Source organism: Schistocerca piceifrons, chromosome 9 (assembly GCF_021461385.2).
Source record: "Schistocerca piceifrons isolate TAMUIC-IGC-003096 chromosome 9, iqSchPice1.1, whole genome shotgun sequence".
NCBI classification, from domain to species: domain Eukaryota; kingdom Metazoa; phylum Arthropoda; class Insecta; order Orthoptera; family Acrididae; genus Schistocerca; species Schistocerca piceifrons.
Genome location: NC_060146.1, coordinates 83,939,755 through 84,228,112, shown reverse-complemented (window position 1 = coordinate 84,228,112; position 288,358 = coordinate 83,939,755). Strand labels below are relative to the sequence as shown.

Genomic DNA, 288,358 nt, shown 5'->3' with positions numbered 1-288,358 from the left:
TGACCAGGGTCCCTGCTCGACGCTTGTCTACAATTACGCTGCTAACCTGGTGAGCGTATGTTGTGGCTATTTTGAATTAATCACTGCTCAATAGCCCAACACAGCTTGTCGGCCGTCAGAAGCTGTGTATTATTTAATCCTTTATTCTAGTCAATCTATAAGCATGCTATTCTTAATTTGTTACTCTTGGCAGCCATTAAGTTGCCATTTTTGGGGTGTTTAGATGCATTGCGGCTCCTTTGAGTACAGATTCGTCAATTTATTGTTTTTCTACCAGTTTTTAACTGTGCTTAAGCGCATATATATATATATATATATATATATATATATATATATATATATATATATATATATATATATGGGTGGAATATAAATTTTTTATTATTACTGAACTGTACTTAATGTCATATTGTAAAGAAAGGAACTTATTGGAGGTTAACTGATGCCCTAAGGTGTTGTGGACGGTACACTTTCCTGTTATTCATTTTAATGTTCTAGTCAATGTGTAAACTTGCTAATTATTTTCTCTTTACATGGACTGTACCTGCCTTTATGCTACAAGTGACCGCTTCATAAACATGTCTTTAACGCACCTATGCGCGTATTTATATTTATGGGAAAACATAAAGTATGTTCCCCTGTTGAACTTTAGTTAAAGTGCAGAAAACTGAATCAGGTGTTTATTGCTCTAGTGCTATTATCTGTCTAGTGTAACACGCGACATTTTCTTGGTCTGTTATCAAGTGTTACGATAAATGCAAATTGCAGTGAAGCGATGCGCTGTTTCAGTTGTTCCCGTGATTTCCTATCTCCGCATTGGCTAATCTAAACTCATAATATTTAATTGTTTAAATATTGGAGAGAGGTGAGTGTGTCCTAGGAAGAGTTTCCAGGACAACGGGGACGTGAAAAAGTTTGATGGAAATTGGTTCAAACATCAAGATAAAGAGTTCTTTGCAGCCGGAATAAAAAACCTCGTAGGCCGCTGGAACAAGTGCATAAATGTTAAAGGGGATTATGTTGAAAAGTAGAAAAAAAGTATAGTTTTGTAAAAATAAACGCCTTTTTTCTCCAGACAAATTTGTCTCTTTAATTATTGAATGACCCTCGATATTTCGTTAATAAGCGTATGTATGGTATTGAGCCACACGTTTATCTGAAGTCAAGAAGTACTGCACCTACCTGACTGCCTTCACCCATGGCTTTCAGGATGTCACGTACGAATTGCGTTTCGCATGATCGATATTTTCGGAAGCCGTGCTGTTTGGCCTTAGAAGAGGACATTCTGTTCGAGATAGACTTAGCTGACGGAAGTCATGGGACGCCTGCTAACATCGTCTCGGACCTCCATCTGCCCGGCGTACTGCAGCCTCTCGACGTAGCGTGGACTCAACAGCTTGTTGGAACTCCCCTGCAGAAATATTGAGCCATTCTGCCTCTACAACCGTCCATAATTGCGAAATTGTTGCCGGTACAGGACTTTTTGCACGAACTGACCCCTCGATTATGTCCCTCAAATGTTCGATGGAATAAATGTTGCGCGATCTGGGTGGCCAAATCATTCGCCTGAACTGTTCACCATGTTCTTCAAACCAATTGTAAACCAGTGTGGCCTGGTGACATCGTCTTTTGGCTACTTTTCTTTTCTTTTCTTTTTTTTTTTTTTTTCGTCATCAGTCTACTGACTGGTTTGATGCGGCCCGCCACGAATTCCTTTCCTGTGCTTGACGTATTCCAATCTCTGTCTTCTTCTGCAGTTTTTGCCCTCTACAGCTCCCTCTAGTACCATGGAAGACATTCCTTCATGTCTTAGCAGATGTCCTATCCTCCTGTCTCTTCTCCTTTTCAGTGTTTTCCACATATTCCTTTCCTCTCCGATTCTGCGTAGAACCTCCTCATTCCTTACCTTTGGGTACATAAAGTCCAGCCGGCCGGAGTGGCCGTGCGGTTCTAGGCGCTACAGTCTAGAACCGAGCGACCGCTTCGGTCGCAGGTTCGAATCCTGCCTCGAGCATGGGTGTGTGTGATGTCCTTAGGTTAGTTAGGTTTAATTAGTTCTAAGTTACAGGCGACTGATGACCCGAAAAGTTAAGTCGCATAGTGCTCAGAGCCATTTGAACCATAAAGTCCATAAATGGCGGAAAATGGTCTCTAGATAGCCGAACAAACCCATTTTCAGTCAATTATCGGTTCAGCTGGACCAAAGGATCCAGTCCATTGCACGTAAACACTGCACACACCATTATGGAGCTACCATCAGCTTGTACAGTGCCTCCATGGCAACTTGGGTCCCTCGCTTCGTGGGGTCTGCGCCACGTTCAGACCCTACCATCAGCTCTTACTAACTGAAATCGGCACTCATCTGACCAGGCCATGGCTTTCCAGTCGTCTAGGGTCCAACCGATATGGTCTCGAGCCCAGGAGAAGCGCTGCAGGTGATGTCTTGTTGTCAGCGAGGGCACTCGTGTCCGTCCTCTGCTACTCATAGCCCATTAACGTCAAATTTCGCTCACTGACCTAATGGATACGTTCATAGTTCGCCTTACACTGATTTCTGGTGTTACTTCACGCAGTGTTGCTTGTCTGTTAGTACTGACAACTCTACCCAAACGTCGTTGCTCTCGGTATTTTACTGAAGGCCATCGACCACTGAGTTGTCCGTGGTGAGAGGTAATGCCTAAAATTCCAAAATTGAATTTCCCATTCGCTTGGATCCAATTACCATTCTGCGTTCAAAGTCTGTTAATTCCAGTTCTGCAGCCACAATGACGTCGGAAACCTTTTCACATGAGTAACCTGAGTATAAATGACGGTTCCGCCAATGCACTGCCCTTTTATAAGTTGTGTTCGCGATACTTTCGCTATCTCTGTATGTCCATATCTCGTGACTTCTATCACCTCAGCATCCTTCAATACGTTTGTGTTCAGAAAATGTTCTAAAACTCTACAATAAATAGATATCAAGAATACTGGACAGTATTTCTGTGGATGACTTCTGCTACCCTTCTTGTAGAAAGGTGTCACCTGCGCTTTCTTCGAACTACCAAGAACCTAGCAATATCAGGCACGTGGTATGGTACAAAAATCTTAGCAGTCGTGTATTAGGCCGCGGAGAGAAGTAGTCCTGGAACTGCGAGGGAGAGAGAGAGAGAGAGAGAGAGAGAGAGAGAGAGAGAGAGAATGTGCACGAATCGCTGTCTGGGCGCGTAGCACACGAGGTCAGCAAGGTTTTTTTTATTGAGAACTTGAGAATGTGCACGAATCGCTGTCTGGGCGCGTAGTACACGAGGTCAGCAAGTTTTTTTTATTGAGAACTTGCTCAGAAACCGGGAGTTGCCTGGGGCAGAATAATATTACATGAGAGAAAGTAGTTTGGTCGCGGTGCGTGGTAGTGGGTGTGCGTGTGGTGGGCAAAAAATACTCTGAGGCACAGATAAATATTAAATGACTTACGAACCATACGGTATGTGTGGAAATATATTTATTGTTTCATTCACGATGCAATGTAATGGTGATAGAGTCGTCAACGTGTTCCCTCCACATAGTGGTGGGTGATTATACTCACGAAGAGTAATGCAAAAGAAGAATAAGCGAAGTGATTTACGAAAATGAGCTAAATTATGAAAAGGATTACACTTACGAAGAATAAGCGAAATGCTATCGGAAATCACTGTGGTGTACCGCTCGATTATTCATTTGTTAGTTGCGAGTTTGAGTCTATCTGGATTCTTTCTTTGTGTCTGTTCATCGTCGGGAAAGTCTGTGAGAGGTTAAAAACTGATCTGTTTGAAATCACACGTCGTTATTAAAGTCTGAATGAATACACTGGGCAAGCATCGTATTATGAAGAACGACTGAAACAACAACGCACTTTCACATGTAGGTAAATTCCGTAAGCCACAGAGCACATAGCTTTTCCTAAGATTTATCGCTCTGTATTTCATCTAGTTTTGCTCGCCACACTCACCCACTACCGCTTACCGAAACCAAACTCGCTTCACAACAATGGTTCAAATGGCTCTGAGCACTATGGGACATAACTTCTAAGGTTATCAGTCCACTAGAACTTAGAACTACTTAAACGTAACTAACCTAAGGACATCACACACATCCATGCCCGAGGCAGGATTCGAACCTGCGACCGTAGCGGTTGCGCAGATCCAGACTGTAGCACCTAGAACCGCTCGGCCACCCCGGCTGGCCATCAGTATGTACTCACAGACAAAACTTTTCTACAGGGTACTCTACAATTCATGGTACACACTTCTGGAGGTTGCAGAGGGAACTGAGTAGATCAAGTTTTACATCGGAACCGGTGTCCGGAAACGTCATCCAACGGCGCTACAGAGCTTTATTCAGCATGCAAACGTCGTTACAGAGATTCGGATCTAGTTTATGACATCTTCGATATGCTTGCCGTCATTGCCGATGATGTGGCGCGGACGAATAGCGAAATTCTGCAGGACCCCCTGGAAGTGTCGGAACATCGATGCTGTCGATGACCTCCTCAGAGGCTGTTTTCGGCTCAGAAGTGGTTTTGGAGTCATTGCTGTACACCCTGTCTTTAATATAGCCCCAGAAAAAGGGGTCGCATGTGTTCAGATCCGGAAAATATGTCGGCCAATCGAGGCACATGCCAGTGGCCTCTAGTTAGCCCAGAGCCAGAATGCAGTCCCCAAAGTGCTCCTCCAGGACATCAAAACCTCTCCGGCTTCGACAGGGTCGAGCTCCATCTCGCATGACCCACAAGTTGTCGAAATCAGGATCGCTTTGTATAATGGGGATGAATGATCTTCCAAGGTCTTCATGTACCGGTCAGTAGTCAACTTGCCATTGAGGAGTATCACACCGATTATTTCCTGACTGGACATTGCCCACCACACAATCACCCATTGAGGATGAAGGGACTTCTCGACAGCGAAATGCGGATTCTCAATGATGTGTTGGTAAATGTGCCAACACCTTGTAGATAGAGGCGGCCTAAATGCACGCTATCTAACGCAGACGGGCGTGAATTCTGGAACAGGATAAGTAGTGAATTGCTAATAAGAAAAGTATGCAGCTCCTCGAATACTTAACTTTATTCGATCCTTGTGGTACATCGCTCTTGATAATACAAATAAGACTATCTTCAGATACGGTTAATGGCACCTTGCTAGGTCGTAGCCATGGACTTAGCTGAAGGCTATTCTAACTGTCTCTCGGCAAATGAGAGAAAGGCTTCGTCAGTATAGTCGCTAGCAATGTCGTCGTACAACTGGGGCGAGTGCTATATCGTATCTCGAGACCTGCCTTGTGGTGGCGCTCGGTCTGCGATCACACAGTGGCGACACGTGGGTCCGACATGTACTAAATGGACCGCGGCCGATTTAAGCTATCACCTAGCAAGTGTGGTGTCTGGCGGTGACACCACACTCAACCCCCCCAAAAATGCGGCAGTTTTGCTTATTGACGAACCCATCCAAATGAAAGTGGGCTTCGCCGCTAAACCAAACCCATTGTGCCCGCGGACCAGCTTTGCAAAACGTTCAGGCGTTATGACGATTCTATTTAATGCAGGGTTGTTCCGTCAGGATGTTACAAGCTTTCTAAGATTATGGAGAAGGATAAATATATCAATTTGAGGTAAGGGTCCCTGCATTGGAAACGAACTAGTCGATAGTTGTAAGAGAAAACCGTTCTGATACCTCTGACAGTGGAATACATGAACTGGTACTGCTGTTCTGCTGTTGCTAAGAGGGTAGGCCACTTCAGTGTTGGTAGTATGGCCCAAAACAATAAAAAATGTCTAGTTAACGTGGACTGTACAATGCATACCCGACGAGCTGTGAGTGTGTTTCATAGTAGCGAAGGTTTGTTGCATCCTCTAGGTGTTCTGCCATAAAATGAAGTCTTTCAATCGCCCTTCCCACAACAGTTTCTCTATGATGGTTCCAGGTTACGTTCCCTTGGTGGAAGATATTAGGATGGAGACGCTGGCCGCAGTGCTGCCATCTGTGACGTGTTGTCAGCAGCTCACTTCTAGGAGCGGCAGGAATAGTGCAGTGCCCCGTCTCGGTAGGTAACAGGCCCACCAGAGACAACGCCAAACTCTCCATGTTGCTGAAGCAAAGTGAGCGAGCCAATGTGTTCACGCCCCATTCCAAACACATAACAGTTGCGCTCTCCTCGCCCACTTCCAGTTGTGTGTAGAAAAACACCAGAATTCTGTGTGGGCAGCTGTCACCACGTAGTCCACGAAAATCATCGGACTATTAATAATTATTTTGACAATGAACTGAATGTGTTAACTTTTCGAGAAAATGATTCCAAAATCTCTTGCTGTTTGGAACTTAAGATTGTTCCCAGCTAATGAAACTGATTAATCCAAATTTGAATAACAAGAAATGAAGAATTTTGTAATTAATATTTTCGAGAACTATTGAAAAAGCTTAATCTTTGAAATTTCAAACAAATATTTCTTTTTTATTTAACTATTGTTTGTGTTTTTGTGGTCCTCAGTCCAAAGACTGGTTTGGTCCAGCTCTGCTCGCTAATTTACTCTGTACGCAAAGCCAGGGTTAATTTAACCACTTTGTCATGCTCAAGCCTCGCTCTCCAAGAAACATTTTCTCTCTCCCCCCCCCCCGCACACTATCATCCACTAGCAGCTTTATGATTCCTAGACCACTCAGGATGTATCATTTCAATGAGTACATGCTTTCAGTCAAGTTGTGTCGTAACTAGAATAGCTATGGGCATCTTGACCCACTTCTTATTACAGAGTAAACATCAATAAGTGGAACCCTGAAGGATCACCCTACCTATCATAATCACCACTCGCCCCCTCACAACCCCCTCCCATCCGTTCTAATTCAAAGCCAATGAAAACCCTGTATTTTAGAGGGTGCTAAAATGAGGCAGCCAATCTCAAGGTGGTATTTTAGTGGGTATTAAAATGAGGCAGACAATCAGAAAAAAGCTGTGAAATTATGTAAGCTCCGTATGAACTGCGTAAAATCGATGCCAAGATCAAAGATATTTGCTTTTCAATTGCGTAAATTGGCACCATCACACACACACACACACACAATGTACAGATCGGCATTTCATGTATTCTGTGTTTTGGAATGTCAAATTCATTAATGTGTCTACATGTTAACTCGCTCTATCTTGCAAAGTAACCTAGTAAACGTGCAGGTCTTTACAGTAGCTTTATTGCACATATGCAGACACACACACACACACACACACACACACACACACACACACACACATACTCACAAATGTACACATCGATATTTCATGTCCCCTGTGTTTTGATATGTAAAATTCATTAGTGCTTCTACATGTTACCTCGCTCTATCTTACAAAGTAACCGTGCATGTTTATTCCATAGCGTTACCATAGCGAGTAGAAGAAAAAGTGTGCCGTCTCCGCTAGTTTACAGGTTCCGTCGCAAGATGTCAGTTGCTCCGCTTGTGACCCACGGAGATGCATGTTATTACGCCAAACGCTGCGCACGAACTTATTCATTCATAAAACTTTTCTAATCATATGAAAAGTACATGGATATAATTAACTTACCTCAGTAGACATCAGCTGTCAGCTAGTTTGGATAGTTTCCAGGCAGTCTTGGAAGTTTTGGAAGACTTCAACTCCTTCAGAATTTGTGTAATGCCAGTGAAAAACCGACATTTCATGTAATGGAGAATCAGCTTGGAAACGATGCCCATTACATGATCTTTGCAGCATCCAACGTTAGATATTTCAACACTTATGTGGTCCAAACTATTGAGGCAATCATAAAAAATTTCGCCCCATAAACTGTCCTCACAGAGTGTTACCGTGGCTGTATTTTCCAGCTGCATAAGAACAGTGAAGACGCCTTTCGATGGATATGTGAGCAACGTCTTTTCTGTGGTAGAGCCGTAATCTCTAAGAGATGTAAGTAAAGAGAATTGGATGTCAGACGAATTTCCACTTAGAAGGCACAAACACTTATGGTATTTTATGGCTTTTCTTGCTTGATGCATCACGTAACCTGCAAGATGATAAACTAAACATTCCTTTCCTGTGGTGCTTTCAAGACTCTCCGGAATATGTTGTGGATTGGGATGAGCCTCTGTGAAGTTATGTGGATGTGTCTTCCATTTCCAGAACTCTGTCCCTGTTCTTTTGCTGCAAATGTCTGGCTAACGTCCGCATTTGGCATACATATGTCGTCAATGAAAATTCATATTTATGTTCGCAGTTTACGTCGTAAGATAGGTCTAGTTTTAAGGGAATGTAAACGCACTGTAACAAGTGCAAGCTCGAGAAGTCTATTAGTGACGGGTGATCATTGCAACTCAGAGACCTTACGATACCATACGGCAAGAAAGGAAGAATCGATTGATTGTTAGTGTTAATAACGATCATCCTCCTTTACCTCCTCTGCACTACTGCAGATGACGTGTCACTGAGCACACTTGTTCTGTGCATGCTGACGCGCCTAGTTGTTTCCACTGCACCGTGTGGAATACGAAGGTTCTGTTATGGCTCTGAGCACTATGGGACTCAACTGCTGAGGTCATTAGTCCCCTAGAACTTAGAACTAGTTAAACCTAACTAACCTAAGGACATCACACAACACCCAGCCATCACGAGGCAGGATTCGAACCTGCGGCCGTAGCGGTCTTGCGGTTCCAGACTGCAGCGCCTTTAACCGCACGGCCACTTCGGCCGGCGAAGGTTCTGTTATAGTTCACTAACCTGCTATCTTCAAGTTGATGTCCCCAGCGCAGAAAACAGCACGCAGGTCGTAGGTTCTGTATCTTGAGGCTGAAACTGACTTTTAGCGAGGTTCTGTTCTGAAATAACGTAACACTTCTTTGGGTTGCCACTCGCGTATTTTAATATGGCCACACGACAAGACTACATGATCTTAACACAACACCTTCTGATACAGCAAAGTACATGATCAAACACAATGTACACTATTTGCGGCACGTGTCTGTGCCTCATGACTACCGGAGTGAATCATTTAATACTGAATACTGGCAAACACATCCTGCCACAGAAAACATGACTGTACATCTCGACTGACTAATCCAGAGTGACGAACAGTAACTTAAATAAAAATTGGAAACACATCCTACGACAGACAACATGTCTGTTCTTCTCATCTGCCTGATCCAGAGTGACGAACAAGAACTTAAATAAAAATTAGAAACACATCCTACAACAGATAACATGTGTGTTCTTCTCGACTGCCTAATCCAGAGTGACGAACAGCCCCAAACACTTCTCGTGCCATACCAGGAAAGGCGTGACCCGAACGCTTCCGAAGTGCTTCGTCTGCAATTTCGTCAGTCTTTTGTTTTTGATTTAAATTGTTTTTAATAATTCTAAAATGACTGATTGATAGTCCGCTTTTGAGAGATACTTATGTTAAAAAGTGAAATCATTCCAGTGAGTAGTTTATCTAATAATAATAACTATACTTTAACGTTTTGGCGCCCTTGCTCCGAACACAGCAGCCTCACAGAGCAGTAGCATTATACAGACGGTCTTTCTCACGGGAATGGTACCGAATCTAACATCTGTCACAGGTACCTCACACCACATTTCGTGATCTATATACTTCTTGCATCTCCACTGCTCTGGGAACAGCTTCTTGGAGCCCAATATGATGGCTGACTAAGCCAGAAATATTACAACCGAAATGACGTTCAAGTGGTCCTGATTAAATTTTGCAGTCAAGACATACCTGAAAACTTTTTCCCACAAATATTCAGATATCTCTAATGTACTTTCAATGGTTACTCTTACACTGGAGTGTTCTTTCGGAAGCAAAGCTGTTATTTTTATCAGCGAGAATGCTTTTCCATTTGATTAACGTTTTGTGAGGCTCTGAGTTTTTGTAAAATGCATCCTTAGGAGACGAAGAATTAAGTGCGTCCACTACGCTGTTCATACATCTGGTGAGTGATTCCATTGTTTCACGGCTTTCGAATCCTGTTGCTTTAATTTCGCTGAAGAACTTTGCGCCGTTGGCTACTGAGTTACTGAATAACTGCAGGGCTAATCTTACATTCATTCGTTGAAATGACGTCGGGCTCAAATGGGTGGAAGTTAACTTGTGGCAAACTTTTAATCTGGCAAATCCTGGGAAATTATCTTCTTGATAGACTCTGAGATAAAAGTTATAGTTGACGATCTCATCGTTAAAAAGTACTTCAGTTTTATCGCAGAAATTATTTCTTACACACTTCATTGAGTGAACAGCGACTGAAAATGGCCAAACTATTCTGGTTTCATCAGCAGGATTTGATATAGAGCAGGTTACTTTTTTTTTTTTGCCACTAATTCCAAGGCGTTGCCAGACATTTTTATTTGGTTGACTGCCATCACAAGTGAATGCAATAATTCTTGCTCCGGCTTGTTCCAGCTGGATAATCATTTGAATTAATATCTGCAAGACGACGTCGCCTGGAGTTGCATTGTAACTTGCATACACAACAACAGTTATGCAACAGAGGAGCAAACATGAACACGAGAGCATGATTGGCAAGTTTATTCTTATAGTCGTCCGGAGTATACTCTCCTAAATTGACGAAACCATCAACTTTCAGGAAATTGTTATTAAATTGTAGTTCTTCTTGGAGCTTAATTTCATAAAAATCAGCACACCTAAGCGTTTGTTTTCATGTTTCTCTTCCCGAAAATAAATGGCCTCCACAGCGTGTGTATTGATTCCATATGAACATATGAGGCCCTTTACTAAATTTCGAAGATGTTTCAGAAGGAAGTGGCAACAAACCACGCTTCAAGCAATGTCTGTATCCTTTGGGCGACTTAATTTTTAAGAGCACGCTGTCCAGAAGAAACTCGTCATCATACCGAATTCCCTTAGTGCTTTTTAACTGGCATTTCTTTATCATAGTGTCTACTATCATTTTCTGTTTCTTACTCAGTTCGGAATGATCTAGGACAGAGGGCCGGCAAGCGGGCCCGCGTTAGCTGGCCGGTCATCCCCGGTATCCGGCCCGCCAAATATTTGAGGTGGTACCTATACTGCCAACAACTGAGTTTCGAGGCCTATCGCGACCAATACACCGCGACATTGTCGGAGCTCTATCTTTACAAAGCGGAAGGTCATAGTGAAACTTGTAGCTATCTACAATAAACAGACAGACCATGCTCCGTGTGATAGTGGAAAAAAAAAAAAACGGTTAACAGACTAGCACAATAGCAATTTGTGTAATTTTGATCACAATAAGTATGGTATGCAGCCATATCAGACATATAGTTGCCCAAATCCTGCCCTTACTTACCTTCAACCTGCAGGTTTACATTACTCATGCCGGTAAAACTGAAGAAGTAACTTAACCATTGAGATCAACAATAAGCTGTGAAAAGAAACGGAAAAACCAAAGTGAGGTGAAAAAACTCATGTTCTGTATGTAGTTTAAAATAAAAATGAGAAGAAATTCACGTCAAAAGCTTATTAGAGCATTTTATTCTACTCACGAGTCTGGTGCAAGTCTTTCAAATGGACGCCACTTCGGCGACTAGCCTTAGTAATCAATCATTATGGAAGATGCTTCTTAAGCGAGGTCTCACTTTCTTTTGATTACGGCGTAAAATACATACAGAATGTGCAGTAACATACTTTTTTGTCGGTGAAATTCGCCAGAATAAAATACGCTAGAATATCGGTCAGGTACGTCCACCAATCAAAATTACGTAATTAAATAAAAATCGTAGTTCGTTTCAGTGCTAGCTATTCCCACAACCTTAGATTTATGCGATTTCATCTTTCCTTTAGCCTTACATTCCGATGATCATGGAGTGCTAGGGTGCTTTAATCCCACTAGGTAGATCTTGGCCCTTAGGACTTCGTGGAGGAGTGAATGTGGCCCGCGGACTGAAAAGTTTGGAGACCACATATCTAGGAGATTTGTTTGAGCTGCCTTACGCTTTTCGTCTGAGAGCTGCTTTCGCAATAGATGGATTTCCTCATTCGCTGTTCTTAGTTTATTACGTAACCGCACAACTGCCAGCTTCTTACAGTTTAATGTTCTCTTTAGTGAATTGAGCGCTGCACCCGGTACTTTCCGTACATTTTCCTCGACAGATGAAATACTGGGAAACATCGTAACTTCTTGTTGAACGTTTTCTTTACAGCAGCTACCCTTTTGTGAGTGTTTTACTGGCGGTGGTGTTCTTTTGTGTAATATTTTCGATAGATATTTTTGGGTACATTTTGAAATAAATGAGGAACTGCCCCTGATTTTTGAGGCCACCTTTGTCTTGGAATTTCAAGTTGTTTACCCTCAATGATAAACACATCAGCTTTTATAATAAGTTCCTCACAGAAATGTGAATCACACACGAAACAATTGTAAGTTAGAATTCTGTCTTTCCAAGGAATTGCTCTGACCCATATTGCAAATTCTACTTCGTCTTTTGGAGGCCCAAAAAAATGTTTACCTTTACTTTCTCGGTAGTCAGATCTGCACCCTGGAACGAAACAAGTCGGTATTTTTTATCCTTCTTCAAATACGAGTAACTATATCCATAAACACCACTTATTCACCACAGACTTCAATTCTTCAACGTTCACTCACAGCACTATAAATACACTCACAAAATAAGCACAGACAATAGCGAAACACACCTTCCGATAAAGCAAAACCTGAGTCTCAAGCGACAGTGCTGCTGGTAGTTGGCCGGAACGCCACCCGTCCTATGCTGCCCGTGTTAATGGCTGGGGAGCCAGCACACTTTCTCTTCTACTCGCTATGGCGTTACTGCACATATGCACACACACACACACACACACACACACACACACACACACACACACACACACACAGAGAGAGAGAGAGAGAGAGAGAGAGAGAGAGAGAGAGAGAGAGAGACACGCACACACACACACTCTTCTCTGTGAATGCTGTACTGCCTCATCATTAAATTTTATCTCATTTACGTACAAAAAATCAAAAAGTTATATACAATATTTTCACATTTCTCTGATTTATACACCACAGTAAATATATTCCATATATGTCTCTTTCTCTCTCTATCTCTCTGTAATGCTTGCTTTAGAGAGATGACAACATTGTATTATAGAGGGAATGAAAGTAAGCCCTGTTTTCGCGAATGGCTGACACTTGGAGCAGCTGACAACTCCTCTCTCCCAGTGTCCGACACCTCTGGTAGCTGACACCTCCACACATCCCTGTAGCCTACGCCTGCAGTAGTTAACACCTCCAACAGCTGGCACCCAGTGCAGTGTGGGAACAAGTTTGACTTGCTAAGTTTCAATATTTTTCCTCTTTTCAGAAAAGAATAAGTACATTAGCTTCATCAACAGTAAAACATACTCACACATCTGAGAAATATACTGTGTGTGTCAGTGCAGCTACTTGCCACAAAAAGAGAAACCTTGGCAGGACAGTGTGTGAAAGAGATGTAATTCTCGTATCTCAAGCGAGCCTGCTAAGAGAGGTGACAGAAGTCAGCTTTGCTAATGTTGTGTCACATTCCATCTACATCTACTGCATGAAGCGTGAGCAACATATTACATAGGGATTGAGAGAAAAGAACTCGAATAAAAAATTCTCCAGGTACACACTCTTGATTAGAAGAAACAGACCACCTTTAACGACTAGAGATAAGACACTCATATTCACAGCACATGTTCTGGAGAAATGATTACCATTTCAGTCACCTCAGTTCAGCATGTGCCCTACCACTTCGTAGGTACAGAGTCTGCCATGGGCGCTGATATCTTGTTCGGTGTGCGATGACATCAATGCGTATAAGGTGCAAATGGTTTCCTATGGTATAGCCACTCATGCTGCCTTCACTTGGCTCCATTTCTAGTGGTTGGCATTGGATCAGAGCACTGAACCAGTCGTTTCACCATACCCCATTCATTTTCGATAGGCGACAAGTCTGGTGATCTGGCGGGTCACACACTGTGACGCCTAGAAGGTACATGTTTGTGCAGCAACATGTAGCTTTGCACTATATTGCTGAAGCGTGGCGTCTGAGGTGATGAGCAGAGAGGGCAGGGCTACAGGTGGCAGGACGTCATTCACGTACGTCACACTGGTCACAACGCTCTGGACATGCACTACCTGTGATCTGTGGCTGTACCCAGTAACACCCTACACCCTAGGGCAGGCTGTTCCAACCGAGCTCCAGGGCTCCGGAGCGCTCACTGCGGCAGCTCGGAGCCCGCGTGGAGGGGGAAAGCGAACTCACTGCCCCCTGGCCGCATGCAGCCGTAATAATCCGTGCTCAATGACAGCTATGACTAGCCGCGGGAGCTCTGTACCTCTATTGGAGGATACCTTTCTATTCAATTAGAGGGATGGTCGACCGCAGTGTTTTGTATGTCATAAAGTATTTAATTCTGCGAAGAGGTACAATATACAGAATTAAATACAGTCAGGTAGAAGGCGTTGCACGCAGAGAACTGGTAGCCAGGCTTAGGAACGACATACCAGTAGACGTATGTTTAAAAACGGATTCGTAATACGGAGGGTATCAAAACATGCAACATAGTTCGTGTTCTGTAATGCACCAAGAGGCACTGTGTGCTGAAACAGTAGAGCTAGGTGGCGTAATGAAAGATGTCGTGAACTGTGTGAATTTTGTGCTTCGTCAAAGGATTCCTGAAAGATGTGGAAGCGGAGTATGGGGATATATCTTACCACAGTACAGTTCGTTGGCTGAGCCGGGGAAAAGTTCTTGATGTTTTCTTTGCCATTAGTGAGGAAATACCCATTTTCTCGAAATGAAAGGGGAAGAAATGCGTTGTCTGAAAGACATAAAATGGATATCAGACCTAACGTTCCTAGCTGACATAACTATGCCTCTGAATAATTTAAATCTGTCATTGCAGGGCAAAGGGCAGCTAATCGTTGACATGCACGACCAGATCAAAGTGTTCATGGAAAAGTTACGTTTATTTGAGAGACAGATGAGTAATGGACATCTAACGTTCTTCAATCATCTTGCTTCTTTAAAACTACCTGATGGTACTACTTTCGGCGATTACCAAGCAAAGTTAAAGCAGCTCATCACGTCGTTTGAAACACGATTCCGAGACCTCACTAGTTTGGAAATGGAACTTAAGGTATTCAGCACTCCTTTTTCAGTTTCCACCGATGACTTGTCATCGTCGCTTCAATTGGAGATTATTGATTTGCAAAATTCAACTTTGTTGAAAGAGAGGTACTACATTACGTTGTATTTGTCACGCTGGTAGTGTTCATTACAGAAAAAACATTTCCCAAACTTCACAAGAATGCCGCTCAGATCATTTGCATGTTTGGATTTACGTTTTGATGTGAGCAGCTTTTCTGAGCAATGAAAACAGTTATAAAGTAAGGAAGGATCGCTTCTTCAGGATGCAACAATGAAGGCCATCCTCCGCATTAACGCTGCGAACACTTTGACGCCTGATATTTCCGATCTTGCAATGAAAAGAAAATTTCAAGCTACAGAGGCCCAATAAATTTAGTAAGCAATTTCTTGTAAAACATTTGTTTTTTATTTATTTCCTGAAGATCGTATTTCCTGGTGTAGCACGTCACCACGTCTTAGCAGCTAAGAGTGTGAGGTTTTCGATCTTGTAAGACGCAGCTGGCACATCAAAACCCTTGCCTTGCCGCCTGCCTCAGCCAGCCGTGCCACGTGCCGGCGTGCCGGCCCACTTGACTGGTCACAGCGAGCGACGCGGCTCCCTGGAGCAGGGAGCGCTCCGCGGCTCACAGCGGAGCCCACGAGCTGGAACAGCCTGCCCTAGGGTCTTCAGCTGGCGCTGAATGTCTTGTGTGAATGCAGTGACTGTGACGACGCTCCTCCCGTCTATGGCGAACCATAATGCTGCCATCGTTTTCGAACAAATGGAACCTAGGTTCCTATTAAAACTCTGATGCCAATCCTGTCCTCACGTCGTTCCATACTCCATTGCCGTCTAGCACGTTTCTGCACATTCGTAAAAGGTAAGTGGCGAAATGGACGACGCCTACGTAAACCATGCCGTAATAAATGGCGACGGACTCTCAGCCCTGATAGTGTAAGAAGTGTTACAGTGTTCCACTGTTGTGCCAGAACCGAGAAGGACGCAGGTCTGTCCTGAAGTGACTGAGCCGCGCGTGGCTCGTGTTCCCGCCATCATCTATTTTACACCCTGTTTTTAACGTATTTCAATCTCACTTTTTGTTTGATCATCAGTCTACAGACTGGTTTGATGCGGCCCGCCACAAATTCCTTCCTGTGCTAACCTCTTCATCTCAGAGTAGCACTTGCAACCTACGTCCTCAATTATTTGCTTGACGTATTCCAATCTCTGTCTTCCTCTACAGTTCTTGCCCTCTACAGCTCCCTCTAGTACCATGGAAGTCATTCCCTCATGTCTTAGCAGATGTCCTATCATCCTGTCCTCCTTATCGGTGTTTTCCACATATTCCTTTCCTCTCCGATTCTGCGTAGAACCTCCTCATTCCTTACCTTATAAGTCCACCTAATTTTCAACATTCGTCTATAGCACCACATCTCAAATGCTTCGATTCTCTTCTGTTCCGGTTTTCCCACAGTCCATGTTTCACTACCATACGATGCTGTACTCCAGACGTACATCCTCGGAAATTTCTTCCTCAAATTAAGGCCGGTATTTGATATTAGTAGACTTCTCTTGGCCAGAAATGCCTTTTTTGCCATAGCGAGTCTGCTTTTGATGTCCTCCTTGCTCCGTCCGTCATTGGTTATTTTACTGCCTTAACTTCACTGACTTCGTGACCATCAATCCTGATGTTCAGTTTCTCGCTGTTCTCATTTCTACTCATTACCTTCGTCTTTCTCCGATTTACTCTCAAACCATACTGTGTACTCATTAGACTGTTCATTCCGTTCAGCAGATCATTTAATTCTTCTTCACTTTCACTCAGGATAGCAATGTCATCGGCGAATCGTATCATTGATATCCTTTCACCTTGTATTTTAATTCCACTCCTGAACCTTTCTTTTATTTCCATCATTGCTTCCTCGATGTACAGATTAAAGAGTAGGGGCGAAAGGCTACAGCCTTGTCTTACACCCTTCTTAATACGAGCACTTCGTTCTTGATCGTCCACTCTTATTATTCCCTCTTGGTTGTTGTACATATTGTATATGACCCGTCTCTCCCTATAGCTTACCCCTACTTTTTTCAGAATCTCGAACAGCTTGCACCATTTTATATTGTCGAACGCTTTTTCCAGGTCGACAAATCCTATGAAAGTGTCTTGATTTTTCTTTAGCCTTGCTTCCATTATTAGCCGTAACGTCAGAATTGCCTCTCTCGTCCCTTTAATTTTCCTAAAGCCAAACTGATCGTCACGTAGCGCATTCTCAATTTTCTTTTCCATTCTTCTGTGTATTGTTCTTGTAAGCAGCTTCGATGCATGAGCTGTTAAGCTGATTGTGCGATATGTTAATCTAAATTACTACTGTCACTGAGCTGCTGCTTTGCTTGACCGTGACCAGCGCTAGCAGCGCGTATCGATATATTCCCTCTCATAGTATCTTTGCACGACTGCTATTACTTCCCGGTCGTTGTCTGTCACAAGGGAGTTAGCATCTCGAGTTCGGGTCGCGAGGTCTTGCTGCCAGTCAGTTGGAACGCGTCTGGAGCGCAGTCCGCACCTGCCAGTCGGGGAGTTGCAATGCGGCACTAGTGCAGTCGAGTTGGAGCAGCAGTAAGATGTGCGTCGACATGAATCGCCCGACCATTACCGCCAAACATTACTTGAGCCGGGTCACGGTCTTGGTGGATCGTCGGTCGGTCGTCCTACCGGACGACACGTTTTGTCTCGCCGATCGTTCGTGAGTCGGCTGTGTGTGTGTGTGTGTGTGTGTGTGTGTGTGTGTGTGTATGTGTGTGTGTGCGTGTGCGCGCGCATCGACTCCCGATTTGTCTTCGTGTGTGCTTAGTTACTGTTGGGAATCGTTCAGGTCTTCGTGCAAGTGTTTATCAGGTTGTGTGTGTAGTTGGCTCTGAGCACTATGGGACTTAACATCTGAGGTCATCAGTCCCCTAGAACTTAGAACTACTTAAACCTAACTAACCTAAGGACATCACACACATCCATGCCCGAGGCAGGATTCGAACCTGCGACCGTAGCGGTCACGCGGTTCCAGACTGAAGCCACGCCGGCCGGCTCGCGTTATTTCCTTGACAAGTTATTTTAAATGTTGTCGGCGTACTGCGTCTGGGAGGTCGGTCGTCTCATCGGGCGACGTATAACTGGGTCACCGAGAGCTTCTGGCCCCCTCAGTTACCATCTTGTGGAACTTAGGTCGGTCCTTTCCTGGTGCAGATACGTCGTTTGGCCGTGGGCGTGTTTCCTCTGCATGGTTGGGCCCGATCTGCCCTCGTGTTCCTGGAAGTGAGTCGGGGACGCAGCAGCAGTCGCGGACAGAGCAGCAGGCAGTCGGTCGGTTGTTGCGGACGAGGGAAGTTATCTTCGCGCGGTGCAGTCGGCTGGGGCCACTGGCGACCCCTGCGCAGTGTCGGAGCGTGTCTGGAGCTGCCCAATTGCTACGACCTTCGTGGTTCACCGACTCAGGACGTGAAAGTTGAGTAGTGGTTTTAACTACCCAAGCCACGTCCATTCATGTTGTGGTGGTTCGTTTTGGTGGTTTGCTGTTGGGGTGGTTTCCCTGCGAGCAACACCGAGTGTTCTACTGCTGAAATTTAGCCGTCATGCAGTGCAATTATTTATTTTGGTCGACTACAATTTGAGTGCACCAGTGTAATTTTCTGTCACGTGGCCGTTAGTGTTCTGATTAGCTGCCCTGGGCACTGACATAAATTCGGGCAGTGTTCTTTTGAGTGAAGTTAATTATATTTCCGTGTTTCAAATTCAGGTGTACCGGCGGAACTATCCGCCTAGTGGCCGTTAGTGTTCCAGTTACCTGCCCTGGCCACTAACGTAATTTTAGGCAGCGTCCTTTCTTCACCCGTTGTCGCTGTCCAGCATGGTGTGTAATTCTGACAGCTAATACATACTCGATTGTGGATTATCATGTTTGTAACCTTTCTGGTTTGAGTTCTCATGTACTGATTGACAGGAAGCAAGTCGTCGTGTCGGTTGGTATGTGGCTGTACCCTGGTTGGGTTCCGACGGATCAAGTATAGTTTGACTCACCACCTGTCTCGTCTAAGTGAACGAGGACAGACCGACCTCCCTAGGGGCTACTGAGTGCCACCGGTGCTTAATTATCTGTTGTCAGCTACTTTAAATTCAAGGCTTATTGTTATTTTTTTATTTTCTTAAATTTTTGCAAAATTAGTTTTTAAATGTATCTTTCAAGCTTAAACATTGCGGCCTTTTGCTTTTAAAAGATTATGGTAATATATTTTAAGATTTTGAAACTTAATTGTGGCCTTCAGCCATTGGTATTGCACCTTGCATATGTACGATCTATCTGCGTAGCCTTAAGGCTTTCCACGTAACCGTGATACTTTTATTTAATTATTTGATTTGCCTCTTTAATTGCTTTTTAATCTTGTTGATTTTTGAGATTTCTAGTTGTTAAACATTCTGGCTTTCTGCCTTTAGAAATACATGGTAATAAATTCTAAAATTTTGAAATTTAATTGTGGCCCTCAGCCATTTGTATTGCACTTTGCATATGTCTGCTGTTTTTTTTAATTATTTGATTGCTATCTTAACTGGACTTTTATCTTGTTGATTTGTTAAGATTTCTTGTTTAGAGGCTTTCAGCCGTGAAAGAGTTGCATTCGGTAAGGGTCTGGCTATGTGCTGTTTTGGTTGTATAGGTTATTAAATTACAATAAATAACAATTAGAAGGAGAAACTGACCTCAACCTTTGGCCCTTTCCACAGTCCTATTACCTGTTCTTCCCAGCGGGTTTAGCAGGCCTATCAGTGCCATTCAGATGAGATGTCCATCTTCTCGGGGTGTGGTCTGGGTGGTGCAACTTGACCCATGTCTTCATGTTGTATGTCCTTCCGTGAACTATGCTGCACACACCTGTTGCACTGTCAAAACATTTCGTCCCACATGAACAGCAATTTCCCAGACGGATGCATCACATTCTCTCATGCCAATAATGCGTTGTTTTTCATAATTACTGACTTGACCGTATGGTTCGTGCATATGTCTGCAAGGAGTCCTATATGTCTGCTCAAGTCACACGGATCCATTATCTTATATATTTATAGTGACAAGAGCCGCACAATTTACCAGTAGATGGTGTTGGGCTGCGATATCGATGTTGACCCTCAACCTGCTGGCCAAAATGGTTCAAATGCTAATCATTTATGCAGAGTGTTCTAATGTACGTGCCCTATGGATATGATGATCCTGTCTCTATTAATTCGAGATGTTCAGTTTTTTCTGTAAAATTTAATACAATTTTTCATATATTTTCATACATTTTCATACAGTACCAGTATATCACAATAGGTGAAATTTTACAATGTTTCTAAATTTTCATATAATGTTTTTACATTCACTGTTTTTACATAACGTTTTAGTCTACTATGTACACTCTTACTATGGTAAGGTACATTCAGAGTTTAAATTGTGAAATGTTTTCACATTTTTCACATGTAAACTACCTGAGCAGTTATAATGCACGTTTTTTGATCGCAAACACATGTGAACAAGCAAAATTATATAAATTTTGTATTTATCATAAAGTATACATCATACTTGAACTCAGACAACCTCAAGATAATGTGAACTGTGGAGAATAATAACTGCTGCCAGACACAATAGAAGATGATTTCATTTAACATGTGACTGGTTTCATAAGCCTAATTCTCCTACATGATCTATTGTTAACTCAAGAAATAGTCCAGCGTATTTTATCAGCAGAAAGCTAAAAACCGTTCTTAGCAATTTTTTAATTATGAAAGGAATTTCTCAATTGAGAGTAACTGTTAGCTTATGCAAGATGTCAAATTTGCAAAATTGTCAGTGCATGGCAAATTTGCCTCAATGGACATAATAATTCCTTACACTGATGCAGCTAATAATGATGCAATCCAAATAATTACAAACAACCTACTGAAACAGATAAAGTTATCCAAGGCCCAGACATATGATGTCATTTAGTTACTAGAACTAGTTATGACAAACCATTATTTCACTTTTAACAACAAAATATACAAGCAAGAAGATGGTGTTGCAGCAGACAGTGACTTGACAGGAATCCTTGCAGACATTTACAGTAATCATATACAAAATTAATTCTTCAGTCATAAAGCTTATTTAAAGAAAAAAATAATTTATAACAAATGGTATGTTGATGATGTCATTATTTTGCACAGGGGTATAACCGAACAGATTTAAAAACTTGCAAATGCTCTCAGTAGCATGTACAACACCACTACTATCACTGTAGAACATCAAGTAGCTAAACGAATCAATTTTCTTGATCTTAAGACCTGAAATGTAAAAAACAAACAGGCTTTTCAAATTAAGGAAACCCACCAGCAGAGATGTTGCCACAAACAACTCTTCCTGCCACCCAATACAATACAGAAGGGCATTCTTCAGACCTATGCTTAATTTTGTAACAAAGTCCTGCTCAATGGAAGCAACAATAATTAACAAAGTGACTAATGTACAATTCATAAGTCAAAAACGAAAACTTTTTTGTAAAAGTGAATGTGGAAAATGATGGATATACAAGTTATGTGTAATTACTAGAATATTTTACAACACATGTCGCTTAGCCACATCCAAATGTTTCATTTTGTCTGTTTGGTCATCATCAAATATGATGGGTTTGTTTTTGATTTAAACAGTGATCTACAGCACTGAGTATGCAAACATGTACATGAATGTAAGTCGCCTGAAGATGCACACAAGCTGGAACCCGGTCATATGTAAAAAAAAAAAAAAAAAGAAAAGAAAGAAAGGAACACCATCTATTGTGACAGGCAGTCGTTATTATTGTACACCCTACAAAGGAACAGTCAAGGAGTTCAACTACATCCACTATGGATAAAATACATCATATTAAACTGGTATTAGCGAGTTTAATCTAGTCGATCACGTTAAGTAGGTGAATTCACATTAGTTAAAATTTACAACTGCAATCCTGAGTTTATATTTTCACACACACACACACACACACACACACACACACACACACATACACACAAGTTTTTCATGTCTTTCATTATTTACATTTTTAAACGTACTCTCCCATTTCTCATTTTCTACATTTTTCAGCTAGTAACATTATTCGCATTTTTTCAGGTATTTACACTAAAATCTGTCATCTTCATCACTATCATTTTCAAGTGGCACTGAACCCAAGCCAATGTACTCGCTTTAACCAGAAGTATAGCATTCAGTGTAGATAAACGTAGAAGCTATTTGGTGGTTTGATTGAATTACATACTGTGCAATTGTTTCAACTATATATGAAGGTAGTATCTGTTCTCGAAAGCACAAATACCACTGATGACCTTGCAGCTTTTCTAGAATGAAATGATAATTAAATCGACACCTTAGCTGCAAACAGGTGTTGGTATACGTCATTGGGACCACGTTGAAAATGTGTGCCCTGACCGGGACTCGAACCCGGCATCTCCTGCTTACATGGCAGATGCTTCTATCCATCTGAACCACGGAGGGCACAGAGGATAGTGCGCCTGGAATGACTTATCCCTTGCACACACCCCGTGAGACCCACATTTCCGACATGGCCACACCACGACATTCATTTAAAATGAAAAATGAAAAAAAGGAACATTATATAGAAAGTTACATGAAAATTTTAAATGTAAATCACTAATTCAAATTGTGAATGGCCGGGCTAGTGGCCCCGTGTTCTTCTTCCCATCGGCAGATGGCAGTACTTTTGCCACTCTGGTTTACTAGTTTGCTTCCTCCTTCACGTAGGCTACTCCATGCTCTGCGCTCGCTGGTAGCACACCGCGTCTTGTGCTCGTCCACTGAGACGCTCGGAGTCACAGCAAGAGGTGTAAGACTTGTCCTGGTATTCTTGGCATACTTCTTTACCCAGGCAGTCGTCTGTAGTACTGTCTGGTGTCACATCGGCATTGACTTAGGTTTTACAGCACCTAGCCCGACTGGTGGTTTTAAAAAAAATTCTTATGGAATTTTTTTTTCATGTATATTGCTGCGCATAAGAAGTATCTCCCGTCTCTTGCTATTTTCAGTACGACACCTGAAGATGAGCATGTAAGAGCCCAAAACCCGTGGTGTCTTAAGTAAACGAACTTACAACCGTAGCGGTATTTTCTGCCTATGGTATAAGCCTCAGTTGTGGATGTTCCTCCGACAGGATTGATTATATTAGATTCTTCTAATACCTTTATACCGTTTCCCTTGCACATTATACGTCCATACTGTCTCAAGTGCGTATATTTTAGGTCACAGACCAACAAATTTTACAACAGGTACACCATTCATTTTGTCTTTGATTAATCCAACCCCTTCTTATTCGCCAGAGGGATACCATATCTGATACTTGAAGTATCACACCTTGCATGGACACTATTCCTAACATCCTCATAACTATTTGGAGTTGAAATGTGATAGATTAAGTTATCAGTGTCTATGTATCACAGTATTAGATGCTTTACTGGAAACGTGTTTAATGTATATCCATAATGACAGTCGATAAGAATGGTGTTCAAAATATCCAACATTGATAATGGGTGTATCAGAGACTTTATAAATCTGATCAATTCAGTTTTGACAAAATTTTCGTTAAAAATAACAATTCTCTGAAAATGTCGTTTGGCAGTTAATGCACCTGCTTCATATCTGCCTACTGGATATCACTAGTCTTAAGTCACGCATGTTTCACATAATTTGCGTCGTTTTTCCAAACACACTATTGCTTTAACTCAATCGTGTTTGTGCATTGATCTCAGAATATGACTTCACCCAGCGGGCTTACCTAAATGATAAAATTCTATGAATTTGTCATTGTCGCAGAATCTGTCTATGAATCTGACATTGTCTCAGAGCTCTATAATGAATAACATAAAGATCGAAAAAAATTTCTTAGCTTTGTTACCGTCGAGTGTTCGTGACATTTTTGCTGGATGTAAGGGCAAATTTGACGAAAAACGTGAATACTGTCAAGGTATTCGAATTCACTTCTAAAACGTGCCCTATTTTGGAATAGTCTGGTACGTTTTCGACACTGTCTGGAAAAAGCTATACAATATTTGGCTCGTGATGACTGGGTGTTGTGTGATGTCCTTAGGTCAGTTAGGTTTAAGTAGTTCTAAGTTCTAGGAGACTGATGACCATAGATGTTAAGTCCCATAGTGCTCAGAGCCACCACCACCACCACCACCACCACAATATTTGGCATTAGAAGCTGTAATGGCTATTCACATCAGAACTTGTTATGTAAGATTCGTCAGTTTTAGCGTCTTAAATGGCCATTAATCCGTTGTTGACAACGACATGTCTGTAAGAACAATGGACAGTACCACCTGTAACTCCAACTATCCAGTTCTTCAGTACTGGTAGTAAACTGAAATTGCTTAAGTAATTTCCAGTGGAGAATTCATACGAAATCAGTTGAAGTAATATAATGCGCAGGATTCAGTTCATAAGGCATAGACCGAAAAAGTTTACAACCACATCAGCGAGTTCAGCAGTTTTCCTTCTTTAGGGGCAGCAGCATAATACATCAGATAATGACATGATCATTAGGAAGATGCACAAGAATAGCTGTTTATAATATCTAATCTTCATTTACAACATACCGTTTCGACATTTTTTTTCAAATACCTACGAATAAAATTTTGTCGGAACCGTATATAAATGTGATTATCATTTATATTAAAGTGACTGTACTGTACTAACGTTTAGAATAATGTGATGTCCATATTACGTCGTTAGTGAACTGTCTTATACTATCACTGTTTTGGTAAGATAGTAAATGACGTAATTATATTGAAATAATACCTCGATTACAGTTTGACAGTAGTACACTGTTTAAAACAGTTAACAGTGTCATGACAAGTTTAAAAACAAACTGTAGCTACCGTTTGTAATTTGTGGTAGAATCAGTTGCAGTCGTAGTTGTGACTCTGGTTCATATTCCGATCAAGTACACTTGCATACTGCAGCTAGTCTACTAACTACACTGCAGCTATGACGTTGGCCAAACAGGAAGCAGTTTTAAAGTCAGATATAAGGAACACATTGTAAACAGCGAGAATAATCAATCGAGCTTCTCTCCACATTTGAAAAATCAAAACCGCACTGCTGATTCCATGGAAATTACACTCCAAAGTCTGCACAGAATACTAAAACAATTTGCAATGATCATTCTTGAAGAAATGGAAATCTATATACAGGCGATAAAATACAGACATCAAATATTAAACGAGCCTACAGAATTTGTTGAGCTCCTAGAATAGGAAAATGGATAAATCAAAAATAACAAGCGCAATAATCATAGAGTAGAAATATCTCAAGAGTGAGTATTCGGCTACGCAGAACAGGTTTTGTGTAGTCAGCCGGTTCACGTGACCTCGGGATGCTGTAGATTTGTCCTTGAAGGACCCTGTACAATTACGAGAAGGCCGGCCGGAGTGGCCGAGCGCTTCTAGGAGCTTCAGTCTGGAACCGCGCGACCGCTACGGTCGTAGGTTTGAATCCTGCCTCGGTCATGGATGCGTGTGATATCCTTAGGTTAGTTAGATTTAAGTAGTTCTTAGTTATAGGGGACTGATGACCTCAGATGTTAAGTCCCATAGTGCTCAGAGCCATTTGAACCATTTGATTACGAGAATATCATACATCACTAGTACAGACACTTTATCTTCGTAGGTGCCGTGGATTTGGCTTAGATGTTTCGTGAAGATGATAACAATTTGTGTTTTATACCTGGAATAAACTGGTTTGAAGAGAAACAAAGGAATCCAAGGAGCTGAAGAGCTTCTTTGCGACAAATCTCACAGTTCGGATGCAATCATTGTTTTTATCCGGGTCAGCCTCGTAATTTTTCGGAATTATAAGGCACTAAATCGTATTATCGAGTCTGATGTAGTATATTTTTAGTGTGATAGTATTGCAAAACGACTTGATAGCATAGCAGTGCCTTTGAAAGGGTCAGAAAACCACGTAATTTTCCACGTATTAGCGATTATACCATCTGCTTCATAGATTCTTTCCAGCTTCAGTAGATTTAGTTTCCTCTTTCTTGTGTGCTAGCCTACAGTTCTGTTTACTGGTAACAATTTGGCGTATATATTTCGCGCATTTGCTTCCCACTGCATTACAGGCTAAGTAATAAGTGAATAAAAATACGATTGCTGGTTAAATGCACTACAAAGTCAGATGTTTGCCACATATTACAAATATACTCGTATATGACAAGTTGCCCTCTGCTTTCGCCGCTACCCCGTCATTCCCCTTGAATCACAGTGTACTGCTTGAACTTATTACACCGTTGCTCCTGTAACATTTATTTTACCTCTTCAGTGTCGGACCATACAACAGCATCAAGGGAAGTGGGCGATACACATGGGTGGAATCTTATGCAACAATATTTTGTGCTCGTTAATCAGATGGTTAAGGCAATAAACCGAAAGTAAAGTTCAACAAAGCATCTGGATTTGTACTTTCGTTACATTGTGAGTGTGTGTGTGTGTGTGTGTGTGTGTGTGTGTGTGTGTCTTTGTCAGATTTTTGTTCCCCATTATTGCGATTCACATTCAGTCTGTTGATTTCTTATTGACTTATTTCCAGAGTAGAATGTGCAGTTTACGCTTGAGTATTCCAGTGTTGTGAAAACAAACAGAGCAGTTGCTGTGTACAGCCTGCGCAGGATGCAGTGGCCGATGCGCAGAGACCAGTTTTCGTCCAAAGGGCTGGGCGCGTTTATTATTTTGTGCGGAAGTTAAGGTCGACAGTGTCTGAAATCTTTCGGCTGGTCAATGACAGAATCGAGGCGCATGCCCTGCAATTCTTTTCGTATAGCTTTGTATTTCAGGTTCATTATGGCGAGCCCATCATTAATGGTCATGTGGTATATACGTGGAAGTAATATACTGCGCGAAATTCGTAAAAGTGGGAAATGGAAAGTAGAGGTCGCTATGATTTTGCGTTTGGTGCTTATTATCTAACATGTTGTTGCATACGAAGTTCAGCTAAAATACGAGGGTAGTCTGAAAAGTTCTCGGAACGGAATAGAAAGAAAGTACTTACATCCCTGATCTTTTTTATTTTTCAATGTAGTTTCCTTGTAGATTAATGTACTTGGCCCAACGATGTTCCAGTGCCTTGAGCTCATCTCGAGAATGAGTTTCTTCCAGGCCTGCAAAATCGTTGTCAAATCCGGCTATCGGTTTTTCGTTTGATGTGAACCTTCGTCCACCAAGAAAAATTTTCAGTTTTGGGAAGAAAAGGAAGTCTGACGGAGCCATATCAGGTGAATAAGGGGGGGGGGGGGGTGGCAAAAATTCACACCTAGTGTAACACTTACCATGGTAAGTTGACGGGCTTCACCTTATAAGAAAGGATTTTGGTATATATGTTGACCACGTGTACCTGAATGGAGGCAAAATCAGACTTACACCCACTCAGTAACAACAATGATACGTCAAGCAAGTCTGAAGTGCAACTACACGTTAGAACGGACAAGAAACAAAACAGCAGATGCTATCAAATTGTTAATAATACAGTCGCCAGCCTAATTAGGCATTAACTGAGTTTCTTCCCTGTACAAGTTGATGTACGTTCAAGCATAACAACACGTAGTAACACTGCATTATATGGTAAATTTTGGAACCGGAAAATCTACTGAACTGGTAATTTCACTTTCTGTATCAATATGGATAAACCATAAATACATAACATTACACTATAATGTTTACTACAAACTTCGTACTGTCTATTGATATGATTAAAATCGGGCATAGGTTACCCTAGAAATAGCTCTTTCGAAACACACATACAATGTCAATTTTGAAAAGGGTAAAACACTGATAAATTTAGGTTTTATATTGACTTTAACTTTGCTGGTCAAATCAGTTCAGTACACTTCAGAATTCAAATGTATAGAAAAGAAAAAAGGGGGGGGGGACCCTGAAACTGTTATGACCACTGTATTGAAAGTTTTGGTTATTTAAATCATTAAGCACTCAAGATTTCCAATATATGAGTTACTACTCTTTTTGTCTTATTTCCTGCTCATTTTACTACCATTAATTTTGTCTCAAATTAATTAAACTTCATTACTAAACCAATTTCAACATTATCTTCCAACTTTGTCAGACCTTTGTTATTTACCGATATATTCATTAACAACAAAGTTCTTTAAACATCATTCTAACATAGATATGTCTGCAGGTAATTATTATCAACATAAACTTTAAATCTCCATTTCGGGACACTCGGATTGCACAACAGGTGGAAAGGACCATGTCTAGGTTAGTTGTGAGGATAATTAACTGATAGGACAGTTCTGGTAAAATTTAAGTTGTTATTGAACAGTATGGAACAAAAGTAACACTGGTCCACACGAATACAGTACTAAAAGTTTCAACCTGTTTGTATCGATGTGGCGGTTGGCGGGCGGCGAGATGGCGAGGCGCAGGGCACACATACAATCACAACAATGGCTCTTGATGTATCGGCACTTTACTTCTTCATAGCGTCGCCATACTTTTCCATTTAGTGCCTATGGAATATTGCTATGCTATATAAGCGTCGGAAACGGCACATCCGAGGCTCAACGAAATCACGTTTTCCAGGAGAGCCTCCTCGATCCAGAACGTGTTTCTCAGATCAATGCGCCCGCATCTCCTGGTCGTGCGGTAGCGTTCTCGCTTCCCACGCCCGGGTTCCCGGGTTCGATTCCCGGCGGGGTCAGGGATTTTCTCTGCCTCGTGATGGCTGGGTGTTGTGTGATGTCCTTAGGTTAGTTAGGTTTAAGTAGTTCTAAGTTCTAGGGGACTGATGACCATAGTGCTCAGAGCCATTTGAACCATTCAGATCAATGCCCAACTACTACTACTACTGCTGAGCCCGTTATGCCGTGCCGCGCCCGTGTGCATTTTCCCCCGTCTGCCATCCACCTTTTACCGCTCCCCTATAGACAGGGTATTCACCCGAGGTTTTGCATTCTACATATCCTAATACATTGCCTACGTATGGACCAGACGCACAATTACAACTTCGACATCTTACAATAGTTTCAATGTTTCTTACATTTCAATTTTGTTATAATATTGCTTGCAATTTGGCATAAACATTAATATTCACATCGAAAGTTGTTTACAGCTCCTTTGACATAATGGCATGAAACAAAAAAAAAGAAATTAAATCAGAATATCGATTACACTAATTTATCGAAAATCAGAAGAAAAAATTATTATATGTACAATAGTACAGCGTTGTTGTTGTTACACTAGTTCTGAAACGTCCCCTTTGAACAATTTATACAAGACTGTGCTTATACTGACACACAATGTTTTTAGCGCAACGCAATCTGACTTTCAAGAATCCCTACAAAAGAATGGCCCTGACTAACATTAAACTATACCTTTCACAAATCACTTACCTCACAAAAATCTTCGCTGCTCAAGCTACTGCAATACAGCGAGTGCCACTACTGCCAGCTAAATAAAAGATTCAAACTACGGAAGGCACTAACTACTGATAGGGATAGTTAGCAAATGAAAGATATTAATAGAGAACAAACAATGTATTTACCTTGATATCATCCTATATAAATATAGCAGTTCATGACAAATTACAAATCTCCGCCATCTCTCTCCCCACATCCACCACTGCTGGCGGCTCACCTCCAACTGCGCAACGCTACGCGCTGTTCACAGCCAGCTGCCTCTGCCCAACACTACAATGGCGAGTATTACAACAATGCAAAGCAGACACAGACTGCCCACAGCACAGCCAGTGATTTTCATACTGAGCGCTACGTAACGTTGCCAATAAGAAAACATAAACAGCCTACTTACATAGAGAAAACATAAACAGCCTACTTACATAGAGAAAACATAAACAGCCTACTTACAGTTCGTGTGATTTTGCTATGGCGACGGCACATGTTTTTGATCCAGCGTTAGGAGTCGCGGCACCTATAATTTTTCCATTTCTAATTCTTCAGTTAAAATGTGATATACCCTTTCAGATGACACCCGGCAAGCGTTAGCAATTTCACGTGCTTTCAATCGGCGATCGTCCATGACCATTTTGTGCACTTTTTCAACGGTTTCTGGAGTAGTGACACATTTTGACCGACCACTGCGCGGATCATCATCTAAGCTCTCCCGACCAAATTTAAATTCATTTGTCCACTTGGTAACAGTTGAATGTGAAGCAGGAGAGTCCCCCAGTGTATTCTGGAAATCAGCTTGACTGCCCTCTGCTTTCAGAGCTTTCTTTTCGGAGTACTTAATCACTGTTCGAATCTCGATTTGTCCCATCCTCGCAAATCACTACCCGGCAACGCGAGAGCAATGTCGCCGCCAGAGCTGTCTGCCAAGAGCTCTGACGTGGCACGTGTTTACAGGCAACAGTCCAACGAATATTACGTGAACAACTCGTGGCCCTAGCGCTGACCTCTCGTGGTGATTCCGAGAACTTTTCAAACCACCCTTGTGTTGAATGTTTCTTTAGACCTGGTTTAGGGTCTTTATCTGTCAACAATTTCGAGAAAACTGATCTGATATAGCACACACGTTTTGCGATCGCGTTGCGCCACTGATAAAGCCAGAGTGAATTACCTACAATTCCTCAGCTTTCATAAACGGTTTCAGATACCGGAATGAGAATTTGGTAAATAGTAGCATGCAAAGAGGAGATTGTTTTGCGACATAGTTATTTTGAAAAACTTGATTGCCTACTTTGTTATTCCACTAGCTACAAACTATTTCGATGAAAAAAATTTAATTTTTAAGGCCCATCGATAATTGGTGAAACGAGAAATGCTTTGGGGTTTGCAACAACATAACTGAAGACATTACATATTTCTTTTGTACCGAAAACGTGCTTTTTCATTAGTTACTGATCTTACTTTTCCTCAGTTCCTCACTTAATAAACTTAATAAACCTGTTTGTCTGACTTCTTTTGCAACTACATAATATGTTAGTAAGGTGAGACGGTGTTAATTCCGCTATGTTTTGGCAAAAGAAGCAAATTTTAACATGGCAGCTAGAAAAAAATGTGTAGGTTTTACTCACAAGGGAACCTCCCCATCGCACCCCCCTCACATTTAGTTATAAGTTGGCACAGTGGATAGGCCTTGAAAAACTGAACACAGATCAATCAAGAAAACACGAAGAAGTTGTGCGGAACTATGAAAAAATAAGCAAAATGTACAGACTGAGTAGTCCATGTGCAAGATAAGCAACATCATGGCTAGCGTGAAGACAGGAGCGCCGTGGTCCCGTGGTTAGCGTGAGCAGCTGCGGAACGAAAGATCGTTGGTTCAAGTCTTCCCTCGAGTGAAAAGTTTAATTTTTTTTTCAGGCAATTATCACAGTTCAGGCACTCACACATAATCAAATTCGCTCTCCAGTATTCCAGGACATGTTCAGATTTTCTTGGACATATGCAGGATTTGATGGTCTATGTGGAGTCAGCGCCAGACAACACACTTGCTAGGTGGTAGCCTTTAAATCGGCCGCGGTCCGTTAGTATTCGTCGGACCCGCGTGTCCCCACTATCAGTGATTGCAGACCGAGCGCCGCCACAGAGCAGGTCTAGAGAGACTTCCTAGCAGTCGCCCCAGTTGTACAACCGACTTTTCTAGCGATGGGTCACTGACAAAATACGCTCTCATTTGCCGAGACGATAGTTAGCATAGCCTTCAGCTACTTCATTTGCTACGACCTAGCATGGCGCCATTATCAGTTGCTATTGATATTGTAAAGAATGTACAGACAAGAGCTACGTTCAATATTAATGGATTAAAGTTAGGTATTCCACCAGTTACATCCTTTGTTTCTAGTCTAACTACCTTGTCCTGTTCCAGACCTCACGCCAGCCTGCGTGAGCTTAAACGCGTGCCTTTCGGCTTCCTCCAAACCCCGTGGGTTGGCTCCTGCGAATCCACAACAGTCTACACACGGAAAAATTTGAAAACGTTAAAAACATATGTTCTGACAGAGCACAGGGAAAACTGTGCGACTGTGAAACTGTTGCATTCATTTGTTGCAGTTTATGTGACAAACTCTTATATTTTCATCACTTTTTTGGGAGTGATTATCACATCCACAAGAAAACCTAAATCGGGCAAGGTAGAAGAATCTTTTTACCCATTCGCCAAGTGTACAAGTTAGGTGGGTCGACAACATACTGCTGTCATGTGACGCACATGCCGTCACCATTGTCGTATAGAATGTATCAGACGTGTTTTCCTGTGGAGGAATCGGTTGACCTATGACCTTGCGATGAAATGTTTTCTGTTCCCATTTGGGAGGCACGTCCATTCGTCTACTAATCGCACGGTTTTGTGGTGCGGTCGCAAAACACAGACGCTAAACATATTACAGTGAACAGAGACGTCAATGAACGAACGGTCAGATCATAGCTTAAAAAAAAAGTAAACTTTTCACTCGAAGGAAGACTTGAACCAAGGACCCCTCGTTCCGCAGTTGTTCACGCTGACCACGGGACCACGGCGTTCCTATTTTCACATTAGCCATGATGTTCCTTATCTTCGCATGGACTACTCAGTTTGTATATTTTGCTTATTTTTTCATAGTTCCACACAACTTCTTCCAGTTTTCTCGATTGATCTGTGTTCAATTTTTCAAGGCCAACTTACAACTAAATGTGAGGGGGGTGCGATGGGGAGGTTCCCTTGTCAGAATGAGCCATTCGTGATGCTTCTCCGGAAGTTACAAATGGTTAACAAGCCAGGCGAAAATAATCGCTGCATTTTCTACGAAATTCTTCTTAGATACTAACCAAAGCAGATGTGGCAGTAGATATTGTTGAACGGCCACAATCCAAGTGTTGGCGTGGAGGGCTCCCACTTAATATTTACAGAAAATGTGAGTTTAGGCTTGAAGTTAGAACGGTTCATCCCCTCCAGCGCTCAGAATTTCCGCTACAGCGGCTGCTTGTGACCGATACCACTGCCCACCGCTGCTCTCCACGCGTGTGCCCTGCCACTGCGCGTCTAGGCGGCCGTGCTGTGCGGACTTGCGGAGCGGCTGTTGCGGTGTTTACATCGTCGCTGCGAGCGGCCGGCGCTGTGTGGTGAGTGCGCGCTTTCTGCGTTAGTCGCAGTCCACGATCACATTTCTAGAATGACATACTGGAACAGACAACGCGACGCGATACTTGGAAGTTGATTTTCGATCCGAACTATGCCCGACCGAAATCTTACGAAGTTGAGACATTTGTCGAAGAAACTTTTCAGATCAAAGTGGATGAATTGATTGGAATTCACCTGTCGATTGTCAGTTCGACTGTGTTCCTTATCCAGTTCTGACAAGTGCGACCAAATTGTAGAAACATGTGGTGGGGTGACAAGATTCAAACATTCAGACGGACACATAGCGCAGGTCACGGTTTCGCGTGCCGGAATGGGAATAAGAACGATTCGAATCTTTGAGCTCCCCTTTGAAATAACGCCCGAGGAGATTAACAACAAACTGAGAGACTACGGCACCATTATCAGCAATGTCGCCGAAAAATGGTCAAGCTTGCACAAGTATCCATTATTAAATGGAGTCCGGTAAGTTAAGATTGACATGCTGAAACATGTAAGCGTAGGCTTCCGCGGCCGTTATCTTCTTCAATAAAATTCTTCAGGGTATCAGACCGCATCGTCATGATTTAAAATGCGCCAACGTTTCGGCCAGCGTTGCAGCTAGCCTTCAGCAGGGCCTTACGTTAACTGCTAAATGAACACACTTGATTCCTTAAATAGCTGCACGAGAAAACCGTGTCGTTACTTGATTGGCTGTAATAGGAGTAGGAGGAGGGGTGAAAGGAATGCTTTATTGGTGTTTCCTTTATTATCTGTTGTGGTGTCACCGCCAGACACCACACTTGCTAGGTGGTAGTTTAAATCGGCCGCGGTCCATTTAGTACATGTCGGACCCGCGTGTCGCCACTGTGTGATCGCAGACCTAGCGCCACCACAAGGCAGGTCTCGTGATACGATATTGCACTCGCCCCAGTTGTACGGACGACCTAGCTAGCGACTAGATGTACGAAGCCTTTCTCTCTGATTAGCCGAGAGACAGAATAGCCTTCAGCTAAGTTAATGGCTACGAACTAGCAAGGCGCCATTAGCCTTACAGTGATTGTAATTAAAGTCTCCTGTGTATAGTCAAGAGCGATGTACCACAATGATTGATTAAAGATAAGTATTAATCCAGCTACGTACTTTTCTTCATAGCATTAATTACGTAGCCTGTTCCAGTACTTCACGCCCGTCTGCGTTAGTCTAGCGTGCATTTTCAGCCATCTCGAACTACAAGGTGTTGGCCCAGCTGCCGACACATCATCTGTCATTGGCTGAAATAGCTGTTTTTTATTGGTCTTTATATTAATCCACCCCATTGGAGGAGACGGACGAATAGCGAACAGGTGATGGCTGTGACGTCACACTGTTTCCATGCTGTCCAGAAGCCGGCTGCGGCGTGCCATTGCTTTGAGTGCTCGCGACCACTACTGCGGCTCTCCGCGTGTCTGCATGGGCCGCCACGGCTCTGCCGCCGCTCCGTAGCCCTGCTATTGCAGGCAGCCAAGACCTCGGAAGCTTGTACCCGTCCTCTCTATTCATGCTGGCGGGTCTTTTGGCTATTTCTATCGCCTCTCTAATCTTTCTTTTGAAAGTGAGAGGCTGTTTCGCCAGGACGCGGGCTTCTTGAAAAAAATATTGGTTTCCCGCACTCGTGTCGGTGTTCCGCCACTGCTGACTTAGTGTGTTGTTTCAGGCGGATATATCTTTCATGTTCCGAGAGCCTTGTGCTAATCGGACGTCCGGTCTCACCTATGTAGACTAATCCGCACGCACAACCAATTTCATACACGCCAGCTGTGTGTAGTTTGTCAACTGCATCCTTGGTAGAACCGAGCATGTCTGATATTTTGTTTCTGCTTCGGAAAATTGGTTTGATGTCGGCTTTTCGTAGAATTTTGCCAATACGTTCGGTGACCCCTTGTACATATGGTAACACAGCAATGCTCTGTGCCTCCTTCTCCTCTTCCCTATTAGTCTTCTCCCTTGTCGATATGGTGCTGTCTATCATCTGCTTCCCATAGCCATTAGTTCCGAAGATGGACCTGAGGCGTTCAAGTTCTGTCTTCAGATGTTCTTCGTCGCTTATCCTGTACGCTCTCTTCGTTAGCGTGTGCAGGGCGGACTTCTTCTGCGTGGGGTGATGGTGGGAGGAGGCGTGAAGGTACCTGTCCGTATTGGTTGGTTTCCTGTACACTTTGTGGCCAAGTTTACCATCAGGTTTTCGATAAACTTTCACGTCGAGAAAAGGCAGCACCCCATTCTTCTCTGTTGCCATTGTAAACTGAATTTTCCTATGCTGTTGGTTAAGGTGCTTGTGGAAGTTCTGTAACTCCTCTTCTCCGTGGGGCCAGATGACGAAAGTATCATCGACATAGCGGAGCCAACAATTTGGGCGTAATGGTGCGGACTGGAGGGCTGTTTCCTCAAATGCCTCCATGAAAATTTCTGCTGCGATAGGCGATAGGGGTGAGCCCATAGCTACACCGTCAGTTTGTTCATAAAATTGACCTCTCCACTTGAAATAGGTGGTCGTCAGACAGTGGCGCACAAGCTCACATATATCAGGTGCCACGCGTTCTTCTAGGATGCTCACAGTATCTGACACTGGGACATTCGTGAATAGGGATTTGACGTCGAAACTAACCATCAGATCTTGGTCCGTAACACGCATTTCCTTTAGGAGAGACACGAAGTGAGTGGAATCCTTAACGTAGGACTCGGTTTGATGCACTAGGTGTCGGAGTCTAGGTGCCAGTTCTTTCGCTAGGTAGTAGGTCGGCGAATTTATACTGTTTACTATGGGCCTTAAGGGGAAGTCGGTTTTGTGTACCTTCGGTACACGATATATCCTTGGTGCCTGTGTCACTTGCGTCATCTGCCACAGGCCGAGGCGGAGAAGATCCGGCAGGAAACGGTCAGAGTTCTGAATAAAGCAAAGCCACCGAAGCAAAACATCAACGCTGAGGAATACCATGCCGTCAAGGAACTCAGGGACAACCCCCACTTAGTAGTGGTACAGGCAGATAAGGGCAACGCCACTGTAGTCTTGGACACAACTGATTACAACAAACGAATGGAAGATATTCTCGCGGAACCTATCTACAAGAAACTTCAGGGAGATCCGACGGACAAGGTAATCAAAACGACGCAGGCACTGCTCAAGCACTCTAGAATCAACTTCGACAAGGCCAGAAGATTCATCCCGCAAGTATTGGCAAAATTCTACGAAAAGCCGACATCAAACCAATTTTCCGAAGCAGAAACAAAATATCAGACATGCTCGGTTCTACCAAGGATGCAGTTGACAAACTACAGACAGCTGGCGTGTATGAAATTGGTTGTGCGTGCGGATTAGTCTACATAGGTGAGACGGGACGTCCGATTAGCACAAGGCTCTCGGAACATGAAAGATATATCCGCCTGAAACAACACACTAAGTCAGCAGTGGCGGAACACCGAGACGGGTGCGGGAAACCAATATTTTTTCAAGAAGCCCGCGTCCTGGCGAAACAGCCTCTCACTTTCAAAAGAAAGATTAGAGAGGCGATAGAAATAGCCAAAAGACCCGCCAACATGAATAGAGAGGACGGGTACAAGCTTCCGAGGTCTTGGCTGCCTGCAATAGCAGGGCTACGGAGCGGCGGCAGAGCCGTGGCGGCCCATGCAGACACGCGGAGAGCCGCAGTAGTGGTCGCGAGCACTCAAAGCAATGGCACGCCGCAGCCGGCTTCTGGACAGCATGGAAACAGTGTGACGTCACAGCCATCACCTGTTCGCTATTCGTCCGTCTCCTCCAATGGGGTGGATTAATATAAAGACCAATAGAAAACAGCTATTTCAGCCAATGACAGATAATAAAGGAAACACCAATAAAGCATTCCTTTCACCCCTCCTCCTACTCCTATTACAGCCAATCAAGCAATCAAGTAACGACACGGTTTTCTCGTGCAGCTATTTAAGGAATCAAGTGTGTTCATTTAGCAGTTAACGTAAGGCCCTGATGAAGGCTAGCTGCAACGCTGGCCGAAACGTTGGCGCATTTTAAGTCATGACGATGCGGTCTGATACCCTGAAGAATTTTATTGAAGATGCTGAAACATATCCCATCGTATCTCTGGATTGGTGGATATCGACCGACCATCATTTACGATGGCCAGCCGAGAACCTGCTCGGGTTGTGGTTCGACCCAACACGTCCGCGCGCAGTGTGCTCAACGGCGTGTGACGCAACTGCCGACTGGGGAGCGAGACCCGCCTAGTCAGATGGCCACGCTACCCGTGACGTACGCCGCCGCAATTCGAAGTGATGTCGCCCCAGACATGTGTTTCGACAGGGCGGTAGTTGCTTATGCCGACTTATGCTTATGCTAGAGACTTGCGGTACACGGCTGTTAGAAGGGGGGCAAGTTCTTTCGCGTACTCTGTGTAGAATCGAATTGGTATCCCGTCAGGTCCAGTGGACTTTCCTCTGTTGAGTGATTCCAGTTGCTTTTCTATTCCTTGGACACTTATTTCGATGTCAGCCATTTTTTAGTTTGTGCGAGGATTTAGAGAAGGAACTGCAGTGCGGTCTTCCTCTGTGAAACAGCTTTGGAAAAAGGTGTTTAGTATTTCAGCTTTACGCGTGTCACCCTCTGTTTCAATGCCATCATCATCCCGGAGTGTCTGGATATGTTGTTTCGAGCCACTTACTGATTTAACGTAAGACCAGAACTTCCTAGGATTTTCTGTCAAGTCGGTACATCGAATTTTACTTTCGAATTCACTGAACGCTTCACGCATAGCCCTCCTTACGCTAACTTTGATATCGTTTAGGTTCTGTTTGTCTGAGAGGTTTTCGCTGCATTTAAACTTGGAGTGAAGCTCTCTTTGCTTTCGCAATAGCTTCCTAACTGTTGTTGAACCATGGTGGGTTTTTCCCGTCCCTCACAGTTTTACTCGATACGTACCTGTCTAAAACGCATTTTACAATTGCCTTAAACTTTTTCCATAAACACTCAACATTGTCAGTGTCGGAACAGAAATTTTCGTTTTCATCTGTTAGGTAGTCTGAAATCTGCCTTCTATTACTCTTGCTAAACAGATAAACCTTCCTCCCTTCTTTTATATTCCTATTAACTTCCATATTCAGGGATGCTGCAACGGCCTTACGATCACTGGTTCCCTGTTCTGCACTTACAGAGTCGAAAAGTTCGGTTCTGTTTGTTATCAGTAGGTCCAAGATGATATCTCCACGAGTCGATTCTCTGTTTAATTGCTCGAGGTAATTTTCCGATAGTGCACTCAGTATAATGTCACTCAATGCTCTGTCCCTACCACCCGTCTTAAACATCTGAGTGTCCCAGTCTATATCTGGTAAATTGAAATCTCCACCTAAGACTATAATATGCTGAGAAAGTTTTTTTGTGCAATGTGTTCCAAATTTTCTCTCAGTTGTTCTGCAACTAATGCTGCTGAGTCGGGAGGTCGGTAAAAGGAGCCAATTATTAACCTAGCTCGGTTGTTGAGTGTAACCTCCACCCATAATATTTCACAGGAACTATCCACTTCTACTTCACTACAGGATAAACTACTACTAACAGCGACAAACACGCCACCACCGGTTGCATGCAGTCTATCCTTTCTAAACACCGTCTGTGCCTTTGTAAAAATTTCGGCTGGATTTATCTCTGGCTTGAGCCAGCTTTCTGTACCTATAACGATTTCAGCTTAGCTGCTTTCTATCAGCGCTTGAAGTTCCGGTACTTTACCAATGCAGCTTTGACAGTTTACAATTACAATACCGATTGCTGCTTGGTCCCCGCATGTCCTGACCTTGCCCCGCACCCTTTGAGGCTGTTGCCCTTTCTGTACTTGCCCGAGGTCATCTAACCTAAAAAACCGCCCAGTCCACGCCACACAACCCCTGCTACCCGTGTAGCCGCTTGCTGCGTGTAGTGGACTCCTGACCTATCCAGCGGAACCCGAAACCCGACCACCCTATGGCGTAAGTCGAGGAATTTGCAGCCCACACGGTCGCAGAACCGTCTCAGCCTCTGATTCAGACCCTCCACTCGGCTCTGTACCAAAGGTCCGCAGTCAGTCCTGTCGACGATGCTGCAGATGGTGAGCTCTGCTTTCATCCCGCTAGCGAGACTGGCAGTCTTCACCAAATCAGATAGCCGCCGGAAGCCAGAGAGGATTTCCTCCGATCCATAGCGACACACATCATTGGTGCCGAAATGAGCGACCACCTGCAGATGGGTGCACCCTGTACCCTTCATGGCATCCGGAAGGACCCTTTCCACATCTGGAATGACTTCCCCCGGTATGCACACGGAGTGCACGTTGTTTTTCTTCCCCTCTCTTGCTGCCATATCCCTAAGGGGCCCCACTACGCGCCTGACGTTGGAGCTCCCAACTACCAGTAAGCCCACCCTCTGCGACTGCCCGGATCTTGCAGACTGAGGGGCAACCTCTGGAACAGGACAAGCAGCCATGTCAGGCCGTAGATCAGTATCAGCCGGAGACAGAGCCTGAAACTGGTTCGACAGAAAAACTGGAGAGGCTTCCGTTCAGCCCTCCGGAATGTCTTTCGCCCCCTGCCACACCTCGAGATGACCTCCCACTCTACCACGGGTGAGGGATCAGCCTCAATGTGGGCAGTATCACGGGCAGCCACAGCCGTAGTCCGATCGGGGGATGCGTGGGACGAGCTTGCCGTCCCCGACAAACCCCCATCCGGACCCCCACAGTGATGCCCATTGGCAACAGCCTCAAGCTGTGTGACCGAAGCCAACACTGCCTGAAGCTGGGAGCGAAGGGATGCCAACTAAGCCTGCATCCGAACACAGCACTTGCAGTCCCTATCCATGCTAAAAATTGTTGTGCAAAGAACGTCTGAACTAATCTACAGAGAGCACAAACAAATCGACACAAAATTTAAATGGTTATTAAAATACAAGATTGCCTAGTAAATGCAGTAATGCTGCTACTTGCGCACTGCTGACACACTGCTTGGCGGCGGAAGGAGACTACGCGATTTTACACTATACAGGTACTAAAACGCTGTGCTACAACTCTCAACTATTATAATACGCCCGAAATTTATGAATTTAAACAATGCAAGTACCAAAAACACGCAAAGAAATTAAGAATTAAACTATGTAACAAATGAGTGAGCTAGGAGTATACGACTTTCTGCTGGCAACTGCTTATCCAACGGCGGCAGGGAGCACACCCAGAGTCTACTCTGTAGGAATCAACATGGATTCCGGAAACAGCGATCGTGTGAGACCCAACTCGCTTTATTTGTTCATGAGACCCAGAAAATATTAGATACAGGCTCCCAGGTAGATGCTATTTTCCTTGACTTCTGGAAGGCGTTCGATACAGTTCCGCCGGCCCCGGTGGTCTAGCGGTTCTAGGCGCTCAGTCCGGAACCGCGGGACTGCTACGGTCGCAGGTTCGAATCCTGCCTCGGGCATGGATGTGTGTGATGTCCTTAGGTTAGTTAGGTTTAAGTAATTCTAAGTTCTAGGGGACTGATGACCACAGATGTTAAGTCCCATAGTGCTCAGAGCCATTTGAACCATTTGATACAGTTCTGAACTGTCGCCTGATAAACGAAGTAAGAGCCTACGGAATATCAGACCAGCTGTGTGGCTGGATTGAAGAGTTTTTAGCAAACAGAACACAGCATGTTGTTATCAATGGAGAGACGTCTACAGACGTTAAAGTAACCTCTGGCGTGCCACAGGGGAGTGTTATGGGACCTTTGCTATTCACAATATATATAAATGACCTAGTAGATAGTGTCGGAAGTTCCATGCGGCTTTTCGCGGATGATGCTGTAGTACACAGAGAAGTTGCAACATTAGAAAATTGTAGCGAAATGCAGGAAGATCTGCAGCGGATAGGCACTTGGTGCAGGGAGTGGCAACTGACCCCTAACATAGACAAATGTAATGTATTGCGAATACATAGAAAGAAGGATCCTTTATTGTATGATTATGTGACAGCGGAACAAACACTGATAGGAGTCACTTCTGTAAAATATCTGGGAGTATACGTGCGGAACGATTTGAAGTGGAATGATCATATAAAGTTAATTGTTGGTAAGGCGGGTGCCAGGTTGAGATTCATTGGGAGAGTCCTTAGAAAATGTAGTCCATCAACAAAGGACGTGGCTTACAAAACACTCGTTCGACCTTTACTTCAGTATTGCTCAACAGTGTGGGATCCGTACCAAATCGGGTTGACGGAGGAGATAGAGAAGATCCAAAGAAGAGCGGCGCGTTTCGTCACAGGGTTATTTGGTAAGCGTGATGGCGTTACGGAGATGTTTAGCAAACTCAAGTGGCAGACTCTGCAAGAGAGGCGCTCTGCATCGCGGTGTAGCTTGCTCGCCAGGTTTCGAGAGGGTGCGTTTCTGGATGAGGTATCGAATATATTGATTCCCCCTACTTATACCTCCCGAGGAGATCACGAATGTAAAATTAGAGAGATTCGAGCGCGCAAGGAGGCTTTCAGACGTCGTTCTTCCCGCGAACCATACGCGACTGGAACAGAAAAGGGAGGTAATGACAGTGGCACGTAAAGTGCCCTCCGCCACACACCGTTGGTTGGCTTGCGGAGTATAAACGTAAATGTAAATGTAATGACGAGGAAACTGACAGGCGTGCAGAACAAGACCAGGCTAAGATGGCAGAAGAAGGCATGTGCAAACGACTCGAAGAAGTCGGGCAACACAAAGAGGACACGGTTGCCATGTCGGAGGATAATGACCAGCAGCCTACAATTGTTTCACCAAAGAAACGGAAGAAACGTCGAATAGCCCGTCAGGGAGCAGCAGAAATCGCGCCAATCCTGCGTGAAAAGGCGAAACAGATAGGCCAAGAACTGGCGGAGACGACACAGGCAACTCCTCTGGAATATCGAACAACAGAAAAGAAGACCCGAAATGAGGACACTGAACCCGACCGTGGAATCCACATTCCAGACGGTACAGCTAGTCCGAAGGACCCTCCACCTGTACCAAACACGGTCACTCGCGAAGTTACGTGCACGCGAGACTGGGCGGATGACATGGAGGAGCAAAGCCATGATGCAGAGATGGCTGACATACCACAACATTCAGGACGGACGGCACCCGACCGTCGACAAGATGTGTCCACCCGGCAACAAACCACCACCAAAGACGCTCGTGCAGCAGATGATGATGCCGACTTCTTCCAAGTGGAGCAAACATCCACTTCACCTGGCAAACAGTATCCCACCTGACACGGTATAGTCGACATGACGTCCTTGCAGGCGTACAGAATTGCGACCTTGAATATAAATAAAATTAGCAGCACCATCAATCTGAGAAATCTCCAAGATTTTCTGTACGCCGCGGATATTGACATCTTAATGCTGCAAGAAGTAACGGCTATCCGTTTGGACGACATCACTGGCTACAACGCCGTCATCAATCCTGTCAATGACAACAGCCTCGGCACAGTGATTATGACTAAAGAGGGGATCCTACTTACAGACGTGGCTAAACTGCCGAACAGCAGAGGTCTCGCTATCACGATAAACAACACCAGGTTTATCAAGATATATGCCCCGTTAGGAACCGGAAACAAGCGCCGCAAGGCCGAAATTTTCAAGGAGGACATCGCCCCCCTTTTCGCGGTGCGATTTGAACAAATAATATTTGCGGGTGACTTTAATTGCGTGCTGAGTCCCAAAGATCAGACGCCAAATTTTAATAAATCTCGGGAGCTGGAGAACATCGTCAGAGACTTCCATCTGTTTGATACTTGGGAACTAAAACACGGTGATAGACTAGGTTTCACCTAAATCACCAGCCATTCTGCCAGTCGTATCGACAGGATTTACGCAACATCCAATTTAAGGAGACACGTTTTACAATCCGAGCTATGGCCCACTATTTTCTCTGATCATATCGCGTACATATGTACGGTAAATTTAGAGAAACAAGGAACTTACAGGGCGAGAGGTCAGTGGAAGCTCAACGTTGCTCATCTTTCGGATCCTGGATGTCACGCCGCCTTCCACACCACTTGGGCAGAATGTGAAAGGAAGTTCCACTTGTACGGTACGGCGCTGAATTGGTGGCTAAACTGCGCGAAGCCCGCAATAATAAAGACAATCAAAACTTAGTCCCGTGAAAAAGTCGCCTGGCGGAGGCGGACATTGGACTTCTACTTCAGCCGTCTGAGAGACTTGTGCGTTTGGGATGCTACAGTCATAACAGATTATAGGCAAATCAACAGAATAAAAGCAAAATTACTCACCCTGCAGAGACACCATCTCGAAGGCTGTAAAAGACGAACGCGTTTGCAAAACGGTACACGAGAAGAAACAACATAGATGTACAACCTCCTCCAAGAGAACAAAAGACAAAACGGAAAATTCTGACGGAACTCACAACTTCAGACGGGAGACTCTTGACAGATCAAGCTGCAATACGACACTTTAGTGAATTGCTGGCCAATACACACACAGATGAAACAGCGCAGTAAGCTCTCACTGCTAGGGCGACAGAGCGACTCGCTCCAGAAGAAGCTGATGTCCTCGCAGCAAGAATAACGGACGAAGACGTCGAAGATGTCATCTCGAGGAGTCCAAAGAATAAATCACCTGGACCAGATGGGCTACCCGCCGAATTTTATCAAACTTTTCGCGAACAGATAATTGCTAAATTGACACTCGTCTGCAATGACATACTAAATGCCGACACTGACCTTCCGAAGGAATTCTGCGAAGGTACAGTGGTCTTAGTCCCCAAAACACCAGGAGGCAAAACCGTGGAGAATCTTCGACCCATAACACTTCTCAATACTGATTATAAAATCTTCGCCCGTATCATGATGCAAAGGTTCAATTCAGTTATTCGTACAGTGACAGGAGCTTACCAGACAAGTGTGGGAAAGGATAGAACGATATTTCAGACGTTATGCGACTATAGAGACATTATAGCGATATCGGAAGCCTGCAACATTCGCTGTGCTCTGATGTCGCTTGACTTTGAAAAAGCTTTTGATCAACTTAATCATTCGTACCCGTTCCGGTGTATGACATCCATGGACTTCCCCCAGAAAATTGTAGCCTCCGTGAAGAACATACTGACTAATAGCACGTCAAGAATCAGTGTCAACGGACAACTCAGTCACCCGATCAATATTCAGAGTCCGGTAAGAGAAGGTTGCCCCATGTCCATGACGCTTTTCGCGATTGCGCTTGAACCTCTCTTAGTATCCCTGACTCGGCAACTCCGTGGACTGCATATACACGGACAGAAGACCATATGTCAAGCCTACGCGGACGATGTAGGGGTACTTGTGACCGACGAAAGCGAGGTGGAAACAGTACTTGAAGTTGTGGCGACCTACGAACTGGCGTCAGGAGCTAAACTCAACCGCAATAAATCTGGTATTATGAATCTTGGTCGGGGTATAGAGATCAGAGCCGCTGGACGTATCAACACTGTGGAAAAAATAAAATGCCTTGGAATAGAATATACTAGTAATATCCGCCGCACGGCCGCTCTCAATTATAGAAAATTACTTGCCACATTATGGGCAAGCACAAAACGACACAGCTTGCGTAATTTAAACGTAGTACAAAAAGTGCAACTGGCCAATACATATATCACTTCCAAAATCAACTATGTTGCTCAAGTGCTGCCTCTGCCACGAACCATAGCACACCAAATGCAAGCAGTGCTTGGTTATTTTGTCAGCAGAGGTCAGATATTTAAGGTTTCATATGATACCTTGACGCTACCGACACGCAATGGAGGGCTACGTCTGACAGACATCTACCTTAAAGCGCAAGCGCTATACGTTAGCAAAACTTATAAACAGTGGCAACGATCACCGCGGACCTTAGTGGCTCATCTCTTACGTGAAATCACCCCAGTCAGCAGATATCCACCAATCGATGTGCATCACATCTCCCACGAGCTGTACCACTATAAACATTTTCTTGTGAAATACAGCTATGTACGCCATAGAATACCAGAGAAGGACATATATCGGGTTAAGGAGGTTTACAACACCTTACTGGAAGGAAAATTGCGCAATCGAATAGAAAACAAGTTTCGACATTGTTGTTGTTGTGGTCTTCAGTCCTGAGACTGGTTTGATGCAGCTCTCCATGCTACTCTATCCTGTGCAAGCTTTTTCATCTCCCAGTACCTACTGCAACCTACATCCTTCTGAATCTGCTTAGTGTATTCATCTCTTGGTCTCCCCCTACGATTTTTACCCTCCACGCTGCCCTCCAATACTAAACTGGTGATCCCTTGATGCCTCAGAACATGTCCTACCAACCGATCCCTTCTTCTGCTCAAGTTGTGCCACAAACTTCTCTTCTCCCCAATCCTATTCAATACTTCCTCATTAGTTATGTGATCTACCCATCTAATCTTCAGCATTCTTCTGTAGCACCACATTTCGAAAGCTTCTATTCTCTTCTTGTCCAAACTATTTATCGTCCATGTTTCACTTCCATACATGGCTACACTCCATACGAATACTTTCAGAAATGACTTCCTGACACTTAAATCAATACTGGATGTTAACAAATTTCTCTTCTTCAGAAACGCTTTCCTTGCCATTGCCAGTCTACATTTTATATCCTCTCTACTTCGACCATCATCAGTTATTTTGCTCCCCAAATAGCAAAACTCCTTTACTACTTTAAGTGCCTCATTTCCTAATCTAATTCTTTCAGCATCACCCGACTTAATTAGACTACATTCCATTATCCTTGTTTTGCTTTTGTTGATGTTCATCTTATATCCTCCTTTCAAGACACTGTCCATTCCATTCAACTGCTCTTCCAAGTCCTTTGCTGTCTCTGACAGAATTACAATGTCATCGGCGAACCTCAAAGTTTTTATTTCTTCTCCTTGAATTTTAATACGTACTCCGAATTTTTCTTTTGTTTCCTTTATTGCTTGCTCAATATACAGATTGAACAACATCGGGGACAGGCTACAACCCTGTCTTACTCCCTTCCCAACCACTGCTTCCCTTTCATGTCCCTCGACTCTTATAACTGCCATCTGGTTTCTGTACAAATTGTAAATAGCCTTTCGCTCCCTGTATTTTACCCCTGCCACCTTTAGAATTTGAAAGAGAGTATTCCAGTCAACATTGTTAAAAGCTTTCTCTAAGTCTACAAATGCTAGAAACGTAGGTTTGCCTTTCCTTAATCTTTCTTCTAAGATAAGTCGTAAGGTCAGTATTGCCTCAGGTGTTCCAGTGTTCCTACGGAATCCAAACTGATCTTCCCCGAGGTTGGCTTCTACTAGTTTTTCCATTCGTCTGTAAAGAATTCGTGTTAGTATTTTGCAGCTGTGACTTATTAAGCTGATAGTTCGGTAATTCTCACATCTGTCAACACCTGCTTTCTTTGGGATTGGAATTATTATATTCTTCTTGAAGTCTGAGGGTACTTCGCCTGTTTCATACATCTTGCTCACCAGATGGTAGAGTTTTGTCAGGACTGGCTCTCCCACGGCCGTCAGTAGTTCCAATGGAATATTGTCTACTCCGGGGGCCTTGTTTCGACTCAGGTCTTCCAGTGCTCTGTTAGACTCTTCACGCAGTATCGTATCTCCCATTTCATCTTCATCTACATCCTCTTCCATTTCCATAATATTGTCCTCAAGTACATCGCCCTTGTATAGACCCTCTATATACTCCTTCCACCTTTCTGCTTTCCCTTCTTTGCTTAGAACTGGGTTTCCATCTGAGATCTTGATATTCATACAAGTCGTTCTCTTATCTCCAAAGGTCTCTTTAATTTTCCTGTAGGCGGTATCTATCTTACCCCTAGTGAGATAGGCCTCTACATCCTTACATTTGTCCTCTAGCCATCCCTGCTTAGCTATTTTGCACTTCCTGTCGATCTCATTTTTGAGACGTTTGTATTCCTTTTTGCCTGTTTCACTTACTGCATTTTTATTTTTTCTCCTTTCATCAATCAAATTCAATATTTCTTCTGTTACCCAAGGATTTCTACTAGCCCTCGTCTTTTTACCTACTTGATCCTCTGCTGCCTTCACTACTTCATCCCTCAAAGCTACCCATTCTTCTTCTACTGTATTTATTTCCCCCATTCCTGTCAATTGCTCCCTTATGCTCTCCCTGAATCTCTGTACAACCTCTGGTTCTTTTAGTTTATCCAGGTCCCATCTCCTTAAATTCTCACCTTTTTGCAGTTTCTTCAGTTTTAATCTACAGGTCATAACCAATAGATTGTGGTCAGAGTCCACATCTGCCCCTGGAAATGCCTTACAATTTAAAACCTGGTTCCTAATCTCTGTCTTACCATTATATAATCTATCTGATACCTTTTAGTATCTCCAGGGTTCTTCCATGTATACAACCTTCTTTCATGATTCTTAAATCAAGTGTTAGTTATGATTATGTTGTGCTCTGTGCAAAATTCTACCAGGCGGCTTCCTCTTTCATTTCTGTCCCCCAATCCATATTCACCTACTATGTTTCCTTCTCTCCCTTTTCCTACACTCGAATTCCAGTCACCCATGACTATTAAATTTTCGTCTCCCTTCACTACCTGAATAATTTCTTTTATTTCATCATACATTTCTTCAATTTCTTCGTCATCTGCAGAGCTAGTTGGCATATAAACTTGTACTACTGTGGTAGGTGTGGGCTTCGTATCTATCTTGGCCACAATAATGCGTTCACTAAGCTGTTTGTAGTAGCTTACCCGCATTCCTATTTTCCTATTCATTATTAAACCTACTCCTGCATTACCCCTATTTGATTTTGTGTTTATAACCCTGTAGTCACCTGAGCAGAAGTCTTGTTCCTTCTGCCACCGAACTTCACTAATTCCCACTATATCTAACTTCAACCTATCCATTTCCCTTTTTAAATTTTCTAACCTACCTGCCTGATTAAGGGATCTGACATTCCACGCTCCGATCCGTAGAACGCCAGTTTTATTTCTCCTGATAACGACATCCTCTTGAGTGGTCCCCGCCCGGAGATCCGAATGGGGGACTATTTTACCTCCGGAATATTTTACCCAAGAGGACGCCATCATCATGTAATCATACAGTAAAGCTGCATGCCCTCGGGAAAAATTACGGCTGTAGTTTCCCCTTGCTTTCAGCCGTTCGCAGTACCAGCACAGCAAGGCCGTTTTGGTTATTGTTACAAGGCCAGATCAGTCAATCATCCAGACTGTTGCCCTTGCAACTACTGAAAAGGCTGCTGCCCCTCTTCAGGAACCACACGTTTGTCTGGCCTCTCAACAGATACCCCTCCGTTGTGGTTGCACCTACGGTACGGCTATCTGTATCGCTGAAGCACGCAAGCCTCCCCACCAACGGCAAGGTCCATGGTTCATGGGGGGGGGGGGGGGGTTTCGACATTATAACTGGAAAAACGTATGGGACAACATATCTGACCCCCATCTACCATCCAATGTGCGATCGACGTGGTACCTCGCAGTCAATAGAAAAATCCCCACCAACTCCAAATTGCACGTGATTCGTCTGGCACACACACCAAACTGTTCTAGCTGCAATGTCGTCGACACTGAAGAACATCGCTTCGTCTGTGACGATGTGAAAGACGTGTGGAATCTCTTCAGGCAAAAACTAGCACATGAGATCCGCACGTCACCTAACACGATTACACCGACACACGTCCTTCTGCCTGATGACGTGCCATATCCTAATACTAAAAGAAGGTCAGCCAACTGGCTCAAAGGACTGACACTCCATTACATCTCAACGGCTATGACGAAGAGTGAAGCCGATTATTGGATGTACCTGATGACAGAACATCAAAAGCTCGAACGACAAAAGAAATACAAAGAAAAATACGCAAATTTCTTGAACCGAACATTGTCTTACCGACAAAGCTGAAGAACGATCGAACGATATTTTGTTCAATCTCAGGATTCCTTTTTTTTTCTTTATGAAATTATCTATTAAGTTTCTCATTCATTTTACGCCAACAAGGTGGCTATTTCGTTTACCCTTTGCCCTCGTGTAGCAGCACTAATAGGTTGCTGACGCAAACCTGAGACGCCAGCAGACTTAAGTACGCCTGGCTCTCCTATAAAAATCGCTCCCGCACAATGATGGAAGAATGTAGCGGACCTATTTTCTTTCCACAGTCCGCCCCCGGTAGCTGAGTGGTCAGCGCAACGGACTGTCAATCCAAAGGGCCCGGGTTCGATTTCCTGCTGGGTCGGAGATTTTCTCCGCTCAGGGACTGGGTGTTGTGTTGTCCTAATCATCATCATTTCATCCCCATCAACGCGCAAGTCGCCGAAGTGGCGTCAAATCGAAAGACTTGCACCAGGCGAACGGTCTACCCGACGGGAGGCCCTAGTCACACGACATTTCATTTCATATTTTTCTTTCCACAACCCTAAAAGAAGGGATTTTGTTTACTTGTATACATTTACTTCGTCGGTCAACTATCACGTATGGACCAAACAGAAAAAAAAAGTGGCTGCGGCGTTCTGGGCACGCACAATGCTAGACTTTTGAAGGAAATGTACTTTAAATAAATGCTGAAATTTTACTCAATGCAACGTACCACATTTTCCACCTTGTCTGTTCTTACCATATTTTCATTTCACAAGCCTATTAGCCTATATTTAAGTTCCTGTTACTTACAACTTTCTATCCTCTAAAAAGTCTTTGCTCGCTCTCGCTGTCTCTCTCTCTCTCTCTCTCTCTCTCTCTCTCTCTCTCTCTCTCTCCCCCCCCCCCCCCTGTCCCGCTCCCTCCCTCCCACCCCCCTTTATCACTCTCACTCTCCCACTCCTCCTCTCTGTCACACACACACACACACACACACACACACACACAAACACATACACACACACGGACACGCACTCTCTGTCTCTCTCTCTCTCAATCTTGAAGAAAATAAAATAGTAGACACACGCACACGCTCTCTCTCTCTCTCTCTATCTATCTTGAAGAAAATACTAGCTAAGCAAGAGCGGAATATTTCGTGAACATTTTGCTTTTGAATAAAACACTGGTTCTTCATGTACCACATGTTAAGTATATTTCAGTTTATGAAACTTCCTGGCATATTAAAGCTGTGTGCCCGACCGAGACTCGAACTCGTGACCTTTGCCTTTCTACCATCAGAGCTACCGAAGCACGACTAACGCCCGGTCCTCACAGCTTTACTTCTTCCAGTGTTTCGTCTCCTACCTTCCAAACTTTACAGAAGCTCTCCTGCGAACCTTGCAGAACTAGCACTCCTGAAAGAAACGATACTGCGGAGACATGGCTTAGCGGAGGTGCACTTGCCCCCGAAAGGCAAAGGTCCCGAGTTCGAGTCTCGGTCGGGCACACAGTTTTAATCTGCCAGGAAGTTTCATATCAGCGCACACTCCGCTGCAGAGTGAAAATCTCATTCTGGATTTCAGTTTATAGTTAAAATGGCTCTGAGTACTATGAGACTTTACTTCTGAGGTCATCAGTCCCCTACAGCTTAGAACTACTTAAACCTAACTAACTTAAGGACGTCACACACATCCATACCCGAGGCAGGATCCGAACCTGCGACCGTACCGGTCGTGCGGTTCCAGACTGTAGCGCCTAGAACCGCTCGGCCACACCGGCTGGCTATTTCAGTTTAAAACAAACAAATGACCACGCATTACGCTGAGTTATCAGAAATGTATAATGAGGGACAGTTTAAAACACAACAAGCGGCCACAAATTACGCAGGAGTGGGACGTCGGAAATGTACAATGAGGGAAGAAAGCCTAACTTCTATGTCATTTCTGAGGTTCACACTGTCAAAAGAAATGGCTGTTTTTCGAGCTTTAAATAATCTTTTACGTGTATCACTGATAAGAAATGAAACACATTTTGCACAGACAATAACAGATTTAAAACATTTATTCAAAATGCAACTTGAAGAGCACGATTCATCAAAGTATTCATATAAGGTAAACTTCTTCCCCTTCCACGGATTTCTCTTTGCACCTGTAGCAACAACAGTAATTCACACTGATCTTCTGAATAGACATGTGGCGAAAACGCAATAACTACGTGTAACACCACAAGTTAAGAAATCTGCAGACAGCACAAACAAACGGCGGTATCCTTAGTGAATGTTGACAACATGTTTCTACTCTATGGCAATAACCGAAGATAATCGTGACAAAATTTATTTAATAAAATAATATCCTTGGTCATCTGTTTAATCTTTGTATACATTATACGTCGTAAGAGTGAACTATCAAACTACTGTAAAACCATAATTAACGTATTATTTCAATATATTCACGTTACTTACTGTCTTATCAAAATAGTGACGATCTAACATGGACATCACACGTACGTAACACATTTATACACGGACTTGCTAAAATTGTATTCTCAGGTATTTGACAAAGGCGACAAATGCTGAGAACAATATGTCGTGAGTAAAAGTTAATTATTATAAACAGTCGTGGGAATCTCCAGAAGAACATCTGTGAATGCACAGTGAAGCCTAGCATTTATTCTGTGGCCACAAGCGTACGGACAATCTTCTTTAGTCTTTGATTTTTAATACTATTCTTTGTATTGACAAAGATTTTTCAGTTCGTGATGTGTGAGCTTAAAATTAAAAGTTATTGCCTGACTGCTTCGTTGGATCTCTTTAGCAGACAGAGATATATTTTAGTCGGGTAAAGTGGAAACCCCGTATATTGAATTACGTTGTGGACGAACAAACGCAGAGACGGCGAGACGCTTTGTTGAAGCACATCGAAGATTAGCGACGCGACATTGAAAACCAGAAAAACTCTGCGTTAAACTTTTCTAACGCATTCAAGTAACGGCCGTTCGGCGGACGACAGTAACAAGATGAAGATACGCCCACCGCAGTTCATTCCTGATAAACCAGAATTACGGCTTGCAATGCTCGATTTGACCTTCCAGCACCACAGCATTGCAAAGGAAGATACGAAATTTACGATCACCGCTAATACGCTCGACAACAAAACAGCAACGATCAGCGCAAATACACACGCATCTACTGTGCGTGAATTCCTGAGACTGCTGAGGACATCGGTCCATAGACTTACACACTAATTAACCTAATTGGAACTAACTTACGTACAACACACACAACCATGCCCGAGGGAGGGCTCGAACCTCCGGCGGGAGGGACCACGCAGTACGTGACGTGACGCCTCAAACCGCGCGGCCACTCCGCGAGGCTATACACACATCAAAAATACTTTTGCATTACTTCGGTTCCGAGAGTTCCGGAACATACACAGAAAATTGGAATAGAGATTAACATAAAAATCTTTTTCACCCTTTTTATTGCTCATGAAAACCACACATTGCATCCTGTACCACCATACAGCGAGACCTTCAGAGGTGGTGGTTAAGACTGCTGTACACACCAGTACCTCTAATACCTAGTAACAAGTCCTCTTGCATTGATGCATGTCTGTATTCAAAAATGGCTCTGAGCACTATGGGACTTAACATCTATAGTCATCAGTCCCCTAGAACTTAGAACTACTTAAACCCAACTAACCTAAGGACATCACACAACACCCAGTCATCACGAGGCAGAGAAAATCCCTGACCCCCGCCGGGAATCGAACCCGGGAACCCGGGCGCGGGAAGCGAGAACGCTACCGCACGACCACGAGCTGCGGACTGTCTGTATTCATCGTGGCACACTATCCACAAGTGCATCAAGGCCCTGTTGGTCCAGATTGTCACACGCCTCAACGGCGATTCGGCGTGGATTCCTCAGAGTGGTTGGTGGGTCACGTCGTCCATAAACAGCTCTATTCAGTCTATCCCAGGCATGTTCGATAGGGTTTATGTCTGGAGAACAAAAAATGGCTCTGAGCACTATGGGACCTAACTACTGTGGTCATCAGTCCCCTAGAACTTAGAAACCTAACTAACCTAAGGACATCACACACATCCATGCCCGAGGCAGGATTCGAACCTGCGACCGTAGCAGTCGCGCGGTTCCGGACTGCGCGCCTAGAACCGCTAGACCACCGCGGCCGGCTCTGGAGAATATGCTGGCCACTCTGGTTGAGCGGTGTCGTTATCCTGAAGGAAGTCATTCACAAGATGTGCACATGGGGGCGCGAATTGTCGTCCATGAAAAGGAATGCCTCGCCAATATGCTGCCGATGTGGTTGCGCTATCGTATCGTATTGCCGTCATGGCGCCTTTCGTGACCGCCAGCGGCGTACATTGGCCCCACATGAAGCAATCCCAAAACAGCAGGGAACCGCCACCTTGCACTCACTGGACAGTGTGTCTAAGGCGTTCAGCCTGACCGGCTTGCCTCCAAACGCGTCTCCGACGATTGTCTGGTTGAATGCATATCCGACACTCATTGATGAAGAGAACGTGATGCCAATCCTGAGGAGTCCATTCGGTATGTTGTTGGGTGCATCTGTACCGCGCTGAATGGTGTCGTGGTTGCCAAGATGGACCTCTCGATGGACGTCGGGAGTGAAGTTGCGCATCATGCAGCCTATTTCACACAGTTTGAGTCGTAACACGAGGTCCTGTGGCTGCACGAAAAGCATTATTCAACATGGTGGCGTTGCTGTCAGGGTTCCTCCGAGCCATAATCCATAGGTGGCGGTCGTCCACAGCAGTAGCAGCCCTTAGGCGGCCTGAGCGAGGCATGTAATCGACAGTTCCTGTCCGCCTGTATCTCCTCCATGTCCGAACAACACCTCTTTGGTTTACTCCGAGACGCCTGGACACTTATTGAGAGCTCTTCCTGGGACAGAGTAACAATGCAGACGCGATCGAACCCCGGTATTGACCGTCTAGGCATGCCTGAACTACAGACAACACGAGCCGTGTACCTCCTTCCTGGTGGGATGACTGGAACTGATCGGTTGTCGGACTCCCTCCATCTAATACATCTACATCTACATTGATACTCCGCAAGCCACCCAACGGTGTGTGGCGGAGGGCACTTTACGTGCCACTGTCATTACCTCCCTTTCCTGTTCCAGTCGCGTATGGTTCGCGGGAAGAACGACTGTCTGAAAGCCTCCGTGCGCGCTCTAATCTCTCTAATTTTACATTCGTGATCTCCTCGGGAAGTATAAGTAGGGGGAAGCAATATATTCGATACCTCATCCAGAAACGCACCCTCTCGAAACCTGGCGAGCAAGCTACACCGCGGTGTTCATGCATAGTTGTTTACATATTTGGACGGATTTAGTGACATTTCCGAACAGTCAAAGGGGATGTGTGTGTCATACAATATTCACAGTTAACGTCTATCTTCAGGAGTTCTGGGAACCGGGGTGATGCAAAACTATTTTGATGTGTGTGCAATACTCCATCCGTTCACCACGCAGAAGCAGACGCATTTTAAACAGTTACTCCTCAAACAGCTACGTCGACTGGTAGAACAACGTCTTCAACAAGCACTACGTGGTGAAAAGACACGAGATAGAGGTCGCCTTCGGAATTTTGGCGGCACCTGCGAAACTTAGTCGACGACGTCGCAGATACGAAACTGCATGCAACATTACGGTGGGTACAGTTGCCAGAGGCGGTTAGAACGGCTGTACCGGTTTCCGACGCAAGCGGCATTCACCGCCAAGGTCTCACTAACCGACAAGGTGAGATGCAGGGCATACGTCGTGTGTGACTTTCGAATGCAGCTGTACTGACCTTGCAGTGATACAACGACGCCACCAGATGAACGGTACTTGACGAGTTACGAAATCACATATGCGGTTTGCGACGACAGATATCGACGTTGCTCGGAGGCAGGGTAGCCACGTGCAGTAAGAGTGAGGAAGATGGCGACTTGTCTGGGGAGTGTAGCTGCTGGTACCGCCGTAGCTTCAGAAACGAGGTGACGCAATGCACATCACCATGCGCTCATCCAAATGGCATCAGCGGTCGGCGACAGGCGCCTCCGGTCTCTAGTTCGAGCGCCGGCGCCTACCACTGCGAGTTGAGAGCGTCGACAGGAGTGACCTTTCTCCTTTACCCTCGCCGTCCCACCGACTTTTTGTCACAGAAGTTAAATATGGCCACGCTTGCCTGCTAGAAGTTGGGATGGGAAGCTTCCTACATCTCAATCGAAGCTCACAGCAGCAAACCGGACTTCAGTAATGACTTAAGGAAAATGCCAGACAGACGTAGACCTCGGTTTCCAAGAACGTTTGCCGTGGACTGTCGTGAGCCGTGGCACCATATTTTACTTCCCTTGGGTCTCGCCTGGCGCCACTGGCTCATGTTTGCTATCGATTTGCTGTTTGTTCAGTAAGCATCTTTGGCCGAAGTCAAACAAGGAGTAAGTCCTGTCTGTGTGGTATGTCTCTGGGGAGGAAGACGGTTGGTCTAAGGCAGCGGTGATGGACAGTTAGAGCTGAGTTGTTTGGGGCACGGGGTTCCTCTGTGAGTGCTAAGCTGGGCTGTTTTGAGTCAGGTTGGTCACGAAAGCCGCCTCCACCCCACACAGGTAATTGGCTCTTGTACGAGTGGTGTGTGGGGCGTACCGGTCGGTTGATGGGGGCCTGCCTTCGTCGCGTGCGCCTGCTAGTGCGGGTCCCCGGCTGTGGAATGGGGCAAATTTGTGGCAGTCCGATCGTTGGTTAGTGACACCGTAATTCACACTGCCGCTTCACGTTGCTCGTAGCCTGCTTCGTCGATCTGCCGGATACGCCATCCGACTGTTTGTTCAAAAATTACCATCTCACCTCTTGCATCCATTCAGCGCCGACAACTTACACAAGACGAGTATTAAGTGTGGCTTCGTTTGACTACAGTGGTCCGTAAAGAGTAACCTTGTAGTCGTATTTCTCCAAATAGTTGCCTTAAGATTTAAATTGCAAATTTCTATTGAACTGTTACGTAGCTGGCCCTTATCTTCTTCTTCTTTTTATTATTAAAAGCATAATGATTGAAGCAGAAGAAATGGATTAAAATTTGTGCTCCGACCGGGACTCGTAGTTTGTAGTTCGTGTAGCAGTGTCTACCACACTGCTGTGGTGGTGTAATGGTTAGCATTTCTGCCTATCGAGTAATAGCCGGCACGGTAGCTCAGCGTGTTCGGTCAGAGGGTTAACTGCCTTCTGTAATAAAACAACTGAGTTAATCGATCAACAACGAACTTAAACGGATGTCACGTCCGCCCCGAGAAGATGCAGCGAACAAAATCGAACAACATGAGTAAAAAAAAAAAAAAAAAAAAAAAAAAAAAAAAAAAAAACGTAAGAAAACCCGGGTACTGTTCCCGGCCGCAACACAAATTTTAATCAATTTCTTCTGCTTCATTTGTTGTCGCAATAAAGAAGGGACTTTAATATCTCAGGGAAAATATATAATTATTAAAAGCATGTTACATTCCTCCAAACTGTGGCCTTAATACTTAAATTACAAATTTCAGTCCTGCAGAAAAAGTGAACAAAAACTTTTTGTGGGAAAATTCTTGTACCTAAATTTTATACTGCATTACGTTTTTGCTAAAGGCCGCAGTTTTCGAATTATCCAAGAAAAACACACAGAAGAGGTCTTCAAACGTGTTTTGAACAGTGGCCTTCCACGAAAATGTATCCCTCTACAAAATTTAACTACAACAAGTTTCATAGATTGCACGTACAAAACAGAGACCGTGAAAGCCGTTCATGTGATATTTGAAGGTACTGTGGGATGCGTAAAGCCATATGTAGAGGCGGCTGAATCAGGCCATATAGCAAGTGGATTTGTACTGACTATGAAGTGAGTACTTATTTGCAGTTGTTAAGCAAGGAACTGTGTAAAGAGACTCAACGGCTGGATCAGTCAGCTGCCTACCACACAGCAGAGCCTGTGTTCGTAAATGTCGTAAATGTCAATTTCATTGTCTACAATAATTTACACTTCATGAGGGGTATTAAATTCGTCACCTCAGCTCTCCCAACATCTGAAGAGATCCGGAGGCTTAAATTGCATCCCTCTCCAACACAAGTAGGTCGCCGGCCGGTGTGGCTGTGCGGTTCTAGGCGCTTCAGTCTGGAACCGCGTGACCGCTACGGTCGCAGGTTCGAATCCTGCCTCGGGCATGGATGTGTGTGATGTCCTTAGGTTAGTTAGGTTTAAGTGGTTCTAAGTTCTAGGGGACTGATGACCACATAGTGCTCAGAGCGATTTGAACCATTTTTTGATCAAGTAGGTCACCTGCATGTTATGTAATTTTAGGTACTTGAACACAAGTTAGGCTATGAATTATAGCAGGTTACTGTTCTAAACTTGGTCATGATCAGTCCCATTCCATCACACATATTCACACACATCTTGAAAAATATACCGTGAATGTGTGGTAAGTGGCTCCACTCACTGCAGCCCTCTCTTCAAGTGTCAGCAATTCCTGATTGGAAAAGATTTGTGCCGCCTACCAGTAACACAATTATGTTGATAGAAGTGTAGTAACTTTCTGGTCATTCGTCAATTCATCGACAAGAGACTACAAGGCAGTTACACAGGTCTAAAACAGCCGTTAACGATAAAAAGCAGCGAGGTGCCACATTTACCAATCCCATCCATTTCCCAACAGCGCTACAAGGTCACTGACAACATAACACTTACAAATCAAACACTTCTCAGCCACCGGCAGGAGTGGCCGAGCGGTTCTAGGTGCTGCAGTCTGGGACCGCGCGACCGCTATGGTCGCAGGTTCGAATCTTGCCTCGGGCATGGATGTGTGTGCTGTCCTTAGGTTAGTTAGGTTTAAGTAGTTCGAAGTTCTAGGGGACTGATGACCTCAGATGTTAAGTACCATAGTGCTCCCATGGCACTACTCTTGTAAATTGTTAAACAATTAATCTGATTGGATAGTGCAAACGGACTACTTGCAGCCATTTTAGATGTTGAAATTGCTGCGGTCTCGCAGACGGGTTCTTGTGTAATCACGTATTGCGCATTTATAAAGGATTTCGTTTAGCTCTCTCTGTGTACAATCAGCGACAGGTTAGTTCACACACGAAAAACTGGTTTCTCTAGATAGTGGAGGGCAGTAGGAGGGAGGTATAGTGGGAGGCAAGAGTGAGTTAGTCAGTAGCGGCACATCGAGCTGAAGGCATCACCAGCTACCGCCAATTTCCCCTGGTGATATCTTTTGGGACCAGTTTTTAGGTACTTGTGTTATTACAATGATTTTTCTGTTCCCAGCGCATGTGTAGCATTATGACCTGCTGTTTACAACTATGTTTTCTTTTTATTTTTCATGACAATTTTTATGTGGAGTTTTCTGCCCTACCCCTTCTGACCACGTATCCTCAGTAGCTATACACTTGTAGGTCGGTAGGAGGCAATTCTTCCGGCAGCAGCTACCCTTAAGCGATCTATTTGACTCTTGTAAATTGTTAAACAATTAAGGGTAGCTGTAGGGTAGTTTTGATTAGTACTGTGGCCAGGAGCACACAGCAAGGTGAACATATACACACGCGTGATCGGAAAGGGGAGCAAAACCCAGTTGAGCCCTATACACCAAGCCGAGCAGCTCTGGTTCATTCTGTCTGGGGTTGCGAAATCGGAAGAAGCTCTATACTGCACTGTGGGTTGATCGGCCGTTCCATACAGGCAAGAAACGAAGTTTACTATGCTTTCAACTACTTTTAAAGGTCAGCCTGACCCTATACTGCCTTTCCCTCCGCATGAAAATGCACATACACAAATCACTGTAAATAAAACACTGTCTTAGGACTGAGTAGAGAATACGAAAGCAAATATTCTTGTACAAAAACTTTTATTAATTTTTGCATGTACATTCACACAGAAATAACTATTTCTTATATTTGTTTGTTGTAGTTTTAATAACATCCCACATAAATTTTAAGTTATTATTTATGTCTACATGCGAATCATATGTTTCACTCTCCAGTCAGTAATTTGACGAGTACAAAGAAGGTATGTTCTTGGTTTATAATAGATGCCTAGATTTTTTCCTCTAAACTATCTCCTTTATTGCTTCTTGCAGTTCTTATAGCTGAGAGCATTCGGGAATTTTAATTTTCCCTCTCATTTCCAGCATAACACAGTTATTTAAACACTCCTTAGTATCCTGGGTATATGTTGTCAGATCATCAGCTCCACATTCTTTCGGAATTTCCGTACTGAACTTCAACTTTACAATTTTTACAAGTTAATTCCTCTTGAATGATGTTACTCCATCGGTTTGAACCTTTGATAACGGTTGTTTTGTTACTAAGTGCACGAAACTGAGTCCGCAAGATTAAGAAACAATGTAACCATCCTTTTTATTCAGATCCAGATGAGAATGGGGCTTTATAAACAGATTTTTCGTCTGTCCTTTAATGTAGAAATGTTCTCGGTGCCGGTATTTTCGGCCAGTTCTCCAACATACGGCCTCTTACCGCAGCTATTTACAGAAAATTCTAACAGCTGATATTCTCCACTTGCACCCTGGTTTTCCTGTACTCTGTGTGTAAAGTAAATTATTAGTCTTGCCTGTCCATCCCAGTGGCTTCTTCTTTTTTCTAGGAACAGTTTATACTCCTCCTTTGTGACAATTCTTTTCGCCATGTACTCCAGTTTTCGTTTTTTCGCTTCGACCTCTTGTATTTCCAGTTTTCTTTTTCGTGCACTTAAGACATTAACATAACAGAAAGGAGTAATTTCTTTAATGATGAATGATTTAAGCCCGTTTGATAGATTGCTTATTTTTCGTAAGACTTGTGGTATAATACTATTTGTAGGAACAAATCTCAATTCGGCGATCTCTGTATCCGACAACCAGCAGAACGTTGATAAACACCACACAGCAACTGTCCTGTAAGTTAGCAGTTAGCTGACACCACATGAGTGTTTATTACAATGATTTTTCTGTTCCCAGAGCATGTGTAGCATTATGATCTGCTGTTTACAACTATGTTTTCTTTTTATTTTTCGTGACAATTTTGGTGTGCAGTTTTCTGCCCTACTCCTTCTTACCACGTAAGACTTTCTTAGTCTTGGCACAGAGTAGTTTAAAAGACTTCAACAGTTTTACATAGGGTCAGACACACAATCCATTCTGTAGTTGTAGCCTCGAGTCTGGTAATACCGTGTTGTTTAGCCAAGAGGGATGTAAAAGTTTCTCGTGGTCGCATGTGTGGACACTTTATAAAATTTATAACGTAGTTACCGATACCTTCATTCACACCTGGGCTTGAGATTCGACATATAAATTTGCGATAAATCTTTACACTCCAGCTGGTCATATACGTCGAACAGTCTATTCCAACTATCTTATCGTTGTTCACAATCACACTGCTGCTTCGCTGGACGTCTCCTTCCATGCAGAAGTCGTTGTTTGATATTACGTAGTCCGGAGAAACCTCGCGTTATGATTTTTTTATCTTTTCTGTTTCATTGTTTCATTTTATTTGTGACCTTTAGAAACGATCCATTCTTCCAGTCTCCGATATACGATGTGCTAAAATTTAAAAGACATATTCGATCACACAAACATGGAACGACTAATCACACAGAATAATTACATTCGTTCGAACCCTATAAATTAGATCGTGATGTGCTCTCATCACTGCACGAGACTCACTCCATACGCCACTTGACGTATGGAACTTTCCTAGCGTGCATTGCGTAAAACGTTTCAGTTATACGAAAGCGTTTATATTCTCTTTCCTAGCATTGTTCTCTGAATTTATACACAACCCCACACAGCGGTCCGTAAACAGATTTACTGCCACGACAGACAACTCTTCCGATCGCAGATACTTACCATTAGCGCAGCCCGTGCGATGACTAATGGGTTGTTAGTTTTTAATATTTTGGAAGACGAATGGCGTCTCCTAAGCAGCCATATAAGATTATAGTTCTGCCTCGGTTAAAAACTTTGTCCCGTTACAAAAATACTGGGCCACGGTAGCCACACTCTATAAAAAATAATAAGTTATTTTAACTATATCATTGAAACCAGGGAAAATTTAGCAACAGAAATCGAGGAGAAAGGCCGTCGTACTTTATACAGCAAACAAACTAAAAATGCAAACTTCTTTAGATCTTACACGAGTATAGATCAAAAAGCATTGGTTACTTTATGGATTTGACACTAATATTTATCTGCGGAGGAAAACTGCAAACTTCTCTTCTATTGGCCGAACAAGTCAATCACGTTGTCTTCAGAATCAGTATTTTTCGCTCATTTGCTGTGGACACTAAGAAGAGTGTGACAGACGGTCCGCGACAGTTGCACTTCCGATCCACGTCTTCACTCTACGCAGTGCATTGAAGGACCGCTCTACGTGTTGGCTGTGGGGGGTATAGTTTTGCAGAATATATGCAGTCTTCTAACTGCTGAGTAAAAGCCAGTTTCTGCAAGTATATCACGGAGCTTTGCTTTTTCGTTTCAAACACTCTTTATTGGTCCAGGCTTCGTACCATAATCTGGCTCCTGCTTCGACGTTATTGATTTGATAAAACTATTGCAAACTTTTTAGTCTCTCATTAAATCTTCTTTCTTCTACATTTTCATTAAACATGGGGGCAAAATTCCACCCTAGAAAGGTACGTCTTTACCTTTTTCACATCTTGTGTTAAGTGACGTGATTTTAGATTCGATGTACTGATTGTAAATTGTCGCTTTGAAGTAGTCGTTGGGCGTTGAGAACTTGACATTCAAATTGCATCGCTGGGGCTGCCTGCCAGGCAATCTTGGGATTTTTATATCTGTGTCTAAATGCTTACAGTTTTTTTTCCACTGGCTCGAAAATGTTTCTTAATTCGTCATTGCTTTCCCTCTGCTTTTGAAACTGGCTGGCGTCTCAGTGTTGTATCTGCAGCCAGAGCGGTGATCAATGTCAGTATATTCGACCTTGTTCACTATTGGCCCTAGATACGAGGTCTACCTTGAGGTAATGTGTAGGCAAACAATAAAAAGCAGCTGACGATGTTGCGCTATTTAGTCGCCTAGCACGTGGTCTGCTTCTCTTCACTGTCGTTTCCAAGGTGACTGAGGCTACCCTTTACTGGCAAGAAGTTTTCTCTGAATACCTTTATTGATCTATAGTTGTGTGACCACCTAGTTTCACAGAACAGTGTGCCAGCCGAAATGGCCGTGCGGTTAAAGGCGCTGCAGTCTGGAACCGCAAGACCGCTACGGTCGCAGGTTCGAATCCTGCCTCGGGCATGGATGTTTGTGATGTCCTTAGGTTAGTTACGTTTAACTAGTTCTAAGTTCTAGGGGACTAATGACCTCAGATGTTGAGTCCCATAGTGCTCAGAGCCATTTGAACCATTTAAACGACAGAACAGTGTAATGGTTTTCGTACGCAATGCCCTTTCTCTAAAGAAACAAGTAACTACATTTATTGTTCCGACAGTGTACAAATATCCTGGAACCTGTTAACGTCATCAGCACTAAGTTAAGTGTTGTGGATTGGCAAGACAGCCAACCAACTATGAGAGGAAGCCGAAAGGCCCGCGTTTTAGCTCACGCAGGCTGGCGTGAGGTCTGGAACAGGTCAAGGAAATGAGACTAACAAGAAAAGGAAGTAGCTGCTGGAATACTTAACTTTAATCCATAATTGGTGAACATCGCTCTTGACGGTACACGTTTTACAGCGTCAATGGTAACTGTTAATGGCGCCTTGCTAGGTCGTAGCAAATGACATAGCTGAAGGCTATGCTAACTATCGTCTCGTCAAATGAGAGCGTAATTTGTCAGTGAACCATCGCCAGCAAAGTCGGCTGTACAACTGGGGCGAGTGCTAACAAGTCTCTCTAGACCTGCCGTGTGACGGCGCTCGGTCTGCAATCACTGATAGTGTCGACACACGGGTCCGACGTATACTAACAGACCGCGGCCGATTTAAAGGCTACCGCCTAGCAAGTGTGGTGTCTGGCGGTGACACCACATTAAGTATGTACAATGCACATTAGAAATAGTTTCTCAAAGATACTTTTATCTAATCCTAGCTTGGACTCCAGTTTGATGGCCTGCGACTGTCGAACAGCCGTCAAAACGTAAGCGAAGTAACTTAATCATATCATTGTAACATAGATGAGGAAATTCTCTCAACGTCCAATGCAGTTAGCTTTGCAAAAGCTAAAAACACTTCCTTTACTGTAACGTTCAATTTCTTGTCTAAAAATCGAACTCTCGGCGACAGTTGTCCTTTTCCGCTAATATCAGCCGTACATCTTCCAGTAATGAAACCGCTGCTGATCTGTTTACCTTTACAACTATCTCGTGTTGTAACATAGAAGCAAATATGCTTATTAAATTGTTTTGAACTCTATGCAACATATATTTTGCTTTTGCACTGTGGTTTTGTAATTGGCCCTCCAATACTTTGTTGCCCGCACTAACTCTAAACAAAAGTAAATCTTGAAAATTTCCTTCACTCCAATACTTTCCTGTAATGCATATTTCATGTACCACAAAATATTAAAGTAGCAAGAGTTGATTTTAGTTTGTTCTATTGACATTTATAAGAGGACTGATTGTTCGATCACGTTTCTCTCTCTCATTTCTATGGATTCGCAAAGACGTATGGCCTTATGTAGTCTCGAGGCGCCCACTGCTCTTTTCATGGCGTCGATCATCATCATGAAAATGTCTATAATGTTGATGAGCCTTAAAAAAACACAAAAGCACCGGATATTTCTCTCTTTAAAACTGATTTGGAAAGAGTAAAAAAGTTACATAGCGCTCTCTTCAACTTTGGTGAGTATATTAGCCATGAATACTTTTCTAGTAAAGTTTTCTAAAAAGAGCCCTTTTATATATTTTTTGTTGTCAACATCCTTTTTGACATTAAGAGACAAATTTAGAGCACATGGGCGTGTTAGCAACAAATATTTGACATCGCCTGTCACTGAATTGTGTACGCATTCGCCTGAACCAAAGCTGTGGTTGATTGCTAATGAATGAGGCTTCCCTGGCTTGTTGACAGTAGACACTGAAGTTGATGGGGTGACGTCATCTAACGCTGTCGCTTCGAGAGTAGTGATATCAGGAGACTGAAAGCCAATGGTGGGTGAACACTGCGGCAATGATACTTCGGTGACCGGTAGCGGTGAAGATTCTTCTAGACAAATAATGTGAAGTTAGAAGTGTTGGCAATAAGCTAGTTGTGAGACCGTAACTTTTTCCAGCGAATTGAATGTTCAAATAACTTACGGGTTTGCTGCCGGGTGACGTCGTCCACAACCGCCGATATTTCGACAGTAGCACACCCTGCCATTCTCAAGGCATAAATGCAAGGAGGAAGCAATGTGCAAGGGAATTTAATACCTCGGTTAACAGAGGAGAAACAAGGAAGATACCACACAGAACAAGTAACCGTAGAGTCAACACACAACCAAATATAACCAACATCAGAAATATCGATGGTGACCATTAATCGACAGGTGAGGAAGCAGTAATTCTGTCCCTCTGTTTTTTAATGAGAAACAGAGCCTGATTCCAAGCAGCATTTAAAACAAATCCAGCATCTCTGTTTATAAGGTTGCTTTATAGTTTGATTTCAACGGCTTCCTTAATAACACTATCCCAATAGCTGGACGTGCAAGCCAGAATCTCCGTGTTGTTGTATTCCATAGGATGACCGGTGTCAAGGCAATGTTCTGCAATAGCGGATTTGCTCGGCTGTTGTAAGCGTGTGGGACGCTTATGTTCAATACATCGGTCTTCCACAGTCCTGATTGTCTGACCAATATATGACATGCCACAACTTTAAGGAATACGATAGACACCAGTCTTATGCAAATCAAGATCATCTTTTACGGACGCCAACAGGGCCGTAATCTTAGAAGGTGGTCGAAAAACACATTTCATGTCACATTTCCGCACAACACGGCCAATCCTGTTGGAAATGCTTCCTGCGTAAGGCAAAAAGGCCGTAAACTTAGGTGCCACTTCGTTGCTGTCGTCACTCACCCGTTGCACAGCAGGCTGATAGCGCAACGCACGTTTCATCTGCCTCTCACTATAACCATTCTGACGAAAGGTGACTTCGAGATGTGATAGCTCAGCTGCCAAACTTTCAGGGTCTGAGATAACGTGGGCCCTGTGAACCAAGGTACGAAGTACTCCATCATGCTTAGCTGGATGGTGACAACTATCAGCTCGCGGATACAAGTCAGTATGAGTAGGCTTCCTATAAACAGAATGTACCAACGTACCATCAGTCTTCCTTCTGACCAACACATCAAGGAAGGGAAGGCATCCATTCTTTTCCACCTCCATAGTGAACTGAATATTCGGGTGGATTGAATTCAGGTGTTCCAAAAACCGGTTTAAATTCTCACTACCGTGAGGCCAAACAACTAAAGTATCGTCTACATATCTGAAAAAACACGCAGATTTCAAGGTCGCTGACTCCAAAGCACGTTCCTCAAAGTCTTCCATAAACAAATTAGCCACAATAGGTGACAACAGGCTTCCTGTTGCAACTCCATCAGTCTGTTAGTAGTACTGACCATTGAATAAAAAATAAGTGGAAGTCAGCACATGTCGAAACAAATTTGTTAAATCTACACCAAACTTAACCTCAATTAGCTGCAACGAATCAGAGAGAGAGTAATGTGAGTGAAAAGAGAAACCACATCAAAAGTGACTAAAATATCAGAGTCATTCACACGCAATCCCTACAACCTACGTAAGAAATCTGCAGGGTTCTTAATGTGGTGTTCACACCTACCTACTATAGTGCGCATCATTTACGACGGCGGCCGAGTTTAGCTTCGTTCTACGCATCTGACGTCACAAAACACAGTCAGCCAATGAACAGAGAACGACGTTGCCAGAGCTCGACTTTGGCGCAGAGCACGGACGAGTGTCTTCAGTTTTAAAAACGTTCAGTCATAAATAAAGTAATTGAACAATAGCAATGTCTTCATAGCAGACTTTCTTTTATAGAAAGTTTGGAAAAATCATTCTTTATATGTTACTTCATATTGTACTAATTAATTAAACCAAACAAGCAATAAGCATTCTAATTCAGGCAATAGCAAGGAAACACCTGTTTGTATCATTCTCACGAACCGCTTTTTAGCAAAAAAGAACAGCGGTAATTGTTTATTTCTTATTGTACTTCGACGAAACGTGAGTAATTCGTAGTCATAACAACAGTTGGTTCAAATGGCTCTGAGCACTATGGGACTCAACTTCTGAGGTCATTAGTCCCCTAGAACTTAGAACTAGTTAAACCTAACTAACCTAAGGACATCACAAACATCCATGCCCGAGGCAGGATTCGAACCTGCGACCGTAGCGGTCTTGCGGTTCCAGACTGCAGCGCCTTTAACCGCACGGGCACTTCGGCCGGCCATAGCAACAGTGTTTGTCGGTATTTTGTGTAATGTTTTAGAGTCCTCCACGATTTCTGTTACAATACGAGCTGCGTCAGCCTAATGGTGCCGGCACGGTAACTCAGCGTCTTCGGTCAGAGGGTTAGCTGCCCACTGTAATAAAAAAAATCTGAATTAATGGGTTAACGACGAACTGAAACGGGTATCTTGCGACGTCCGCCCCGAGCAAATACAACGAGCGAAAACGAACAAAATGAGATTTAAAAAGAAAAAAATAGTTAAGGTGTACGGCTACCGCGCGGGAGGTTCTGAGTTAAAATCTTCTTTGGTACTTAATATTTTCTTTATTTAAAAACAATGTCGAAGTGTCTTACTTCATGAATTTTATTCGTTTGAATGTATTTTTTTGAAATATCTATTGCTTTGTCTCTTCATTATAGTCATAAAAAGTTTTCGGTTTTTCTAATTTTGTCCTCCAATATTTCTTTTCACAGCAATTAAAAACAATGAAAAGGCACACATACAATATTCATGTTATCTGTTTTGTTTGCATATCGTCTCTTCCGCAGTCGCTGTTTTACTATTCATATTGAGATATATTCTTTGGCGACATTATTAAAAGTATTATTTAGAGCAGAATTTCGGTTCGTACGTTGCCGAGCTACTTGATTGTCTGACGTAATTCTTTGCTTCGCTGCTTTGGTAACATCATCATATTGAATGTTTGCTGTCCATTCTGACAAACACAAATTGTTTGCACACTGCGCCTCACTGACAATATATTTTAGTTTCTCTGTTTTATTATGTCCACAGTTCAGTTTTGTGTACTTCGCCAACTTAGTTTTAATGAGAACTTTTTAGAAAAAAGCGAAATGACTCTGGTATAAATAAAACTTTTATTATAGTCGCGAAATACGGAATATTTCTCAATATTACATACGACACCTATCTGGTACTTGAATTAAATGAGATATTGTTATACAGTAAATTTTATATGAAATTTATGTATCTTGTCCACATTTCATTCTCAACATTGTGGCAACTAAAATCGACCATACGGAAAGTATACGCTATGGACTTTAACCTCTGTTAAGTCTTCAAAATTTCGTGCAATGGTTTACTACATTTAATGCTGCACAATAACTGCGTTGAACATCAAAACAAAATTAAGTCATTTATTGGGGGAAGGTATCAGTCAAGAAGATGTGTAAGAACCTAATTTTTGGGCCAAATAGTTTTTGGGAAATCGAATGATAAGTGTGTCAAAGCAGTGGGAACACCATGTGTCAGCACAGGCGAGCAGTGCTGTGCTGTGATGACAAAGTCTTGCACAGCGCGGAATGCGGGGAGACCGTCTCTGTAGCAGCGAAAGGGTTAATGCAGCTGTGGTGGCTTTACTTCATGAACTGCGCGCTCACCCCTAAACGTAAGTTTGCGAACTATACTATACTATGGCGCTGCTTTTCTTGGCGCGTGCGTCGTTTGCAACTCACAACGCTGCAATCTCCCGCGTCTGGGCGGGCATGCGCGAGCCTCCAAGATAAAAGAATTGAACTATAGTGGGCTCAACAAACTAGCAAGATATTTAGCTACACGATATGTCGGAGCACCAATATTAGAAACAATAGGCCTCAGAGGGACAGCCTGTTTATGGACCTCAGGGAGGCCATATAATCTAGGAGGTACAGCACAGTAAGAGTTAAGACTGCCGGCCGCAGTGGCCGTGCGGTTCTAGGCACTACAGTCTGGAGCCGGGCGACCGCTACGGTCGCAGGTTCGAATCCTGCCTCAGGCATGGATATTTGTGATGTCCTTAGGTTAGTTAGGTTTAATTAGTTCTAAGTTCTAGGCGACTGATGACCTCAGAAGTTAAGTCGCATAGTGCTCAGAGCCATGTGAACCAGGTTAAGACTCTTGATAGTCTCCTGTGACAAAGAACTTTTCTTCAGGAGGTTATTAGTCTTCCGCTCAACCCTCCTAGTAGGGTCAGTAACGATTTTGCGTTACGCTGAATCAGAAAGCAGACACTGCGTCTTTTGAATGTAATCGTGCTTGTTCAACAAAACCGTTGCATTTCCCTTGTCCACAGGTAAAATTAAAATATCAGGATACATTCTAAGTGAACGTAAAGCAGCCACCTCAGCTGCTGTAATGTTACGGGCCCCAGTCAACACACGACAAGCTTCCCTCCTAACCTCTTCCGCAGCCTGTTCAATAGAACTAATAAAATCAACGACTGGCAAACTCTGAGGCGTCGGTGCGAAATTCAAACCTTTCCCCAGCACAGACAATGCTGCGTCGTCAAACGTTTTCTCTGTGAGACTGACCACAGAACGCTGAGAATTAAAATTAGAATTAGTCACTGAGCCAAGTAAACGTTCAAACTTCGCCGAATAACGAGCAGTTACGGACTGAAATTCCCAGTCAGACTGCGACCAAGAGGCACCGTCCACCCAATCCCAAGAAAATTCAGAAACATTAGACGCCATCATTAAATGAAGCTGAAATAATTCCCTTGCACACTGCTTCCTCCTTGTATTTGTGCCTTGAGAATGGCAGGGTGTGCTCCTGTCGAAATATCGGCGGCGGTCGACGTCGTTACCCGGCGGCAAACCCGTAAGTTATTTCAACATAAACTAGTTATATGAAGACAATAACTATTCTCGAAAGAAAAGAATACTGTTGATGACCGTGCAGCTTTTCCCTGGAATAAATGATGACCTCAGCTTCAGTTAATCATCATTTATTCCAGGGAAAAGTTGCACGGTCATCAACAGTATTCTGTTCTTTCGAGAACAGTTATTATCTTCATATACATAGTTAAAGGCTACCCGGCCATTGACCTTCGTCTGTGCGAATGCGCACAGGTTGCCCAAACTCTTACGGGAATCGCCAAAGCGTGGGCGAGTAATGAGTGGGTGGGCAAATGTCCATAAGGTACAATACATATGTAGAATTGTGGACGGCTGGGAATGTCAGTCTCACGGGAAGCGTGCAAGGTGTAAGTCCCTCCAGTCGCGCTATTCATCTGTGTCCTCGGTCGCTCAGATGGATAGACCGTCTGCCATGTAAGCAGGAGATCCCGGGCTCGAGTCCCGGTCGGGGCACACATTTTCAGCTGTCCACATCGAGGTATATCAACAACACCTGTCGGCAGCTGAGGGTTTCAGTTAGTCATCATTTAATAATCTTGTTGTTGTGCGACGCACTTCCGAAGGTACTGCAGATGCAACTTCTAATGAGTCATGCATGTTCGTTTTCTGTGTAGCAGAACACCTTTCTGTTGAAACAAATTCATGATATCCATCTCTGAAATGAATAAAATGAAACTTAACTTCAGAATAAGTACACAGTAATCCCCTTCACCCTACCATAGCAAACCGACTCATGTGTGTTTTTTATTAGAAATGCTGTATACTCACCTGCAAAATTTTACATATTTTGAACCGATCCGACGAAATAGGAAAACTGAAGAACATTATACAATAACCTTAGCGTTTTCATATTTACGCTTTTCAGCGATTTATTTACTCTAAAAGTTCTTTGCACCGACTTAAGGCGCTGGGAACTACAGCCCTATGATGAAAAAACTCACTATTGAGAAGTTAACAATAAACGTACGCACTATTGTGCTGTGTTCTGCGAAGGCTTGGATAGGACAGGGGAGAGGGGATGATAAGTCTAGAGCGTTACACTTGCACAAACTTCCTCGCTCTGTGTTTCGCCTTAGGAATGCTTCAACTCGTATAATGAAACTGAGTATACAAGTAAAAAAATGGTACAAAGAAATATTTTCGTGCTGAAACACTTGTTATCGTTCGTTGTTGCAATTTCATCCCTCACACCCCATGTGGGTGGAGGGTAGGCTGTCAGTGGCACAACACTCCGCTCTTCAGTCAAGAGCATTCATAAAGAGATAAGAAAGGTAATAGTAAAATGAAAATATGAAGACTTATCACATTTTAAATTTAAAAAATTGAGGATGGACAGCTAAAAGGACGGAAAACATATACACTTTAAAAACACATTTGTCGTGATGTGATATTTTTCTATGAAATAAAGCATTGGGGGATTGCAATTTGGCGTATATGTGAAATACTTGAACTGGTTGGGAAGTATTCTGGGATGAGACAATATGTTGGAGGGTGTGGGTAAAGAGATGATGGTTTTGGTTCAAATGGTTCAAATGGCTCTGAGCACTATGGGACTTAACATCTGTGGTCATTAGTCCCCTAGAACTTAGAGCTACTTAAACCTAACTAACCTAAGGACATCACACACATCCATGCCCGAGGCAGGATTAGAACCTGCGACCGTAGTGGTCAAGCGGTTCCAGACTGAAGCGCCTAGAACCGCACGGCCATACCGGCAGGCGATGATGGTCTATTGGGTGGAGAAACTATGGAGATGACAGGTAGGAGGTGAAGTACGTAGTGGGAATAAAAACTTTGGTGAGGATAGAGTGTGAGGAGGACTAATGATGGTGGAAAGGGTAGTGGTACAAGAAGAAAGGGACAGGGGTGGACAGAAAGGGGAAAGCAGAGAGGAGCCCTGATGTAGAAGAAGACAGGCGGGGAAGGGATAAGGCTGGTAGGTGGGATAAATATCAGAGCAGATTTCATTGCCAGCGGGAGGGAGTTGATTGACGTTGCAGTGAGATAGGATACTGTGTGTGTGTCGTTGCAACAGGATATCAGGGTTGGTGATCAGAGACAAGACATTGAAGTTACCGGAATCTAATTTACGGATAGTACTGGAGATGTGGAGGTGTTCAATTCGTGTGAGGATGGATGGTTATTAGATAAGATGGTCGGAGATCCATGTGGGGGAAGGAAAACGGATGTAGAAAGCGAGACGGAGTACAGAGTGTACGTATGTGTGGTGATTCCCCATCTTAAATTGTTTGCTCACTTCACGTGCTCACAGATAACGAGATGCTGGCTGACGCTCCGTTATAAATCTTTTGGATGTGCAGGCTCCCACAAAGTGTTAGGGCGGTTCTGTCGCCCAGCAAACTCGCACACTGTTAGGATCACCACTTTAGACTGACTACGTAATACCAACGAATAAACACTATTAAATATACTGAACTTACTTCGATTTATTACATACTTTCTTCAGAGTACAAGCAATAAGAATACATCACAAAAATGTATCGGATGAGAATGGGAGGGGGAGGGGAGAGAGAGACGGAGAGAAAGAGTACGCCCACAGTCCCATTTTCATAACTTGATCCAATTTGATTCCGCCACATTAATATTATTAGTATATATCTACATTCCATACAGTGTTGAGCCACTTTGTGGGAAATAAATAAGTTAAGCCAGTTGAGAAGGAAAAACAAACCCATGGTGTCCGACTACTGCATTCGTAATGTGCTGCTTGACACGGTCACGTCCATTTGATATCTAGGCGTAACGTTGCAGAAGTATATTAAGTGGAATGAGTATCTAAGGGTCGTAATAGGGAAGGCGAATGACCGATTTCGGTTTATTGGGAGAATTTTAGGAAAGTGTGATTCCTCTGTAAAGGAGACCGCATATAGGACTCTGGTACGATACATTCTTGACTTCTGCTAAATTATTTGAGATCAGTACGAGGTCGGATTACAGGAAGACATCGAAGCAATTCAAAGGCAGGCTGCTAGATTTGTTACCGGTAGGTTCGAACCGCACGAAGGAATTGCGGAGAACTTCGAGAACTCAAACGGGAATAGCTGGAGGAAAGAATTTTTTTTCCAAGGAGCCCTGTTGAGAAAATTTAGAGAACAGGCATTTGAGGCTGACTGCTGAATGTTTCTACGGTGGCAACGTACATTTTGCGCAATTACCATTAAGATAAGATTCGTATAAATTACGGCTCATACGGAGGTCTAGCTCTGTTTGCGAGTGGAACAGGAAAAAAAAAGACCAGTAGTGGTACAGGGTAGCCTCCTCCATATAGTGGCTTGCGGAGTGTGTATGCAGATGTTGATGTGTCGGCAGCTGGGCCAACACCCTGTAGATCGAGATGGCTGAAAATGCACGCTAGACTAACGCAGACGGGCGTGAAGTACTGGAACAGGCTACGTAATTAATGCTATGAAGAAAAGTACGTAGCTGGATTAATACTTATCTTTAATCAATCATTGTGGTACATCGCTCTTGACTATACACAGGAGACTTTAATTACAATCACTGTAAGGCTAATGGCGTCTTGCTAGTTCGTAGCCATTAACTTAGCTGAAGGCTATTCTGTCTCTCGGCTAATCAGAGAGAAAGGCTTCGTACATCTAGTCGCTAGCTAGGTCGTCCGTACAACTAGGGCGAGTGCTCTCTCGTATATCGAGACCTGCCTTGTGGTGGCGCTAGGTCTGCGATCACACAGTGGCGACACGCGGGTCCGACATGTACTAAATTGACCGCGGCCGATTTAAGTTACCACCTAGCAAGTGTGATGTCTGGCGGTGACACCACATTCCTCCCCCGCAGATCGGCGAACGGTCGTGAGATAAGGCTTCCGCCCGCCGTGGGGAGGACCCCATGTTGACGTATGCGATGAGGTGGGGAGCCTAACAACAGGCGAGGCTGTGCCACCCGCACCCGGCCATTCGGTCCGAGGGGAGCTAGGAAACGCCTGAAAACCTAGTCCAGGGTGCACGTCAACATGCGGTGTATGCGCCCGTAAAGAAACAGGAGGGGCCGAAGGGTCGACCTCCATTGCGTCGGGGTAGCCGACGCGCGATGACGTCATGTGGTCCGGAGCGGGCGGGAGTTCGATGGCGGAGGACAGCTGGTCACGGGAAGCGATCGGCGGCGCGTGACCCTGGGAGGCGCTTGGCGGCTGCAGCGAAGCGTCGAATGCGGGCGGCGCCGGCGGGAGAACAGGCGACGGCGGCTGCGGCGGCGGCGCGTCGCCATGGGGCAAAATGGAAGGCATCGTCGGTAACACCTGGGGATGAGGCGAGCCAGTAGATGGGTCCCTAGGGCGCTGACCGGACGGCACCGTCGCTGAAAGCAGACGGGGAGCGGCAGAACCCATGCGACTACAGAGGCGCAGCTGATTGAGATGCCGACGCACCTCACCAGAGGCCCCCAAAACCAAATACATCGCGCGGCCGAGGCAGCGAAGAATGCGCCCTGCTAGCCAACGCCGTGAACCTCGATAGTTGCGATAAAATACAACGTCGCCTGGAGCAAAAGCAGGAGTCTGCCGCTGCACAGGAACCTGATGCGGCGGATGCAGCAAAGACATCAAGGTGCGATGCGGACGATCATGGAGCAATTCAGCCGGCGAGCGACCATCTCGGGGCTGAGAGCGATACGAAGACAAGAAGAGCAACAATGCGTCCTCCCGAGAATGCGACTCTTTCAATTTCAGCATCTGTGACTTGAAAGTCCGGACCAATCGTTCAGCGGCACCGTTTGACTGAGGCGAAAACGGCGCGGATGTCAGGTGTTGAATACCATTGGCCTGGCAGAATGACTGAAATTCTGCGGACATGAATTGTGGGCCATTGTCGGAAACAATAGTCTGCGGAAGACCTTCAATGCAAAAGATAGCAGACAACGCTTGGATGGTGGCGGAGGACGTCGTGGAAGACATCCGGACAACAAAAGGAAAATTACTGAAGGCGTCGACCAGAACCAACCATCGAGCATTCCAGAATGGACCAGCAAAATCAATGTGCAAGCGTTGCCAAGGGGAAGTGGCTTTTGGCCATGCAAAGACTTTCCGCGGCGGTGCGGATTGTTGTTCGGCACACGCCATGCAAGAAGAACACATATTCGTAATCGCAGCATCGATTCCGAACCAAGTACAGTGCTGACGAGCAAGTTGTTTCGTTCGCACTATACCCCAATGTCCTTGGTGAAGAAGCCGTAAAACAGAGGACTGCAACGAACGTGGGACCACGACTCTGGACTGATCATTATCAGAACGCAACAACAAAACACCACGTCGAACAAAAAGTCTCTCCTTGTGAGCAAAAAATCGGCGAACCAACGGATCCGCAATCCGAGACTTCGACAAAGGCCATTGCGTAGCAACAAAACGTAAAACAGTAGCAAGGACAGGGTCAGCAGCTGTGGCTGTAGCTACACGACAAAAATCAATGGGAAACGATTCGACCACTTCATCGGTTTCCGAATCAATGAACATGCAAGCAAGTTCGGAAGAATCGAATGCTGTATCCTCAGCAACAGGCAAACGGGACAACGCATCGGCGTTTCCGTGCTTAGCAGTGGACCGATACAAGATATCGTAGCGGTACTGCGAGAGGAAAATAGACCAGCGAATGAATTTCTGCGCTGTACGTGGAGGTACAGGCTTGTTCGGATGAAAAAGCGATGTCAAAGGTTTGTGGTCTGTGATGATGGTGAAGTGACGACCATACAAGAAATCATGGAACTTAGTAACACCAAACACGAGAGCCAAAGCTTCTTTCTCTATCTGCGAGTAATTTCTTTGCGCAGACGAGAGCAATTTGGACGCAAAGGCAATAGGGCGATCATGCGAGCCAACTTTGTGCGCAAGGACAGCACCGATCCCGAAATCCGATGCATCTACCATCAACAAAAGGGGTTTCTGGGGATCGAAAGGCGTGAGGCAAGTATTTGAAAGCAACGCCGATTTCAACTGGCGAAAGGCGCGTTCGCATTCCGTCGTCCAGACGAATGGAACACCTTTACGGCGTAAGCGATGAAGCGGAGCTGAAATGGAAGAGGCATTGCGCATATATTTGTGATAATAGTTAATTTTACCCAACACACTCTGTAGCTGTTTCACATTGCGAGGGGAAGGTAAATCTTGTATGGCACGGAGGTGCTCTGGACTCGGATGTATGCCTTGGGCATTGATGACATGGCCCAGGTATGGTAAGTCACGAGCAAAAAACACACATTTGTCCTTCCTCAAGCGAAGACCATTTTGTCGCAAGACCTGAAATAACGTTCGTAGGTTCGCAAGATGATCTTCTTCTGTCTGTCCGGAGATCACTATATCGTCCAGATAGTTTGCTGCAGTAGGGACCGACGCACAAATAGTTTGTAAATATTGCTGAAACAAAGCAGGGGCGGATGCACACCCGAACGGCAGTCTTTTGAACCAGTACAATCCAAGATGCGTGTTAACCACCAATACGCGCTGGGATTCGTCGTCCACAGGTATTTACAAGTACGCATCGGCTAGATCCAACTTCGAAAAATATTTTCCCGGGCACAGTTCAGCAAAAAGATCTTCCGGGCGGGGCAAAGGAAAAGCAGCAGTCACTAGTTGTGGATTCACTGTGGCCTTGAAGTCCACGCAAAGTCTCAATTTTCCGGAAGGTTTTGGCAAAATTACTAAGGGTGAGGCCCAGAGAGAAGCTTGCACACGTTCAATTACACCCTGTGATTCTAGATCGTTTAATGTTCTTGCGACCTCATCACGCAATGCGTGGGGAACATTGCGCGCTCTGAAAAATTTCGGTTGCGCGTTGACCTTCAGTTCCAAATGTGCTTCATAGTTTTTAGCGCAACCTAAGCCTGGTGCAAAAATGTCTGCAAATTCGTCACATAAGCGAGAAACACTGTCTGAAGGCACAGTTTGATTCACTGATAGGACCTGATTTACAATAGACATGTTAAACAACTGAAATAAATCTAAGCCAAACAAGTTCACTGCAGAAGAAGAACGAAGAACGTAAAATGACACAAGTTTTGTTTGTCCCTTATATGTTGCAAGAAGAGTGCACTGTCCTAACACAGGAATTGTCTGTCCGGAATAACTTTTTAACTGAACATTTGCGGCACACAACGGAGGTGCGCCCAGTTGTTTGTACGTGTCGTGATTGAGCAATGAAACTGCAGCTCCGGTATCGAGCTGGAATGGTATCACTTTGCCTTTAAAGTCTAAGTCCACAAAAAGTTTATTGTCCTGCTGACGACAAGAGCGACTGTTTTGTGCAATTTGAATAGACACTGGTACAGAATCACTTGCTAATGGACGTGATTTCCGGCGACGTCGACGCACAGTTTTTGTGGGACGAACACAGTCACTGTTAGAGAAAGTGTCACTGGACGAAGTGGAATTAACTGCATGAATGTCCATGGGCGAATGTCCACGAGCCTGAGTGTCCTTGGTTCGATTCTGGCGCGAAGCAAAGGGCCTGGAATGATTGTGATTGTCTGATCGGAGCTTTTTCTGGCAAACACTTTGAACATGTCCTTTCCTATTACAGAAAAAGCAAATAGCTTGGCGTGACGGGCAATGTTCACACGAATGCCTAGTAGCACACCGCGGGCATGATTTCACTTCAGTTGTGGGCTGGCGCGGCACACGTGGCTTAGAGCGCGGCGGCAGCTGCGTTTGTTTGTACGATGGCAGTTGACCGGGCCGCGCAGCTCGCCCGGCGGGCCGGATAATGTTACACACTGCTGGCGAAGTTTCAAAAGATTCCTGAGCACAGTCAAGTGTGTCTTGTCTATCCAATATGTCTATCACTTGTTGAAGGGAGGGATTAACTAGTTTCAATATGTGCTCCTGTATGCGAACATCAGAAACGTTCTGTGCAATTGCATCACGTACCATTGTATCTGATTAAGAAAGGCCACAGTCACAGTCAAAGGCACAGTCCCTAGTAAGTCCTTGCAATGTTGCTACCCACTCCCTATTAGTTTGACCGGCCGTACGTTTTGTACGAAAAAAACGTATACCGTTTTGCAACCACATTAACTGTTTCTTTGAAATAGGCATCTAAAGCAGACAAAATTTCCTCGTAGGACAGAGTTGCTACGTCGCGTCGTGGAAACAATTTCACTATCACACGGTAGGTGGACACACCGACACAAGAAAGCAAAAACGGCTGCCACTCATTACCTTGAATTCTGTAGGCGGCGAGATGGAATGCAAACTGGCGGGACCATTCCCGCCAAGTCTCGTGGGTTTCATCAAAACTTCGAAATGGTGGTGCAACGGCAGGTTGTGGCTGCGGTACCGGTGAAGCAGCGGCAGCCGCATCGGTTTGAATGGCACGTTGACCCTGGACGAGCTGTCCAAGGGCATCCAATAACGCCTGCGTCTGCTGATTCTGCAAGCGATAAAATTCGGACAGTACATCTGGAGAATGTGGCGAAGCCATGACACAAGTAAATCAGAGCAAAGTAAAACACAAGATCCTTTGTAGACTCGTCGCCATGTGATGTGTCGGCAGCTGGGCCAACACCTTGTAGATCGAGATGGCTGAAAATGCACGCTAGACTAACGCAGACGGGCGTGAAGTACTGGAACAGGCTACGTAATTAATGCTATGAAGAAAAGTACGTAGCTGGATTAATACTTATCTTTAATCAATCATTGTGGTACATCGCTCTTGACTATACACAGGAGACTTTAATTACAATCACTGTAAGGCTAATGGCGCCTTGCTAGTTCGTAGCCATTAACTTAGCTGAAGGCTATTCTGTCTCTCGGCTAATCAGAGAGAAAGGCTTCGTATATCTAGTCGCTAGCTAGGTCGTCCGTACAACTGGGGCGAGTGCTCTCTCGTATATCGAGACCTGCCTTGTGGTGGCGCTAGGTCTGCGATCACACAGTGGCGACACGCGGGTCCGACATGTACTAAATGGACTGCGGCCGATTTAAGTTACCACCTAGCAAGTGTTGTGTCTGGCGGTGACACCACAGATGTAGATGTAAATTCTTCATGAAGTGCGATGTGGATGGTCGGCATAGCTTCGTGAGACATCCTGTCTTTATTTCTGTAGCAGTGTAACTTATGGATGGTCCGGAGCTGGCGCTCTGAATGTCGCCACGACTATAGTTCAATTCCTTTATCATGGCGCCTCGCGCCCAGACGCGGGAGATTGCTGCGTTGCCAGTTGCTCACGACGCATGCGCCAATAGAAGCAGCGCCATAGTATAGCATAGTTCGCAAGCTTACGTGTAGGGGGGAGCGCGCAGTTCATGAAGTGAAGCCACCACGGCCGCATTAACCCTTTCGCTGCTACTAAGAAGTGCTCCCCGCATTCCGCGCTGTGCGCGATTTTGTCATCACAGCACAGCACTGCTCGCCTGTGCTGACACATGGTGTTCCGACTGCTTTGACACACTTATCATTCGATTCCACAAAAACTATTAGGCCCAAAAATTAGATTCTTACACATCTTCTTGACTGATACCTTCCCCCCATAAATGACTTAATTTTGTTTCGATTTCATCGCAGTTATTATGCAGCATTAAATATAGTAAACCATTGCACGAAATTTTTAAGAGTTTGCAGAGGTAAAAGTCCATAGAGTATACTCTCCGTATGGACGATTTTAGCTGCGACAACGTTTAGAATGAAATGTGGACAAGATACCTAAATTTCATATAAATTTACTGTATAACAATATCTCATTTAGTTTAAGTACCACATATGTGTCGTATGTAATATTGAGAAATATTCCGTTTTTCGCGACTGTAACAAAAGTTTTATTTACACCGGGCACGTTTGGCTTTAGTTTAAAGCACTTCAATCAATCAAAAGGAATTAGACAAAATACATTAAACGAAACTGTGGACTTACAAAAACATTAGGACTTGAGTATACCGTCTATCAGTTAAGTGCTCTGAGCTATGTCAAATATAATTTTTGTGTGTGGCACACACAAACAGCACTTATTTGCTAAAACACTGATCAGCCGACACAAGCATTGAAAATTGTGTTACCGCACCACAGCACAAAACTACGAAAGGTGACTTGGCAATGGAGGAGACAAAATACTGTCCACTGAAGATGCTTCTAAAATGCGTCTGGTCTAAATAAGTCACTTATTCCAGTTGCACAAGAGGAATATATTTCAATACCATTGGTAAAACTCCGACTGTGGAACAAAAACAAAAAAGAGAACATGAGTACCATTGTGTATGTGCCATACCTTTCATTAATTGAAGTGCTTTAAAATAAAGCCAAATGCGCCCGGTGTAAATAAAACTTTTATTACAGTCGCGAAAGACGGAATATTTCTCAATATTACATACGACACCTATGTCGTACTTAAATTAAATAAGATATTGTTATACAGTAAATGTTATATGAAATTTAGGTATCTTGTCCACATTTCATTCTCAACATTGTGGCAACTAATATCGACCATACGGGAAGTGTACAGTATGGACTTTTACCTCTGCAAACTCTTCAAAATTTCGTGCAGTGGTTTACTACATTTAATGCTGCACAATAACTGGGTTGAACATCGAAAAAAAAATTAAGTCATTTATTGGGGGAAGGTATCAGTCAAGAAGATGTGTAAGAATCTAATTTTTGGGCCAAATAGTTTTTGTGAAATCGAATGATAAGTGTGACAAAGCAGTGGGAACACCATGTGTCTGCACAGGCGAGCAGTGCAGTGATGACAAAATCGCGCACAGCGCGGAATGCGGGGAGCACGTGTCTGCAGCAGCGAATGGGTTAATGAAGAGACAAAGCACTAGAAACTTCAAAAAATTGCATTCAAACGAATAAAATTCGTGAGGTAAGACACTTCGATATTGTTTTTAAATAAAGAAAATGTTAAGCGCCGCACAAGGTTTGAACTCCTCATCTTTCGCTTACTATCCCAACACCTAAACAGTTACGCTAACGCAGCTCATCCTACACTGTTACCCTATGAGAAATCTAACAGCTCACGCAAAATATTGACACACACTGTTGATATGACTACGAATTACGCACACTTCGTCGAAGTACAATAGGAAATAAACAATTACCGCTGTTCTTTATTGCGAAAACGAGGTTCGTGAGAGTGATACAAACACCTTTCCTTGCTATCACCTGAATTAGGAGTCTTATTGCTTGTTTGGTTTAATTAATTAATAGAATATGAACCCATTGGTATAAAGAATGCTTTTTCCAAACTTTCTATAAAAGAAAGTCTGCTATCAAGCATTGCTTTTGTTCTATTACTTTATGGCTGAACGTTTCTAAAACTGAAGACACTCGTCCCTGCTCTGCTCTGCAGTCGAGATCTGGCAACGTCGTTCTCTGTTCATTGGCTGACTGTGTTTTGTGACGTCAGATGCGCAGAACGAACCTAAACGCGGCCGCCAACATAAATGACGCGCACTTTAGGATGACCCGACCAATGAAGAGCCTCCAGGCCGCCAAGACGGTGTTAAAGGTGATGGCCACCTTGGCAACTTCTTGTGCCTCCAGATAAGTTTCGTGTTGCTAGACGGCGCCAAACGTTACGCCGAACTGTTGACAGCTAGCTCTCCTGGCAAACGTTCGTTGTACTTAGACACACGTCCATATCAGGCTTCTGCTTATAGCTAGCCACAGCCGCCACAAGTTGTTAACAGTGTAGCAGTTCTTCAGCAACAGGTCGAGTAAAGTACAGGGTGAGTCAAAAATGGCTTTACAGCTTTGGAATGATATAGACATTTATTGAGATAACTTACGGAATCAGTAGATGTGTCATTTCTTAACAAACATGCTCAACTTCCAGAAAAACTGATGTCAATTGTCAATTGGTTCGGTGTGAGTACCATTTTTGATGTGGCAAACGTTCCACTTTTCCCACACTCGTTGCAGAAAATCGATACGTAAGTTTCAAGTGAGCTGTAGGTCTGTTCAGAGGTTCTTTAGTGTATTTGATGCGATATTTACGTCGAAGAGTTGTTGCAGAGTTCGTTTCATGAAACAAAAACAGCCACCGAGCACGCTCTGCACCTATGAAAGTAGACAGTTTATTTGTGCACTATACTGGCGCTCATGGTGGCGGAATGGGGTACTGATGCACTACGTGTATCAAACTTGGGATTCCTTACTACAAAATGGTTCCTCTACCGTTGCTGCAAGTTTTGTCTGTGGTGTCACCGCCAGACACCACACTTGCTAGGTGGTAGCCTTTAAATCGGCCGCGGTCCATTAGTATACGCCGGACCCGCGTGACGCCACTGTCAGTGATAGCAGACCGAGCGCCACCACACGGCAGGTCTAGAGAGACGTACTAGCACTCGCCCCAGTTGTACAGTCGACGTAGCTAGCTACAGTTCACTGACCAATACGCTCTCATTTGCCGAGACGATAGTTAGCATAGCCCTCAGCTTTATTTGCTACGACCTAGCAAGGCGCCGTATTCAATTGATATTGAGATTCTATTAATGTATCATCAAGAGCGATGCTCTACAAATGTGGATTAAAGTTAACTATTCCAGAAGCTACGTACTTTTCTTTATAGCATTCATTACGTATCCTGTTTCAGACATCACGCCAGCCTGCGTGAGCTTAAGCGCGTGCCTTTCAGCTTCCTCCCATTGTGTCTAAGCTGTCTTGTCTAGAGACAACATTCTCAGTACACTTCTGTATCATTTCAAAGTTGTATAGTCGTTTGTGACTCACCATGTGTATTTATTGATAGTGTTCTCATATCACCTAATCTTTTTCTTGTCTGCCCAGATTTCTATGGCGACAGATCTCTTCCACCTATTTATCATTAACAAGTATGTTTGGCTCCTCGGAAGATAACAGTTGCCGACTCCTACCATAACAATTTCTTGTGACTTAGTGCGGTTAGCAGAACGGGGAATCACGTGCTTTATTTTCAGTTTGCTTTTGTAGGAGGGAGTGTATAAACACAGTGTGGTGACCTACCATACCTCGCGCCTCTACCCCACACATGCCGCTCTTTACCTGATGGCACCTCTGGAACACAATTTATCTCTTAATATGGTTATACTGCACCTAAATGTTGTACATACATTTGATATTTGTTCTTAACCCACTTTGTTTAAAGACACACGCGAATCCTACAATGTTTACACTAATATGCAATTTTTCCATCCCCTGCAACGCAGAAGCTATTAGCCACAGATAAAAAATGAATAGGACATTTTTTGTAGGAAATGTAATGCAGAGTAATTTCGTACTGGGAAACATTTTCTCTAGGAGCCGCAGTTTTCGGGTTCTTCGAGAAAAACACAACAATGTGACCTTAAAAGCCTACACGCCTATCCCCCATCCGCTCGTAAACCCCACTCAGCACCGGTCACGTTTTTTGGTATGTTGTTCACGACACTCCCTCTTATCACTGTGCAAAACTTAGAGCCAGCACTATTTGTTGGCCAAATTTCCTTCGTTGACTGCACTATTACGGCTAATACAGGCTTAAGTCAGTGTTGGCGACAACTTCGAGGCTTCAAGCTGATACTAAATATGTTTCGAGAGCGTACTTTATTTAGGATTCGTTCATGAACAGGTGTTAGGGCTTACGAAGTGAGGTTTTACGTCATGATAACACGTGTTCTTGCAGTAAGGCAAAATAGTGATACTCTTACAGATTTTCCCAGGAAATCAGACGTGACTATCATGTTGCACGCATTTAAAATGCGTCTGGCCCTACATCGATTCTTCGTCGCGCTATGAAAGCGCTTTCTGATTCTGAATATCAGATCGAAGCCACATCACGTTAATATTAATCCTCGGATAAAAGTTTTCCATAAAAATTGGTGTATTTTGAGGACGTTTTCACTGAAGTCAGTTTAGTTCAAAAGAAAGTTGGCCAGATGCGTGTAGGACTCAGCCTTGAGAGCGCTGCACACACTTACTTATGTATCCAGACAGTCCATCCATTCCAGGAGTCGAGGAACTCTACCAGTTTTGCCTGTTTTCAACACATATACTGGCACGATATCGGTCACAGGCATTCCAAGATTTCCAAGAATGTTTTAATTTCAAAAGTATGAATATGGCATAATGTCATGCAGGAGGCAGTCAACCATTATTATAATAATCAGTAGTTCTCCATTCAGGCTAAATGGGTGGCAATGGTAAAAGCCAGAAGTCAGTCATGAAATTACTTCATTGCTCATGCGACGCGTTTCGGAATTTATCTATCATCAGATATCCAGGAGCGAGTACTGCGCATAGATAAGGCATTTTAAGTTGTATATGACACATTTGCAGAGAGTCTTGAAACGCCATATTTATGTGTAGTAATCGCTCCTTGATCTCTGACAATGGATAAATTCCGAAACGCGCCTTATGAGCAATGAAGTCATACCTTGTCTGACGCCGGCCGCGGTGGCCGAGCGGTTCTAGGCGCTACAGTCTGGAACCGCGCACCGCTACGGTCACATGTTCGAATCCTGCATCGGGCATGGATGTGAGTGATGTCCTTAGGTTAGTTAGGTTTAAATAGTTCTACGTTCTAGGGGACTGATGACCTCAGAAGTTAAGTCCCATAGTGCTCAGAGCCATTTGAACTTTGTCTGCCGTTTGACTTTTAGCACTGCCACCCAGTCAGGATGAATACAGAAGTATTGATCCTTTTAATTTCAAGATTTTCGGCGGGATAACAAATAACGGCTGAAAGCAAGGGGAAACTACAGCCATTACTTTTCTCAAGGGCATGCAGCTTTACTGTATGGTCAAATGACGATGGCGTCCTCTTGGGTAAAATATTCCGGAGGTAAAATAGTCCCCCATTCGGATCTCCGGGAGGGGACTACTCAAGAGAATGTCGTTATCAGGAGAAAGGAAACTGGCATTCTACGGATCGGAGCGTGGAATGTCAGATCCCTTAATCGGGCAGCTAGGTTAGAAGATTTAAAAAGGGAAATGGATAGGTTAAAGTTAGATATAGTGGGAATTAATGAAGTTCGGTGGCAGGAGGAACAAGACTTCTGGTCAGGTGAATACAGTGTTATAAATACAAAATCAAATAGGGGTAATGCAGGTTTAATAATGCACGAAAAAATAGGAGTGCGAGTAAGCTACTACAAACAGCATAGTGAACGTATTATAGTGGCCAAGATAGACACGAAGCCCATGCCTACTACAGTAGTACAAGTTTATATACTAACTAGCTCTGTAGATGACGAAGAAATTGAAAAAATGTATGATGAGACAAAAGAAATTATTCAGGTAGTGAAGGGAGACGAAAATTTAATAGTCATGGGTGACTAGAATTGGACTGTAGGAAAAGGGAGAGAAGGAAACATAGTAGGTGAATATGGATTGGGGCTAAGAAATGAAAGACGAAGCCGCCTGGTAGAATTTTGCACAGAGCATAACTTAATCATAGCTAACACTTGGTTCAAGAATCATAAAAGAAGGTTGTATACATGGAAGAATCCTGGAGATACTAAAAGGTATCAGATAGATTATATAATGCTAAGACAGAGATTTAGGAACCAGGTTTTAAATTGTAGGACATTTCCGGGGGCAGATGTGGACTCTGACCACAATCTATTGGTTATGAACTGTAGATTAAAACTGAAGAAACTGCAAAAAGGTGGGAATTTAAGGAGATGGGACCTGGATAAACTGAAAGAACCAAAGGCTGTACAGAGTTTCAAGGAGAGCGTAAGGGAACAATTGACAGGAATGGAGGAAAGAAATACAGTAGAAGACGAATGGGTAGCTCTGAGGGATGAAGTAGTGAAGGCAGCAGAGGATCAAGTAGGTAAAAAGACGAGGGCTGGTAGAAATCCTTGGGTAACAGAAGAAATATTGAATTTAATTGATTAAAGGAGAAAATATAAAAATGCAGTGAATGAAGCAGGCAAAAAGGAATACAAACGTCTCAAAAATAAGATCGACAGGAAGTGCAAAATTGCTAAGCAGGGATGGCTAGAGGACAAATGTAGGGATGTAGCGGCTTATCTCACTAGGGGTAAGATAGATACAGCCTACAGGAAAATTAAAGAGATCTTTGCAGAAAAGAGAGCCACTTGTATGAATATCAAAGCTCAGATGGAAACCCAGTTCTAAGCAAAGAGGGGAAAGCAGAAAGGTGGAAGGAGTATATAGAGGGTCTATACGAGGGCGATGTACTTGAGGACAATATTATGGAAATGGAAGTGGATGTAGATGAAGATTAAATGGGAGATACGATACTGCGTGAAGAGTTTGACAGAGCACTGAAAGACCTGAGTCGAAAAAAGGCCCCGGAAGTAGACAATATTCCATTAAACTACTGACGGCCTTGGTGGAGCCAGTCCTGACGAAACTCTATACCATCTGGTGAGCAAGATGTACGAGCCAGGCGAAATATCCTCAGACTTCAAGAAGAATATAATAATTCCAATCCCAAAGAAAGCAGGTGTTGACTGCTGTGAAAATTACCGAACTATCAGTTTAGTAAGTCACAGCGAGCGAAAGACTATTTACAATTTGTACGGAAACCAGATGGCTGTTATAAGAGTCGATGGGCATGAAAGGGTAGCAGTGGTTGGGAAGGGAGTGAGACAGGGTTGTAGCCTGTCCCCGATGTTATTCAATCTGTATATTGAGCAAGCAGTAAAGGAAACAAAAGAAAAATTTGGAGTAGGTATTAAAATCCAGGGAGAAGAAATAAAAAATTTGAGGTTCGCCGATGACATTGTAATTCTGTCAAAGACAGCAAAGGACTTGGAAGAGCAGTTGAAGGGAATGGACAGTGTCTTGAAAGGAGGATATAAGATGAACATCAACAAAAGCGAAACGAGGCTAATGGAATGTAGCCGAATTAAGTCAGGTGATGCTGAGGGAATTAGATTAGGAAATGAGACACTTAAAGTAGTAAAGGAGTTTTGCTATTTGGGGAGCAAAATAACTCATGATGGTCGAAGTAGAGAGGATATAAAATGTAGACTGGCAATGGCAAGGAAAGCGTTTCTGAAGAAGAGAAATTTGTTAACATCGAGTATAGATTTAAGTGTCAGGAAGTCGTTTCTGAAAGTATTTGTATGGAGTGTAGCCATGTATGGAAGTGAAACATGGAGGATAAATAGTTTGGACAAGTAGAGAACAGAAGCTTTTGAAATGGGGTGCTACAGAAGAATGCTGAAGATTAGATGGGTAGATCACGTAACTAATGAGGAGGTATTGAATAGAATTGGGGAGAAGAGAAGTTTGTGGCACAACTTGACTAGAAGAAGGGATCGGTTGGTAGGACATGTCCTGAGGTATCAAGGGATCACAAATTTAGCATTGGAGGGCAGTGTGGAGGGTAAAAATCGTAGAGGGAGTCTAAGAGATGAATACACTAAGCAGATTCAGAAGGATGTAAGTTGCAGTAGGTACTGGGAGATGAAGGAGCTTGCACAGGATAGATTAGCATGGAGAGCTGCATCAAACCAGTCTCAGGACTGAAGACCACAACAACAAGAACAACAACAAATAACAAAAGAATATTTTTCATGTGATTTAATTACAAAACAATAATTTTCGGTTTTTTTTCTGTACTTGTACTGCGAATACTGACATCTTACCAACTTTCGACATTGTAGATCAGCAGGATATGTTTTCATGAGTGAGTTTCCAACTATCAAAATGTGCGACATTAACGGCCGTTCCATTTGACTGAACTGACTTAGGAACTTCAGCTTTTTTACACTGGAGCTATTGACTATTGACCGCAATTTGTAACATGAATCTGAATTTGACACACCTATCCGTTCCCGAGAAACCGGGTTTTCAAGAGAGACCTAGAAAGGCAGATACACAGACAGACAGACGAACACCAAAGAGATCCTATGAGGATTCTTTTTGTACCATTTGAGGCACGAAACCCTAAAGATGAAAAAAAAAAAAGACAAGGGGAAAGCCTTAAAATTGTCCCTGTCACAAAGCCAGAATGTCGTTGCACTGGTTCGAGGAGCATGATAGTGAACTCACTTTGGTGTCTTTGCTTCGAGATTCGTCAGATCCCATCCGCATGGAACCCTTTTGCAGCCCCCCCAAAAGTCGTCAGGCATAATTTACGGGGCACTGCTTGACATGTTGGTAGGCGTGTCTGGCGCCGCAGACATCTAGAAACCTACCGGGGACTTGGCAGTCACGGCCATGCCACGCGAGTTCGCCGCTGCACTGCTTTCCGAAAATGGACCTGTACGCTACGGAGCGTGTGGCCACAGCGTTTTGGCTCCTCATTGTTAGACAGCACGCCTCATTTCAGCAACCATATATGTAGACGCTTTGAAAGAGCGGTAGTCACTGTAGAAAGTTTACCTAGATGGCTCGAGAATCGGAGTGCAGTAGTTTTGCACTGAATTTATGGCACAGGTTGATATTTCATGCATTGTTGGTGTCGTTCGTGGTAATGTAGCGCATTTCTCTCTGTAGTTCTTCTATATACCGCTATTTCGGGATTAAATGTCTATGTACATGCTGACCTTCCATAAGTCTCCATTAATATTACTTTTTATTCAAAGAGAATTTTCTTTACTTCAAAGGCGGATTTCTGTGTGGTTAGTGGCGCTAACCATCCCAGTTCTTCTCCATCTGTTATGTTTCGCCAAAAATGAATAATGGAGCATAAAGGTTATCGAATATCAATTGATGAAAGTCCTTCTAGCGACACCGGTATTGACAATGATAAAAATCATTACAGTTATTCGAAATTCACTTTCATCGAGAGATGTAAAAAAGCCTGTTAGCTCCAAAACTAGTTTTAGTGGCTGTGACGTCATCCTCTGTATATAAAAATGAGTTATCGTCTCAGTACGTTCCGACTTGACAGAAAATCCTAGGAACGTCTGGTCTTATGTAAGCATATCCAGACACTCTGGGATGATAATGCCATTGAAACAGAGGATGACACGCGTAAAGCTGAAATACTAAACACCTTTTTACAAAGCTGTTTCACAGAGGAAGACCGCAATGCAGTTCCTTCTCTAAATCCTCGCGCGAACGAAAAATTGGCTGACATCGAAATAAGTGTCCAAAGAATATAAAAGCAACTGAAATAATTCAACAGAGGAAAGTCCACTGGACCAATTCGATTCTACACAGAGTACGCAAAAGAACTTGCCCCCCCTTCTAACAGCCGTGTACCGCAAGTCTCTAGAGAAACGGAAGGTTCCAAATGATTGGGAAAGAGCACGGGTAGTTCTAGTTTTCAAGAAGGGTCATCGAGCAGATGCGCAAAACTGTAGGCCTATATCTCTGACATCGATTTGTTGTAGAATTTGAGAACATATTTTTTGCTCGTGTATCATGTCATTTCTGGAAACCTAGAATCTACTCTGTAGAAATCAACATGGATTCCGGAAACAGCAATCATGTGAGACCCAACTCGCTTTTTTTGTTCATGAGACTCCGAAAATATTAGATACAGGCTCCCAGGTAGATGCGATTTTCCTTCCAGAAGGCGTTCGATACAGTTCCGCACTGTTGCCTGATAAACAAAGTAAGAGCCTACGGAATATCAGACTAGCTGTGTGGCTGGATTGAAGAGTTTTTAGCAAACAGAACACAGAATTTTGTTCTCAATGGAGAGACGTCTACAGACATTAAAGTAACCTCTGGCGTGCCACAGGGGTGTGTTATGGGGCCATTGCTTTTCACAATATATATAAATGACCAAGTAGATAGTGTTGGAAGTTCCATGCGGCTTTTCGCGGATGATGCTGTAGTATACAGAGATGATTTAAAATATGTAAATCATTATTCATGCCCTCCTATAATAAAATATTATGTGTACCTCCCCTCGAGACTTAAGTGACTTTTTATTTGCAAAAATATTTTTCATTCCATGCACTATTTATAAGGTGAAATTAAAATGATTCCGTTTGGTTGAATTAAAATGATTCCGTTTGGTTGCGTTTTTGCAGCACATATGCGACGTAGCGCGATGTCCATGAGGGTATATAAGCACCGATACTTAGGCAAGAGATTAGCACAGTATTCACGTCTTTTTCAGGTGAATTTGCAGTAAATGCAGAAACGAGAGCTATGGTGACGTTACCAGGAGCATCCAAACAGGGCCAGAGTGCTGTTATTCTTTTCTTGGTTGCCAAAGGCAAACAGTGGTAGACGTCCATTAGAGGATGAAGAATGTGTATGGGACAGCATATCTGTCAGAAACCACCGCTGTGGAATGGTGTGACACCTGCTGCGCTGATCACTGTTCGACAGTCGGCCTGGGACGCCAGCCCCATCCAGTCAACTCAAGGGCGAGGCAGACGAGCACCCGCCCTGCAGTCCTGAACTCACACAGTGTGACTGCCACGCCTTTGGTCGTTTAGTAAAGGCCTTAAAGGTTCGCCGATTGTTTTCGAGAGAGGCTGTACACTTGGCAGTTACCGACTTATTCACACAGCAGGACACGATGTTTTACCAAATGGATATTCTCAACCTGGTGCAAAGGCTGGATGATTGCCTGAATGACCATGGCACTTTTGCCTGACTGCCAGACTGATTATGGACTGTTTCCCTTCTAATGGAAACTTTTTGATTGCCCCTTACATGAACACAGTACTTTTAAAATGCCAGTATTGTTGACAAATTATCTGGTGCTGACCATTATTTCTCAACTTCTCTGTGTACAATACCTAGAAACATGAGAATATGTGACCAGCTGTGCTTCTTACTGCAGGTCGGTTATTGGGAGCCCTCATCACCTGTTGACTAATGGCGTGGTGGCCGTGGCTGTTGGTGCAGTTGGTGGTGTGGTGCTGCGCTGGCTTGGTGGCTGTGCTGTGGTGGAAGTGGGCCACCAGGCCCCAGATCGACGCTCCCGGGCCACCCACACTGCCCATCATTGGGAACATTCTGAACTTCCTTGAAATGCCGGTGACCCTCCATAAGATGTTCGACCTGCATCACCAGTATGGGAACTTGGTGAGGTAAGCTTATGGCATCTGGTGGGAAAATGATCAGCCACAACAAAACATATGGACTGAAATGTTATATCTAATCTCTGGAAATCAGTAGTATAATTTTGGATGATGTGATACTTTTGCATAACTTGAGGCATTACGATATTAATGAAGTGAATAATGATTCTTTTGAAACCTATAAACTAAAACTGAAGGTGAATGATACTGAAGCGGTGCAAAGTGGAATAGCTTTCAAGGTTCTGTTCTGATACATCTCTTTTATTAACAACCCTAACATGTAGTCCTAAAGATTAGATGATCTTCAAAAAGACAGGCATTTTATGGTGACTGCCCACCTGAGTGGATTTGTATTGGGGACACAGGCGCAGTTTTACAAATAGGGGCATTTTATTTACAAATAACAGTAAAAAATCAATTGTCCCATTTCTTACACAAAATAGAAGGTAATTATACGCATCTAAAACGACATTTTTATATATAAATAACCACAAAAACTCGATTTCCACACTCATCCTACCTATGAGCGCAAACTGACAAGTAGATGAAATTGTTCTTTCACTTACTTTCCATGTAAAGCCATATTAAGGGTAAAAATTCCAGTTTATGATACTCATTACCACTATATTTAAGCTTCTTCATTTCTTTGTGTCTCAAGTTAATAGTTCCATGTTCAAGAAACTGAAAATCACAACCAGTAATTTATTTAATTGTCAGTTTGTTAAATTTCTCTTAAATTATTTATGAAGTTCAATACAAATATTTTTCCCATACATACTTTTTAAATATTCACAACTCATAACGTAATAGAATTTATTACTTCTAGCTGACTAATGTTCTTAAACAAATTACAGTTGCTTGCATTATTTACCTTCTTCAGTAGGGTATCCGTTTATTTATATTAAAATTTAATATGTTTATCAATTTTTAACTTATAAATATGACTAATGTGTGGACCCATTTAAATTTGACATTTTTGTTGAGAGAAATAATAAATCAAGAGAGAGACAAGTTGAATGTAATATTTGCATAGACTATTTTAGACCATATTTAATTATAGAACGTTTGAGAACGACCATTCTGACACTAATGATGTATTCAAGCAAATTTATAGAGAAGAACAATACAAAAAGACTTGATAGTTACGAGGAAAGTGATACAGAAATATGGCAAGAAAGAGGAAACTGAGATTTTCTCTTTTTTATGACTGTCAAAGAAATAGCGAAGTGTAATTTGCCATATGGTATGTATTTATTTTATTGTTCAATACATATCTTTTATCAACATGAGGACTGTACACTTTCTTGTTTACCCTAAATGTGTAGAGTTCATGTTTTTAACTTCAAATCATTTTCATCGTTCTGTATTGTTCTACTCTGTTAAATAAACAATCAATACACTCTTCTAAACTTATTCTGTTTTTAATAACATATTTCTTAACACCTATAGATTTATTCTCTCTTTTACAACCAACTTTATACGCATTTGTTTATGGTCTCAGACCACACAATCCTTCCATTATTTTTCCACTACATTTATCTGTCACTTTTCCTAAAGCTTCTTGCCATACGGGGTAGCTGTGCAGAATAGGGCGTCTTGCCACAGTTTACGTGGATCCTTCTGTCAGAGGTTTGAATCGTCCATCAGGCATGGGTGCGTTTGTTGTCCTTACCGAAAGTTAGTTTAAGTTACATTAAATAGTGTGTAAGCTTAGGGACTGATGACCTCAGCAGTTTGGTCCCATAAGATCTTACCACAAATTTCCAAATTTACGATTTTCCTAAAACTTTTTTGTTTACTTGTAGAATACCATAAATATTTTCTATTGGGTAATACTTGCATCAAAGTAATTAATCATCGACTTAATATTTTCATATAAAGGATTAGTCTGTGTATAGCAACTGTAACTGGCTATATCTTGGTAAAACAATTGAATACTTTAAATACAACAATTTTATTTAGGTTTTACTGTGACTGTTATTGACATTAAATGAAACAACAAGTTTACTGTTATCAATCACTGTTTATTTATCTCCAGAAAGCACTTTCAAGGTTTAAACGTGCATCATCAGGTACATTTACATCTGTTAATATGACGTGTGTGTGTTGTGTTACGAATTTTTGGAGTAACTTGTGGCATTGTGCAGCGAGAGAAACAAAACAATATTTCAGACCATGTTTTTTGGTTTCTTTTGACAAGAAACTAAATGTGATATCTAATGGTGAAAATAAAATGTGTGAAATAGAGGTCCTCCAGTGGTCACAGGTTCCTTTCACTGCCATAACGTATCACATGTATACTATCATATTTTTAAACAAATATGGCATCAGGAAAATATTAGTTGCAAGGATCATATTGCACAAGAGAAACATTATCACAGAGTACAGAGAATAATCATTGTAACATCATTATTACAGAATATATTTTAAAGGATTTGGGAGATGTTTGTTTTGAGGTGTTGAATATATACATTGGAATAAATATTTCAGGTTGTATATAAATCTGATTTTGTCAAGTTAATGTAGCTTTAACTTCATACTCGTTTATGTAATAATGTGATATGTTGCAATCTTTTGGTACAGTAAGTATGTTGACTACAGTGGTAAAACTATATACAAATAACAATTCTGTTTGAGATTCACAGACAGATATAAAAGGCTGGGTGCAGAGCGAGAGGAAGTGAAAGAGAAAGTGAGAGAGAAAAGGTGGAAGGAGTGATCGGATGAGAGAAAACTTTCCAAAGCTGGGGTTCTTTGGATTATATCTGTTTTATGTAGTAATTGTCTAAAGGTTGTGGTAATAGATTAGTTATTGCTTTAAAATATGCAGATGGATGTACAGTTTCTGCCATTAGATGATGTACTTATAATTTCCAGCTGACAGGGGTACAAGCTGTTGGTGCAATGATGTATTAGTAAATAAGTTTAACCCCTTGTACATTTCAGGGATATCATGGTAACATAACTATTTATTGATAATATGAATGTGTCTGTGTGCTTGTGTGTGCATGTGTATTTGTATGTGTGTGTGTGTATCTGTGTGAATAGCAAATTTAACAACATAGGCAGTTGCTAAAGCAGGGAGTGTACTATAGTAAATATTGTCATTTTTGCTATTTAAGGCGGGTTCATATGACAATATAACTCTTTTACATCTTGCCATTAGAATAAAGAATACCAGACAACAGTTTGAAATTTGTCAGAAGCCTACCACAATACATACAATCCTCTTTCTAGATAACATTGCATATTAGACACCCAGTGCCTACGAACAAAAAGGCATAAACATATTTTTACCACAGAAAACAAGACTGCACAGAAGTTATCCCACAACATCAGCACATGAAACCCAATTCACTGCACAGGTGTGTACAAAATAGAATACTTAGACTGTAACTGCTTCTTCATGAGCCAAACTGGCAGATCACTTGAGATTAGATTCAAAGAACAAATAGCAGCACTAAAAAAACTAAAAAATAACACACATCAGCAGTAGCCAGCCACATGCTTGAAACAAAACACCATGTTAACAACTCAAGTATGAGCATCCTACACATACAACCTAAAGGAAAAAAAGTAGACGTCCTCAAAACACACCAAATATGCAAACGCAAAACAAAAAACCTGAATCCATCTTAAATGACAAAAATGACAACATTTACAACAGTATCATATCTATTTTCAGCAACTGTCTATGTTATTGAATATGCGATGCAGACACATACCCACACCCACACCCACACCCACCCACACACACACACACACACACACACACACACACACACCCACACACCCACCCGCCCGCCCCCAGCCCCCCCCCCCCACACACACATGTTAATATTTACCATAAATATTTAGTTATGTTACCATGAGGTCTCCACAATGTACAAGGGATTGACCTAATTTACTAATAAATCATCATATCAACAGCTTCTACTCCCTGACAGCTTGAAACAAAATGTTCATTAACTAGTGGCAAAAATTGTACACCCATCTGCGTATTTTAAAGCATAACCAATGTATTACTCCAAGTTTAGGCAGTTATTACATGGAGCAGATATAATCCTAAAAACCCTGCTTTGGAAAGTTTGCTCTCATCCAATCACTCCATCCACCCCCTGTCTCTCTCCAACTTTTTCTTTCTCTTCCCCTTGCTCTGCATGTAGCCTTTTATTTCTGTCTATGAATCGCAAACAAAATTGTTATTTGTGTATAATTTTACGAATGTAGACAATATAACTATTATATCTAAAGGTTGTAGCACGTCACCTTATTGTATAAACGAGTATGAAGTTTCAGCCCTATTACCTTGACAAAATCGGATTTACACCCAACCTGAAATATGTATTCTAAACCATGTATTAAACATCTCAAAATAAACACCTCTAAAATCCTTTAAAATTTATCTCTAATAATGGTGTTATGATGCATGTATTTTGTGATAATGTTTTTCTTCTGTTATATTATGCTTCTTCTGTTATAATATGCTTCTGCCTATTAATTTCCCGACGCCATATTTATTTACAAAATATGACAGTATATATGTGGTGTGTTATGACAGTGAAAGGAACCTGTGATCACTGGAGGTACTCTATTTTAATTATTTTAATTTTACTGATAGATATATGTTTAGTTGTTCCATTAAGTTTCGGGTGTGCAGCCGCAAGAAATCTCCTTCTTCTTCTAATATTTCGGCTGTATAACGTTCAGCCATCTTCAGAGTGAGCCACAAGACTGCCGCTCCAGTGCTCGCTTCGTCACTTTATACTGTTGTACCGCGCGACTGCGCATGCAGCCACAGATGCAAATGCACCAGACACGTTGGTCGGCGGCAGAGACATGCATAGTGGGCGAGTTGTATCTATGACTCCGCAGTTGGTGTTTGTTGGCATATCGATATATCATTGTGAGCTGCACTGTGACGACGTCTTTGCGAGTTTATTACAGCAAGTGCCGGATTCAAGGATTTATCAAGATTGAAACCACTGTCTCTATTAATTAAGTTCGTCGTCAGGCGAATTTCAATTGCCACCTTTACTATCGAGTCCCAAAAGGACGATGTAGTTGCCAAAATTTCGACGTTGTCATACAACATACTGTGACCATTATCAATACAGTGCTCTGACACTGCCGACTTGTTAGGTTGTAAAAGTCGTGTGTACCTCTGGTGTTCTGTACATCTTTCTTGGACAATACGAGTTGTTTGTCCTATGTAAGAAAGGCTACATTCACATGGAATTTTGTAATTGTGCATTATTACAGGCTTTATGTCCCACTATTTCAGTATACTGTAAAATTCTTCTTTTGGTGGAAGAAGCTCTTCTGCAACTTTTTTCCAAGAATCCATTTAATCACATGAGTACACAGCTTTTCTGATCACTATATTGAATAAAACTTGGTGAAAAATTATCTAATGTTTTTCATTTTATCTCTCTTCAAAGGTTTCTTAAGTGAAGAAGCAATGAACCTAAATACGTCAATAAATCTGATCTTAAAATTTCTTTCTTCTTCTAAAACTATTGTGTCTATCTTCATTGTTTGGTATTTAATCTTTGTCTTTATCATCATAACCAAGTTCTTTCACAAACGAACAAGAATCATATCCTGATAAATTATATACACAAATTGGTAGAAAACTCATTTGTTCTAACTTTAAATTACAATTATTACATAATGGACTTTTGTATTTTCCAGATAAGTGATGATGGTGACATATTTTCTTTATTATATCTTGTATAATGATATCTACAAAATCTACAAGTTTTCGATCTTTCACATGTTGATTATTCCTCAGGAGTTAGCAGTCGCATTTCTTCAATTTCAAAATAATCTTCCAATTTCATCAACCTCTTTTTTAAACATTCAGTAACTTTTTCACACAGTTTAATCATGAGTATACAATGGGATCCTTATGATGTCCATTAATGTATTTGATATAATAACAAAATCCTCTTTGTTCATATTTTTGATATTTCATTGTACATGAATTTTCTGTATTTGGTTGACAATCTTTTAACATACTCTCAAAATCTGTACAAATAACAAATGGGACTTTCTGTGTACTTCCATAACTTTCAAAACTCACATATGACAATTTCTGTGGAAATTCCACTTTTAATGGTTTGTTAAATAAGTAATTTGGTGTGTGACTATCTAATATTTCCTTACTGTTAAAGTGGAGTATACACATATCACAAATATATTTTGATTCTCTATGTTTCGACATTTGAGCTGAAAAGAGTCGAGAAAAAAGTTTCATTTCAACAATGATGTGAGTTTCCATTGTTTTTAAAAGTAATAAATTTACATGTTTTTCTTTCTTACTTTTCGTCTTTTTAATGGATACATTTGATATTTGTCATCAAATAAATAAACATTAATACATACATTAACATGTTATCAACCAGCACAGGAAAGTCAAAATTTTCTAGTTTCTGATCAAGACCATGACCAACATTTTATATTTTGTAACCCTTTGTGGTTCTTTATCGACACGATATAATGCAGATTTTATAAACAACAAAAACTTTTTCACAATCATGTTTTACACTAACCCAAACTTATTTTTCATTTACTTTTTCTTGTGATTTGATGCAAGATGATCCTGTCAGTAGAATACATCTGTTGAATGCTAACTGAAGGCCAATAGCTCTATTTAATGTCCATCCTGATCCTCGTCATTGAAAATTAGTATATTTTGTTAAAATAACTTGGTTTTCAGGCTCAAAGTTTTCAATCAAATCCTTCTCTGTAATAGTAGGATAAGTCTGTGTTTGTTGTCCTTATTTCTGAACTTTTTCATTTGTCTGCAATCCATACTCACAAAAGAAATAAAAATTTATTTTCGAAACACTAAATAGTTTTAAATTTTCCTTAACTATTTTCATATTTTTGTGGTTTGACCACATTAAACAAATGATCAGGCTCAATTGAAATTATATTATTTTCACAAATCATAGTTTACAATAGCACAATATGTTTTTAAATTCTCTATCAGCTAGGTAATCTCTAATTGCTTTTCTGTCTCTTTCCTCTCAAAGATGGAATTATGAAACTGAAATATTCATTTCAGCAGTTTATGTTCTTTATTTAAAAAAATTAGATCATCATTTCCTGTTTTATAAAATGGAAATTGCGTCCAAGGGCCTTTTGAATATGTGAATGTCTATTAATAATATAATAAAATCAGCTTTTCTAAATTTATGATATCCCCAGGAATTATTCCTTCAACAATAGTCATGGAGCTGAGCAACTGCGAATTGCTCTACTTATTAGAGATTAAAAAACATTAGAGTTTGGAAAATGGCTTCCGTTTTCATTTAATTTTTACATTTATTCACCCATAAATGTTCTTTTAGATCACTTGTAATTGTTTCTTTTTCATATTTACGTACCGTTTTTCTGCTCAGCATGTCTTCTAGTTGTCAAATCTTGCATTTACTTGAGAGCTTGTCCTAGGATGTGGGAGTTAAGTGAAAACAATTAACCTCTTTAAATTCTTGATAACTGAAACATTTTTGGTTGTATTATGATAATCATAAATTTTCAGGAATAACAGTATTTTAGAATGCTTCTCATATGGAATTTGATTTAAGTGTTTGCTATAAAATTCAGATGTAATATTTTTCCCATACACAAAAAAAAGCTTAAACACATTTATTTCTTTGATGGTTACTAATACATTTTCTTCACTTACGTGAATATTTATTCTTTGTACATTAATGTGAGTGAATGTTATTAATTGACTTTTCCCTTTCACAAATATTACACTTCTTGGATATAAATGCTTCCATGTACTGAGATAATGTTTATTAGTTTAGTTAAAATTATAATTTAATAAATACAATGGAAATGCATAAGTTATTACAATTGGTAAAGAAAAATGCAGAAAGATATAAAGTAAAAAATCATCATGAATATATAACAATTACTCATTAAGATATTATGTTCTTATATGAGAAACACATTGAATATTGGGTAAGGAAACCGCAAAATTATTATTACCATAGCTAAACTTTTTATGATTTGGCATGCTCTTCTACAGCGATTTTTATACAAAAGATAGTAGACGATTTAGAAACAGGACTTAATTTTCATGCCCAACCAATTAGTACTTGAAGGAGTAACTTTATTTAACAATATAAAGAAAAGTTCATTTTAATAAATGAGTCATCCTTCATGTTGCTGTGGACTAGATCACTGTATAGATAAAATATTTACAATCGTAATTTTATTTCTATCACTAATCTTTCCTATCTTATTTAGAAACGTTTGGCACAATCAGCATTTAGATAGTGTCATAAGTTCCATGCGGCTTTTTGCAGATGATGCTGTAGTATACAGAGAAGCTGCAGCATTAGAAAATTCCAGCGAAATGCAGGAAGATCTACAGCGGATAGGCACTTGATGCAGGGAGTGGCAACTGATGTATTGCGAATACATAGAAAGAAGGACCCTTTCTTCAATGATTATATGATAGTGGAACACTGGTAGCAGTTACTTCTGTAAAATATCTGGGAATATGCATACAGAAAGATTTGAAGTGGAATGATCATATAAAATCAATTGTTGGTAAGGTTTGTGCCAGGTTGCAATTCATTGGGAGAGTCCTTAGAAAATGTAGCCCATCGACAAAGCAGGTGGCTTACAGAACACTCGTTTGACCTATACTTGAGTATTGCTTATCAGTGTGGGATCTGTACCAGGTTGGGTTGACAGAGGAGATAGAGAGGGTCCAAAGAGGAGCGGCGCGTTTCATCACAGCGTTGTATGGTAAGCATGATAGCATTATGGATATGTTCAGCAAACTCAAGTTGCAGACTCTGCAGGAGAGTTGCTCTGCATCACGGTGTAGCTTGCAGTCCAGGTTCCAACAGGGTGTGTTTATGGACGAGGTATTGAATATATTGTTTCCCCCTGCTTATTCCTCCCGAAGAGATCACAAATGTAAAATTAGAGATTCGAGCGCGCAAGGAGGCTTTCTGGTAGTCGTTCATTCCATGAACCATATGCGAGTGGAACAGGAAAGGGAGGTAATGACAGTGGCACATAAAGTGCGCTCCTCCACACACTGTTGGGTGGCTTGCTGAGTATAAACATTGATGTAGATGTAGATGTAATGAAAAAGAAATTATGTTATATAATGACAAATTCGTAAGGAAATTACTGAAATCTAGCTACACATTTTTATCTCATATTTTTTTATTCTATGTAAATGGAGTCAGCGATAGTTGAAGCAGCCTCAGGGTCATGTCCAGTTCCAAACACTTCAACAACCACAACATCTATGATGAATATGTTTTAATTTATTAATAGTAACAATTATCAGCTGAATTTAGGAAATAAGTTTAAAGACATTTGGCTTCCATTGTTTGAAAAGAAACATGTACTAATAAATGAAAAGCAGCAGTTTGCTTTTCATTTATTATTATAATGTTGTTCTACCAAGAACCGATGGACGGTTCTGTTAATATGAAAACATGTACCAATTATGAAAGAAATTTTATTATTTTTACATGGAATTCCCGAAGGATTCATTTATCTTCATGGAAGTTTTTAAAAAAATTATAAAGGTTTATATTAATTTTTTGAAGACAACAAAATATCATACACAGAATTAAAATATGACGATCCTTCGGCTCTAGAGGATGAATTTGTTCAAAATTGAAATTAAAACATTAAGAGCTAATAATCTTGTTCAAAAAAATTTCTTTTTTTAAATGTTGAAAATTTTATAAGTTCAGTAATTACATTAATGCAAAAGAATATAAACAAGTAAAATGTATTACATTACATCAGAAGACATTTTACTCAATTATCTGAAGTATATGACAATTGTAGAAGAAATAAATCTCAAAAAATTACTGATAACAATTGATAAACATACAAGCAAAAGTTTACAAGTAAGAAGCATACATTCTGAAATAGTAGAGATAAAGAAAGAGCAGATTGTTTACATTGCCACATCTAAGCAGTATCCCAAGAACAATTACTTTAAATTGCTGTTGTATTGTCTGCAAATCGTCTTTTAGGAAGGTTGTCTAGTTATAACAGTGGAAGACATAAACAAGATATAATACATTGTGTTTGAATGTATGAATGTACCGCTTATAAGTTAGTGAAATATATGTTTAATATTTAGATAGATAAAAAGTAAAGAAATGTGCAATATTCGCTTTAATAGTGTATCTTGTATCGCTAAGAAATAATGTAACCAATCCAATGATATTGTTGATGAACGAAATCATATGAGAAAATATATTTATGATGAAGTTTTGAATGTGCCCATTATACAATTTGAATTTATGGAATATATTTTAATTTTTATAAATGTAAACGATCACACACAAGGTCGTCAAGAAACATGCATATAACAGGAAGCAAATCTGTGTGATAACTGATGATCAGAATAATCCATGGTTTCAAGGAACAGATCTAGCTAAAATTTTAGAATATAAAACACTGAGAGATACTATTTTTGATAATATGGATTAATCTGACACACAAATATAAGGCTAATTATGTGACAGTCAGTCACTAACATCTTTTAATATACAACTTAACAGAGTTTTTATCAAAGAATCAGTTCTCTAAAAAGTTATATTCAAACAAAACACATGTGCATCTGAAAAATTTACAGATTGTGTAACTAAAGAATTTTCGCTATCAATTAGAGAAAATGGTGGATATATGATTAGAACAGAAATAGTAGACACCCACAGATGTCAAATCACATATTTATGAGAAAAAACTAAACTGGATGAAAAACAAAAATTTGGAGGGAAAAGAGAATACAGTTTTAGATGTATAAAACAGAAGAAACTAGTATTTTAAAATTATTCCATGATGACAGTGATTATACTTACTGTGTCATTAGAATACAAAGGCAAAATTAACAAAACAGTAGCACATTATTCAAAATAGACATCCAAATTGTGATGAAATGTTAAGACCAATTTATGATCCTAATTCAGTAATATTGTACCAAAGAATGAAAGAAATCTTATTCATAGTTTGCTATCATAATTATTTTCGTATTTTGAATGATTACATACAAGAAGAATTGGTGAATGACATTATAAATATTCACTGAATCGAGTTGTAGTTTTAGACCTGTGTACTTGGCTCCCTTACAAAAATTCTACTTTATAAGAAAAATAGGGTAGCTATTCAGTCCCTCCACAACAATTCAAAATCAGTGTATTAAATATTTTTATATATACAGAAGAGGGTAGTTATTCATTACAGTTGCAAAAAATCAACTTTTTTCTTGGATATAATTGAGGAAAGTCAGCAATCAGGAAAATTGACCACTGAATTTTAAAATTTTTAAGTATTGATAAACTGATTTTTGAAATATTCATGTGCAATGCAAATTTCTTCACCTTCCAGGTAAAAATAATTTAGATTTTTATCATTTAATTGATTTATGGATATAGATATATTTTTCATTAGGATAACATAAGGATAGAAAGAATGAAATTAGTTTTTTCTCTCTGAGTCTAGCCATTTATATGTAGCTATTTGTTTAAGATAATTTTTTCTTTATCTTTCTATTACATGAATTACCAAATAATAACTATTTACATATAATTTATGTCCTTTCATTTTCAATACTTTTTGAACAAGATATACATCAGGATATTTTGTTTTCTGCAGTTCACATTCGTAAAAATTTCCATCAGTATCTTTCAGTTTATATGTGATTGGACTGGAATGAATAATAGATTCAGTTTTCAATTAGCTGTGTATCCTTTCTCAAAAAGTCCTTCAAGTTTACTTTTTCTAACTTTATCTACTTTTTTAAATTTCGGATTATCATTAGTCACAACAGTAGTAGGTTTATAATTCTTGTCACTGACTTCTATTGGTTTTATTTTAATAGTTAAATCTTTTGTATTCTTGTACTCATCAACAAATTTTGTAAATGTCAGAACCCATTTATTATTTTCTTTGATTAGCAAATTGTTTTCCAAATCTTTTAAGTGTTCTATTAAAACCTTCAGCCAGAGGTGCTTTTTATTCAAGTTGAATAATGGTTAATATTATTTTTTTACATAAATTTTTCAGAAACCGATTATTTTGAACAGTTTTAAGTCAGCTGAACCTGGGTTTGAAGGAGAACCAATAGGACAAGAAACCGGTTGTTTCAGGGAAAATCACCACCCCTATGCTGTTGCCGCCTAGGTAGATGGCAGTGTCTTGAGCATACTCAACATGATGATATACACTGAGATGCCAAAAGTCTCAGGTGCCTCTTCATATCATGTAGTCTCCTTTTACTTAGCGTAGTGCTGCTGCTTGACATAGTATTGACTCAAGAAATCGTTGGAAGTTTCCAGTAGAAATATTGAGCCATGCTACCACTGCCTGTAGAGCGATCAATAATTGCAAGAGTTTTGCCGATGCAGAATTTTGTGTATGAACTGACCTCTCGATTATGTCCCATGCTTGATCCATGGGATTAATGTCACTTGTTGGAATTGTCCAGAACGTTCTTCAAACCAATCACGAACAATTGTGGTCCAGTGGCATGATTTACTATATCCATAAGAGTTTCATCATTGTTTTGGAACATGAATTCCATGAATGGCTGCAAAATGTCTCCAAGTAGCAGATTTACTCCATGTAGCCGAACGCGACGATTTCCAGTCAATAATCGGTTCAGTTGGTTCAGAGGATCCAGTCCATTCCATGTAAACACAGCTAATGTCATTGAGAGCTTGCAGAGTGCTTTGTTGGCAACCTGGGTTCATGGCGTCGAGGGGTCTGCGCTGCACTCGAACTGTACCATCGACTCTTACAAAGTGAAATCGAAACTCATCTACCGAAATAACGGTTTCTCAGTCGTCTAGAGCCCAAACAATATGGTGACGATCCAGGAGAGGCTGTGCAGGCGATGATGTACTATTAGAACAGGAATTCGTGCAGGTTGTCTCCTATCATAGCCCATCAACAGCAAATTTCGCTGCATTATCTTAACTGATACGTTAGCCTTAGGTCCCATATTGTTTTCTGCAGTTTTATCTTGGACCCCTCGCCAAAGCCCAGTGAAGATAACAGGGCTCGCCATTCAGTAATTTCGGCACACAACGAAAGATATTTCACAGATAGATCGGTTCACTGCGTATTTTGTAGTCTTATACTAATCCCAGTTGCAAATGGATTGTAGACCAGTGTAATCTTTCTGCGTGACACTCATTCTGAAAAAAAAAAATCTACGAAGTTTTGCCTTCGCCAGCTTAGAAGGACCAATATCATTATATTGTTTCAGAAACTATTTTACTGTTACTGAAACGAATTTAGTTTATAACATTAAAATTGCAGCGTTCTACTTGGAATCAAGATGAGTTGAAGCTGTGATATTTAGCATGTAGCTCAATGGCTACCATCATTAAGTTTTGCAGGTACGAATTACTGAAAATTAAATTACAAGGTTAGTAAATTTTAAGTTAGCGTGCGATTACTAAATTTCACATAAATATGCATAGATCTGAAGATGACTTTTCGAGCTTCACTAAAGGGCCACTCACACGTTCAATATTAATAGTATTGTCAAATCAAACTATTAATATATTGGTCGTCCGAAAGTTCCTGCTGACGTACTGTCAGTACCAAAAATATTGAGGAGCAGTACTGATGGCCCTCAAAATATTCTGAATAATGTCTACACATACTGAATTTCAGAGCTTCATGAGCCAGCCTAAAATTTTTATTGGAAGGAAGTGTCATTGGAGGAGCAATAACGAAGTTTGATGTAAAAAAGCATTTACTGCATGCATGGGACAACAGTCTTGTAGTAGGCCGATAAATTTGTGTTACTCGACTTCAGCACGAATATTGGTTGTACCTATGCTTACTTTCGTGTAATGCAGTGATGGGTGCAGTGATGAAGGGTCAGTAGGAGCTGCAAATAAAAGATTTTCGAGAGGCGGGGAATGTTCTCGGTCTTATTCAGGCGAGCCGTCGGAACTGAACTCCTGGCGCCAGAAAATGCGTTCATATCTGACATGATACAATAATGAAGTCTCAGATGTTATCAAAATTAATTCCATGGTGTCTTAACAATTTTCTCCCTGGAGTTTGCTACAAGGCTTAAGAGATCGCAGATTCATAAGCGACGAGATTTTTCGTTACAGAAGCGGAACGGTTTCACACCTTTATGGTATTTAGTATTTATTTCGGAATACTGTTGTGTTTTCACGACAAAAATATGTGTTGCATGCATCTATCAGATGTGAGAATGTTCATATATTATATTCAGTCCAAATATGTCAGTGGTTCTGTGTTACACATAGCTTGAAATAATACACACATATGTACAGGGTGATTTTTTCACAGTGTACAAAGTCAAGTGATTGTGCAGTGAGAGGATATGGATCAGGAAAGATCTAATGAACTTATGTCCAGAAACACATGGTTTCCATGCTAGACACCACTCATTCAATTATATTTTGTTACAGACTGCGGTCTAATACCCGCTGCGCCATGCAACCACAGTTACAATATGCATGGGTTACTCCTAGTGTTCCTCATACGTCATGCCCCAGTGGCCTCTGCTGCCATAGTAATTGGTAATGTTCTGTCTGATTCACTTCTCTTACTGAGTCACCTTGTAGTGGATGTGATACAGCAGTGCACACAATGGTTCCATGCTGGAATCGAGAGCTTGCTGGCATGGTGTTCACTTACATAAAGGCAAATGGCAATAGGCGGCCAGCATCAGAAAGTCTATCCCCACCGACAACAACCACAGCATTCAATGTTTGCAACAGTGTTCCGCCATTTGTCTGATAGAGGGTCGTTTCAGAAATCTGGAAATAATGAAGGACGTACCAGAAGTGCTTGGACATCGAACTTGGAGGAAATGTGATAAACACTGTGGAAAGCGACTGCCATGTCTGTACCAGGCAGTCGGTCCCCCAGTACAGGATACGCCAGACGGCTGTGTGGAACGTTCTCCATACAATTGCTCCTACCTTCGTCACTTAAAGCGTGTGCAACGCTTACTAGCGACAGACTTTCAACATGGGGAGCAGTTTTGTCACTGGCAACCACGATTCCAGGATTTGGGTCATCCATCCTATTCACAGATGAGGCCACCTTTACGCAGAGTGATATCTTCGACTTTCATAATAGCCATCTGTGGGATAGTATGCAGAACCCCCATGGTATGGTGACAACGAATCATTAGCATAGGTGTAGCTGGAATGTGTGGGCTGGGATAATTGGCGACCATAGTTTGGGACCAGTCTTCCTACCACGTCGCCTAACAGCCCAGAACTATTGGCGTTTCTCTCAGGTGACTTTGCCTCCCTGCTTGAAGTAATGTCACTGATGAGTCAAACAGTTATGTGGCTGCTACATGATGGTGCTCCAGCGCACTTTCCCACTAACGTTTGAATGCATCTCACTCGTGTGTTCCGTGGTCGATGGATCACACGAGGTTGTCCAGTCACATGGCCTGATCGTTCACTGGATATCAATTCATGCGATTTCTGGTTAAGATTCCATCTCAAAAGTATCCTCTATTGCAGAGCTCAATCCAGATGTGGAGACACTGGAATGGGGTATTCATGCTGTCTTTGACAGTATTCGGATGCAGCTTGGCTGATGTGATTGCATGAGACAGTCCATGCTACAGTGCATGCACACATGTGTTGAGGCACATGTAAACCATATTTTCAATGCATACTGTAACTGTGGCTGCATCATACTGTTCATATGAGACTGCTGTCTCTGTAACAGTGTATGATTGAATAAATGGTCTCTAGCATGGATGGAAACCATGCATTTCTGGACATAAGTTCATTAGAATTGTTTTGTTCTGTATCGTCTGATCAATCAATCTGTGTAGAGGTTGTGAACAGTGGAAAAATTCACCCTATATCATCCAACTAATATAAATCTTAATCATACAGGCAGAACGATTGCAAATGATAAGGCTAAAGGGCTTGTTCTAGTAAAAATATAAGGGAATATATATATATATATATATATATATATATATATATATATATATATATATTTTCTGGCCTTGTTTAGTGTAGCTGTTATGCTGCTGTGGCTGCAGACTGCAAAACGATAATTTCCGTGACTATTCACGAATCCTATGAGACGGAATTAATTTACTACTAAGTTCGCCGCAAATTCCATCATAGACTAATGTTGGGTAACCTTGCGTTCCAAACCTTACTATATCCAGAGACATTTTTGTGACACATATGACGCCGCCACCCCAGTTTTCACTCGAATATAAACAGTTTTAGTACTAAAAAAATATTAACATCGCCAGACATGACGCAGCTAGATCCACACACTAGGCTAACTGCTTGGGGCTGTCACCTTTTGGTTTTTTCAGCCCCAAGGTCATCCACACAACTGAGCAATATTCAAATTCCACAGTTGATCCCTGCCTGTCTTATTAGCTTTCTGAAAATTATAATACATTTCCCAAGAACCACTGAACATTATACGTATTATATCCATTCCTGACGTTTGAATTGTGCTATTGTAGAGTTGGTTAATACAAAATGTTGCATAAAATATACTCTCTTTCTCATAAACGTTACAGGGCAGATTTTTTAAAAATACAGAGTTGCACTTACCAAGTAGTGATTGTAGGTGCTATCAAAATAGTGCCCTTGGTGATCTATACACAGTTTCCAACTTTTTATGGAGGTCTTGAAAACAAGCAGGGAAGTAATGAACTGCGATGCGTGTAAGCTCATTTGTCACAGCCCATTGGATGTCTGCGATATCTTGATGAAACGTTCCTTTTAGTCGCCTTTTCACTCGTGACAACAAGAAAAATCTCAAGGCGAGGGGTCTGGCGAATATGGCAGATTTGGGATACCAATTACAGAATGTCTAGCCAGATACACGGCAACAGACATAACAGTGTAGGGTCTTGTTATGCAATAGAAATCGGTCCTGAGAACGCCACAAATTAGGGCGGTAACGTCGAACTGCTTATCGCAAACGTTTCAAGACTTCGATGTAAAGAGTTTGGTTCACTAATTGATCAAGATCGCTTTTCTTCTCGAAGGTTGTCGTTTGACTTTTTTCGAGGGTGGTGATCCACGACTCAAACGTTCTGCTATTTGACGCTCCATGTGAGGGTCTTAATGGTAGCACCACCTTTCACCCCACCAATAATATTTGACATAAACGTGGCTGCGTCCAGCAGTTCAACAAGAATTCTTCATCTTTCGTCTTTCAATTTGTCTGTTACTGTGTAAGGGACGAGTTTTGTTTCCGTTTGCCTGAATATTCACGTAAAATCTTGTGACACAGACATCACGATTCAAATTAAGTTCTTCTGAAATCGTACGTACAGTTACTTTACAGTCTTCTTGCAAGAACTGCCTTACACGCGCCACGTTTTCATTGGTATGTGTTGCAGACGGGCGACCAGCCCCGGGATCGTCTAGCACTGAACCTCTGCCTTCAAGAAACCTTTTGTGCCACTGGTAACCACGACTTCTTGAAAGTGTCTCGCATGCATATGCCTGCGTAACCACTGTTCACGCTTCATATGGGGTTTTCTCGAGCTTAACGCGGAACTTAATGTTCACTCTTTCCCCACAATCAGCATCCGCTGTGTCACCGTAACTAATGCGCCAGTAGCCCAAACAGTGTGCTGCTAATCACAGACCCGCCACCTAGTGAGTTTGTGCAGAAAGGTGGCCAATGTCATCTCAAGGACGCACACATACCAGGAAACATAAAAACAGCATTTGTTCCTCTTTAGTACTCCAAACTCAGAAATAAAAATGAATCGCTCCAGAAAATTTTCTGACGATGGAGCATGTTGCGTTATGTATCCATGTGGATTATTTTGACAATGATGCAAGGTATTGCCAATTGTTATTTGTCGAATAAGATTTTTTACGCGCTGTATGGAGATAGATTGGGATAGTTCTGATTTGAGGTGCCCTGCACCGATAGCTGTAGGTGCGTGCATGGACGCCAAATGAGACAGAGTGATATCAACTATTCTCTTGTGGGATTGTCTTCAGCACTAGGCTTTAGCCTATTTCTGCTGCACTTTGTGAACACGTCCACAATGACAAAAAGTTCTGATACTCAAAGTGATTACGTATTATGTGTATAGTGCCTACTGTGTGTGTAAAGTGGCTGTCGGTTAAGCAAGCACTATTAGTGCAGATATTTTATAATTTAACGAACAACTGACGAAATCTTGTGACGTATATTTTAAGTGTTCTGATTTTTTTAGTTTCTTATAAGGTTTTATATTTTATATTTAATAGGCCTGGATAGAAAATTAACTTGGTAGTTTGAAACTAGTTGTGAGCGTAATTCAATCCATTTGAGACGCAATTATGTTATCCAAGTTTCCAGCTCTATCTTGACTTTATGTTGTAAATACATCGTTTGTTTTTCTCACATAAATCTCGATCTGTTTAACGTGTCACATGATTATCTTTTAATCTGAAAATTACAAGGTGCATCCAAGACAACATCTTCAAAAACTGCCACGATTGTTGGTAACGTAATTTTACTAGATATCCTCATTTAACATCTCACATTATGTGATGTTAAATGTCTATTTATCCACCTGTTTGTTTTTCAGTGGAGTGAGTACCCTACCCTCTACTTTGGAAATCTTTTTTTTTTTTATTCCCAAGTGTCTTCATCGCATTGGATGAAGGTACAACATTTCTCTAGTTTCGAATCTTATGAGCTAATATCTTCTTATGAAAGTAGTACAATGGACAGTCAGCTAACACTCATCTTGGTGTCTTGACACCTTGATTCAATAGCAGCATTCATGTTACTTGTACTGTGACGATAGGAAGGGCATCCGGCCAACCTCAGACACTAATATCGCCAAACCCATGGTAACAAGGCCGACCCCGTGTTGAAGCGGGACGAAGGCCAACGAAAATGATGATGATGTTACTCGTACTCAATCATCTTTCCCTTAGGCATCTTGTTTGAAGATGTTACCATGGTGATGGCAGTTCTAGCATGATATGTTATTCAGTGGCTTAGCGGACGGACTCCTAAAGGAACTGGATTGGGGTAAAATACAATCTCAGCTCCTACAGGGAGGAATTGCAACTTGATGTACTGTTCCTTCTTGAGGTAACACCCCATGGCATACAATAAACTCACAAGTGTTCTCGTATGGAACATCGAAGGCTTGAAGAACGCCCTGCCTCTCTTCCCAATAGAAACGCTAAGAAGCTATGACGTCATCACACAGACCAGCAAGGGTGGGGGGGGCTCAATTTTTCTGAAAAAGCATACGAGCCATAAAACAAATAATAAAAGAAGAAAACAAAATCATCGTAAAGACTAACCAATTTTCAATCATCGACATGTACGCACAACCACACATTTCAACAGAAGACCCAAATGAAAGAATTACAGAAGCGCTATCACAAACGGAAACAGATGACATTGCTCCGAATGGAACCAGCACCATAGACCTAGTCTTCTACAGACGGACAGACATCAAGTCACTCAACAAAAACCAGTACGGAACTCGGCCATGGCTCCGATTACAAAGCATCTACCAATCTCAACAACATTTAGCTCGCCGAGAACGACCGCCCATACCACCGAAGAAGAAAATATCCAGCAAATTAGATACAGAGAAACTTGGATACAACACTGAAGAAATAGGCAAAGCAAGACCGTCATTATATCAACACGATTTAACTAAAGCAGTAGAAATATGCACGAGAAGTCTACAAGTCCGCCCAACTCAAAATAAGTGAAGAAACTCCAACTATGGTTTAATAAGGACTGCTATAATGAACAGGAAAAACCCTGCTAGCACTACATCAAGCGAAGGATACAAATCACTCAAATGACCTATTGCAATATGCTGAGCAGAGAAGGAAATATAAGACACTAATCTACATCTACATCTACATCTACATCTACATCCATACTCCGCAAGCCACCTGACGGTGTGTGGCGGAGGGTACCCTGAGTACCTCTATCGGTTCTCCCTTCTATTCCAGTCTCGTAGTGTTCTAGGAAAGAAGGATTGTCGGTATGCTTCTGCTTGGGCTCTAATCTCTCTGATTTTATCCTCATGGTCTCTTCGCGAGATATACGTAGGAGGGAGCAAGATACTGCTTGACTCCTCAGTGAAGGTATGTTCTCGAAACTTTAACAAAAGCCCGTACCGAGCTACTGAGCGTCTCTCCTGCAGAGTCTTCCACTGGAGTTTATCTATCATCTCCGTAACGCTTTCGCGATTACTAAATGGTCCTGTAACGAAGCGCGCTGCTCTCCGTTGGATCGTCTCTATCTCTTCTATGAACCCTATCTGGTACGGATCCCACACTGCTCAGCAGTATTCAAGCAGTGGGCGAATAAGCCTACTGTAACCTACTTTTTTCGGATTGCATTTCCTTAGGATTCTTCCAATGAATCTCAGTCTGGCATCTGCTTTACCAACGATCAACTTTATATGATCATTCCATTTTAAATCACTTCTAATGCGTACTCCCAGATAATTTATGGAATTAACTGCTTCCAGTTGCTGACCTGCTATTTCGTAGCTAAATGATAAGGGAGCTATCTTTCTGTGTATTCGCAGCACATTACACTTGTCTACATTGAGATTCAATTGCCATTCCCTGCACCATGGATCAATTCGCTGCAGATCCTCCTGCATTTCAGTGCAATTTTCCATTGTTACAACCTCTCGATACACCACAGCATCATCTGCAAAAAGCCTCATTGAACTTCCGATGTCATCCACAAGGTCATTTATGTATATTGTGAATAGCAACAGTCCTACGACACTCCCCTGCGGCACACCTGAAATCACTCTTACTTCGGAAGACTTATCTCCATTGAGAATGACATGCTGCGTTCTGTTATCTGGGAACTCTTCAATCCAATCACACAATTGGTCTGACAGTCCATATGCTCTTACTTTGTTCATTAAACGACTGTGGGGAACTGTATCGAACGCCTTGCGGAAGTCAAGAAACACAGCACCTACCTGCGAACCCGTGTCTGTGGCCCTCTGAGTCTCGTGGACGAATAGCGCGAGCTGGGTTTCACACGACCGTCTTTTTCGAAACCCATGCTGATTCCTACAGAGTAGATTTCTAGTCTCCAGAAAAGTCATTATACTCGAACATAATACGTGTTCCAAAACTCTACAACTGACCGACGCTAGAGATATAGGTCTATAGTTCTGCACATCTGTTCGACCTCCCTTCTTGAAAACGGGGATGACCTGTGCCCTTTTCCAATCCTTTGGAACGCTACGCTCTTCTACAGACCTACGGTACACCACTGTAAGAAGGGGGAAAAGTTCCTTCGCATACTCTGTGTAAAATCGAACTGGTATCCCATCAGGTCCAGCGGCCTTTCCTCTTTTGAGCGATTTTAACTGTTTCTCTATCCCTCTGTCGTCTATTTCGATATCTACGAATGAAGAAGACGAGGGCAGAATATATTGAAGAAGACGCCAGGAGGCGCGTAACAAGCGCCCAAACAGACCCATTCATAGCGCTCAAGAAACCCAAAATCCCAGCAACAAATATTATCTTAAGGGAATCGTAGGAAAGCCACTTCAAAAACATCCTCAACCATCAAAGCCGGCCAACAGCTTTTGAACTAACTACAGATACAACAACGGCAAATCGCACCCCCATAACGAAACAGGAAATACTTAGACAATAAGAACAGCACAAAACGGAAAGGCCCCAGTACCAGACAGCATCTATATCGAACACCTAAAGGAATCACTTCATTTCATGCGAGACTATTCACCGAATACATCCACTCTGGGAAAATACCAGAGCAATGGGGGTCACCATTAACGAAGCTGATGTTCAAAGAGAAAGGAGACCCCTGAGATCCCGACTCATACCGAGGTATAGCACTCGAAAGTACATCCTTCAAGATATTCGTGATAATCTTAACAAACAGACCCACAAAAATGATGGACTCACAAATACCAGAGAATCAGTTCGGTTTCCGAAAAGGAATAAGCCCCCTACACGTCGTAAGCTACCTAATGGAGCAAACACAAATATACTCAGACATCCAAGAAAGAAATACTTTATGGTCTTCATGGACTACCCCAAAGCCTTTAACGTCATAGACAGAGCGACACTAGTCCAGTAACTCAATCATTTGATAGAAGCCACACACACGTTGGCAATCACAATCTCAGTCTTCAGATACAACAATCTAGGCAAACGAAGCGCTACAAGGAGATCCAATTAGCCCAATGTTATTCAACATCATGACCGCAGACATCACAGACATAATCAGCTTAGCATCACTTATTCTCTATGCGGATGACATGGCAATTGGCTCAGAAAATGCACGAGAACTTCAAGGGGTTCATAACAGGCTCACATCGAGGGCGGAAAGAAATGGATTGCAAATAAACCACAGCAAAACCAAACAAATGACTTTTAGGAAAGGAAGGAAACACGCTCCCAGAAAGTACAATGACCCTGCACAACAAATCTTTAGAGGTAGTGCCAAAATTCAACTACCTTGGAGTCACCCTGCGAACCAGCATGTCATCCTTCAGTAATCATGTCAAAGAAACAGCTGCCACTACCACATCCAACAGCCACCAAAAAATATCACTGGATACAGCAGTGTTACTCTTCAAGTTTCCCCAATAGCTACCTATGGGATCAGCATTATACGCGAAAAACTCACCCTAAGCGACCTGATAACAAGAGAAAAGTCAAAGCTGGCTACATGAAAAGGATTTTAGGCATAGGAAAGTCGGCACCCTCAAGGCTAACATATGTATTAACCAAGGGAAACTATCTCAGTACTGGCTGCCAAGTACCAAGCCCTACGAGAAGCACGTCAAACCTTAAAGAGAAGTGCAGAGCCATCTGGCCTGACCTCTACTCCACAGACGTCATAATGACGGACAAATGGAAACAAGCAAACTACTAGCTACGACACGTAGTTACGCGTTACGCCAGGCATGGATTTCACCATGGACTCTAGCAAAGAAAGAGATTTCACTAGCCGAAAGAAGACTGTGTTTATGATTTGTTTAATAAGCATTGTGAGAGATACTACGCTCGAAACTACAAAATCAGGAAAACCCCAATTATAAAACTGGCTCTGGAATAGTTATTACTTTGTAATTTCTCTTTGGACATTGTGCGCTTTTCAAAATGGTTCAAATGGCTCTGAGCACTATGGGACTCATCATCTGAGGTCATCAGTCCCCTAACCTAAAGACGTCACACACATCCATGCCCGAGGCAGGATCCGAACCTGCGACCGTAGCGCTGTTCGAAAGTGGAATATTAGTGAGTTATTTTGAAGGTGGTTTGATGAACACTCTGCTAGGCACTTTAGTGTCTATTGCGGAATATCCATGCAGATGTAGAAGTAGTGCTACTAATGAATATTTGTGGCCATTTATGTATGAATTATTGAGAGTGATCTCCAGGAACAGATATATTCCGTCTTTGACATGTTGTCAACATGTTTAGAGAGTTTTGTTAGAGAATTTGAGGAAATTACGTCATAATGAACTCGTCGTGTATATTGTCGTGTTCCCCAACTGTTGTGTCACACTTCTTACAGTTGTTCTATATGTACAGCTGTTTTGTCTGAACAAGGGGGTACACTTGTTATCCTGTGGCAGGCTGTATGTCGGCCCAATGCTGCTGGTGATGGTTGCGCACCCAGACGATGTGCAGCACATCCTGCTGACATCAAAGCTGGTAGACCGTGGCGCCATCGTCACCAACCTCTTGCGGCCCTTCGCTGGCGTTGGGTTAATCAACATTGATGCTAGCCGGTGGAAGCTGCACCGCAAACTTATCAACCCCACGTTCCACTCCCAGGTGAGTTAATCAGCATAGGTAAGGTGCATCCGTTATCAGCAGCCGCTGGAAGACCTACAGTCTATTCAGCAACCCTGCAGTCAGCTCTGAGGTGAACTAGTTGTTCGAGCTAGGCAGCTTTCGTTGTTTGGAAGGACTTGCGGGAATGGGCAAAATACGCAAGCAGGAAATGAAAAAGGGACCTCTTGTGACAATGGGTGCACGTGAAGTAACTTTTATTCACAACCTACAGACATTGTAGATTGTTTAAGATCAAAATCTTAAGATCATACTTTAGAGGACTGATACTCTTCGACTGTTGTTGTTGTTGTTGTCCTCAGTCCTGAGACTGGTTTGATGCAGCTCTCCATGCTACTCTACCTGTGCAACCTTCTTCATCTCCCAGTACTTACTGCAACCTACATCCTTCTGAATCTGCTTAGTGTATTCATCTCTTGGCCTCCCTCTACGATTTTTAGCCTCCATGCTGCCCTCCAATGCTAAATATGTGATCCCTTGATGCCTCAGAACATGTCCTACGAACCGATCCCTTCTTCTTTTCAAGTTGTGCCACAAACTCCTCTCCAGTTCTATTCAATACCTCCTCATTAGTTACGTGATCTACCAATCTAATCTTCAGCATTCTTCTGTAGCACCACATTTAAAAAGCTTCTATTCTCTTCTTGTCCAAACTATTTATCGTCCACTTTTCACTTCCATACAAATACTTTCAGAAACGACTTCCTGATACTTAAATCTATACTCGATGTTAACAAATTTCTCTTCTTCAGAAACGCTTTCCTTGCCATTGCCAGTCTACATTTTATATCCTCTTTACTTCGACCATCATGAGCTATTTTGCTCCCCAAATAGCAAAACTCCTTTACTACTTTAAGTGTCTCATTTCCTAATCTAATTCCCTCAGCATCACCCAATTAATTCAACTACATTCAATTATCCTCGTTTTGCTTCTGTTGATGTTCATCTTATATCCTCCTTTCAAGACACTATCCATTCCGTTCAACTGCTCTTCCAAGTCCTTTGCTGTCTCAGATAGAATTACAATGTCAGCGGCGAACCTCAACATTTTTATTTCTTCTCCATGGATTTTAATACCTACTCCGAATTTTTCTTTTGTTTCCTTTACTGCTTGCTCAATATACAGATTGAATAACATCGGGGACAGGCTGCAACCCTGTCTCACTCCCTTCCCAACCGCTGCTTCCCTTTCATGCCCCTTGACTCTTATAACTGCCATCTGGTTTCTGTACAAATTGTAAATAATCTTTCGCTCCCTGTATTTTACCCGTGGTCTAGGGGTAGCGTCTTTGATTCATGATTAAAACGTCTTCGGTCCCGGGTTCGATCCCCGCCACTGCCTAAATTTTGATAAATAATCAGCATTGGCCGTCGAAGACTTCCGGCATAAGAAGTCACCCTCATTCTGCCAACGGCCTTCTCAAAGAGGGCAGAGGAGCGGATAGAGGTTCAGGGCACTCTCTTGTCCTAGGGTTGGGAAATTGCCCCTAAAGGCGGAAGAATCAGCAATGATCAACGACATGAGCATGCAGAAGGCAATGGAAACCACTGCATTAAAGACACGTAACGTGTATCCACAGGACATGTGGCCTCTATTTGAAAAAGTGTCGTGTTGATCTCTTCATTGGCAAAAGATTCCGGAATAGTCCCCCATTCGGATCTCCGGGAGGGGACTGCCAAGGGGGAGATTACCATGAGAAAAAGATTGAATAATCAACGAAAGGATAACGTTCTACGAGTCGGGGCGTGGAATGTCAGTAGCTTGAACGCGGTAGGGAAACTAGGAAACTAGAAAATCTGAAAAGGGAAATGCAAAGGCTCAATCTAGATATAGTAGGGGTCAGTGAAGTGAAGTGGAAGGAAAACAAGGGTTTTTGGTCAGATGAGTATCGGGTAATATCAACAGCAGCAGAAAATAGTATAACAGGTGTAGGATTCGTTATGAACAGGAAGGTAGAGCAGAGGGTGTGTTACTGTGAACAGTTCAGTGACCGGGTTGTTCTAATCAGAATCGGCAGCAGACCAACCCCGACAACGATAGTTCAGGTATACATGCCGACGTCGCAAGCTGAAGATGAACAGATAGAGAAAGTGTATGAGGATATTGAACGGGTAATGCAGTATGTAAAGGGGGACGAAAATCTAATAGTCATGGGTGGCTGGAATACAGTTGTAGGGGAAGGAGTAGAAGAAAAGTTTACAGGAGAATATGGGCTTGGGACGAGGAATGAAAGAGGAGAAAGACTAACTGAGTTCTGTAACAAGTTTCAGCTAGTAACAGCGAATACCCAGTTCAAGAATCACAAGAGGAGGAGGTATACTTGGTAAAGGCCGGGAGATACGGGAAGATTTCAATTAGATTACACAATGGTCAGACAGAGATTCCGAAATCAGATACTGGATTGTAAGGCGTACCCAGGAGCAGATATAGACTCCGATCACAATATAGTAGTGATGAAGAATAGGCTGAAGTTCAAGACATTAGTGAGGAAGAATCAATACGCAAAGAAGTGGGATACGGAAGTACTAAGGAATGACGAGATACGTTTGAAGTTCTCTAAGGCTATAGATACAGCAATAAGGAATAGCGAAGTAGGCAGTACAGTTGAAGAGGAATGGACATCTCTAAAACGGGCCATCACAGAAGCTGGGTGGGAAAACATATGTACAAAGAAGGTAGCTGCGAAGAAACCATGGGTAACAGAAGAAATACTTCAGTTGATTGATGAAAGGAGGAAGTACAAACATGTTCCGGGAAAATCAGGAATACAGAAATACAAGTCGCTGAGGAATGAAATAAATAGGAAGTGCAGGGAAGCTAAGACGAAATGGCTGCAGGAAAAATGTGATGACATGGAAAAAGATATAATTGTCGGAAGGACAGACTCAGCATACAGGAAAGTCAAAACAACCTTTGGTGACATTAAAAGCAACGGTGGTAACTTTAAGAGTGCAACGGGAATTCCGAATTCCACTGTTAAATGCAGAGGAGAGAGCAGATAGGTGGAAAGAATACATTGAAAGCCTCTATGAAGGTGACTATTTGTCTGATGTGATAGAAGAAGAAACAGGAGTCGATTTAGAAGAGATAGGGGATCCAGTATTAGAATCGGAATTTAAAAGAGCTTTGGAGGACTTACGGTCAAATAAGGCAGAAGGGATAGATAACATTCCCTCAATGATTTTAGAAGAAATTCCTAAAATCATTGAGGGAAGTGGCAACAAAACGACTATTCACCTTGGTGTGTAGAATACATCAGTCTGACGAAATACCATCTGACTTTCGGAAAAGCATAATCCACACAATTCCGAAGACGGCAAGAGCTGACAAGTGCGAGAATTATCGTACAATCAGCTTAACAGCTCATGCATCGAAACTGCTTACAAGAATAATATACAGAAGAATGGAAAAGAAAATTGAGAATGCGCTAGGTGACGATCAGTTTGGCTCTAGGAAAAGTAAAGGGACGAGAGAGGCAATTCTGACGTTACGACTAATAATGGAAGCAAGGCTAAAGAAAAATCAAGACACTTTCATAGCATTTGTCGACCTGGAAAAAGCGTTCGACAATATAAAATGGTGCAAGCTATTCGAGATTCTGAAAAAAGTAGGAGTAAGCTATAGGGAGAGACGGATCATATACAATATGTACAACAACCAAGAGGGAATAATAAGAGTGGACGATCAAGAACGAAGTGCTCGTATTAAGAAGGGTGTAAGAAAAGGCTTTAGCCGTTCGCCCCTACTCTTCAATCTGTACATCGAGGAAGCAATGATGGAAATAAAAGAAAGGTTCAGGAGTGGAATTAAAATACAAGGTGAAAGGATATCAATGATACGATTCGCTGATGACATTGTTATCCTGAGTGAAAGTGAAGAAAAATTAAATGATCTGCTGAACGGAATGAACAGTCTAATGAGTACACAGTATGGTTTGAGAGTAAATCGGAGAAAGACGAAGAAAATGAGAAGTAGTAGAAATGAGAACAGCGGGAAACTTAACATTAGGATTGATGGTCATGAAGTCAATGAAGTTATGGAATTCTGCTAGCTAGGCAGTAAAATAACCAATGACGGACGGAGCAAGGAGGACATCAAAAGCAGACTCGCTATGGCAAAAAAGGCATTTCTGGCCAAGAGAAGTCTACTAATATCAAATACCGGCCTTAATTTGAGGAAGAAATTTCTGAGGATGTACGTCTGGAGTACAGCATTGTATGAGAGTGAAACATGGTCTGTGGGAAAACCGGAACAGAAGAGAATCGAAGCATTTGAGATGTGGTGCTATAGACGAATGTTGAAAATTACGTGGACTGATAAGGTAAGGAATGAGGAGGTTCTACGCAGAATCGAGGAGGAAACGAATATGTGGAAAACACTGATAAGGAGAAGGGACAGGATGATAGGACATCTGCTAAAACATGAGGGAATGACTTCCATGGTACTAGAGGGAGCTGTAGAGGGCAAAAACTGTAGAGGAAGACAGAGATTGGAATACGTCAAGCAAATAATTGAGGACGTAGGTTGCAAGTGCTACTCTGAGATGAAGAGGTTAGCACAGGAAAGAAATTCGTGGCGGGCCGCATCAAACCAGTCAATAGACTGATGACCAAAAAAAAAAATTTACTCCTGCCACCTGAATTTGAAAGAGTATTTCAGTCAACATTGTCGAAGGCTTTAAGTCCAGAAATGCTAGAAACGTAGGTTTGCCTTTCCTTAATCTTTCTTCTAAGATAAGTCGTAGGGTCAGTATTGCCTCACATGTTCCAACATTTCTGCGGAATCCAAACTGATCTTCCCCGAGGTCGGCTTCTACCAGTTTTTCCATTCGTCTGCAAAGAATTCGCTTTAGTATTTTGCAGCTGTGGCTTATTAAACTGATAGTTCGGTAATTTTCACATATGTCTACACCTGCTTTCTTTGGGATTGGAATTATTATATTCTTCTGGAAGTCTGTGTGTATTTCTCCGGTCTCATACATCTTGCTCACCAGATGGTAGAGGTTTGTCAGGACTGGCTCTCCCAAGGCCGTCAGTAGTTCCAATGGAATGTTGTCTACTCCCAGGGCCTTGTTTCGACTCAGGCCTTTCAGTGCTCTGTCAAACTCTTCACGCAGTATTGTGTCTCCCATTTCATCTTCATCTACATCCTCTTCCATTTCCATAATATTGTCCTCAAGTACATCACCCTTGTATAGACCCTCTATATACTCCTTCCACCTTTCAGCTTTCCCTTCTTTGCTTAGAACTGGGTTTCCATCTGAGCTGTTGATATTCATACAAGTGGCTCTCTTTTCTCCAAAGGTCTCTTAAATTTTCCTGTAGGCAGTATCTATCTTACCCCTAGTGAGATAAGCCTCTACATCCTTACATTTGTCCTCTAGTCTTATCTTGTATACCACATCATATACAGAATATGTAAGCTTGAAATCCCAAATAAAAAAGTTAAATTTTTTCTCCAAAAACATGGTCATTCTGGTCAAGATGAAAAATATTACATTTGGGGCATAAGTTTGTAACGCTTTTGTTTTCCATTTTGGTGTTCCAATTTCTATGGGCTTACTTATCGATTGTCATTTTTTATTTGTAGTTCTGCGTTACTATTTGAGTTTACGAGTTAATATTTTGTCGTGTGTGGACGCTTTGAAATGGGGTGCTGAGTAGAGAAGTAGGAATATTTTCGACAAATTTTTTTTGTATGATTTCAGTAGATGGGTGACAGTTGGGGAGGCAACCAGAAACATTTTCTGGGTTTATGGGGAAAATGCCATTGAACAGAGCATGACAAAATAATGGTTTTTTCGTTTTTAAGAAGGATCGTTTTGATGTTAGTGACTCTCAACATTTAGAAAGATCTTCGGGTTTTGATGAAGATCGTTTAAACCCATTAATCCACAATGATCCATGTCAGTGTACTGCAGAGCTTGCAAAAGTCATGAACTTTGCTCATTCCATCATCGGGCGATATTTGCATGCAATGGCGAAGATTCAAAAACTGGGTGTATGATTACTGCGTGCTCTTAGACTGATGTAACGGTAATGGTTTCAACGTCGTCCGCCAACAGATAGTGTAGTGGCGCAGCTGCCAGAGTGCTATCCGCGTCTACCCTTTAGTATGGAATGCTCACAGCGGGAACGCTCAGTGTGTTGCACTGAGACGCGCTCGTGCTTCCACAGCCAACTACGCGAGCTTGAAAGGGGTCAAATTGTGGTCTTCCGAGTGGCGGGATGCTCAGATTGTGCAGCGATTTTGGTATCAGTGGTTACGTGAAAATACTCATACTACATACGATGTTCTAGACGTCCACGCAGCACAGAAATCCGCCAGGACCACAGTATTGTAAGAGCCGAAGTAACATATCGTAAAGCAATCACAGTACAGGTAAGAGGGTTTGGGAGCCCAGACATCTCAACATAAACCACTGAAAATTGGTTATTAGCAGTGAGACTGCAGGCACGCTCACCTCTAGCCTGTCTTTGTCTCACGCCACAGAACGGAAGTGCACGGCTCGACTCGTGGATTCAGAGAATCATATTCGAGATGGAATGACTCGCCGTCGTCTTCAGCGATGAAAACAGATTCTGTCTGCGTGCAATGTACACCCGGTGAGCGCTGTCTCGTGGAATGCATACGTCCAATACACAGTGGTTCCGCTGCAGCCCTTAAGATCTGGGGCGTGATAAGCCACAACTCTCGTTCACCTTTGATGTTTCTGGATAGGACGCTAACCAATGGTCGGTATGTGCAGAATGTTGTGAACCTGTTCTTTTGCTGTTTTTGCAACACGAAGGTGATGTATTGTTCCAACAGGATAATGTGCCCCCACATACTGCCCATGAACCTGTATTTGCTCTGTAAGATGTGCAGAAACTTCACTGGAGAGCAATATCCTCCAATGAAGCGTGGGTGGGATATGAGGGGACGGGAAGTGACTTGTGTGACTAGTCGAGTAACAACTGATAAAGAGCTATGTGAGCTGGTCAAGCAGGCGTGAAGTAACGTATCCTAGCATAGTAATAGCCATCAGCACTGTCGACTGGATGCCAGAGTCAGTGGGTGCACTGGGGCCTGTGGCTGCTACATTACACACTAATATCACGTTTCAGCAAGCTCAATACATGGCACCTCAGAACTGCCTATGCTATTTATCTGTAATTGTAATCATTTCATATACTCTACATGCAACGTTGTAACAATAAATCGTGGGTGAATTGGAAACCTCTAAAATCTGTGCTAATTAATTTTTTGTGGAAGTGTATATTAGAAACTACAAAGGACCCAAGATAGAACCCTGTGGTACACAATTTCTAATTCCTTGCCGTTCAGAGTGGGTGCTACGGCATAGAAAAACCAGCGAGAGACTGATTTCTAGCATGCAAATGGGATAAATTCAAAGTCGTGGCAGCTATAATTAAAAATTAAGCATGTTGAAAATGTGCTGCTGGGTTACAGCTTCTGGAGGGATTCCTGGAGGCTTTCCACGATGGTGGTCTCTTCGTGAGCGAGCGGCTCGCTAGGACCAGAGGCGCAGCTACCGATGTTCATCCTCCAGTGTTCTTGGCAGCCATCCACAACTTCTGCAGCACCATCATGGGCATGAACCATGACCTCATACCAGACGCCACGAGAGCGGAGGAGTTGTCTGCCGCAGTGAGCGATGGCTTGATCACTGTACAGGTAAGATCGAATAAAGCAGTGAGTTTACCGACGCACATTCCAAGAACGGCATTGTCTGCTGTCGCAGCTATTTATGTATCCCTTGAACCACCTTACGATTTGTATCGTAGGAAACAAAGTCCATTGGCCCACACGGCGAGTGTCGTCCGACACATAGATATCTTCACGAGTCCCTAGCGAAGGATTTTTTTTCCCTTTACAAAGCGGAATTTTATGCACTCGCAATATAGGGCGATTTCTTCCACAGTGGACAAATTCAAGAGACTGATAGATAAAAGAACACGGAACAAAAAAGGTCTGATGAACGTATATCCAGAAATGCATGATTTCCATGCTAGAGATAATTTATTCAGTCATAAATTGTTCCAGACACTGTGATCTACTTCGCGCTGGACCATCCAGATACAGTTACAGTATGAACAGTTGCCTGCGACAGAGTGGAACGGTTAATAATACGTCATGCCATAGCGCCCTCTCCTTCCATAGTCATTGCTAATGTTGTGTCCGGTTCACTTGTCGTGCTGACTAATCTCGCAGCGGATGTGATGAAGCGTTGTACATAATGGTTCCGATTCGAATCGAGAGATAGCTGGCATGGTGTGTACTTACATAAAGGCAAATGACAATGGGCGGCCAGCAGCAAGGTTGCATTAGAAAATCTATCCCCACCGACAACAACCACAGCATTTGTCTGAGACAGGGTCGTTTCAGGAAGCAGGAAATCATGAAGGACGTACCCGAAATGTTCGGACATCGGACTTGCAGAAAAATGTGATTAACACTGTGGAAGGCGACTGCCGTGTCAGTACCAGGCAGTTGGCTCGCCAGTGCAGGGTAAGCCAGACGACAGTGTGGAACATTCTCCATGACAATTGTTACTACCGTTGTCACTTACATCGTGTGCAGGACTTACTAGCGACGGACTTTCCACATTGGGAGCAGTTTAGTCGCTGGATTCCGCGATTTGTGACATCCTTCCCATTCACAGATGAGGCGACCTTTACACGGAGTTGTATCTTCAACTTTCATTATAGTCATCTGTGGGATAGTATGCAGAACCCCCGTGGTAGGGTGACAGCGAACCATCAGCATGGGTGCAACCGGAATGTGTGGGCCTAACTGGGAATAGCTGGCGACCATGTTTTGGGACCAGCCTTACTTCCAGGTCACCTAACAGGTTGGAACTATCGGCGTTTCTTGCGGGTGACTTTGTCTCCCCTGCTGAAAGAAGTGCCATTCGTGGTTCGCAGTGTTGTGTGGGACTCCAGCCCGCTTCTCTGTTGTGCAAGGGGAACGGGTATTCATCGATTTCGCAGCGCTTAGAATAAAAACCTCCATAGCGTGCATTGCCATTACTTAGGGTACCGAGTTAAGTGATGTGGGCGAGACACCGCAGTCTGCTACAAATGCACCAATCCGGGACATTCAAACCCATTATAGTGATGAGGCAGTTGGTTGCTACCATGAATGTACAGAAACGGTACTGATATCCTTTGCTATACACTCAGGACAAGGCAAATAGTTTAATATGTGGAAAGGGGCCAAAATGAGTGGCTGTCAATTGAACTCGAACATACTACTTCATTCATTTGGCAAACATTACAAGAGTAAAGAAAACATTAAAAACAGAGCAAGAAAAACATTAATTTTAGAACTTAATGCCCGGCTAAATGCGCCATTCCATCTCACGCCTCAAGGGCAAAACAACTTTAATTTGAAACCGGCTGAAGGCCAATCACTTAAGACTCAAAAACAACAATTTCAATTTTAAAAGGTAGGAGGCCCCATTTTAAAACATTTATCGACTTTAATTTAAAGTCGGCTAGAAGCCATACATAAACAAACAATAAGGACAAGTACCCCCCCATGAACCATGGACCTTGCCGTTGGTGGGGAGGCTTGCGTGCCTCAGCGATACAGATAGCCGTACCGTAGGTGCAACCACAACGGAGGGGTATCTGTTGAGAGGCCAGACAAACGTGTGGTTCCTGAAGAGGGGCAGCAGCCTTTTCAGTAGTTGCAAGGGCAACAGTCTGGATGATTGACTGATCTGGCCTTGTAACAATAACCAAAACGGCCTTGCTGTGCTGGTACTGCGAACGGCTGAAAGCAAGGGGAAACTACAGCTGTAATTTTTCCCGAGGGCATGCAGCTTTACTGTATGATTACATGATGATGGCGTCCTCTTGGGTAAAATATTCCGGGTGCTACAGAAGAATGCTGAAGATTAGATGGGTAGATCACATAACTAATGAGGAAGTATTGAATAGGATTGGGGAGAAGAGAAGTTTGTGGCACAACTTGACCAGAAGAAGGGATCGGTTGGTAGGACATGTTCTGAGGCATCAAGGGATCACCAATTTAGTATTGGAGGGCAGCGTGGAGGGTAAAAATCGTAGAGGGAGACCAAGAGATGAATACACTAAGCAGATTCAGAAGGATGTAGGTTGCAGTAGGTACTGGGAGATGAAAAAGCTTGCACAGGATAGAGTAGCATGGAGAGCTGCATCAAACCAGTCTCAGGACTGAAGACCACAACAACAACAACAACAAGGACAAGTAAGAAAAGGCAGCACATCAAACTGCGAACACAAGTTCCCGAGGATCGGCCTAGAATTCAAACACTAACGCTTGCTTAGGTGAGACAGGCAGTCGGCCAAATAATTGTTAATCCGACGGCAACCCAACTGACAGTCAACGGACCAAGCAACAGGATAACTTCCAGTCCATCTGACCAGCACACAACAGGGAGTTCAGTGGAACAACGTAGAAGGTATCGGCGCCCACAACGAGTTAAACATTCAGCTGTCACACTAGACGCCGTGCTGGACAGCCACAACACGATGAGGAATATACATTGCCCGAATTTACGTCAACGCCCAGAGCGGGTAACCGGAACGTTAACGGCAACAAGGCAGAAGATTCCGCTGGTGCACTTCAATTCAAAAGTAATCAAGTTAAGTTGATCTCCACAGGAGGGCAGCTAGAATTTCGCCAACTTGAAAACACACGTTGTTGCTCGCGGGAATGTCCCAAAAGCCCACAGCGAAATTCAAACGACACAATGTGAACAGTTGGGGCTGGCTGGTAGATTAAATAAAGACTCAACTCTCGTGTCCGGGACTGGTGAGCCACGGACCTCGTAGCAATAGGGACAGCCCCACACACTACGACCGAGCGTGGACGCCGAAAGCGGCCCCGGCCAGACACGCGCCACGAAGACTTCCTCGCTGCTCCACGTCAACCGACCAACTGCCCGCACACGGCACAGCCGGAAAATATGAGCCGAGGCCAACGATAGTACAAGGGTGCGAATATCGATACACGCTGCTGCTGCCACTTTCGGAGAGAGAGTATAACAGCATAATCGCGATAACCGTGGGAGACTAATAACAGAATAGCAACCAAGGTTTAATGCAAGCTGAGCTACGTGAACTTGGCTAAGGTAAACCCGATACAACCTACCCGAACAGTGATCCTTGACCAACAGATTTACCAGGCCTAAAATACGCACGATCGTGCAAGGCCCCAGAAAATGACGAGTAAATTTACTAAGATTCCTGCCACGCACCTGCCTCGCCGGGAAATTGTGGACATAGACTTGATCCCCTGACCTCCCCTTAAAGGCTTATCGATTACGGTTATAACGTTCAGCTCGTTTATTATGGGCTCTGAGTATATTACGTCTGGCCCGGTTCAAGTTTTCGTTGATAACTTGAGGACTAATATCCGCTGGAATAAGAGCTTGAATTTCCCGCAAGTCCGAAAAAGAGGAATTAAAAGGGTAGGAAAGGATCAAGGAGTCGGGCGTAGCTCGCTGGCTGTATTAAAGTCAAAACTAAACCAAGGAAGACTGGAGTGGCGTTTACTAGGCCTTTCCTGATGATAAATAATCACCGTGGACTTAGGATTTCGGTTAACTCTCTCCGCAAAGAACCCCTGAGGACAATACAGGGTGGTCCTGATCTGCTTGGCACTGTTCTGAAAACAGATGGTGGTGGTTGTTGGGATGTTTAAGGGGGACTAAACAGCTAAGGTCATCAGTCCCCCATTCCAAAAACAAGCGAGACAGACACAGAGCAGATAAAACCCCAAGGGGAAGGAGACTGCCCCCCCCCAGGTGCTAAAGAACACAAATTAGGCAACGAACACTGCAGAAAAGAAGAGTACAGACGAACACCAGACAGAAAGAAATATAAGAAAAGAAGATGGCCGGAGAATGGTTGACTGACCACGACAACAAAAAAGGGAAAGAGTCAACCATCCGATGAGACACCAAAACAGCAACAAATATGGAGAGACGCGAGGACAAAAGACACAGAAACGGAAAAGTGCAGGACCCCCCCTAAATGGATCCATAAAAAGGACTAGCACGGATAAAATGTAAAACATTGTCAGCCATGGAGGCATCGTCACATAAAATCAAAGGCAAGGTGCCCGGGAAATTAAAAGACTGCCGAAGGGTGCGCAGTCGGGGACACTCCAATAAAATGTGGGCGACCGTCAGCCGGGACCCACACCAACACAGGGGGGGATCCTCCTGACAAACAGAAGGCCTTGGAAAGAACCGAAAGAAAAGCAGGAGCATTATCGCTAACAAGCTGCTTAGGTGGGCCAGAAACACTGAAGACATTAGTTAAAGGAGACATAGTGCTAGCTGCGGTAACGTTACGGCTCTGGAGGAGCCAAGTAAATCTGGAGAACGCATCGATAATAAATAATACATATCTATGACCCTTCTCAGTACGAGGGAAAGCTCCTAAATAATCAATGTAGAGCTTGTGCATAGGCCAGAACTCTCGTTCAGAACTCAACAAACCCTGCTGAAGAGCTTTCTTGGACTTGGCAACATTACACAAGCGACATTGGGATATCGTCTCTTTCACATCCTGGTCCATGGAAGGGCAAGTTAAATGCTCCTTGATTTATTGGAGAGTCTTATAAGAACCTGAGTGACCGCCCACCAACGAATCATGAAAATAACGAAAAACCGGGCGCACCGAAGCTACAGGCAAACATATCTTGCACTGCTTAGCATCCCCCACCCTCTTACAGACAATACCACTCTTAACAACATACTCATCGGACAGCTCTCCTGCCAACACACGTTGCTTAAGGGGGACCCAAACAGGGTCCTGATCCTGATGCTGAGCAACATCCTCAAACAAGAGGGGAATTTCACCCAACACCATACAATTAAGACTGTCTCACTCTACCTGCTGGTTGCCCTTACTAGGTGTAGTTTCGGCGAATATACGGCTGAGAAGATCGGCAAGGACATTTTCAGAGTCTCTCACATGTTTAACTTCAAACTGAAATGCCGAAATGCGTACCGCCCACCTGGCAATATGGCCAGTTTTACGTGGCCTAGCCAACACCCAGCTCAAAGCCCGATTGTTGAGCTGGAAAACCCGATGTTCAAGGTAGAAGCGGTACTTCGTTAATGTAAATAAAACGGCCAAAGCCTCGCACTCGTAGAGAGAGTACTTAAGTTCGACATCAGTTAACCAACGAGACGCGTAGGCTACTGGCTGTCTCTGCCCCTCAAACTCTTGGAGGAGAACAGCTAAAATACCAGCCTTAGAAGCGTCAGTTTGAACAATAAACCTTTTATTAAAATCGGGTACTCCAGGAACCGGAGGACTGGCTATTGCTGCCTTAATGTGCTCAAAGGCAGCCTCTTGGGTGGGCCCCATTCAAAAAGCGCGCTCTTCCGGCGTAACTGATTTACGGGTGCGACCAAATGAGCAAAATTGGGAACGAAACGCCTAAAGTAGTTCGCCATGCCTATGAATTTAGCAATTCCCCGCTTATTAGTAGGCGGAGGCAAAGCCCGCAAGGCTTTAGTTCGCTCTTGGTCAATGCAGATACTCTGACCCGACACTATATGACCTAATACCTGCTGCTTGGCTAGCGTCATCTTACTAGGCTTAACGGTCAGCCCGGCTCCCTGTAATCTTAAAAGAACTTCCTGGATATTCTCCAAATGGTCCTGAAACGAACGGCTATAGATAACTAGGTCATCCAAATACCTATACACACAGACTAACTTCAAGTCGCCAAGGATATTATCCAGCAAACGAGTAAGCACAGCCGCACCAGTCGCTAGCCCAAAAGGAACTCTAAACTCAAACAAGTTCCAATCAGTACATGTTTACATTCTTCAGCAGAATGAATCCGATAATAGGCCTGATTCAAATAAAGGACTGTAAACCAATTAGCGCCAGCAAACCAAGTAAGAGAATTATTCAGATCACGTAGGGGTACCGATTCAAAGACAACCTTAGCGTTTAAACGGCGGTAGTCAACCACAGGTCTGAAATCGCGCCCTTGATCATTAGGTACAGGAAATATTGGGGAAGCATAAGCAGATGTAGAAGGCCTAATCACTCCTTGTTGGAGCATCTGAGATATTTTAGCCTTGAGTATCTTCACCTTAGGGGGGGTGAGAGGTTGAGAGGCGCCCACATGCCTTGCTCATACTGTGGCATCAAGCAGTCAGGCCTGCAAGATGAGTGGTTTGCCAAGCGAGTGGATTCTTCCTTAATTTATCGAGCAACATGAATTCTCGTATTTTACTATTAAGTTACAAATTATCCTCCTGTATGAATAATACGCAACGGAAACACGCATCTGACTATCAGTGATTTATAGAACTCTGACTGTACACTACGCACTGGCAATACCACATTTACCTTTTGTCTTTGATTTAACGGCTTTTATATAAATTCGGGACATTACGATAACATACAATTTAATGAAAAAGGCCACCAATCTCTTTCTTTTCACTATTTGATTTATTCCTAAACACACAAATTCTACAACCTACAACAAAGTCACATGAGAAATTCCGCCCAGTGGGCATGGCTTTACGTTAGTGAATCTCTATACTATGGTCTCGTAATCTATTTACCGCAACAACGCACTTCCTGGATCGGATGGTCGATCTTTTATTATACCTCACACTTCGCCTCTCACAATAATCCTCACGAAACTTTCCTCCAGGTCGAGCGATACAGAAGGAACAGGCATACCCACAAATCTTTCGAAACTACCTTGCTACTCCCATGCAAAACACACATACCAAAATTACAAGACATACACAACACAACAATATGAAATATTACACAAAGAACGGTTACAACTTCATCACTTTCCGCTTTCCCACTTCAATCAATATTTATCCCAGTTTCACACGACACTGCCCCACTTTGTAATTCTACTTTCCTACTGTGAACTCTGGAGATAAACGCACGTCTTCCTGTGCAATGCAAGCCAAGTGGCGTTGCTGGAAAAACGGCCGACTCACCTTGATTCTCTCTCAGAGTTTAAATTTAGCGTCACACGGAATGATATTTCTTAAATACTTCAACTTATGATACACACACTATTTCTTAAATATTTCAGCTTATTGTACACACGCTATTAATTCTTAAATATTTCAGCTTAAGCTCACGGAAGTATCTCAACTTATAACTACACGTGGGCTCATTGTGACCGTTGGTTTACTACAATCCCCTTAAAATTACCTGCCTCACTTTGTAATTTTCCCCACAAAAGGTCCTGTGAAAGAGAAATTATTAATTGTAACTACTCTTAAATATTCCACATCCATACCATGCCTCCACTCTTTCATTACGGAGCACAACAAAAGAACAGGTCTTTACAGCAGAAGGTTCAGCGGCAGAGTAGCTGAAACATGGCCGTATTCCGATTCTCTCGCACCTCTCTCGAAGTGGGAGAAGCACCTTGCTACCTTATTGGTCAGCCACATTTCAGACGCTCAAAGCTCTGGTAACTTCCATCTCTTTGGTCTCACCAAAGGTAGCCAAAGGATCGACTCAAAGATGATCATATATTCCGATTCACTATCTGTGGTTAGCAGACGACCATACATTCATTCCTTTCACAGATCTCACCAAACTGGATGTAGGGATTTATTTTGAGGGAGTGCACATGTGATCAATTAAATAAATAAATTGTCATTCTTTCCCACACTGGTATCCGGCTTCGCTGTATTAGTTGAAATTGAGTTACTTTTACACAAAAAATGTGTTGTTCTGACAAGAATTTCGTACCTATTTTCAATGTTGGGCGGTACTGTACCCTTTCACCACCGGCTACCCATGCAGAAAAAAATGGCACGGTACTATCCTTGCAATGCGAGGGTAGTTCCGAACATTTTTTTTTTAAGAAAATTGTATTAAAACAAACGTAGCAATTCATCAAAATAACCAGGAGGAGACCTTAGCCCCTGGTGACCTCAAATTGACGACCAAATGTTGTTACTTTACCAAATTGGCAGTTGTTGCATTATTGTACTCTCCACAATCCGGAGTAACGTACACATACAAATTTACAACAATCTACATGACAAATAAAACATCACATCATAGAAATGAAAAAATAGCCTTCGTTACACTTTAATGTGAAATGTCACCACTGTGATAATAAAAATAAGTGGCTTCAGTCAAAACACCAACAAGATTATTACTATGGACGACATCAAAATACATCAGTTAATTCCGATATTTGTTGTGCAATGCAAACTCTTGTCCCCTGTGACAATCTTACTGATCAATGCTACATGAACCGCTACGTTAGTATTACGCCACTGTCTTATAATTAGAGCATCATTGTACCAAATATTCTAATAAACATGCTACGTGAACTTGATAACCCAGAACAGACAAAAAACAAACACTAACTATTCTAAACACAAATGTTGATGAAATACAATTACACTTGCTGTCCCTTCAGGAATGAAACACATAAAAAAAACATTTACACAATTACAAATACATTATTCCCTATCTTGCGAGTCACACGGAAACCTTTCATTCTGTGATTTTCTTGGGGTCAAAAAGTTGCTGATAGTTTTCCTAGAACCACTGTCTCGGTGTCAAAGCTCTCCCATGGTTACCCGGACGAAAGTCTTTGAGTCACTCAAATCGGCATTTTGAACACGCACTGAACAGTAAACTGTATCTCACATTAAACACAAATGTCATAGTCACTGTCAGAGTACCATCCACACGAATCTGTTCGTCCAAAAAAATGCCCCTACAACTACTATTACCCACGGTTCTGTCCTTTCAGTTCATGGTGTAATTAAAAGTCGTAAGTTTCGACAAACAGCACTTATTCCCACACCAGTTCAAGAAATGTCTCCTACTACAGACGCAAATGTCAATGTCCCACTCTAGTTTCTTGCCTTCATACAATAATTGTTCACCAAACGACAACTGTCCTCTAAGTATACCAAGTGTCCCACATGCAATTCACAAAGCACACTTAACAAGTCACTGCCAAAAGTTTATGGATCCCACCATTCAGTGGTCAAGACAAAACAAAACGATCGTCCTGTCTGCTAAAGACAAAATCTTTTCCACCACTCACAACGTGGAAACACCAGTCTTTCACTTTCCACATTATGGAAAGTCGCAGTCATCTTGTTTCACGGCTCCACAATCCAGTACTAGTTATTAGCTGCTGGTAAAAAAAAAAAATGCTCGCCGGGCTCTGCCGCGCCTCGTCCATTCTGCAGTAGCGCCGCTGCGCGCGCCGTTGAGCAGAAGAAACCACCCGCTGTTGCCTCCGCGGGATACCTTCCCCAGTCGTAAGGGTGGCGGAAATCATGAATGGCCAGTGGTACGTGCGTGTCGCCCCAGGCCGTTGACCTGCTGTAGCGGGTGCGTGGAGTGTACCCCGTCCGACAGTGGAGTGGGGAGTGCCGCGGCTCTGTCGCCTGTCGCCATGGCATCGTCAGCTCGGCCCGCTAGCGGTATGGGCGTTACGACACCCAATCAGTTAGCCTTCCGTGCATCTCGCAACATTACAGACAAAAGGAAATTCTTACATTAAAATTATACACCCTACTTTTCTACACATACAACATCAACATTTATCTCTTTTCTATAGACAGCCCATACTCGTGCTATTCATTGTACCTGTCGTCCCTCATACAAAACATGAAAGTGTAAAAAAAAAGAAAACAAAAGGAATAATAAACAATCTATACAGCTCATAATTACAATATCAAATAGTAGGCTACTCTAACATCCTATCACAGTGAAAGTATTAGAAACTTTATCCTAAAACTACAATATACAATGAACTTTTGTGCTTGTGACACACTGAAATTAATACCCCTTGAAAGCGTTCTAACAAAAAATAAGAATAATCTACATAGCTGACAATTACCTACCACATGTTATTAAATAGTAAACTACTTTAACATCCTAACACAACAAACATTTTAGAAACTGATGACTCTAAATCTACAACATACAATGCACCTTTGTGCTTGTGACAGACTGAAATTAGTATCTTTCTATATATTTTACCTTTTTATTATATATAACAACATTTCTAGGACATGTATGAACCATCCACATGATGCCAGATCCTGACCTGCCATCGAGGTTCATCCAAATCAAACAATAAAGCACAATAATGTTTTAGTTACAGATCGGTAGCATCCCCTTTACAGGAGTGTGCGCATTGATCACACTACTCTACGACTCACACTCACCAGATATCACATTTTCCTTCTCATTCAATCCATTAATACACTAACAGAATAGGTCTAGAAGTCAGCTAACCTTAACACCACCACACTCACGACAACATACCATACCTTAGCTCCCTTATACTCAACCACATAACACATGAAGCTGTTTCAGAGATAGCATTCCAGTCTCCAAATTCGTCCTTTCACTCTGGCACCTCTCTCCATCGGCTTACCTCCGCATTCGCTTTACCCATTAATCATTCTGCTAAACACCAACTTAGAATTGCGACATTTCATCTAAGAACAAAAAATACACAAATTAATCAACCTGCAAAATAACTGTACACATTCTTGGTACCGTTTCGATTGGTTATACTGGTACCAGGCTTCAACAACAACAAAAAATATTATTTTTGCCCAATCGCAAATTTTATGCTAAGAATTAGATCTACACTTATATCACATCTTACGTCAGTATTCCACAACGTTCACCATCTGGGTCTCATACTCCCTTTACGTCCTTTCACATTGTGCAGTTGTCCTCAGCTCTTCATTCGTATTTCGGCTCTCCGTCCGTCCATTACTCCATCATTTCCTGGTCTTCCTTCATCATTGGCATCAATCTCTATTGCAGCATACACAGGCCTCTCTGTAACATACATCTAAGACATCTCCACATTATTAATTCTACTCACCTTTATTTACCACTGTTTCATCACGTCGAATCTTTCTTTATTAATCACACTGCTTCACGTCGCTTCTCTCCTTAAATATCACCTTTATCTACTACTATTTATCACGTCGCTTCTCTATCTACCATCTTTATCCACTCATTAATCATCACGTCGTTTCTGCTTGATCCTTATTCATATGACAAAAAATACGTTCATACACCACCCTATCGACTCCTGTTCATGACTCATTCGACCAGTCTATTCCGTCATACTTCCTGACATCCCGCCTGAAAATTCTTATGTTCGATTTTGACCCTGCACAACGTTACACACCACAAATAAATACACTGACTATCTACCATAAATTGCCTACTTTAGATCTATCCTTAACTTTTCCATAATTTTATGTTAGAAATGTGATGAAGCCCACGAGACTGTTTTCCCTTGATCGTCTCAATCAGTACAGCATTTTCATGGACAATCCGCCTCACTCTGAATGGTCCACTATACACAGTAAAAAATTTGCTAGTTAGGAATCTGTGCTTCTTCGATAATCGATGAGTTTTTATTAGAACCTTGTCTCCTACTGCCAATTCGATCTTACGGATCTTTCCTTTCTGCTTCTCCTGCCTATCCTTAGCTGCTTTCCTAATACGCTCTATCGCAACCTTGACAATTTCTGTGTGCCTCTGCTTTCCTGATGTCGGAAAATCTACCAGCTCCCTGACTCGGTCTGGTGGTGGTTCATTCTTTAGTACCGTAATTGGTGATAAACCAGTTGCTCCATGTGGTAGCTCATTGAGGATGTCCTGAAAATCTTTGAGAAAAATACTCCAACTTCTGTGTTGCCTATGGCAATAGATCTTACACAATTTTCCCAGTTCTTTTACCACTCTTTCACTGGGGTTACTTGCAGCATGGTATCGGGATATGAACACCGGTTTTATCCTTCTTCTCTTCAGTGTGGTTAGCCATTGTCTGGATCTATATTGCGGTCCATTGTCAGCTATGAACTTTTCTACAGTTCCTACTTCTCGCAAAAAGTTTTTAACGATTGCTGCTGCTACTGTCCTTCCCGTCGCACGTTTCAATGCGGTAAAAGTCACATACTTTGACACCAATTCCACTGCTACTAAAACATATCTATATCCCTGCACGGACTTAGGTAGCGGGCCAAACAAATCTGTTGCTCCGAATTCCCTCAATCTACCTGGCACTATCGGAAAAAGCGGTGCTTTGCATGAGATAGTTAACGATTTTGCCTTCTGGCACAATTTGCAACTACCAAGCACGTTCTTGATCCTCCTCTCCATACTAATGAAATAAACTGATTCCCTTAACTTCTTACAGCATTTCCTTGCCCCGTAATGCCCGTAACTTAGGTGAGTGTACCAGATCAGCTTGTTGACTATTTCATTTGGTATACACAACACCCAGTCCTGTGTGTTCGGATTTCTGCGGTAGAAAAGGACCCCGTTCTGAATTGTATAAAAACGTGCTATATTGGCATCTAAGTTCGCTCTAACTCTGTCCTTCACCATTCTCCATGACGCGTCTTTATCCTCCTCTTTCGCGATATTTGTGAGTACCGTCCCTATGTATTACTCGAACGGCACGCCCTGCATATACAATATATCATATCTGTTCTCGTTTACCTCCTCATCAAAGCATTGACCGTGACCTACTGGATTCCTTGACAACGCATCTGCCACTATATTCTGTGGCCCAGGAATATACATGACCGAAAACTGAAACTCCTGTAAATAGAGTGCCCACCTAGCGAGTCGTCTATGGTTAAGTTTGGCCGACATCAGAAACTGTAGTGACTTGTGGTCAGTATAGATTTTAGTATGCCTTCCATACAAATAGTATCTAAACTTACTAAATCCCCATACTATTGCCAAAGCTTCAAGCTCAGTTACCGTGTAATTTCTCTCAGCTTTGCTAAGCACTCGGCTCGCAAATGCAATAGGTTGTTGTATTACTTCTCCTCCTTGCTCTTGCTCTTGGAACAATGTTACCCCAAGTCCACTACGGGAACTGTCCGTGGCCATACAAAACTCTTTCCCTAGGTCTGGATGCCCGAGAAGAGGTGCCGATAGCAGTGCCTTCTTTAACGCCTCATACTCTTCCTGCGCAACAGGGTCCCAATTCCATACCGTTTTCTTTCCAGTCAGCTGACATAGTCTGGGTGTCGCTGCACCCCCAATCTTAATGAACCTCCTGTAAAAATTGATTAATCCTAAATAACCCCGTAGCTGACGTTTTGTTCTTGGCACCGGAAAATCTCTGATTGCTTCGAGTTTGTCTGGATTTGGTCTTATTCCCTCTGGTGTCACAATGTGACCTAGAAACTCGATTTCTTTTCGTCCAAATTCTGACTTTCCCAAATTCACGGTCACCCCATGTCTCTCCAGTGCACCGAGCAATATGCCTAACGTTCTATTGTGGTCTTCCCAGTTTCTTTCGGCTATCAGGACATCATCCACGTACTGTGTTACCTTATCTTTTGTTTTATTAGGAATGACAGTATTTAGCGCTCTGATAAATGCCGCGGATGATACATTTAACCCAAATGGTAGTTTGCGGAACTGATACGATTTCCGGTAGCACAAGAAAGCAGTGTATTTTCTACACCCCCTGTCTAACTCCACCTGCCAGAAACTCATTCTCAAATCAACTGAGCTGAGAACTCTGATCCCGTGGAACTTCTGTAGCAATTCGTCAAGTGTCAGCGGCCGATCTGTCTCTGGCTCTATTATCTTATTAATCCTTCTTGCGTCCAAAACTAATCTAATTGACCCATCCTTTTTTTCAACACAAACTAAAGATCTGTTGTACGGACTGGATGCTGGTTCGATAATCCCTTGTTGTAGCATGCTTTCGATCTCAGCTTCCACTCTTTCTTTGTACACAACAGGTATCGGGTACACTTGGGCCCTAAACTGTTTATGTGGCTTGACCTTGAATCTATACACAAAATTTCTTATTGTACCCGCAGCATGTTTAAATACCTTTCTATTCTCGTATAAAATTTTCTGCAATTCCCCGTAGACCGTGGTCCCTCGTAAATGCCAGATTTTCTCCCTGATCTCCTCCTCCAAACATTTATGAATTTCCTTCTTCTCTTGTTCGAACCCCGTATTCTGTGCCTGTTTACCGGACTTTACCGCCAGACATAATGCTAAGTGTGCGTTATCTTTACCATGTAAGCAATCGTCGAATCTTAATGTAATTTCCTCCGAATTTCGTTTCAACTCCATCGAACCATTTCTCATGTTAACGACTGCTTTATATTGGTTCAAAAAATTAACCCCTAATATCCCTTCAACAGTTAGAGATGACACAATCATGAACACTGTACTAAACCTCTTCGCCTGGCACACGAAGTCTACCTGCGCTTGTAACTTCACCTCAATTCCCTTTCCTGTAATTGCCCCTCTCACTGTTGCCCTTTGCAGTGGCAACGTTGGCCATGGTTTTGTAAGACTACAACACTTGAACACATCTTCCCTCAAAACACTCATTACACTGCCTGTGTCGATGACACAAGGTACGATTATATTATTTATTTCTACGCTAATTATTGGGTGGACTTCACTCTCCACATCTCCTACCTCCTCTAACAGATTCTCCCTTAGTTTTCCGTAATCGATATACCTAATATTTACATCATTAATAGTCCTGGTTTGTACCCGTCTATCAAGTAGTCACCTTCTTGTCCCTCCGTCATTGTGACAATGATTGTCCTGTCGTGAACCCAATAATTGCCTATCCTCTCTTCGCCCATCATTTTCATTTTCCCTTCTTCTTCCATCTCTGTCCCATCTTCTATCTTCCCGGTTTGCTGGTCGATATCCCCATGAATTCTGCCCCCTATTTCCTCGCCATCTTCCATTTCCGTCATTCCTCTGATTCCATGCTCTCCTGTCATTCTGATAGTTTCTACCGTTCCTATCCTCAACTCTGTCTGACCTAAGAGTCATGTCGCCGTTCACAATGTTGCTCTCGTTACCCAGTTCCTGTAAGAAGTGCTGAAATGACGCAGAATCGTTCAAGCCTCTGCCTGCTATCACTATATCTCTGCGCAATCTCACTGGCAACTGCGTTATACAGATCCTAATGAGCTCCCCAGTTTCGTATGGCACATCCAAATACCTGTTTCGTCTCAGCATTTCCTGATAACACGACACTGGATCTCTTATACCACCTTCGTTACAATTTGGCATCATCAATATGCTTTGCTTAACCTGGTCCTGCTTACTTTTCGACCAGAAGTCGTTTAAAAATTTGTCACAAAACATCTTGTAGCTACTACAGTCTTTAATAACTTCCTGCATTTTCGCTCTAGCCTCGTCCCTCAAATGGTTACACACAAACTTCATTTTTAGGAGCGGTCCCCACGATGAAGGTAATGAATCTTGAAATTGAGACAGCCACAGGCATGGATGTTGGTAATTATCAGGATCCGGAAAACAAGTGTACGTTTGTACCGACACGAAGTGTCTCCTACATTCTTCTTCCGCATTTATGTTTTCCGACCTTGGGCTATACCCAGTTGGGTTTGCCACCTGTTTTATCCGACACAACCGTTCTTCTAACTCTCTGAGTTCGTCATCCTCTTTCTGCCTATTTTCGATTTTTGAATTTATCTCACTCTCCCTCCGTAGTCTACCTGGTGGTGTTTCACCTTCGCTTCTGCACGCTAATTGCAACTGTGCTAGTTCTTCCCTATGTTTCCTATTTGTTTCTAATTGTGCCTCTTTAAACTGTAATAGTGATTGTATCTCCTCCTGGTCGGCATAAACCTCTCACTGCGTACTGTCAGAGCCTGCTTCGCCTCCTATACTGATCTTTTCTACATCTGCGCTAATCGTATTCATTCTGACCTCTACCTCCGCAACTTCATCCCTGTGTTTATTTAGCACCATTTCCTGCCGTGTGACTTGAGCTTCCACGCTGTCTAATGCCCCTTGTTTATCTGCAAGTAAGTCCTCCACTATCTCTTTGATTCGCTCATCTGGCCACACGCCCCTATGTCCTGTAATATCGCTTTCTATTGCACTTATTCGTACCTCCAAATTATTGGCTTTTTCTTTCACAGCATCACATTCTTGCTGCACCGCATCCAGATTCTTCTCCCCCTCATCTAACCGATTATTAACTGCGGACAGATGCTCATCGATAACTGTGTGTAGCTTCCTCATTGCCTCTTTATTTCCCTTATCAATTGCCTCCAATCTTTCCTTATTTGCTTCCAATCTCTCCTTAGTCTCCCTATCTCTCTCCTTAGCCTCCCTATCTCTCTCCTTATTCTCCCTATCTCTCTCCTTATTATCTCTATTGATTGCTTCTAATCTTTCGTTAGTTGCTTCAAATCTTTCCTTAGTCTCCCTATTCATCGCTTTATTATCTCTACTCATCGCTTCTAATCTTTCGTTAGTCTCCCTACTCATCGCTTGTAAAAACTGCAGTATCACATCGTTATTTCCTACTTTCGACGCGCTCACCTTGTTCGCCTGAGAAACCGTAGCTTCGCTAAGGGTAGCTGCACTTTCACCGCACACCTGGCCTAGTCTCGGCTCGCCCGCGTCGTCGGGAAAAGCCCGCGTTTGTGAACAAAGCCCGCCGCATAAAGGATCCCCTTGCAGCGGTCCACTGGACAATACAGCCTCTTCGGAGTGTCTGCCGTCCACGCTCATTAACCCATGGTCAACAGCTACTTCCTGCTGCACTGCTACATTCACGCAAGAATCGCTATTCTCCATTGTGGCTACGTTTTTCGACTGCGACCTAGTTACTACGGACATTACGCAAAAAGAATTATACAACGATCTTCCAGCCTTGGACGATATAGCAATTAATTTCATAAAAAAATAAAAGATCCTCACCAATCCAGAAAGAAATTGCAAGCAAAACAAAAAGATTTTACTTCTTAGTGCTATCAAAATACATTCCATAAAAAAAATCTTAACAGCAAACCCTAACAGCAAAATATCCTGGCAAAATATCCTGGAAAAAAAATATCCTGGCAAAATATATCCTGGCCAAATCATCCTGGCAACAAAATATCCTGGCAAAATTTATCCTGGCAGGGTCGAAATTATGAGAGGCACCCACTTGCTTTTCTCATACTGTGGCATCAAGCAGTCAGGCCTGCAAGATGAGTGGTTTGCCAAGCGAGTGGATTCTTCCTTAATTTATCGAGCAACATGAATTCTCGTATCTTACTATTTAGTTACAAATTATCCTCCTGTATGAATAATACGCAACGGAAACACGCATCTGACTATCAGTGATTTATAGAACTCTGACTGTACACTACGCACTGGCAATACCACATTTACCTTTTGTCTTTGATTTAACGGCTTTTATATAAATTCGGGACATTACGATAACATACAATTTAATGAAAAAGGCCACCAATCTCTTTCTTTTCACTATTTGATTTATTCCTAAACACACAAATTCTACAACCTACAACAAAGTCACATGAGAAATTCCGCCCAGTGGGCATGGCTTTACGTTAGTGAATCTCTATACTATGGTCTCGTAATCTATTTACCGCAACAACGCACTTCCTGGATCGGATGGTCGATCTTTTATTATACCTCACACTTCGCCTCTCACAATAATCCTCACGAAACTTTCCTCCAGGTCGAGCGATACAGAAGGAACAGGCATACCCACAAATCTTTCGAAACTACCTTGCTACTCCCATGCAAAACACACATACCAAAATTACAAGACATACACAACACAACAATATGAAATATTACACAAAGAACGGTTACAACTTCATCACTTTCCGCTTTCCCACTTCAATCAATATTTATCCCAGTTTCACACGACACTGCCCCACTTTGTAATTCTACTTTCCTACTGTGAACTCTGGAGATAAACGCACGTCTTCCTGTGCAATGCAAGCCAAGTGGCGTTGCTGGAAAAACGGCCGACTCACCTTGATTCTCTCTCAGAGTTTAAATTTAGCGTCACACGGAATGATATTTCTTAAATACTTCAACTTATGATACACACACTATTTCTTAAATATTTCAGCTTATTGTACACACGCTATTAATTCTTAAATATTTCAGCTTAAGCTCACGGAAGTATCTCAACTTATAACTACACGTGGGCTCATTGTGACCGTTGGTTTACTACAATCCCCTTAAAATTACCTGCCTCACTTTGTAATTTTCCCCACAAAAGGTCCTGTGAAAGAGAAATTATTAATTGTAACTACTCTTAAATATTCCACATCCATACCATGCCTCCACTCTTTCATTACGGAGCACAACAAAAGAACAGGTCTTTACAGCAGAAGGTTCAGCGGCAGAGTAGCTGAAACATGGCCGTATTCCGATTCTCTCGCACCTCTCTCGAAGTGGGAGAAGCACCTTGCTACCTTATTGGTCAGCCACATTTCAGACGCTCAAAGCTCTGGTAACTTCCATCTCTTTGGTCTCACCAAAGGTAGCCAAAGGATCGACTCAAAGATGATCATATATTCCGATTCACTATCTGTGGTTAGCAGACGACCATACATTCATTCCTTTCACAGATCTCACCAAACTGGATGTAGGGATTTATTTTGAGGGAGTGCACATGTGATCAATTAAATAAATAAATTGTCATTCTTTCCCACACTGGTATCCGGCTTCGCTGTATTAGTTGAAATTGAGTTACTTTTACACAAAAAATGTGTTGTTCTGACAAGAATTTCGTACCTATTTTCAATGTTGGGCGGTACTGTACCCTTTCACCACCGGCTACACATGCAGAAAAAAATGGCATGGTACTATCCTTGCAATGCGAGGGTAGTTCCGAACATTTTTTTTTTTAAGAAAATTGTATTAAAACAAACGTAGCAATTCATCAAAATAACCAGGAGGAGACCTTAGCCCCTGGTGAACTCAAATTGACGACCAAATGTTGTTACTTTACCAAATTGGCAGTTGTTGCATTATTGTACTCTCCACAATCCGGAGTAACGTACACATACAAATTTACAACAATCTACATGACAAATAAAACATCACATCATAGAAATGAAAAAATAGCCTTCGTTACACTTTAATGTGAAATGTCACCACTGTGATAATAAAAATAAGTGGCTTCAGTCAAAACACCAACAAGATTATTACTATGGACGACATCAAAATACATCAGTTAATTCCGATATTTGTTGTGCAATGCAAACTCTTGTCCCCTGTGACAATCTTACTGATCAATGCTACATGAACCGCTACGTTAGTATTACGCCACTGTCTTATAATTAGAGCATCATTGTACCAAATATTCTAATAAACATGCTACGTGAACTTGATAACCCAGAACAGACAAAAAACAAACACTAACTATTCTAAACACAAATGTTGGTGAAATACAATTACACTTGCTGTCCCTTCAGGAATGAAACACATAAAAAAAACATTTACACAATTACAAATACATTATTCCCTATCTTGCGAGTCACACGGAAACCTTTCATTCTGTGATTTTCTTGGGGTCAAAAAGTTGCTGATAGTTTTCCTAGAACCACTGTCTCGGTGTCAAAGCTCTCCCATGGTTACCCGGACGAAAGTCTTTGAGTCACTCAAATCGGCATTTTGAACACGCACTGAACAGTAAACTGTATCTCACATTAAACACAAATGTCATAGTCACTGTCAGAGTACCATCCACACGAATCTGTTCGTCCAAAAAAATGCCCCTACAACTACTATTACCCACGGTTCTGTCCTTTCAGTTCATGGTGTAATTAAAAGTCGTAAGTTTCGACAAACAGCACTTATTCCCACACCAATTCAAGAAATGTCTCCTACTACAGACGCAAATGTCAATGTCCCACTCTAGTTTCTTGCCTTCATACAATAATTGTTCACCAAACGACAACTGTCCTCTAAGTATACCAAGTGTCCCACATGCAATTCACAAAGCACACTTAACAAGTCACTGCCAAAAGTTTATGGATCCCACCATTCAGTGGTCAAGACAAAACAAAACGATCGTCCTGTCTGCTAAAGACAAAATCTTTTCCACCACTCACAACGTGGAAACACCAGTCTTTCACTTTCCACATTATGGAAAGTCGCAGTCATCTTGTTTCACGGCTCCACATCCCAGTACTAGTTATTAGCTGCTGGTAAAAAAAAAAATGCTCGCCGGGCTCTGCCGCGCCTCGTCCATTCTGCAGTAGCGCCGCTGCGCGCGCCGTTGAGCAGAAGAAACCACCCGCTGTTGCCTCCGCGGGATACCTTCCCCAGTCGTAAGGGTGGCGGAACTCATGAATGGCCAGTGGTACGTGCGTGTCGCCCCAGGCCGTTGACCTGCTGTATCGGGCGCGTGGAGTGTACCCCGTCCGACAGTGGAGTGGGGAGTGCCGCGGCTCTGTCGCCTGTCGCCATGGCATCGTCAGCTCGGCCCGCTAGCGGTATGGGCGTTACGACACCCAATCAGTTAGCCTTCCGTGCATCTCGCAACATTACAGACAAAAGGAAATTCTTACATTAAAATTATACACCCTAGTTTTCTACACATACAACATCAACATTTATCTCTTTTCTATAGACAGCCCATACTCGTGCTATTCATTGTACCTGTCGTCCCTCATACAAAACATGAAAGTGTAAAAAAAAAGAAAACAAAAGGAATAATAAACAATCTATACAGCTCATAATTACAATATCAAATAGTAGGCTACTCTAACATCCTATCACAGTGAAAGTATTAGAAACTTTATCCTAAAACTACAATATACAATGAACTTTTGTGCTTGTGACACACTGAAATTAATACCCCTTGAAAGCGTTCTAACAAAAAATAAGAATAATCTACATAGCTGACAATTACCTACCACATGTTATTAAATAGTAAACTACTTTAACATCCTAACACAACAAACATTTTAGAAACTGATGACTCTAAATCTACAACATACAATGCACCTTTGTGCTTGTGACAGACTGAAATTAGTATCTTTCTATATATTTTACCTTTTTATTATATATAACAACATTTCTAGGACATGTATGAACCATCCACATGATGCCAGATCCTGACCTGCCATCGAGGTTCATCCAAATCAAACAATAAAGCACAATAATGTTTTAGTTACAGATCGGTAGCATCCCCTTTACAGGAGTGTGCGCATTGATCACACTACTCTACGACTCACACTCACCAGATATCACATTTTCCTTCTCATTCAATCCATTAATACACTAACAGAATAGGTCTAGAAGTCAGCTAACCTTAACACCACCACACTCACGACAACATACCATACCTTAGCTCCCTTATACTCAACCACATAACACATGAAGCTGTTTCAGAGATAGCATTCCAGTCTCCGAATTCGTCCTTTCACTCTGGCACCTCTCTCCATCGGCTTACCTCCGCATTCGCTTTACCCATTAATCATTCTGCTAAACACCAACTTAGAATTGCGACATTTCATCTAAGAACAAAAAATACACAAATTAATCAACCTGCAAAATAACTGTACACATTCTTGGTACCGTTTCGATTGGTTATACTGGTACCAGGCTTCAACAACAACAAAAAATATTATTTTTGCCCAATCGCAAATTTTATGCTAAGAATTAGATCTACACTTATATCACATCTTACGTCAGTATTCCACAACGTTCACCATCTGGGTCTCATACTCCCTTTACGTCCTTTCACATTGTGCAGTTGTCCTCAGCTCTTCATTCGTATTTCGGCTCTCCGTCCGTCCATTACTCCATCATTTCCTGGTCTTCCTTCATCATTGGCATCAATCTCTATTGCAGCATACACAGGCCTCTCTGTAACATACATCTAAGACATCTCCACATTATTAATTCTACTCACCTTTATTTACCACTGTTTCATCACGTCGAATCTTTCTTTATTAATCACACTGCTTCACGTCGCTTCTCTCCTTAAATATCACCTTTATCTACTACTATTTATCACGTCGCTTCTCTATCTACCATCTTTATCCACTCATTAATCATCACGTCGTTTCTGCTTGATCCTTATTCATATGACAAAAAATACGTTCATACACCACCCTATCGACTCCTGTTCATGACTCATTCGACCAGTCTATTCCGTCATACTTCCTGACATCCCGCCTGAAAATTCTTATGTTCGATTTTGACCCTGCACAACGTTACACACCACAAATAAATACACTGACTATCTACCATAAATTGCCTACTTTAGATCTATCCTTAACTTTTCCATAATTTTATGTTAGAAATGTGATGAAGCCCACGAGACTGTTTTCCCTTGATCGTCTCAATCAGTACAGCATTTTCATGGACAATCCGCCTCACTCTGAATGGTCCACTATACACAGTAAAAAATTTGCTAGTTAGGAATCTGTGCTTCTTCGATAATCGATGAGTTTTTATTAGAACCTTGTCTCCTACTGCCAATTCGATCTTACGGATCTTTCCTTTCTGCTTCTCCTGCCTATCCTTAGCTGCTTTCCTAATACGCTCTATCGCAACCTTGACAATTTCTGTGTGCCTCTGCTTTCCTGATTTCGGAAAATCTACCAGCTCCCTGACTCGGTCTGGTGGTGGTTCATTCTTTAGTACCGTAATTGGTGATAAACCAGTTGCTCCATGTGGTAGCTCATTGAGGATGTCCTGAAAATCTTTGAGAAAAATACTCCAACTTCTGTGTTGCCTATGGCAATAGATCTTACACAATTTTCCCAGTTCTTTTACCACTCTTTCACTGGGGTTACTTGCAGCATGGTATCGGGATATGAACACCGGTTTTATCCTTCTTCTCTTCAGTGTGGTTAGCCATTGTCTGGATCTATATTGCGGTCCATTGTCAGCTATGAACTTTTCTACAGTTCCTACTTCTCGCAAAAAGTTTTTAACGATTGCTGCTGCTACTGTCCTTCCCGTCGCACGTTTCAATGCGGTAAAAGTCACATACTTTGACACCAATTCCACTGCTACTAAAACATATCTATATCCCTGCACGGACTTAGGTAGTGGGCCAAACAAATCTGTTGCTCCGAATTCCCTCAATCTACCTGGCACTATCGGAAAAAGCGGTGCTTTGCATGAGATAGTTAACGATTTTGCCTTCTGGCACAATTTGCAACTACCAAGCACGTTCTTGATCCTCCTCTCCATACTAATGAAATAAACTGATTCCCTTAACTTCTTACAGCATTTCCTTGCCCCGTAATGCCCGTAACTTAGGTGAGTGTACCAGATCAGCTTGTTGACTATTTCATTTGGTATACACAACACCCAGTCCTGTGTGTTCGGATTTCTGCGGTAGAAAAGGACCCCGTTCTGAATTGTATAAAAACGTGCTATATTGGCATCTAAGTTCGCTCTAACTCTGTCCTTCACCATTCTCCATGACGCGTCTTTATCCTGCTCTTTCGCGATATTTGTGAGTACCGTCCCTATGTATTTCTCGAACGGCACGCCCTGCATATACAATATATCATATCTGTTCTCGTTTACCTCCTCATCAAAGCATTGACCGTGACCTACTGGATTCCTTGACAACGCATCTGCCACTATATTCTGTGGCCCAGGAATATACATGACCGAAAACTGAAACTCCTGTAAATAGAGTGCCCACCTAGCGAGTCGTCTATGGTTAAGTTTGGCCGACATCAGAAACTGTAGTGACTTGTGGTCAGTATAGATTTTAGTATGCCTTCCATACAAATGGTATCTAAACTTACTAAATCCCCATACTATTGCCAAAGCTTCAAGCTCAGTTACCGTGTAATTTCTCTCAGCTTTGCTAAGCACTCGGCTCGCAAATGCAATAGGTTGTTGTATTACTTCTCCTCCTTGCTCTTGCTCTTGGAACAATGTTACCCCAAGTCCACTACGGGAACTGTCCGTGGCCATACAAAACTCTTTCCCTAGGTCTGGATGCCCGAGAAGAGGTGCCGATAGCAGTGCCTTCTTTAACGCCTCATACTCTTCCTGCGCAACAGGGTCCCAATTCCATACCGTTTTCTTTCCAGTCAGCTGACATAGTCTGGGTGTCGCTGCACCCCCAATCTTAATGAACCTCCTGTAAAAATTGATTAATCCTAAATAACCCCGTAGCTGACGTTTTGTTCTTGGCACCGGAAAATCTCTGATTGCTTCGAGTTTGTCTGGATTTGGTCTTATTCCCTCTGGTGTCACAATGTGACCTAGAAACTCGATTTCTTTTCGTCCAAATTCTGACTTTCCCAAATTCACGGTCACCCCATGTCTCTCCAGTGCACCGAGCAATATGCCTAACGTTCTATTGTGGTCTTCCCAGTTTCTTTCGGCTATCAGGACATCATCCACGTACTGTGTTACCTTATCTTTTGTTTTATTAGGAATGACAGTATTTAGCGCTCTGATAAATGCCGCGGATGATACATTTAACCCAAATGGTAGTTTGCGGAACTGATACGATTTCCGGTAGCACAAGAAAGCAGTGTATTTTCTACACCCCCTGTCTAACTCCACCTGCCAGAAACTCATTCTCAAATCAACTGAGCTGAGAACTCTGATCCCGTGGAACTTCTGTAGCAATTCGTCAAGTGTCAGCGGCCGATCTGTCTCTGGCTCTATTATCTTATTAATCCTTCTTGCGTCCAAAACTAATCTAATTGACCCATCCTTTTTTTCAACACAAACTAAAGGTCTGTTGTACGGACTGGATGCTGGTTCGATAATCCCTTGTTGTAGCATGCTTTCGATCTCAGCTTCCACTCTTTCTTTGTACACAACAGGTATCGGGTACACTTGGGCCCTAAACTGTTTATGTGGCTTGACCTTGAATCTATACACAAAATTTCTTATTGTACCCGCAGCATGTTTAAATACCTTTCTATTCTCGTATAAAATTTTCTGCAATTCCCCGTAGACCGTGGTCCCTCGTAAATGCCAGATTTTCTCCCTGATCTCCTCCTCCAAACATTTATGAATTTCCTTCTTCTCTTGTTCGAACCCCGTATTCTGTGCCTGTTTACCGGACTTTACCGCCAGACATAATGCTAAGTGCGTTATCTTTACCATGTAAGCAATCGTCGAATCTTAATGTAATTTCCTCCGAATTTCGTTTCAACTCCATCGAACCATTTCTCATGTTAACGACTGCTTTATATTGGTTCAAAAAATTAACCCCTAATATCCCTTCAACAGTTAGAGATGACACAATCATGAACACTGTACTAAACCTCTTCGCCTGGCACACGAAGTCTACCTGCGCTTGTAACTTCACCTCAATTCCCTTTCCTGTAATTGCCCCTCTCACTGTTGCCCTTTGCAGTGGCAACGTTGGCCATGGTTTTGTAAGACTACAACACTTGAACACATCTTCCCTCAAAACACTCATTACACTGCCTGTGTCGATGACACAAGGTACGATTATATTATTTATTTCTACGCTAATTATTGGGTGGACTTCACTCCCCACATCTCCTACCTCCTCTAACAGGTTCTCCCTTAGTTTTCCGTAATCGATATACCTAATATTTACATCATTAATAGTCCTGGTTTGTACCCGTCTATCAAGTAGTCACCTTCTTGTCCCTCCGTCATTGTGACAATGATTGTCCTGTTGTGAACCCAATAATTGCCTATCCTCTCTTCGCCCATCATTTTCATTTTCCCTTCTTCTTCCATCTCTGTCCCATCTTCTATCTTCCCGGTTTGCTGGTCGATATCCCCATGAATTCTGCCCCCTATTTCCTCGCCATCTTCCATTTCCGTCATTCCTCTGATTCCATGCTCTCCTGTCATTCTGATAGTTTCTACCGTTCCTATCCTCAACTCTGTCTGACCTAAGAGTCATGTCGCCGTTCACAATGTTGCTCTCGTTACCCAGTTCCTGTAAGAAGTGCTGAAATGACGCAGAATCGTTCAAGCCTCTGCCTGCTATCACTATATCTCTGCGCAATCTCACTGGCAACTTCGTTATACAGATCCTAATGAGCTCCCCAGTTTCGTATGGCACATCCAAATACCTGTTTCGTCTCAGCATTTCCTGATAACACGACACTGGATCTCTTATACCACCTTCGTTACAATTTGGCATCATCAATATGCTTTGCTTAACCTGGTCCTGCTTACTTTTCGACCAGAAGTCGTTTAAAAATTTGTCACAAAACATCTTGTAGCTACTACAGTCTTTAATAACTTCCTGCATTTTCGCTCTAGCCTCGTCCCTCAAATGGTTACACACAAACTTCATTTTTAGGAGCGGTCCCCACGATGAAGGTAATGAATCTTGAAATTGAGACAGCCACAGGCATGGATGTTGGTAATTATCAGGATCCGGAAAACAAGTGTACGTTTGTACCGACACGAAGTGTCTCCTACATTCTTCTTCCGCATTTATGTTTTCCGACCTTGGGCTATACCCAGTTGGGTTTGCCACCTGTTTTATCCGACACAACCGTTCTTCTAACTCTCTGAGTTCGTCATCCTCTTTCTGCCTATTTTCGATTTTTGAATTTATCTCACTCTCCCTCCGTAGTCTACCTGGTGGTGTTTCACCTTCGCTTCTGCACGCTAATTGCAACTGTGCTAGTTCTTCCCTATGTTTCCTATTTGTTTCTAATTGTGCCTCTTTAAACTGTAATAGTGATTGTATCTCCTCCTGGTCGGCATAAACCTCTCGCTGCGTACTGTCAGAGCCTGCTTCGCCTCTTATACTGATCTTTTCTACATCTGCGCTAATCGTATTCATTCTGACCTCTACCTCCGCAACTTCATCCCTGTGTTTATTTAGCGCCATTTCCTGCCGTGTGACTTGAGCTTCCACGCTGTCTAATGCCCCTTGTTTATCTGCAAGTAAGTCCTCCACTATCTCTTTGATTCGCTCATCTGGCCACACGCCCCTATGTCCTGTAATATCGCTTTCTATTGCACTTATTCGTACCTCCAAATTATTGGCTTTTTCTTTCACAGCATCACATTCTTGCTGCACCGCATCCAGATTCTTCTCCCCCTCATCTAACCGATTATTAACTGCGGACAGACGCTCATCGATAACTGTGTGTAGCTTCCTCATTGCCTCTTTATTTCCCTTATCAATTGCCTCCAATCTTTCCTTATTTGCTTCCAATCTCTCCTTAGTCTCCCTATCTCTCTCCTTAGCCTCCCTATCTCTCTCCTTATTCTCCCTATCTCTCTCCTTATTATCTCTATTGATTGCTTCTAATCTTTCGTTAGTTGCTTCAAATCTTTCCTTAGTCTCCCTATTCATCACTTTATTATCTCTACTCATCGCTTCTAATCTTTCGTTAGTCTCCCTACTCATCGCTTGTAAAAACTGCAGTATCACATCGTTATTTCCTACTTTCGACGCGCTCACCTTGTTCGCCTGAGAAACCGTAGCTTCGCTAAGGGTAGCTGCACTTTCACCGCACACCTGGCCTAGTCTCGGCTCGCCCGCGTCGTCGGGAAAAGCCCGCGTATGTGAACAAAGCCCGCCGCATAAAGGATCCCCTTGCAGCGGTCCACTGGACAATACAGCCTCTTCGGAGTGTCTGCCGTCCACGCTCATTAACCCATGGTCAACAGCTACTTCCTGCTGCACTGCTACGTTCACGCCAGAATCGCTATTCTCCATTGTGGCTACGTTTTTCGACTGCGACCTAGTTACTACGGACATTACGCAAAAAGAATTATACAACAATCTTCCAGCCTTGGACGATATAGCAATTAATTTCATAAAAAAATAAAAGATCCTCACCAATCCAGAAAGAAATTGCGAACAAAACAAAAAAATTTTACTTCTTAGTGCTATCAAAATACATTCCATAAAAAAAATCTTAACAGCAAACCCTAACAGCAAAATATCCTGGCAAAATATCCTGGAAAAAAAATATCCTGGCAAAATATATCCTGGCCAAATCATCCTGACAACAAAATATCCTGGCAAAATTTATCCTGGCAGGGTCGAAATTATGAGAGGCACCCACTTGCCTTTCTCATACTGTGGCATCAAGCAGTCAGGCCTGCAAGATGAGTGGTTTGCCAAGCGAGTGGATTCTTCCTTAATTTATCGAGCAACATGAATTCTCGTATCTTACTATTTAGTTACAAATTATCCTCCTGTATGAATAATACGCAACGGAAACACGCATCTGACTATCAGTGATTTATAGAACTCTGACTGTACACTACGCACTGGCAGTACCACATTTACCTTTTGTCTTTGATTTAACGGCTTTTATATAAATTCGGGACATTACGATAACATACAATTTAATGAAAAAGGCCACCAATCTCTTTCTTTTCACTATTTGATTTATTCCTAAACACACAAATTCTACAACCTACAACAAAATCACATGAGAAATTCCGCCCAGTGGGCATGGCTTTACGTTAGTGAATCTCTGTACTATGGTCTCGTAATCTATTTACCACAACAGCGCACTTCCTGGATCGGATGGTCGATCTTTTATTATACCTCACACTTCGCCTCTCACAATAATCCTCACGAAACTTTCCTCCAGGTCGAGCGATACAGAAGGAACAGGCATACCCACAAATCTTTCGAAACTACCTTGCTACTCCCATGCAAAACACACATACCAAAATTACAAGACATACACAACACAACAATATGAAATATTACACAAAGAACGGTTACAACTTCATCACTTTCCGCTTTCCCACTTCAATCAATATTTATCCCAGTTTCACACGACACTGCCCCATTTTGTAATTCTACTTTCCTACTGTGAACTCTGGAGATAAACGCACGTCTTCCTGTACAATGCAAGCCAAGTGGCGTTGCTGGAAAAACGGCCGACTCACCTTGATTCTCTCTCAGAGTTTAAATTTAACGTCACACGGAATGATATTTCTTAAATACTTCAACTTATGATACACACGCTATTTCTTAAATATTTCAGCTTATTGTACACACGCTATTAATTCTTAAATATTTCAGCTTAAGCTCACGGAAGTATCTCAACTTATAACTACACGTGGGCTCATTGTGACCGTTGGTTTACTACAATCCCCTTAAAATTACCTGCCTCACTTTGTAATTTTCCCCACAAAAGGTCCTGTGAAAGAGAAATTATTAATTGTAACTACTCTTAAATATTCCACATCCATACCATGCCTCCACTCTTTCATTACGGAGCACAACAAAAGAACAGGTCTTTACAGCAGAAGGTTCAGCGGCAGAGTAGCTGAAACATGGCCGTATTCCGATTCTCTCGCACCTCTCTCGAAGTGGGAGAAGCACCTTGCTACCTTATTGGTCAGCCACATTTCAGACGCTCAAAGCTCTGGTAACTTCCATCTCTTTGGTCTCACCAAAGGTAGCCAAAGGATCGACTCAAAGATGATCATATATTCCGATTCACTATCTGTGGTTAGCAGACGACCATACATTCATTCCTTTCACAGATCTCACCAAACTGGATGTAGGGATTTATTTTGAGGGAGTGCACATGTGATCAATTAAATAAATAAATTGTCATTCTTTCCCACACTGGTATCCGGCTTCGCTGTATTAGTTGAAATTGAGTTACTTTTACACAAAAAATGTGTTGTTCTGACAAGAATTTCGTACCTATTTTCAATGTTGGGCGGTACTGTACCCTTTCAAGGTGATGTGGGGACTGCCTAACCGGGTTATTGTCGGACAGACGGATGTGATAATCAAGAACGTTAGTAGCACCCGAGTTATCACTGAGGAGCTGGCGAAAACTGTGCAACAAACCGCGTAACTGAGAAGCCGGACGGGCAATAGATGGGCCAGATCAAACTTGTTAGCTTCGGCCTCAACGGCCAACGAGCCGACAGTTCGATGCACAATAGGTTTAGCGCATCCACAAAGGCCAAACTTCTCTTCAGGAGTGAACATAAAGGAAAAGGTGTGCCCGGAATAATCCAACACCAACCCGGTTTTATTAATGAAATAACACCCCAAAATTAGATCAACCGGTGTAACGTCTCCTTTGAACAATTATACAAGACTGTGCTTAAACTGACACACAATATTTTGTTAGCGCAACGCAATCTGACTTTCAAAATTCCCTACAAAAGAATGGCCCTGACTAACATTAAACTATACCTTTCACAAATCACTTACCTCACAAAAATCTTCGCTGCTCAAGCTACTGCAATACAGCGAGCGCCACTACTGCCAGCTAAATAAAAGATTCAAACTATGGAAGGCACTAACTACTGATAGGGATAGTTAGCAAATGAAAAATATTAATAGAGAACAAACAATGTATTTACCTTGATATCATCATATATAAATATAGCAGTTCATGACAAATTTCAAAACTCCGCCATCTCTCTCTCCACATCCACCACTGCTGGCGGCTCACCTCCAACTGCGCAACGCTACGCGCTGTTCACAGCCAGCTGCCTAACACTACAATGGCGAGTATTACAACAATGCAAAGCAGCCACAGACTGCACACAGCACAGCCAGTGATTTTCATACAGAGGTGGCGTTACCAATAAGAAAACATAAACAGCCTACTTACATAGAGAAAACATAAACAGCCTACTTACATAGCCCCCATGCTCCCCACAAAAAATTTTACAAATTGGTTTGGGCAGTGCCCAATACAGATTTGAAAAAATTTTTCATAATTACAATAACAAAGATATCAAATGCACACACTTATTGATACAACGTTGGTCAAAAGCTAAAATTTTGTCACAGTCCATAAAGACAGTCCTGATCATTCATTACGGTAAAATATAGTGTTTTTCTCAAAGTCTGAGCAGTAGAAGAAAATACACACGGAAGTAGTGGATTTCCATGCAGTCTTGAAGAAGTAGTGTTGTCCTTCCAACGGAAAGACAGTGCTGACTCTCGACATGCAGACAAGTATTGGGTCACAACAGAGCAAACCCACTGCAGAGTCAGTCGAAGTTTTGATGAATATTGGTAGGTCATCACAGAGCAGACCCACTGTAGTCCTGGTAGAGATTACGATATTGGTGGGCCACCAGAGGCGCAGACCCACTGCAGTCCTTGTAGAAATAATGGTACTGGTGAGTCAGCAAAGGTGTAGACCCACTGTAGTCCTTGTATAAATGGCCAGCAGCCATCTGTTGCGACTGTGCAGGTGCACAATCACCATCGAAGAGTCTTGCAGAGAATATAGCAAGTCCATAAACCACCACTTGTGCACTCACAAAGTGTTTGGAATTGTCCTTAGAACCAGCAATGCTGTTATCCAGTCCCTTGCTGAATTATTAACACACGTGCAAACACTATCAGCCCCTACTTCTCACATATTGTCCATGTACTATGACCAACAGAAACGTGTGCAGTGAAATGTTACTTAATTTGAAGAACTGGTAACAATTACAATTTGGTAACATAAAAATACAATAACAAAGGTACAAAATACATCATTAAAGAACATAACAATACAGATAACATTTGTAGTAAAACAGGCGTTACAAAAGAATCGAAATAACATATACGTCAGTGTTCCAGGAATTATGACATGAGTACATACATAAAAGATCAGAATAACTTTCGAAACATCAACTTCACACAAGAGCATTAAACAGAACAGAATTAATAATATCTAACATCTTTACAAAGTAAATAACATATTATTAATGCCAATTATATTTGAGGATAACAGTATTCCTCATCATAGTGAATGTAGCTTAATATTAAAAGAAGAAAAAATTCTATGAAACTACACAGAGACAGGAAGAAAACAACTACACAAGGGTACACAAACATATAGTGGGATAATACAAAAGGAAAGGACAGGGTTTGTTGTACTGCAGTATTTTGCAAACAAAACTTTCTTTACTTCTTGGAGATCTCCCTTCATTCAACATTATTCCCAAAAAGTCCTATCTATACCTGCTTTCTGTATTCTATTCATATTTTTTTTTCAATATAATTATTTCTCAGTTTACAATACTCATTTTGGCCCAAGTCTGTTTCATATAACTTCGCAACGCATTCTTTACCTACTCTCCATAGTCAGTTTCTTATATAGTCTACCCCCTCTTAAGTTAACTTAAATCTACTGAGCTCAGATGCTAAACTAAGGGACGAGGCAATGCAGCATCACATAACAAATCAACACAAACAGCAACTCAAAAAATGCAAATTGGCAAAGCTAGCAGCATAAATTAGCAAAAGTCAAATTCAATAACACTATGCCTGGCAAACAGCAGCAACTTATACCTAAACATGACATAGTGCAAGCAGAAAAAATATTACACTAAAGATAACAATGCAGATAAGGGAAATGTATAATCACATCTTAATGTCTAAGTAATTAAAGTGGTGCACCACAAGAAGTTATTCTACCAAAAAGTTACCAATTACTTGAAAAGAAAATTATGAATGCAGTTCCTGTGAAGGTAAATGTCATTTTGTGATCCCTCATTTTTTTAAAAAAATTATTATTTACTCGATCTGTAGACAGAAAATATTTATATTAGTACATCTATAAAATTTTATTTTAACCAATGCTGCAGTGCAGCTAGAAACTAGATATTAAACAAAATGTGTAAATAAATACATAAAGCAAGCCATATGGCATTTTTCTTAACTAGCAAGGCAATAGCTGTGAAATGTTTCTTATCGTTTCATTAGGCATTTCAGTAAATATCATAAATTATGAGCTCCACAGTATGCTTTCAACAAGGAGATGTCAGTAGCCCGGACAATGGCCTTCCCTTTCTTTTTTTTTCTACCTGTGCCGCTGAAAAGGGCTCGCAATAATGGCTTTTCCTCCAGGCAACTGGCACACCTGGCCGCTCGCAACGCATTACGTCACGGTCACTTACGTTTCTTACCGACATATTTACGACAGCAGTTTCCGCTACAGTGACAGTCTCATATAAACATTTCACAGGTCGAAAATTTGCGTAACAAATGTGTAGAAACAAAATCTTGTAAATATAACAGCGTCCAAAAAAAATATTCGTCAGCATTGTGATACAGTCACACATTTACACACATTTCATTACTCTTAAAGTACGATTCTTGGTTTCCAACATACTTCTTATTCCTCATATATGGTAGCATCATCTTATTGATCATAAACATATCTCAACAGCATAGTAACATCGTCATCGTAATAATAACATCATAACACCTCAGTCAAATCTCAAAAACGTCGTAGCTTTCTTCAATAATTAAAAAAATTCTCTGCTCATGTCAAAAGTGTCTTCTGCCTCAAACGTACTTTAAAAATCATGAATCCATACCAAATACATCATTCAAAGCTCTCATAGTATCACAATGGTTCCGAAAATATATGAACAGTTTACAAAGTACAGACAAAATACAATTTCTTAAGTGTGAAGTTACCCAACTGTGTAATTGCGTAAACATCTGTCACTGACGTAGTAAAAAGGTTTGTCTCTCTCAGTTAAATGATCAGATAGCTGTGTAATTTATGTGTTAGAGAAATATGGTACCGATGTGTAAGGTTGTATAAGCAAATACCATATTAGCTAGGGCTCCTTGTGCTTGCCAAACACATGGTACACAAAGTAGGCATGTACCCCCCTGAGGATTAATGTAATTATACCCTCAGGTGTTACAGATTACAGCAATGAAATGAAATGTATCACTGAAAACCTTTGTATCATTGTACTTCAAATATCTTTAAAAAATAAATGTTTTAAGTACAAAATTAATCACTCAAATACGTGTACTGTAGCGCTAAATGTGCGTCTTGTTGCAACATAATCTGTGTGGAAGTGTCGTAGTTATCGTCCTCCGAAAGCTAAGTTATGCAGAAGTCAATGTACTTACCTCATAATACACAAAAGTGAAATGCTTTGCGTATAAATGTCTTAGTTATTACGCTTATTGCCGTGATGAGGGAAGTACTGTGCTATAACGTATTGTTGTGCTACGGAAAAGGCAGTCTCATTGTAGCTATACCACAAAAGTTACTACTAAAACCTGTTTTACTTTCCAGAATACAACAGAAAACTGTGCAGATGTAAAACAGAAACACCGCAAAAGCAACATTGTAAATTGTCACTCATTAGTAGCGTCGTGATAAAACCGTGTAGTTGTCACATAAACTAACCACTGTGTCATCTGGTATCTCACTGAAAGTACATTAAATACAGAATGTATTTTCAGGTAACCAAAATGTTGCATTAAAATCTCATTAGCAGTACTGGTAAATGTTCTAAGTATGTAAGCCTGATAGTCGTTACGTAATCGTGCAACTAACAAGCAAGAATGTACACACACAATAACACTGTGACGTCTGTTCACTATAACAATGCATTTGTCATTTCTGTTTCAATAAGTTCTCTTGGTTCTTGACTGGATATTTAACTTCAAACATTGTTGCATGTTAACAGATTCTAAGTCTGACAAAGCATACTAGCAATGTAAAGTGAAAAGTTATATGGCAAAGACAAAGTTAAAAAGCAGATTATCTCTCAGTAAGCGGTTGTACATGTGAAGTGTGGTGCAATCCTGTACTCTTCCTAGTACGCAGACTTTCAACTTCAAAGCAATTATCATGTTGTTTACATCGGTAAAGAATGCTAAATCTTTTCTCAAGGCTAGCGTCTTTGTTATTTTTCCCTGAGCCAGCGGGCGCACGCGGCTGCCTGCTGTGCGAGTCATTGTCTGTCTCTTTGTTGGCGCGCGTCGTTATTGGGAGTAGGAGACCTAACTTCTACAAATTCGCCTTGCCGAGAGGGCCCAGCCGTGTTAGAATCCCGCCAGTTCTGATGAAATTGACGTCTGTCGTTATGGTCATATCGTCTGTCGTCATGTCGGTAGATTCCGTAGTTTCTTCCTTGTCGGTCACGTGGTGGAGAATTTCTCCCTGAATCGTAACTCCGCACTGAACTGTTGCGTCTGAAGTTATTCTGTCTCCCCTGGTAATAATTGTTTTGGTTCCCATATTGTCTGTTTCTGTGGTTATCTCTGTCATATTCATTACTACGGAAATGCGATCTTTCTCTGTAACAATTATTACTCTGCCAGTGGTTGTCATATGGGTGGTGTCTGTTTTGGTCACGATTTGCGTTGTAAGAATAGCCTTGTCGTGTCCAGTTATTATCGAGGAATTGTGACGAATGTGACCTGTAATTGTTGTGTTCCTGTTTCCGCATTCCGCGATTGTCAGTGTCAATTTCTAATTCTTGTAAGAGTCCCTGAAATGCTTCAATGTCGTCTTTGCAACGTCCTGCCAAAATAATATGTCGCAAATGTTCAGGCAGTTTGATTAAGCAAATGCGGATGAGTTCTGAGGGGCTGTATGGGTTTGAAAGATACTGATTCTTATGCAACATGTCTTCAAAATATTTCATAAGACTGGAAAATTCAGATTGTTCGAAACGTTTCATCATTATGATGCTATATTTTACCTGGTCTTGTGTGGCTTGAGACCAATATGCTGAGAGGAAGGCATGGTAAAAATCTCCTTCACTGTGGCAATCGTGAATTACCGATCGCATTCTTACAGCTGGTTCATTCTCCAAGTAGCCACACATAAATTCTAATCTGTGTTCTAACGACCAGTTGGGAGGAAAACAATGCGAGAATTGATGAAGCCATGCTTGTGGATGAATGTCGTTGCCAGAATTCTTAAATGTTTTGAATTTACGTGTAGTAATGAATAGCTTATAGTCAAAATCATCATGTCGGCGAGTCGCATATCGGTCATTGTTAGGTCGTGTCGGCCGTTCCATCTCAAAATTCGGTGCACATTGCCAATTTCTTTCATAACTTCCGAAATGCCCTGTGTTATTATATTGTGGCTGTTCCGTATTTCTGTGTCCCTCTTCCCGTATTGGGGCGCGAGTATCCTCTGAAATACGTAATTCTTGTATTACCTGTGTCAGCTGATCTTGTACTTCCCGGATTTCTCTTTTGTACTGTGTATTGATTTGATTTTGATTCTGTTTGAATTTTCTAATTTGTTCATACTCTTCTGTGTCAGTGAAGGCTACAGGTCTTGTGTCATTCAGATCATCATCTACCTTTGTAGATAAGTTAGTGACCTGATCCGAAAGTTCGGCTACTTTCTCCGATAGTGAACACATTTCCTCAGTGTGTTTTTCTGAACCAAGTTTCAGAGTGTCCATTTGTGTTGAAATCGAATCTACTGTGTCCTTTAAGTTTTCCTGAGTTTTTGCAAGTTGCGTAACCGAATCGGTAGATGCAACTGAGTCAATTTTAGCCCACAAGGTCTCATGATTTTCATGAACAGTGGTTTGCAGTTCTTTTATGGCTGCTTCGTGATTCTGTAATGCATTTTCATGCCGCGAAAAAATAGGTTGAAAATGCTCACAAATTTGTGTTTTTACGTCATTACAGACTTTTTGACATTTCGATTCAATGTTATGTAACTCAGTAGTTAAGTCTTTACGTGTTTGTTCAAGAGTTTGTTCCAATGAGTCTAACTTTTTAAGATTTTGTTTCACTGTGTCTAACTTTTTGAGATTTTGTTCCACTGTGTCTAACTGTTGCTGTGTTTGTCTCTGGTGTTGTTCCATTGTGTCTAACTTTTCAAGCTTTTGTCCTATTTGTTGCATTAATTGTAATAACAATGCACTGGTGTCTGAAACATGTTCCTCAGTGCTTTTCGGCAGTGAATTTGCACCGGCAACATTCACATTTTGACAAGCGGAAAATGTGTCTTGACTCATTTGAAAAAACGGTGAGGACGCAAACCCTGAATGCACAGTATTTGCAAAATTGAGTCCTGTCATTTCGGATTCCTGAGGCGAGCTGTTGCCGAGCGATCGATCGATAATGCTTCCCTGTTCACTACCTGTTTCACTGTCTATACCATTATTTGACGCCCGCTCCATTTCCCTATGCACAGTTACCAAATTACTACTTTGAACGTCTGTTAATTCATTACACAGTGGTGCTGGCAAGCTACGCTCGTCGTCACTATTATTTCTCATTTTACTTTGGAGCCTAGTGTTACGTTTTTCACACGCCATTATTGTCACAATATTTCACGCGATAACACAGAAAAACACAATTTGAAGATCAAAAATAAGAGAACACATTAACATAGCACTGAAAATAATATCTAGTTAATTGCAGCTGCGAAATACTTGGTGCAAATCTACATGCATGCCACAACTGTTTTACTGTACAACAATGAAAGACTGCAACTACAAAGGAGATTTTCTCTACAATTACGCGCTAGCAATAAGCAATAGCTACACTAATTACACAAACTACAAGAAAAAAAAATCAGAAGATTCCAGTGAGGTATCCTAGGCTAAGGGTCGACATATGTAACGTCCCCTTTGAACAATTATACAAGACTGTGCTTAAACTGACACACAATATTTTGTTAGCGCAACGCAATCTGACTTTCAAAATTCCCTACAAAAGAATGGCCCTGACTAACATTAAACTATACCTTTCACAAATCACTTACCTCACAAAAATCTTCGCTGCTCAAGCTACTGCAATACAGCGAGCGACACTACTGCCAGCTAAATAAAAGATTCAAACTATGGAAGGCACTAACTACTGATAGGGATAGTTAGCAAATGAAAGATATTAATAGAGAACAAACAATGTATTTACCTTGATATCATCATATATAAATATAGCAGTTCATGACAAATTTCAAAACTCCGCTATCTCTCTCTCCACATCCACCACTGCTGGCGGCTCACCTCCAACTGCGCAACGCTACGCGCTGTTCACAGCCAGCTGCCTAACACTACAATGGCGAGTATTACAACAATGCAAAGCAGCCACAGACTGCACACAGCACAGCCAGTGATTTTCATACAGAGGTGGCGTTACCAATAAGAAAACATAAACAGCCTACTTACATAGAGAAAACATAAACAGCCTACTTACACCGGCAGTTACTTAACCAAGGCTAAATACATAGACCAGGAAAAATCGCCAATCGGTATACTCCCCGGGACCCACCCATGCAGAGACAACACTTGGCCATTGGCCACCCGGCATCTCTGCACCGCCGAAGGGACAGACTGAAGTTTCATAAGATACCCAAATTCCAAAAACCACTCGAAGCAAAATAATTGAAAAGAACTACCAGAATCCAAAAGAGCACAGATCGGCTCCCCACCTACCCGAGAACAACCGTAGGGCAAGAGCAGTGATGAGGGAGCGACCACACGAGTACGCCAAGGTCTGAATGCTCGATCCCGAGCTCGCAGCCCAACCCGGCGTCATCTATTGGCTCTGAGTGCACGAGGCTGAATACAAGAGCGCACCAAATGAGCCGTACTGCCACACCTGAAAAAACAGCGGGGTTCCCTTCTGATAGCTTCAGCGGATCTCGATACTCCGGAATCAGCGCCGACGACCTACGTTAACCTCGTGACGTACATTTTTCTCAAGTGTTAATGCGGATGCTGATACGACCACGTCACGGAGCTCTTCCCAGGTTGAAGGCTGCTTCCGGTAGACAAAATGTGACTTATCTGCAGCGCGCATTCCCCTACGAACGACAGAGACCAACTCTTGTTCAGGTAAATCAATTAACAAGGCCAAAGAGGCTGTCTGAACTCTATCGACGTACTGATACAACTGCTCCTCACTCCGCTGTATTTCCCAAACGTAACGACACTCAAGCTGTTTACGAACTCAGGTGGTCAACCTTTGCCTAATTACGGGCTCCCTTAATGTTTGCAAGGAAAACCCTTCCGCCATGGCTCGCGAGAGGAGGATCGGCAATTCACCTCTAACTAACAGGTGCAACAACGACTAAATTACATGGTGTGGATGGAAAAGGCAGCCGCATGTTGTAAGCGAACCAATAACCATAATAATTTTTCCACCTGATCAAGTCGCTCCACAACCAATACAGTAATATCTCGGTAGAAATAGTCCAGAGGATTAGGCAAATTGGCAAATACGGCATCTAACTTGACAGAGGATGTAACAGTACCACCCCGAGGTTGGCCCTCACCCTCTCTCTGACATCGCGAGTCGCGATCTTCAATCCTCCTCCCATCACAATCCGAACACGTAAACTTAAACTGTAATGCGCTCACCAAAGTTCCCAACTCACCGGTTAATTTTCTGTGATGATCTTCCAAAGCTAACGTGCCTAAATCCGCTATCTGATTAGTTAAATGCGTTAACTGTGCCCGCACCCTATCCAGCTGACTGTCACTAGGTTGAGTTCCCTCCAAAACACAAACAGTGTGCGCAAGGCCCCTAACAGCCTCAAACAAAAGTTCAATTTCCGCTCCTGTCTCACCCACCACCGCCGACGTGACGTCAACCGGATGAAGAACGGCAGTGCACAAATGGGCTACTAATTCCCTCAATCGGCTGGCGCGTTATTGCCAACTCATAAACGAGGTAGTCCTTTCTTAGCAGGCCAATCCCCAGACATCAAACTGCCATTGCAATAAGCACCTGAAACAACTAAGAGCCTGTGGTGTGCGTGCTGTAAGACCATCGGTACACACACCATCAAATTATTTGACTTGTCGCTCTAACGAAGCAGGCGAGTGTCAGCAATATGTTTCGTGGCCTTATCGTGGCGTGTTTATCTTCTGCCGTTAGGTCAGACGATAGAAATGCCACTTGTTGCACGCTTAGAGTAGCAGATTGTTTAAACAGAACTTGATTAATTTTCACACACATTTATTAAAATAATAAAAAGCACAGACATTACGTAACTCGATTCTGGATGGTGTTTACAACTGACAATCTGAAGTTCCTTTGGTCTTGGTACGTTAATCTTATTCTCACATATTTCTGATACTTGACAAAGTGTCTATACATTACTCTTCATGGCTATGTACAGCAAGATGATAATCTTATAAGGCGCAGACTGAAACTTGACTATAGACTGGTACAGACTAATGCAGACTGATACAGACTGGTGCAGACAAATGCAAACTGACTAATCGGAGGTCTGTACACTCGTTATAATACCTCGCACATTCAGGTACCACTGCGCGAGTGTGATCCGCGAGGAGAAAAGGTTCTACGTTAGTAGCAATCTCATCGGCTGCGTTACATATTAATACGCGGATCGGTGGAAGCAGAATTTGGTCCGTCTCTAAGGCAGCGCCATCTCGTAGTGTGGAGACAGACAAGTGCTGCGCCTGCGCTGTTGTGCTTAGTGGGGCGCGCTCTAGTGGGAAAGTTGTGTATGCGCTGACTACACGGAACTATGTACACAACACAGCCAAAGCAGTATGGTGCCACAGAACACAAAAACAGAACAAGAGTGAAACTGACTGCACTGGAACGGCAAGCATAAGTGAAACCATGCTCTACTACCAGTGATATCCCCTGCTATCCCTGTGGGACATGGCAGATAGTTTAATTTGGGGAAAGGGGCCAAAATGAGTGGCTGTCAGTTGCACTCGAACATACTACTTTATTTATTTGACATACATTACGACAGGAAAGAAAACATTAAAAACAGAAAATGCCAAAACATTAATTTTATAACTTATTTCCCGGCTAAATGAGCTGTTCAATCTCATGCCTAAAGGGCAAAACAACTTTAATTTAAAATCGGCTGAAGGACAATCACTTAAGACTCGAAAACAGGAATTAGAATTTAAAAGGCAGAAGGCCTTATTTTAAAACACATCTCTAAATTAGGCTAAAGGCCCAAACAATCTCACGCCTTAAGAGCAAAACAACTTTAATTTAAAGTCGCCTAGAAGCCATACATAAACAAACAACAGGGACAAATAAGAAACGGCAGCACATCAAACGGCGCTCAGAAGTTTCCGAGGGTCGGCCAGGAATTCAAACACTAACGCTTGCTTAGGTGAAACGGGCAGTCGGCCAAATAATTCTTAATCTGACGGCAACCCAACTGACAGTCAACGGACCAAGCGACAGGATAACTTACGATCCACCTGACCAGCACACAACAGGAGGTATCGGTACCCACAACGAATTACGCATTCAGCTGTGAAACTAGACGCCGTGCTGGACAGCCACGACACGATGAGGAAAATACACTACCTGAATTTACGTCAACAGCCAGGGCAGGTAACCGTAACGTTAAGGGCTACAAGGTATAAGATTCCGGTGGTGCACTTGAATTGAGAAACAATCAAGTAAACTTATACTCCACAGGAGGGCAGCTAGAATTTCGTTATCTTCGAAACACACATTGTTGCTCGCGGGAATGTCCCAGCAGCCCACAACGAAATTCAAACAACACAATGTGAACACTTGGGGCTGGCTGGTAATTTAAATAAAGACTCAACATTCAAGTCCGGGTTCGGTGAGCCACGGACCTCATAGCAATGGGTACAGGCCCTCACACCGACCGAGCGTGGACGCCGAAAGCGGCCTCTGTTCAAATGGTTCAAATGAGTACTGTGGGACTTAACTTCTAAGCTCATCAGTCAAAAAATGGGTCAAATGGCTCTGAGGACTATGGGACTGAACTGCTGAGGTCATAAGTCCCCTAGAACTTAGAACTACTAAAACCTAACTAACCTAAGGACATCACACACATCCATGACCGGGGTAGGATTCGAACCTGCGACTGCAGCAGCAGCGCGGTTCCGGACTGAAGCGCCTAGAACCGCTCGGCCACAACGGCCGGCGCTGCCCCCTGCCAGACACGCGCCACTGAGACTTTCTTTGCTGGTCTACGCCAACCAACTAACTGCCCGGACACCGCACAGCCTCCAGCCGTTGTGGCCGTGCGGCTCTAGGCGCTTCAGTCCGGTATCGCGCTGCTGCTACGGTCGCAGGTTCAAATCCTGCCTCGGACATGGATGTGTGTGCTGTCCTTAGGTTAGTTAGGTTTAAGTAGTTCTAAGTCTAGGGGACTTATGACCTCAGATGTTAAGTCCCATAGTGCTCAGAGCCATTTGAACCATTTGAGCGGCACGGAGAGAGAGGATAACAGCATAATCTCGATATTTGTGGGAGACTAATCACAGAATAGCAACCAAGGTTTAATGGCATGCATAACACGAGTCAGCCACGGCTCACGTACTTGCAACAAATCAGGCAATCCGGAAAGCCCCACGTACAAGCAGTTACTTGAAAAACTGATAGCTAACACTGACTTCCATTATCAAAATTGCTTACTAAGATCAGGACGTGGCAAGAGTATCTTCATACCACATATCTTGGCTACGCACACGAAGATATTCACTGCCGGAAAGACAAGTCTCCAACTACATAGGCGAGCTGATGGTGCCGCGCAATGAGAGGACGGCAGCAAAAGAGCTTCCTCCAGGAGACGTTCTGTGATACTGAACACTGGTTGCCAGCAACGCGATTCAGCGACATAACAGACAACGGAACACATCGACCTGCTGTGCATGCAAGGTGTCACGGACTGTGAGGTAGCAAGGCACCTAGAACGTAAATAAACCAATGCGCTACCAAGCATGTATATTTATTGTTAAGAATAGAGAAATAGGAAATAGAATTAGTCAGTGATGATTGTGGAAAGCGTAGCCATCACAACCAAGAACAACACGAAATTAATGACGACATGTGCACCAACAACTACACAGCTCACGATACTTGTACAGACACCCAAGGATACACGCAGAACACAGACATAGGAGAACGCACCGTGACAGACCACAAACATGACGCAGTGAAACACAACAGGGAACGCAACACCAAAAAGTGCTAAACCACACAAACCAGTGACGTTCATTTCAGGGTGGTTCACAAACACAAGTAACACAGCACACGATATCGAAACGCGTCATGGTAAACAGCATGGAAGGGAATAAAAGTGAAAACTTGAAGATTCCAAAAGAACACAGATATACAGACAACCCAATATAACGTCAGCCAGAAAGCTCGAACGTAGACAAGAGAGTGCGACACAAAACACGACTCGAGACTAGAAAACAGAGACACCTTCCAAACGGCATTCGGACTTGTGACTAGAATTGGCAACTCAAATGGTGCCTCATTCTGCTATTCGATGACAGAGCAGATGAAAAAGCTTTTCCTGAAATCAGCCAATATACGAACTGCCATTAAAGGACTGCACTACTTTACGAAACCTGCTCTAGAAGGTGCGACAATCTCATTTTAGAAAATGTATACAAAGACATTGCGAGGGCCCACGGACGACTATACTTCGAGGGATCTAAATGTCTTGTATATATCCGACATCCATGAAAGTCTTAAAACCGAATGCAAACAGTCAGACACTAGTTAGTATGGAGCTACTTAAACTAATGGATGAAGTGCAATCGGACGTAGTCAGCTTCTAGGAACGCTGCCCCAGGAACGGCAAACTAGTAGATTTTGATCACAAAGAAATCATCGTAACAGGTACATCCAATGCGAAGGCTGCGATCGTTGTCACAAATCGAAACTTCACAGTTACACAGACAGCTCCTCCACGTACCGAACACCTCGCAACAGGGGAAATAGTACAAGAAGGCAAGAAGCGGATTATTTGTCGTTATACGCCCAGTTCTCGCACAACATTGTACCATATCTCAGTTACATCAAAGACGGTGTCGAATATGCCAATAACGGAAACTTGTTAATAGCTGCTGACATAAATGTCGACTTTATGGCACTCTGACACAACAGACGACCGGAGGTGCTAAATGAACACAACCTATACATCATCATGAAGATAGACTTACAGATACACACACCTACACAGCGTTTGATATTTCATAAAGCGGGATGGGAAAAACTAATGCAGATGACTGATGGCTTCCCCCTACATGCAGTTGAGGGGTCAGTGCATTATAAAGCACATATTTCGACTAACTTACAACAAAAAGCATAAATAGCTGCAATTCCGATCTCTGACAGGACGTAAGTTAAACATACCATGAAGACTAACAAGGTTGCGTAAAGAAGCACGAAACATACGGAAATAGTACGAAAGAGCAACAACGGCAAGGGACGGAGATGTCAGACTGACACAGGTCAGGGAAGCAAAACAAAGCTACAAAAAAGGGTTACAAAAAGCACGAGAAGAGCACTGGAACGTTCACGTGCAGAACGTTTGGAGGAACCCTTCAAAATACAGAGTGAACGTCTGAAGACGCCACTAGTCTTAGCAAAGCTGAGAGGATTTGACGGCACCATAACATAGGGGTGATGAAGTTCAGCGGAATTTCTGCTAAACAAACTCCTCCCCGGTGACTAGCTACAGTCGGAAGAAAAGATTCATACTTGACAGCGAACCTTATTGAACTCTTGCTATGAAAGTGGTACCGTCATTATTTCCCTTACATGTGAAGAGGTCGCGATTGCGATTGCCAAACTAAAGAACAAAATAGCCCTAGAGCCAGATGGTATCCATTGCGAGAAAATGAAAATGGTCGTTCCATAGACTGTTCCATACCTGACGGATCTGCTCAACGAAGAGCTACGGCTGGGACAGGAACCTGCGATCTGGAAAACAACAAGTTCTGTCATAATTAAAAAATCACAGGATAAGGATCCGTTACATCCAAAAAACTTATATGCTTAGTCAATATCTTGGCCAAGGTCTAGGAAAGACTTCTGTGCGATCGCAATCGCACCTCCTTGGCCTTAGTCCGCACCAACTCGATTCCAGGGTAGGAAAATCTATAGGTGACGCACTAAATGCGATACTAACTGCTGTTCATAACATAGAAAACATATGCGCAGAAGTCAGAGAGTTATTAAAAGAGTCACCAAAGATCACTCGCACGTATCAATCTGTGGCCCCGTCTTTTGGGATATCGCCTTTGAACCCCTCCTACATCAACTGGATGGGGATAGACGTGGGAACTGGGTGACAGCATACGCAGCTGAACTCCTGGCGGCGGTATCCGAGGACTCAAGAGGGTAACTCGAACACTGGTCAACACAACAACGCACAAGCATCAGCCAGTGATGCAAACGTAATGAACTTTAGACAGCTTTACACTAAACAGTTCATCACAAAGGAACACTAAAAAGTAATTCAACCATAAAACTACACCGCATTAGCATACGCCGACAACGGATAACACGATACCTTGGTGTGCAACTCGACGAACAACTGTCCTTTGACGAACACATCAAAACAACGACTGTAGAGCTGCCAAGATCACGCACAAACGGGCCAGGCTCAACATAACACATTTCAGGTACCATTACACACACTGAGACCAATGTGAGCTCTTTGAGCCTGTGGTCTGTTTTGCAGCCAGTGTGTGGGCTCACCGAGTACGTCTGGTGACGGATAGGAACATGGTGCGGCGAGGGCAGAGAAGAGCCCGGGCAAGGCTGTCAGGAGCTGTCAACACCACATCAGCGGAATCACTCTGCGTGGTGGCTGGAACCTTCCCTATCGACATAACCATTAGGTTTCGGGTTACAATGTACTGGCCAAGGAGTGGGGGGGGGGGGGGGGCAGCATACAGCATAGGGTAATCAATATTCATCGCCGAGACGCGCCAGCTCGTTAAAAGTCAGGTGCATACCTAGCAATGGGATGGGAGGTAACCGATAAGGGTCGTAGGGTATATCATTTCTTCCCAGATCAGGGAACGTCTGAGACAACCATATCAATCTCAGCCAGGGAATGGTTCACATTCTGCACGGCCCTTACCCTGTGCACTTACAATGCGTAGGTCGCAGCCATCGTACTACTTGTACATGTGGGGAACACGGATTCCCAGAGCAGCCCATCAGATACCAACGCAGTACGAGAATAACATGATACCGGCAACAAGAGACAAAGACGAGTGGGAGATAATAAATAGAATCACTGATGATGTCTCAAGGACATTACATGACGAATACAAACAGATACGTTCTGCAACACACAGGAAGCACGTAAGACAGGAAATCCAATTCGTACACCAACACACACAGCGGTACCAAAACACACTCACTCAAAGAGCAAACACTTTCAACAACGCGCGCTAGAATAATTAAAACTACACTCCTGGAAATGGAAAAAAGAACACATTGACACCAGTGTGTCAGACCCACCATACTTGCTCCGGACACTACGAGAGGGCTGTACAAGCAATGATCACACGCACGGCACAGCGGACACACCAGGAACCGCGGTGTTGGCCGTCGAATGGCGCTAGCTGCGCAGCATTTGTGCACCGCCGCCGTCAGTGTCAGCCAGTTTGCCGTGGCATACGGAGCTCCATCGCAGTCTTTAACACTGGTAGCATGCCGCGACAGCGTGGACGTGAACCGTATGTGCAGTTGACAGACTTTGAGCGAGGGCGTATAGTGGGCATGCGGGAGGCCGGGTGGACGTACCGCCGAATTGCTCAACACGTGGGGCGTGAGGTCTCCACAGTACATCGATGTTGTCGCCAGTGGTCGGCGGAAGGTGCACGTGCCCGTCGACCTGGGACCGCACCGCAGCGACGCACGGATGCACGCCAAGACCGTAGGATCCTACGCAGTGCCGTAGGGGACCGCACCGCCACTTCCCAGCAAATTAGGGACACTGTTGCTCCTGGGGTATCGGCGAGGACCATTCGCAACCGTCTCCATGAAGCTGGGCTACGGTCCCGCACACCGTTAGGCCGTCTTCCGCTCACGCCCCAACATCGTGCAGCCCGCCTCCAGTGGTGTCGCGACAGGCGTGAATGGAGGGACGAATGGAGACGTGTCGTCTTCAGCGATGAGAGTCGCTTCTGCCTTGGTGCCAATGATGGTCGTATGCGTGTTTGGCGCCGTGCAGGTGAGCGCCACAATCAGGACTGCATACGTCCGAGGCACACAGGGCCAACACCCGGCATCATGGTGTGGGGAGCGATCTCCTACACTGGCCGTACACCACTGGTGATCGTCGAGGGGACACTGAATAGTGCATGGTACATCCAAACCGTCATCGAACCCATCGTTCTACCATTCCTAGACCGGCAAGGGAACTTGCTGTTCCAATAGGACAATGCACGTCCGCATGTATCCCGTGCCACCCAACGTGCTCTAGAAGGTGTAAGTCAACTACCCTGGCCAGCAAGATCTCCGGATCTGTCCCCCATTGAGCATGTTCGGGACTGGATGAAGCGTCGTCTCACGCGGTCTGCACGTCCAGCACGAACGCTGGTCCAACTGAGGCGCCAGATGGAAATGGCATGGCAAGCCGTTCCACAGGACTACATCCAGCATCTCTACGATCGTCTCCTTGGGAGAATAGCAGCCTGCATTGCTGCGAAAGGTGGATATACACTGTACTAGTGCCGACATTGTGCATGCTCTGTTGCCTGTGTCTATGTGCCTGTGGTTCTGTCAGTGTGATCATGTGATGTATCTGACCCCAGGAATGTGTCAATAAAGTTTCCCCTTCCTGGGACAATGAATTCACGGTGTTCTTATTTCAATTTCCAGGAGTGTATATTAGAATAAACAGTGTAATGGAATCAATCCTACAAACGTGTTCTAGCTCAAGTGTAAACATCAGACACATCCATCCCTTGGTCATTATACCGCTGTTGGGATGTAACACATGTAACTGAACACTTACTATACAAGCAACACAATAGGTAAAATTCAAGACACATAATATAGGAACTGAAAGTTAATTAACAGGAAATAACATACTTTACACTCACAGGCCACTGCGCTTGCCACAATATACATAGTAGTTATTGTTTTTGTATATAGTGTTTAGAAATATTAATCCGTAAATTAAACTGTGGCGAACCGTGACTGCAAGGATCGAAGTAGTTCTGAGGCTTTCACACCAGGCTGGCTCAGATAGGGTAACGTCTCTCTCTCTCTCTCTCTCTCTCTCTCTGTCTCTCTCCGTTTTTCTATCCAAGTCTTTGCTATCGTCTATCATCATATTTTCTTAAAATATGAATATTTTTGTGTTCTGTTCAATTTCTAATGTATTTTTAATTTGTTGTTACTTCCATTGTAATTGTCGAAAACAATAATTGCTGTTTGTAATGGGGAATATGTTTTCTAACCTACACGAACAGCTTAAAATGAACGACCTGGTATAAAATGTAAGGCAACAGGTCTCTAACGACCGTTAACGTCCAGACGCATTGTTGCGTGTTCCCTGGTCGATGGGAGAACGACGGTTCAATCCCGTCTCCGGCCATCCTCATTTAGGTTTTCCGTGATTTCCCTAAATCGTTTCAGGCAAATGCCGGGATTGTTCCTTTGAAAGGGCACGGCCGATTTCCTTCCCAATCCTTCCCTCACCCGAGCTTGCGCTCCGTCTCTAATGACGGGACGTTAAACACTAACCACCACCACCACCTGGTCGATGGGTCGAACGAGGGAGCCAAGTTGCATAGCCTATTCGTTCACTGGATCTCAAACTGTGCGATTTCTGGTTGTGCGTCCATCTCAAAAGTATCCTGTATGCAGAGCCCATTCAAGGTGTGAAGACACTGTAGCAGCGTATTCATGATGCCGTTGACACTGTGTGGATGCAGCCTAGATGATGTGAACGTGTGAGAACATGCTACAGCAAGTACATGTGTGCATTGAGGCATATGGACACCATTTTCAACAAATACTGTAACTGAGGCTGCATGGACTTCAGTCGCTGTAACAATGTGTGATTGAATAAATAGTGTCTAGCATGGAAACCATGCATTTCCAGACATAAGCTCATGAGACCTTTTTTGTTCTGTATCCTCTCATCGATTAATCCATAGAGTTTGTACATGGTGGAATAAATCACCCAATATAGAGCGGTCCCAAATTGGTCATGTTTTTTCGTATTATCGATATGTGTTGTCAGAGACGGAAAAACACGAAGAACAAACCAGTACTCCAGTGGCGACTGAGCAGCGCTGTATGGCGTTAGCAGCCAGCGTGGGCTAAAGTGGTGCTGTCACTGTGGGAATACGGCTGCTTCAAATGGCTGTGAACACTATGGGACTTAACATCTGAGAACATCAGTCAAAAAAGGGTTCAAATGGCTCTGAGCACTATGGGACTTAACTTCTGAGATCATCAGCCAAAAAATGGTTCAAATGGCTCTGAGCACTACGGGACGTAACTTCTGAGATCATCAGTAAAAAAATGGCTCAAATGGCTCTGAGCACTATGGGACTTAACTTCTGAGGACATCAGTCCCCTAGAACTTAGAACTACTTAAACCTGACTAACCTAAGGACATAACACAACACCCAGTCATCACGAGGCAGAGAAAATCCCTGACCCCGCCGGGAATCGAACCCGGGAAGCTGCCTCTTTGATGGTACTTACGTAACACACACTAAAGAACAACACAAGTGCATACATTAGTTACATGGATTCTGAACAGTAATGGGACAATTGTCCATCTGAGTTTGTGGTCAAAGTGACCACTGGCAGAAGCAATACACACTTACAGTATGGGATGACTGGTGTGCATGTGCCAGCATTGCAGCAGAGATGTCTGAGAAGACTGCAATAATATGATGTTCTTGTAACAGCGTCTTTAAACTTTTAGCACAGAAAATGTCTATGGGCGTCAAATTCAGGGAATGGGCTGGCCAAGGTACAGGTCAGCGATGTCCAGTCAACGATTTGGAAACAGTTCATGAGGACATGCTGTAGTGCTTCGTTCACCATGGGGTGGACAGCCATCATATTGTTACCACAGGTTCTTCGAAACCTGCAGAGAAACGTCTTCTGGCATTCGTGGAAGACGGTGTGTTAGGAGGCAGCGATGCTTGTGCACGTTCGGTGTTCTGTCTATGAAATAGCGGCTACGAGTCGATGATTCACTATCCCACACCACACGTTTACACTCCATGGACACTGATGTTCCACTTGGTGAAGCCAATGGAAATTGTCAATAGACCAATTGTTCATGCTTCGGCGGTTTACCTGGCCCTGTTTGGTAAATGTGGCTTCATCACCAAATAAGATACACCTGTACTACCCTGTTTTAATGCCCATGCCCATGTACTGAAGTTAATACGATTCTCACAATCGCCTCCATGCAGCTCCTGATGGAAATTGATGTGGTAGAGATGGGACCTACGTAGAGTGTGCAGGACACTTGCTTGACACTAATGTGCAGACTAACTGCGACAGCAGCATGAACATTAATTTCCCCCTCTTCTGTCGTTACTGGTTTCCTCCTGTTACTTTGTCTAGGTGTTATACTACTTCCTCCATGTAACTGGTTTAAGAGGTTGATAAGTAACTGCCGAGATGGTTGACGTCTATTGGGATACCTTGCCACAAACACCGTACAACAACAAACTGCGTTCTTTCTACACTCTCCATAGATGATGAACACGTCGGTTTTTTCTGCATTGGTAGATCCCAGCGTCCACTCACGACCTACTGCCTGTACTGTCATACACTAACTGACAAGCGGGTAACAGTGTACTCAAAGAACACACAAGCACAATGTAAGCAAACATGACATCGTACCTAGCAACTACGCAGATTGAATGGCGCAAACAGGTGAAAACTCCTCAGAATACAGTACGCGCAGAGATGATAAATGTGATGGGATAGTGATATATCCAACATACCAATGACGGTAGTGTCGTGTACTCAAGGTATATTGGCTGAGATGTCATTTGTACTCTGGTGATTTATGTGAAAAGGTCTCCGACGTGATTACGGCCGCAAGATGGGAACTAAGAGACTTTGAACGTGGAATGTTAGTTGGAGCTAGGTGCATGGAACATTCCATTTCGGAAATCGTTAGCGAATTCAATAGTCCGAGATCAGCAGTATTAAGAGTGTAATGAGATTGCCGGATTTCAGTAATTACCTCTCGCCCTAGACAACGCAGTGCCCGATCAGCGGCGTTTGCGTAAAGTTGTCAGTGCTAATAGACACGCAAGACTGCGTGGAATAACCGCAGGAATGAATGTTAAACGTACGACGAACGGAACGTTAGGACAGTGCGGCGAAATTTTACGTTAAGCTCCTCTCCCAGTCTCGTGAGCATATTGGTTGATCCTGGACGACTGGAAAAGCGTGACCTAGTCAGATGAGTCCCGATTTCAGTTAGCAACAGCTGATGGTAGGGTACGAGAGTGGCCGAGACCCCACCAACCATGGGCCCAAATTGTCAACAAGGCACTGTGCAAGCTGATGAAGGTTCCATTGTAGTGTGAGCTATGTTTACATGAAATCGACTGAGTTCTCTTGTCTAACTAAAGCGATTACTGACTAGAAATATCTATGTTCTGCTACTTGGAGACCATTTGCAGCCATTCGTGAACGTCACGTTCCCAAACAGCGGTGGAATTTGTATGGACGAGAATGCGCCATACCACTGGGGCACAATAGTTCGAGATTGGCCTGAAGACCATTATGGACCGTTGAACTGAATGGTTTAACAACCCGCACCACCCAGCATGAACCCCATTGATCATTTATGGGACGCAATCGAGAGGTCAATTCGTTCATGAAATCCTACACTGGTAACTCTTGCGCGATTATGGACAGCTACAGTGTTTTATAAGCTGTCTCCTTTAGAGATGAACCACATCTTCCCAAAATTCTACCAATGAACCGAAGAAAACTATCCGCCTTCCCCAAAACTGCCATTACATGCTTGTCCCACTTCATGTCGCTCTGCAATGTTGCGCCCAAATGTTTAATCGACGTGACTGTGTCAAACGCTAAACTACTAACGAAGTAATCAAACACTACGGGATTCTTTTCCCTATTCATCTGCATTAATTTACATTTATCTATATTTAAAGCTAGCTGCCATTCTTTACACCAATCACAAATCCTGAAGAAGTCATCTTGTATCCTCCTACAGTCACTCAACGACGACACCTTCCCGTACACCACAGCATAATCAGCTAACAGCTGCAAAACTGCAAACAGGTTCGACTTCAAAAATAGATTAAAAATAATAGGATTTGGCAAATGGAACTTTTTTCACCCTGGCCAATATCTACATGATGGGAACTATAAAATGCATGCAACGAAACGCACTTCTAGGAACACACGAGTTCCCCCTATGACGAATTTCAAAATTTTGAAATTTTTTTTTCCCGAAAACCCAACTTCCTGTACATCAAACGAAGCGGCGTTTCATCCTCTGTCGATTCTTGCAAACCGCAGCTCTCTGCGACAGTTTGGACTCTTTCTATGCCCGTGTGAAGACGCAAAAGTGCATAAATAGCTTCTACCTCAAAAATAGATTGAAAAAAGTAGGATTTGGCAAACGGACCTTTTTTCGCCCTGGCCAATATCTACATGATGGGAACTATAAAATGCATGCAACGAAACGTACTTCTAGGAACACCCGAGTTTCGATAAAATTTAAATTTCAAAATTTTGAAAAAATGATTTATTTCCGAAAACTAAACTTCCTATACATCAAACGAATAATCTGCAAAGAATATTTCTGCAAAGAACTTCTAACGATTCTTTGAGTCACTGCCACGTCGAGTTGCTGCACTACGTTGCTAGCCAGATAGAATACTAAGAGGATCCCAACGCCTTTTGTCACCTCATTATGTAATCTCACGGGACAAAACGTTTGTTACTGCTAGAGATATCAGTACAGCCATAATTTAATTCCATTTAATCGCGCATCTTAACTTGATGACCGCCTGGATTCGGTTAGGAGGAGACTGCACAAGTTGGTGCAGGCACGTCACATCCAGGTCAAGCCACCCGATGACGATTTCATCGCCTAATTCCTCCAAATTGCGGAGATGCTGATGTCGGCGTTTCAGCCGCTGTTCTAGCATCAGCAACAGGTTCTCTATGGATTTCTTCTTTGTCGATTTTGCGGACTACTTGAGATGTAGTAGGGTTGGGGAGTGACCAGGAAACGAGCCGCATGTTCTTGCAACCCAGTGGACTTTGCTGTAGTCGTTTTAATGTGCCTGTGTGAGCAATGGACTCTTGCAAGGCGACCGACTCCAAATGTTCGTTGCATGCGCTTCCAGTCCCAATGTTCTCTCACCAGTAGGTTGGGATGAAACCTGATTCACTGCCGGCAGCAATACCTGTCTGGTCTGGAAGACCTTTTGATTCACAAGCCGCGAAACGCATCTCCGACACACTCCGCCTTTGTGTTTCGTGGCCACGTGTGTTACTCCACTGTTTGCAAACACGTTCAACAGTCCGCCGCGAAATACCAACAAATCCAGAAACTTCACAGGCCGTACGGCAGTGGGACCGTCAAACACGACTGCCCCTTTACTCCACTGTGCCACACCTTTACATTCACCCATGTTTACGTACGATATCCGATTGATACATAAATGTCTTGCTTACCACTGCTTCCTTGTGGCCACACAGAAGCAGTATGCTCGCGGTTGACAGCTGCACCATATGTAAAGGATCGGCTATTCATCTGTGCGTCCTGACTGGGCTGAATATACAGGTTGGTCCATTGATAGTGACCGGGCCAAATATCTCACGAAATAAGCGCCAAACGAAAAAACTACAAAGAACGAAACTTGTCTAGCTTGAAGGGGGAAACCAGATGACGCTACGGTTGGCCCGCTAGATGGTGCTGCCATAGGTCAAACGGATATCAACTGCGTTTTTAAAAATAGGAACCCCCATTATTATTACATATTCGTGTAGTACGTAAAGAAACATGAATCTTTTAGTTGGACCAGTTTTTTCGCTTTGTGATAGATGGCGCTGTAATAGTCACAAACATATGGCTCACAATTTTAGACGAACAGTTGGTAACAGGTATGTTTTTTAAATTAAATTACAGAACGTAGGTGCGTTTGAACATTTTATTTCGGTTGTTCCAATGTGATACATGTATCTTTGTGAACTTATCATTTCTGAGAACGCATGCTGTTACAGCGTGATTATCTGTAATACCACATAAAAGCAATAAATGACAAAATGATGTTCGTGAACCTCAATGCATTTGGCGATACGTGTAACGATATTCCTCTCAACAGCGAGAAGTTCGCCTTCCGTAATGTTCGCACATGCATAGACATGCGCTGACGCATGATGTCAGACGTTGTCGGTGGATCACGATGGAAAGTATCCTTCGACTTTCCGCACAGACAGAAATCCGGGGACGTCAGATCTGGTGAACGTGCGGGCCATGGTGCTTCGACGACCAATCTAAGTGTCATGAAATATGCTATTCAATACCGCTTCTACCGCACGCGAGCTATGTGCCGGACATCCATCATGTAGGATGTACATCGCTATTCTGTCATGCACTGAAACATCTTGTAGTAACATCGGTAGAACATTACGTAGGAAATCAGCATACATTGCACTATTTAGATTGCCATCGATAAAATGGGGGCCAATTATCCTTCCTCCCATAATGCCGCACCATACATTAACCCGCCAAGGTCGTGATGTTCCACTTGTCGCAGCCATCGTGGATTTTCCGTTCCTCAATAGTGCATATTATGCCAGTTTACGTTATCGCTGTTGCCGAATGACGCTTCGTCGCTAAATAGAACGCGTGCAAAAAATCTGTCATCGTCCCAAAATTTCTCTTGTGCCCAGTGGCAGGACTGTACACGACGTTCGAAGTCGTCGCCACGGAATTCCTGGTGCATAGAAATACGGTACAGGTGCACTCGATGTTGATGTAGCATTCTCAACACCGACGTTTTTGAGATTCCCGATTCTCGCGCAATTTGTCTGCTACTGATGTGCGGATTAGCCGCGACAGCAGCCAAAACACCTACTTGGGCATCATCATTTGTTGCAGGTCGCATTTGACGTTTCAGATGTGGCTGAACACTTCATGTTTCCTTAAATAACGTAACTATCTGGCGAATGGTCCGGACACTTGGATGATATCGTCCACGATCTATGACAAAGCGAAAAAAGTGGTCCAACTAAAACATTCATATTTCTTTAAGTACTACACGAGTATGTAATAAAAAATGGTGGGTCCTATTTTAAAAAACGCAGCTGATATCCGTTTGACCTACGGCAGTGCCATCTAGCGGGCCAACCATAGCGCCATTTGGTTTCCCCCTTCAAGCTAGACGAGTTCCGTTCTTTGTAGTTTTTTCGTTTGATGCTTATTTCGTGAGATATTTGACCCGGTCACTATCTATGGACCACCCTGTATACATATATATTTATATGGCAGTAGGAGGATGAGTTGGTATGATTGATGGCACCTTGCTCCAAATGTAGATAAATCTTAGTTAATGCACACGAATAGGAAAAACAATCCGGTAATGAACAATGTGCACTGCTTGACATGGTCATGCCTACTAAATATCGAGTTGCAAGTGTGCCAAGCAACATGAAGTGCATTGGTTTAGTACGGTCGGTTGTAGGGAGGGCGAACCCGTTGCTTCAGTTTGATGGAAGGATTCTTGGAAAATGTAGCTGGTCCAATAAAAATACCGTAAAGCGAATACTGGGGCGACCCACTCTTGAGAACTGCTGGAGCATTTGAGATCCCCGCCATGTCGGAAAGAAGGAGCTCACTGAAACCTTCAAAAAAAAAAAAAAAAAGGAAAGTTGAAATGGCTCTGAGCACTATGAGACTTAACATCTATGGTCATCAGTCCCCTAAAACTTAGAACTACTTAAACCTAACTAACCTAAGGACATCACACAACACCCAGTCATCACGAGGCAGAGAAAATCACTGACCCCGCCGGGAATCTAACCCGGGAACCCGGGCGCTGGAAGCGAGAACGCTACCGCACGACCACGAGCTGCGGACTGACACCTTTTAGGGGTGTGCTGTTCAATGTGTCACCGGTATTGCGGAATTGTTCAACGAACTCAAACGGGGATCCCTGTAGAGAGTAAGATGTTCTCTTAACGAAAGGCTACTGAGAACTTAAGAGAAGCAGCATTTTCAACACACTGCAGAACGAGCCTATTGCCACCAAACTACACTACTGGCCATTAAAATTGCTACACCAAGAAGATGACGTGCTACAGATTCGAAATTTAACAGACAGGAAGAAGGTGCTGTGATATGCAAATTATTAGCTTTTCAGAGCATTCACACAAGGTTGGCGCCGGTGGCGACACCTACAACGTGCTGACATGAGGAAAGTTTCCAGCCGATTTCTCATACACAAACAGCAGTTGACCGGCGTTGCCTGGTGAAACGTTGTTGTGATGCCTCATGTAAGGAGGAGAAATGCGTACCGTCACGTTTCCGACTTTGATAAAGGTCGGATTGTAGCCTATTGCGATTGCGGTTTATCGTATCGCGACATTGCTGCTCGCGTTGGTCGAGATCCAATGACTATTAGCAGAATATGGAATCGGTGGGTTCAGGAAGGTAATACGGAACGCTGTGCTGGATCCCAACGGCCTCGTATCACTAGCAGTCGAGATGACAGGCATCTTATCCGCATGGCTGTAACGGATCGTGCAGCCACATATCGATCCCTGAGTCAACAGATGGGGATGTTTTCAAGACAACAACCATCTGCACGAACAATTCGACGACGTTTGCAGCAGCATGGAGTGTCAGCTCGTAGACCATGGCTGCGGTTACCCTTGACGCTGCATCACAGACAGGAGCGCCTACGATGGTGTTCTCAACGACGAACCTGGGTGCACGAATGGCAAAACGCCATTTTTTCGATGAATCCAATTTCTGTTTACAGCATCATAATGGTCGCATCCGTGTTTGGCAACATCGCGGTGAACGCACATTGCAAGCGTGTATTCGTCATCGCCATACTGCCGTATCACGCGGCTTGATGTATGGGGTGCCATTGGTTACACGTCTCGGTCACCTCTTGTTCACCTTGACGGCACTTTGAACAGTGGACGTTACATTTGAGATGTGTTACGACCCGTGGCTCTACCCATCATTCGATCCCTGCGTAACCCTACATTTCAGCAGGATAATGCACGACCGCATGTTGCAGGTCGTGTACGGGTCTTTCTGGATACAAAAAATGTTCGACTGCTGCCATGGCCAGCACATTCTCCAGAACTCTCACCAATTGTAAACGTCTCGTCAATGGTGGCCGAGCAACCGGCTCGTCACAATACGCCAGTCACTACTCTTGATGAATTGTGGTATCGTGTTGAAGCTGCATGGGCACCTGTACCTGTACATGCCATCCAAGCTCCGTTTAACTCAATGCCCAGGCGTATCAAGGCCGTTATTACGGCCAGAGGTGGTTGTTCTGGGTACTGATTTCTCAGGATCTATGCACACAAATTGCGTGAAAATGTAATCGTATGTCAGTTCTAGTATAATATATTTGTCCAATGATTACCCGTTTATCATCTACATGTCTTCTTGGTGTAGCAATTTTAGTGGCCAGTAGTGTGCAACCATGAAGATAATGGCTCAAACAGAGGCATATAAATAAATCAGCTTTTTCCTCGCTCAGTTTGCGAGTAGACCAGGAAAGGGAATTACTAGCAGTGGACAAAGTAACCTGCACCGTACTCTGTTTGGTGGTCTGCAGAGTATAGAGTGCTGATGTAGCTTTTAGACGTACCAAAATAACTTTCCACCCATTTCCATTCAGTCGATGGTGTTTCTCAGTATGTAGATGGATCAATCCAAACATATCCAGTATGCAGTCATGTTAGGGGAGGTAATATAAAGCGTAAAAAAATGCCATACTCAGCATCGACATCCGATTCCCCTTCCCATTTCAAGAAAAAAGTGTGACAAGCAAAGCCTAGTTCCGGCAATAAGTTTAATAGAAATGCGATTCAAAAACGATTCTCTTGCAAAGTTTTACTGCGTGCAGCGTGGCCAAGCGGCGCTACAGTGTGAACCCTGCAGTGTGCAAGAGTTGCCCCACTAGCTCAGTAAGACGAAGCAACGCCGACGAGAACATATATGCAGACTCGCATATGTCCGAGACGCGTTTGCGCCAAAGTCCTTTTTTAAGTTAAAGAATCAAATTGTATCCGATTGTGTGTATTTCTTTCTGTTACTGTTGTCTTTATTTAAATATTATTATGTAACATAAAGTTCTTACAGACTTTAACGACCACTTCCCTTCGTCTTTGCACACATAAGGTTCACAGAAAATAGTTGTGAACACATTAATATCGTCTGTATGCAATGACGCACAAAAAAATGCAATAGGCAGGATATATGATATTCCACAACATTGTCGCAAAGAAATGCCGAGTAACACCGTGGTGTAGTGGGTATGATACTAAACTGTTGTATGACGGGTTGTGAGTTCAAAACCCACTTGGACTGTACAATTTGAAATTCTATATTCTGTTGGAGTACATTTTAGAAGTATCCACAAATGGAAAGAATAATTGTACTGGAATGTTCTGTAGCTGTATATATTTTGTATGTTTTCTGGCCGGAGGGAGTTCGCTCCGCGCTCTTGTATGTGCAAGTTCTGAATAGACCTTCGTTAAGTGGAGTTAGTATTCGTCATTCATCTAATTACACCATCTTCTACGTGACAATATGATACGCACAATAATTCCATTCTGTACATTTGATGTCCAAGTACCTTCACAGAGATGATACGTACTCGTACAAGCAATTTTCACTTCAGAGAAGATGTTCAAAGCAACCACTTCGTCACTCTCTGGATCATACTTTCCTGGAACCTTAGCAACACAACTGAATCCACCATTGCCAAAGCGTCATACATGCTGCACGTGAAGTACTGTAAGCTTGTGACTTTCTGTCTCCACAAATAGAAATCTAGTGCATTAAGGTTTGGAGGACGTGGAAGCCAGAACATTGGAACTCCACGACCAGCCATCCCTGGAGACGCTTCATTTAAATGACGCACATTCGTTCCAAACCGTAGCAGTGCACCATCGTGATGAAACCATAGCTGTCGCCGAACGCCAAGCGGTACTTTTTCTACTGCATCAAGCAAAATATTGCAAGGAAATGTATGACATAGTGGTGCATTCAACTTGTCCAGCAATAGGTAAGGCCCCAGAAACACTCCTGTCACGATTCGAGCCCACACCTTTACCCCTTAACGAAAAGCCATGTTCACGGGCGACGTGGGTTGTGTTCTGACAAATAATGGCTGTTGTGGATGTTGAAAATACCTTGACGAGTGTAGCTTGATTCGTCAGTCCTAAGTTATTTATAAAATGTTCATTATCTTCCACTTGGTGCAAAAACCATTACAAAACTGTACTCGTCGAATTTGGTCTTCTACCTGCTGGTGTTAAGTTAACGTGTAACGTGTAATGATATGTATACAGTTCCGCATCGTGCTACAACCAGTCTTTGAGATATGTGGAACTGCCCTGCAATATCACAAGCAACTCGAATGCTGGAACGCTTTCACCATCCGCCGAGAAGCATCTGTGACACGTTTGCGCAGGACTGCAGCGGTGGAGCACATAAGGCGGTGCTTGATACCTTGCTAGCAGTCTTTCGTCTCACTCTGATGAGGGCCGGACGATACTCGGCCGCAATAGTAGTTGAAGAAGAAGTATTTCCACATATGCATGCCAGAAATTTTGTGAAAATTTCTTTTGTGTTTTTGTCAATGTGTTCAGAGGATCAATTGTGCTGTGTCGCAAGATACGGTGTATGAAGTAAGTCATAGTTAAGCTAATGAACAACTAAATGTGTTGGTCCATTTCCTGACGTCCTAACCGAAAAATTATGGTCACGAATAAGATTAACAACAAAATTTGGATGACGACTGCAGAACCGGCAGCCAACCCCCAAGATGAAAGCCTTGTTCTAACTCGTGGATAACATTATAAAACTGACCACCTCCCAATACAGTTCACCACTGTTTTAGTCCCAGAAGGCAGGGGGCAGGTTATTGTCTGGTACTGAACTACAGAGTACACAATGATAAGGCAATTTTAGAGTCACTGGCGCTACCAGACCTACACAACTCTTTCGCTTGACTTGTTGGGGCACACTAGTTTGGATACAAACCAGGCGTATCGTCAAGTCTTCCTCACCAAAGACTGTAGACCATGTAAGTGCATTTTACGCCAATTGGAATCTCTACGGATTTATTAGAGCTCCTTGCGCGCTTTCCACAGGGGCAACCATGTTGTCGCGACTTTCAGACATGGTACTGTTGTGTACAAAGTTACGTGTAGTCAGCACGTACAAAACTTTCCCACTAGAGCGCGCCCCGCTAGGCACAACAGTGTAGGCGCAGCGCTCGTCCGTCTCCGCACTACGAGATGGCGCTGCCATAGAGATGGACCAAATTGTGCTTCAGCCAATGAGATTGCTGCTAACGTAGAACTTTTTCTCCTCGTGGATCACACTCGCGCAGTGATACATGAATGCGCGAGGTATTATAATGAGTGTACAGACCTCCCATTAGTCAGTCTGCAGTTGTCTGCACCAGTCTGTACCAGTCTGCCTTAGTATACCAGTCTGCATGAGTTCTACATTTGTCTGTACCAGTCTATAGTCAACTTTCAGTCTGCGCCTAATAAGATTACCATATTCCTGTACATAGCCATGAAGAGAAATGTATAGACACTTTGTCAAGTATCAGAGATGTGTGAGAATAAGATTAACGTACCAAGACCAAAGGAACTTCAGATTATCAATTGTAACTAGCATCCACACTCAAGGTACTTAAGGTTTATGCTTTTTACTATTTTAATAAATGTGTGTGAAAATTAATCAAGTTCTGTTTAAAGTTGGTCACTGTCAATATGCTACTCTAAGTGTGCAAGTGGCATTCCTATTATCTGACTTAACGGCAGAAGATAAACATGCCACGATAAGACCACAAGACATATTGCTGACACTCGCCTACTTCGTTAGAGCGACAAGTCAAATAATCTGATAGTGTGTGTTCTGAAGGTCTTACAGTACGCTCACCACAGGTACTTTGTGAAGTAAAGTTCAAAAGCACATACCACAAATTGGACGATATACTTGTGTACAGATCGATGTTTCAGGAGAACAAAAAAAATTGTTCAAATGGCTCTGAGCACTATGAGACTTAACATCTGAGGTCATCAGTCCCCCAGAACTTAGAACTACTTAAACCTAACTAACCTAAGGACATCACACACATCCATGCCCGGAGCAGGATTCGAACCTGCGACTGTAGCAGTCACGTGGTTCCGGACTGAAGCGCCTAGAACCGCTCGGCCACATTGGTCGGCTCAGGAGAACATCTCATATCTGAAACAGGCTCTGATCCACCACCAGGAGGCCGATTTGACTGCTAAGCCATCCGAGATCAGCCTTGCCAGCAAGCAGATTTCCTTTTTGTGGCATTTAATGTTGTCACCTTATGGCATTAGTTCTAAAAAAAGCAAGTTTTATAAATTTCCCTCTTCAAGGAATAAAAAAGGAGTCATCCGTTTCGTCGACACGGCAAAATTCTTTAGGAAATTTGTATCTAATTTTGTCCAATGGAACACCCCTTTGAATAATTCACGCAAGGAGTGAGAAATTTTCCAATGGGGAGAGAGTCGGCAGTCCAGTTCGCCTCTGACGTCCTCAGTAGTCCACCAGCCTTTGACATTCGGAATTTCGAGTGCTCCTTGATGCAAACTGAGGCTTCGAATTGTGGAGTTCATGCTTTTCTTTTGCAATAACAAACTGGGAATTGCCGGCTGTGGCTTACGCCTCGAATGCCCTTTTCTCAGCTGAGCTGACGTAGTCTACAAACGGGAGGCCCCGACGATGACGGTCGCCCTTGAAATTTTCAAGTTCTATTTAGAACACCGCCAACTTAACCTTGAGACCGACAATCAGACCTTAAGTTCGGTTCTCACCCGTCACAGAAAAATGGGGACTGTTGCGCACTGGTGTGAACGCATTTATGCATTTCGTTTCTCTGTGGAGCACATTAAGTGTTCAGACAAACAGATAGCTGATGCATTTATTTGCATGTTTGAAGCGGGCGATAAGGAATTCCTAGGACATTGTGGGATTGAAGATACTGAGATGTTGCGGTGTTCCGCCTGCACGTCTGCCAACCATCTGCCACAACAACGTCGCGGGTTGCCTATATGCAACGCAACCGCTCAGCACCAGAAAACAGTTTCGCAGCAGTTCCACTAGGTGGCCCTAGCAGCGTCACAAGAAGTCGCTGACTGCGTAAGTAGGAACCTGTTTGGGTCAGCTACCCACGTGACCTAAAATGTCCTGCCGCGAGACATACCGCTCGCTGTACAGCGTCAGTTCGACCCAGAGGTACCACAGACATCCACTCCACTGCGACGCTGCTGGCCTCTGCCCACCAGCTGCCTCTTGCACAGACACCACCTGGCCTTTGTAGTTTCACCGACGGTGCAGTCTCTGTGCTTGGATGTTATAACGTAGTTCACGAACTTAAGTAGAACACAGAATGTATTCTGTGTTCCCGATGATCCGTATCACCGTGCACGGCCACAAAGTAAACTCTTGTTGAACTTGATTTTCAAGTGCAGAAGTAGAACTTTCTAAATATTAATTTGTGGAAAACTCGACCAAGTTCGAGACTTTGAGTTATTGAAAAAGCCTTCAGCCTGTCAGTAATTTCTGAGTGTTAATTGTGTTTTGTTCATCAGAGCAGACGAGAACACTATTTTTTTCCAATAAACTACACTCATGTTCAAAAAGAAGAGAACACCTTGAAAGACTAGAGACACGACGATCATATTTACGGGACATGTACATTAGTATGTTCTGCACAAATGACTAGGATTTGAACCACGTCGACGTAAGGGTTCAGGGCCAACACCAGTAACGTGGTGCAACGCCACCTACCCGGAAAATATGCCTGAGGCTCTTGTCGTCGCTATAAACCGGAGGTAATGAATCAATGTGGCTTGAGCAGACGTTCAGGAGGCCTCGCAGATGTATGCGCGAACCGTACCGTCAAATCAGTGAGTTTGAAAGACGCATTATTGGCTTGAGAGGATGCGCTCCATCCATCCGGGAAACTGCTGCTTGTGTGTGATTAAGTGTTCTGGCAGTGCAACGGGTGTGTGCAGAAGGGTTCACGTAAGGCCGTATTACACGACGAGATGTGTCAGGTCACACAACCCGTGGTATGTGCTGAAGCATTTCACGACGATACCATACTACCCCCAGTCCTCATTTGCTGAGAGGGCCAATCGTAACCTCAAACGTGCGTTGAAAATATTCCATGCCCACACTCAGAACAAATGGGATACATCCATACCCTGGTTGAACCTAGCATTTAACTCTGCTATCATGAATCCATCAGGGCAACGCCCCCATCTTTGAGTTTTAGGACACAGAATCCTCCCTTCACCAGTTGTTGTCCGTTAATTAGCTTCTTCCCGACGTAATTATCCCTGAAATTACCCAACAAACCGGTGAGGAGCTTGGAGTAATACTGATCTAAACGCACCAGAGACAGGCGTAGCGTCATAATATGTGTCAGTGGGCATTTAAGTTAAATGTCGGTGATCAAGTCTTCATTCATAACCTCAGCGTAAGAGGGCAGAGTGATGTTGCCAATTCGCGCAAGATTTCGCTTCATGTTATGGGACCTAATGAGGTTATTAAGTTACTGGGTCCAGTCAGCCTGTTGGTCAGAAATCTCATTACAGGCAAGACATCGAGGGTGCATATCATCCAGGTGAAAGGCAACGCTTAGCCATACTTGTTTCCAGGTCGAAAGGAGCAACGGAGATTTACTAGCTGTATGTGGGGGAAGATGAGCAGTGCAGCCTCCTGTCGATCTCGTTTTTAGGCACGTGGCATGCGCGAAGAAACTGGGATGAGTGGAGGTCCGAAGTGCCGGTGGGCTGTAGTAGCACTACAGTCAGCTGCTGTGACGTAGCTGCCTGGCGACATGACTGTCTGACGAGTGTTACACGCGTACCAACTGTATCCATACCATTCACAGCGAGTGCAGGCATTATCAAGAGATGATTTTCCTTCGTGGGTGCTCTTATGAGAATGGTTTATTCAACAAAGCATCAACCCTAATTTTAGGCAGTGATCTTGTTCGCAGATGCATCGTTTCAACGCGATAAGATTGAAAATTTTCACAATCGGCATGCATGGTCAGACGTCAATCTTCATGCAACTGTTTAAGCAGCTCATCAACAAAGATTTTCTATAGTTTCCAGAATGAGATTTTTACTTTGCAGCGGAGTGTGCTCTGATATGAAACTTCCTGGCAGATTAAAACTGCGTGCACCGACCGTGACTCGAACTCGGGACCTTTGCCCTTCGCGGGCAAGTGCTCTACCATCTGAGCTACCGAAGCACGACTCACGCCCGGTCCTCACAGCTTTACTTCTGGCAGTATCTCGTCTCCTACCTTCCAAACTTTACAGAAGCTCTCCTGCGAACCTTGTAGAACTAGCACTCCTGAAAGAAAGGATGCTGTGGAGATATGACTTAGTCACAGCACTTGCCCGCGAAAGGCAAAGGTCCCGAGTTCTAGTCTCGGTCGGTGCACGCAGTTTTAATCTGCCAGGAAGTTTCATTTTCTATAGTTTTGAGCCGGCATAGTTAGTGACGTTTTGGTACAGCCTCGCTTTCTTTCACTGAGGCTCAACGACAGTGTTGTAGAGAATGTTCTACGAGCCTTCAACTGTGCGAGAAAACATGTACTTCATGCACGATGGAGCACCTCCACATTTTAGTGTTTGTGTCCGCCGGCTTCTAAATAACAGATTCAGTGACAGGTTGATAGCTAGAGACGCACCAGTTGCTGGGCCTCCACGTTCTCCGGACCTAAACCCACTGGACTTTTATTTATGGGGGCACTGGAAGTCTCTTGACTATGGAACCCCTTCACAAGATGTTAACTGTCCGAGTCTGTATTATGGAAGGCCGCAAAAACCATGCGGAATACTGTAGGGCTACATCAGAGCATCGGACATTCACCACGACGGCAGTATGATGCATATATCAGTGCCCACAGAGGTTATGTTGAACATCTCTTGTGTGTGTGCTATAGTGGTCGGTTCGAGTATGTTTTCCATGATTAATGAGTAGGAGAAAATGAGTTGTAACATAAAACAAAGCCCATGTTCATGTAACATGATTTCTTAGTTTTCGTATGAGGAATGTGTCCTGTGATTTGTGCAGTACATTTTTTTACACACTTTATATAAAAGCATCTGACAGATACAATCTGTTGGATACAGACTGCTTTCCGATGCCGTTGTACTGTACAGGAAAGCATCGTCCTTTATGGAACTGTAGGAGGATAAACCTTAGTTAGTGCAGACGAATAGATAAAAAAATCCAGTAATATTCTAATACAGTGTTATTGTGCTTTGATTGAAAGGGTGACGTTTACTACATATCTAGCCGTACCTTTGCAAAGCGATATGTTGTGCAACAGTCTCGTAAGATCGGTTGTAGGGAAGGTGAATGCTAGGCTTCGATTTGTTGGGATAATTCTGAGGAAATATATTTCATACTTTAAAGAGACAGTGTACGGAATACTTGCGCGACCCATTCTCGACAACTGATCCAGTGTTTGAGATACGCACGACGTCGGGCTGAAGGAACACATTGAAACAACTCAGAGCTGTGCTCTTGTACTGGTCCGTGACTGGCAGTGCCCAAGATCGATTGACAATGATAAGGGATTGTACTGTACCAACGTCTCTATGCCGTTACTGCAGAGTATCCTGTTGCGCAAAGTACTTAGGCCACCGGTTGACCACCACACCTTTAATTAGGTACAGTTTCTTATTTTTAACTAGAGGTTAAGACGGCAGAAGGCTATCTAGTTGCAGAAGATTCCAGTTGGAGAGGAGCCTCTGATGACGACAAGAATCTAGCCCGCGCCGCAATCACACTGGCAATGAACTAATCGGACACGAAACCAGCCTTAGTACAATTAATATTGCAGCCATCTCAACCGCTGACCATGCAAACAGCCTGTCTGCCAAATAATAGGAACAACACCCTGCCTAGACACGACGCCGAAATCGTACCAAGCCACGACAGAACTGCGAATAATCACTTAACAATATTCACACGCCAGTGATTATTGAAGTTAATCTGTAGTGAATAAATGGGCCTATTTAATGAACCACTCTCGTTGTCTACGATACTGATCTCGTCAGAGCAACAAATTACTTTAATTTCAGTACCTGATTATCTTGTGTGATGATAAGTGCGACATCCAACTAGTAATTGTTATCTTTCGCAACGAGCTTTTCACAACGCAGTACGTAATCTCTGACATAAACTCGGAACTATTTCAGTACTTGTACTAAAATACCAATCTGTCTACCGTCTTGAAATGATTATTCTGTTTATGGACACTTCCATCTCTACTGTTAGGAATTAAAACATTTCTAATTCTCCCTTAAATATTTTCCCAACTCGACGCAGCGATAATATATAAGTGATGAGACTTCGCATGCGTCACAGAATAACGAATCTTTGTTGGTAGCAAAATCTTTGGCCTTCCCGTAAATAATTCAGTTGCTTCAGTTAAACTTATTCATCATTTATAAAACTTTTTCCCTTAATTGAAATCTTTTCTTTAATATTGAGAAGATCTACTTTCAGTAGCTTATTTATAATTTCATTCGTTCAAGAACGTTTTACCAAACACATTTAAAAACGCCACATTATACGTGATATCGACTCCACTGTATCAATATCTCTAAATTACACTCTTTTATACTTCCGAAAATGATATAGATATATTCACACTAGATACCAATTGAATAGACTGGGAAGTTTCTTTTAACCCCAATAAAATTGGATTTATTTTCCTTCTAGGTATCTCAATACACGTTGGTTATCACCAGTGAACGAGTGCCAGCAAATATATTATCAGTCCCCACAATACGAAAACAAGTAATAAAAAAAAATCAAACAAAAATCCTAAATGTCACCGCCAATTTTCAACTAACCTTAAGTTACAATTTAAAAGCAAACCTTGACCTCTTCAGGCGTTGACCACACGCGACCCGCTAAGTTCCCTAACATTTAAATCGGCCACTCGTCACCTTGATGAATCAAGTTTTGGTTTAGCTACGTGTAGCTCGTTGAATGGTTCCTTCAATTTACTATCGCTTGTCTGCTCAGTGATACGTGCATACCATCACCGTATAGTGAAACAGTTCGTTGTTCTATGAGCCAATTCGCTGTCTGTTGCAAGCTAGTGGTCTTGAAAATACAACTACCAACACGTGTTCGAGGCTTTCTCTTCTCAATACACACGCGCACAATACCCAAACCATCTCAATAGAAACGACAAGCAACCCAATTACCTCTGGGCGCGTCGCGACCGCTCAACACACAATGCAGACGGTATATCGGTCACACCGATTCCACAAAACTCAGCACCTAACAAAGTAATCTCTCAATTAAATCAGGCTCACGCGGGACTCACCCCAGCAAATGTTACGAACGAAACTGTTCCCACAACTATAACCGACAAAATTCCGCGCACTCTCCCGAGACTTGGGTGTCAACTGAGTAGCCCCACTAGACCACGCAGTGAAACGCTGTAAGATCAGACCTGATACACACCACTACCGCCACTTGGTCGGTGAGAGGTCTATCCGGGAACTAACCAACCCTTTTCGTTGTACAACAGGAACCATTTAAAACGAACAAACACGCAACGCCACGCCAACTTTTAACAATTAATGCAATAATCATCGATGCTGTCGATTCTTTGCAATAGCGGCCGGATGCTGCGCGTCGCTCAGGCGGCATTTCTGGATGCAGCGAGGGCGATATGGTATATTGCTGCAGTCGGGCATGCTCGCATGTGATAGACGCTCTCATATCATGTAGAACACAATTTGATTTTGGTTTTACCACATCATACACGTATATTATGGTGACCACTGGGTGTTGTCATTGATTTATAACGCAGGACGCTCAGCACCAGTAAGGGCGAACGTACCCCGTGCGTTTTGACACAGCACACTGTTGCATTTGTCACCAGTACGTTGGCCCAAAATACTACTATTACAGCATTGCTCAACGAACTCAGATGGGAAATCGCGGAGGCAAGAAGACGTTCTTTTAACGAAAGATTATTGAAAACGTTTAGAGAAGCAGCATTTGCAACAGACTGCAGAACGAGCCTACTGACACCGAAATACATCTCGCTCAAGGACCGTAAAGAGAAGATGATGTCTCATACAGAGGCATATAAGTAAATCCCCTTTTTCCTCACTCTGTTTGGGAGTGGGCCAGGAGAGGGAAGTGCTATCACTAGTATCTTCTGCCACTGCCTGCTTGTTGGCTTGTAGAATATAGAGATGAAGGCGTAGTTTGTAGGTGTGCCAAAATAACTTTACATCCGAACCAGGTTGATCGATGGTGACTGTCAGTGCTCATATGGACCAACCCAAATAACTGTAGAGTTTCGGATTGGAGTTTGTTAACAATATTCTGGAACTAAAGATTTGTTGGAGTCCTCTTCCGTGGTTGATCTCCACTTCTTGCGTTCATGGTGATGAAACGGAGTATCTCAGTATAGCAGCAGCTTCCTCTATTGTATATTTAATTAGTCGTTCATTCAAAATCACTCCAGACAGATACGCCTAATTAGGTAACGGTTGTGACTCATACCAGAGGATGAATAACAATGGTGTGCTTAGACGATACGGGATCTCTTCGACTACACATTGCTTTTTGATTAGTGGGAGTTGACTTCCGCAACGCGTTCGATACAGTTCCCCACAGTCGTTTAACAAAGTAAGATCATATGGACTATCAGACCAATTGTGTGATTGGATTGAAGAGTTCCTAGATAACAGCACGCAGCATGTCATTCTCAATGGAGAGAAGTCTTCCGAAGTAAGAGTGATTTCAGGTGTGCCGCAGGGGGGTGTCGTAGGACCGTTGCTATTCAAAATATACATAAATGACCTTGTGGATGACATCGGAAGTTCACTGAGGCTTTTTGAGGATGATGCTGTGGTATATCGAGAGGTTTTAACAATGGAAAATTGTACTGAAATGCAGGAGAATCTGCAGCGAATTGACGCATGGTGCAGGGAATGGCAATCGAATCTCAATGTAGACAAGTGTAATGTGCTGCGAATACATAGGAAGAAAGATCCCTTATCAATTAACTACAATATAGAAGGTCAGCAACTGGAAGCAGCTAATTCCATAAATTATCTGGGAGTACGCATTAGGAGTGATTTAAAATGGAATGATCATATAAAGTTGATCGTCGGTAAAGCAGATGCCAGACTGAGATTCATTGGAAGAATCCTAAGGAAATGGAATCCGAAAACAAAGGAAGTAGGTTACAGTAGGCTTGTTCGCCCACTGCTTGAATACTGCTGAGCAGTGTGGAATCAGTACCAGATAGGGTTGATAGAAGAGATAGAGAAGACCCAACGGAGAGCAGCGCCCTTCGTTACAGGATCATTTAGTAATCGAGAAAGCGTTACGGAGATGATAGATAAAAGCTCAGTAGCTTGGTACGGGCTTTTGTTGAAGTTTCGAGAACATACCTTGACCGAGGAGTCAAACAGTATATTGCTCCCTCCTACGTATATCTCGCGGAGAGACCATAAAGGATAAAATCAAAGAGACTAGAGCCCACACAGAGGCATACCGACAATCCTTCTTTCCACGAACAGTACGAGACTGGAATAGAAGGGAGAACCGATAGATGTACACAAGGTACCCTCCGCCACACACCGTCAGGTAGCTTGCAGAGTATGGATGTAGATGTAGATGTAGTTGGCTGGTTTCGCACCAATTGCCAACATTCTTCGTTGTACACTGCTGTGCAGAACACAAGTGTAATTGCCCAGTAACATAGATCGATGATCTTGGTATGTACATAGAGCGAAGGGCAGTGTTATTCGAAGCCAACAATTACACTGAAGTTCCCTGTACTAAAAAGAGTGGGCCACGGCCCATAACAGTGTGCTTGATCGGTAGAAAGAGGTGCTCTCATGCTGGCCTAGAGACTGGGGATTTAATACACGGGAAAGAGCACGCCATTATATTCGGTGTACATCTTCTCGCTCCCAGAGCTCATTCGTCTACACCTTTCGGTGGAGTCGTGTATTCTCATCCACAAAAATTACATCAGGACGGAATGCACTCCTCAAAAGACACTCATGTGGATGAAGTACAGTGTCATAACAGCGTTGACCGTGAGCGTACTGCCTTCAAAGATTTGCGATGGAGCCAAGAGCATAGGGACAGGACCAACGAGGAGTAGTGAGCGCGTATTCTTCCCAGATGGGATCAGACTCTGTCTGATTGGTGCTTCCGGACGTAGCCTCATGCGGCCACGGGTGAGAACACGTAATGCACTCAGGAACATTGTTGAACATCATTGTTTTGGTGTGCAGGTGTTGTAGTGTGGGGAGCTACAATGTTGCACGGGAGTACTGACCTCAGCATCTTTGAACACGTCATACCCACCGATCAACGTTACTGCCCAAATGTGTCCTTTCAAGGGTGCATTCGCTCCTGACTTAGTTTTTATGGACGACGTCGAACAGCTAAAGTACGTCTTTCCAGAGGTGCATTCGCCGTGACGACATTTTTGTGGATGACCATGCACGATCGCATCTACATGTACATCTGCATCTACATGGATACTGTGCAAATTACATTTAAGTACCTCGTAGAGGGTTCATCGAATCACCTTCGCCGCGCGGGAGTAGCCGAGCGGTATGAGGCGCTGCAGTCATGGACTGTGCGGCTCATGCTGGCGGAGGTTCGAGTCTTCTCTCGGGCATGGATGCGTGTGTATGTCCTTAGGATAATTTAGGTTAAGTAGTGTGTAAGCTTAGGGACTGATGACCTTAGCAGTTAAGTCGCATAAGATTTCACACACATTTGAACATTTTTGAATCACCTTCACAATTCTCTATTATTCCAATCTCGTATAGCACGAGGAAAGAATGAACACCTATATCTTTCCCTACGAACTCTGATTTCCGTTATTTTATCGTGGTGATCGTTCCTCCCTACGTAGGTCGGTGACAAAAAACATTTTCGCGTTCGGAGGAGAAAGTTGGTGATTGGAATTTCGTGAGAAGATTCCTTCGCGACGAAAAACGCCTTTCTTTTAATGCTGCCCAGACCAAATCCTGTATTATTTCTGTGACAACCTCTCCCATGTTTCGCCATAATACAAAACGTGCTGCCATTCTTTGGGCTTTTTCGATGTACTCCGTCAGTGCTAACTGGTAAGGATCCCACACCGCGCAGCAGTATTCTAAAAGAGGACGGACAAGCGTAGTGTAGGCAGTCTCCTTAGTAGATCTGTTACATTTTCTAAGTGTCATGTCAAGAAAACGCAGTCTTTGGTTAGCCTTCCCCCAAAATTTTCTGTGTGTTCCTTCCAATTTAAGTTGATTGTAATTGTAATACCCAGGTATTTAGTTGAAATTACGGCTTTTAGATTAGACTGATTTATCGTGTAACCAAAGTTTAACGAGTTCCTTTTAGCAATCATGTGGATGACGTCACACTTTTCGTTGTTTAGGGACAACTGACACTTTTCGCACCATTCAAATATCTTTTCTAAATCGATTTGCAGTTTGTTTTGATCTTCTGATGACTTTATTAGTCGTTAAACGACAGCGTCATCTGCAACCAACCGAAGATGGCTGCTCAGATTGTCTCCTAAATGGTTTATATATATAAGCAACAGCAAAGGGTCTATAACACTATCTTGGGAACGCCAGAAATCACTTTTGTTTTACTCGATGACTTTCCGTCAATTACTACGAACTGTGACCTCTTTCACAGGAAATCACAAATCCAGTCGTGTAACTGAGACGATATTCCATAAGCATGCAATTTCACTACGAGCCACTTGTGTGGTACAGTGTCAAAAGCCTTCCGGAAATCCAGAAATACGGAATCTATGTGAAATCCCTTGTCAATAGCACTCAACACTTCATGTGAATAAATAGCTGGTTGCGTTTCACAGGAACGATGTTTTCTAAACCCATGTTGACTGTGTGTCAATAGACCGTTTTCTTCGAGGTAATTCGTAATGTTCGAACACAATATATGTTTCAAAACCCTGCTTCATATCGACGTTAACGATATGGGCCTGTAATTTAGTGGATCACTCCTACTACCTTTCTTGAATATTGGTGTGACCTGTGCAACTTTCCAGTCTTAGGGTACGGATCTTTCGTCGAGCGAACGGTTGTATATCATAGTTAAGTATGGAGCTAATGCGTGAGCCTACTCCGAAAGGAACCTAGTTGGTATACAGTCTGGACCAGAACATTTGCTTTTAATGATTTAAGTTGCTTCACTACTTCGAGGATATTTACTTCTCCGTTACTCATATTGACATCTGTTCTCGATTCGAATTCTGGAATATTTACTTCATCTTCTTTCGTGAAGGCCTTTCGGAAGGCTGTGTTTAGTAACTCTGCTTTGGCAGCACTTTCTTCGATGGTATCTCCATTGCTATGGCACAGAGAAGGCATTGATTGTTTCTTGCCGCTAACATACTTCACATACGACCAGAATCTCTTTGGATTTTCTGCCGGGTTTCGAGACAAAGCATCGAACAGCGCAGGTGGAGTACCTCTTGGAAAGAGAGGGTATTCAGCAAATGGACTGGCCTCCCGAAATCCCTCGACTTCAGCCCCATCTCGAACGTGTGGGATGATTTGGGACGACGCACCACAGCATGCCCATATGCACCAGTGACCTTCCAGCATTTGTTAACCGTGGGCGTAGAGGAATGGAGCGCCTTGGCACAACGACTCATCACCAACCTTGTAGCGAACCTGGGAGCACTGAGACCTGGTAGTCAAGGGTAGGCAGGATTCGGTTACGATTGTGGACGCGGCTCATAATCAAGTACTATTAGTTGGCTTTTACAGTTACACACAACTTATTTTAAACGAGTAATTCCAGACTCAACAATAAATAAAAAGTACTAGACGTTATTAATGAAGGAATAAACAACTGAGTAAACAATAGTGTTTTCAGTGCGTTACAACGTAGCAAATCACCATAAAATACAGATATATATAATGTTTAAAAAAACCGAGCCCTTGTGATCACGGCTGAAGGCCTTACACGCAAAGAATGGCAGTATATTAAGAATATTTAAGAACTCGCTGCGATTACAACTTACAGGTATTGAAATATTAAAAAATAAGTGGCCAGAAACACGGCAGAAGGTATCAGACTTCAGGAATGGCAGTAAATAAGGTTTTACGGCTTACTGCTAAATACAAATATCGAGTTCTTTTTCTTGAAGCAAATGACACAATCACGGCTGAAGGCCTTACACTCCAGGAATGGCAATTATATAAAAAAAAATTAGAAACCTGCTGTAAAACAGCAAATACAAGCAAAGGTTAATTAAAAGAAACAAGCAACTGACCACCAAACGGGTGAAATAAGATGATGGTAATCTTGTAACACAACCCTTACACTGCTAGATTTATTCCAAAATTCGATTGGAACTATTTACTAGACATACATAACCCTTAATGTAAGCATTACAAGGTATGGTAATAAATGGTTCAAATGGCTCTGAGCACTATGAGACTTAACTTCTGAGCTCATCAGCCAAAAAATGGTTCAAATGGCTCTGAGCACTATGTGACTTAACTTCTGAGGTCATAAGTGCCCTAGAACTTAGAACTAATTAAACCTAACTAACCTAAGGACAGCACACACATCCATGCCCGAGGCAGGATTCGAACCTGTGACCGTAGTGGTCGCGCGGTTCCAGACTGTAGCGCCTAGAACCCCTCGGCCACTTCGGCCGGCAGCATGGTAATAAATAATACAATAATAAAACACAAGGACCACTCACAGACGGTGCTCCAGGAATCGACCTCTGAGAAGGTCCGACAACAAACACTTTCGCGAGCGATGAGATAAGCAGCCGAGAGTTGCATTCATTTCACAAGATGATAGCTCAGACTAGTGGCAGTCTAACGAATGACTTATGATAATCTTGCTGAAGATACCTGACGTCCAATAAACCAAATAGAAGAACTGAACTACACGCCGAAGCCAGTACCGGCGGACTGCACTACTCCCCCAGAATACTGTACTTAGAGCGGCCGGAACGAGAAAGGAATCACTACCATCAGAGTAGAAGAATGACAAACGGCCTACAATCAAGAAAGCTGCAAAAACCACACGCCTTACCTGACAGCAGCAGCAAGGCGAGGAAACGTACACAGCCGTTACATACACTCATCCGCAGGGCAGCTAACTGTGGCGTTAGCGGCCACCAGGCACGAAAAACACCGGTGGTTGAACTTAACAAATTGTAACAAGCTGAACGCGGTAAATAGTAATAAGAAGCTGAGGAAAGCTAATCAGATCCGCCTTCCCCAAGCACTCCACTCGCTGCTCTTCGCCTCGGCGACACTACGAGCAGCAACACGAGCCCAAGTCACTGGAGAATCGCGAGATGTCACAGTGGTGGAGGTTTCTCTACTTGGACTGAAATGCACTCATCTTAAAGCTTGCTGGATTCGGCTTACGACGGGGTCGTGCACCGTCGTGACCACAGCCCTTCCATCCGACAGTCCATGTGCGCCGCCATCAGTCCTGGCGGGTTCGTGCACTGTGCTGTCCTGGCTCCTCTTGAGTCCCCAACCGAAATGCCACACTCATACCATACAGGAAAACAACAACGTCGCCCCAAAGATAGGAAAACACTTACTACATATCGATAACCGCCGCTGCTGCCATCAGCGGACAGGCAACGCTTGCGAAACCGAGTGGCACCAGTCAACACGAGAAGAAAACAAACAACCGCAACCGTGCAAACTAAACGATAGCGTCTGGCCTGAGACAGAGAGCGGAAACTTACAAGTAGCACCAACGCGAGCACTTTGCACACTTTGCACAACGTGTTCTGCCGTATGTGGTGACGGTTAGGTTAGGTTAGGTTAGGTTAGTGTTGTTTAACGTCCCGTCGACAACGGGGTCATTAGAGACGGAGCGCTAGCTCGGGTTAGGGAAGGATGGGGAAGGAAATCGGCCGTGCCCTTTGAAAGGAACCATCCCAGCATTTGCCTGAAACGATTTAGGGAAATCACGGAAAACCTAAATCAGGATGGCTGGAGACGGGATTGAACCGTCGTCCTCCCGAATGCGAGTCCAGTGTGCTAACCACTACGCCAATATGGTGACCACACATCCTACGAAGAACAGTGTCTCTCATTTTTTGATGTCCGATGGATCATTATAAACCGCGGGGACTTCAGTTTCATTATTATCTATGACGAAAAGTCTCATTTTTGTTCGTATAATTGCATGTTTCTTTTAGTTACTTTCTGCACTATACTTCAGATTTTTTTATTTTACCTAGGATCGTAGATCGAGTAACATGTGTGGTTATTGGGGCGGATCATGCGGCCCTGATCGGTGGAAGCCATTTCTTTGGCTTCCATGCACTTTTATGTCATATACCTTTAGCGGGAGTGTGGGTGTATTAATTCACCTGCCTCTCCTCAAGACTGTACACCACTGACGAACCATCTGTTGTTTGTGTAATGCAGCGCTGTAGTTTGTATGTGCTTGCCGGTGTGTGACTCAAGTTTAGATTCGCGTCAAAACTTGGAGTAGGTGTTTGCCCGGTTGTATTATAAGGAGAACCACATATTTAATCGGTGATTTGTTCCGCTTCTGCCTTTCTTTCGGTAGAAATTGTTAGTCTGCTTGAATGCAAGGCGAGGCATAAGCACAGAAACCTTGCGTGTTTGTAATTCCCTAAATGACCTTCTGAACGTCAATCCAGAGCACATTTTGAATCAACCTTCTTAGCGTTTCTATTCGGGTTTCATAGTGCTTAATAGGAGCAAATAAAATATGTTCCTTTCCGCTACGGAAAGAGCAAAGCGCTTTTGAGTTTATAACCGTAGTCTTAAGATCATATAGCTTTTCATGCTGGGCAAATTCGTTATAACAGCCCTGCTGGTTACTAAAGATTATGCATTTCTTAATTTGTAAAATTGCTGTGCAGTCTGAATCACGTTATGGAGTCATTAAAGTACCTTGTGCTGGAGGTTCATTGACCATCTCATTAAGGCAGTTTCCTTCACAAATAGCACTTGTCATTCAAGGGCTGTCGTAAGTCTACTTTCTTTAATGATATCGCGGTTAACCAAGTTAGTGGAAATTCTACTTTTTAGTTGGCTGTGACAGTTCTGAAAGAATTTTTTTCATAAATTATTTTTATAATGAAAAATAATAATGATAACAACCTCCAGCAAGTATCTGCTCTTAAGTTTGTAACTGTTCGTAATACATGTCTTACGATCAGTGCTGCTGAAACAGAACGCCGCCTGGAAGCATATACAGTTGTTCTTTAAAGGCAAATATTACAAGGTTTAAATGGTTTTTAGGGGAGGAGTCACTAAAGACAAGCATATGAACACGATGTGGATTCTGAAAGTACATAATGCTTTGAGATTTGGCTAGGTTAAATTTTACTGCTTTACATGGCCTCTACGACTGTTCTATTATTTCGTTTATGGGAAATGTTTCATGTTAGTAATTCACAAAAGTCTGTAGAGGTTCTTATGTGTTCTCTGCAGTTAACAATTTACAAATACTGGGTCCATCTGGAAGTAAATATTTTATGATTCTAAAGTTTTCATCATATGAGTTACTAACTGCATTAATTAGTGAGAGGTGTTTTCTGATTTAGAAAAGATATTGCAATAAAATTATTTTGTCAATGCTCAGAATCTTGCAGTCATTGAAGCAAAATGGGTGACTGAAATTTTGAAGATCCTAGCTTTCAGTGCCAATATTTCATAAGTTAATCAACGTCAGATGATTCCAAATACGTTCTCGAAACGTTGGGAGCGTCTGCTTCCGAATGAGGGTTAACAATATCTCCTCTGCTGCTTACTTGCTCACAATGTTTCCTCATAATACGCTGTTGTAACTTTAATTAGATGTGACCTTTAATTATTCAGGCTCCCAGTGAAAGCAATTGCATCATTATATTCATGAACATAAATGTTAACAACAGACACACATATTTAATAGACATTTTGCCTAAAAAAAGTTTTACACGTTCCTGTACCGATCACGCATTATGTGTGCAAATGCATTAGATAGAGATTGAGAAACGAAAATCTAATATTTTTAGCTATCTTTCGGATCAGGAAATATAACGAATAGATAAGATGCCCACTTGCTATGTCTCAAGTTGCTCCAGATGGTCGTTCAGATTCTCGCTATGAGGTCAATCAACAACAGTATCGTCTAAATATGTGAAAATCCACGTAGGTTTCAAAACCGCTGACGCCAATATAATTTCGTCGAAGTCTTCCATAAACAAACTGGCAATAACAGGTGACAAGGGGCTACCCATCACAACTCCATCTGTCTGCTAATAGTACTTGTGTGGTGTTCGTACTGTAAGACCTTCGGTGCACACACCATCAGATTATTTGACTTGTCGCTCTAACGAAGTAGGCGAGTGTCAGCAATATGTCTCGTGGTCTTATCGTGGCGTGTTTATCTTCTGCTCTTAGCTCAGACGATAGAAATGCCACTTGCACGCTTAGAGTAGCAGATTGATGGTGACCAACTTTAAACATTTGTTAATTTTCACACACATTTATTAAAATAATAAAAATCGTAGATATTACGTAACTTCATTCTGGATGCTGTTTACAATTGACAATCTGAAGTTCCCTTGGTCTTGGTACGTTAATCTTATTCTCACATATCTCTGATACTTGACAAAGTGTCTATACATTTATCTTCATGGCTATGTACAGGAATATGATAATCTTCTTAAGTGCAGACTGAAACTTGACTGTAGACTGGTACAGACTGCTGCAGACAAATGCAGACTGAGTAATCGGAGGTCTGTACACTCGTTATAATACCTCACGCATTCAGGTATCACTGCGCGAGTGTGATCCGCGAGGAGAAAAGGTTCTACATTAGCAGCAATCTCATTGGCTGCGTTACATATTAATACCCGGATCGGCGGAAGCAGAATTTGGTCCATCTCTAAGGCAACGCCATCTCGTAGTGCGAAGACGGACGAGCGCTGCGTCTGCGCTGTTGTGCTTAGCAGGGCGCGCTCTAGTGGGAAAGTTGTGTATGCGCTGACTGCACGGAACTATGTACACAACAACTTGTCACTGAATAAAAAGTAAGTGGATGTCAACACATGCCATATTAGGTACGTTAACACAAAAAACCTCACCTGAGTTAACTGAAGCGAATCAGTGGAACACGAGTGAAGAGGGAGACCACATTAAAACTTACTAGAATATCAGAGTCATTCAGACTTATTCCCTCTGATCGACGTAAGCAATTAGACAAGTTGTTAACGTGATGCTCACACCATCTTACTAAAGGGTTCAAGAGGACAGCAAGGTGTTTTGCTACACACTGTGTCGAAACCCGAATATTACTCAAAACCAGCCTAAGAGGGACGCTTCCTTGTGACGTACAGCACAATAAGAATTATGACTCTTGATACTCTCCTAAGACAACGAACTTTTCTTCAGGAAGCTGTTAATCTCTTTTTCAACACTTTGTGTCAGTACCGATCCTCCGTTACCTTGAGTCAGACAGCGAACATTGCATCTTTTGAGCGTAATCCTGCTTTTCCAAAACAACTGTAGCATTACCCTTGCCCTTGGGTAAAATAAAAGTAACCAGATCAACTCAAAGTAAGGCAGCCCTCTTAGCCAGAGCCATATTACTCTCGGGCGGACGCTCCCCAGCCAGCACACGACCTGGCTGCCTCCTTACCTCTTCTGCAGAGTCAAAAGGTAGTTTAAAAACAGCTTTTCAATAGATCTAATAAAAATCAACCTTTGGCAAACGCATGGAAGTTGTTTCGAAATTGAAACTTTTCCGTAACACAGTTAAATCTACGTCGTCAAGATAATTAACGAAATGCGCAACTTTGGCAAACTTTGGAACACTATTTTGATGACGACACCTCAACAAAAGCGACAACGCACATCTCAAGCTTACTTTACTGCTGAGGAGTTTATGCCTTCTCCGCAAGCAAAAACACATTTGCTTCCCGCAGAGGTAAATGATGCAAAATCTTTCTCACTGCATACAGGATGTTCAAATTAATTACAGGCGTACAACTGCGTGATGCCGTCGGCACTTTTGCCTTGAAAATGACAGGGTTTTCACCTCTCGCAGTGTCGGCGGTTGTCGTCGAGATCACCCGGCTGTATTTACGTAACGTGTTTGAACGTTGTTTATGCCAGAAAAACTCAGATTCCATATTGTTTACTTGTGGTGTAAATAATTTTTACACACACATAAGAAAGTAAAAACATACTTTCACTTAAGAATTTGAACAGTGAATTCGTGTAATAGTACGAGAGAAAAGTCGAGCTAAAAAAGACTCATGGTAAGGTCGATAGGTGGAGCAGCAACATACCTGTAGGAGCGAACGAGTGAGAAGCTAAAACTGAGTGTCGCATGCAACAGTGGGGGTAAGTGTTCGTGGTCGTTATTTTGAGGCTTGGTGTTACATGTACAATTTCGGCACACACCACAGACGAGGAATCTGAAATGTAAACATATTACAGTACATATCGGACTGCAAATTTCAAATTCAAACACAATACACTGATGTGACACAAGTCATGAGGTACCTCCTAATATCGTGTCCGACCTTTTGTCCGGAGTAGTGCAGCAACTCGACATGGGGTGGACTAGCCAAGTCTTTGGAAGTATCCGGGAGAAATATTGAGCCATGTTGCCTCTATAGCCGTCCATATTTGCGAAAGTGTTGTCTGTGCCGGATATTATTCACGAACTGACCTGTCGATTGTCCCATAAATGTCCGATCAGATTCATGGCGAGTGGTCTGGGTGGCCAGATCATTCCCTCGAATTGTCCAGAATGTTCTTCAAAGCAATCCAGAACAACTGTGGCACGGTGGTCGTCGTCTTGTCAACCATGAAAACTCCATCGTTATTTGGGAACATGAAGTTCATGATTGGCTGCAAATGGTCGCCAAGTAGCAGAACATAAAAATTTCCATACAATGATCAGTTTAGTTGAATCAGCGGACCAACACCATTCCGTGCAAGCACGGCCCACACCATTATAAAGCTTGCACAATGCCTTGTTGACAACTTTGGTTCGGTGATCTCGAGAATGCACGGTCGCAAGAAGACCGGACTCAGGTCGCCAACATGGCGCTGCCGACAGGGAAGACCATCGTGTTTGGCGAACGGCTCTCTCGCATTGTACTGCATCTGCAACAGCAGTTTGAGCAGCGGTTGGTACGACAGTGGCAACGAACTGTTACAAATCGGTTACTTCAAGGAGAGCTCCAAGCCAGATGTCCTGTAGGGTGCATTTCACTGACGCCAAAGTATCTGCGACTTGAATGGTGTCACGCAAGAGCTCATTGGAGGGCAGCGAGGAGGTCTGTTTTGTTTCCTGATGAAAGCTGGTTCTGTCTCGCTGCCAGTAATGGCCGTGTGCTGCTTACAAGGGAACCTCCCCATCACACCCCCCTCAGATTTAGTTATAATTTGGCTCAGTGGATAGGCCTTGAAAAACTGAACACAAATCAGTCTAGAAAACAGGAAGAAGTTGTGTGAAACTATGAAAATATAAGCAAAATATACAAACTGAGTAGTCTATGGGCAACATAGGCAACATCAAGGATGATGTGGGCACAGGAGCGCCGTGGTCCCGTGGTTAGCGTGAGCAGCTGCGGAGCGAGAGGTATTTGGTTCAAGTCTACCCTCGAGCGAAAAGTATACTTACTTTATTTTTGCAAAGTTCTGTCCGTTCATTCATTGACGTCTCTGTTCACTGTGATAAGTTTAGTGTCTGTGTTTTGCGACCGCACCGCAAAACCGTGCGATTAGTAGACGAAAGGACGTGACTCTCCAATGGGAACCGCCGGCCGCGGTGGTCTAGCGGTTCTATTCGCGCAGTCCGGAACCGCGCGACTGCTACGGTCGCAGGTTCGAATCCTGCCTCGGGCATGGATGTTTGTCATGTCCTTAGGTTAGTTAGGTTTAAGTAGCTCTAAGTTCTAGGGGACTGATGACCACAGATGTTAAGTCCCATGGTGCTCAGAGCTATTTGAACCATTCCAATGGGAACCGAAAACATTTGATCCAGGAAAACACGTCTGATATATTCTATACGACACTGGTGACGGCATGTGCGTCACATGACAGGAATATGTTGTCGACCCACCTAACTTGCACACTTGGCGAATGGGTAAAAAGATTCTTCTACCTTACCCGATTTGGGTTTTCTTGTGGATGTGATAATCACTCCCAAAGACGTGATGAAAGCATAAGAGTGTGTCACATAAACTGCAACAAATGAATGCAACAGTTTCACAGTCACACAGTTTTCTCTGTGCTCTGTCAAAACATATGTTTTTAACGTTTTCAAATTTTTCCCTGTGTAGACCGTCAAATCCTGCATATGTCCAAGCAAATATGAACATGTCCTGGAATTTTGGAGAGCGAAATTGATTGTGTGTAAGTGCCTGAACTCTGATAATTGTCTGAAAATAAAAATATAAACTTTTTACCGGAGGGAAGACTTAAACCAAGGACCTCTCGCTCCGCAGCTGCTCACGCTAACCACGGGACCACGGCGCTCCTGTGCCCAGATCATCCTTGATGTTGCTTATGTTGCCCATGGACTACTCAGTTTGTATATTTTGCTTATTTTTTCATAGTTCCACACAACTTGTTCCTGTTTTCTAGACTGATCTGTGTTCAGTGCTTCAAGGCCTATCCACTGTGACAAATTATAACTAAATCTGAGGGGGGTGCAATGGGGAGGTTCCCTTGCTAGAAAGAGGCCAGTTGAGGGCCTGCAACCAACCCGTCTGCCTGCTAGACACCCTGAACCTGCCTGCACCTGTAGCTATGGTTCGGGTTTCTATTTATCTGTCTACAGTCGAGAACATATGGGACATCATTAGACTACAACTGCAGCGTCATCCACAAACTGCACCAACTGTTCCCGTATTGACCGACCAAGTGTAACAGCCATCCCACAAACAGACATCCGGCACCTGTACTACGCAATGCATACACGTTTGCGTATTTGCATTCAACATTCTAGTGGTTACACCGGTTATTAATGTAACAGCATTTCTCGTTTGGCCGGCCGGGATGGCCGAGCGGTTTTAGGCGCTACAGTCTGGGACCGCTCGACCCCTACGGATGCAGGATCGAATCCTCCCTCGGTCATGGACATGAGTGATGTCCTCGGGTTAGTTAGGTTTAAGTACTTCTAAGTTATAGGCGACTGATGACCTTAGAAGTTAAGTCCCACAGTGCTCAGAGCCGTTTGAACCATTTCTCGCTTGGGTGCAATGGCCTAGCTCGCGCTTACATTAAACTGTGATTCTGTAGTGTTACTAAATTAAATATGTTTACCGGACCAATGTATTCCCAAAATTTAGTAACTCTACGTTAATTATTTGTCTGATGTTGGGATCTTTTCTCGGTCATTGTTTTGGGGAGGCGTGAGGGTTTCTTTTTCCTTACAATGAAAATCTATGGTTAAAAGAGAGAAGTGCACAAATGGAAAAGCCACAAGTTTCTACCGGAACAAACTGAATTTACTTCCTTCCAAAGACCTCACCAAGTCTGCCTTGCTGTTACCAAACACTGTCTCCAGGTAGCTGTTTTCTACATGTTCTCATATGAAAGCTATGTCCACCTAGCAATTGCTAGCTCATTATGTCACTCTCGTTCTTGCAAAAACCGGAAAACAACTACACTGCAATTCTTAAACCACAGCTTATAGAGCCCACGACTCTCGTCCTACTTTTGCGAGAGCTGTGAGCAGACTCAGCTACTTTGTGAGCAACTAACATTGCTCCAAGAAATTATTTTAAGATGCCGACCTTTCGATTAATCAGCTTCCACAGCACAATAAATACTGGTAAGTCAAAACGTTATGGCCACTGCCCACCGCGACTTTCGATGCCACCTGGTGGCGTTGCGGGCACGTCACGTGGTAACAGATCACCCTAGCGAAGACATGGGCTGAAAATTGGGAAACCCAAACGCAAAGCCTGTGAACGAGTATCTCGAAAATGGCGAAGTTGATCGAACGTCCACATGCTACAGTCGTGAGCATCTATGGACGGTCGTAGAAGGACAGTGAAACCTCCACTCGGTTAGATATACACGACTCTTCACAGAACGTGGAGTTGGGAGAATTTTCTGCTCTATAATATAGGATAGATAGTGAATCGTGGCAACTCTACCGAAAGAGCACAATGCTGGTGCACGTATCTACATCTACATCTACATCCACATCCATTCTCCGCAAGCCACCTGACGGTGTGTGGCGGAGGGTACCTTCTATTCCAGTCTCGTATTGTTCGTGGAAAGAAGGATTGTCGGTATGCCTCTGTGTGGGCTCTAATCTCTCTGATTTCATCCTCATGGTCTCTTCGCGAGATATACGTAGGAGGGAGCAATATACTGCTTGACTCTTCGGCGAAGGTATGTTCTCGAAACTTCAACAAAAGCCCGTACCGAGCTACTGAGCGTCTCTCCTGCAGAGTCTTCCACTGGAGTTTATCTATCATCTCCGTAACGCTTTCGCGATTACTAAATGATCCTGTAACGAAGCGCGCTGCACTCCGTTGGATCTTCTCTATCTCTTCTATCAACCATATCTGGTACGGATCCCACACTGCTGAACAGTATTCAAGCAGTGGGCGAACAAGCCTACTGTAACCTACTTCCTTTGTTTTCGGATTGCATTTCCTTGGGATTCTTCCAATGAATCTCAGTCTGCTTTACCAACGATAATCTTTATATGATCATTCCATTTTAAATCACTCCTAATGCGTACTCCCAGATAATTTATGGAATTAACTCCTTCCAGTTGCTGACCTGCTATATTGTAGCTAAATGATAAGGGATCTATCTTTCTGTGTATTCTCAACACATTGCACTTGTCTCCATTGAGATTCAATTGCCATTCCCTGCACCATGCGTCAATTCGCTGCAGATCCTCCTGCATTTCAGTACAATTTTCCATTGTTACAACCTCTCGATATACCACAGCATCATCCGCAAAAAGCGTCAGCGAACTTCCGATGTTATCAAATGGGTCAAATGGCTCTGAGCACTATGGGACTTAACAGCTGTGGTCATGAGTCCCCTAGAACTTAGAACTACTTAAACCTAACTAACCTAAGGACATCACACACACATCCATGCCCGAGGCAGGATTCGAACCTACGACCGTAGCAGTCGCACGGTTCCGGACTGCGCGCCTAGAACCGCGAGACCACTGCGGCCGGCTCCGATGTTATCCACAAGGTCATTTATGTATATTGTGAATATCTATGGTCCTACGACACTCCCCTGCGGCACACCTGAAATCACTCTTACTTCGGAAGACTTCTCTCCATTGAGAATGACATTCTGCGTTCTGTTATCTGGGAACACTTCCACCCAATCACACAATTGGTCTGATAGTCCGTATGCTCTTACTTTGTTCATTAAACGACTGTGGGAACAAGTGTTTCGGAGCACACCGCTCATCGTACATTGTTAAAGATGGAGCTCCGCAGCAGACCACCCCTACGAGTTCACATGTTAACCAAACCACATCGTCAGTTATGACTGCAGTGAGAACGGGACCATCGGGCTACGCCCATCGATCAATGGCTCTCCGGGCGAATCATAGATGCCGTCCTCGGGGCGAACGGCGCGCCATCAAATGGTTCAACTGGCTCTGAGTACTTTTTGAGGTCATCAGTCCCCTAGAGCTTAGAACTGCTTAAATCTAACTAAACTAAGGACATCACACACATCCATGCCCGAGGCAGGATTCGAACCTGCGACCGTAGCGGTCGCGTGTTTCCAGACTGTAGCGCCTAGAACCGCTCGGCCACCCCGGCCGGCGGCGCGCCGTCTACGCAGGCTGGTGGAAGCAGTATTATGGTATGAGAAATATTCTCCTGTTCTTGCATTGGACTTGTGGCAGTAATCGAAGACACGCTGACAGCTGTAAACCACCTGCATCCCTTTATTCTTGACGTGTTCGAAGAAGGCGATCTCATCTTTCAGCAGTGTCAGCAGTGTCTCGGAGCCAGAACCGCGCTACAGTGCTTTGAGGAGCATTACAGTGAACTCACATCTATGTCTTGGCGACGAGATTGACGCGACGTAAATCCTATGGAACTCACCTGCGTCATTATTGGGCGCCACCACTTCGTATGCATACCAGCGTTCCGTTATTTACGTGAATTATATGACCTAATAACATATACCTCCAAAACCTGCCAACAAATGGTCGGATCCATGATACTCAGAATCAGTGATCTATTGTGTTCCAAACACGGATAAACAAGCTAGTAAGCAGATGTTCATAATAGTTTTGCCTCATCAGTATAGGCACTTCATTCGACCATGTCCTGGCAATGCTTATAGTACCTACTGAAAGGTGTTTATTTCTGTCAATCATCTGACAAGTTTAGGCACTTCATTCGACCATGTCCTGGCGATGCTTATAGTACCTACCGAAAGGTGTTTATTTCTGACAAGTTTCTTTACTGGGTTTCCTTTGGGAATCAGTCAGTTCTGCAAATAGGAGGGTCAGGCCAGACAAGCATCTGTTAGCAAGATGCTGATCCATTATCTCCAGGCTGGAGAATAGTATCCATTTCCCTGAATCTGGATTACCGACATGAGCCTTCACAATAGCGACTACCACTAACAGGTAGGAGGAGCCAGGAACAGATGTGTAATAGTTTATACGTTTAATCAATATTTTAATTTCTGCCATGAATTAAATTTTGGCTCTTATATTCTTGATTTTATTTAGGTAGTTTCACACGTATTCGTAATTTGTACGATTTGATTTGATTAACAGAGAACAGTGTTTCATGGCCTATTGTCCCCCCGCTCCCTCCACACTCTCCCCCAGATGGAGACTAGCACTGACGTGTGCCACATGGTTTTTACAGAAGATGATACTGCGGCCATGGATGCAGAACAAATTTCTGCTGCGGCTGACGTCCAAAGGACGTGGTGTGTTAAAGTTCGTGAAAATACTGGAGAATTGGGCCATGCACTGCATCGCCAAAAGGTCGGCAGCCACAGAGGACGCACCTACCAAGACACGGCAGCGCCTGCTGGAAGCTCTGGTCAAGCCAGGCGGGCAGACTGCGATACCACTCGACGAGGTTCAGGGAGAGGTGAGACAGAGTCCTGCAGTATCTCATTGTTTTTCTCTTCGTGTTAATTCTCCACTACCATGTTTCTTTCCACTTCATCCACATCTGCAGCCTCCTCCTCGTCCTCAGCTTCTCGTTCCACCTGCTTGTTTTTCCCACTTCTTTCCTACTGCTTCTTCTTCTCCTTCTACTATACTTACACCTCCTTTTCCTCATGTGCACTTCTCTTCCTCCTCTTTCGCTTTAACGTCAGCATTGCATTATTTCTATTTCTCCTTCATTCTTCCTCCACTAAAACTCTTCCGCTTCCTGTTCATGTTTCACTGTCTCATTCTCCTCCTGCTCCTGCTCAACTCCCATCTCACTTTTCTCATGTTCAATTCTCTTTCTCCACCCTTACTGTATCCATATTCCTCTCCTAGTTTTACTCCTCTTTCATTTTTCCTTGTGCAGTTCATCCAAATCTTCCCCCACCTGCCCACTTACCTCCACCTTCTTTCACTCCCGTTTCCATCCAGTCTTCTTCTTTCGCTCCTTTGTTTCTTCCTCCCCTTCTTTTCAATCTTTGGTTCAGTATCATCTTTATTTGCCTCTTCTTTTTCTTTCAGCCTACCGTCACCTAATACTTCCTGCTTTGAGTACTTTCTCATCCTTTTTTACTTAATTTTCGTCCCTTTCTCACATTCTCCTTCCTCTTCTCCTCTTTCTCTTCCCTCTCCCAGTTCTCTCCTCCCTCTTCTTCTCCTCCTCCTTCCCTTTACTCCCATAGTTATATTTCTCTGCTGTCTGTTACCCATTTTGTTCTACTTTCTTCTCCCACTTCTTTCCTTTTCTTCTTCATCTTCTTCTTCTAATGTTTACAGTTTACACCTTTGTCCTTATCTACATCTATGTTCCTTCTCCCTGTATCTTTAGACTTCTCCTGGTTTTTCCTCTGATCTTTCGCTCCCCCTCCTATACCTTTTCTCTTTGTTGTCCTACTCACCCTCTTCATCCTTCTTTCCCTCCCTCCTTTTCTCCCTTATAACTTATCATTATTGTCCATTTTTCGTATCCAAAAAAAATCTGCCTTAAGAAACTAAATGGACACGTTGAAAAATTCTCAGTTTGACAATTTATGAATGTCTGTTTTTAAAGTAAAAATCACATTTATTTCTTTATGTTGCTCACATAATTATTTTACTCAGAAGATTACATTAGTAAAGCGCAGTTTATTACAGACTGTAAATAAAATTATCTTTCCACTTTCATCAGCACTGTCCGTGCAATGTGGGAAATTTTCTCTTCGATCTAGTAACATAGAGTTTATTAATGAAACACTTGGAATAAGAAGAACCAGCTTAGAAGCAGAAAAACACTTCCTTTTGTTGATTATAGCGAACTTGTTAGTGATCATAAAAAGTTTATTCACTGGAAGGTACAGGAAAAGACAAACCTCAGGTGCACGTTGGTTGTCAGTTCTTCTACTCTACCAACAATACTGTGATCTTCAAGTCTTTCCAGTGCTTGACTTTTGCCCATTTATACAGTTTTCTTATATAGAACGCACAAATTAAAATCCGAACTAATGAATAAGCAGCCCCTGATCGTGGCTTACATAAGAACATATTACTGTATTCATGAAAGAGATAATTTTTTTAAAAATAGTTTCCGTTCTGAACTAGCGATTCACCTTAATTTTACTGCTGCTGGCAGCCTTCTTGCAGACTTACCTGCTTACCCTTTTACAGGAACACTCTTATAACGACCCTCCCCTGTTATTACAAGAAATCATGTAAATTGTACGAATTTCAGAACGTCTAGTGAAATGCACTATTTTAGCTATTGAAACGTTACTAAAGCGCAGCTAATAAATCACTAAGAAGAAGTATAGTGCTATGATAAACTATATTTTACTCATGTGTTTCTTGTGGCTCTTCACTGAGAATGTGTCTCACTGAAAAATATGGCTCACTGTAACTTTGTCTCCATGAAGTATGAACCAGTTTTGATTATTTCGATTAGAACACTGAGTATGCTTTAGTTGATATGTTCATATCATTTTAATTAAAAAATGGCCACCTAAAGACTATTTAGGAACGTACAACTACAACCACGACGCTTCTAACAGACCAGAAGAGGCTCTACAATAGATTCCAGCTATCATGTTGCAGCTGCACAAATCAGACTCGAATTATTAACGCATACCAACACATATTAGGTTAAGAAGAACAAGAATATGAAAGCGACGAAAAACACTAATTTTACAATACACAGAAGTTGTTGTTTACATATCGGCGTTTCTCGGTCCTAGAAGGTCAGATATAGGAAATAAACTACTTTAAAAAAAGTGATTCTCCAGTTTCTCCCGGTGTACTTCTTGCTCGAACAGTTTACGGGTGTACTGTTCGAGTACTTTACAAATGTTTTCAAATTATTATCCACACTAAATTATAGAAATGACTGGTGGCAATAATGTTTATTAGTTTAAAATATATTTCTAATCTTCACAAAAAATGTAATTACGATAAATCAGAAAAGCTAGTCTATCGTGCGATCTGGTTATCGTAGCATACTTTATACTCCCAGGACTTGGACCCGCTGAGTACTCCAACTGTTTGTGTGCATCGTCAAGTACAAAACATAACGAACATGAGCCATTGATCAAATCCATTGAACATCAAGACTGCTTGCATTGCCCTTGTGACATTTTCATTGCATCAAAATGATGCAGGGAATTTAATTCTGCGAGGCAAACTGTTAAGTCTGCTGACAAGCACAAAATCAAATATGAAATAAGGCAGTTTACTGTGGAGACTCGGTGGCAAAATTCTTCTTTGGCAAATGATATCGCAACAAAAGCCTATACCTGACACCATATCGGAAAGAACCAATAAAGAAATCCGTAGAATCAGAACATGCCTTCCCTAAGCTTTCTGCTAGAAGTTATGAGGTTTATGGAAATTTTATCTTGATATAACACGGGAGCTTAACCCCTGTGAATTGCAATATTCAAACCATATGAGTTAAGCCATTAATTGCAACTTTTTAATGACATCAGCTAACTATGTACCTGTTGTATTCTTAGCATTGAGAATGGCTACTTCCTAACTGAAATCTATATCTGCCAATAAAATTTCAAAAGGACGACTGATAGCTGAAATCTATTACTTACAAGTCTATATAACAGTCTCTGCGTGCGACAGCCTTCTGAATGGAGGGCAACCTGACAATAACAACATCCGATGTCATAACACTTGTCCTACCACCTGGTTGCTTCTTGTTGTCAGTGTTTGCCTTATACTCGTTTTTAGCAAATGATTCTGCAAGACAGGTGTCTGACATCACTCTCAGGCGAGAAGGCACAACAAGGAGGGCTCTTTATGCCGTCAGGTAATCAGAGCAGCACAGGGCACAACCCATACGTTACAGTTACAACAGCGCCTAGGGACCTCTGTGTAGGGGCCGAAGCGGGCTGAGGAAAACTGACGTCGTAATTATTAAAGAGCACTCCACTTGTCCCGCCGGCCGCTGTGGCGAGCGGTTCTAGGCGCTTTAGTCCGGAACCGCGCTTCTCCTACGGTCGCAGGTTCGAATCCTGCCTCGGGCATGTCTGTGTGTGACGTTCTTAGGTTAGTTAGGTGTAAGTAGTTCCAAGTCTAGGGGACTGATGACCCCAGATGTTAAGTCCCACAGTGCTTAGAGCCATTTGATTCCACTTGTCCCCTCCAGAGGAACTGCTTCAGAGGTGTAGGGAAAACGATTAATTTGTGGTCCCGGAGGCTTAAAGCGAGCAGTTCTGTCTGCGTCTAGAACCGGAGAGAATGAGGATTGTTTAAGTTGCATACCAACGACGACGATGGATATCAGTGGACAACTGGACCGCTGAAACTAGCACCAACCTCCAATCCTTGGACACGCTATAATTGGGGCAGGGCGGGCCGCACTGTGGAGCTTTATAGGCGTGAGGAGCGAGAGGGCTGCTAGCCTCCGCTCTGTGGGTGACATCGGCCGGCAAACTGCAAGCTACCATCCACAGGGGCAAGAGGTGATGGCCTCGAAGGTGCAGAGCTGTCTGCTGTCACCGATCGAGCTGCGCTGGGTGGACGGCCGGAGCTGTCAAGACTCACTACAACGATGGTGGTCGGCTGTTTCCCTTCGGTGCTCTGCTTGAGGGAGCAACCAACCGTGTCCCGGGCTTCCGGCGCATCTGAGTAGGAGCGCCACGTCTACAGGGATGGGCGGCCGGGCTCTGGCACTGGCGTTTAATCACGCACGCATGCCGTGCGGCGCCATCAAAAGGGTCAGCGGAAGGCAGCTGCGTACCTTCGATGCAACAGAAGTCAGTGTCAAACTTGCTGGTGTTTCCTTGCCCCTCTGAGCTCAGGGGGGTTGTAATAATTTGGTGTCAGGAAGTCGTAATTCTGCTTTCTAACACAGTAATGAGCCGTGGTGCTCGTTACTGGCGCGCCAGTCTCTTGGATGTCCATTATCGATCTTTCGATGTGCCTTATCTTTGCCTCCCTTGTTGTTTTCCGAATTCGCGGAGCGAGTGGCAGTTGACGTTTGCTCGGGCCACCTGCTGAGACGCCGCGAGGTACGAGGTGGAAGCAATGTATATGTGGAGTTAGTTGTACGCGGTCTGTCGGTTTAGCATGGAGGATATGTGTTGGCTACCTGCCTGTCTTCTCTCCTGAGTTTTCTCGCCGTGCCTTGCGACCGCCTAGCTCGGGTTGCTGCTTGGTGTATCCTACACGAGCCATATCGGACGTCCAGCAGAAGTTAAACAGCCTTGTGTTTCTTTTAAAGGAAAGGAGCAAATGTATAAGACATTTTGTAACCAATTTTGGTGGCCTCTTAAGTGTGGCCTTCGCGTTTACACTGCCTTTGGGGAGAGCTGACTCTTTTGAATTTAAATAATTGGGGTTCCCTGTCCTTTATAATCTTTTGGGGGTTTTATTTGAATTTTCTCTTTGGCGTTCATTACTTGTGCTTGGTTAAATGTTTACTTGTATAGCGGGAAGTGACTCCTGGTTAAAACTTGGAGAAGTTGTTTGATGTTACTGCCGCTTCCGGCATTTGTCTTTTCAATTAAGTGTTGTCATCCCTTTCAGCGACCTGGTGTCACTCCTCGTTAATTATTGCTGGTTTATGTGTACTTAATTTTGAATTGGCCATTTGAATTAATATTTTGGAGCGCAGTATAGCACTAAGGCAACCTTATTGTATACCACCTTGTGCCCCGGTCTAGTACCTTAATTTTCAGGGGCACGAGTTAGCTCCACTACCGGTTTTACTCATGTGCTCCCTTCAAAATCTTGTCTTGTATAAGTTTGCTCCATGTGTGTCTGGGAACACAGAGATGAGCTTTAGTGTGAATTCAGTGCTAGTCAGTTAATGGAATCTTCATTTTGGCTTGGCTTCCACTGAAGAGTTTGAGTGGAGCGTAGTGTGTTTGACTTGTTATTCATTTAATTACTGTAAGTTTGTTTATTTAATGGGGAGCAAGACGTTTAAAGACTGTTGGTATTAACTCCCCGAGTTGCGGGGTTTTGATAATCCGTTCCAAATGGCCTACTACTTGTTCAATGACAAGGCTTTTGATTAGATGGTTACTGTGAGTACGAATTCACGCTATTTATTTGTTACCGAAATTGTTGAAGTGTCTGTGTCGTGATTCAATCAGTAGCTACCTGTTTGGGCTAAATTGATATAAACCTTACATCGCCTCCTTAAAATTTATTGCCAGCAGAAACCCTTAAGACAACTAAGTTTTGTCACTGCTTATGTTAACCTTTACTGGAAGTAATATTTCATGTAGTTAAATTTTGTCCTAAAATGTGTATTACTCTGATGTAATAAACGAGTGATAAAAGAAAAAAGCAAAGGGGCCTGGTCCTTCCCATTGTGTCCGGTTTGTAACACGTGTCAAATATGTTATGTACGTCTCAGACTTTGTTGTTTGAGCGGGGGTACACGTTCAGAGTTACTTCCCTGAAGCCACATGAATCCGTGGACTTAGCATTGTTTAGAGATTTTGGTGGGGGTGCCACTGACATGTCCATTTTGTAGTTTATCTGGGCAAGAGTTACCGTTTACCGGAACTGTAGCAGATGGACGGATGATTCGCCAAAGAAATTCTTTGGGTAAGATTAAATACGACTACGTGTTAGTCTTTTTTTTTTAAATAAAGTCAGTTGGGTTAAGGTGCAAGTATGGTAATGTAAATGGTGGAAGAACGTGCTACAACGCTAGAGGTAGTTGATGCTTTAACTTAGCAAGTGCCAGGTACTAACAGAGCAGTGTGACAGAATGAAACGGAGAAATTTTGAACTTCATCGTGAGTTAGGGGCTCGTTATGACAGTCACGATCAGTCGCAATCGGAGTCATGGGAAAACAAGTCTGAATTGATAGTGCCTTCTGTTCCATACGACCCGGCAGTGGTCGCACTGATTAATCCATTCTCGGGAAAGGCAACGGAGGACGTGACAGTTTTCATTCAGTATGTTAGGGACAGGTGATGTAACCTTGTATGGTGCCAACATGCGTTTGGCAGGGGACGCCAAAGTATATGCCGTCTATCACAAGACATTTATTAAAACACGTAAGTTCCAGGAATGGGCCGCTGGGTTGTGATACCAGTATCAGAAGCAGGTCTGTCCGCGGTTTTTTCCGGAGAAATTAAGTACGTTGTCGATGCAGCGCAACGAGTCTGTGGAAGCATTCGCGGATATAATCCATTAGCTAAATGAAAAGACATGTGTACAGAACCAGAATGCAGACGCTAATAGAGTACTGTTACGGGAGACAGAAGATAGTGCCGTGGCCGACTTTTAGCGTGGTATACACGCCGAAATGTCACGGAGGATGCGGATGGAGAACTTAGATTCAGCTCTTAGGATCGCAACAGTTATAGAGGAGGTGGATATGGTCACACGGCAGGGAGTGGACCACTGCGTGTTTGCTTCTGAAGTCAAGTGTTATAGATATGGTCGGGAGAGGCATGTAAGAAAGCAGAGTAAGCGATTAGAGTGCTATGTATATGGCGTAGTGGGCCACCGAGCATTTGAGTGTAGAAGTAGGAAGGGTGGAAGGCATCGGCAAGAGAAGGAGCCATTAAACGGAAATGGGATTTCTTCAACCGTGGGAAGGTGGTTCCGATAGAGTGTAATGTGGCACAAGTTGGCGCACATACGGAATGTGGCATAGTAGGAATGTAGGGTGGCAGGAAACAGATATTTTGGTGGACACAGGTGCGAATGTGTCCATTATCAGTGTGGATCTCTTGGTAAACAGAAGTCTTGGACCAACATGGTATAGGTTACAGGGGTCGGCGATAATAGGGTGGAATCGTTTGGTGCAGCAGTTCTGGAGTTTTTGGTAGGGAAAACTAAGTTCAGCCAACGCCTGGAGGTGTTGCCACGCGTAGGCGAAGGTTATTCAGTGATTCTTGGGCTAGACTTCCTTGGAAAACATCAAACTAAGTTTTCTCTTCTCGAATGCACATTGGAATTCAGTGGGACTTTGTTTCAGCGCTGGGAACAGTTGCAACTGAGACAATGGCGCAAGGTTCACCTATTACGGGGATGAGACCAACTAAACTGCTACGTTTTCTGTAAAGATCGATCAGCGGGATAAAATACCCGCAGGTACAGGAAAGATAGCGTGGGTTTCAGTGGATTCCGATTTGTCGAAGGAAACATTACACAGGGTGAAGCAAAATTCGCGCCCTCTGGCTTCCCAGCACAACCCCTCACGTGCCAACGATAAAAAAACTTCTCTCATAAAATTTCGTCTGTCGAGTACATCCAGCAGAAAAAGGACATTGAAAAATGTCTGGCAACATTGTTACCACATGTATGGTAACTACCACTGTCAACCCACATTAGTTACGCTGCGCAGTTGGTGCAGTCGCTAGAGTTTTGGGTTAGTATGCAGGAATGTGGGAGGTCGTGGGTTCTATAATGGGTTGGGGTGCATTTTTTCATTTGCTAATTTCATTCTGATATTTCACACTGTAATATACACCATTTCTTAGGTCTCAACGTTCTGTAGTGCTGAACATAACATATACGTGCTTGGGCAAGTAAGAGGTAGTTGAAACAAATGACCTGTCATAGGACAGAATAATTACAAAAATATCAATTTCGAGATGCTGAAGATGATAGCACAGTACAAAAACACATCATCTACTTGTCATTTGTACTACATGTAACTGTCCATTCAGATGTCCCACATTAGCAACCAGTGACAATAACAATGTCTGTATTAATGACCGCATGACCTTTGCAACAGAATATGTTGTCCTCAGAACGAAAGATGCTCAAAGCGACCTCCCTGCACGTCCAAACAGTGCGCAACCTGCCGCATTATACAGCGCTGGACTCTTCACAGCAAAGCTGCGTCCTCAGTAAGAAGAGCGTCATGAACACGAACCACCAATTCTTCCACATTCGTCGGCAGAGTTGAGTACGCGTTCTTCTTCAGGTGTTCCCACAGGAATAAATCCGGGGGTTTTAGGTCAGGTGAACGCAGTGGCGTTACAACTGGACCTCCACGTCTGAGCAATTTCCGTGGAAATGTTCTGCCTAAATACCGACGCACATTAATTCCAGAGTGTGCAGGTGCACCTTTATGTTGGAATCTCTGCCAAACATGTAGTGGAACATCTTCCCGCGCACCAGGCGGGTAGTTTGAGAGAAATGTATCATACCTATGTGCAGTCAACCGATCAGGCAACATGTAGGGAACAAGCATCGGTCGCCGAATATTCCGGCACAAACGTTGATACCAAAGCGAACTTGACTTCCGCAAGGCGTTCGATACAGTTCCCCACAGTCGTTTAATGAACAAAGTAAGAGCATATGGACTATCAGACCAATTGTGTGATTGGATTGAAGAGTTCCTAGATAACAGAACGCAGCATGTCATTCTCAATGGAGAGAAGTCTTCCGAAGTAAGAGTGATTTCAGGTGTGCCGCAGGGGAGTGTCGTAGGACCGTTGCTATTCACAATATATATAAATAGCTTGGGAATAAGATCAGAAGTTCACTGAGGCTCTTTGCGAATGATGCTGTAGTATATCGAGAGGTTGTAACAATGGAAAATTGTACTGAAATGCAGCAGGATCTGCAACGAATTGGCGCATGGTGCAGGGAATGGCAATTGAATCTCAATGTAGACATGTATAATGTGCTGTGAATACGTAGACAGAAAGATCGTTTATCATTTAGCTACAATATAGCAGGTCAGCAACTGGAAGCAGTTAATTCCATAAATTATTTGGGAGTACGCATTAGGAGTGATCTAAAATGGAATAACCATGTAAAATTAATCGTCGGTAAAGCAGATGCCAGATTGAGATTCATTAAAGAACCATAAGGAAATGCTGTCCGAAAACAAAGGAAGTAGGTTACAGTACACTTATTCGCCCACTGCTTGAATACTGCTCAGCAGTGTGGGATCCGTACCAATAGGGTTGATAGAAGAGATAGAGAAGATCCAACGGAGAGCAGCGCGCTTCGTTACAGGATCATTTAGTAATCGCGAAAGCGTTACGGAGATGACAGATAAAGTCCAGTGGAAGACTCTGCAGGAGAGACGCTCAGTAGCTAGGTACGGGCTTTAGTTGAAATTTCGAGAACATACCTTCACCGAGGAGTCAAGCAGTATGTTACATCCTCCTACGTATATCTCGCGAAGAGACCATGAGGATAAAATCAGAGAGATTAGAGCCCACACAGAAGGATACCGACAATCCTTCTTTCCACGAACAATACGAGACAGGAATAGAAGGGAGAACCGATAGAGGTACTCAAGATACCCTCCGTCACACACCGTCAGGTGGCTTGCAGAGTATGGATGTAGATGTAGATTAGATATCCACGGTCGCGGGTGCCGTGCGGGCTAACCCCCCACCAGTGATGGGGATTCCGCATATTGAAAAAACCGTCACGAGAGAATACTGCTTCATCCGACCATATTATGGGGTTCAAGACGTCATCGTTGGCTTCATCTACATCTATGCCTATACTTCGCAAGCCATCTGACGGTGTATGGCGGAGGGTACTTTGAGTACCTCTATCGGTTCTCCCTTCTACCAGTCTCGTGTTGTTCGAGGAAAGAAAGATTGTCGGTATGCCTCTGTGTGGGCTTTAGTCTCTCTGATTTTATCCTCATGGTCTCTTCGCGAGATATACGTAGGAGGGAGCTTGACTCCTCGGTGAAGGTATGTTCTCGAAACTTCAACAAATGACCGTTCCGAGCTTCTGAGCGTCTCTCTTGCAGAGTCTTCCACTGGAGTTTATCTATCATCATCGTAACACTTTCGCGATTGCTAAATGATCCTGTAACGAAGCGCGCTGCTCTCCGTTGGATCATCTCTATCTCTTCTATCAACCCTATCTGGTACGTATCCCACACCGGTGAGCAGTATTCAAGCAGTGGACGAAGAAGTATTCTGTAACCTACTTCCTTTGTTTTCGGACAGCATTTCCTTATGATTCTTTAATGAATCTCAATCTGGAATCTGCTTTACCGACGATTAATTTTACATGGTTATTCCATTTTAGATCACTCCTAATGCGTACTCCCAGATAATTTATGGAATTAACTGCTTCCAGTTGCTGACCTGCTGTATTGCAGCTAAATGATAAACGATCTTTCTTTCTGTGTATTCACAGCACATTACACTTGTCTACATTGAGATTCAAATGCCATTCCCTGCACCATGCGCCAATTCGTTGCAGATCCTCCTGCATTTCAGTACAGTTTTCCATTGTTACAACTTCTCGATATACCACAGCATCATCCGCAAAGAGCATCAGTGAACTTATAATGTTATCCACAAGCTCATTTATGTATATTGTGAATAGCAGCGGTCCTACGACACTCCCCTGCGGCACACCTGAAATCACTCTTACTTCGGAAGACTTCTCTCCATTGAGAATGACATGCTGCGTTCTGTTATCTAGGAACTCTTCAATCCAATCACACAATTGGTCTGATAGTCCATATGCTCTTACTTTGTTCATTAAACGACTGTGGGGAACTGTATCGAACGCCTTGCAGAAGTCAATAAACACGGCATCTACCTGGGAACCCGTGTCTATGGCCCTCTGAGTCTTGTGGACGAATAGCGAGAGCTGGGTTTCACACCATCATCTTTTTCGAACCCATGCTGATTTCTGCAGAGTCGATTTCTAGTCTCGAGAAAAAAGTCGTTACGCTCGAACATAATACGTGTTCCAAAATTCTACGACTGATCGTCGTTAAAGAGATATAGGTCTATAGTTGTGCACATCTGTTCAACGTCCCTTCTTGAAAACGGGGATGACCTGTGCCCTTTTCCAATCTTTTGGAACGCTATGCTCTTCTAGACACCTACGGTACATCGCTGCAAGAAGGGGGGCAAGTTCCTTCGCGTACCCTGTGTAAAATCGCACTGGTATCCTGTGGCCTTTCCTCTTTTGAGCGATTTTAAATGTTTTTCTATCCGTCTGTCATTTATTTCGATATCTATCATTTTGTCGTCTGTGTGACAATCTAGAGAACAGTGCAGTCTTGCTCTGTGAAACAGCTTTGGAACCATTCACAAAATTGCATCCGCTGATGGCGATCTGCAGGATGCAGGTGTTGTGTGAAAGCATAATGATAGGGGTGCAGCCCAATCTTGTGCAGCACGTTAACGACTGTGCGTTGCGAGACATGCAGCTGCCTTGCTATGTTACGTGTTCGTCGCTGAGGTTCTTTGTTTATGTCCTGCAGAATATCTTCCTCAGTAGCTGGAGTTCGTCGAGTCTATGGACGACCTCTGTCACGCCATAGTGGGAGGAGAGAACCTGACTCCCGAAGGCGCAGCTCCAGACAACGTAACACATTTTTATATGGATGGCGTTGACAACGATATCTAGAAGCTTATTCACGAGCGGTAACACCAGTCCTGTTATCAGATGCACGAAGGACCAGAAGCATATCCACATATTCATCGTTTGCGTGTGCCATATGTCTGCCACACTGGTTTACAATGATAAAAAATTCGATTCATGTATGCATGTTCATTGGAGTCTGTCACGGGCGCGTTACTCCACTCGTAACTAGTCACTGTCTGGTGGACAGCGCATACAGTATAAACACGCTGTGAGTCAAATGGTTCAAATGGCTCTGAGCACTATGGGACTTAACATATGAGGTCGTCAGCCCCCTAGAACTTAGAACTACTTAAACCTAACTAACCTAAGGACATCACACACATCCATGCCCGAGGCAGGATTCGAACCTGCGGCCGTAGCGGTCGCGCGGTTCCAGACTGTAGTGCCTAGAACCGCTCGGCCACCCAGGCCGGCTGCTGTCAGTCCTGCGTACTGTTCCACTTAACGTGCATTACACCTCTGACAGGTATTGTTCTTTATGATTCATTCTGACACCGCTAATTATGAAACGTTTGGTTTAAAATTACATTGTTTTCCTAACGGTAGTAGATGTGATGTTTCCACAATCCCATTGACAGAATAATAATAATAATAACAGTAATAGTAATGCATTGCGATACGTACTAAACAGCATGCGGTTACCAGACTCAATGTTGAAAGGCGTAATTAGTGAGACAATGGTGATAACACACACAAATAGTAACCAAGTTTGTACATTGTTCGCAAAGCACGTTGCTGGTCCTACTGGTAATGTAAAGCCCTAAAGAAATGTAATGGACCTGAACGAGGCGATAATAATAGTTGGCACTAATTTATGGGACCATTGGAGGAGGTTACAAAGAAAAGAGGTTTCGCATCTAGTAGATGAAGTAGGAAGGGCGTCTTTCAAAGCTGACCAATCTTCCATTTCTGCAATTGTAGTATGTAAGTGCAAATGTTTCCTAGAGGACCCGCTGCAATCGCTGTTGACGATTAAGATGCCAGATACCGTACCACCTGGACTACATTTACCATGTACAAAACACATGCCTCAATCCGTGATCGAACCGTCGACGTGTTGCATGCTAACCCAAAGCTCTATCCACTGTACCAACTGTACAGCAGAACTAATAGGTGCTGCAGATGTAATTACCGTACATGTGGTTACAGTGTTGCCAGACTGCAACGCTTTAACGTCCTTTTTCTGCTGTGGGGTGTACTTAGCGGACGTAATTTTGTGAGAGACATTTTTTTATCGCTGGCATGTGAGCAGTCGCGCTGCGAAGCCCGAGTGTGCGAATTTCGCTTCGCCCTGTATGAGGTTCAGCCGCTTTTAACCCTGTGGCGCATAGCGTCCACTACAGTGAACAGCTGTTAATGGTCGCTTCTTTGGCAATTTCAATCAGTCGTGAGGCTGCAAATGCCCACAGTTCACTGCTGTGGGCTCTCCCTACTGGTGGTGTGTCCTGCATGCATTTGAAGCCTTATGACTGATTGAAAACGCCAGGAAATTGACCGTTATAAGTTGTCCACTGCAGTGAAATTCATGCACCACAGGGTTACGTAATAAACAGGTGATAGCTCACGTTTTATCCGCAAGAGTTTGGCGCATTGGAGCGAAATTAATGGGTCGCAGATGATTCCGGTTAGTGTGGATAACTTTGGCAGAGGGGAGGCAACATTGTCAAAGAAGATCTTGGAACATGATGATTTCGATAGGTGGAGCCTAGAGGCAAGCTACAAGGAGACCGTCGATACAGAACTGTTACAAGGGAAAGTAGGTCACTTGAAAGGCAGTGACCGAATAGAAATGAAGAACTTGTTTTTGACGTTTAGCGATTTATTTTGTGCTAACGGAGGGTTACTGGTAACCCCGCTGATGCACGATGGCACAACGACAGTGGACAGTGCACAAATTTACATAAGGCCATACTGTACAGCACAGTAACTGCAACCATTGATAGAAGAATTTATTGGACAACAACTACGGATTGGGATAGCAGAACCGTGGGATAGTCCCTGGAGCACAAACAATTCGTGTCGAAAAATTCGGCGGACAGGACACGAAAATACAGATTTTTCTGTGACTACAGATATCTAAATGCGCGAACCATTTCGAATGCTTACCCAAACACCGTTTACCGTCCCAGCAGGACAATTTCGTCAAAAACGCGTGCCATTTGGACTAAAGAACGCGCCGGCAAATTGTTTGGTCTACCTCGATGACAAAATTGTCTATTCAAAGGATTTATCAGACACATGAGGCGTTCAGAGGATGTCTTTTGTAGACTACGATCAGCACGTTTGGCGTTAACTGTAAACAAGTGCCAAACACAGGTAAACTATCAGGGGCACGTGATTAGTGAGCGTGACGTTCACACCGATCCTCATCTCACAGATACTGTTCAAAATTATCGAACATCACGAACAACGAAGCAGTACAGTCGTTCGTCGGGCTCTGCAATTACAACAGATAGTTCGCGAAGGATTTTGTGGAAATAGGCGGACCATTGAACAAACTTCTGAAGAAGGGGTGAAAATTCGTTTATAACAGGAACGTTAGGAGGCTTTTGAAAAATTGAAAGTAGTATTATTTTCTTTTTCTGGATTTCGAGAAAGAGTTTATCCTTGCGTGTGATGCTTCAAATGAGGCAGTCGGTTGTGTTCTGGGTCTGGTGATAGATGGTTAAGAACATCCGGCAGCTTACACTTCAAGGAAGTTAAAGAAGGTGGAGCATAACTACTCAAGAACGGACAAAGAGATGTTAACAGTCACATTTGGTACTAGGGTAAGGAGGGGCAAGACGTGGAGGTGGGGTAAGACGGGGAGGGGCTATAAGCTACAGTTAGAGTGCTGCCACCTGTGGATAGCTACGTCAACATCATCGATACACAGGTCCCAGTGTGTTGACATTGCTGAGCCTTAGTTTCACGGCGGTTTCTGTGAGCTTTGCAAGGTACGTACAACTGTTATACTGATTTGCAATGTTTTACACCTTTCGAGCTCCTAAAACATGTGTTTCATGAACATTTGTCCAGACTGTATATATAGCACTGAATAGTACGTCTTATTAATAGTAAACTGTTGTGTCAGTGGTCAATGTTCACTAAATGGTGTTCGTGTAGGCGTAACATAACCTGACAGCATATTAGGGGGCAAGACGGGGTGGGGAAAGATGGGGAGCTTCCCCATCTTGCCCCTATTTGTCCAACCATTACGTTCTTATCGTCTCATGTGTTTACCTCGCTGCGAGTCTTGAACACGTACATTATACGTTGAATACAATTGTAAATAGCCTCTGAAGAAGGCTGAATATCGTGTATTAGCTGCGGTCGCTGGGCCCACGACACTTGTGCCGGGATAGAAAGTGATGATGACGAGGCTGTCCACACTTGTGTACTATGTGAAAGTAAGAGGCATAAATAAAACGTAATACCTGATTCTACAATTCGCAGAACCATGTTTCGAAACCTTATCGTCACATGATTTCATTATTCCAGTCCTTATTTAAGATTTAGAGATGAATTCATGCTAGTTCCCATCTTACCCCGCATATGGGGCAAGACAGGGAATTGGTAGTTTATGTTTCAAATCGAGACGTTGTGGGGTGGCGAGTAATTTATTGAAAAATATTGTTGCTGTATAAATGCTTGCATGTTGAATCAGTTTCTGGCTTTTAGAATGTTGTTAATGCTGTCTTTCGCCGTTCTTAACACTGGCTCTCTAATTACTTTTAGCACCCAGAAAGTGATTTAACAAAACGTGAAGCCTGTAATTAGAATTCCTAGTGCCCACTTCATCTGAGAATACAATTATAGCTGCAGCTTACAGCTCTGAGGAATTAGGAGATTGTCCGGGATTTATAATCAAAAACGATATTCCAAAACAGTTGAGTATATTCTGAAAGTCACTGATTAAAAAAAAAAAAAAAACACAAGTATCCATACAACCTAACTAACAGAGCAGTTCAGAGTCTAATGCGCTGATGCAACTATAAATGTCCGAATTAAATGTTAAAAAGAATGCTCGCCATAATTTGATGAGAGTATTTCATCAAACGCCACGCTAAATAATTGGTAGAATGTCTGTCCCGCGACGGCACGTGAAAATACGACAATACGCAAACTGAAGCTAGATAATAAAAATCACCCCAGAATTAACACTTCACTTGAAATGTTTTCATGGTTCCTCGTATCTCTAGTAACTTAATACGGCACCCGAGGCTGTTTGTAGCAGTGATACCGATGCGACGCGACTCCCGACACAGATGGCGTGTCATTCAGCGTCTGGAGAGAACTGGGGGCCTTGCTTCCTCGCGCAGCGTTCTTATGTATAAAGCCACGGTGCAGATGGCTAAGGGAACGCCTGATCAAATCGGCTCTCCCGACTAGCCGCTGGGCTAGTAATGCACCACTTCAAGTTACATAATAATTTATAGCTTCTTTTGCTGATGGCCAATGAAGCTCTTAATTTAAACGTGCATTCAGCACGCAGGTAAGTATTGATAATAAAATTTTGACGTGGCTAAGTTAAATATTTTGGGCGAGAGAATTAATTAAATTACACTGCACGCAGTAGATGAGCTCTGAACTGGCCCTTTTGAGATCCGCTATCGCTATAATTTTATAGGTATTCAAAAGAAACTTTTCACATCTTCATAGTCATAGCGGACCTCCAACCTATGTAAATCTAAACATCCTAGCCTTATTTATTAGCCTACTTAATCTATCTTGCTTCCTTCAGTTTTGAGACGAAAACCAGAAAATCATGAATTTCCACTAAAGTCTTAATTTGTGAAATCCAAAGTACTGTTTTTATTAAATCATTATGAAAGATGAATCTAAATATAAATTTTGAAGTCTCTAGCTCTTTTCTGTTGCGCCAATGATTTTTTCAGAAAAACGTCCAAATTTCGAAAATGGTTGAAGTTATCGAACTGATATTTAACACAATAATTTAGTATTATTCCTGACATGCTAGAAAAGTTTTACGTCATTTGCTTGATTATGACGTCAGAGCTAGTTACAGCAGACTGGCTGGCACACAATGGAAACTGATGTGAATTTACTACAGCGTGAGTAGGCTGCTTCCCTACAACGTTTCTAACTAAATGTAACAAGTTTTCAGGTTTCTTTGCGTGCTATTGTAATTCAGTGGTTAAGTAAACAAATGATAATCAAACCTACTTGAATTTGTTTATTTTTATCCCTTTTGTAAGGGTTTAAAGTTAGCTTCCCCAGCTTTCCCTGCCTTCCCCTACATATTTTCGATGTCACTGGCATGGTTGGAAGTTTAACGTCGTGACAGCTCATGCCTCATTCAAATGGTCGCTTGGTTGCAAAGATCCAGCTACTATATTGTTTTGTAAATAAAACTGCCTTTTCTTGCTGCAAATTAGTTTATTTTTCCCAGACGCGTTTCACCCTTTTCTTACTCTAAGGCATCTTCAGTGGGATCTATAACCATATTGTTCTGTTGTTTTTAGATTATCAAACAGTTCACTTCGCGTTTTTTGTATAAAACTGTAGTTACTAACAGTTTGCTGTGATCTGCGTTTCCTCTCATCTGGTCTGCAGCAAAAAAAGGTAGTTTTATTTACAAAACAAGTATTTCTGTGTTTGCTGCGGAAGAAGGCCACACAAAAGGAATTGTTATCCATCTAGTAGATTAACTTGGAGCGCACTTAAGCTTAGTGAATTAGAGTATGAGGTAATCCATAAACCAGGGAGATCACACGCAAATGCAGATTCGTTAAGACATGGAGTTGTTGTTGTTGTGGTCTTCAGTCCTGAGACTGGTTTGATGCAGCTCTCCATGCTACTCTATCCTGTGCAAGCTTTTTCATCTCCCAGTACCTACTGCAACCTACATCCTTCTGAATCTGCTTAGTGTATTCATCTCTTGGTCTCCCTCTACGATTTTTACCCTCCACGCTGCCCTCCAATACTAAATTGGTGATCCCTTGATGCCTCAGAACATGTCCTACCAACCGATCCCTTCTTCTGGTAAAGTTGTGCCACAAACTTCTATTCTCCCCAATCCTATTCAATACTTCCTCATTAGTTATGTGATCTACCCATCTAATCTTCAGCATTCTTCTGTAGCACCACATTTCGAAAGCTTCTATTCTCTTCTTGTCCAAACTATTTATCGTCCATGTTTCACTTCCATACATGGCTACACTCCATACGAATACTTTCAGAAATGACTTCCTGACACTTAAATCCATACTGGATGTTAACAAATTTCTCTTCTTCAGAAACGCTTTCCTTGCCATTGCCAGTCTACATTTTATATCTTCTCTACTTCGACCATCATCAGTTATTTTGCTCCCCAAATAGCAAAACTCCTTTACTACTTTAAGTGCCTCATTTCCTAATCTAATTCCCTCAGCATCACCCGACTTAATTCGACTACAGTCCATTATCCTTGTTTTGCTTTTGTTGATGTTCATCTTATATCCTCCTTTCAAGACACTGTCCATTCCATTCAACTGCTCTTCCAAGTCCTTTGCTGTCTCTGACAGAATTACAATGTCATCGGCAAACCTCAAAGTTTTTACTTCTTCTCCATGAATTTTAATACCTACTCCGAATTTTTCTTTTGTTTCCTTTACTGCTTGCTCAATATACAGATTGAACAACATCGGGGAGAGGCTACAACCCTGTCTTACTCCCTTCCCAACCACCGTTTCCCTTTCATGCCCATCGACTCTTATAACTGCCATCTGGTTTCTGTACAAATTGTAAATAGCCTTTCGCTCCCTGTATTTTACCCCTGCCACCTTTAGAATTTGAAAGAGAGTATTCCAGTCAACATTGTCAAAAGCTTTCTCTAAGTCTACAAATGCTTTCCTTAATCTTTCTTCTAAGATAAGTCGTAAGGTCAGTATTGCCTCACGTGTTCCAGTGTTTCTACGGAATCCAAACTGATCTTCCCCGAGGTTGGCTTCTACTAGTTTTTCCATTCGTCTGTAAAGAATTCGTGTTAGTATTTTGCAGCTGTGACTTATTAAGCTGATAGTTCGGTAATTTTCACATCTGTCAACACCTACTTTCTTTGAATTGGAATTATTATATTCTTCTTGAAGTCTGAGGGTATTTCGCCTGTTTCATACATCTTGCTCACCAGATGGTAGAGTTTTGTCAGGACTGGCTCTCCCACGGCCGTCAGTAGTTCCAATGGAATATTGTCTACTCCGGGGGCCTTGTTTCGACTCAGGTCTTTCAGTGCTCTGTCAAACTCTTCACGCAGTATCATATCTCCCATTTCATCTTCATCTACATCCTCTCCCATTTCCATAATATTGTCCTCAAGTACATCGCCCTTGTATAGACCCTCTATATACTCCTTCCACCTTTCTGCTTTCCCTTCTTTGCTTAGAACTGTGTTGCCATCTGAGCTCTTGATATTCATACAAGTCGTTCTCTTATCTCCAAAGGTCTCTTCAATTTTCCTGTAGGCGGTATCTATCTTACCCCTAGTGAGATAGGCCTCTACATCCTTACATTTGTCCTCTAGCCATCCCTGCTTAGCCATTTTGCACTTCCTGTCGATCTCATTTTTGAGACGTTTGTATTCCTTTTTGCCTGTTTCACTTACTGCATTTTTATATTTTCTCCTTTCGTCAATTAAATTCAATATTTCTTCTGTTACCCAAGGATTTCTACTAGCCCTCGTCTTTTTACCTACTTGATCCTCTGCTGCCTTCACTACGTCATCCCTCAAAGCTACCCATTCTTCTTCTACTGTATTTATTTCCCCCATTCCTGTCAATTGCTCCCTTATGCTCTCCCTGAATCTCTGTACAACCTCTGGTTCTTGTAGTTTATCCAGGTCCCATCTCCTTAAATTCCCACCTTTTTGCAGTTTCTTCAGTTTTAATCTACAGGTCATAACCAACAGATTGTGGTCAGAGTCCACATCTGCCCCTGGAAATGTCTTACAATTTAAAACCTGGTTCCTAAATCTCTGTCTTACCATTATATAATCTATCTGATACCTTTTAGTATCTCCAGGGTTCTTCCATGTATACAACCTTCTTTCATGATTCTTAAACCAAGTGTTAGTTACGATTATGTTGTGCTCTGTGCAAAATTCTACCAGGCGGCTTCCTGTTTCATTTCTGTCCCCCAATCCATATTCACCTACTATGTTTCCTTCTCTCCCTTTTCCTACACTCGAATTCCAGTCACCCATGACTATTAAATTTTCGTCTCCCTTCACTACCTGAATAATTTCTTTTATTTCATCATACATTTCTTCAATTTTTTCGTCATCTGCAGAGCTAGTTGGCATATAAACTTGTACTACAGTAGTAGGTGTGGGCTTCGTATCTATCTTGGCCACAATAATGCGTTCACTATGCTGTTTGTAGTAGCTTACCCGCATTCCTATTTTCCTATTCATTATTAAACCTACTCCTGCATTACCCCTATTTGATTTTGTGTTTATAACCCTGTAGTCACCTGACCAGAAGTCTTGTTCCTCCTGCCACCGAACTTCACTAATTCCCACTATATCTAACTTCAACCTATCCATTTCCCTTTTTAAATTTTCTAACCTACCTGCCCGATTAAGGGATCTGACATTCCACGCTCCGATCCGTAGAACGCCAGTTTTCTTTCTCCTGATAACGACATCCTCTTGAGTAGGCCCCGCCCGGAGATCCGAATGGACTATTTTACCTCCGGAATATTTTACCCAAGAGGACGCCATCATCATGTAATCATACAGTAAAGCTGCATGTCCTCGGGAAAGATTACGGCTGTAGTTTCCCCTTGCTTTCAGCCGTTCGCAGTACCAGCACAGCAAGGCCGTTTTGGTAACGATGGTAAATACACTAGGGTAGATCATTGAAGAATGATAGTGGGCACAGGCAAGGGATGTGGAGTGGCAGGCATTTAAGTCCCAGCAATATTTTGTTATGCACGAGGGTATGTTGTGAAGAACGATGGGGTGTGGACCGCGTATGGCGATTCCAGAGGGTTTTTGAAAGGAAGTTTTACGGCAAGCTCACGACCATACGTTGTCAGGTCAGGGTGGGCGACAAGGAGGAATACATTGAGGACTACGTGCCATGCACGCGGAGGGCTATTATACATCAGAGAATGCCGTTGCAAGGGTTACCTGAGTCCATTTTCTGTGTTAGGGTAAGATGTATTCGTGCCTTTTAATAAAACATCTGTAGGAAATAGGCACATTCTCACGATCATCGATCTTTTCCTCGATTTTTAGCAATGGCACCGATGTTGGACCAACCGCCTACTCCTGTAGCGTAGGCGTTAGTAAACAACTCGAATAAAAAATTTGGGATGTCTGAAGACATAATTTTGTCTCGGATTTAATGAACCAATTTTGCCGTTTGTTGCGTATACGGACATTATGAACGGGGCCATTTCATCTGCAGAGCAGACTATTATAAAGATGTTGAACTATTACGCAAGTTTCAGGCATGACGATCGGGACGCCTATTTACCTTACGTACAGCGTGCCTATAATTTGAAAGCTCATACTGCCCTTGCACGTCCTAAATCAGGACACGATGATGAGTCGTTGAGGAAGTTTGAAAGAAGAGTTCGGGAAGTTTGGAGGAATGTACGAAAGTCAAATGCAAAGGCGTTAGAAAGCCAGGAACAACTGAACAGTCACAACAGCAGATTTCCACAATGCTGCGAGGGGCAATGGGTAATGGTTACTAGACCACATATGTCAAAGGGGAAACAAAATATAAGGGGCCACACCAGGTCGTGGAAATGACCTCACCAGAATTAACTGAGTGTGTTGGGCAACAAATTGAATGTAGGGACGTTGTTCCGTGGGCTAGCGGACCAACTTGGCAGTCTAGGAGTGAAGTGGCGATACTACAGGAGGCAATGTTTCATGCCGTGGATCGACAACTTAGTCCCGTACTGGTTACACTGAGGGCGTTCACGATGGGACAGTGGTGGGCAGAAAGGCAGTCTCTCGCAGAGTTGCAGCATATAGCCAAAGTGTCAGAGGAGAATCTGTCACTGTTGTTCGATATATCTAGGGCGTACATGGAGACAGGTGAGGCAAGGGTGCATGTACCTACTGCAGGGAAAACTTAGAGTTCATCCATATTTAATTAAATGAGGGATACTGGGAAGGTGGGTGCAGGTAAGAACACGTCACACATAGAGTTGGAAAGTGCCTAAAAGGGAAGGTTGTGATCTGTCCGAGTGGCCAGGAATGGACTAGTACTTTCTGGCGACACTGTCGCGGAATATGTCGTATTGGCCAGAAAGTTCTCTAAGGGAGTTAGTTACCTGTTTAAAGTTTCACGCATTTAATCGAGACACTCAGGTCAGAGCTTTTGAAGTCCTTCTACAGGTTAACAGAGTCTCAGTATGGAGGAGTTTCGGTGGAACACATATGGTAGCATGTATACCATTTCCAGGAGGAACAAGAGCACGAAGTATTACAGGTGAGCATATTGGCCACCAGTTGTGATTTGTTTCTAGCAGGCTTCTGGGTACTGTGTTCCTGGGTAAGACTCGAGAGAGTACAGGCTGGGGACATCCTAATGCAACCATTATCAGTCGATTGGTTGACCGGTATTGGTCAGGGTAACAATTAGTGTATAAGTGTATGATAAGGGTATATCATAATAGCAAAGTGTAAGCAGAAGTCCTGTATATTGAATGTGGGAGATCGTCCTCTAAACGTAAATTATTAGTGTGGTGTCACCGCCAGACACCACACTTGCTAGGTGGTAGCCTTTAAATCGGCCACGGTCCGTTAGTATACGTCGGACCTGCGTGTCGCCACTATCAGTGATTGCAGACCGAGCGCCACCACAAGACAGGTCTAGTCTAGAGAGACTCCCTAGCACTAGACTCAGTTGCACAGCCGACTTTGCTAGCGATGGTCACTGTCTACATACGCTCTCATTTGCAGAGACGACAGTTTAGCATAGCCTTCAGCTACGTCATTTGCTACGACCTAGCAAGGCGCCATATTCAGTTACTAAAATTACTATCTTCAAGAATGTATTCTGAACAGATAATATTGTGAATCATGTACCCTCAAGAGCGACGTTCATCATTAAGCATCAAACTAATTACGTCCGCTTTCTGAATTCTAATTCCTTGTCATGTTCCAGACCTCACGTCAGTATAGTACTTCCCTCCTCACGCCAGCCTGCGTGAGCTAAAACGCGTGCATTTCGGCCTCCACTCGTAACACGGTGTTGGCTCTTCTGCTAACACAAAAATTAGAGATAAGGTAGATGAGTGGAAGCCCGGTGTTACAGACTCAGGATGGGCTTCTAGGAAGGGAGGAAGTATGTTGCGCTACGAGTAATAAAGGTGTGGATTTGGGGAATTCTTGTAAATTTCGGGCAGGTATGGGTACAAGGTAAGTAGTTAAGGGACCGATTGTCGCCTACGACGCAGGCATGGTCAAATCATACAATGAAAGCTTTCACGACCGGATGGTACTGTTGTTGATAATTCTTCCGGGATATATGGCCGTGATCCATGGAATATTTCTATTCCTGACGTTTCGTCCAATACTGCGTTGGACATCCTGTTGAGACCAGCTATACCTCTGAGGATGTCCAACGTAGTATTGGTCGAAACGTTAGGAATAGAAGTATCCCATGGACCACGGCCATATAACCCAGAAGAATTATCAACAACAGGCATGGTCAAACTTGTTAACTAAGCAAACGAGTCTACTACGCAGGTTTACGACACCACTGGCACCCTAGAAGGCACAGTCCAGTGGGCACTATATACAAGCATAGCATCAGGGCAGCTCAGGGCACTGATGTGCTGTGAAGAACCCGTATGCAGCAGCTACGACAGTACTTAGTGACATGGTGTGGGGGCTGAAGTGGGCTGAGGAAAACTGACGTTGCAATTATTAAAGAACATTCCATTTGTCCACTCCAGAGGAACTACGTCAGAGGCGTAAGGAAAAGAAGTGCAAATAAGCAAGCCTGGAAGTTCAAACGGGCAGTCGTGTTGCAATAAGTCGAGAAATGGAGAGAATGACGATTTTTTAAGTTGCAGGCCAACCACGACGACCTTCTGGTGATGGAAACTGGCGACCAACCGGCCCGCTGAAACCACCTCCAACCTCTTCTGCCAGGTCGCGCCATAGCTGTGGAGGGACAGGCCACACCGTGGAGCTATACAGGCGCGAAGAGCGAGAGGGCTTCTAGCCGCTCTGTGGGTGACATCGGCCGGCAGACTACAAGCCCCCATCCACAGGGGCGGGGCTAGGGCACGAACTCACGACCTCCAAGCAACAGGGCTGCACTGGACAGACGGCCGTAGCTGGGAAGGCTCACTACAAAGATGGTGATCGACTGTTTCCCTTTGGCGCTCTACATGGGGTCTGTGAGTTACACCTTAAGGAGCAGCCAAGCGTGTCCCAGGCTACTGGGGCAGCTAACACGCTCGGCGGTCACTTAGCCGTAGCATGGGCTGCCGGACACTGACGCAGCAGATTCTGGCATTGGCATTGGCGCTGACCCACACACGCACGCCGTGCAGAGCCATCAATACCGTCAGTGGAAGGCTGCTGTGTATCTTCAATGCAACAGAATCCAATGTCAACCTTGCTGGTGTTTTTCTGCATACTGCAGTGCGAGTCACCCCTCTATCCCAAGCCATGTCTCTCGGTCGTTCTGACAAACTGCAGCCCCTGAGTTTCTGGGGTTGTAACTCATTACATCTACATACATACTCCGCAATCGACCATACGATGCGTGGTGGAGGGTACCTCGTACCGCAACAAGCATCTTCTCTCCCTGTTCCACTCCCAAACAGAACTAAGGAAAAATGACTGCCTATATGCCTCTGTACGAGCTCTAATCTCTCTTATCTTTGTGGTCTTTCCGCGAAATGTAAGTTGGCGGCAGTAAAATTGTACTGCAGTCAGCCTCAAATGCAGGTTCTCTAAACTTCCTCAGTAGCGAGTCACGAAAAGAACGCCTACTTTCCTCCAGAGACTCCCACCCGAGTTCCTGAAACATTTCCGTAACACTCGCGTGATGATCAAACCTACCAGTACCAAATCTAGCAGCCGACCTCTGAATTGCTTCTATGTCCTCCCTCAATCCGACCTGATAGGGATCCCAAACGCTCGAGCAGGTCGTATTAGTGTTTTATAAGCGGTATCCTTTACAGATAAACCACATCTTCCCAAAATTCTATCAATGAACCCAAGACTACTATCCGCCTTCCCCACAACTGCCATAACATGCTTGTCCCACTTCATATCGCTCTGCAATGTTACGCCCAAATATTTAATCGACGTGACTGTGTCAAGCACTACACTACTAATGGAGTATTCAAACATTACAGGATTCTTTTTCTTATCCATCTGCATTAATTTACATTTATCTATATTTAGAGTTGGCTACCATTCTTTACACCAATCACAAATTCTGTCCAAGTCATCTTGTATCCTCCTACAGTCACTCAACGACGACACCTATCCGTACACCACAGCATCATCAGCAAACTGCCGCACATTGCTATCCACCCTATCCAAAAGATCATTTCTGTAGATAGAAAACAACAGTGGACCTACCACACTTCCATGGGGCACTCCAGATGATACCCTCACCTCCGATGAACACTCACCATCGAGGACAACGTACTGGGTTCTATTACGTAAGAAGTCTTCGAGCCATTCACATATTTGGGAACCAATCCCATATGCTCGCACCCTAGTTAGGAATCTGCAGTGGGGCACCGAGTCAAACGCTTTCTGGAAGTCAAGGAATATGCATCTGTCTGATACCCTTCATCCATATTTCGCAAGATATCATGTGAAAAGAGGGCGAATTGCGTTTCGCAGGAGCGATGCTTTCTAAAGCCGTGCTGATGCATGGATAGCAACTTCTCCGTCTCAAAGAAATTCATTATATTCGGACGGAGAATATGTTCGAGAATCCTGCAACAAACCGATGTTAAGGACATTGGTCTGTAATTTTGAGGATCCGTCCTTCTACCCTTGTTATATAGAGGCGTCACCTGCGCCTTTTTCTAGTCGCTCGGGACTTTACGTTGGGCAAGAGATTCGCGATAAATGCAAGCTAAGTAAGGAGCCAGTGCAGTAGAGTACTCTCTGTAAAACCGAATTGGAATCGCATCAGGACCTGGCGATTTATTTATTTTCAACCCATTCACCTGCTTCAGAATCCAAGGGACACTGTGTCTTCCATACGGGAATCTGTACGATACTGAAACGGCGGTATGTTTGTACGATCCTCCTGCGTGAAAGATTTTTCAAATGATAAATTCAAAATTTCAGCTTTCGTTTTGCTGTCGTCCGTTGCCAGGCCAGACCGATCAGTGAGTGACTGGATGGAAGCCTTCGACCCGCTTACCGATTTTACGTAAGACAAGAATTTCCTTGGGTTTTCAGCATGATCTTTTGCTAAGGTATGACGGTGGTAGTGGTTGTATGCTTCGCGCATCGCTCTTTTTACAGCAGCACTAATCTCTACTAACTTTTGTCTGTCTTCATTCTCCCGATCTTTCTTGTACCGCGAGTGCAACTGTCTTTGCTTCCTGATCATTCTCCGAATTGCGCTTTAAACCACGGTGGGTCTTTTCCGTCCGTAACCCACTTTTCGGCACATACTTCCCCAATGCGTGATTTACAATGTGTTTAAAATCTGCCCATAGTTCTTCCACGTCCATCGTACCGGAAGTAAATGAAGTCGATTCATTTACTAAGTGGGATGCTAACAACTGCTTATCTGCTCTTTCTAGTAAGAATACTCTCCTAGCCTTCTTGTCCGACTTTTTAACTTTCGTAACCATAGTCGTAATGACAACATCATGATCACTAATTCCTGTCTCAACACTGACACCATCAGTGAGGTCTGGTCTGTTCGTGGCTACCAGATATAAAATATTTCCATTACGCGTTGGCTGTCGATTTAGCTGCTCAAGACAGTTTTCGGATAATGTGTTCAAAAGTAATTCACACGACGGCTTGTCTGTACCACCTGTAATGAATCTATAGACATCCCAGTCTACACTAGGTAGATTGAAGTCACCTCCGATTAATATAGTATGATCCGGGAACTTCTGCAATACAGAGTGTAGACTCTCTTTGAATGATTGTAGAACAGTCACGGCGGAACCTGGTGGCCGGTGATAACACCCAACAATTTATTTCTCCTAGCCCTGTTAAACGTGTCCAGATAAATTCACAATCACACTCTACTTCCATCTCAGTAGACACAATATTTTTGTCAAGTACAATGAAGACACCACCTCCTACGGCGTCTAGTCTGTCTTTCCGATACACGTTCCAACCCTTACTAAATATTTCAGAACTTCCTATCTCATGGTTCAGCCAGTGCTAATATCTTGATAGCTGAAGTGTCTTTACACTGAGCGCGTCCTGATTTCCCTGCCTGCACGTCGACTGATGGGTGTTCATCAGGACACCTCGCACTTCTGCCTAGCCTAAAAAAAATCCATGTGCACGCGACAAGCACTCAGCTACCCGAGTGGCTGCTTCCTTTGTGTCGTGCACCCCTGACCTGTCTAGGGGCGTCCTACAATTCCCCAACCAATAGCGCAAGTCTAGAAATCTGCAGCCAAGACAGTCACAGAGTCGACGAAGCCTCTGGTTGAGACCCTCCACTCGGCTCCAAACCAAAGGACCCCGATCCACTGCGTGAACGATGCTGCTTGCCCCTCGTGTGCGAGGCCAGCGGTCTTCACCAAATCCGCCAGCCGCGCGTACGAACTGTGGATCGCCTCAGAACCCAAGATACGGGCATCATTGGTGCCGACGTGAGGAACTACTTGCAGACAATTACACCCCGTATGCTCTATAGCCGCAGGCAAGGCCACCTCCACATCTTGGATGAGGCCCCCCGGCAGACAAACCGAGTGCACGTTGGAATTCTCTTGTTTACCTCGGAATGTCGGAAGATATTGCTCCTATTCAACTGTAAAACTGTTTTTATATTTCGACAAATGCTATGGAGGTAACTTGATTTTTATAAAGTCTTGCTTCCATTATCAGCCGCTACATGAGATCTGTCCCTCTGGTGCCTTTCCGGCTGCCAAACTGATCGTTATCTGACACCTCCTTTTTTACTGTGTATTTTTCTCGACAACTGGGATGCACGATTCGACAATAATTCTCACATTTGTTTGGCCCTTTAATACTCCAGATTGTGTGACTGATATATCTCCGATTGGCTTATTGTATGTCTCATTTCTCAGAGAGTATACACACCAACCTACAATAGTCAGTTTGTTGCCACATCTCCAACCGTATTAGAAACTCCGAAGAAATTTTATCTAGACCTTCTACCATAACACTTTAGGCAGCAGTAACCTTCAGGAAAGTTGGTTTTGAAGCTGTCAGTATGTTTCACATCTCTCCTGTTGTAGGAAGCTGCTCGATAATGTGCTGGTTGATACCAGACGTTTCCCAAGTCAAGGAACGGCACTGAATGTCAAACTTGTGGTGCATCCGAGTGTAGAGGGACTGCTTCCAAATGCCGTCATTGTGGCACTAAGTTGTAAACTTTAAAAAACGCTACAATTATATACACGAAAGTGACAACATAAATCGCAGTTTACGGGTCAAAACCGCTTTTTATAATCAGTTTTGAAGGATATAATTTTTTGAACCAAGAACGAATCTTTTATATTCAGTAAACAATGACCCACAGCTTTTTCAGACAACATTTTCATTCATAAGAGTTAGAATTTGGTGATAGAGTCAAAATTTCTTTTCTGTGTACTATTATGTTCTAGAGGGTCTCTGCCATGTTCTATGGGCTTACATTAGTGGCACGTGATAGCGTGTATTCCCTGTCGGTAAATGCTCTTGTCTTGTGCTCATACACATGTTTCCACTGCGTGACTTACACTCTCACCATCTTGAAAATGTATCACTTGTAGAGAATTCCTAAGTGGCCGAAAGAAGCGGAAGTCCCACGTCAAAAATTATTTGCGCATGTGTTCGCAGGTTATGACACTTGGGTATGGGCGTGCACTATGTGTTGGAGTAAGATTTCCTTTGGGTTTCTGTAAGACCTAAAACGTCGTAAACGATCTTGAGTTTTTAGTGTCTCAACACAGACCTTTGAATTAATCACAGTAACGAAAAGAGGGGGGGGAAGGATTAAATACTTTAATGCAGTCACATAACACACATTTTAAAACTTTGAAGAAAATATTTATTCTTTTCCATGAATTACTCCAACGGATCTTCAACTGATTTAGTTTTTATAAGTTAAACTTAGTCCAAAAACGGGACTCCAGTTGACGTAACAGTAGGTGCGAGTTTTCACAAGGAAGGCCATACTCTATATTTTCAGGTCTGGTCGCTACTTAGACATAAGTATCTACGTCGTGTTAGTAAAAGTCAACAACAGTTAAGAAAATCTGCAGTTTTTTGTAGTACTAGTAGTGGTAGTAGTAGTCATAGTAGATTATGCCATTGAAAATACTGAAGTTCATAGCGTTATTCGATACGTTTAATAAGCACAACAGATACACATAACTGAGACATTAGTCACCAATAATATGTTCCCCCTGTCTATTTACTACAGGTAGTGGAATAAAACTGGAATGAGTGAATTTGTTAGTGCAGATTGCCTACATCAGGGATGAGCATACATTCAGGAGCAAACCCATTGTCCTCTTTTGCTTGGCAGGTCCTTAACCCATTTTTGTGGTAAGTGGATTATGACCCCTGAGATTGGCAGAGTAGCCAGAGAATACTAGAGTAGCCAGAGAGTCCCACAGGTCACAAGAGAGCATCGCAGAGTGCACCAGAGACTAAAACACTAAGAAGAATCGCTTCTCGGCTTTTGGCAAGATCAATGTGTAGTTATATTTATTAGAGTGTAAAAATCTTAGATAAAAAAATAATTACCCACCCACCTCCCCAGGAGTCGTAACTCCCGCATCCTAAGGTAAACTAAAATTTATGTACAGCAGTATAAACATGTTTCTGTATATTCATTTACAGTGAAGTATGGCTGTCTGTACAATGCTGTTGCTTCGTGAACAGTGAGTGATGCAGTGGCCCCAGTACAGAGCTGCAGGCGGTAGTCGTTATAGATAAGAGCTGCGTGCTACGTCACTGCTGATAAGACCACAGCCAGCCAATGAGCGCGCAGCGGAAGGGCATCACCGCAACCGGAAACGCTTTTTAGCGGTGGATCGCGCTCTGTTAAAACTAGAGCGCTATCCACCGAGTCCTGGCGGCAGCCAGGCGAAGCTCCTTCAAGGTCACCCGCCTTGCGAAGCTGACGCGTGTAAATGAAGACAGCCAGCCCCCTACTCTCCACCTTCCCTCCCTCTTCACCCCCCCCCCCCCCCAATCCCTCTGCTAATTCCCCTCATTAATACAAGTACTCATTTCTATTACATTAATTGAATAATTAATTAAATCGATCAATTAAATAACCTGCCCACTCTGGGAAATCCCCCAGCTCTTCCTCTCATCTCCCCCAGCTGGAAATTTGAGGCAAGAAGATTCAGTTGATTGGCTATTTGGTGGGAAATTGACAGCAATATATGGAAAATTATTTAAACAATTTCTGGTAGACAACGCAGTTTGTGGAATATTGCTTATTTAAACAATTTGTTAGATACAAGACAGTGTTTGAGATACGCTTTATTTACTTTTTTAAAGAATTTGGTGGGTAATCGACTGCAGTAAATGGAATATTGTTAAAAAAGTTTCTGGTAGACAGTGCAATATGTGGAATACTGTTCATTTAAACCATTTATTGGATACAAGGTAATGTCTGGGACATGGTTTGCTTATTTATCAAAGAATTTGTCAGGAAACTGAATGCAGTATATGGAATACTGTTTATTTCAACAGTTTATAGCTGGCAAGGTAGTACGGAATTGTGGAGCTTTTTTTATTCCGATCGCACAAGGATCGCTGTGAACATAACATACCAGATATAATTGCACAGCTAAAGATCTTTCATTCACGACGCACATGCCCGTCTGCTGTCCTCCGGCCCGCACAGGGCACTGGATCACACCACTGCAGCAGACCCCAGACCGCGCTAATCCCTTGAAAAAAAGCTTCAGGTGGTGGCAAGCCTCAGCTATTGATGCCTGGGAAACCACCCCTGCTGTCTCTCAAGTGGCCACATCCCATCATGTGCCACTGCCGGGTCTGCACGCTCCATCAGTCGCGGTCGGACCGAACTACAAATAAAGCACTGCTTAACTATTAAACGCCCAGCTGTGCATTTCTTGGAAATATTTCCTCACTGTATTAAATTGATTGGAAATTAATTAAATTGATGCCCTTTGTGTGAGACAGTTTTTGCATGGATCCTATTGGTGGACACTAGGTTTGGAATATTTGTTGGGATTCGATCTGCACCAACTTGGTTTAGAAACCCTACTAGATTTTTTCCTTTGCCTCCTAATGGTGCTTACTGGGACAGTTAGGTCATCTGGTAGGAAGAAACTGAAAAATTGAAATATCAGCTAAGTTACATGCTACGTCCTTAAACAATGTGTGGGAGGGGCTGGACAAATGTGTGCTCGCGATGAAACTAACAGAAACAATAAATTGATCGATCGGAAATTTGATGTTGTGATTGGATGTTTACAGCACTGTATAACCGCTAAGTTTGTTCTATCAGCTACACTAGAACTAGGAAAGAGGAGGAGGATGAGGAGACGGGGGATCAAGGTTCTACTGTGTGATAGGATTGAGACAACAACAAGAAATACCGCTGCAAGACGAAGTGCACTGTGATGTATTGAGAAGCACTAAACACGAGACACTTTAACCAAGATCCAGTCCATAGTAGACGTTGTCTTGGCTAGATGTCGGAGATCGCTGAAACATTCGTACACTTAAACCAAGATCCAGTCCATAGTAGACGTTGTCTTGGCTAGATGTCGGAGATCGCTGAAACATTCGTACATCCCACACCCCATGTCCTGGTGTCCACTCGCAGTGCCCAGGTCATGGGATTGTGCAGCATCAGTTACTGAAGCGCACACATAGGTATGCCCGAATGATTCACCCTGGGCCAAAGACAGCATAAAGGGAGGATTGGAGCGGTAGGAATTCGTATGTTATCAATACGTCCAGCGCCAACACTTATCAGTGATCGATATTGAGTCGCTCAATTTTCCATTGAGAATGCGTGCGACACATGCAGTCGCTGAGACAGCCCAACGCATCATGAGTATTATTAGTTGGCTATTCAGCTTACCAGAGAGCTGAATTAGAAGAATATGTTTGAAGTACTCCAATATCTGCACTTAGCACTCCATTTTGTAGCATCCACAGCTCCGCCCACTACCTCCAAATGACTATATTCAAAATAAAATAGCAATAGAGAACTAAAACTAAAAAATGACAGTCGATAAATAAACCCATAGTAACCGGAATACCAACATGAAAACAGAAATGCTATGAACCTATACACCAACCTAACATGTTGGTTTTGTTAAGACAGTACTATGAGATATTTTCATAGTCTGGACCCTACTTATACAGCAGTAAACGTTTAAAAAGTATGTTGTTAATAAAATTGCAAAACAGTTATCGAATTTTGTGTTTTTTTAGGTTTTGTGGTTGATGCTTTAGGAACAAATGCACGTGAATGACATCAACACTATCCCAAAACATTGCCATGATTTTTGTCAGCAGAGGGAACTGTGTTGATTTTGTCTTCTTTCATGAATGCAGGTGGTGCCAGTTCAGCGAGTGCAATTGGTTTCTAGCTCATTGTGATGCACTGAAGTTGCATCATCTGTAATGATCTGTGACAGAAAGGCCTCTCTTTTCCCCTCAGACTGCTCCAATAATTCAGATGAAGAGGCTTTTTTGTCTTGTGGATTCTTGTGAAGGAGAACTGCGAATATACAAGAGTCTCAGTCACTGGGCACACACTTATACTATGCTCACTGATAGCCGTAGTGCCTGTTGTCGAGTTGCCATGCGCCAGTCTGCACGAATAATGGCATCTGACTGGTTCGCCATACAGCACACGTTCTAAGATCAAATTTGAAGCACGTGAACTAACATTCTCTAAATATTACGTTGCTGATGCGTAAAGTCGTAGTGTTTTTGTTTTGTATGTTGGTATTCCGGTTGCTATGGGTTCATTTACGGAATGTAATTTTTTATTTGTGGTTCACTCTTGCTGTTTGAGTTTACATATTGCCACTTTGTCATTTGGAGTTAGTTAGTGGGGCTGTGGACGCTATAAAATGGAGTGCCACGTGGAGAAATTGGAACATTTGCCACATATTCTTCTGCTCGAATTCAGTGGCTGGATGACAGAAGCGGAAGCAGCCAGAAACACTTACGCTGCATAGGGGATAATGCCATAGGGCACAGCAGGAAAACGGTTTTCTCGTTTTTAGCCGATATTAGTGACCTCCCACATTCAGGAAAACCTTCCGGGTTTGATGAAGATTGCTTAAACGTATTAGTCCACAATGATCCACTTCTGTCTACTCGGGAACTGGCAGATATGATGAACTGTGATCATTCCACTATTTTGCAGCATTTGCTTAGAGAGTGGGAGATTCAAAACTCGAGTGTGTGGGTACTGCATGTTTTATGCCAAAATTACACAAAACAGTGGGTGGACATATGTGCATCTGTGCTTGCTCGTCATCAATTGTCTCGTGAACACAACCGACCACTCCTGTCCTGTGTCGTTACTGGAGACGGGAAATGATGTCTTTATGTTTACACATAGAAGAGGCATGAATAACGGAGCCCAAACAAAGCAGCAACTCCCCTATACGAAGACCCGTGTACATCCACAAAAGATGAATTATTCATCTGGTGGAACATCGACGGTGTGGTGGAGTATGAGTTCCTCCCCTCTGCGGTGTAACCATCGCTGTTGACATTTATTGTCAACGACTGAGACGTCTTGCAGACGCAATCGGAGAACAACGACCAGGAAGCCTGCGTGAAATGGCGCCCCCCCCCCCCCCAACCCGCCCTTCCATCGCCACCCCATTGTGCTGAACTGACATTGCAGATATGTAAACGGCTATAGAAAAATCTACATCTACATCCATACTCCGCAAGCCGCCTGACGGTGTGTTGCGGAGGGTACCTTGAGTACCTCTATCGGTTCTCCCTTCTATTCCAGTCTCGTATTGTTTGGGGAAAGAAGGATTCTCTGTATGCCTCTGTGTGGACTCTAATGTCTCTGATTTTATCCTCATGGTCTCTTCGCGAGATATACGTAGGAGGGAGCAATATATTGCTTGACTCCTTGGTGAAGGTATGTTCTCGAAACTTCAACAAAAGCCCGTACCGAGGTACTGAGCGTCTCTCCTGCAGAGTCTTCCACTGGAGTTTATCTGTCATCTCAGTAACGCTTTCGCGATTACTAAATGATCCTGTAACGAAGCGCGCTGCTCTCCGTTGGATCTTCTCTATCTCTTCTATCAACCCTATCTGGTACGGATCCCACACTGCTCAGCAGTATTCAAGCAGTGGGCGAACAAGCGTGCTGTAACCTACTTCCTTTGTTTTCGGATTGCATTTTCTTAGGATTCTTCCAATGAATCTCAGTCTGACAGCTGCTTTACCGACGATCAACTTCATATGATCATTCCATTTTAAATCAGTCCTAATGCGTACTCCCAGATAATTTATGGAATTAACTGCTTCCAGTTGCTGACCTGCTATATTGTAGCTAAATGATAAGGGATCTTTCTTCCTATGTATTCGCAGCACATTACACTTGTCTACATTGAGATTCAATTGCCATTCCCTGCACCATTCGTCTATTCGCTGCAGATCCTCCTGCATTTCAGTACAATTTTCCATTGTTACAACCTGTCGATATACCACTGCATCATCCGCAAAAAGCCTCAGTGAACTTCCGATGTTATCCAAAGGTCATTTATGTATATTGTGAATAGCAACGGTCCTACGACACTCCCCTGTGGCACACCTGAAATCACTCTTACTTCGGAAGACTTCTCTCCAGTGAGAATGACATGCTGCGTTCTGTTATCTAGGAACTCTTCAATTCAATCACACAATTGGTCTGATAGTCCATATGCTCTTACTTTGTTCATTAAACGACTGTGGGGAACTGTATTTATTGAACAACACTCGTACAACAGCTAGCAAATAAACCTGCTCGTCCGAGAATCATGCGATGGAGTACGAACGTAGCAGAATCTTGGCACAGGCGCATTTGTTGGTCTAACGGTGCACGGGTTTACAGTGTCGGAGATCCTTGCCGAGAACGCCACAGGCACAGTGGCGTAATGTATCCCAACTAGTCAGCGGTCGCGGAGCTCTCCTCGTCCGAGAATGATGCGGTGGAGTATGAACGTAGCAGTCTCTTGGCACAGGCGTCCAAGTACTTGGACAGAGGCCATAGAAATTCGGACGAGGGACGATCTCATGAACCGATTGCGCCTATATTTTTAGGAAGACTTGGGAACCAACACTGAATTTAATTAAGAAGGCTTTCGGCAAACAAAACGATCTGGTGCCCAGGGCGGACAGGGAACTTACATCAACGCTAGCACCACCGCCAACGCTAGCGCCTCCGCGACCTCCGACGAGCGGCTGCGGGCTCGGACCGCGGACGGAGCAGCCCGCGGCGGCAGGGGGTACCGGTCGTCCGCGCACCCTGAGGAGCTCAGGTCTCCAGCTCACCTGACGACGGCGATGTGTTTGAGCGCCGATGTGCTGTGCCCGTAGAACACTATGAACTGGCTGTATACCCGTTCCTCTGTTCCTGTGTGTGGGTACTTTTAGGCTAATAGTGTGGTTTGTATTTTCCACACTCTCCAACATTTCTTGATGTGGGCGTACAGAATAAACAGAACATACACGCTAATCTAATTGACATGCCTTACAGGTTATGAATCTGCTAATAGGCGGCACAGAGACAGTGTCCGTGACCGTCAGCTATGTACTGACACTGTTGGCCCTCCACCCTGAGTGGCAGGATGCAGCCCACCAGGAGCTGAAGGACGTCTTCGGCGAGGGTGACGACTACCTGCGGGCCCCCAGCCTTGCTGACCTAGGCAGACTCAGGGTGCTGGAGAGCATCATCAAGGTGAGCCACTGTCTACTGGCTGCTCTTGTGTTTGTAAGGCATGCTACTTTTCCATATGTCGACCAACATAGTAGGACCCCATATTCCGTACATGTATGAATGTATGTATGTTATATGTTAACTGGGGACCTAGAAACGATGGAGAGTCTCCGTCCCCGCCGCAGCCGCAGTGGTCCACAACCCCACGACGACTACCGCAGTCCACTTCACCCCTCCACCGCCCCACACCCACAACTCGACAACAGGCACTGTGGCTATCAATGAGCATAGTATAAGTGTGTGCCCAGTGACTGAGACTCTGGTATATTCGCAGTTCTCCTTCACAAGAATCCACAAGACAAAAAACACTGTTCATCTGAATTATTGGAGCAGTCTGAGGGGAAAGGAGAGGCCTTTCTGTCACAGATCATTACAGATGATGAAAATGGTTCAAATGGCTCTGAGCACTATGCGACTTAACTTCTGAGGTCATCAGTCGCCTAGAACTTAGAACTAATTAAACCTAAAAAGGACATCACACACATACATGCCCGAGGCAGGATTCGAACCTGCTACCGTAGCGATCGCTCGGCTCCAGACTGTAGCGCCTAGAACCGCACGGCCACTCTGGCCGGCACAGATGATGAAACTTCAGTGCAACACAATGAGCTAGAAACTAATTGCAATCACTGATCTGGCACCACCAGCCTTCACGAAAGAAGACATAATGAACCCAGCTCCCTCGCGGAGCTCTGCTCGTCCGAGAATCATACGATGGAGTACGAACATAGCAGAATCTTGGCACAGGCGTCCAAGTACTGGGACAAAGGCGATAGAAATTCCGGCGAGGGACGATCTCATGAACCGAGATTGCGCCTATATTTTTAGGAAGACTTGGAAGACTTGGGAACCAACTGTGTGGTTCGGCCCCCAGTGGACCCCCCCAGGGAACGTTCCATACCAGACGAGTGTAGCCCCTATGTTTGCGTGGTAGAGTAATGGTGGTGTACGCGTACGTGGAGAACTTGTTTGCGCAGCGATCGCCGACATAGTGTAACTGAGCCTGAATAAGGCGAACCAGCCCGCATTCGCTGAGGCAGATGGATAACCGCCTAAAATCATTCACAGACTGGCCTTTTCATCGGACCGAGACACAAATCCGCTGGGCGGATTCGTGCCGGGGGCTAGGCGCTCCTTCCCGCCCGGAAAGCCATGCGTTAGACTGCACGGCCAACCAGGACGGTTGAAAAACCAGCCAGTACACTTTAGAAATAATGTGTGTTTCAGTCAACAACAGCAATTTTTCGTATTGCCAACTGGCAACCAGTTTCCATAAAATGTGTCATCTTTGGACCATGCCCTGGCATACAGTCAGACCTCTCGCTTCCAAAGTAGAGGCGTCAAATACTGCTATACACTAACGTGACACTTGTACACATACACATGGTGGTAGTATCACGTACATATGATGAAAATTAACAGGCTTTGAACACAGAATGGTAGTTGGAGTTAGATACACTGAACATTCCATTTCGGCATACGTTAGGGAATTCATTAATCCGAGATTCATCGTGTAAAGAGTGTCCAGAGAAAACCAAATTCCACGCATTACCTCTCACCACAGAAAAAACAGTGCCCAACAGCTTTCACTTAACGACCGATAGCAGCGACGTTTGCATAGAGTCGCCAGTGCTAACAGACAAGTAACGCTGTTCGAAATAACCACAAAAATCAATGTGAGACTTACGATGAATGTATCCTCTGCGACAGACTGGCGAAACGTGGCGCTAATGGGCTATGACAGCAGACGACCGACGCAAATGCCTTTACTGATAACGTGTCATTGCCTGTAGTGCCTCCCCTGGGCTCATATTATTATCAGTTGGATGCAAGACTACAGGAAAACAGTGGCCTTGTTTGATGAGTCCCGAATTCAATGCAAGCGACGGTGGTGCCCAACAGTACTGTGACTATAGCGCCGACTAGTGGTGAAAACTTGATCTGTGGCCTGGAGTCCCCATAGATATAGTACTCCTTATGTTGCAATTTTCAGTTCATCGAACTACAAGATTGGCTTCGGATCTCAATCACTTTTGTGTGCAAATAAAAGTTATCGTAACTCAAATTTTTTGAATAAACACTATGATTCATTCAACTTTAATAAAATATATCTTTTCTGTTAAAAGTCCTTAAAATGTTGCCTAGAAGTAACGTCAATTGTGACTCTAGGTTTCGGTGCACTGTTATATATTACTAGTATGCTCTAACGTGGGAGCATTACAGAACAGCTACTGTTTGCAGCACATATAAACGATTTTTGTAAATACTGTTGCAAGCCCCATGACGTTGTGGATGATGGTGCTCTATATAGAGAAGTCGCTATGCTAGAAAACTGTAGCGGACAGCAAGAAGACCTGCAGAGGATCGACACTATCCAAATACCTGAGATTCCCCGCACATGAACCATGGACCATGCCATTCGTGGGGAGACTTGCCTGCCTTAGCGATAGAGATAGCCATGCGGTAGGTGTAACTACAATGGAGGCGAATCTGTTGAGAGCCCAGACAAGGGTGTGGTTCCTGAGGAGGGCAGCAACCTTTTCAGTAGTTGCGGGGCAACTGGGTGAGTGACTGATATGGCCTTGTAACATAGTCAAAACGGCCTTGCTGTGCTGGTGCTGTGAACGGCTGAAAGCAAGCGGGAACTACAGTGGAATTTCTCCCGAAGGCATGCAGAGTTACTGTATGGTTATGTGCTGATGGTGTTCTCTTGGGTATAATATTCCAGAGATAAAATTGCCCCCCATTTGGATCTCTGGGTGCGGACTGCTCAGGAGGACACTGTAATCAGAAGAAAGAATATGGATAGGTTAAAGTCAGATATAGCGGTAATTACTGAAATTTGGAGAGAGCAGAACAGGACTTCTGATGAGGTGAATGTAGGGTTATAAATACAAAGTCAAATAGTAATGCAGAAGTAGTTTTAATCGTAGAAAAACAGGAGCGCTGATAAGCTACTACGAACAGCATAGTGAATGCATTATTGTAGCCAAGATAGACACGAGGCCCACACTTACCACAGTAGTACGAGTTTATATGCCAACTAATTCCGCAGCTGATGAAGAGATTGAAGAAATGTATGATGTGGTAAAAGAAATTATTGAGATAGTTAAGGGAGACGAGAATTTAATAATGGGGGGGAGGGGGAGACTGGAATTAGATAGCAGGAAAAGGAAGAGAAGGATAAGTAGTCGGTGAATATGGACTGTGGGGTAAGGAGTGAAAGAGGAAGCCGCCTGGTAGAATTTTGCACAGAGCATAACTTAATCATAGCTAATACTTGGTTTAAGAGTCATGAAAGAAAGTTGTATGCGTGGAAGAGGTCTGGAGACACTAGAAGGATACAGATAGATTATATAATGGTAATACAGAGATTTAGGAACCAGGTTTTAAATTGTAAGACATTTCCAGGGCCAGATGTCGACTCCGAGCACAATTTATTGGTTATGAACTATTGATTAAAACTGAAGAAACTGCAAGACGGTACGAATTGAAGGAGATGGGACTTGGATAAACTGAAAGAACCGGAGGATGTTGCCTGTTTCAGAGAGAGCATTAGGGAACGACCGACAAGAAGGGGGGAAAGAAATACAGTAGAAGAACAATGGGTAGCTTTGAAACAGTGAAGGCAGCAAAGGATCAAGTAGATAAAAAACGAGGGGTAGAAGAAATTGTTGGGCACAAGAAGACATATTGAATTTAACTGATGAAAGGACAAAATTTAAAAACGCAGTAATGGAAGCAGATGAAAAGGAACAGACACGTCTCAAAATGAGATCGAAAGGAAGTGTAAAGTGGCTAAGCAGAGATGGCTGGAGGGCAAATGTAAGGATGTAGAAGCATATTTTACTAGGGTTAAGATGGATACTGCCTACAGAAAAACTGAAGACACCTTTGGAGAGAAGAGAACACCTGTATGAATATCAAGAGCTCAGATGGAAAACCAGTCCTAAGTAAAGAAGAGAAAGTAGTAAAGCGGAAAGAGTATATACAGCGTTATACAAAGGAGATGTACTTGGGGGCAATATTGTGGAAATGGAAGAGGATATGGATGAAAATGAAATGGTTGTGAAGAATTTGACAGCACACTGAAAGATCTAAGTCGAAACAAGGCCCCGGGAGTAGAAAACATTCCTTTAGAACTACTGATAGCCTTGGGACAAAACTCTTCCATCTGGTGAGCAAGATGAATGAGACAGGCGAAATGTCCTAAGACTTTAAGAAGAATATAATAATTCCAATCCCAAAGAAAGCAAATGTTGAAAAGTGTGAAAATTACCGAACTATCAGTTTAATAAGTCACAGTTGCAAAATATTAATACGAATTCTTCAGGAGCGAATGGAAAAATTGTTAGAAGCGGACCTTGGGGAAGATCAGTTTGGATTCCGTAGAAATGTTGAAACACGTGTGGCAATACTGACACTACGACATTTACTAAAACATAGGTTAAGGAAAGGCAAATCTAAGTTTCTAGCATTTATAAACATAGAGAAAGATTTTGACAATGTTGACTGGGACACTCTCTTTGAAATTCCTAGGTGGCAGGAGCAAAGGAACAAATGGGTATCTAAAATTTGTTCAGAAACGAGATGGCAGTTATAAGAATCGAGGGGCACGAAAGGGAAGCAGTGATTGAGGAGAGAGTGAGACAGGGTTGTAGCCTATCTATTATGTTATTCAATCTGTATATTGAGCAAGCAGCAAGGGAAACAAAAGTATTTGTATGTAGTGTAGCCATGTACGGAAGTGAAAAACGTACGACAAATAATTTAGACAAGACGAGAATAGAAATTTCGAAATGTGGTGCTACAGAAATATGGTCAAGGTTACAAGGGTAGATCAGGTAACTAATGATATGGGGCTGAATACAAGTGAGGAGAAAAGAATTTTGTGGCACAACTTGACTAGAGGAAGAGATCTGTTGGTACGACACATTCTGAAGCATCAAGGGATCACCAGTGTAGTATCGGTGGGAGGCATGGAGGGTAAAAATCGTAGAGGAAGACCAAGAGATGAACAGACTAAGTCGATTCAGAAGGCTGTAGGTTGCAGTAGTAACACAGAGATGGAGAAGCCTGCACAGGATAGGGTAGGATGGTGAGCTCCAGTAAATCAGACTCTGGAATGAAGATCACAGCAACAACGCAAGAGTGCCAGAAGGCGGTAGATACTACAGCTCAGGCAAAGTCATGTACTACCACTTCCAGATGGTGTGCGATACTTTTCGGCACGATTGTTTCATAAACAAAATACGATTGTACGAAATATCAGGTCGTCTTTCTCATGATCTGAAAAGATCCTAGCAAACAGAACACAGTGAAATGAAATGAGCGTGCGGCATTGTGGGCAGGGAGTCACCCAGTCGGAGAAGTTCGGCCACCGAGGACAGGTAGTTGCATTTGACGCCACATTGGGCGACTTGCACGTCGCAGGTGGCAATGAAATGATGATGAGGACAACACAACACCCAGTCCCTGAGAGGAGAAAATCTCCTGCCAAGCCCGGGAATCGGCGTGGCATTCCACCGTGTTGACCACTCAGCTAACGGGGGCGGACAGGGAACACAGTGTATTTTTCTTAACGGAGAGAAATCTAGAGACACGAAAGAGACTTCAGGCTTACCACAAGAGAGCATTATCGAACCGGTGTACAGAATGCGCTTAATCTTCATCAGCGACATCAATGACTCCAGGTATAATAAACTCTTGCTTGTTGGAACAACTCAGAACCTCCCAGAACTAGCCTGAATGAACATGTTTAGTTGACATCATGATTAGAGTTGCTGACATCTGCATATGTACAATGATGCAATCTTCCAGTATGTCATATTTCGAAAAGTTGAGATACATGCATATGCAAGGTATTGACAGTCACCTTGCCGGCTGACCATCATTGCCCTATCTATTACTATCTAGGGTAATAGTGGCAGTCACTTCGTCAAATGGTCATCATTGCCCCCTCACAATATAATATGGGGGAGTTGCAATCACTTAGAATTTTGCTGCACTGTGACAATGTGACTTGTTGGAAACAGAAATAGTTAGAGCTATTTGGAACATTTAGAAACTTGTCTGGGGTAATGGTAGTGAGCATTTAGAATACTATGGCAGTTCAGCGCGCATATTAGTCTGTGTTAACCATCACTGCCTTTCCCGCTTAGCATCATCAGCATCAGGCGTCAAACGTTTTGTAGTGGAGGATAAAATTAATACTCTAGCATGGAAGCACTATAATGTTGGGTGACTTTGAGTGCATGGCAACTATCTTTTCTTACTTATATGAAAGTGTTAAATATGCTATTGCATGTAGTTTCCACTTTGTCACAACAAATGATGACATACAATCTAAACAAAAAAAGAGGAAGTCACTACCATACAATGGGGTCACTGACTGACTTGTAGATGTCTATGCCTAATACATTCCGTCTAAAGTAAAGGTTGAGAATGAGGTTTTCGTTAAATGTGTATTTTCTTTGTGTATTCCTGAATTTTGTGTTTAGTACGTTATTAAGTCTATTGTCGCTATGTACTGTGTTTTATACTCGAACCTGGTGAGCGATAATATTCTTAGGGTGCTTTATAGTTAATGTGATTTGGGTCTGTACCTACTGATGGGGTGAGATGAAATGGTGATGTGCCTGTTTTGTTGTAGTTTCATTACTTTTTTTTAATGATAGATGTGATGGATGGCGTGTTTGTGTCTTGGTCTATGTGTATATTGAGAATGAACCAGGGTTCATCTCTAATGATTGCAAGTGCTTTGTCTTGAAGCACTTGTAGCTTGTGCAGATATCGGCAGCTGTGCCCAAGACCTCACAACCATACAGTTTAGTTCGAAGTATTATAGTCTTCCAAATTAACAGTTTGGCTTTTGTTGTCAACCCATTGCTCTTGAGCATCGAGTAAAACTGATGAAACCTACCCGAAACCCCAGTTACATGTATCAGTAATGTGTAAGCTCCAAAGTAGTTTGTGATCAATATTTTACCGACTCACACCATGGGAAATCCCGCCTGTCTAGAGAGAGCTGATGGCTGGTTGGTCTCCTCCCGGTTGTGAACATTATGGCGCTGAATTTTTTAGAGATTAGTCTTGATCTTCGAGAAGTTGCACATTTAAGTAATTTGCTCAAGGTGCCGCTGCAGGCGAGTGGCGATGTAATTGGAGTTTGCGTGACTGGCATAGACAGCTGTATCATCTGCAAAGAGTGTGAGATGACTGTTGCCTTGTGCGGGGATATCATTAATATAAATGCTATGTAGTATGGCGCCCAGGACAGAACACTGGGGTATTTCTGCATCTGTGCCTTTATGTTGCTTTTGTACTTGTCCAAGCTAATAAAAAAATTTCTATTACTTAAGAAAGATGCCAGAATTTTGATTATGTGGAGCAGACAGTCGATTTCATTGAGTTTATGTATTAACCCATTGTGCTAAACATGGTCGAAGGCCTTCACGGTGTCCAAGAAGACCAATGCCATGCTATGCCCTTCTGTCATGGCCTTGCACATTTCTTTATCCACCAGACTGGCCTGGGTTGTTGTGCAATGCCCTGCACGAAAGCCACGGTGTTAGGAGAAAGTGACCTGCCTGTCGTTGAGGAAGGTTTACGATGATGTGATAATTAAGCGTTTAAGGACTTTTCTGAGAAAGCTTAGGTTGGTTGTTTTGGGGAAGGAGACCAGACAGCGAGGTCAGCGGTCTCATCGTATTAGGGAAGGAAGTCGGCCGTGCCCTTTGAAAGGAAGCATCCCGGAATTTGCCTGGAGCGATGTAGGGAAATCACAGAAAACCTAAATCAGGATGGCCGGACGCGTGATTGAACCGTCGTCCTCCCGAATGCGAGTCCAGTGTCTAACCACTGCGCCACCTCGCTCGGTGAGAAAGCTTAGGAAGGATATGGGTCTGTGGTTTTGTGGAAAGAGGGAATTTTTATTTCTTTCCGGGAGGTTGATGACTTTGGCTTCCAGGTTGTAGGAAAATAATGCAGTCCAGACAGGAGTTGTAGATGGAGGTGAGGTAAACTTTGGCTAAGAGTGGAGGATATTTGAGTTGAGGTGGACTAACGCCATCGGTACCAGTAGGTTTGGAGTTACGAATGCTTCTATGGTTGAGCTGAATGTTTCACAACTGACTGGCGGAACTGAGGTTTATGATACTCTTCTATGTGTTCTTCTGACCAATCACCCGACTTCCACTTCATAGTTTTCGGTGTCATAGTCAAAAATGTGTTCTCGGACTGGCGCTGGAAATTATTTGCCATTGCCTCAGCTTTGTAATGTGCTGCGTAGCCTGTGCCATGGAATGATTTAATAGTCTTTAGTGCTTCTCACTGGGATTTTATAATCCTCCAGAATTTTCATGGATTATTCTCTGTTATAGTTGGGAGTTCCAATGTTAGGCGCGTTATGGGGCCCCTTAGCGACATGGCTACCAAGAAGGGGAAGAAAGCCAATGTGTACTCTGTTTGCATACTGAGCGGAATCATTCCAGACATGGAACGGGTCCTTTAGGACGCCATGATGTGCGTAGGGTGCACCAAACAGCAGGTGGTGGCTCACGTCAGCACCACTGGCATGTGTCATTTTGGATCAGAAGAGATACTCTCTGGTTTGGAGCTGCTAACAGAAATGAGAAAGACTGCCAGTGTTTCTTGTGAGATAAAGGCAGAGCTCAACATTTGCAGCAGAGTCGAAAGGATCGATTGTGGTCATCTGGTACAGAGCCGAGTGGAGGGTCTGAATCAGAGACTCAAAAGGTTCTGTAGCCGTGTAGGCTCCAGATTCCTCGACTTGCGCCGTAGGGTGGTTGGGTTTCGGGTTCCGCTGAACAGGAGGCGGCTTTACGGTTAGCAGGGGCTGATTGGCGTAGAATGGGCGGTTTTTTAGGTTATTGGGTCTCGGAAAAACACAAGAAGGGCTTTAGTCAAATGCAGGCTGAACACAGGAAAAGCATAGATACAGGAACCATTGGTATAACAGTTTTACAACTGTAGCTGTGTTGGGAAAGTGCCAGAGCTCCAAGCGCTAATAGAAATCATTGATGCTCAAATCGTTATAGGCACTGTAAGCTGGCTAAAGCCAGGGATAAGTTCATCCGAAATTTCTACGAAGAACCTGAATGTATTTCGAAAGGTTGGCGGTGGCGTGCTTGTCGCTGTTAGAAGTAGTTTATCTCGACAATAAATTGAAGTAAATCGTTCCTGTGAGTTAGTGTTGGCAGACGTCATTCTCGCCATCTGCAGTAAATCAATAATTAAATCATTTTACCGACTTTCCGGTGCAGGTGATATAATTGCTGAAAATTTCAAATAAAACTTGAATTTAACTGCAGATGCCTACCTGACTCATACAATTATACTTGGTGGTGACTTTAATTTACCCTCGATACATTGGCAAAAATACATGTTTAACTCCGGAGGTACGCGTAAAACTTCATCCAAAATTGTGGTAAACACATTCTCTCGAAATTATTCCGAGCAGTTAGTTCATGAGCCTACATGAATAGTAAACGGTTATGACATCTTAGCAACAAATAATCCTGAGGTAATAACGAGCATCAAAGTGGATATAGGGATTAGTGAACACAGGGTTGTCGTAGCGATACTGAATACTATAGCGCCAAGTCCTTCAAAAATAAACGAAAAATAAACCTATTCAAAAAAAGCAGATAGAAATTCACTTGACGGCTTCCTGAGAGACAACCTCCACTCCTTCGAAATTAACGATGTAAGTCTAGATCAGGTGTGGCTTGAATTCAAAGAAATAGTATGGGCAGCGATTGAGAGATTTGTATGAAATGAATTAACAAACGACGGAGCTAATCCACCTCGGTTCACAAAACGGGTCGGAACGCTGTTGCACAGAGAACGAAAAAATCATGCCAAATTTAAACGGAGGCAAAATCTTCAAGATTGGCGACTTTCACAGAAGTTCGAAATTTAGCGAGGACTTCAATGAGAGATGCTTATAATAATTTCCACAACGAAACTTTGTCTCGATACCTGGCAGAAAATCCAAGGACATTCTGGTCGTATGTGAAGTATGCTATCGGAAAGACACTGTCAATGCCTTCTCTGCGAGATAGTAATGAAGATGCTATCGACGACAGTGCTGCCGAAGCTGAGTTACTAAACACATCCTCCTGAAATTCCTTCACCAAAGAAAAGTATTACAGAATTCGAATCAAGTACAGCTGCCAACATGTGTAACATAGACGTAGATATCCTCGGAGTAGTGAAGCAACTTATATCACTTAACAAAAGCAAGTACTGGGGTCCATACTGTATACCAGTTTTTTTCCTTTCAGAGTATGCTAGTACAGTGGCTCCATACTTATCAGTCACATACAACCGTTCGCTCGACGACAGATCCGTACCAAAAGACTGGAAAGTTGCATAGGTCCCACCAATATTCAAGAAAGGCAGAAAACGTTGTGGGGAAGGCTAACCAAAGACTGCGTTTTATTGGCAGGACACTTAGAAAATTTAACAAATCTACTAAAGAGAGTGCCTACACTACGCTTGTCCGTCCTTTTGTGGGATACTGGTGCACAGTGTGGGATCCTTAACAGATAGGATTGACAGAGTACATCTTAAAAGTTCAAAGAAGGACAGCACGTTTTGTATTATCGCAAATAGGCGAGTGAATGTCACTGAAATGATACACGATTTTGGGGTGGAGGCAATTAAAACAAATTCTTCACAGTAGATGATAACAGCCAAACGGTTTCAGGATAAAGATTTATTAAAATTCTTTACCACGGTTTCGGTATATCTAAATACACCTTCATCAGAAGTAAAATACACTAAAATCACATCCTGCACAGGAGGTACATAACAAAAATTGTGCCAAAGGCGTCGCCAGTAGTTAAAACATCATCTCCATTTATACAACATAATTATGGACAGAGGGTTGATGTGAACACAGCGTAGCATCATTATCTCGCCTGTGAAATATTCGAGATAATGATGCTACGCTGTGTTCACATCAACCCTCTGTCCATAATTATGTTGTATAAATGGAGATGATGTTTTAACTACTGGCGACGCCTTTGGCACAATTGTTGTTATGTATCTCCTGTGCAGGATGTGATTTTAGTGTATTTTACTTCTGATGAAGGTATATTTAGATATACCGAAACTGTGGTCAAGAATTTAAATAAATTTTTATCCTGCAACTACACTCCTGGAAATTGAAATAAGAACACCGTGAATTCATTGTCCCAGGAAGGGGAAACTTTATTGACACATTCCTGGGGTCAGATACATCACATGATCACACTGACAGAACCACAGGCACATAGACACAGGCAATAGATCATGCACAATGTCGGCACTAGTACAGTGTATATCCACCTTTCGCAGCAATGCAGGCTGCTATTCTCCCATGGAGACGATCGTAGAGATGCTGGATGTAGTCCTGTGGAACGGCTTGCCATGACATTTCCACCTGGCGCCTCAGTTGGACCAGCGTTCGTGCTGGACGTGCAGACCGCGTGAGACGACGCTTCATCCAGTCCCAAACATGCTCAATGGGGGGCAGATCCGGAGATCTTGCTGGTCAGGGTAGTTGACTTACACCTTCTAGAGCACGTTGGGTGGCACGGGATACATGCGGACGTGCATTGTCCTGTTGGAACAGCAAGTTCCCTTGCCGGTATAGGAATGGTAGAACGATGGGTTCGATGACGGTTTGGATGTACCGTGCACTATTCAGTGTCCCCTCGACGATCACCAGTGGTGTACGGCCAGTGTAGGAGATCGCTCCCCACACCATGATGCCGGGTGTTGGCCCTGTGTGCCTCGGTCGTATGCAGTCCTGATTGTGGCGCTCACCTGCACGGCGCCAGACACGCATACGACCATCATTGGCACCAAGGCAGAAGCGACTCTCATCGCTGAAGACGACACGTCTCCATTCGTCCCTCCATTCACGCCTGTCGCGACACCACTGGAGGCGGGCTGCACGATGTTGGGGCGTGAGCGGAAGACGGCCTAACGGTGTGCGGGACCGTAGCCCAGCTTCATGGAGACGGTTGCGAATGGTCCTCGCCGATACCCCAGGAGCAACAGTGTCCCTAATTTGCTGGGAAGTGGCGGTGCGGTCCCCTACGGCACTGCGTAGGATCCTACGGTCTTGGCGTGCATCCGTGCGTCGCTGCGGTGCGGTCCCAGGTCGACGGGCACGTGCACCTTCCGCCGACCACTGGCGACAACATCGATGTACTGTGGAGACCTCACGCCCCACGTGTTGAGCAATTCGGCGGTACGTCCACCCGGCCTCCCGCATGCCCACTATACGCCCTCGCTCAAAGTCCGTCAACTGCACATACGGTTCACGTCCACTCTGTCGCGGCATGCTACCAGTGTTAAAGACTGCGATGGAGCTCCGTATGCCACGGCAAACTGGCTGACACTGACGGCGGCGGTGCACAAATGCTGCGCAGCTAGCGCCATTCGACGGCCAACACCGCGGTTCCTGGTGTGTCCGCTGTGCCGTGCGTCTGATCATTGCTTGTACAGCCCTCTCGCAGTGTCCGGAGCAAGTATGGTGGGTCTGACACACCGGTGTCAATGTGTTCTTTTTTCCATTTCCAGGAGTGTATTTGGCTGTTATCATTTACTGTGAAGAATTTCAACAGTTGTTTCAGCCATGTTTCAAATCTTGAAATTAAAACAAAGACGCTGTTGTTGCGACGGAAACTTCTCACGAAATTTCAATCACCAGCTTTCTCCTCCGAATGCGAAAATATTCTGTTGACATCGTTCTAAACAGGGGGAAACGATCACCATAATAAAATAAGGAAAATCAGTGCTCGCAGAGAAAGGTATAGGTTTTCGTTTCCTTCACAGGCTATAAGAGACTGGAATAATAGAGAATTGTGAAGGTGTTTCGACGAAACTCTGCTAGGCATGTAAATGTGATTTGCAGAGAATCCATGTAGATGTAGATGTGGAGGGTGTGTTTAGTTAGTTTCACCTTGACTTCTTGTGCGAGACTGGCGGTGATCCCCCTGTCAGCTGGTGCTATGATGTTAGCATCATTAATTTCCTCTACCAAGGTATCAGTGTCGTTTCCAGTACTACAACCTCATGCCATATTTTTCGAGTTTAAGCCGCTCCAATAATCGCTCTTTGACCTTAGACTAAGAGTGTTTCTAAATCTACTTGGGGAATTGTGCCACCAGGAGGACGGTAGGCTGCCACTAGAGTGACAGTCGTCCTATGTACTCCTGTTTCTACCCGTGGCCTCAATCCTCTGTAGGTGGGGGATGTCTATCTGCCTATGGGATAACCTATTATCAACTGAGACTAGCCTTCCCCCTTTGAAATGATTTGATATATCATTTCTATACGTAGTATAGTTTCTAATCCTAAGGTTGTTATGAGGTTAAAGGTGATTCTCGTTTACTAGTGCAGTCTCGATCGCATGGTTGTCTATGAATAAATCTGGTGTTGAATGCCATCTGCTTTAAAATTTACAATGGTGAGGTATGACTTAGCATTAAAATCCACTAAAGAATTGCATCACTGCTGCGCAAATAATCATAAACTTTAACAGATTGTCTGGGACAGTCATTAGCTGCTCCATCTTAGTTTCCACAATTGTAACTATTTTGCCAATGTTGAAATTGTTTGGCAGATAGGCAATGTGATTGTGTTGGGAGAGTGTGGACGTTCCATCTGTAGGGCTAGTTGTGGTTCTCATCGGCAGGCTGTGAGCTGACTGAGGCGGCACAGTGTCGCCCTCTATGCTGGGCGCAGTGGTGAGAGTGGAGGGGAGAGCAGTGGTGGGGGTAGGAGCGGTGGGTGCAGCAGCAGGCTGCGCTGCGGTCACCACTTGCTGTTACTCATTTCTGTTTCCCAGCAGAGGAAAATTTCACCTGTTGAGAGCAGGGGCTGCTTTGGGACCGGCTTAATCTCTCGGTCTATCTTTGGACTTTATGGATTTTGACATTTCGATCCAAGATGAGTATTCTCTATAACTTTCTGGGTGCGACTCTTTACAGTTTACGCTCTACTGTCACTTTCAAACAGTGATTGGTGAAGTAGCTGCCTCTGCATTTTAGACAGAGGGGGTCTGTGTGGCACTTGCATGAAAAGTGGTTGAACCTTTAGCATCCGTAGCGCTGGGTGTGTCTACCTCTCTCTCTGTATGATACAGTAGGTGCATGATCATTTAGACATCTGAGAAATTGTCGGCCTTCACGACTTCTGCAATGAATACAGGTGTTTTACCCTTGTTGTCTTGTCTCTTTTTCACAGTCTCAGGTTCGTGCATCCTGACTACAATTTATGTGTTAAATCCTAGTTCCTTTAGTTCATGTTGGAGGATTTTATAAAGCTCAGGGTCGTAAGTGTGGTGCTGCATGTCTCTGTCTACTTTTGAGAACCAATCGAAAATCCTCATAGTTGTACAGCTTTTTACTTCACTGTGTCGCCTTTGGAGATGGAGACAACTTTCCATTTCATGGAATGCCAAATGTCTTTGAGAAAATTTACTTACCCCTTCGTTTGATAGCTCATTATTCGAGGAATGTGATTTGCTTTTTGCTTTGTGTTGACCCTGGAGTGGGAGCATTGGCAGCACCGTGTGTGAGTCCTGTTGTGCTCACGGGATAATCCATGAGAATATCTTCTCTGTCAGTAAGAGCCACGAGCAAGACAGTTACCCCTTCTTTGGTAGCCATTCCCATTGATTTACTTGCAGATGATTCACCTGGTTCACCTCCAGTGCTTCATACATTGCAGTTCTGTGTCTGTTGTTTAATCTCGACTGTATCACTGTGGTAGCCCAGAAGGCTGCCACATCTGGGTGGGGTGGGAAACTACTCAGGCGCAGTTTGCTTGGACGTCAGTTAAAAGGGAAGTCCACCAGATACAACGCTGGGAATGTCATACAACACCTTGGTCAAGACTGCAGTGTAGCTGGGAGAGCCATGCACTGCACCACATTTACAAGTCCGAGCCAGGCTGCAGCTGGCTGCTCCTCTTACCTGCACCGCCGGTAGTTGAGCTCAGCTGTACCAGCTGATGAAGTTATTGCACAATGTTTAGCTCTTGCATGAAATATTAAAGTATCTTACTCGAACGCTACGGTCGCAGGTTCGAATCCTGCCTCGGGCATGGATGTGTGTGATGTCCTTAGGTTAGATAGGTTTAAGTAGTTCTAAGTTCTAGGGGACTGATGACCTCAGCTGTTAAGTCCCATAGTGCTCAGAGCCATTTTTTGAAAGTATCTTACACTGTTCTGTTAATCATAAAGTTTTCATAATGGAACTGACTGGCTCAGCCCATCCTTGGAATTCGATGAGAAGGATACACCTACTTTGCAGTTGACATAATTTTGAAATCAGGAACCACGGAAGGAAAGACAGTTTCAAATGACTTTCAGTGTCAAGTTTATTTCTGGATTTATTTTTTATGTGCATGTAAGAAGGAAAAGAATGTTCACACATATATGTGTACGAGACGGCTAATAAACTTATTACTGCCTCATTCAGTAGCATTGGAATTTCTGTTTTTAAGCTTAACCAGAATCTTACCAGCAACGGAGATTTATTTTCTGCAACTTAGTCATTGTAAGTTTCGAGTAACTGCTCACTTCAGTTTACACTTCATGTGGATTTCAAAGCTATTGTCTTTTCCTAGATAGAGCAGGGAAATGTTGTTTGAAATTTTACCAAGACCCTTAAAACCTGTCTTAGTATTATTTCTGACTTTTTCGTCCAAAGTAAGACGTGTTTGTACCAGGAAATCTCGAATGGTACCGAAGTCCTTAATTTGATTGGGATTAGATTTCCCAATCTGCAAGGCTTTTGATGAACGATTCACATGGTCTTCCACATTACACAGGCTAGTGTTTGATCTGTGAAGTAGTAAGTTTCTACTGCTGTCTTTTTATCAAAATTTCTTCAAATGAACTACAGTTGGAAGGCAGACATTGCCTAAGGAAGGGTGTACCTGGCCAGAAAAAGATAACTGTCACACCATATTAGATCAGTTCTGCTGTGATATAACCATCTTACACATGTGTTAGTCAATAAAAACTTTTAAATAGTTTGGTGCACCCGTGTTAGTCAATAAAGACTTTTAAATACTCTGATCAGCATTACAAAAATTTGCTGATGAGTAGTATGACCATTAATAAAAGTAAATGTTTCCACAGCATCATAATATTTTTCACATGCATCTAACAACAAGTTGATTTAATAATTATAAGAAACAGTGGTAATTTCAATAACCATATTGTTGCTTGTGTTACAGCCATCAGTTATTTTAACATAATACCGTAGATGAAATAATGTGTCTGTAAATAACATGAGAAGTAGAAAACTGCCTGCTAATGGGCAATGGAGGTTTCATTTCATGTCTGCAACAGTGCGACTGCTGGCGGGCGCGCGACCTAACGAACAGTGGAGCAACAGAGGTTCTGGCTCTGGCTACGAGCGACCTGGCTGGTGGTTCATTGTTATCCAGTATTTTTACAAGTTCTTAAGTAATGTTTCACCTTAGTAAGTACCATTTGGAGGGGGGGGGGAAAGAGATAATGATGCATCATATTGTACATTATAAAATATAATTGGTGTTATTACCAGCCGAATATTGCTTTTTATTTGCATTTGCACTAAAAGATTAAGTGAAATCGGACTTCGTGTAGTTCATGTTAAGCCAATTAGTGCCTTAATTTTTTCCAAAATGATCAGTGCACAGAAGCACTCACTCACACACAAACACACACACACACACACACACACACACACACACACACATACACACAGGTATACATTTTACGCCAACAAGCCACCTCACAGCCTCAGCTCTGCCTCAGCTGACTACTTCTTAGCAGCGAGGCGATGGTAAGTAACACTGTGACTCTTGACATTAAGTTTGTGTTTTGTATGTTGATGACGTATTTTTGAAGATATTTTATAAACTGTAAGAACATTGTGAAACTGATCACGTGTCATAGCCAACTCTCACTGAATTGTATTTACTCTTTTAATTTATAAGAGTGGGTCAGAAACAAAGGAGTATGAGTACACTTCTTCTTGTTTAGAAAGAACTTCAGTTCAAGGTCACAAGGTTTCGGAATTTTGTTGAGATTGCAAAGTGGAAGTTCTATTTTTTGTGTGTATTAGACACAAAAATACTTTCTAGCATGTTGGAGTAACAGGTTAACATAAAACATCAGTTTTGGATCATAAATTGTAAAAGTTTATATGCACTTGTATCCCATTGCTCCCAGAACATTGTGATTTAAGAAGAAAGTGATTGACGTTTTCTCTATAATGCTTTATCATAGGTTTTTATCGATTCAGTTATCATAAAATTACTTTTTAGAGTTATAACAAAACGTTTTAGTAATGCTATGTGAATACCATGCCTTGTGTGGCTTACTGTAGTGAAACAGAATAAGAAAGAGTACTGTTTACTGCGTAATCCCATTACTGAATATATTTCTCATCATCTGGGTCACTTCTATCTCTCATGTATCATAGAAAGATTACTTGAATAACGTGCCACATCGAAAATCAGTATAGGCCTATATCAACGTAGCTGTTTCGTGAGATCTTGTAACTAGTTTCCTTTTCGATCACCAGTGAGCGGCAAAGAGTGGTATTTCACTTGTATCCCTTTGCCACAACAATTTTAGATGCCTTACTTTGCTGTAGATGCACTTATCTCATTTTTATGGGGAATCTCACTTGCACCTCGTTGTTTCTGGCATACTTATGGTAATCGTTTCTTACGAACAGTCTTTCCAGAAAAGTATTGTTTCATCTGTATGATAATTTCTTATCATTATTTGTTCTTTTTGCATCATTACTTTCAAATCATAAATCAAGAGTCTAAAAGGGCACCGTGATACCCCGACCCAAGCACCAGCCGATTTTCTTGTGGAAGCAAGCGAAACACCATCTTTTAGGCCAGGAGTATCAACAATACGCAATAACGCGATATGTGAAGCAAAATTCTGAAATTATTTAAGATAAGAGAGAAAACTATAACACTACGCGTTATACAGGCATCTCAAAAAGAATGACCTGCTTTCAAAACTCCATATTTATTGATAATATCACAATACAAATATGACGATGATGAAGTCCCATACTCCTTGTCAGAGCATAGGAGAACGATGTGGGAGACCCACACCGCCACACTAGGCAAGGTCCTAGTGGAAGTGGTTTGCCATTGCCTTCCTCCGACCGTAATGGGGATGAATGATGATAATGAAGACGACAAAACAACACCAGTCATCTCGAGGCAGGTGAAAATCCCCAACCCCGTCGGGAATCGAACCCGGGACCCCGTGCTTGGGAAGCGAGAACGCTACCGGGAGACCACGAGCTGCGGACAATACAAACATCGGATGAATTTCAAAATATTTACAAAATCTTTATCTTTTATTTATGCTGTAACAAATGGTCTATTTAACTACCGACAGGAGCGCCAATACCTAGAGGGAACACCGAGCCACTGTTCAGTGTTCTTGGCATCAAGGTACCAAACGTGATCCCATGATATTGTCTTGTGGGGATATGTGACGAAAAGCGTGTTTATCTCCCCTTTAGCTCCTTCCAAAGAAGAAGTAATGAACAGAATAACATCTACTACGACTTCTGTACAAAACAGATACATTATGTAAAGTTTATGTCGAATTTAGCTCTCGTCTAGATGTTGTTAATGCTACTGCTGATTCACACATGCAGCGTTTGTAATAGGATAGCTGTAACTTCAATCTTTTTTGAGTATTTTACAATTCATCCCATGTTCAGAGTATGTTTTTGTCAATAAATATGGAATATTGAAATCAAGTCGTTCTTTCTGAAACACTGTGTACTTGCAGCACCTATTTTCGCGTGCAGCCACGAATATTGGTCACAATATGAAACTGATGATAATGAATAGTGCCCACTGCCGAGAGGTATACGTGCAACAGTAACGCAGCAGAGACTCAGTTGTATATATCGATGCACTCTAGTGCTGATTAATACACATTACTACAGAAAGTTTCTCATTTAGCCAGTTATGTCAACATTGTAAATCTGTTGATGAGATTCGAGTGATGTAAATACACTAAATTATTACAGGTTTTCAGCGTACTGACTCTTCACGAATAATATAGATTATGTTCATCATTTGTGTGACTATGGTTTCAGGATCTGCCACACGTGTGGGCTATTACTATTGATACCATGTGTGAAATATCTGAAATGTGTTTATTATTTGTTGCTTTAAAACACTGTCAGCGGCAGGGGTTTCCAGATCATGTTTATTAACGAGACATTAAGTCTGAATTCGTGTTTCACAAGAATTTCCCCCTTTGGAACTGAAGTTGTAAATAAAAGACAAATGGAGACTGGCAACCACACACACACACAGCATGGCACAGAATTGTACTAGGAGGGAACTGATACAGATAGTCAACAACACACCATGGGCAGCTCTGGAACAGAAGGGAGCAGGGAGAGAGGTGAAGGACGGTCCACCCCCACACCTCCTCCCGTCGCATCGCACTGCTCACAGGCAGCCGTCTCGGCTGCTGCTACAGTAAGCTTCTGGCCTGCAGTCGGCAGCGGTATTGGACGTTTGTGCCCACAGAACATCGTCGTAACTGCACGACATAATCTAGCGACGAACTGTATACTCGTATTTAACGCACTTGCAGCTAAAGACTTGTATTCCATCCAAAACTAAGGAATTTCTTTATCTGTCCATCTGATGGTGGGAACACAGTGTAAGACGTGATACCCTACAATGATGGAAAAAAAACTGCAGCTCGAAGAAGGAGTTATGCGACATAAACGAAAGTTGGTACGTGTGATTCCACATGTCAAATACGATGTGTGTTAAAATTTTGCTCCAGTCGCATCAGTGTGGCACCAGTACGGCCACTATGAGGCTACAACTCAGGTTCACTTTAAATAAACGCTGAAAGGGTCGTGAGAGCTAGTTGCCGTTAAGATTGGACGTAGTGAGGTGATGCCGGTCAAGAACGCCTTTCAGGCGAATAGGATGGCGTTGTAAACAGACTGTGAATGACGTCGAGTGATAGGGCTATGACAAGGTCGGCGTTCCTTCTGCGATATTGGTTGAAGGCTGGACAGGGATATACCCACGGTAGTTCATTACTAGCAGCGGTGGTCACGAGAACGTACAGTCGCAAGAAGACCGCCCCTCAGGACAGCCACGTGGCACTACTGAGAGGAAAGGCCATCGTGTTCAGCATATAGCTCTGGCGTATCATACTGAATCTGCAAACAGCAATTTGAACAGCAGTTGACAACGATTTTGTCGCAACTGTTAGAAATGTTCTACTTCCAGGATAACCCCGACTCAGACTACCTGCAGTGTGCGTTCCCCTTGCAACAAACCACCTTCATTTTTCGACTTCAATGGTGTCAAGCGAGAGTTCGTTGAACAGCATGCTAGACGTCTGTTGTATTTTCTAATGAAAGATGGTTCTGCCTTGATGCCACTGATAGCCGTGTATTGGATAGGAGGAGGCTAGTTGAGGGCCTGCAACCAACCTATTAGAGTGATAGACTCACTGACCTATACTTTGAGTTACGGTCTGCAGTGCATGTTCATGCGACACCATTAGCACTCCCAAGGTTATCACACGCAACCTGACTCCAAATATGTGCGTCAATCTAATGATTCGACCTGTTCTGCTGCCATTTATGAACAGCATTCCCAGAGACGTTTTCCAACAGGATAATACTCGCCCTCATACAGCTGTTGTAACCTAGTATGCTCTACGGAATGTCTACATGTTGCCTTGGCCTACTCATTCACGAGATGTGTCTGCAATCGATCACATATGTGACATCATCGGACAAGATCTACAACGTTATCCACAACCAGCATTAACCATATCTGCATTGACCGTCGAAGTGCATCAAACATGAAACTCTAACCCAAAAATTAAAATTTGGCATCTGTAATACAGCGCGTGCACGTTTGCATACTTCCATTCAACATTCTGGCTGTCTCAGGGGACAATGTGCTCACCATCACACTACAGACCATTAAGTCTATTATTAATATATCTGTGTTTCACATTTGCAGTGGCTCATCTCGTGCTTAGATTAATCTGTGATCTAGCAATGTTAATCACTTAAATGTATTAGCTAGACAAATGTATTCCCTAAATTTCATTACTCTACATTAATACTTTTTTGCATTGCGACTTTTTTTGGATCAGTGTATCTTCACTCTCCTCTGGTATAACCTACAGGAGACACTGCGGCTGTTTCCAATGGTCCCGATACTCCCTCGGGTGGCCACAGAGGAAGTCTGGCTGTCTGGAGGGTCTCCAGGGAGTGTGTTGGTTCCTAAAGGTGCACTGCTTTTCGTGATGCCCTTACTCACACACCGCCTGCCACAGTTCTTCCCAGACCCACAGCGGTTCGACCCATCACGCTTCTTGGAGGACCGTGTCCGCAAGGAACATGTGTGCAGCTACCTGCCATTTGGATTGGGCGCTCGCAACTGTGTGGGCTCTCAGTACGGCCGCCTGCAGCTCAAAGTCTACCTGGCAGACATACTGAGGCGCTTCCGCTTCCTGCCATGTAGCCGACTGGAGGATCTGGAGAACTGCGCGCTCTCCTTGAGCCTAAACCCCATCAAACCAATCAGAGTGTCGTGCATGCCTCTGGGTGGCCCTAGCACATAGGACCACTCTCAGCATTGCTGATTATCGTATTGGCCAAAGTCTGAGACGGTTTTCATCCCTGGCACAAAACTCCTGAGAATGACAACACTCACTCTGTCAGTGAACACCCTGTCTCCTTCAAGTTTCTGTATGGTTCCAGCACATTTGGCCACCCTGAAAATTAAGATTAACCAGGCCATTATCCTGAGACACTTCACCTTCCTGCTGCACAGCCACTGGCATGAGTCAGAGGACAATGTGCTCTCCGTCAGGCTACAGACCATTAAGTCTAGAAAGCTTAATGGTCTGTAGCTTCATTGATATTTTCCATGGTATAGTACATCTGTCTACAAATGCATCTGAAACTCCTAAATCTGCATGCCCGCCTACAACTATCACCATAGTCATTCACCTCGAAAGACTGAACTTATACTAACATTAAAATCAAAACGGTACACTAAATAAATTTGGGACCTCTAATAAGAGTATTGTTTTTTGTGCGTTCCAGTAACTTTAGTCGTAACTACTTGTAAGATCGTGTATACAGTGAAGTATGGTCGACGACTTGTCTGTTGCTTTTACAAAGGTCTGCTAACTTGAGAACATTTTTATTTTTCTGTTTTTGTAAGTTCAAATTTTGGAGGTTGCAGAGGTAGTTGCTGGCAGCCAGTAAACTTTTGTTCTTTTTTTTTTTTGGAGATGTAATACTGTCTTATAGAAATAAAGATATTCAATTAAAAGGATTGCATTAATCTCAAAAAAAGCCAAGTGCCTCTGCTGGATCCTAGGAAATATGATCATACACCACACTCCTGGATCTATAGGACTTCACAACATTGTTCTGTGGTGCTTTCACTTTTTCCCCAGATTGCTACTGTGAGAACTTGGAAAGCAATGCAGTCTCTATCAGCCACACACCATCCAGACTTTTAGGTCTCCTACGTGCCTCTGCACAGGATTCCAGCATATAGAACCACTTTCTGTAGTACTGAAAGACTTTCTGGCAAATATTCCAAAGTGGTTCTGATGTCTCCTGTCCCCCTGTGCACAGGTCCAGCACGTAACAACTACCTTCACCTTGCTGAAGCTGAAAGATTTTCTAGCCAATATACCGATATTTTTCTGTTTGCTGCTGCACAGCTCCTGGGAGGACGTTATGGACAATGACCTCACCACCGGCCTATATCACTCAGATGATCAGTCTCCTGCATGCCCCTGCTGGGCCTCAGCACTGCTGACCAGTAACGTCTGCCTGGCCAACATCCTTAGGTCACAGGGAGTGCCTGGAGGACAGTCCGCTGTCCACCACACTACATATCATCAAGTTGCAAATGTATTTTTTTTTCTGCCTGTTGATGACCTCAGCTCATAGGACCACCCTTCAGACTGCTGAAACTAAAGGTACTCTACGTGAACGTCGTGAGGGTGTTTCTGCACAGCACACATGCTGGATGACGTTGAGGGACAAGACAAGTCCTCCTGTTTCATATCCCACATTTTCCCCACTTTCTCCCACATAGCTGCTGAGAGGTCCTGGAGAACAAGCTCCCCTCAACCAACATACCACCCACCTGATCAGGGTTTCTTTGTGGCTGCACGATAGCACATGGGATCTCCCTCCACACTTTTGGAGCTAGTAGGTCTAATATCCTGAGGTTTCCTCACTTCGTTCTACATACCAGGTGTTTATAATAAAACTACAGCTACTCACGGAGGGTCCAGTGTGGGCTAGGTTATCTTACGGCAGCGAAACGCGGTAGATATACTAACGCGTTAATGCAGAACCAATTTACGCTGGAGAACAAATTGTTTCCGATTGTAGGCACCAGGTGCAAATATGGCGCTGTACACTGTTTGCATATCGTCATGGCGTCTCATTTGACATGCCATAACGTGAGTGAACAGTACAGCCATAGAGGAGATAGAGTGGTGATGTTAGTGAAATTGTGTTATGTGAATGGCAGTAATTACAGTACTGCACTGAGAGAGTATTGCCGAAAGGACTGAGGAAAGGTCCGATGTCATTAAAAAGTTAAAGATGATAATACTGAAATTCGAAAACATCTGTGTGTTTTGTGTGGCACCTGGAAGAGAAAGGCGGTGGAAGACATTGATGAGGTTGCTGTTGCTGTAACTGACCATGCAGCAAGTGCCCTGGGTAGTGCTAGTTTTTGCGCAGTGTCACGAGAATTATCCACCCCATGGTCAACAGTATGGAAACTTTTGCAATCTATTTTACGTTGGTACCTGTACAAGATACAGATGGTGCAGCCACTGAAACCTCATGATCTGTAACAATGTTTTTAATATGCTGTTCAGTTTCTGGCATGGATCGAAGTTAATGACATGTAGCCAGACAATGTTCTATGGAGTCATCATGCATATCTTACACTACAGGGTATAGCGAATACAGGTTGCCAAAGTTTTACTTGTAGCACTGTACTATGCTTATTGTGCCAAAGACGATGTTAATGTGGAGTGATGAATGTTAATTTTTCTTGTCGAATTGTAACCTCGTACATGTTTGTTCCTTTTAAAGTGCCATTTATGGTTTAGGACAAACTTCATAAGGGAATAAATATAGTGCAAAGCGACAGTCAGACTGCACAACTCCTTACAAAGATGTCAACAAGATTGTCGTGTGTGAGCACCACATGTCACTCTTACAGCACGTTTTTGAGTAATGAACACATTCTTCCTTAAAGATTAGGTACTCCAGAACACGGTTTCACATGACAATATAAAAACTATTTGTCTCTCTCAAAGATTTGCAGCAATTGTGGCTGAACTTAATTGTTTTAGCCATTCCCATATGCGCTTTTTGAAGTTCAAATTCTCATCAACGATATCACTTTTTTGTGATCCACCCTATTAATCATTTCCTTAACAGGTGTTACTCTTATCATTTGTCTAGCACCCATAGACGTGCAGAAATGAATATGTTCTGACTTTTTAAAATTGAGGGTGAAACCAGTCAATAGTACTTTTAGTAACATTGTTTACCATTTATTTGGTTTCTGTTTGTATACTTGTCTTGATTACAATGTTATCCGCAAAAAGAACTAACTCTGCATTTTATGTAACAGATGGAAGATGCTTTAGATATGTGAGGAGCAATAGTAGACCTCAAACTTTTTCTCTAGTCAGATTAATTTCCCCAGAAGACATTGACTGACTTATTAAGTATGAGTCCTTGCTTTAATTTGGCTAAATATGATATTATCGATTGGTTGGCTGTACAATAATCCCACAAACCTCAAATCTGTTTAGGAGAATACTGTGAGTCACACTGGCTGCAGAAAAAAATATCCGACGCTGTTTCATTATTTGATGCCTGTACTACTAATTGCTTGCAGTGGATTACCCATTTACTATCATGATATGCTTCTATATCTTTCGATCTTCTGCCTGCAACGTCGGCATATATATCTGAACTATTTGTGTCTGCGTTGATAGCTGTTATCAAGAGAATCAACAGTAGACCAACACCGACAACAATAGATGCTCACGTCGTAAGCACAGAATGAAGATACAGCGAAATTATATGAGGATACTGAACGGATAATTCAGCAGGTGAAGGGAGATGAAAAGCCAATAGTCATGGGGGATTGGAATGCAATTGTGAGGGAGGGAGAAGGAGAGATTATGAGAGAAAGAATCAGTGAACAAAGAAGTGGAGTATGGCCGTACTAAGGAATGAAAAAATATGGTTAGAGTGCACTGGCACTCTAGACACTACTATACTGAATAGCTCAGTAGGCAAATTAGTTGAAGAGGAATGGGCATCTCTGAAAAGTCTGATCAGAGAAGTGGGCAAGAAAATCACAGGGACAAAGAAGATAACTGTGAAGAAATCATGGGCAACAGAAGAAATAACTCAGTTGTTAGATGAAAGAAGAAAATAGAAAAATATTCACAAAAATTCAGGTACACTGAAATACAAGTCACTTAGGAATGAAATGAGGAGACAGTGGATTGGAGGGAAGATTACACTGAATGCCTCTGCAAACGATAACGTCTGAAAAATTAACAATTAACAACTAAATCACAGTTGGTTCTGCTCCTACAGTGAGGGACATTTACTTACATTTGCATGACACTGGGAAACAAGGGAATCGAAGAAACAGATACGTAACCGGAAGATGCTGGAACAATTTTCAGCGTTCTCATGTAAACAAACATCTGTTCTTATAAGACAAGAAATGAAGAGATTCTGTGCATAATCGATGAGGCCAGGATTTGACGAAAACATTACATTTCAAATGGGACAGGTGACGGAATATGTAATCAGAAATAAGAGAATGTAAAACGTTAAAATTGTAGCTGAACACAAAGACTAGAATATTGAATTAGGTGCATTTCTGAGATGAAGATATTGACACAGAAAGGGAAACCACGGTGGGCCACATCATACTGGTCATAGTTTTTCACAACTGCCCCTCTTCCTCCAAATAAAAAACTGAAAGTAATGGTGCTGAGCTGCAAACAAATGCAGACTGTAATTCCGTGAATTACTTAGCATCCGCAGTACTTCCACCTTCCTTTCGATGATAACTACATTAGTTTACATGAATACCTTTAATTGTAGAAATGAGAATGACACCATCATTTGTAATCTTCAGGAACGTATTTCAGTCTCTACCTGTAAATCCAAATCACAAAAAATTGAAGCTTCGCATATTAAAACAATAATAGCATACATCATTCCTTGTAACATATCGACTATGTAAGCTACACACTGATTATATTGCTGTCGTGTCAGTCTCTTTGATGTCTGATGAGCGCCAGATCACAGATTCTAAACAAACACAGATCAGTTTTATGGAAGTCAGGCAAGATCATATGAATGCAAAATGGCTAAATTAAACCATACACTTTAAAAAGGAATAAATGCGCTACTAGCCATTTCTACAGAGTATCAATTCCTTCAAGAATGGTACTTCAACTGGTTTGTTGGAGAAACTCTGTAAAGTTCGTAAGGCACCAGAAGGGGTACTGGCAGAAGTAAAGCTGTGATGATGGCTTCTCAGTACGGCTTGGATAGCACAGTCGTTAGAGCATTTGATCGCAAAAGGCAGACGTCTCCAATCCTACACCCAGTCTGGTACTCAATTTTAATTTTGAGCCATGACTGCGTTACAATCGATACCTACCACTCATTAAGCCTTAATGTTCTTGGTATTCTAGCGACTGTATCACAAGCATGCTGAGAGAGGACATGTGTCTGCTGGCCAAACACATAGATTCCCTCATGGTCTCATTGAGTGCCAACTGTTTGGCACAAAACCTTGTGTTGATCAAGGTGTTTTGTTTTGTTCTGGATGTCTGAGGAAAGTGTGCCTGCCAAATATGTAAAATTACTGTATTCCTCTGGCCTCAAATAGTGGGTTTCTGCCTCCAGAATGGGTACATTTCTTGTTACAATTTCTTTGGTTGGAGGTTGCTGAGCTGCCAATATTTAGTATTCAGCCTAGAACTGGAATGGAAATAAAAACGGTGAGTACATTATGTTACGTGTGAATAAAGTGTGTATTGTGCTTTGACTGACTCTTGCTACAGAAACAGTTTTTTTTTCTCGCCTGCAAACCCGTCTGGCTTTCAGTAACGTCCGTTATTTGATCTTCATCCCTCAGTGTGGATCAGCATTTCAGGCTACCAAGGTTGAGTAATTTTTACTTTTAAAGGCAAACACAATCTAAATTTTAGTGTATGTGGTTTTGTGAAAGTTTCATTTCAGTATCTATTTGGTAACAAGAAATTAATGTTTTAAATTTTCATTTACAGACCATAAGATAAAATTTGAAAGAAGTTAATCTCTGAAAGCATTCTTCTTTTGAAAACTTACATGTCGAACTTCAAAGGACTTTATGAGATTTATTGTTGAGCATATTACAGTTAATTTCTGTTATCGTTTTAGATATGTCTGTGTATTCAACAGACTCTGGTCTAATTTCAGGCTGGAGACCTTGTCTTCACGTCTGTTTAATGAGTAGATATATGTGTCTCAAGCCTTAATTACCGTTTTTTTCCTATTTCAAATTTTGTCAAAATTGATTTATCATTTGTAAAAAAAAGCGACAAACTTCTAAAATTTCGTTGCAGTATCTGTTAAATATTATATAGTGCTTCTTAATAGTTAATACACTCAATGTTAAAATGCTGTTGAGAAAAATATATATTCTTGATTGTTCTGTTGTTGACTGTGCTCCTTATCACTTCCAGTTCCATGACCTTTGCCATTCAGTAGCTAGTACAGAGTGGTCCTTTTAGTAGATGGTGTTACTGTAAATAAAAGAAGTTGATGGGGAAAGAGATTGTTTTGGTGTTTGTAGTGTTTGTTCACCATGGACAAGGGAGCTGTAGGTGGAATGTCATATTTAAAGAAAAAACAACTCCAGGACATTCTGATAATATGCTGTTCATCCAGAGAAGGCAACATCACTTTGTTAAGGCAGTGTTCGCACAGTGCATTGGACTACCAGCTCTGCTGTATGCAGTGTTTTAGTTTCTGCAGTGCAAGCAAATATTAAATTGTTGCAGCGAACTTCCCCTTTGTGTTTGCAGGTCTTAGAAGTTCAGTCACATTTAAATCATTTCTGTATCCATATTCAGGACTTACAGGTTTTGAATACAGACTCCATTTAAGCACATGTTATTGAAGAGATGCACAATAAATCCATAAAGCTGAAACTTAGTATTGTTTACTAAATTGGCTAGATAACACTGTTCAAGATAGAGTGGCCTGTTTTCTTCCTGACCAAGCTGCTCAGGTGGAGACAGTTCAAGAAATCACCTAATCCATTTTTGCCAATATCACAAAACATCAACAGCCTTGCCAGTTGAATCAAGTTGTGAAATTATGAATCTGTTGTGGTTAACTGTTCAGCAACAGAGATGTGTGGAGGTGGGTAACTTAAACTTTCTACTAATTTCTGGTGTGGCTAAACATTCATTAGCTCTGAACAATTCACATTATCTCTCTCCCTAACCACCATATCATATATATAATAAATTTCTATTCTAATTCCCTGAATCCTACTTCTCATTAATTTATGATTTATGATTTATTTTAATTCTTCATTTATTATTTTTATTTCATGTTCACAAATGTCCATTTATTACATTTAAAAAATATCGATATTTATAATTATCTATTATCAGTTGTAACAAGTCCTTATAAAGACCAAAATGAATTCAACAGGATTTTGTTTCCTTCCAACATTACAATGTTAATAATTTTACCCTTTTAATTCTTAATTATTTGGTGCATTTCCAACAAACGAATCAAAAACTATTTTTTTATTATTTCTTTTATAGTAACAAATAAATTAGCAGAAAAATCTGTATTAAATATACCATATACAAATGTTTTAGGAAATTTTTTAATTAATCAATCATAAAAAGCCTATGAAATGTTTAACTTTTAGTTCTTTAGCAAAATTTCCTGCAACAAAATTTGATTAAACGTTCATTATTTATTTATTTTTATTTGTTTTAGTTACTTCAGCTCCAGTACATTTGTTTTCCATTGCTAAATTATCTCTTTTTTTCTTCAGATTCACTAGCATTTTGCTTTTCTTTATTTCATATTGTGTCTGATACTGTACCAGCTAGTGTTCTAGCAGCAGCTAAATAATGCTGAAAATCCACCACCATATGTTATAATTCCAGAGTCCATTTTAATTGTTTTAGGATGTTCAATCTTTTTTCACAACTGGAATACCTAATGTTATAAGTAAATGTCCAAAAGTTTTCATCTCGGTTTTTGTATTTTGCAGCAGTTGAAAAATTATCATTAGTATGATGAAAAATGAGATAAACATATTACTGAATATAAATAACGTTAAGAAATTTTGATTAAAAACTTATAAAAAAGTTTTATTTGATCTAATTTAAATGTTTCAAATTTTGCTTGAAAATTTTTAAAAGCATTGAATTGAATATAAATAAAGAATTTATAATCTCCCAACCATTATCACTGAGGCCCATTTTTAAGTTTTGTTTCCCATACACTATTCCTCTTCTTCTGTTGCTGGTAATTTTTCGCCAAATTAAGCATCTTCCACATACATTGTTTCTTGTGCAGTTAATTGAAGTACTTTACCTGGTTCATAACCTTTATCTAAATCTTCATTATTTCTGTATGAAATTTCATGTTTTTTACAAGCTTCATCTATTACATTTGTCACTTTACCATTTCCTGGACTACAATAATTATGACCAGGAAGTTCCATTTCAAAAGACAATTTATTAATTTAATACTTTTTATTCATTTAATAGTTTTACATTTTTTTCTGATTTACAAAGTTGTTCAAAAAACTGATTAAATAAGGAATACCATTTGTATTATTAATAATAGAACCATTAAACTTGTTTGTTACATTCTTGTCATTCCAGCTGTATGAATAGAATAATTTTTTTCCATCTAATTCTTCTCCATGATTTCAAGATTTTAAACATGGCTGAAACAGCAACTGTTGAAATTCTTCACAGTAAATGATGACAGCCAATACAGTTGCAGGATAAAGATTTATTTCTCCATGAATTGTTGTATTATACTGATGAATTAAGAACATCATTCATCCAGATATGTTCGATTGGTGTTTCTGTAAATTCTTAATATAATCTTAGCCAATTTTTTCATCTAAACCTCTTGCAGATTTACATTTTTTTTAAAAAATGAACATCAATGGTTTCCTTAATGAAGTATTTGTATTTATAGCTTCTATATGGTTTTATTTTATTTGAATCATTATCATAATATAATTATGTAAAATATCCACATAATATGATAAATCAACAAAATCCAATTTTTATTCATGGCATCTACCGTAGCCTGTTTTTAGTTCAAAGATTTAGTAATGGTGTTTATTATCACCAACTATTAATTTATCACCATCAAATTATATAGGTAGTTTAGCAACAAATTTGAATGTAGTGTCAGGTCATAATCCACAAACTATAACTTCATTATAGTTGATACATTGATGCATACTTTCACTTACTTTTATTTTTTATGTTTGATTCTTGTCCATTTGACTTTTTTTATCTTTGATCTCTTCTTCATAATTGTTCAATAAAATGTATTTTTGCTTCACTTTCACGGTAATCCTTGTCATATTTTCAATGTTGTATATCATTAAACTGTTTTAAATAATGTTGTCATTGTTAATGGTAATTAACTATTTGTTTTTTAACTTCTCTATTATATTTTATATAATGTTCTAGCTTGTTTTTCCATTTTTAAATTCCTGTCAGAGTTGTTCTTCTATCTTTCTATTTTGTCTTTTTTTTGGAGAACCTCTATGTCATATTTTTTGAACCTTTATTAAGGATAAAAATTAGTTAATTAGTTAATGATTTACTTGTAACATTTCTTGGTTGGTGATTATGTTGTTAAGAAACTTCAACTTTTTGTTCTGCTTTTGGTGTTAAAAAACATTTTTTAATGATTATGTTGTTAAAATAATTTCAACAATTATTTTGTTTATATTGTTGAAAACGTTGTTTAACGATTGTGTTGTTAAAAATCTTTAATCTCTTTGGTTTTGTTTATGTTGTCAAAAGGATTGTTTATTGATGAGAAGGTCTTTTTTATTTGTTTATGTTGTTTCAAAAGTTCTTTAACATTTATTTAGTTAGAAAATCTTTAATTTTTTTGTTTATGCTGTTCAAAAATGTTTCATTCAATATCTGTACTTTCCTTTATTAGTTTTTATGATCATATCTATTGCAATAAATCCTAATATATCATTACTCCAACATTTAGTACACATTTGCTTACAATCACCGAATTTTAAGTCGCCACCAGCAAATATATGAAATTTATGTTTTAGTTCATATCACCTTAAACAAATTGAAATTATCTCTGATTGTTTTGGTATTTTAAATATATTTTTGCTGAATAGAAAGATCTACTTCTTTATGTCTCCCTTTAGTAAAATATTCCTTAACTGTATTCTGATTTTCAATAGTAAAATCATGAAATGAAACAACTGAACTCTCTTCAGATTTATTCACAGTGGGTTATACAAAAATGTATTAAAATATAAATTCAAACTTAAGAATGAAAAACAAATAGTACAGATTTATAATTAAATGTTGACACATATGGTACCTAGTATCAAAAACGAGAAGTGAGTGGTTTTTGTTATTATACTAAATATATACATGGTGCCTGTACAGAACCAGTTATGTGTAGAGGCCAAAACTGAAATAAGAATGCATTGAATGTATGAAAAAGGACGTTGAAAAAATTGGTGAAAGTTACTCTGAAACTGAAGAAATATAACCATTGATCGGGAAAGAACAATGTAGATATAATAAATCAAAAATTTGTCTTTTATTTGAAAAATAGCATACAAAAAAATATGGAAGTTCAACACCATGATCATTTGACTGGAAAATACAAATCTCTGATATATCATAATTGTAATCTAGAACTAATAAAACCTAGTTTTGGTACAGTTTATTTGCATTATTTATCAAGGTATGATCCTTAATAATTTGTGAAAGATCTTCATTATGATGGAAAGGTAGTGTAGTTATACTACATAATTAATCTAAACATATTAGTTTGGGTCAACAACGAAACAACTTTGAATATGTGATTTACTGATACATTCAGATTTATGCCTTTTATCCTTGATATACTTTCTTCAGATTTAAGAAAGTATCAGCTGGTAAATATTCAATTTTTTTGCAAAAAAATTAATTTAATTACCAAAAAGACAGTTTATCCAAATGATGAAATGGATAATTGGGGGAAAACTTAAGGAAATGAATCTGATATTAGTGAAGAAGATGATAAACATGCCCAATTAGTTTGGGAAAAATTTTACATCTAAATCTTGGTGAATATCATGATTTATATCTTAAAACCAATATTTTATTATGAGTTGACAATTTTGAAAATTTTAGAAAAACTTTATAGAGACTTATGATTTAGATCTATCTCGGTATTACAAAGTACCTTCTTTTTCTTTTGACACAGTTCAATTATTACATGATTATGAAGTGATTTTAACAATTGAAAAAGGAATAAGAGGTGGTATATTCCATTGTTGCAAAGATATGTTAATGTAAATAATTTATACATGAAAAAGTTTGTAAAAATAAAGTTAATGAAAAGGAAGAGAGAAACTCGCAAGAGTAAAGTATTGTATAGTAAATGCTTATCATATTTACAAAAGAATAGTTTATGTGGTTATGCAATGAGCTGGTATTTAACATATGGTCGATTTAAATAGGATGAACCAAAAACTTTCGATATCAAAAAAGAAGTTAAATCTCAACCACTTCTAAAAGTAGTTATACCCTTGAAGCAGATATACAACACCCAAAAAATTTACAAGAAGATGTACCTTTGATTCCCCAAAAATAAAACTGTGTCAAGAACTACTGGAAAAGTTATAAATTGGTATAGGAATCAACATAATTATTTTGCTCATTATAGAAATCTTAAATGGTATCTGTCTTTACCAATGAAAATTAAAAGATCATGAAGTTTCAAATTTTAAACCATCTGACTGGTATGTATGTACAAGTAACAATTAATGAAAAAGTAGCCAGCCAAAGCCATTCTGGGAATTGAATAAAGTGTTCCATATTTTGAGAGGTGGTAATATGGGCAACAACAAGACAAAAATGTCCAATAAATATGGGCTCTAAAATGCATTCCTTAACAACTATGAGCATTTGCTCATGCTTGCTGCTGTGAAACAGTTCTCTTCCAGTGCAAGACCTCTGCTATTAGGAAAACCCTACAGAATGCAGTAAATAGATAAAGACTCATTTTTCTGTTACTGTCCATGGGTACAGCATGAAGTAAAAATCTGTTAGTGCTGCTCCTGTAAACTGTATTTACAGTTTGGGATAAATACAGAGCATACATTAGTTCCAATGGAACCTGTTTGTGTTTTGATAAGTTTGCAAAATGCTTTTTCAGAAGTGCATCATTCCCTAAGACATCAGATGGTAACATGCCTTAGTATTAATGGACACCGTACTACACACATCTCCGTAGCAATGGCTCACAAATGCAGGTTCAGTGTAATAGCAAGTAAATTAGATTATAATCTCTGAAATTTCACAAGGGCAGAATAATGTGTTCTCATTTGTTAGCTGGAATCTGCAGGTCGTTTGTAACAGCATACAGCATGCAGTACAAGCGATGTATTTCACACCATGGAATAATTTTTAACACAATGTATAAGTACCAAAACTGACTCTTCAATCTAATGGCTGTTACAATCTGTTTCTCTCCTTTACACTTGCACCTGTAAGGCATATGAACAACATTGAATCTCCACTCTGCATCATGCACTGTGGATTGTAAATAACCACTGTTACATTTCAACATTCACTTTTATGGAATATGTTTGGACAAACAAATTAGTTGAGTCGCACAAAGGAAATTTTGAGTCAGAGAAATGGAATGATAATGGGGTTGAAACAAATCTTTTTTGGTAAGAACTGTTTGTGTACATGTGTTAACATTGGGAAAGTAACACAGTTTTATTGAAAAACTTCCATTTCTATGAAATTACAAATGTGTATTAACGTTACATATATATAATGTGGTTATAAAAACTACATTTTTATTATACAATTAATAAGAACTTTATTTCTGTGTTTCATCAGTCAAGTATTACACCTTTGAAGTTACTGTTATTAATCAAGAATTTCGCTTCTTGTCAAGAAAAGTAGTTAGTTCGAAAATATAAATAACGGTTTGGGAAGTGTATTATTACTATTTTTTAATCTATTTCGCTCATACACTGACATCACCCAGTTATTTGTACCAAAGGGGAAAAACTATACATGAAGTGCATGCATTGACTGTACATAGTGTCTTGTAAAACATTATTACATCTTTTGTATAACGGATACTCTATGTATAATGCATTTGAACAAGATTAAAAATGTTTCATGAGAACTATGCACAGTCAGTGTATGCACATTATGTGTGAGAGGCACTCAAATGATAATGAGACACATGTAAAAATGTAAGCCAACTGTTTATTATTTCAAACGTAATCGCCGTAACTGTTAATGCATTTATCCCACAGTGAGACAAAATGGTCAATGCCTTAATTGAAAAATGTTTTCAGTTGTGTATGGAAACATGATTTTACCCAGACATGTACATCTTCATCCAAAGCAAACTGATGGCTACAAATATATTTCTCCAGGGCTCCTAAAACATGGAAATCACATGAGGACAGATCGGGTCTATGTGGAGGATGTCTAAGGGTTTCTCAGGAATACTTCTGCAGCATACTCGTAACAATTGTGGGGACATCTGGGCAGGTTCATTAACAGCTGTTGCGATTTCTTTTGAAATAATGAACAGCTCGCTTACTTTTTTTCTATCTGTCTCGTTTTGGTCTGACTGCTCCTTATGTAATTATTCTCCTCTGGTACAAATGTGTCGAGCGTGACTGATACTGACTAAAAAAAATAATACGATGTACTGTATGACGCTGTCCCTATCCTTTATGAAAGCTGTTCATTAATGCCTGTACAAAATATATAAAAGTGTTTGAATGTATCAAATCACCGAGTTGTCATCAGTTTTGTACAATTAAAATGAATCTATATCCATTTCCATATACCACCACACTTTTCTCATAGTACAACCATGTATACACATGCCACATGAGCAAATCATTTCTCATAACTGAAGCAAATCAGATGAATGATTTAGCTGTGACAGTTATACAATTTCTGTGTCTTTGAGACTTACATGTTCTGCTTATTGTCTGACAAGTTCATGTTAAGGTAGTAACCTGTCTACCCAGAAAGCTTTATCACAGACAGCAGAAGAAAGCAGTCAGGTGAAGAAACAGTCTTCATGTTTGTGTGCTATGTGGAACAGATATAGTGTAATTAACATGTTATATTGAGTGGTACACTGCCCAGAGCGAGCACAGAAACAAAATTATATCAGATATAGTAAACGATATACTGTCACAACACCACTATTAATTAAGTGGAAAATTTTCCAAACACACATACATGAGATGACATGCCTGTTGTGCATCTACAGTTATACCACATAATACAGTACCATTAATTACAAACTTGTCTTCAGTTTCCCCTGAGGAGTAATGTGTCTTCTTGACAACAAGTATGCTACTCTTAATGCTACTGGTGAAACTTTGTAGTCACAGTTCTGTATTATTAAGGAAGACAGCAACTTCGAAATGTAGGCATGTTGTTGTGTTATGAGTAGTAAGCCGGTTTACCAAGATACACATCATGGGTAGTGTTCATAGTATAGTTTACAGCCCAACAAACTCCATCTAAAAACACTCATTTTAGTGTCTTCGATCTGTATAGTTTCAGCCCAAAATGTTTGAAACATTTGAATATCTGTAGCAAAAGTAGTTGCAGTTACGCTGCAGGAATTATAAAAGTGAACACAACCACCTTTGATTTTGACAATTTGTACCTCTGAAGTGGACGACATCATCACCCACCTCGACCACTTCAGCACCCTGCAGCAGGAGCTATGTCACACAGCACATGTTCTCTTCCTCCTGCACTACTTGCTGGGCCGTCTTTCCTGCTCTGACCTGCACCCCTACAGGTGCACCTGCTCGGAGTAGAAGGGTGATGACATCAGCATGACTTCTACCAGCCGCCTGGTGCACAGAGATGTCACCATGTACGGTCTGAGCCTGCACGTCCGCGCCCTCCGCATTGCCGTTCAGTGCAGCAAAGTGCTGTATGTGTAGCTGTCTGAGTCCCGTGTACAGACGACTGACCCAGCAGCCGCCAGCAGGTCGTCACACTCTACGTTCCCATTGGCTGCTCCACAGTGCAGCTGCGTGCAGCCTTCGCCATCCAGTATTGCTAGACTAGCGCCAGCGTTCAACAGGAGGCAGATGCAGTCGACATTGCCAGCACTCAGTGCTGTGTAGTGCAAAGGAATCGACCCATCCTCTGAGACAGCTCAGAGCTGCCATCTACAGGGTGTTACAAAAAGGTACGACCAAACTTTCAGGAAACATTCCTCACACACAAAGAAAGAAAATATATTATATGGACATGTGTCCGGAAACGCTTACTTTCCATGTTAGAGCTCATTGTATTACTTCTCTTCAAATCACATTAATCATGGAACGGAAACACACAGCAACAGAACGTACCAGCGTGACTTCACTTTGTTACAGGAAATGTTCAAAATGTCCTCCGTTAGCGAGGATACATGCATCCACCCTCCGTCGCATCGAATCCCTGATGCGCTGATGCAGCCCTGGAGGATGGCGTATTGTATCACAGCCGTCCACAATACGAGCACGAAGAGTCTCTACGTTTGGTACCGGGGTTGCGTAGACAAGAGCTGTCAAATGCCCCTATAAATGAAAGTCAAGAGGGTTGAGGGCAGGAGAGCGTGGAGGCCATGGAATTGGTCCGCCCCTACCAATCCATCGGTCACCGAATCTGTTGTTGAGAAGCGTATGAACACTTCGACTGAAATGTGCAGGAGCTCCATCGCGCATGAACCACATGTTGTGTCGTACTTGTAAAGGCACATGTTCTAGCAGCACAGGTAGAGTATCCCATATGAAATCATGATAACGTGCTCCATTGAGCGTAGGTGGAAGAACATGGGGCCCAATCGAAACATCACCAACAATGCCTGCCCAAACGTTCACAGAAAATCTGTGTTGATGACGTGATTGCACAATTGCGTGCGGATTCTCGTCAGCCCACACATGTTGATTGTGAAAATTTACAATTTGATCACGTTGGAATGAAGCCTCATCCACCATGAGAAAATTTGCACTGAAATGAGGATTGACACATTGTTGGATGAACCATTCGCAGAAGTGTACCCGTGGAGGCCAATCAGCTGCTGATAGTGCCTGCACACGCTGTACATGGTACGGAAACAAATGGTTCTCCCGTAGCACTCTCCATACAGTGATGTGGTCAACGTTACCTTGTACAGCAGCAACTTCTCTGACACTGACATTAGGGTTATCGTCAACTGCACGAAGAATTGACTCGTCCATTGCAGGTGTCCTCGTCGTTCTAGGTCTTCCCGAGTCGCGAGTCATAGGCTGGAATGTTCCGTGCTCCCTAAGACGCCGATCAATTGCTTCGAACGTCTTCCTGTCGGGACACCTTCGTTCTGGAAATCTGTCTCGATACAAACGTACCGCGCCACGGCTATTTCCCCGTGCTAATCCATACATCAAATGGGCATCTGCCAACTCCGCATTTGTAAACATTGCACTGACTGCAAAACCACGTTCGTGATGAGCACTAACCTGTTGATGCTACGTACTGATGTACTTGATGTTAGTACTGTATAGCAATGAGTCGCATGTCAACACAAGCACCGAAGTCAACATTACCTTCCTTCAATTGGGCCAACTGGCGATGAATCGAGGAAGTACAGTACATACTGACCATACTAAAATGAGCTCTAACGTGGAAATTAAGCGTTTCCGGACACATGTCCACATAATATCTTTTCTTTTTCGTGTGTGAGGAATGTTTCCTGAAAGTTTGGCCGTACCTTTTTGTATAAGAAGTTTCACACACTCAGTATGGCGACCTTCTGCTGTAAAGCGCAATGGAATGCAGCCGTCATTACTCCTTTGCCTTCACTTCAGACCCATCATCTACGAGACGTTTTATGCAATTACCGTGAACCTCTTCTGCCGCACAATGCTACCGAGTGGCCTTGTCACAGTTCTGCTCGTGCACACTAGTACCCAACTGGATCAACAGCCTGACACGGTCTGTGTTTCCCATAGCAACGGAAAAGTAGAGAGGCGTGTTGCCTGCATTGTCCTCTACTTGCACACTTGCATCAGTATCTGTCAGCAACTTGACACACTCCCCACTCCCCACCACAGTTGTAGTGTGGACCAGTGCGTAACCCCTGAGTCCCATACTTTGACTTCTGCACCTGCAGCTACCAACAGCGCAACACATTCTGCATCGCCACCATCCACTGCAACACAGAGAGCGGTATCACCATGGCTGTTAGTCGTGCACGCGTCTGTGCCAGCATCTAACAGTATTCTCATACACTCGAAGTGCCACTGCCTGCCACACGGATCAGAGGAGTATCCCCATTTCAGTTCTGCCCTTTGATGTCTGAACCACTCCTGACAACCAGTGTCATACTGTCTGCATAGCTCTCCTCGATGCCAAGTGGAGGGCTATAGAGCCGTCATCAGATTTCGCCTCTACCTCTGCACCTGCTTCTAAGAGGAGTGAGATACACTCTACACTCCCAGAGGGGACAGCCTAGTGCAGTGTTGCATTGCCATACTCATCTGTTTTGTTCACATCTGTACCGATATTTATATGTGTGAAGAAAATCGGCATTGTTGACTGCTGCCTCATAGTGTAGTAATGAGTTTGCAAGATGCTGCTCGAGTTCACCCTGTGTGGTAACTACTTAAAGCTTTATTCCTTGAATGCCCACTGTTACGGGCAAACACAATAGATTCTGCAAGCATTCTCCGACATTTCTCACCTGCAACCACTGTTACTCGTTGCACTATTGTGCCCCCATCCACAAACAATATGGCGCACCCGTCGTTATCTACCAGGTACATGGTGTGCAGTCCTGTCCATCCACTTCAACAGGCGTCTGCTCCACATTCCACATAGAGCACCCCCATTTGGAACCTCTACAGCACAGCTGGGGCCAGCATTACCGCCTAGTTCCTGCCCTCCCGCCACTATTGACACATTTTGTTGCTGGCCAGTGTCCTGAATGTTTCTCAACCGATCTGCACGATCATCTTTGGCTTTCAGTTTTGCTACTGTGTCAGCAGTTTCTTCTTCCACTGTGTTGACATTTGTATGTAAATTGTGAACCTGAAAAAGAGCATGAGGGTTTGGACGACAACCATGTCAGATTATTAGTTTAGTTAGGGCTAAAGATATCGCAGCTTCACATTCTTCTTGTGTAAAAAAGATTGTTATAAAATAGGTTCTCCTTCATACAGCTGAAGGTGTTAGTGGATGGAACAGCTCACAGAAATACTGTCGGTTCTTAGTATCCAGCGGATACAGTAGAGATTGTATCAGAAAGAACTTTACAGTTTAGGATACTCATATATACTTATTAATACGACTTACTTGATATCATTTGGAAGGGAAATAGATCATATTTTGACTCTCATGGTCAGCTAGAACAGTCTTGCATCACTGCAAGCGCAAGTGGCAATTGAAGCAAAGATGGATGTCTTCACTGGTCCCCAGCAAGCTTGCTAAATGTTTTGGTTTGAAGAGTCAATATCTGAGATAGCTGTGAAAGGTAATATTCATACACAGTACGGTAAAGGTTCTGTCAGCATCCATACTGTTCAAGAGTGACGTAATTGTTTTACTGAATATGAATATTCAGTAAGACCTAAAAAATCCTCAGGTTATCCATGTGTATCTGACGATGTTGTAGAGTGAGACAAAGCTTCATGAACAGTCCTACATAATCGAACTGGCGTGCACCTCAAGAGATGGGCCGCTGACATAACTATTTGGTGGGTGTTAAAAAACGGTGTCATCTCAAACTGTACAAGTCGATAATGGTGCAAAAATAAGAAGACACTTATAGGATTTCCCATAAGGACTTTGTGCGGAAATGTTGCGTTGGTTGAATGAAGATGAAGGTTTCACTGGAAAGATTACCTTTGGTGATGACTTTTCACTTGAGTGGTAAAGTTAATAAACACAGCTGCAGAATTTGGGGCATTAAAAATCCATGAAAAGTCCTGGATCATGAATGTGATGTCCAAAATTGAATACGATTTGTGCACTGAGCAAGAACAAAGTTTATGGGTCTTTCTTTCCAAGAGATAACTATCAGTGACCTAGTGTACTTAGATACATGGGAAATCTTTCTAATCGCCAAGTTTGACGTTGATACCGAAGAGCGCCATATAGAATTATGCAAAATGGCACACCGCCACACTACCTTCCTGACGTCCAGGCTTTCCTAAACGTCAGCTTCCCAGGTAAAAGAATGGGCTCAGGTTCACCAACCGCATTGCTGCGACGGTCACTGGACCTGACATCTGCTGACTTTTTCTTACTAGGTCCTCCACCAGAGCTCAGAGCTATAACGTACCTCATGAGTGAGAAAGTCACGCCTGACATGCTGCAGCAAGTTTGGAAAGAAACCCACTTCAGATGGTACGTGTGCCACACAACGAATGGAACTTGCATTGAACGTGTGTAGGTATAAGCTAAAAAATCTGGTTTGCTGTAAAATTACCTCAAAACCATGTAATTCAGCTGAATGAATCAATGACTACTAGTTTCCAAAACTTGTAAATTACTTTTTGATATAAATGATATTTCGGTCATCAGATACATAACCATCGTCAGCAGCACTGCTGAACTTATTTCCATGACGAGCGCGACCGTTGCGAGCAGGGAGGGTAAAAGATGGCGGTGTGTCTCCAGTAGGTCAATTAGTCAGCGCCGTTCATGATGGTGACGTGCCCGATGGTATCCGCTGGACTGTATGAACCAGCTGTATACCCATCGACTGTCCATTCGATAGATGCATGTTTACCGGCAATAACTATCACGAATAGTATGTATATTCTTCCATAAATGTTTCTCAGCGCTCTTGTCGCAACGCACTTGTTTGTATATCAATTTATCAATACCTCCTTTCGTCGTAATAAGGGGTTCACCGTTGTACTAGTAGGCCAAATTTTACTCTCGTATGTAATTGCCCCAATTGTGTCATGGGGACTTTATGGCGTCATTCAGCTTCCATATGCTGTCAAGGATTATGCCGATTCTTAGCTGCACCGCCTTTAAGCCGAAAAACTGAAACCTGGTAATGTTTCGCGATTTACAGACATTCTTATTGCTATAATTTTTCTTCGATGTACTGATTAGACTGTTCATTCCATGCAACAGATCGTGTGTGTCTTGTCCGCTGTCACTGAGGCTAGGAAAGTCATCAGCGAATTTTATCACAGATATCCTCTCACCTTGAATTTTAATCCCATTCTTGAACCGTTCTATTATTTCTACCATTGCTTCTTCCTTGCATAGATTGAACACTAGGAGCGAAAGACTACATCCCTGCCTTGCACTCTTTTTAATCCAGCGCTTCCCTCTTGTTCTTCAATTCTCAATGTTCTCTCTTGTTTGTTGTACATATTGTACTACATATAACTTTGCCATATTTCTCTGAATTTCGAATATTTTGCATCATTTTAAATTGTCGAATGCTTTTTCCAGGTCGACAAATCCTATGGGTGTATCCTGATTCCTATTCAGGCTTGCTTCCATTATCAACCGCAAAGTCAGAACTGCTTCTGTGGTGCCTTCACCTTCCTTAAAGCCAAACTGGTCGACATCTAACTGATCCTCAATTTATTTATCCATTCCTCACTATATGATTCATGTCAGCAAATTGGGTGCATGAGCTGTTTAAGCTGAGTGACAAGTCTCTACATTCGCAGAGGCCTTCAGTGTAGTCTTGCCATCTATCCACTCTCTCCTCTGCATTTAACAGTGAGACTCCCTTTGCACTCTTCATATTACTACCCTTCCTGTGGTTAGCACACTGGACTCGCATTCGGGAGGACGACGGTTCAATCCCGCGTCCGGCCATCCCGATTTAGGTTTTCCGTGATTTCCCTAGATCACTTCAGGCAAATGCCGGGATGGTTCCTTTGATAAGGCACGGCCGATTTCCTTCCCCATCCTTCCCTAATTCGAGCTTGTGCTCCGTCTCTAATGACCTAGTTGTCGAAGGGACGTTAAACACTAATTTCCTCCTCCTCCTCCTCCACCCTTCCTTTTGATTTTGCCGAAAGTTGTTTTGACTTTTGTATATGCTGAGACAGTCCTTCCAATAGTCATTTCTTTTTCGATTTATTAACATTTCTCATGTAACCATTTTGCCTTAGTTTCCCAGCAGTTCGTCTTTAGTTCATTCCTAAGTGACTTGTATTTCAATATACCTGAATTTCCGTGAACATTTTTATATTTTCTTCTTTCATCGATCAACTGAAGTATTTCTTCTGCTACCCATGGTTTCTTCACAGTTACCCTTTTTGTGCCTACGATTTTCTTTCCAACTTATGTGATCAAACTTTTTAGAGATGCCCATTCGTCTTCAACTAATTTGCCTACTGAACTATTCAGTATCGCAGTGTCTAGAGGCTCAGTGAACTCCAAGCGTATTCCTTCATTCCTTAGCATGTCCATATCCCACTTCTTTGTTCACTGATTCTTTCTCTCGTAACATTTCCTTCCACTCCCTCCCTTACAGTTCCATTTCAATCCGCCATGACTATTGTATTTTCATTTCCATTTACCTACTGAATTACCCGTTTAGTATCCTCATCTACTTTCGCTATATCTTCTCCTGTGCCTACGACGTCAGCATCTATCGTGTTGGTGTTGGTCTACTGTTGATTCTCTTGAGAACAGAAACAAATGCCAACAACAATAGCCCAGATATATATGCAGGTAGAGAATGGAGAGATATAGGAAGTATATGAGGATGTTGTACTTGTTATGGTCTTCAGTCCAGAGACTGGTTTGATGCAGCTCTCAATGCTACTATATCGTCTGCAAGCTTCTTGATGTCCCAGTAGTTACTGCAACCTACATCCTTCTGAATATGTTTAGTGTATTCATCTTTTGGTCTCCCTCTACGATTTTTACCCTCCACGCTGCCCTCCAACACTAAATTGGTGATTCCTTGATGCCTCACAATATGCCCTACCAACCGATCCCTTCTCCTACTCAAGTTGTGCCACAAATTTCTCTTCTCTGCAATTCTATTGAATACCTCCTCATTAGTTATGTGATCTACCCATCTAATCTCCTGTAGCACCAGATTTCGAATACTTCTATTCTCTTCTTGTCTAAACTATTTATCGTCCGCGTTTCATTTCCTTACAAGGCTACACTCCATAGAAATACTTTTAGGAACGACTTCCTGACACTTAAATCTATACTCGATGTTAACAAATTTCTCTTCTTCAGAAACGCTTTCCTTGCCATTGCCAGCCTACATTTTATATCCTTTCCACTTCGACCATCATCAGTTATTTTGTTCCCCAAATACCAAAACTCATTTACTACTTTAAGAGTCTCATTTCCTAAGCTAATTCCCGCAGCATCATCCGTTTGAATTTGACTACATTCCATTATCCTCGTTTTCCTTTTGCTGATGTTCATCTTATATCCTCCTTTCAAGACACTGTCCATTCCATTCAGCTGCTCTTCCAGGTCCTTTGGTGTCTCTGACAGAATTACAATGAAATCGGAGAACCTCAAAGTTTTTATTTCTTCTCCATGGATTTTAATACCTACTCCGAATTTTTCTTTTGTTATCTTTACTGCTTGCTCGATATACAGATTGAATAACATCGGGAGCGGGCTACAACGCTATCTCACTCCCTTCCCAACCACTGCTTCCCTTTCTTGCCCCTGGACTCTTATGACTGCCATCTGGATTCTGTACAAATTGTAAATAGCCTTTCGCTCCCTGCATTTTACCCCTGCCACTTTCAGAATTTGAAAGAGAGTATTCCAGTCAACATTGTCAAAAGCTTTCTCTACAAATGCTAGAAACGTATCTATTTTCAAAGATAAGTCGTGGGGTCAGTATTGCCTCCCGTGTTCCAAGATTTCTACGGAATCCAAACTGATCTTCCCCGAGGTCGGCTTCTACGAGTCTTCCAAGCGTCTATAAAGAATTCGTGTTAGTATTTTGCAGCCGTGGCTTATGAAACTGATAGTTCGGTAATAACCATACAGTAAAGCTGCATGCCCTCGGGAAAAATTACGGCTGTAGTTCCCCCTTGCTTTCAGCCGTTCGCAGTACCAGCACAGCAAGGCCGTTTTGGTTAGTGTTACAAGGCCAGAACAGTCAATCGTCCAGACTGTTGGTCCTGCAACTATTGAAAAGACTGCTCCCCATCTTCAGGAACCACACGTCTGTCTGGTCTCTCAACAGATACCCCTCCGTTGTGGCTGCACCTACGGTACGGCTACCTGAATCGCTGAGGCACGCAAGTCTCCCCACCAACGGCAAGGTCCATGGCTCATGGGGGGATAGTGAATGGGTAATCCACTACAAGCAATTGGTGGTACAAGCAACAAATAATTAAACAGCGCGGATGTTATTTTCTGCGACCT

At 42.6% G+C, this 288,358-nt stretch overlaps 1 protein-coding gene across 3 annotated transcripts; it reads left to right on the top strand.

Moving 5' to 3' along the window:
- Positions 1-58,298: 58,298 nt before the first annotated feature.
- Positions 58,299-265,885, top strand: LOC124717270 (cytochrome P450 4C1-like). Of its 3 annotated transcripts, XM_047244081.1 has the most exons (7): positions 58,299-58,373; positions 89,819-90,068; positions 113,695-113,896; positions 121,368-121,592; positions 207,335-207,565; positions 243,301-243,501; positions 264,785-265,885. In XM_047244081.1, exons 2-7 carry the CDS (start codon positions 89,854-89,856, stop codon positions 265,220-265,222), a joined length of 1,512 nt encoding a protein of 503 aa, XP_047100037.1. In that variant the 5' UTR covers positions 58,299-58,373; positions 89,819-89,853; the 3' UTR covers positions 265,223-265,885. The 3 variants fall into 3 exon arrangements, with proteins under 3 accessions (XP_047100037.1, XP_047100039.1, XP_047100038.1); XM_047244083.1 differs by lacking the exon at positions 207,335-207,565; XM_047244082.1 differs by lacking the exon at positions 243,301-243,501.
- The last annotated feature ends 22,473 nt before the right edge of the window (positions 265,886-288,358 follow it).

Bases quoted from the DNA above. Each gene is read 5' to 3' on its own strand.
- LOC124717270 (XM_047244081.1), top strand. From the start codon at position 89,854: ATGGCGTGGTGGCCGTGGCTGTTGGTGCAGTTGGTGGTGTGGTGCTGC. The intron at 90,069-113,694 runs GTAAGCTTATGG...ATCCTGTGGCAG, and splicing joins CAGTATGGGAACTTGGTGAG to GCTGTATGTCGGCCCAATGC. The intron at 207,566-243,300 runs GTGAGACAGAGT...CATGCCTTACAG, and splicing joins TCGACGAGGTTCAGGGAGAG to GTTATGAATCTGCTAATAGG.